The sequence below is a fragment of the Hoplias malabaricus genome, chromosome 15, assembly GCF_029633855.1.
Source record: "Hoplias malabaricus isolate fHopMal1 chromosome 15, fHopMal1.hap1, whole genome shotgun sequence".
In the NCBI taxonomy this organism is placed as follows: Eukaryota; Metazoa; Chordata; class Actinopteri; order Characiformes; family Erythrinidae; genus Hoplias; species Hoplias malabaricus.
Genome location: NC_089814.1, coordinates 32,130,490 through 32,418,847, shown reverse-complemented (window position 1 = coordinate 32,418,847; position 288,358 = coordinate 32,130,490). Strand labels below are relative to the sequence as shown.

The window sequence follows — 288,358 nt, the reverse complement described above, 5'->3', positions numbered from 1 at the left end:
TTTTTTTATTATTAGCATACTGATGGATAAAACTACCAAAAAGAATCAATTTGCACATAATTTTAACAAAATTCATCTTAAATTTTCTGAAATATGATACAAAATATTTTCTCCAGAATTTTTATTCAACAAATAAATTACATCTCAAGAAGAAAATTACAGCATATATATTTATTAATCAGCAATTACAGATGATTTAGAGCATATTCAAGTGTTTTAATTCCAAATTTAAACACTTTACATTTTGTTCAAAAGCTCACTCGAAAGTAAGGCTATACACTTACGTTTTCTGACAATTTTGATGAAAAATGCATAGTGGATTTTTTTTATTATTAGCATACTGATGGATAAAACTACCAAAAAGAATCCATTTGCACGTAATTTTAACAAAATTCATCTTAAATTTTGTGAAATATGATACAAAATCTTTTCTTCAGAATTTTTATTCAACAAATAAATTACATCTCAAGAAGAAAATTACAGCATATATATTTATTAATCAGCATTTACAGATGATTTAGAGCATATTCAAGTGTTTTAATTCCAAATTTAAACACTTTACATTTTGTTCAAAAACTCACTCAAAGGTAAGGCTATACACTTATGTTTTCTGACAGTTTTGATGAAAAATGCATAGTGGATTTTTTTATTATTAGCATACTGATGGATAAAACTACCAAAAAGAATCCATTTGCACATAATTTTAACAAAATTCATCTTAAATTTCCTGAAATATTACACAAAATCTTTTCTCCAGAAATTTTTTCTCAATGATTAAATTACATCTCAAGAGGAATATTACAGCATATATTTATTAATCAGCATTTACAGATGATTTAGAGCATATTCAAGTGTTTTAATTCCAAATTTAAACACTTTACATTTTGTTCAAAAACTCACTCGAAGGTAAGGCTATACACTTATGTTTTCTGACAATTTTGATGAAAAATGCATAGTGGATTTTTTTTTATTATTAGCATAATGATGGATAAAACTACCAAAAAGAATCAAATTGCACATAATTTTAACAAAATTCATCTTAAATTTTCTGAAATATGATACAAAATTGTTTCTCCAGAATTTTTATTCAACGAATAAATTACATCTCAAGAAGAAAATTACAGCATATATATTTATTAATCAGCATTTACAGATGATTTAGAGCATATTCAAGTGTTTTAATTCCAAATTTAAACACTTTACATTTTGTTCAAAAACTCACTCAAAGGTAAGGCTATACACTTACGTTTTCTGACAGTTTTGATGAAAAATGCATAGTGGATTTTTTTTATTATTAGCATACTGATGGATAAAACTACCAAAAAGAATCCATTTGCACATAATTTTAACAAAATTCATCTTAAATTTTGTGAAATATGATACAAAATCTTTTCTTCAGAATTTTTATTCAACAAATAAATTACATCTCAAGAAGAAAATTACAGCATATATATTTATTAATCAGAATTTACAGATGATTTAGAGCATATTCAAGTGTTTTAATTCCAAATTTAAACACTTTACATTTTGTTCAAAAACTCACTCGAAAGTAAGGCTATACACTTACGTTTTCTGACAATTTTGATGAAAAATGCATAGTGGATTTTTTTTATTATTAGCATACTGATGGATAAAACTACCAAAAAGAATCCATTTGCACATAATTTTAACGAAATTCATCTTAAATTTCCTGAAATATTACACAAAATCTTTTCTCCAGAAATTTTTTCTCAGTGAATAAATTACATCTCAAGAGGAATATTACAGCATATATTTATTAATCAGCATTTACAGATGATTTAGAGCATATTCAAGTGTTTTAATTCCAAATTTAAACACTTTACATTTTGTTCAAAAACTCACTCGAAGGTAAGGCTATACACTTACGTTTTCTGACAATTTTGATGAAAAATGCATAGTGGATTTTTTTTATTATTAGCATACTGATGGATAAAACTACCAAAAAGAATCAATTTGCACATAATTTTAACAAAATTCATCTTAAATTTTCTGAAATATGATACAAAATATTTTCTCCAGAATTTTTATTCAACAAATAAATTACATCTCAAGAAGAAAATTACAGCATATATATTTATTAATCAGCATTTACAGATGATTTAGAGCATATTCAAGTGTTTTAATTCCAAATTTAAACACTTTACATTTTGTTCAAAAGCTCACTCGAAAGTAAGGCTATACACTTACGTTTTCTGACAATTTTGATGAAAAATGCATAGTGGATTTTTTTTATTATTAGCATACTGATGGATAAAACTACCAAAAAGAATCCATTTGCACATAATTTTAACAAAATTCATCTTAAATTTTCTGAAATATGATACAAAATTGTTTCTCCAGAATTTTTATTCAACGAATAAATTACATCTCAAGAAGAAAATTACAGCATATATATTTATTAATCAGCATTTACAGATGATTTAGAGCATATTCAAGTGTTTTAATTCCAAATTTAAACACTTTACATTTTGTTCAAAAACTCACTCAAAGGTAAGGCTATACACTTATGTTTTCTGACAGTTTTGATGAAAAATGCATAGTGGATTTTTTTATTATTAGCATACTGATGGATAAAACTACCAAAAAGAATCCATTTGCACATAATTTTAACAAAATTCATCTTAAATTTCCTGAAATATTACACAAAATCTTTTCTCCAGAAATTTTTTCTCAATGATTAAATTACATCTCAAGAGGAATATTACAGCATATATTTATTAATCAGCATTTACAGATGATTTAGAGCATATTCAAGTGTTTTAATTCCAAATTTAAACACTTTACATTTTGTTCAAAAACTCACTCGAAGGTAAGGCTATACACTTATGTTTTCTGACAATTTTGATGAAAAATGCATAGTGGATTTTTTTTTATTATTAGCATACTGATGGATAAAACTACCAAAAAGAATCAATTTGCACATAATTTTAACAAAATTCATCTTAAATTTTCTGAAATATGATACAAAATTGTTTCTCCAGAATTTTTATTCAACGAATAAATTACATCTCAAGAAGAAAATTACAGCATATATATTTATTAATCAGCATTTACAGATGATTTAGAGCATATTCAAGTGTTTTAATTCCAAATTTAAACACTTTACATTTTGTTCAAAAACTCACTCAAAGGTAAGGCTATACACTTACGTTTTCTGACAGTTTTGATGAAAAATGCATAGTGGATTTTTTTTATTATTAGCATACTGATGGATAAAACTACCAAAAAGAATCCATTTGCACATAATTTTAACAAAATTCATCTTAAATTTTGTGAAATATAATACAAAATCTTTTCTTCAGAATTTTTATTCAACAAATAAATTACATCTCAAGAAGAAAATTACAGCATATATATTTATTAATCAGAATTTACAGATGATTTAGAGCATATTCAAGTGTTTTAATTCCAAATTTAAACACTTTACATTTTGTCCAAAAACTAACTCGAAGGTAAAGCTATACACTTACGTTTTCTGACAAATTTGATGAAAAATGCATAGTGGATTTTTTTTATTATTAGCATACTGATGGATAAAACTACCAAAAAGAATCAATTTGCACATAATTTTAACAAAATTCATCTTAAATTTTCTGAAATATGATACAAAATTGTTTCTCCAGAATTTTTATTCAACGAATAAATTACATCTCAAGAAGAAAATTACAGCATATATATTTATTAATCAGCATTTACAGATGATTTAGAACATATTCAAGTGTTTTAATTCCAAATTTAAACACTTTACATTTTGTTCAAAAACTCACTCGAAAGTAAGGCTATACACTTACGTTTTCTGACAATTTTGATGAAAAATGCATAGTGGATTTTTTTTATTATTAGCATACTGATGGATAAAACTACCAAAAAGAATCCATTTGCACATAATTTTAACGAAATTCATCTTAAATTTCCTGAAATATTACACGAAATCTTTTCTCCAGAAATTTTTTCTCAGTGAATAAATTACATCTCAAGAGGAATATTACAGCATATATTTATTAATCAGCATTTACAGATGATTTAGAGCATATTCAAGTGTTTTAATTCCAAATTTAAACACTTTACATTTTGTTCAAAAACTCACTCGAAGGTAAGGCTATACACTTACGTTTTCTGACAATTTTGATGAAAAATGCATAGTGGATTTTTTTTATTATTAGCATACTGATGGATAAAACTACCAAAAAGAATCAATTTGCACATAATTTTAACAAAATTCATCTTAAATTTTCTGAAATATGATACAAAATTGTTTCTCCAGAATTTTTATTCAATGAATAAATTACATCTCAAGAAGTAAATTACAGCATATATATTTATTAATCAGAATTTACAGATGATTTAGAGCATATTTAAGTGTTTTAATTCCAAATTTAAACACTTTACATTTTGTTCAAAAACTCACTCAAAGGTAAGGCTATACACTTACGTTTTCTGACAGTTTTGATGAAAAATGCATAGTGGATTTTTTTTATTATTAGCATACTGATGGATAAAACTACCAAAAAGAATCCATTTGCACATAATTTTAACAAAATTCATCTTAAATTTTCTGAAATATGATACGAAATCTTTTCTCCAGAATTTTTATTCAACAAATAAATTACATCTCAAGAAGTAAATTACAGCATATATATTTATTAATCAGAATTTACAGATGATTTAGAGCATATTCAAGTGTTTTAATTCCAAATTTAAACACTTTACATTTTGTTCAAAAACTCACTCGAAGGTAAGGCTATACGCTTACGTTTTCTGACAATTTTGATGAAAAATGCATAGTGGTTTATTTTGATTATTTGCATACTGGCAGATAAAACTACCAAAAAGAATCCATTTGCACATAATTTTAACAAAATTCATCTTAAATTTTCTGATATATGATACAAAATCGTTTCTCCAGAATTTTTATTCAACGAATAAATTACATCTCCAGAAGAAAATTACAGCATATATATTTATTAATCAGCATTTACAGATGATTTAGAGCATATTCAAGTGTTTTAATTCCAAATTTAAACACTTTACATTTTGTTCAAAAACTCACTCGAAAGTAAGGCTATACACTTACGTTTTCTGACAATTTTGATGAAAAATGCATAGTGGACTTTTTTTATTATTAGCATACTTATGGATAAAACTACCAATAAGAATCCATTTGCACATAATTTTAACAAAATTCATCTTAATTTTCCTGAAATATTACACAAAATCTTTTCTCCAGAAATTTTTTCTCAATGAATAAATTACATATCAATAGGAATATTACAGCATATATTTATTAATCAGCACTTACAGATGATTTAGAGCATATTCAAGTGTTTTAATTCCAAATTTAAACACTTTACATTTTGTTCAAAAACTCACTCGAAAGTAAGGCTATACACTTACGTTTTCTGACAATTTTGATGAAAAATGCATAGTGGATTTTTTTTATTATTAGCATACTGATGGATAAAACTACCAAAAAGAATCCATTTGCACATAATTTTAACAAAATTAATCTTAAATTTCCTGAAATATTACACAAAATCTTTTCTCCAGAAATTTTTTCTCAATGAATAAATTACATCTCAAGAGGAATATTACAGCATATATTTATTAATCAGCATTTACAGATGATTTAGAGCATATTCAAGTGTTTTAATTCCAAATTTAAACACTTTACATTTTGTTCAAAAACTCACTCAAAGGTAAGGCTATACACTTATGTTTTCTGAGAGATTTGATGAAAAATGCATAGTGGATTTTTTTATTATTAGCATACTGATGGATAAAACTACCAAAAAGAATCCATTTGCACATAATTTTAACAAAATTCATCTTAAATTTTCTGAAATATGATACAAAATCGTTTCTCCAGAATTTTTATTCAACGAATAAATTACATCTCAAGAAGAAAATGACAGCATATATATTTATTAATCAGAATTTACAGATGATTTAGAGCATATTCAAGTGTTTTAATTCCAAATTTAAACACTTTACATTTTGTCCAAAAACTCACTCGAACTCACACTTACGTTTTCTGACAGTTTTGATGAAAAATGCATAGTGGATCTTTTTGATCATTTGCATACTGATGGATAAAACTACCAAAAAGAATCAATTTGCACATAATTTTAACAAAATTCATCTTAAATTTTCTGAAATATGATACAAAATATTTTCTCCAGAATTTTTATTCAACAAATAAATTACATCTCAAGAAGAAAATTACAGCATATATATTTATTAATCAGCATTTACAGATGATTTAGAGCATATTCAAGTGTTTTAATTCCAAATTTAAACACTTTACATTTTGTTCAAAAGCTCACTCGAAAGTAAGGCTATACACTTACGTTTTCTGACAATTTTGATGAAAAATGCATAGTGGATTTTTTTTATTATTAGCATACTGATGGATAAAACTACCAAAAAGAATCCATTTGCACATAATTTTAACAAAATTCATCTTAAATTTTCTGAAATATGATACAAAATTGTTTCTCCAGAATTTTTATTCAACGAATAAATTACATCTCAAGAAGAAAATTACAGCATATATATTTATTAATCAGCATTTACAGATGATTTAGAACATATTCAAGTGTTTTAATTCCAAATTTAAACACTTTACATTTTGTTCAAAAACTCACTCGAAAGTAAGGCTATACACTTACGTTTTCTGACAATTTTGATGAAAAATGCATAGTGGATTTTTTTTATTATTAGCATACTGATGGATAAAACTACCAAAAAGAATCCATTTGCACATAATTTTAACGAAATTCATCTTAAATTTCCTGAAATATTACACGAAATCTTTTCTCCAGAAATTTTTTCTCAGTGAATAAATTACATCTCAAGAGGAATATTACAGCATATATTTATTGATCAGCATTTACAGATGATTTAGAGCATATTCAAGTGTTTTAATTCCAAATTTAAACACTTTACATTTTGTTCAAAAACTCACTCGAAGGTAAGGCTATACACTTACGTTTTCTGACAATTTTGATGAAAAATGCATAGTGGATTTTTTTTATTATTAGCATACTGATGGATAAAACTACCAAAAAGAATCAATTTGCACATAATTTTAACAAAATTCATCTTAAATTTTCTGAAATATGATACAAAATATTTTCTCCAGAATTTTTATTCAACAAATAAATTACATCTCAAGAAGAAAATTACAGCATATATATTTATTAATCAGCAATTACAGATGATTTAGAGCATATTCAAGTGTTTTAATTCCAAATTTAAACACTTTACATTTTGTTCAAAAGCTCACTCGAAAGTAAGGCTATACACTTACGTTTTCTGACAATTTTGATGAAAAATGCATAGTGGATTTTTTTTATTATTAGCATACTGATGGATAAAACTACCAAAAAGAATCCATTTGCACGTAATTTTAACAAAATTCATCTTAAATTTTGTGAAATATGATACAAAATCTTTTCTTCAGAATTTTTATTCAACAAATAAATTACATCTCAAGAAGAAAATTACAGCATATATATTTATTAATCAGCATTTACAGATGATTTAGAGCATATTCAAGTGTTTTAATTCCAAATTTAAACACTTTACATTTTGTTCAAAAACTCACTCAAAGGTAAGGCTATACACTTATGTTTTCTGACAGTTTTGATGAAAAATGCATAGTGGATTTTTTTATTATTAGCATACTGATGGATAAAACTACCAAAAAGAATCCATTTGCACATAATTTTAACAAAATTCATCTTAAATTTCCTGAAATATTACACAAAATCTTTTCTCCAGAAATTTTTTCTCAATGATTAAATTACATCTCAAGAGGAATATTACAGCATATATTTATTAATCAGCATTTACAGATGATTTAGAGCATATTCAAGTGTTTTAATTCCAAATTTAAACACTTTACATTTTGTTCAAAAACTCACTCGAAGGTAAGGCTATACACTTATGTTTTCTGACAATTTTGATGAAAAATGCATAGTGGATTTTTTTTTATTATTAGCATAATGATGGATAAAACTACCAAAAAGAATCAAATTGCACATAATTTTAACAAAATTCATCTTAAATTTTCTGAAATATGATACAAAATTGTTTCTCCAGAATTTTTATTCAACGAATAAATTACATCTCAAGAAGAAAATTACAGCATATATATTTATTAATCAGCATTTACAGATGATTTAGAGCATATTCAAGTGTTTTAATTCCAAATTTAAACACTTTACATTTTGTTCAAAAACTCACTCAAAGGTAAGGCTATACACTTACGTTTTCTGACAGTTTTGATGAAAAATGCATAGTGGATTTTTTTTATTATTAGCATACTGATGGATAAAACTACCAAAAAGAATCCATTTGCACATAATTTTAACAAAATTCATCTTAAATTTTGTGAAATATGATACAAAATCTTTTCTTCAGAATTTTTATTCAACAAATAAATTACATCTCAAGAAGAAAATTACAGCATATATATTTATTAATCAGAATTTACAGATGATTTAGAGCATATTCAAGTGTTTTAATTCCAAATTTAAACACTTTACATTTTGTTCAAAAACTCACTCGAAAGTAAGGCTATACACTTACGTTTTCTGACAATTTTGATGAAAAATGCATAGTGGATTTTTTTTATTATTAGCATACTGATGGATAAAACTACCAAAAAGAATCCATTTGCACATAATTTTAACGAAATTCATCTTAAATTTCCTGAAATATTACACAAAATCTTTTCTCCAGAAATTTTTTCTCAGTGAATAAATTACATCTCAAGAGGAATATTACAGCATATATTTATTAATCAGCATTTACAGATGATTTAGAGCATATTCAAGTGTTTTAATTCCAAATTTAAACACTTTACATTTTGTTCAAAAACTCACTCGAAGGTAAGGCTATACACTTACGTTTTCTGACAATTTTGATGAAAAATGCATAGTGGATTTTTTTTATTATTAGCATACTGATGGATAAAACTACCAAAAAGAATCCATTTGCACATAATTTTAACAAAATTCATCTTAAATTTTCTGAAATATGATACAAAATTGTTTCTCCAGAATTTTTATTCAACGAATAAATTACATCTCAAGAAGAAAATTACAGCATATATATTTATTAATCAGCATTTACAGATGATTTAGAGCATATTCAAGTGTTTTAATTCCAAATTTAAACACTTTACATTTTGTTCAAAAACTCACTCAAAGGTAAGGCTATACACTTATGTTTTCTGACAGTTTTGATGAAAAATGCATAGTGGATTTTTTTATTATTAGCATACTGATGGATAAAACTACCAAAAAGAATCCATTTGCACATAATTTTAACAAAATTCATCTTAAATTTCCTGAAATATTACACAAAATCTTTTCTCCAGAAATTTTTTCTCAATGATTAAATTACATCTCAAGAGGAATATTACAGCATATATTTATTAATCAGCATTTACAGATGATTTAGAGCATATTCAAGTGTTTTAATTCCAAATTTAAACACTTTACATTTTGTTCAAAAACTCACTCGAAGGTAAGGCTATACACTTATGTTTTCTGACAATTTTGATGAAAAATGCATAGTGGATTTTTTTTTATTATTAGCATACTGATGGATAAAACTACCAAAAAGAATCAATTTGCACATAATTTTAACAAAATTCATCTTAAATTTTCTGAAATATGATACAAAATTGTTTCTCCAGAATTTTTATTCAACGAATAAATTACATCTCAAGAAGAAAATTACAGCATATATATTTATTAATCAGCATTTACAGATGATTTAGAGCATATTCAAGTGTTTTAATTCCAAATTTAAACACTTTACATTTTGTTCAAAAACTCACTCAAAGGTAAGGCTATACACTTACGTTTTCTGACAGTTTTGATGAAATATGCATAGTGGATTTTTTTTATTATTAGCATACTGATGGATAAAACTACCAAAAAGAATCCATTTGCACATAATTTTAACAAAATTCATCTTAAATTTTGTGAAATATAATACAAAATCTTTTCTTCAGAATTTTTATTCAACAAATAAATTACATCTCAAGAAGAAAATTACAGCATATATATTTATTAATCAGAATTTACAGATGATTTAGAGCATATTCAAGTGTTTTAATTCCAAATTTAAACACTTTACATTTTGTCCAAAAACTAACTCGAAGGTAAAGCTATACACTTACGTTTTCTGACAAATTTGATGAAAAATGCATAGTGGATTTTTTTTATTATTAGCATACTGATGGATAAAACTACCAAAAAGAATCAATTTGCACATAATTTTAACAAAATTCATCTTAAATTTTCTGAAATATGATACAAAATTGTTTCTCCAGAATTTTTATTCAACGAATAAATTACATCTCAAGAAGAAAATTACAGCATATATATTTATTAATCAGCATTTACAGATGATTTAGAACATATTCAAGTGTTTTAATTCCAAATTTAAACACTTTACATTTTGTTCAAAAACTCACTCGAAAGTAAGGCTATACACTTACGTTTTCTGACAATTTTGATGAAAAATGCATAGTGGATTTTTTTTATTATTAGCATACTGATGGATAAAACTACCAAAAAGAATCCATTTGCACATAATTTTAACGAAATTCATCTTAAATTTCCTGAAATATTACACGAAATCTTTTCTCCAGAAATTTTTTCTCAGTGAATAAATTACATCTCAAGAGGAATATTACAGCATATATTTATTAATCAGCATTTACAGATGATTTAGAGCATATTCAAGTGTTTTAATTCCAAATTTAAACACTTTACATTTTGTTCAAAAACTCACTCGAAGGTAAGGCTATACACTTACGTTTTCTGACAATTTTGATGAAAAATGCATAGTGGATTTTTTTTATTATTAGCATACTGATGGATAAAACTACCAAAAAGAATCAATTTGCACATAATTTTAACAAAATTCATCTTAAATTTTCTGAAATATGATACAAAATTGTTTCTCCAGAATTTTTATTCAATGAATAAATTACATCTCAAGAAGTAAATTACAGCATATATATTTATTAATCAGAATTTACAGATGATTTAGAGCATATTTAAGTGTTTTAATTCCAAATTTAAACACTTTACATTTTGTTCAAAAACTCACTCAAAGGTAAGGCTATACACTTACGTTTTCTGACAGTTTTGATGAAAAATGCATAGTGGATTTTTTTTATTATTAGCATACTGATGGATAAAACTACCAAAAAGAATCCATTTGCACATAATTTTAACAAAATTCATCTTAAATTTTCTGAAATATGATACGAAATCTTTTCTCCAGAATTTTTATTCAACAAATAAATTACATCTCAAGAAGTAAATTACAGCATATATATTTATTAATCAGAATTTACAGATGATTTAGAGCATATTCAAGTGTTTTAATTCCAAATTTAAACACTTTACATTTTGTTCAAAAACTCACTCGAAGGTAAGGCTATACGCTTACGTTTTCTGACAATTTTGATGAAAAATGCATAGTGGTTTATTTTGATTATTTGCATACTGGCAGATAAAACTACCAAAAAGAATCCATTTGCACATAATTTTAACAAAATTCATCTTAAATTTTCTGATATATGATACAAAATCGTTTCTCCAGAATTTTTATTCAACGAATAAATTACATCTCCAGAAGAAAATTACAGCATATATATTTATTAATCAGCATTTACAGATGATTTAGAGCATATTCAAGTGTTTTAATTCCAAATTTAAACACTTTACATTTTGTTCAAAAACTCACTCGAAAGTAAGGCTATACACTTACGTTTTCTGACAATTTTGATGAAAAATGCATAGTGGACTTTTTTTATTATTAGCATACTTATGGATAAAACTACCAATAAGAATCCATTTGCACATAATTTTAACAAAATTCATCTTAATTTTCCTGAAATATTACACAAAATCTTTTCTCCAGAAATTTTTTCTCAATGAATAAATTACATATCAATAGGAATATTACAGCATATATTTATTAATCAGCACTTACAGATGATTTAGAGCATATTCAAGTGTTTTAATTCCAAATTTAAACACTTTACATTTTGTTCAAAAACTCACTCGAAAGTAAGGCTATACACTTACGTTTTCTGACAATTTTGATGAAAAATGCATAGTGGATTTTTTTTATTATTAGCATACTGATGGATAAAACTACCAAAAAGAATCCATTTGCACATAATTTTAACAAAATTAATCTTAAATTTCCTGAAATATTACACAAAATCTTTTCTCCAGAAATTTTTTCTCAATGAATAAATTACATCTCAAGAGGAATATTACAGCATATATTTATTAATCAGCATTTACAGATGATTTAGAGCATATTCAAGTGTTTTAATTCCAAATTTAAACACTTTACATTTTGTTCAAAAACTCACTCAAAGGTAAGGCTATACACTTATGTTTTCTGAGAGATTTGATGAAAAATGCATAGTGGATTTTTTTATTATTAGCATACTGATGGATAAAACTACCAAAAAGAATCCATTTGCACATAATTTTAACAAAATTCATCTTAAATTTTCTGAAATATGATACAAAATCGTTTCTCCAGAATTTTTATTCAACGAATAAATTACATCTCAAGAAGAAAATGACAGCATATATATTTATTAATCAGAATTTACAGATGATTTAGAGCATATTCAAGTGTTTTAATTCCAAATTTAAACACTTTACATTTTGTCCAAAAACTCACTCGAACTCACACTTACGTTTTCTGACAGTTTTGATGAAAAATGCATAGTGGATCTTTTTGATCATTTGCATACTGACAGATAAAACTACCAAAAAGAATCCATTTGCACATAATTTTAACAAAATTCATCTTAAATTTTCTGAAATATGATACAAAATCATTTCTCCAGAATTTTTATTCAACGAATAAATTACATCTCAAGAAGAAAATTACAGCATATATATTTATTAATCAGCATTTACAGATGATTTAGAGCATATTCAAGTGTTTTAATTCCAAATTTAAACACTTTACATTTTGTTCAAAAACTCACTCGAAAGTAAGGCTATACACTTACGTTTTCTGACAAATTTGATGAAAAATGCATAGTGGATTTTTTTTATTATTAGCATACTGATGAATAAAACTACCAAAAAGAATCAATTTGCACATAATTTTAACAAAATTCATCTTAAATTTTCTGAAATATGATACAAAATATTTTCTCCAGAATTTTTATTCAACAAATAAATTACATCTCAAGAAGAAAATTACAGCATATATATTTATTAATCAGAATTTACAGATGATTTAGAGCATATTCAAGTGTTTTAATTCCAAATTTAAACACTTTACATTTTGTCCAAAAACTCACTCGAACTCACACTTACGTTTTCTGACAGTTTTGATGAAAAATGCATAGTGGATCTTTTTGATCATTTGCATACTGACAGATAAAACTACCAAAAAGAATCCATTTGCACATAATTTTAACAAAATTCATGTTTAATTTTCTGAAATATGATACAAAATCGTTTCTCCAGAATTTTTATTCAACGAATAAATTACATCTCAAGAAGAAAATTACAGCATATATATTTATTAATCAGCATTTACAGATGATTAAGAGCATATTCAAGTGTTTTAATTCCAAATTTAAACACTTTACATTTTGTTCAAAAACTCACTCAAAGGTAAGGCTATACACTTATGTTCTCTGACAGTTTTGATGAAAAATGCATAGTGGATTTTTTTTATTATTAGCATACTGATGGATAAAACTACCAAAAAGAATCCATTTGCACATAATTTTAACAAAATTCATCTTAAATTTTCTGAAATATTACACAAAATTGTTTCTCCAGAATTTTTATTCAATGAATAAATTACATCTCAAGAAGAAAATTACAGCATATATATTTATTAATCAGCATTTACAGATGATTTAGAGCATATTCAAGTGTTTTAATTCCAAATTTAAACACTTTACATTTTGTTCAAAAACTCACTCGAAAGTAAGGCTATACACTTACGTTTTCTGACAATTTTGATGAAAAATGCATAGTGGATTTTTTTTATTATTAGCATACTGATGGATAAAACTACCAAAAAGTATCCATTTGCACATAATTTTAACAAAATTCATCTTAAATTTTCTAAAATATGATACAAAATTGTTTCTCCAGAAATTTTATTCAATGAATGAATTACATCTCAAGAAGAAAATTACAGCATATATATTTATTAATCAGAATTTACAGATGATTTAGAGCATATTCAAGTGTTTTAATTCCAAATTTAAACACTTTACATTTTGTCCAAAAACTCACTCGAACTCACACTTACGTTTTCTGACAGTTTTGATGAAAAATGCATAGTGGATCTTTTTGATCATTTGCATACTGACAGATAAAACTACCAAAAAGAATCCATTTGCACATAATTTTAACAAAATTCATGTTTAATTTTCTGAAATATGATACAAAATCGTTTCTCCAGAATGTTTATTCAACGAATAAATTACATCTTAAGAAGAAAATTACAGCATATATATTTATTAATCAGCATTTACAGATGATTTAGAGCATATTCAAGTGTTTTAATTCCAAATTTAAACACTTTACATTTTGTTCAAAAACTCACTCGAAGGTAAGGCTATACACTTACGTTTTCTGACAGTTTTGATGAAAAATGCATAGTGGATTTTTTTTATTATTAGCATACTGATGGATAAAACTACCAAAAAGAATCCATTTGCACATAATTTTAACAAAATTCATCTTAAATTTTCTGAAATATGATACAAAATTGTTTCTCCAGAATTTTTATTCAACGAATAAATTACATCTCAAGAAGAAAATTACAGCATATATATTTATTAATCAGCATTTACAGATGATTTAGAGCATATTCAAGTGTTTTAATTCCAAATTTAAACACTTTACATTTTGTTCAAAAACTCACTCGAAAGTAAGGCTATACACTTACGTTTTCTGACAATTTTGATGAAAAATGCATAGTGGATTTTTTTTATTATTAGCATACTGATGGATAAAACTACCAAAAAGAATCCATTTGCACATAATTTTAACAAAATTCATCTTAAATTTCCTGAAATATTACACAAAATCTTTTCTCCAGAAATTTTTTTCTCAATGATTAAATTACATCTCAAGAGGAATATTACAGCATATATTTATTAATCAGCATTTACAGATGATTTAGAGCATATTCAAGTGTTTTAATTCCAAATTTAAACACTTTACATTTTGTTCAAAACTCACTCAAAGGTAAGGCTATACATTTACGTTTTCTGACAAATTTGATGAAAAATGCATAGTGGATTTTTTTTATTATTAGCATACTGATGGATAAAACTACCAAAAAGAATCAATTTGCACATAATTTTAACAAAATTCATCTTAAATTTTCTGAAATATGATACAAAATCGTTTCTCCAGAATTTTTATTCAACGAATAAATTACATCTCAAGAAGAAAATGACAGCATATATATTTATTAATCAGAATTTACAGATGATTTAGAGCATATTCAAGTGTTTTAATTCCAAATTTAAACACTTTACATTTTGTCCAAAAACTCACTCGAACTCACACTTACGTTTTCTGACAGTTTTGATGAAAAATGCATAGTGGATCTTTTTGATCATTTGCATACTGACAGATAAAACTACCAAAAAGTATCCATTTGCACATAATTTTAACAAAATTCATGTTTAATTTTCTGAAATATGATACAAAATCATTTCTCCAGAATTTTTATTCAACGAATAAATTACATCTCAAGAAGAAAATTACAGCATATATATTTATTAATCAGCATTTACAGATGATTTAGAGCATATTCAAGTGTTTTAATTCCAAATTTAAACACTTTACATTTTGTTCAAAAACTCACTCGAAAGTAAGGCTATACACTTACGTTTTCTGACAAATTTGATGAAAAATGCATAGTGGATTTTTTTTATTATTAGCATACTGATGAATAAAACTACCAAAAAGAATCAATTTGCACATAATTTTAACAAAATTCATCTTAAATTTTCTGAAATATGATACAAAATATTTTCTCCAGAATTTTTATTCAACAAATAAATTACATCTCAAGAAGAAAATTACAGCATATATATTTATTAATCAGAATTTACAGATGATTTAGAGCATATTCAAGTGTTTTAATTCCAAATTTAAACACTTTACATTTTGTTCAAAAACTCACTCGAAAGTAAGGCTATACACTTACGTTTTCTGACAATTTTGATGAAAAATGCATAGTGGATTTTTTTTATTATTAGCATACTGATGGATAAAACTACCAAAAAGAATCCATTTGCACATAATTTTAACAAAATTCATCTTAAATTTTCTAAAATATGATACAAAATTGTTTCTCCAGAAATTTTATTCAATGAATGAATTACATCTCAAGAAGAAAATTACAGCATATATATTTATTAATCAGAATTTACAGATGATTTAGAGCATATTCAAGTGTTTTAATTCCAAATTTAAACACTTTACATTTTGTCCAAAAACTCACTCGAACTCACACTTACGTTTTCTGACAGTTTTGATGAAAAATGCATAGTGGATCTTTTTGATCATTTGCATACTGACAGATAAAACTACCAAAAAGAATCCATTTGCACATAATTTTAACAAAATTCATGTTTAATTTTCTGAAATATGATACAAAATCGTTTCTCCAGAATGTTTATTCAACGAATAAATTACATCTCAAGAAGAAAATTACAGCATATATATTTATTAATCAGCATTTACAGATGATTTAGAGCATATTCAAGTGTTTTAATTCCAAATTTAAACACTTTACATTTTGTTCAAAAACTCACTCGAAAGTAAGGCTATACACTTACGTTTTCTGACAATTTTGATGAAAAATGCATAGTGGATTTTTTTTATTATTAGCATACTGATGGATAAAACTACCAAAAAGAATCCATTTGCACATAATTTTAACAAAATTCATCTTAAATTTTCTGAAATATGATACAAAATCTTTTCTCCAGAATTTTTATTCAACAAATAAATTACATCTCAAGAAGTAAATTACAGCATATATATTTATTAATCAGAATTTACAGATGATTTAGAGCATATTCAAGTGTTTTAATTCCAAATTTAAACACTTTACATTTTGTTCAAAAACTCACTCGAAAGTAAGGCTATACACTTACGTTTTCTGACAATTTTGATGAAAAATGCATAGTGGATTTTTTTTATTATTAGCATACTGATGGATAAAACTACCAAAAAGAATCCATTTGCACATAATTTTAACAAAATTCATCTTAAATTTTCTGAAATATTACACAAAATTGTTTCTCCAGAATTTTTATTCAATGAATAAATTACATCTCAAGAAGAAAATTACAGCATATATATTTATTAATCAGCATTTACAGATGATTTAGAGCATATTCAAGTGTTTTAATTCCAAATTTAAACACTTTACATTTTGTTCAAAAACTCACTCGAAAGTAAGGCTATACACTTACGTTTTCTGACAATTTTGATGAAAAATGCATAGTGGATTCTTTTTATTATTAGCATACTGATGGATAAAACTACCAAAAAGTATCCATTTGCACATAATTTTAACAAAATTCATCTTAAATTTTCTAAAATATGATACAAAATTGTTTCTCCAGAAATTTTATTCAATGAATGAATTACATCTCAAGAAGAAAATTACAGCATATATATTTATTAATCAGAATTTACAGATGATTTAGAGCATATTCAAGTGTTTTAATTCCAAATTTAAACACTTTACATTTTGTCCAAAAACTCACTCGAACTCACACTTACGTTTTCTGACAGTTTTGATGAAAAATGCATAGTGGATCTTTTTGATCATTTGCATACTGACAGATAAAACTACCAAAAAGAATCCATTTGCACATAATTTTAACAAAATTCATGTTTAATTTTCTGAAATATGATACAAAATCGTTTCTCCAGAATGTTTATTCAACGAATAAATTACATCTTAAGAAGAAAATTACAGCATATATATTTATTAATCAGCATTTACAGATGATTTAGAGCATATTCAAGTGTTTTAATTCCAAATTTAAACACTTTACATTTTGTTCAAAAACTCACTCGAAGGTAAGGCTATACACTTACGTTTTCTGACAGTTTTGATGAAAAATGCATAGTGGATTTTTTTTATTATTAGCATACTGATGGATAAAACTACCAAAAAGAATCCATTTGCACATAATTTTAACAAAATTCATCTTAAATTTTCTGAAATATGATACAAAATTGTTTCTCCAGAATTTTTATTCAACGAATAAATTACATCTCAAGAAGAAAATTACAGCATATATATTTATTAATCAGCATTTACAGATGATTTAGAGCATATTCAAGTGTTTTAATTCCAAATTTAAACACTTTACATTTTGTTCAAAAACTCACTCGAAAGTAAGGCTATACACTTACGTTTTCTGACAATTTTGATGAAAAATGCATAGTGGATTTTTTTTATTATTAGCATACTGATGGATAAAACTACCAAAAAGAATCCATTTGCACATAATTTTAACAAAATTCATCTTAAATTTCCTGAAATATTACACAAAATCTTTTCTCCAGAAATTTTTTTCTCAATGATTAAATTACATCTCAAGAGGAATATTACAGCATATATTTATTAATCAGCATTTACAGATGATTTAGAGCATATTCAAGTGTTTTAATTCCAAATTTAAACACTTTACATTTTGTTCAAAACTCACTCAAAGGTAAGGCTATACATTTACGTTTTCTGACAAATTTGATGAAAAATGCATAGTGGATTTTTTTTATTATTAGCATACTGATGGATAAAACTACCAAAAAGAATCAATTTGCACATAATTTTAACAAAATTCATCTTAAATTTTCTGAAATATGATACAAAATCGTTTCTCCAGAATTTTTATTCAACGAATAAATTACATCTCAAGAAGAAAATGACAGCATATATATTTATTAATCAGAATTTACAGATGATTTAGAGCATATTCAAGTGTTTTAATTCCAAATTTAAACACTTTACATTTTGTCCAAAAACTCACTCGAACTCACACTTACGTTTTCTGACAGTTTTGATGAAAAATGCATAGTGGATCTTTTTGATCATTTGCATACTGACAGATAAAACTACCAAAAAGAATCCATTTGCACATAATTTTAACAAAATTCATGTTTAATTTTCTGAAATATGATACAAAATCATTTCTCCAGAATTTTTATTCAACGAATAAATTACATCTCAAGAAGAAAATTACAGCATATATATTTATTAATCAGCATTTACAGATGATTTAGAGCATATTCAAGTGTTTTAATTCCAAATTTAAACACTTTACATTTTGTTCAAAAACTCACTCGAAAGTAAGGCTATACACTTACGTTTTCTGACAATTTTGATGAAAAATGCATAGTGGATTTTTTTTATTATTAGCATACTGATGGATAAAACTACCAAAAAGAATCCATTTGCACATAATTTTAACAAAATTCATCTTAAATTTTCTGAAATATGATACAAAATCGTTTCTCCAGAATTTTTATTCAACGAATAAATTACATCTCAAGAAGAAAATGACAGCATATATATTTATTAATCAGAATTTACAGATGATTTAGAGCATATTCAAGTGTTTTAATTCCAAATTTAAACACTTTACATTTTGTCCAAAAACTCACTCGAACTCACACTTACGTTTTCTGACAGTTTTGATGAAAAATGCATAGTGGATCTTTTTGATCATTTGCATACTGACAGATAAAACTACCAAAAAGAATCCATTTGCACATAATTTTAACAAAATTCATGTTTAATTTTCTGAAATATGATACAAAATCATTTCTCCAGAATTTTTATTCAACGAATAAATTACATCTCAAGAAGAAAATTACAGCATATATATTTATTAATCAGCATTTACAGATGATTTAGAGCATATTCAAGTGTTTTAATTCCAAATTTAAACACTTTACATTTTGTTCAAAAACTCACTCGAAAGTAAGGCTATACACTTACGTTTTCTGACAATTTTGATGAAAAATGCATAGTGGATTTTTTTTATTATTAGCATACTGATGGATAAAACTACCAAAAAGAATCCATTTGCACATAATTTTAACAAAATTCATCTTAAATTTCCTGAAATATTACACAAAATCTTTTCTCCAGAAATTTTTTTCTCAATGATTAAATTACATCTCAAGAGGAATATTACAGCATATATTTATTAATCAGCATTTACAGATGATTTAGAGCATATTCAAGTGTTTTAATTCCAAATTTAAACACTTTACATTTTGTTCAAAACTCACTCAAAGGTAAGGCTATACATTTACGTTTTCTGACAAATTTGATGAAAAATGCATAGTGGATTTTTTTTATTATTAGCATACTGATGGATAAAACTACCAAAAAGAATCAATTTGCACATAATTTTAACAAAATTCATCTTAAATTTTCTGAAATATGATACAAAATCGTTTCTCCAGAATTTTTATTCAACGAATAAATTACATCTCAAGAAGAAAATGACAGCATATATATTTATTAATCAGAATTTACAGATGATTTAGAGCATATTCAAGTGTTTTAATTCCAAATTTAAACACTTTACATTTTGTCCAAAAACTCACTCGAACTCACACTTACGTTTTCTGACAGTTTTGATGAAAAATGCATAGTGGATTTTTTTTATTATTAGCATACTGATGGATAAAACTACCAAAAAGAATCCATTTGCACATAATTTTAACAAAATTCATATTAAATTTTCTGAAATATGATACAAAATCTTTTCTCCAGAATTTTTATTCAACAAATATACATCTCAAGAAGTAAATTACAGCATATATATTTATTAATCAGAATTTACAGATGATTTAGAGCATATTCAAGTGTTTTAATTCCAAATTTAAACACTTTACATTTTGTTCAAAAACTCACTCGAAAGTAAGGCTATACACTTACGTTTTCTGACAATTTTGATGAAAAATGCATAGTGGATTTTTTTTATTATTAGCATACTGATGGATAAAACTACCAAAAAGAATCCATTTGCACATAATTTTAACAAAATTCATCTTAAATTTTCTGAAATATGATACAAAATCGTTTCTCCAGAATTTTTATTCAACGAATAAATTACATCTCAAGAAGAAAATGACAGCATATATATTTATTAATCAGAATTTACAGATGATTTAGAGCATATTCAAGTGTTTTAATTCCAAATTTAAACACTTTACATTTTGTCCAAAAACTCACTCGAACTCACACTTACGTTTTCTGACAGTTTTGATGAAAAATGCATAGTGGATCTTTTTGATCATTTGCATACTGACAGATAAAACTACCAAAAAGAATCCATTTGCACATAATTTTAACAAAATTCATGTTTAATTTTCTGAAATATGATACAAAATCATTTCTCCAGAATTTTTATTCAACGAATAAATTACATCTCAAGAAGAAAATTACAGCATATATATTTATTAATCAGCATTTACAGATGATTTAGAGCATATTCAAGTGTTTTAATTCCAAATTTAAACACTTTACATTTTGTTCAAAAACTCACTCGAAAGTAAGGCTATACACTTACGTTTTCTGACAATTTTGATGAAAAATGCATAGTGGATTTTTTTTATTATTAGCATACTGATGGATAAAACTACCAAAAAGAATCCATTTGCACATAATTTTAACAAAATTCATCTTAAATTTCCTGAAATATTACACAAAATCTTTTCTCCAGAAATTTTTTTCTCAATGATTAAATTACATCTCAAGAGGAATATTACAGCATATATTTATTAATCAGCATTTACAGATGATTTAGAGCATATTCAAGTGTTTTAATTCCAAATTTAAACACTTTACATTTTGTTCAAAACTCACTCAAAGGTAAGGCTATACATTTACGTTTTCTGACAAATTTGATGAAAAATGCATAGTGGATTTTTTTTATTATTAGCATACTGATGGATAAAACTACCAAAAAGAATCAATTTGCACATAATTTTAACAAAATTCATCTTAAATTTTCTGAAATATGATACAAAATCGTTTCTCCAGAATTTTTATTCAACGAATAAATTACATCTCAAGAAGAAAATGACAGCATATATATTTATTAATCAGAATTTACAGATGATTTAGAGCATATTCAAGTGTTTTAATTCCAAATTTAAACACTTTACATTTTGTCCAAAAACTCACTCGAACTCACACTTACGTTTTCTGACAGTTTTGATGAAAAATGCATAGTGGATTTTTTTTATTATTAGCATACTGATGGATAAAACTACCAAAAAGAATCCATTTGCACATAATTTTAACAAAATTCATATTAAATTTTCTGAAATATGATACAAAATCTTTTCTCCAGAATTTTTATTCAACAAATATACATCTCAAGAAGTAAATTACAGCATATATATTTATTAATCAGAATTTACAGATGATTTAGAGCATATTCAAGTGTTTTAATTCCAAATTTAAACACTTTACATTTTGTTCAAAAACTCACTCGAAAGTAAGGCTATACACTTACGTTTTCTGACAATTTTGATGAAAAATGCATAGTGGATTTTTTTTATTATTAGCATACTGATGGATAAAACTACCAAAAAGAATCCATTTGCACATAATTTTAACAAAATTCATCTTAAATTTTCTGAAATATGATACAAAATCGTTTCTCCAGAATTTTTATTCAACGAATAAATTACATCTCAAGAAGAAAATGACAGCATATATATTTATTAATCAGAATTTACAGATGATTTAGAGCATATTCAAGTGTTTTAATTCCAAATTTAAACACTTTACATTTTGTCCAAAAACTCACTCGAACTCACACTTACGTTTTCTGACAGTTTTGATGAAAAATGCATAGTGGATCTTTTTGATCATTTGCATACTGACAGATAAAACTACCAAAAAGAATCCATTTGCACATAATTTTAACAAAATTCATCTTAAATTTCCTGAAATATTACACAAAATCTTTTCTCCAGAAATTTTTTCTCAATGATTAAATTACATCTCAAGAGGAATATTACAGCATATATTTATTAATCAGCATTTACAGATGATTTAGAGCATATTCAAGTGTTTTAATTCCAAATTTAAACACTTTACATTTTGTTCAAAAACTCACTCAAAGGTAAGGCTATACACTTATGTTTTCTGACAATTTTGATGAAAAATGCATAGTGGATTTTTTTTTATTATTAGCATACTGATGGATAAAACTACCAAAAAGAATCAATTTGCACATAATTTTAACAAAATTCATCTTAAATTTTCTGAAATATGATACAAAATTGTTTCTCCAGAATTTTTATTCAATGAATAAATTACATCTCAAGAAGAAAATTACAGCATATATATTTATTAATCAGCATTTACAGATGATTTAGAGCATATTCAAGTGTTTTAATTCCAAATTTAAACACTTTACATTTTGTTCAAAAACTCACTCAAAGGTAAGGCTATACACTTACGTTTTCTGACAGTTTTGATGAAAAATGCATAGTGGATTTTTTTTATTATTAGCATACTGATGGATAAAACTACCAAAAAGAATCAATTTGCACATAATTTTAACAAAATTCATCTTAAATTTTCTGAAATATGATACAAAATTATTTCTCCAGAATTTTTATTCAGTGAATAAATTACATCTCAAGAAGAAAATTACAGCATATATATTTATTAATCAGCATTTACAGATGATTTAGAGCATATTCAAGTGTTTTAATTCCAAATTTAAACACTTTACATTTTGTCCAAAAACTCACTCGAACTCACACTTACGTTTTCTGACAGTTTTGATGAAAAATGCATAGTGGATCTTTTTGATCATTTGCATACTGACAGATAAAACTACCAAAAAGAATCCATTTGCACATAATTTTAACAAAATTCATGTTTAATTTTCTGAAATATGATACAAAATCCTTTCTCCAGAATTTTTATTCAACGAATAAATTACATCTCAAGAAGAAAATTACAGCATATATATTTATTAATCAGCATTAACAGATGATTTAGAGCATATTCAAGTGTTTTAATTCCAAATTTAAACACTTTACATTTTGTTCAAAAACTCACTCGAAAGAAAGGCTATACACTTACGTTTTCTGACAAATTTGATGAAAAATACATAGTGGATTTTTTTTATTATTAGCATACTGATGAATAAAACTACCAAAAAGAATCAATTTGCACATAATTTTAACAAAATTCATCTTAAATTTTCTGAAATATGATACAAAATATTTTCTCCAGAATTTTTATTCAACAAATAAATTACATCTCAAGAAGAAAATTACAGCATATATATTTATTAATCAGAATTTACAGATGATTTAGAGCATATTCAAGTGTTTTAATTCCAAATTTAAACACTTTACATTTTGTCCAAAAACTCACTCGAACTCACACTTACGTTTTCTGACAGTTTTGATGAAAAATGCATAGTGGATCTTTTTGATCATTTGCATACTGACAGATAAAACTACCAAAAAGAATCCATTTGCACATAATTTTAACAAAATTCATGTTTAATTTTCTGAAATATGATACAAAATCGTTTCTCCAGAATTTTTATTCAATGAATAAATTACATCTCAAGAAGAAAATTACAGCATATATATTTATTAATCAGCATTTACAGATGATTTAGAGCATATTCAAGTGTTTTAATTCCAAATTTAAACACTTTACATTTTGTTCAAAAACTCACTCAAAGGTAAGGCTATGCACTTATGTTCTCTGACAGTTTTGATGAAAAATGCATAGTGGATTTTTTTTATTATTAGCATACTGATGGATAAAACTACCAAAAAGAATCCATTTGCACATAATTTTAACAAAATTCATCTTAAATTTTCGGGAAATATTACACAAAATTGTTTCTCCAGAATTTTTATTCAACGAATAAATTACATCTCAAGAAGAAAATTACAGCATATATATTTATTAATCAGCATTTACAGATGATTTAGAGCATATTCAAGTGTTTTAATTCCAAATTTAAACACTTTACATTTTGTTCAAAAACTCACTCAAAGGTAAGGCTATACACTTACGTTTTCTGACAGTTTTGATGAAAAATGCATAGTGGATTTTTTTTATTATTAGCATACTGATGGATAAAACTACCAAAAAGAATCCATTTGCACATAATTTTAACAAAATTCATATTAAATTTTCTGAAATATGATACAAAATCTTTTCTCCAGAATTTTTATTCAACAAATATACATCTCAAGAAGTAAATTACAGCATATATATTTATTAATCAGAATTTACAGATGATTTAGAGCATATTCAAGTGTTTTAATTCCAAATTTAAACACTTTACATTTTGTTCAAAAACTCACTCGAAAGTAAGGCTATACACTTACGTTTTCTGACAATTTTGATGAAAAATGCATAGTGGATTTTTTTTATTATTAGCATACTGATGGATAAAACTACCAAAAAGAATCCATTTGCACATAATTTTAACAAAATTCATCTTAAATTTTCTGAAATATGATACAAAATCGTTTCTCCAGAATTTTTATTCAACGAATAAATTACATCTCAAGAAGAAAATGACAGCATATATATTTATTAATCAGAATTTACAGATGATTTAGAGCATATTCAAGTGTTTTAATTCCAAATTTAAACACTACATTTTGTCCAAAAACTCACTCGAACTCACACTTACGTTTTCTGACAGTTTTGATGAAAAATGCACAGTGGATCTTTTTGATCATTTGCATACTGACAGATAAAACTACCAAAAAGAATCCATTTGCACATAATTTTAACAAAATTCATGTTTAATTTTCTGAAATATGATACAAAATCGTTTCTCCAGAATTTTTATTCAACGAATAAATTACATCTCAAGAAGAAAATTACAGCATATATATTTATTAATCAGCATTTACAGATGATTTAGAGCATATTCAAGTGTTTTAATTCCAAATTTAAACACTTTACATTTTGTTCAAAAACTCACTCGAAAGTAAGGCTATACACTTACGTTTTCTGACAAATTTGATGAAAAATGCATAGTGGATTTTTTTTATTATTAGCATACTGATGGATAAAACTACCAAAAAGAATCAATTTGCACATAATTTTAACAAAATTCATCTTAAATTTTCTGAAATATGATACAAAATTGTTTCTCCAGAATTTTTATTCAACGAATAAATTACATCTCAAGAAGAAAATTACAGCATATATATTTATTAATCAGAATTTACAGATTATTTAGAGCATATTCAAGTGTTTTAATTCCAAATTTAAACACTTTACATTTTGTCCAAAAACTCACTCGAACTCACACTTACGTATTCTGACAGTTTTGATGAAAAATGCATAGTGGATCTTTTTGATCATTTGCATACTGACAGATAAAACTACCAAAAAGAATCCATTTGCACATAATTTTAACAAAATTCATCTTAAATTTCCTGAAATATTACACAAAATCTTTTCTCCAGAAATTTTTTCTCAATGATTAAATTACATCTCAAGAGGAATATTACAGCATATATTTATTAATCAGCATTTACAGATGATTTAGAGCATATTCAAGTGTTTTAATTCCAAATTTAAACACTTTACATTTTGTTCAAAAACTCACTCAAAGGTAAGGCTATACACTTATGTTTTCTGACAATTTTGATGAAAAATGCATAGTGGATTTTTTTTTATTATTAGCATACTGATGGATAAAACTACCAAAAAGAATCAATTTGCACATAATTTTAACAAAATTCATCTTAAATTTTCTGAAATATGATACAAAATTGTTTCTCCAGAATTTTTATTCAACGAATAAATTACATCTCAAGAAGAAAATTACAGCATATATATTTATTAATCAGCATTTACAGATGATTTAGAACATATTCAATTGTTTTAATTCCAAATTTAAACACTTTACATTTTGTTCAAAAACTCACTCGAAAGTAAGGCTATACACTTATGTTTTCTGACAATTTTGATGAAAAATGCATAGTGGGATTTTTTTTATTATTAGCATACTGATGGATAAAACTACCAAAAAGAATCCATTTGCACATAATTTTAACAAAATTCATCTTAAATTTCCTGAAATATTACACAAAATCTTTTCTCCAGAAATTTTTTCTCAATGATTAAATTACATCTCAAGAGGAATATTACAGCATATATTTATTAATCAGCATTTACAGATGATTTAGAGCATATTCAAGTGTTTTAATTCCAAATTTAAACACTTTACATTTTGTTCAAAACTCACTCGAAGGTAAGGCTATACATTTACGTTTTCTGACAATTTTGATGAAAAATGCATAGTGGATTTTTTTTATTATTAGCATACTGATGGATAAAACTACCAAAAAGAATCCATTTGCACATAATTTTAACAAAATTCATCTTAAATTTTCTGAAATATGATACAAAATCGTTTCTCCAGAATTTTTATTCAACGAATAAATTACATCTCAAGAAGAAAATGACAGCATATATATTTATTAATCAGAATTTACAGATGATTTAGAGCATATTCAAGTGTTTTAATTCCAAATTTAAACACTTTACATTTTGTCCAAAAACTCACTCGAACTCACACTTACGTTTTCTGACAGTTTTGATGAAAAATGCACAGTGGATCTTTTTGATCATTTGCATACTGACAGATAAAACTACCAAAAAGAATCCATTTGCACATAATTTTAACAAAATTCATGTTTAATTTTCTGAAATATGATACAAAATCGTTTCTCCAGAATTTTTATTCAACGAATAAATTACATCTCAAGAAGAAAATTACAGCATATATATTTATTAATCAGCATTTACAGATGATTTAGAGCATATTCAAGTGTTTTAATTCCAAATTTAAACACTTTACATTTTGTTCAAAAACTCACTCGAAAGTAAGGCTATACACTTACGTTTTCTGACAAATTTGATGAAAAATGCATAGTGGATTTTTTTTATTATTAGCATACTGATGGATAAAACTACCAAAAAGAATCAATTTGCACATAATTTTAACAAAATTCATCTTAAATTTTCTGAAATATGATACAAAATTGTTTCTCCAGAATTTTTATTCAACGAATAAATTACATCTCAAGAAGAAAATTACAGCATATATATTTATTAATCAGAATTTACAGATTATTTAGAGCATATTCAAGTGTTTTAATTCCAAATTTAAACACTTTACATTTTGTCCAAAAACTCACTCGAACTCACACTTACGTTTTCTGACAGTTTTGATGAAAAATGCATAGTGGATCTTTTTGATCATTTGCATACTGACAGATAAAACTACCAAAAAGAATCCATTTGCACATAATTTTAACAAAATTCATCTTAAATTTCCTGAAATATTACACAAAATCTTTTCTCCAGAAATTTTTTCTCAATGATTAAATTACATCTCAAGAGGAATATTACAGCATATATTTATTAATCAGCATTTACAGATGATTTAGAGCATATTCAAGTGTTTTAATTCCAAATTTAAACACTTTACATTTTGTTCAAAAACTCACTCAAAGGTAAGGCTATACACTTATGTTTTCTGACAATTTTGATGAAAAATGCATAGTGGATTTTTTTTTATTATTAGCATACTGATGGATAAAACTACCAAAAAGAATCAATTTGCACATAATTTTAACAAAATTCATCTTAAATTTTCTGAAATATGATACAAAATTGTTTCTCCAGAATTTTTATTCAACGAATAAATTACATCTCAAGAAGAAAATTACAGCATATATATTTATTAATCAGCATTTACAGATGATTTAGAGCATATTCAAGTGTTTTAATTCCAAATTTAAACACTTTACATTTTGTTCAAAAACTCACTCGAAAGTAAGGCTATACACTTATGTTTTCTGACAATTTTGATGAAAAATGCATAGTGGGATTTTTTTTATTATTAGCATACTGATGGATAAAACTACCAAAAAGAATCAATTTGCACATAATTTTAACAAAATTCATCTTAACTTTTCTGAAATATGATACAAAATCTTTTCTCCAGAATTTTTATTCAACGAATAAATTACATCTCAAGAAGAAAATTACAGCATATATATTTATTAATCAGCATTTACAGATGATTTAGAACATATTCAAGTGTTTTAATTCCAAATTTAAACACTTTACATTTTGTTCAAAAACTCACTCGAAAGTAAGGCTATACACTTATGTTTTCTGACAATTTTGATGAAAAATGCATAGTGGGATTTTTTTTATTATTAGCATACTGATGGATAAAACTACCAAAAAGAATCAATTTGCACATAATTTTAACAAAATTCATCTTAACTTTTCTGAAATATGATACAAAATCTTTTCTCCAGAATTTTTATTCAACAAATAAATTACATCTCAAGAAGTAAATTACAGCATATATATTTATTAATCAGAATTTACAGATGATTTAGAGCATATTCAAGTGTTTTAATTCCAAATTTAAACACTTTACATTTTGTTCAAAAACTCACTCGAAAGTAAGGCTATACACTTACGTTTTCTGACAAATTTGATGAAAAATGCATAGTGGATTTTTTTTATTATTAGCATACTGATGGATAAAACTACCAAAAAGAATCAATTTGCACATAATTTTAACAAAATTCATCTTAACTTTTCTGAAATATGATACAAAATCTTTTCTCCAGAATTTTTATTCAACAAATAAATTACATCTCAAGAAGAAAATTACAGCATATATATTTATTAATCAGAATTTACAGATGATTTAGAGCATATTCAAGTGTTTTAATTCCAAATTTAAACACTTTACATTTTGTCCAAAAACTCACTCGAACTCACACTTATGTTTTCTGACAATTTTGATGAAAAATGCATAGTGGATCTTTTTGATCATTTGCATACTGACAGATAAAACTACCAAAAAGAATCCATTTGCACATAATTTTAACAAAATTCATGTTTAATTTTCTTAAATATGATACAAAATCGTTTCTCCAGAATTTTTATTCAACGAATAAATTACATCTCAAGAAGAAAATTACAGCATATATATTTATTAATCAGCATTTACAGATGATTTAGAGCATATTCAAGTGTTTTAATTCCAAATTTAAACACTTTACATTTTGTTCAAAAACTCACTCAAAGGTAAAGCTATGCACTTATGTTTTCTGACAGTTTTGATGAAAAATGCATAGTGGATTTTTTTTATTATTAGCATACTGATAGATAAAACTACCAAAAAGAATCCATTTGCACATAATTTTAACAAAATTCATCTTAAATTTTGTGAAATATTACACAAAATCTTTTCTCCAGAAATTTTTTCTCAATGAATAAATTACATCTCAAGAGGAATATTACAGCATATATTTATTAATCAGCATTTACAGATGATTTAGAGCATATTCAAGTGTTTTAATTCCAAATTTAAATACTTTACATTTTGTTCAAAAACTCACTCAAAGGTAAGGCTATACACTTATGTTTTCTGACAGTTTTGATGAAAAATGCATAGTGGATTTTTTTATTATTAGCATACTGATGGATAAAACTACCAAAAAGAATCCATTTGCACATAATTTTAACAAAATTCATCTTAAATTTCCTGAAATATTACACAAAATCTTTTCTCCAGAAATTTTTTCTCAATGATTAAATTACATCTCAAGAGGAATATTACAGCATATATTTATTAATCAGCATTTACAGATGATTTAGAGCATATTCAAGTGTTTTAATTCCAAATTTAAACACTTTACATTTTGTTCAAAAACTCACTCGAAGGTAAGGCTATACACTTATGTTTTCTGACAATTTTGATGAAAATGCATAGTGGATTTTTTTTTATTATTAGCATACTGATGGATAAAACTACCAAAAAGAATCAATTTGCACATAATTTTAACAAAATTCATCTTAAATTTTCTGAAATATGATACAAAATTGTTTCTCCAGAATTTTTATTCAACGAATAAATTACATCTCAAGAAGAAAATTACAGCATATATATTTATTAATCAGCATTTACAGATGATGTAGAGCATATTCAAGTTTTTTAATTCCAAATTTAAACACTTTACATTTTGTTCAAAAACTCACTCAAAGGTAAGGCTATACACTTACGTTTTCTGACAGTTTTGATGAAAAATGCATAGTGGATCTTTTTTATTATTAGCATACTGATGGATAAAACTACCAAAAAGAATCAATTTGCACATAATTTTAACAAAATTCATCTTAAATTTTCTGAAATATGATACAAAATCTTTTCTCCAGAATTTTTATTCAACGAATAAATTACATCTCAAGAAGAAAATTACAGCATATATATTTATTAATCAGCATTTACAGATGATTTAGAACATATTCAAGTGTTTTAATTCCAAATTTATACACTTTATATTTTGTCCAAAAACTCACTCGAAAGTAAGGCTATACACTTACGTTTTCTGACAATTTTGATGAAAAATGCATAGTGGATTTTTTTTTTATTATTAGCATACTGATGGATAAAACTACCAAAAAGAATCAATTTGCACATAATTTTAACAAAATTCATCTTAAATTTTCTGAAATATGATACAAAAACGTTTCTCCAGAATTTTTATTCAACGAATAAATTACATCTCAAGAAGAAAATTACAGCATATATATTTATTAATCAGCATTTACAGATGATTTAGAGCATATTCAAGTGTTTTAATTCCAAATTTAAACACTTTACATTTTGTTCAAAAACTCACTCGAAAGTAAGGCTATACACTTACGTTTTCTGACAATTTTGATGAAAGATGCATAGTGGATTTTTTTTATTATTAGCATACTGATGGATAAAACTACCAAAAAGAATCAATTTGCACATAATTTTAACAAAATTCATCTTAAATTTTCTGAAATATGATACAAAATATTTTCTCCAGAATTTTTATTCAACAAATAAAGTACATCTCAAGAAGAAAATTACAGCATATATATTTATTAATCAGAATTTACAGATGATTTAGAGCATATTCAAGTGTTTTAATTCCAAATTTTAACACTTTACATTTTGTCCAAAAACTCACTCGAACTCACACTTACGTTTTCTGACAGTTTTGATGAAAAATGCATAGTGGATCTTTTTGATCATTTGCATACTGACAGATAAAACTACCAAAAAGAATCCATTTGCACATAATTTTAACAAAATTCATGTTTAATTTTCTGAAATATGATACAAAATCGTTTCTCCAGAATTTTTATTCAACGAATAAATTACATCTCAAGAAGAAAATTACAGCATATATATTTATTAATCAGCATTTACAGATGATTTAGAGCATATTCAAGTGTTTTAATTCCAAATTTAAACACTTTACATTTTGTTCAAAAACTCACTCAAAGGTAAAGCTATGCACTTATGTTTTCTGACAGTTTTGATGAAAAATGCATAGTGGATTTTTTTTATTATTAGCATACTGATGGATAAAACTACCAAAAAGAATCCATTTGCACATAATTTTAACAAAATTCATCTTAAATTTTGTGAAATATTACACAAAATCTTTTCTCCAGAAATTTTTTCTCAATGAATAAATTACATCTCAAGAGGAATATTACAGCATATATTTATTAATCAGCATTTACAGATGATTTAGAGCATATTCAAGTGTTTTAATTCCAAATTTAAATACTTTACATTTTGTTCAAAAACTCACTCAAAGGTAAGGCTATACACTTATGTTTTCTGACAGTTTTGATGAAAAATGCATAGTGGATTTTTTTATTATTAGCATACTGATGGATAAAACTACCAAAAAGAATCCATTTGCACATAATTTTAACAAAATTCATCTTAAATTTCCTGAAATATTACACAAAATCTTTTCTCCAGAAACTTTTTCTCAATGATTAAATTACATCTCAAGAGGAATATTACAGCATATATTTATTAATCAGCATTTACAGATGATTTAGAGCATATTCAAGTGTTTTAATTCCAAATTTAAACACTTTACATTTTGTTCAAAAACTCACTCGAAGGTAAGGCTATACACTTATGTTTTCTGACAATTTTGATGAAAATGCATAGTGGATTTTTTTTTATTATTAGCATACTGATGGATAAAACTACCAAAAAGAATCAATTTGCACATAATTTTAACAAAATTCATCTTAAATTTTCTGAAATATGATACAAAATTGTTTCTCCAGAATTTTTATTCAACGAATAAATTACATCTCAAAAAGAAAATTACAGCATATATATTTATTAATCAGCATTTACAGATGATGTAGAGCATATTCAAGTTTTTTAATTCCAAATTTAAACACTTTACATTTTGTTCAAAAACTCACTCAAAGGTAAGGCTATACACTTACGTTTTCTGACAGTTTTGATGAAAAATGCATAGTGGATCTTTTTTATTATTAGCATACTGATGGATAAAACTACCAAAAAGAATCAATTTGCACATAATTTTAACAAAATTCATCTTAAATTTTCTGAAATATGATACAAAATCTTTTCTCCAGAATTTTTATTCAACGAATAAATTACATCTCAAGAAGAAAATTACAGCATATATATTTATTAATCAGCATTTACAGATGATTTAGAACATATTCAAGTGTTTTAATTCCAAATTTATACACTTTATATTTTGTTCAAAAACTCACTCGAAAGTAAGGCTATACACTTAAGTTTTCTGACAATTTTGATGAAAAATGCATAGTGGATTTTTTTTTTATTATTAGCATACTGATGGATAAAACTACCAAAAAGAATCAATTTGCACATAATTTTAACAAAATTCATCTTAAATTTTCTGAAATATGATACAAAAACGTTTCTCCAGAATTTTTATTCAACAAATAAATTACATCTCAAGAAGAAAATTACAGCATATATATTTATTAATCAGCATTTACAGATGATTTAGAGCATATTCAAGTGTTTTAATTCCAAATTTAAACACTTTACATTTTGTTCAAAAACTCACTTGAAAGTAAGGCTATACACTTACGTTTTCTGACAATTTTGATGAAAGATGCATAGTGGATTTTTTTTATTATTAGCATACTGATGGATAAAACTACCAAAAAGAATCAATTTGCACATAATTTTAACAAAATTCATCTTAAATTTTCTGAAATATGATACAAAATATTTTCTCCAGAATTTTTATTCAACAAATAAAGTACATCTCAAGAAGAAAATTACAGCATATATATTTATTAATCAGAATTTACAGATGATTTAGAGCATATTCAAGTGTTTTAATTCCAAATTTAAACACTTTACATTTTGTCCAAAAACTCACTCGAACTCACACTTACGTTTTCTGACAGTTTTGATGAAAAATGCATAGTGGATCTTTTTGATCATTTGCATACTGACAGATAAAACTACCAAAAAGAATCCATTTGCACATAATTTTAACAAAATTCATGTTTAATTTTCTGAAATATGATACAAAATCGTTTCTCCAGAATTTTTATTCAACGAATAAATTACATCTCAAGAAGAAAATTACAGCATATATATTTATTAATCAGCATTTACAGATGATTTAGAGCATATTCAAGTGTTTTAATTCCAAATTTAAACACTTTACATTTTGTTCAAAAACTCACTCAAAGGTAAAGCTATGCACTTATGTTTTCTGACAGTTTTGATGAAAAATGCATAGTGGATTTTTTTTATTATTAGCATACTGATGGATAAAACTACCAAAAAGAATCCATTTGCACATAATTTTAACAAAATTCATCTTAAATTTTGTGAAATATTACACAAAATCTTTTCTCCAGAAATTTTTTCTCAATGAATAAATTACATCTCAAGAGGAATATTACAGCATATATTTATTAATCAGCATTTACAGATGATTTAGAGCATATTCAAGTGTTTTAATTCCAAATTTAAATACTTTACATTTTGTTCAAAAACTCACTCAAAGGTAAGGCTATACACTTATGTTTTCTGACAGTTTTGATGAAAAATGCATAGTGGATTTTTTTATTATTAGCATACTGATGGATAAAACTACCAAAAAGAATCCATTTGCACATAATTTTAACAAAATTCATCTTAAATTTCCTGAAATATTACACAAAATCTTTTCTCCAGAAACTTTTTCTCAATGATTAAATTACATCTCAAGAGGAATATTACAGCATATATTTATTAATCAGCATTTACAGATGATTTAGAGCATATTCAAGTGTTTTAATTCCAAATTTAAACACTTTACATTTTGTTCAAAAACTCACTCGAAGGTAAGGCTATACACTTATGTTTTCTGACAATTTTGATGAAAATGCATAGTGGATTTTTTTTTATTATTAGCATACTGATGGATAAAACTACCAAAAAGAATCAATTTGCACATAATTTTAACAAAATTCATCTTAAATTTTCTGAAATATGATACAAAATTGTTTCTCCAGAATTTTTATTCAACGAATAAATTACATCTCAAGAAGAAAATTACAGCATATATATTTATTAATCAGCATTTACAGATGATGTAGAGCATATTCAAGTTTTTTAATTCCAAATTTAAACACTTTACATTTTGTTCAAAAACTCACTCAAAGGTAAGGCTATACACTTACGTTTTCTGACAGTTTTGATGAAAAATGCATAGTGGATCTTTTTTATTATTAGCATACTGATGGATAAAACTACCAAAAAGAATCAATTTGCACATAATTTTAACAAAATTCATCTTAAATTTTCTGAAATATGATACAAAATCTTTTCTCCAGAATTTTTATTCAACGAATAAATTACATCTCAAGAAGAAAATTACAGCATATATATTTATTAATCAGCATTTACAGATGATTTAGAACATATTCAAGTGTTTTTATTCCAAATTTATACACTTTATATTTTGTTCAAAAACTCACTCGAAAGTAAGGCTATACACTTAAGTTTTCTGACAATTTTGATGAAAAATGCATAGTGGATTTTTTTTTTATTATTAGCATACTGATGGATAAAACTACCAAAAAGAATCAATTTGCACATAATTTTAACAAAATTCATCTTAAATTTTCTGAAATATGATACAAAAACGTTTCTCCAGAATTTTTATTCAACAAATAAATTACATCTCAAGAAGAAAATTACAGCATATATATTTATTAATCAGAATTTACAGATGATTTAGAGCATATTCAAGTGTTTTAATTCCAAATTTAAACACTTTACATTTTGTTCAAAAACTCACTCGAAAGTAAGGCTATACACTTACGTTTTCTGACAATTTTGATGAAAAATGCATAGTGGATTTTTTTTATTATTAGCATACTGATGGATAAAACTACCAAAAAGAATCAATTTGCACATAATTTTAACAAAATTCATCTTAAATTTTCTGAAATATGATACAAAATATTTTCTCCAGAATTTTTATTCAACAAATAAATTACATCTCAAGAAGAAAATTACAGCATATATATTTATTAATCAGAATTTACAGATGATTTAGAGCATATTCAAGTGTTTTAATTCCAAATTTAAACACTTTACATTTTGTTCAAAAACTCACTCGAAAGTAAGGCTATACACTTACGTTTTCTGACAAATTTGATGAAAAATGCATAGTGGATTTTTTTTATTATTAGCATACTGATGGATAAAACTACCAAAAAGAATCAATTTGCACATAATTTTAACAAAATTCATCTCAAATTTTCTGAAATATGATACAAAATTGTTTCTCCAGAATTTTTATTCAACGAATAAATTACATCTCAAGAAGAAAATTACAGCATATATATTTATTAATCAGAATTTACAGATTATTTAGAGCATATTCAAGTGTTTTAATTCCAAATTTAAACACTTTACATTTTGTCCAAAAACTCACTCGAACTCACACTTACGTTTTCTGACAGTTTTGATGAAAAATGCATAGTGGATCTTTTTGATCATTTGCTTACTGACAGATAAAACTACCAAAAAGAATCCATTTGCACATAATTTTAACAAAATTCATCTTAAATTTCCTGAAATATTACACAAAATCTTTTCTCCAGAAATTTTTTCTCAATGATTAAATTACATCTCAAGAGGAATATTACAGCATATATTTATTAATCAGTATTTACAGATGATTTAGAGCATATTCAAGTGTTTTAATTCCAAATTTAAACACTTTACATTTTGTTCAAAAACTCACTCAAAGGTAAGGCTATACACTTATGTTTTCTGACAATTTTGATGAAAAATGCATAGTGGATTTTTTTTTATTATTAGCATACTGATGGATAAAACTACCAAAAAGAATCAATTTGCACATAATTTTAACAAAATTCATCTTAAATTTTCTGAAATATGATACAAAATTGTTTCTCCAGAATTTTTATTCAACGAATAAATTACATCTCAAGAAGAAAATTACAGCATATATATTTATTAATCAGCATTTACAGATGATTTAGAACATATTCAAGTGTTTTAATTCCAAATTTAAACACTTTACATTTTGTTCAAAAACTCACTCGAAAGTAAGGCTATACACTTATGTTTTCTGACAATTTTGATGAAAAATGCATAGTGGGATTTTTTTTTATTATTAGCATACTGATGGATAAAACTACCAAAAAGAATCAATTTGCACATAATTTTAACAAAATTCATCTTAACTTTTCTGAAATATGATACAAAATTGTTTCTCCAGAATTTTTATTCAACGAATAAATTACATCTCAAGAAGAAAATTACAGCATATATATTTATTAATCAGAATTTACAGATTATTTAGAGCATATTCAAGTGTTTTAATTCCAAATTTAAACACTTTACATTTTGTCCAAAAACTCACTCGAACTCACACTTACGTTTTCTGACAGTTTTGATGAAAAATGCATAGTGGATCTTTTTGATCATTTGCATACTGACAGATAAAACTACCAAAAAGAATCCATTTGCACATAATTTTAACAAAATTCATCTTAAATTTCCTGAAATATTACACAAAATCTTTTCTCCAGAAATTTTTTCTCAATGATTAAATTACATCTCAAGAGGAATATTACAGCATATATTTATTAATCAGTATTTACAGATGATTTAGAGCATATTCAAGTGTTTTAATTCCAAATTTAAACACTTTACATTTTGTTCAAAAACTCACTCAAAGGTAAGGCTATACACTTATGTTTTCTGACAATTTTGATGAAAAATGCATAGTGGATTTTTTTTTATTATTAGCATACTGATGGATAAAACTACCAAAAAGAATCAATTTGCACATAATTTTAACAAAATTCATCTTAAATTTTCTGAAATATGATACAAAATTGTTTCTCCAGAATTTTTATTCAACGAATAAATTACATCTCAAGAAGAAAATTACAGCATATATATTTATTAATCAGCATTTACAGATGATTTAGAACATATTCAAGTGTTTTAATTCCAAATTTAAACACTTTACATTTTGTTCAAAAACTCACTTGAAAGTAAGGCTATACACTTACGTTTTCTGACAATTTTGATGAAAGATGCATAGTGGATTTTTTTTATTATTAGCATACTGATGGATAAAACTACCAAAAAGAATCAATTTGCACATAATTTTAACAAAATTCATCTTAAATTTTCTGAAATATGATACAAAATATTTTCTCCAGAATTTTTATTCAACAAATAAAGTACATCTCAAGAAGAAAATTACAGCATATATATTTATTAATCAGAATTTACAGATGATTTAGAGCATATTCAAGTGTTTTAATTCCAAATTTAAACACTTTACATTTTGTCCAAAAACTCACTCGAACTCACACTTACGTTTTCTGACAGTTTTGATGAAAAATGCATAGTGGATCTTTTTGATCATTTGCATACTGACAGATAAAACTACCAAAAAGAATCCATTTGCACATAATTTTAACAAAATTCATGTTTAATTTTCTGAAATATGATACAAAATCGTTTCTCCAGAATTTTTATTCAACGAATAAATTACATCTCAAGAAGAAAATTACAGCATATATATTTATTAATCAGCATTTACAGATGATTTAGAGCATATTCAAGTGTTTTAATTCCAAATTTAAACACTTTACATTTTGTTCAAAAACTCACTCAAAGGTAAAGCTATGCACTTATGTTTTCTGACAGTTTTGATGAAAAATGCATAGTGGATTTTTTTTATTATTAGCATACTGATGGATAAAACTACCAAAAAGAATCCATTTGCACATAATTTTAACAAAATTCATCTTAAATTTTGTGAAATATTACACAAAATCTTTTCTCCAGAAATTTTTTCTCAATGAATAAATTACATCTCAAGAGGAATATTACAGCATATATTTATTAATCAGCATTTACAGATGATTTAGAGCATATTCAAGTGTTTTAATTCCAAATTTAAATACTTTACATTTTGTTCAAAAACTCACTCAAAGGTAAGGCTATACACTTATGTTTTCTGACAGTTTTGATGAAAAATGCATAGTGGATTTTTTTATTATTAGCATACTGATGGATAAAACTACCAAAAAGAATCCATTTGCACATAATTTTAACAAAATTCATCTTAAATTTCCTGAAATATTACACAAAATCTTTTCTCCAGAAACTTTTTCTCAATGATTAAATTACATCTCAAGAGGAATATTACAGCATATATTTATTAATCAGCATTTACAGATGATTTAGAGCATATTCAAGTGTTTTAATTCCAAATTTAAACACTTTACATTTTGTTCAAAAACTCACTCGAAGGTAAGGCTATACACTTATGTTTTCTGACAATTTTGATGAAAATGCATAGTGGATTTTTTTTTATTATTAGCATACTGATGGATAAAACTACCAAAAAGAATCAATTTGCACATAATTTTAACAAAATTCATCTTAAATTTTCTGAAATATGATACAAAATTGTTTCTCCAGAATTTTTATTCAACGAATAAATTACATCTCAAGAAGAAAATTACAGCATATATATTTATTAATCAGCATTTACAGATGATGTAGAGCATATTCAAGTTTTTTAATTCCAAATTTAAACACTTTACATTTTGTTCAAAAACTCACTCAAAGGTAAGGCTATACACTTACGTTTTCTGACAGTTTTGATGAAAAATGCATAGTGGATCTTTTTTATTATTAGCATACTGATGGATAAAACTACCAAAAAGAATCAATTTGCACATAATTTTAACAAAATTCATCTTAAATTTTCTGAAATATGATACAAAATCTTTTCTCCAGAATTTTTATTCAACGAATAAATTACATCTCAAGAAGAAAATTACAGCATATATATTTATTAATCAGCATTTACAGATGATTTAGAACATATTCAAGTGTTTTAATTCCAAATTTATACACTTTATATTTTGTTCAAAAACTCACTCGAAAGTAAGGCTATACACTTAAGTTTTCTGACAATTTTGATGAAAAATGCATAGTGGATTTTTTTTTTATTATTAGCATACTGATGGATAAAACTACCAAAAAGAATCAATTTGCACATAATTTTAACAAAATTCATCTTAAATTTTCTGAAATATGATACAAAAACGTTTCTCCAGAATTTTTATTCAACAAATAAATTACATCTCAAGAAGAAAATTACAGCATATATATTTATTAATCAGCATTTACAGATGATTTAGAGCATATTCAAGTGTTTTAATTCCAAATTTAAACACTTTACATTTTGTTCAAAAACTCACTCGAAAGTAAGGCTATACACTTACGTTTTCTGACAATTTTGATGAAAAATGCATAGTGGATTTTTTTTATTATTAGCATACTGATGGATAAAACTACCAAAAAGAATCAATTTGCACATAATTTTAACAAAATTCATCTTAAATTTTCTGAAATATGATACAAAATATTTTCTCCAGAATTTTTATTCAACAAATAAATTACATCTCAAGAAGAAAATTACAGCATATATATTTATTAATCAGAATTTACAGATGATTTAGAGCATATTCAAGTGTTTTAATTCCAAATTTAAACACTTTACATTTTGTTCAAAAACTCACTCGAAAGTAAGGCTATACACTTACGTTTTCTGACAAATTTGATGAAAAATGCATAGTGGATTTTTTTTATTATTAGCATACTGATGGATAAAACTACCAAAAAGAATCAATTTGCACATAATTTTAACAAAATTCATCTCAAATTTTCTGAAATATGATACAAAATTGTTTCTCCAGAATTTTTATTCAACGAATAAATTACATCTCAAGAAGAAAATTACAGCATATATATTTATTAATCAGAATTTACAGATTATTTAGAGCATATTCAAGTGTTTTAATTCCAAATTTAAACACTTTACATTTTGTCCAAAAACTCACTCGAACTCACACTTACGTTTTCTGACAGTTTTGATGAAAAATGCATAGTGGATCTTTTTGATCATTTGCTTACTGACAGATAAAACTACCAAAAAGAATCCATTTGCACATAATTTTAACAAAATTCATCTTAAATTTCCTGAAATATTACACAAAATCTTTTCTCCAGAAATTTTTTCTCAATGATTAAATTACATCTCAAGAGGAATATTACAGCATATATTTATTAATCAGTATTTACAGATGATTTAGAGCATATTCAAGTGTTTTAATTCCAAATTTAAACACTTTACATTTTGTTCAAAAACTCACTCAAAGGTAAGGCTATACACTTATGTTTTCTGACAATTTTGATGAAAAATGCATAGTGGATTTTTTTTTATTATTAGCATACTGATGGATAAAACTACCAAAAAGAATCAATTTGCACATAATTTTAACAAAATTCATCTTAAATTTTCTGAAATATGATACAAAATTGTTTCTCCAGAATTTTTATTCAACGAATAAATTACATCTCAAGAAGAAAATTACAGCATATATATTTATTAATCAGCATTTACAGATGATTTAGAACATATTCAAGTGTTTTAATTCCAAATTTAAACACTTTACATTTTGTTCAAAAACTCACTCGAAAGTAAGGCTATACACTTATGTTTTCTGACAATTTTGATGAAAAATGCATAGTGGGATTTTTTTTTATTATTAGCATACTGATGGATAAAACTACCAAAAAGAATCAATTTGCACATAATTTTAACAAAATTCATCTTAACTTTTCTGAAATATGATACAAAATTGTTTCTCCAGAATTTTTATTCAACGAATAAATTACATCTCAAGAAGAAAATTACAGCATATATATTTATTAATCAGAATTTACAGATTATTTAGAGCATATTCAAGTGTTTTAATTCCAAATTTAAACACTTTACATTTTGTCCAAAAACTCACTCGAACTCACACTTACGTTTTCTGACAGTTTTGATGAAAAATGCATAGTGGATCTTTTTGATCATTTGCATACTGACAGATAAAACTACCAAAAAGAATCCATTTGCACATAATTTTAACAAAATTCATCTTAAATTTCCTGAAATATTACACAAAATCTTTTCTCCAGAAATTTTTTCTCAATGATTAAATTACATCTCAAGAGGAATATTACAGCATATATTTATTAATCAGTATTTACAGATGATTTAGAGCATATTCAAGTGTTTTAATTCCAAATTTAAACACTTTACATTTTGTTCAAAAACTCACTCAAAGGTAAGGCTATACACTTATGTTTTCTGACAATTTTGATGAAAAATGCATAGTGGATTTTTTTTTATTATTAGCATACTGATGGATAAAACTACCAAAAAGAATCAATTTGCACATAATTTTAACAAAATTCATCTTAAATTTTCTGAAATATGATACAAAATTGTTTCTCCAGAATTTTTATTCAACGAATAAATTACATCTCAAGAAGAAAATTACAGCATATATATTTATTAATCAGCATTTACAGATGATTTAGAACATATTCAAGTGTTTTAATTCCAAATTTAAACACTTTACATTTTGTTCAAAAACTCACTTGAAAGTAAGGCTATACACTTACGTTTTCTGACAATTTTGATGAAAGATGCATAGTGGATTTTTTTTATTATTAGCATACTGATGGATAAAACTACCAAAAAGAATCAATTTGCACATAATTTTAACAAAATTCATCTTAAATTTTCTGAAATATGATACAAAATATTTTCTCCAGAATTTTTATTCAACAAATAAAGTACATCTCAAGAAGAAAATTACAGCATATATATTTATTAATCAGAATTTACAGATGATTTAGAGCATATTCAAGTGTTTTAATTCCAAATTTAAACACTTTACATTTTGTCCAAAAACTCACTCGAACTCACACTTACGTTTTCTGACAGTTTTGATGAAAAATGCATAGTGGATCTTTTTGATCATTTGCATACTGACAGATAAAACTACCAAAAAGAATCCATTTGCACATAATTTTAACAAAATTCATGTTTAATTTTCTGAAATATGATACAAAATCGTTTCTCCAGAATTTTTATTCAACGAATAAATTACATCTCAAGAAGAAAATTACAGCATATATATTTATTAATCAGCATTTACAGATGATTTAGAGCATATTCAAGTGTTTTAATTCCAAATTTAAACACTTTACATTTTGTTCAAAAACTCACTCAAAGGTAAAGCTATGCACTTATGTTTTCTGACAGTTTTGATGAAAAATGCATAGTGGATTTTTTTTATTATTAGCATACTGATGGATAAAACTACCAAAAAGAATCAATTTGCACATAATTTTAACAAAATTCATCTTAAATTTTCTGAAATATGATACAAAATATTTTCTCCAGAATTTTTATTCAACAAATAAAGTACATCTCAAGAAGAAAATTACAGCATATATATTTATTAATCAGAATTTACAGATGATTTAGAGCATATTCAAGTGTTTTAATTCCAAATTTAAACACTTTACATTTTGTCCAAAAACTCACTCGAACTCACACTTACGTTTTCTGACAGTTTTGATGAAAAATGCATAGTGGATCTTTTTGATCATTTGCATACTGACAGATAAAACTACCAAAAAGAATCCATTTGCACATAATTTTAACAAAATTCATGTTTAATTTTCTGAAATATGATACAAAATCGTTTCTCCAGAATTTTTATTCAACGAATAAATTACATCTCAAGAAGAAAATTACAGCATATATATTTATTAATCAGCATTTACAGATGATTTAGAGCATATTCAAGTGTTTTAATTCCAAATTTAAACACTTTACATTTTGTTCAAAAACTCACTCAAAGGTAAAGCTATGCACTTATGTTTTCTGACAGTTTTGATGAAAAATGCATAGTGGATTTTTTTTATTATTAGCATACTGATGGATAAAACTACCAAAAAGAATCCATTTGCACATAATTTTAACAAAATTCATCTTAAATTTTGTGAAATATTACACAAAATCTTTTCTCCAGAAATTTTTTCTCAATGAATAAATTACATCTCAAGAGGAATATTACAGCATATATTTATTAATCAGCATTTACAGATGATTTAGAGCATATTCAAGTGTTTTAATTCCAAATTTAAATACTTTACATTTTGTTCAAAAACTCACTCAAAGGTAAGGCTATACACTTATGTTTTCTGACAGTTTTGATGAAAAATGCATAGTGGATTTTTTTATTATTAGCATACTGATGGATAAAACTACCAAAAAGAATCCATTTGCACATAATTTTAACAAAATTCATCTTAAATTTCCTGAAATATTACACAAAATCTTTTCTCCAGAAACTTTTTCTCAATGATTAAATTACATCTCAAGAGGAATATTACAGCATATATTTATTAATCAGCATTTACAGATGATTTAGAGCATATTCAAGTGTTTTAATTCCAAATTTAAACACTTTACATTTTGTTCAAAAACTCACTCGAAGGTAAGGCTATACACTTATGTTTTCTGACAATTTTGATGAAAATGCATAGTGGATTTTTTTTTATTATTAGCATACTGATGGATAAAACTACCAAAAAGAATCAATTTGCACATAATTTTAACAAAATTCATCTTAAATTTTCTGAAATATGATACAAAATTGTTTCTCCAGAATTTTTATTCAACGAATAAATTACATCTCAAGAAGAAAATTACAGCATATATATTTATTAATCAGCATTTACAGATGATGTAGAGCATATTCAAGTTTTTTAATTCCAAATTTAAACACTTTACATTTTGTTCAATAACTCACTCAAAGGTAAGGCTATACACTTACGTTTTCTGACAGTTTTGATGAAAAATGCATAGTGGATCTTTTTTATTATTAGCATACTGATGGATAAAACTACCAAAAAGAATCAATTTGCACATAATTTTAACAAAATTCATCTTAAATTTTCTGAAATATGATACAAAATCTTTTCTCCAGAATTTTTATTCAACGAATAAATTACATCTCAAGAAGAAAATTACAGCATATATATTTATTAATCAGCATTTACAGATGATTTAGAACATATTCAAGTGTTTTAATTCCAAATTTATACACTTTATATTTTGTTCAAAAACTCACTCGAAAGTAAGGCTATACACTTAAGTTTTCTGACAATTTTGATGAAAAATGCATAGTGGATTTTTTTTTTATTATTAGCATACTGATGGATAAAACTACCAAAAAGAATCAATTTGCACATAATTTTAACAAAATTCATCTTAAATTTTCTGAAATATGATACAAAAACGTTTCTCCAGAATTTTTATTCAACAAATAAATTACATCTCAAGAAGAAAATTACAGCATATATATTTATTAATCAGCATTTACAGATGATTTAGAGCATATTCAAGTGTTTTAATTCCAAATTTAAACACTTTACATTTTGTTCAAAAACTCACTCGAAAGTAAGGCTATACACTTACGTTTTCTGACAATTTTGATGAAAAATGCATAGTGGATTTTTTTTATTATTAGCATACTGATGGATAAAACTACCAAAAAGAATCAATTTGCACATAATTTTAACAAAATTCATCTTAAATTTTCTGAAATATGATACAAAATATTTTCTCCAGAATTTTTATTCAACAAATAAATTACATCTCAAGAAGAAAATTACAGCATATATATTTATTAATCAGAATTTACAGATGATTTAGAGCATATTCAAGTGTTTTAATTCCAAATTTAAACACTTTACATTTTGTTCAAAAACTCACTCGAAAGTAAGGCTATACACTTACGTTTTCTGACAAATTTGATGAAAAATGCATAGTGGATTTTTTTTATTATTAGCATACTGATGGATAAAACTACCAAAAAGAATCAATTTGCACATAATTTTAACAAAATTCATCTCAAATTTTCTGAAATATGATACAAAATTGTTTCTCCAGAATTTTTATTCAACGAATAAATTACATCTCAAGAAGAAAATTACAGCATATATATTTATTAATCAGAATTTACAGATTATTTAGAGCATATTCAAGTGTTTTAATTCCAAATTTAAACACTTTACATTTTGTCCAAAAACTCACTCGAACTCACACTTACGTTTTCTGACAGTTTTGATGAAAAATGCATAGTGGATCTTTTTGATCATTTGCTTACTGACAGATAAAACTACCAAAAAGAATCCATTTGCACATAATTTTAACAAAATTCATCTTAAATTTCCTGAAATATTACACAAAATCTTTTCTCCAGAAATTTTTTCTCAATGATTAAATTACATCTCAAGAGGAATATTACAGCATATATTTATTAATCAGTATTTACAGATGATTTAGAGCATATTCAAGTGTTTTAATTCCAAATTTAAACACTTTACATTTTGTTCAAAAACTCACTCAAAGGTAAGGCTATACACTTATGTTTTCTGACAATTTTGATGAAAAATGCATAGTGGATTTTTTTTTATTATTAGCATACTGATGGATAAAACTACCAAAAAGAATCAATTTGCACATAATTTTAACAAAATTCATCTTAAATTTTCTGAAATATGATACAAAATTGTTTCTCCAGAATTTTTATTCAACGAATAAATTACATCTCAAGAAGAAAATTACAGCATATATATTTATTAATCAGCATTTACAGATGATTTAGAACATATTCAAGTGTTTTAATTCCAAATTTAAACACTTTACATTTTGTTCAAAAACTCACTCGAAAGTAAGGCTATACACTTATGTTTTCTGACAATTTTGATGAAAAATGCATAGTGGGATTTTTTTTTATTATTAGCATACTGATGGATAAAACTACCAAAAAGAATCAATTTGCACATAATTTTAACAAAATTCATCTTAACTTTTCTGAAATATGATACAAAATTGTTTCTCCAGAATTTTTATTCAACGAATAAATTACATCTCAAGAAGAAAATTACAGCATATATATTTATTAATCAGAATTTACAGATTATTTAGAGCATATTCAAGTGTTTTAATTCCAAATTTAAACACTTTACATTTTGTCCAAAAACTCACTCGAACTCACACTTACGTTTTCTGACAGTTTTGATGAAAAATGCATAGTGGATCTTTTTGATCATTTGCATACTGACAGATAAAACTACCAAAAAGAATCCATTTGCACATAATTTTAACAAAATTCATCTTAAATTTCCTGAAATATTACACAAAATCTTTTCTCCAGAAATTTTTTCTCAATGATTAAATTACATCTCAAGAGGAATATTACAGCATATATTTATTAATCAGTATTTACAGATGATTTAGAGCATATTCAAGTGTTTTAATTCCAAATTTAAACACTTTACATTTTGTTCAAAAACTCACTCAAAGGTAAGGCTATACACTTATGTTTTCTGACAATTTTGATGAAAAATGCATAGTGGATTTTTTTTTATTATTAGCATACTGATGGATAAAACTACCAAAAAGAATCAATTTGCACATAATTTTAACAAAATTCATCTTAAATTTTCTGAAATATGATACAAAATTGTTTCTCCAGAATTTTTATTCAACGAATAAATTACATCTCAAGAAGAAAATTACAGCATATATATTTATTAATCAGCATTTACAGATGATTTAGAACATATTCAAGTGTTTTAATTCCAAATTTAAACACTTTACATTTTGTTCAAAAACTCACTCGAAAGTAAGGCTATACACTTATGTTTTCTGACAATTTTGATGAAAAATGCATAGTGGGATTTTTTTTTATTATTAGCATACTGATGGATAAAACTACCAAAAAGAATCAATTTGCACATAATTTTAACAAAATTCATCTTAACTTTTCTGAAATATGATACAAAATCTTTTCTCCAGAATTTTTATTCAACAAATAAATTACATCTCAAGAAGTAAATTACAGCATATATATTTATTAATCAGAATTTACAGATGATTTAGAGCATATTCAAGTTTTTTAATTCCAAATTTAAACACTTTACATTTTGTTCAAAAACTCACTCAAATGTAAGGCTATACACTTACGTTTTCTGACAGTTTTGATGAAAAATGCATAGTGGATCTTTTTTATTATTAGCATACTGATGGATAAAACTACCAAAAAGAATCAATTTGCACATAATTTTAACAAAATTCATCTTAAATTTTCTGAAATATGATACAAAATCTTTTCTCCAGAATTTTTATTCAACGAATAAATTACATCTCAAGAAGAAAATTACAGCATATATATTTATTAATCAGCATTTACAGATGATTTAGAACATATTCAAGTGTTTTAATTCCAAATTTATACACTTTATATTTTGTTCAAAAACTCACTCGAAAGTAAGGCTATACACTTAAGTTTTCTGACAATTTTGATGAAAAATGCATAGTGGATTTTTTTTTTATTATTAGCATACTGATGGATAAAACTACCAAAAAGAATCAATTTGCACATAATTTTAACAAAATTCATCTTAAATTTTCTGAAATATGATACAAAAACGTTTCTCCAGAATTTTTATTCAACAAATAAATTACATCTCAAGAAGAAAATTACAGCATATATATTTATTAATCAGCATTTACAGATGATTTAGAGCATATTCAAGTGTTTTAATTCCAAATTTAAATACTTTACATTTTGTTCAAAAACTCACTCAAAGGTAAGGCTATACACTTATGTTTTCTGACAGTTTTGATGAAAAATGCATAGTGGATTTTTTTATTATTAGCATACTGATGGATAAAACTACCAAAAAGAATCCATTTGCACATAATTTTAACAAAATTCATCTTAAATTTCCTGAAATATTACACAAAATCTTTTCTCCAGAAATTTTTTCTCAATGATTAAATTACATCTCAAGAGGAATATTACAGCATATATTTATTAATCAGCATTTACAGATGATTTAGAGCATATTCAAGTGTTTTAATTCCAAATTTAAACACTTTACATTTTGTTCAAAAACTCACTCGAAGGTAAGGCTATACACTTATGTTTTCTGACAATTTTGATGAAAATGCATAGTGGATTTTTTTTTATTATTAGCATACTGATGGATAAAACTACCAAAAAGAATCAATTTGCACATAATTTTAACAAAATTCATCTTAAATTTTCTGAAATATGATACAAAATTGTTTCTCCAGAATTTTTATTCAACGAATAAATTACATCTCAAGAAGAAAATTACAGCATATATATTTATTAATCAGCATTTACAGATGATGTAGAGCATATTCAAGTTTTTTAATTCCAAATTTAAACACTTTACATTTTGTTCAAAAACTCACTCAAAGGTAAGGCTATACACTTACGTTTTCTGACAGTTTTGATGAAAAATGCATAGTGGATCTTTTTTATTATTAGCATACTGATGGATAAAACTACCAAAAAGAATCAATTTGCACATAATTTTAACAAAATTCATCTTAAATTTTCTGAAATATGATACAAAATCTTTTCTCCAGAATTTTTATTCAACGAATAAATTACATCTCAAGAAGAAAATTACAGCATATATATTTATTAATCAGCATTTACAGATGATTTAGAACATATTCAAGTGTTTTAATTCCAAATTTATACACTTTATATTTTGTCCAAAAACTCACTCGAAAGTAAGGCTATACACTTAAGTTTTCTGACAATTTTGATGAAAAATGCATAGTGGATTTTTTTTTTATTATTAGCATACTGATGGATAAAACTACCAAAAAGAATCAATTTGCACATAATTTTAACAAAATTCATCTTAAATTTTCTGAAATATGATACAAAAACGTTTCTCCAGAATTTTTATTCAACGAATAAATTACATCTCAAGAAGAAAATTACAGCATATATATTTATTAATCAGCATTTACAGATGATTTAGAGCATATTCAAGTGTTTTAATTCCAAATTTAAACACTTTACATTTTGTTCAAAAACTCACTCGAAAGTAAGGCTATACACTTACGTTTTCTGACAATTTTGATGAAAGATGCATAGTGGATTTTTTTTATTATTAGCATACTGATGGATAAAACTACCAAAAAGAATCAATTTGCACATAATTTTAACAAAATTCATCTTAAATTTTCTGAAATATGATACAAAATATTTTCTCCAGAATTTTTATTCAACAAATAAAGTACATCTCAAGAAGAAAATTACAGCATATATATTTATTAATCAGAATTTACAGATGATTTAGAGCATATTCAAGTGTTTTAATTCCAAATTTAAACACTTTACATTTTGTCCAAAAACTCACTCGAACTCACACTTACGTTTTCTGACAGTTTTGATGAAAAATGCATAGTGGATCTTTTTGATCATTTGCATACTGACAGATAAAACTACCAAAAAGAATCCATTTGCACATAATTTTAACAAAATTCATGTTTAATTTTCTGAAATATGATACAAAATCGTTTCTCCAGAATTTTTATTCAACGAATAAATTACATCTCAAGAAGAAAATTACAGCATATATATTTATTAATCAGCATTTACAGATGATTTAGAGCATATTCAAGTGTTTTAATTCCAAATTTAAACACTTTACATTTTGTTCAAAAACTCACTCAAAGGTAAAGCTATGCACTTATGTTTTCTGACAGTTTTGATGAAAAATGCATAGTGGATTTTTTTTATTATTAGCATACTGATGGATAAAACTACCAAAAAGAATCCATTTGCACATAATTTTAACAAAATTCATCTTAAATTTTGTGAAATATTACACAAAATCTTTTCTCCAGAAATTTTTTCTCAATGAATAAATTACATCTCAAGAGGAATATTACAGCATATATTTATTAATCAGCATTTACAGATGATTTAGAGCATATTCAAGTGTTTTAATTCCAAATTTAAATACTTTACATTTTGTTCAAAAACTCACTCAAAGGTAAGGCTATACACTTATGTTTTCTGACAGTTTTGATGAAAAATGCATAGTGGATTTTTTTATTATTAGCATACTGATGGATAAAACTACCAAAAAGAATCCATTTGCACATAATTTTAACAAAATTCATCTTAAATTTCCTGAAATATTACACAAAATCTTTTCTCCAGAAACTTTTTCTCAATGATTAAATTACATCTCAAGAGGAATATTACAGCATATATTTATTAATCAGCATTTACAGATGATTTAGAGCATATTCAAGTGTTTTAATTCCAAATTTAAACACTTTACATTTTGTTCAAAAACTCACTCGAAGGTAAGGCTATACACTTATGTTTTCTGACAATTTTGATGAAAATGCATAGTGGATTTTTTTTTATTATTAGCATACTGATGGATAAAACTACCAAAAAGAATCAATTTGCACATAATTTTAACAAAATTCATCTTAAATTTTCTGAAATATGATACAAAATTGTTTCTCCAGAATTTTTATTCAACGAATAAATTACATCTCAAGAAGAAAATTACAGCATATATATTTATTAATCAGCATTTACAGATGATGTAGAGCATATTCAAGTTTTTTAATTCCAAATTTAAACACTTTACATTTTGTTCAAAAACTCACTCAAAGGTAAGGCTATACACTTACGTTTTCTGACAGTTTTGATGAAAAATGCATAGTGGATCTTTTTTATTATTAGCATACTGATGGATAAAACTACCAAAAAGAATCAATTTGCACATAATTTTAACAAAATTCATCTTAAATTTTCTGAAATATGATACAAAATCTTTTCTCCAGAATTTTTATTCAACGAATAAATTACATCTCAAGAAGAAAATTACAGCATATATATTTATTAATCAGCATTTACAGATGATTTAGAACATATTCAAGTGTTTTAATTCCAAATTTATACACTTTATATTTTGTTCAAAAACTCACTCGAAAGTAAGGCTATACACTTAAGTTTTCTGACAATTTTGATGAAAAATGCATAGTGGATTTTTTTTTTATTATTAGCATACTGATGGATAAAACTACCAAAAAGAATCAATTTGCACATAATTTTAACAAAATTCATCTTAAATTTTCTGAAATATGATACAAAAACGTTTCTCCAGAATTTTTATTCAACAAATAAATTACATCTCAAGAAGAAAATTACAGCATATATATTTATTAATCAGCATTTACAGATGATTTAGAGCATATTCAAGTGTTTTAATTCCAAATTTAAACACTTTACATTTTGTTCAAAAACTCACTCGAAAGTAAGGCTATACACTTACGTTTTCTGACAATTTTGATGAAAAATGCATAGTGGATTTTTTTTATTATTAGCATACTGATGGATAAAACTACCAAAAAGAATCAATTTGCACATAATTTTAACAAAATTCATCTTAAATTTTCTGAAATATGATACAAAATATTTTCTCCAGAATTTTTATTCAACAAATAAATTACATCTCAAGAAGAAAATTACAGCATATATATTTATTAATCAGAATTTACAGATGATTTAGAGCATATTCAAGTGTTTTAATTCCAAATTTAAACACTTTACATTTTGTTCAAAAACTCACTCGAAAGTAAGGCTATACACTTACGTTTTCTGACAAATTTGATGAAAAATGCATAGTGGATTTTTTTTATTATTAGCATACTGATGGATAAAACTACCAAAAAGAATCAATTTGCACATAATTTTAACAAAATTCATCTCAAATTTTCTGAAATATGATACAAAATTGTTTCTCCAGAATTTTTATTCAACGAATAAATTACATCTCAAGAAGAAAATTACAGCATATATATTTATTAATCAGAATTTACAGATTATTTAGAGCATATTCAAGTGTTTTAATTCCAAATTTAAACACTTTACATTTTGTCCAAAAACTCACTCGAACTCACACTTACGTTTTCTGACAGTTTTGATGAAAAATGCATAGTGGATCTTTTTGATCATTTGCTTACTGACAGATAAAACTACCAAAAAGAATCCATTTGCACATAATTTTAACAAAATTCATCTTAAATTTCCTGAAATATTACACAAAATCTTTTCTCCAGAAATTTTTTCTCAATGATTAAATTACATCTCAAGAGGAATATTACAGCATATATTTATTAATCAGTATTTACAGATGATTTAGAGCATATTCAAGTGTTTTAATTCCAAATTTAAACACTTTACATTTTGTTCAAAAACTCACTCAAAGGTAAGGCTATACACTTATGTTTTCTGACAATTTTGATGAAAAATGCATAGTGGATTTTTTTTTATTATTAGCATACTGATGGATAAAACTACCAAAAAGAATCAATTTGCACATAATTTTAACAAAATTCATCTTAAATTTTCTGAAATATGATACAAAATTGTTTCTCCAGAATTTTTATTCAACGAATAAATTACATCTCAAGAAGAAAATTACAGCATATATATTTATTAATCAGCATTTACAGATGATTTAGAACATATTCAAGTGTTTTAATTCCAAATTTAAACACTTTACATTTTGTTCAAAAACTCACTCGAAAGTAAGGCTATACACTTATGTTTTCTGACAATTTTGATGAAAAATGCATAGTGGGATTTTTTTTTATTATTAGCATACTGATGGATAAAACTACCAAAAAGAATCAATTTGCACATAATTTTAACAAAATTCATCTTAACTTTTCTGAAATATGATACAAAATTGTTTCTCCAGAATTTTTATTCAACGAATAAATTACATCTCAAGAAGAAAATTACAGCATATATATTTATTAATCAGAATTTACAGATTATTTAGAGCATATTCAAGTGTTTTAATTCCAAATTTAAACACTTTACATTTTGTCCAAAAACTCACTCGAACTCACACTTACGTTTTCTGACAGTTTTGATGAAAAATGCATAGTGGATCTTTTTGATCATTTGCATACTGACAGATAAAACTACCAAAAAGAATCCATTTGCACATAATTTTAACAAAATTCATCTTAAATTTCCTGAAATATTACACAAAATCTTTTCTCCAGAAATTTTTTCTCAATGATTAAATTACATCTCAAGAGGAATATTACAGCATATATTTATTAATCAGTATTTACAGATGATTTAGAGCATATTCAAGTGTTTTAATTCCAAATTTAAACACTTTACATTTTGTTCAAAAACTCACTCAAAGGTAAGGCTATACACTTATGTTTTCTGACAATTTTGATGAAAAATGCATAGTGGATTTTTTTTTATTATTAGCATACTGATGGATAAAACTACCAAAAAGAATCAATTTGCACATAATTTTAACAAAATTCATCTTAAATTTTCTGAAATATGATACAAAATTGTTTCTCCAGAATTTTTATTCAACGAATAAATTACATCTCAAGAAGAAAATTACAGCATATATATTTATTAATCAGCATTTACAGATGATTTAGAACATATTCAAGTGTTTTAATTCCAAATTTAAACACTTTACATTTTGTTCAAAAACTCACTCGAAAGTAAGGCTATACACTTATGTTTTCTGACAATTTTGATGAAAAATGCATAGTGGGATTTTTTTTTATTATTAGCATACTGATGGATAAAACTACCAAAAAGAATCAATTTGCACATAATTTTAACAAAATTCATCTTAACTTTTCTGAAATATGATACAAAATCTTTTCTCCAGAATTTTTATTCAACAAATAAATTACATCTCAAGAAGTAAATTACAGCATATATATTTATTAATCAGAATTTACAGATGATTTAGAGCATATTCAAGTGTTTTAATTCCAAATTTAAACACTTTACATTTTGTTCAAAAACTCACTCGAAAGTAAGGCTATACACTTACGTTTTCTGACAATTTTGATGAAAATTGCATAGTGGATTTTTTTTATTATTAGCATACTGATGGATAAAACTACCAAAAAGAATCCATTTGCACATAATTTTAACAAAATTCATCTTAAATTTTCTGAAATATGATACAAAATCGTTTCTCCAGAATTTTTATTCAACGAATAAATTACATCTCAAGAAGAAAATGACAGCATATATATTTATTAATCAGAATTTACAGATGATTTAGAGCATATTCAAGTGTTTTAATTCCAAATTTAAACACTTTACATTTTGTCCAAAAACTCACTCGAACTCACACTTACGTTTTCTGACAGTTTTGATGAAAAATGCATAGTGGATCTTTTTGATCATTTGCATACTGACAGATAAAACTACCAAAAAGAATCCATTTGCACATAATTTTAACAAAATTCATGTTTAATTTTCTGAAATATGATACAAAATCGTTTCTCCAGAATTTTTATTCAACGAATAAATTACATCTCAAGAAGAAAATTACAGCATATATATTTATTAATCAGCATTTACAGATGATTTAGAGCATATTCAAGTGTTTTAATTCCAAATTTAAACACTTTACATTTTGTTCAAAAACTCACTCAAAGGTAAAGCTATGCACTTATGTTTTCTGACAGTTTTGATGAAAAATGCATAGTGGATTTTTTTTATTATTAGCATACTGATGGATAAAACTACCAAAAAGAATCCATTTGCACATAATTTTAACAAAATTCATCTTAAATTTTGTGAAATATTACACAAAATCTTTTCTCCAGAAATTTTTTCTCAATGAATAAATTACATCTCAAGAGGAATATTACAGCATATATTTATTAATCAGCATTTACAGATGATTTAGAGCATATTCAAGTGTTTTAATTCCAAATTTAAATACTTTACATTTTGTTCAAAAACTCACTCAAAGGTAAGGCTATACACTTATGTTTTCTGACAGTTTTGATGAAAAATGCATAGTGGATTTTTTTATTATTAGCATACTGATGGATAAAACTACCAAAAAGAATCCATTTGCACATAATTTTAACAAAATTCATCTTAAATTTCCTGAAATATTACACAAAATCTTTTCTCCAGAAATTTTTTCTCAATGATTAAATTACATCTCAAGAGGAATATTACAGCATATATTTATTAATCAGCATTTACAGATGATTTAGAGCATATTCAAGTGTTTTAATTCCAAATTTAAACACTTTACATTTTGTTCAAAAACTCACTCGAAGGTAAGGCTATACACTTATGTTTTCTGACAATTTTGATGAAAATGCATAGTGGATTTTTTTTTATTATTAGCATACTGATGGATAAAACTACCAAAAAGAATCAATTTGCACATAATTTTAACAAAATTCATCTTAAATTTTCTGAAATATGATACAAAATTGTTTCTCCAGAATTTTTATTCAACGAATAAATTACATCTCAAGAAGAAAATTACAGCATATATATTTATTAATCAGCATTTACAGATGATGTAGAGCATATTCAAGTTTTTTAATTCCAAATTTAAACACTTTACATTTTGTTCAAAAACTCACTCAAAGGTAAGGCTATACACTTACGTTTTCTGACAGTTTTGATGAAAAATGCATAGTGGATCTTTTTTATTATTAGCATACTGATGGATAAAACTACCAAAAAGAATCAATTTGCACATAATTTTAACAAAATTCATCTTAAATTTTCTGAAATATGATACAAAATCTTTTCTCCAGAATTTTTATTCAACGAATAAATTACATCTCAAGAAGAAAATTACAGCATATATATTTATTAATCAGCATTTACAGATGATTTAGAACATATTCAAGTGTTTTAATTCCAAATTTATACACTTTATATTTTGTTCAAAAACTCACTCGAAAGTAAGGCTATACACTTAAGTTTTCTGACAATTTTGATGAAAAATGCATAGTGGATTTTTTTTTTATTATTAGCATACTGATGGATAAAACTACCAAAAAGAATCAATTTGCACATGATTTTAACAAAATTCATCTTAAATTTTCTGAAATATGATACAAAAACATTTCTCCAGAATTTTTATTCAACGAATAAATTACATCTCAAGAAGAAAATTACAGCATATATATTTATTAATCAGCATTTACAGATGATTTAGAGCATATTCAAGTGTTTTAATTCCAAATTTAAACACTTTACATTTTGTTCAAAAACTCACTCGAAAGTAAGGCTATACACTTACGTTTTCTGACAATTTTGATGAAAGATGCATAGTGGATTTTTTTTATTATTAGCATACTGATGGATAAAACTACCAAAAAGAATCAATTTGCACATAATTTTAACAAAATTCATCTTAAATTTTCTGAAATATGATACAAAATCGTTTCTCCAGAATTTTTATTCAACGAATAAATTACATCTCAAGAAGAAAATTACAGCATATATATTTATTAATCAGCATTTACAGATGATTTAGAGCATATTCAAGTGTTTTAATTCCAAATTTAAACACTTTACATTTTGTTCAAAAACTCACTCAAAGGTAAAGCTATGCACTTATGTTTTCTGACAGTTTTGATGAAAAATGCATAGTGGATTTTTTTATTATTAGCATACTGATGGATAAAACTACCAAAAAGAATCCATTTGCACATAATTTTAACAAAATTCATCTTAAATTTCCTGAAATATTACACAAAATCTTTTCTCCAGAAATTTTTTCTCAATGATTAAATTACATCTCAAGAGGAATATTACAGCATATATTTATTAATCAGCATTTACAGATGATTTAGAGCATATTCAAGTGTTTTAATTCCAAATTTAAACACTTTACATTTTGTTCAAAAACTCACTCGAAGGTAAGGCTATACACTTATGTTTTCTGACAATTTTGATGAAAATGCATAGTGGATTTTTTTTTATTATTAGCATACTGATGGATAAAACTACCAAAAAGAATCAATTTGCACATAATTTTAACAAAATTCATCTTAAATTTTCTGAAATATGATACAAAATTGTTTCTCCAGAATTTTTATTCAACGAATAAATTACATCTCAAGAAGAAAATTACAGCATATATATTTATTAATCAGCATTTACAGATGATGTAGAGCATATTCAAGTTTTTTAATTCCAAATTTAAACACTTTACATTTTGTTCAAAAACTCACTCAAATGTAAGGCTATACACTTACGTTTTCTGACAGTTTTGATGAAAAATGCATAGTGGATCTTTTTTATTATTAGCATACTGATGGATAAAACTACCAAAAAGAATCAATTTGCACATAATTTTAACAAAATTCATCTTAAATTTTCTGAAATATGATACAAAATCTTTTCTCCAGAATTTTTATTCAACGAATAAATTACATCTCAAGAAGAAAATTACAGCATATATATTTATTAATCAGCATTTACAGATGATTTAGAACATATTCAAGTGTTTTAATTCCAAATTTATACACTTTATATTTTGTTCAAAAACTCACTCGAAAGTAAGGCTATACACTTAAGTTTTCTGACAATTTTGATGAAAAATGCATAGTGGATTTTTTTTTTATTATTAGCATACTGATGGATAAAACTACCAAAAAGAATCAATTTGCACATAATTTTAACAAAATTCATCTTAAATTTTTGAAATATGATACAAAAACGTTTCTCCAGAATTCTTATTCAACAAATAAATTACATCTCAAGAAGAAAATTACAGCATATATATTTATTAATCAGCATTTACAGATGATTTAGAGCATATTCAAGTGTTTTAATTCCAAATTTAAACACTTTACATTTTGTTCAAAAACTCACTCGAAAGTAAGGCTATACACTTACGTTTTCTGACAATTTTGATGAAAAATGCATAGTGGATTTTTTTTATTATTAGCATACTGATGGATAAAACTACCAAAAAGAATCAATTTGCACATAATTTTAACAAAATTCATCTTAAATTTTCTGAAATATGATACAAAATATTTTCTCCAGAATTTTTATTCAACAAATAAATTACATCTCAAGAAGAAAATTACAGCATATATATTTATTAATCAGAATTTACAGATGATTTAGAGCATATTCAAGTGTTTTAATTCCAAATTTAAACACTTTACATTTTGTCCAAAAACTCACTCGAACTCACACTTACGTTTTCTGACAGTTTTGATGAAAAATGCATAGTGGATCTTTTTGATCATTTGCGTACTGACAGATAAAACTACCAAAAAGAATCCATTTGCACATAATTTTAACAAAATTCATGTTTAATTTTCTGAAATATGATACAAAATCGTTTCTCCAGAATTTTTATTCAACGAATAAATTACATCTCAAGAAGAAAATTACAGCATATATATTTATTAATCAGCATTTACAGATGATTTAGAGCATATTCAAGTGTTTTAATTCCAAATTTAAACACTTTACATTTTGTTCAAAAACTCACTCGAAAGTAAGGCTATACACTTACGTTTTCTGACAATTTTGATGAAAAATGCATAGTGGATTTTTTTTATTATTAGCATACTGATGGATAAAACTACCAAAAAGAATCAATTTGCACATAATTTTAACAAAATTCATCTTAAATTTTCTGAAATATGATACAAAATATTTTCTCCAGAATTTTTATTCAACAAATAAATTACATCTCAAGAAGAAAATTACAGCATATATATTTATTGATCAGAATTTACAGATGATTTAGAGCATATTCAAGTGTTTTAATTCCAAATTTAAACACTTTACATTTTGTCCAAAAACTCACTCGAACTCACACTTACGTTTTCTGACAGTTTTGATGAAAAATGCATAGTGGATCTTTTTGATCATTTGCGTACTGACAGATAAAACTACCAAAAAGAATCCATTTGCACATAATTTTAACAAAATTCATGTTTAATTTTCTGAAATATGATACAAAATCGTTTCTCCAGAATTTTTATTCAACGAATAAATTACATCTCAAGAAGAAAATTACAGCATATATATTTATTGATCAGCATTTACAGATGATTTAGAACATATTCAAGTGTTTTAATTCCAAATTTAAACACTTTACATTTTGTTCAAAAACTCACTCGAAAGTAAGGCTATACACTTACGTTTTCTGACAATTTTGATTAAAAATGCATAGTGGATTTTTTTATTATTAGCATACTGATGGATAAAACTACCAAAAAGAATCCATTTGCACATAATTTTAACAAAATTCATCTTAAATTTCGTGAAATAATACACAAAATCTTTTCTCCAGAAATTTTTTCTCAATGAATAAATTACATCTCAAGAGGAATATTACAGCATATATTTATTAATCAGCATTTACAGATGATTTAGAGCATATTCAAGTGTTTTAATTCCAAATTTAAACACTTTACATTTTGTTCAAAAACTCACTTGAAAGTAAGGCTATACACTTACGTTTTCTGACAATTTTGATGAAAAATGCATAGTGGATTTTTTTTATTATTAGCATACTGATGGATAAAACTACCAAAAAGAATCCATTTGCACATAATTTTAACAAAATTCATCTTAAATTTTCTGAAATATGATACAAAATCGTTTCTCCAGAATTTTTATTCAACGAATAAATTACATCTCAAGAAGAAAATTACAGCATATATATTTATTAATCAGCATTTACAGATGATTTAGAGCATATTCAAGTGTTTTAATTCCAAATTTAAACACTTTACATTTTGTTCAAAAACTCACTCGAAGGTAAGGCTATACACTTACGTTTTCTGACAATTTTGATGAAAAATGCATAGTGGATCTTTTTGATCATTTGCATACTGACAGATAAAACTACAAAAAGAATCCATTTGCACATAATTTTAACAAAATTCATCTTAAATTTTCTGAAATATGATACAAAATCGTTTCTTCAGAATTTTTATTCAACAAATAATTTACATCTCAAGAAGAAAATTACAGCATATATATTTATTAATCAGCATTTACAGATGATTTAGAGCATATTCAAGTGTTTTAATTCCAAATTTAAACACTTTACATTTTGTTCAAAAACTCACTCGAAAGTAAGGCTATACACTTACGTTTTCTGACAATTTTGATGAAAGATGCATAGTGGATTTTTTTTATTATTAGCATACTGATGGATAAAACTACCAAAAAGAATCAATTTGCACATAATTTTAACAAAATTCATCTTAAATTTTCTGAAATATGATACAAAATCGTTTCTCCAGAATTTTTATTCAACGAATAAATTACATCTCAAGAAGAAAATTACAGCATATATATTTATTAATCAGCATTTACAGATGATTTAGAGCATATTCAAGTGTTTTAATTCCAAATTTAAACACTTTACATTTTGTTCAAAAACTCACTCAAAGGTAAAGCTATGCACTTATGTTTTCTGACAGTTTTGATGAAAAATGCATAGTGGATTTTTTTTATTATTAGCATACTGATGGATAAAACTACCAAAAAGAATCCATTTGCACATAATTTTAACAAAATTCATCTTAAATTTTGTGAAATATTACACAAAATCTTTTCTCCAGAAATTTTTTCTCAATGAATAAATTACATCTCAAGAGGAATATTACAGCATATATTTATTAATCAGCATTTACAGATGATTTAGAGCATATTCAAGTGTTTTAATTCCAAATTTAAATACTTTACATTTTGTTCAAAAACTCACTCAAAGGTAAGGCTATACACTTATGTTTTCTGACAGTTTTGATGAAAAATGCATAGTGGATTTTTTTATTATTAGCATACTGATGGATAAAACTACCAAAAAGAATCCATTTGCACATAATTTTAACAAAATTCATCTTAAATTTCCTGAAATATTACACAAAATCTTTTCTCCAGAAATTTTTTCTCAATGATTAAATTACATCTCAAGAGGAATATTACAGCATATATTTATTAATCAGCATTTACAGATGATTTAGAGCATATTCAAGTGTTTTAATTCCAAATTTAAACACTTTACATTTTGTTCAAAAACTCACTCGAAGGTAAGGCTATACACTTATGTTTTCTGACAATTTTGATGAAAATGCATAGTGGATTTTTTTTTATTATTAGCATACTGATGGATAAAACTACCAAAAAGAATCAATTTGCACATAATTTTAACAAAATTCATCTTAAATTTTCTGAAATATGATACAAAATTGTTTCTCCAGAATTTTTATTCAACGAATAAATTACATCTCAAGAAGAAAATTACAGCATATATATTTATTAATCAGCATTTACAGATGATGTAGAGCATATTCAAGTTTTTTAATTCCAAATTTAAACACTTTACATTTTGTTCAAAAACTCACTCAAATGTAAGGCTATACACTTACGTTTTCTGACAGTTTTGATGAAAAATGCATAGTGGATCTTTTTTATTATTAGCATACTGATGGATAAAACTACCAAAAAGAATCAATTTGCACATAATTTTAACAAAATTCATCTTAAATTTTCTGAAATATGATACAAAATCTTTTCTCCAGAATTTTTATTCAACGAATAAATTACATCTCAAGAAGAAAATTACAGCATATATATTTATTAATCAGCATTTACAGATGATTTAGAACATATTCAAGTGTTTTAATTCCAAATTTATACACTTTATATTTTGTTCAAAAACTCACTCGAAAGTAAGGCTATACACTTAAGTTTTCTGACAATTTTGATGAAAAATGCATAGTGGATTTTTTTTTTATTATTAGCATACTGATGGATAAAACTACCAAAAAGAATCAATTTGCACATAATTTTAACAAAATTCATCTTAAATTTTCTGAAATATGATACAAAAACGTTTCTCCAGAATTTTTATTCAACAAATAAATTACATCTCAAGAAGAAAATTACAGCATATATATTTATTAATCAGCATTTACAGATGATTTAGAGCATATTCAAGTGTTTTAATTCCAAATTTAAACACTTTACATTTTGTTCAAAAACTCACTCGAAAGTAAGGCTATACACTTACGTTTTCTGACAATTTTGATGAAAAATGCATAGTGGATTTTTTTTATTATTAGCATACTGATGGATAAAACTACCAAAAAGAATCCATTTGCACATAATTTTAACAAAATTCATCTTAAATTTCGTGAAATAATACACAAAATCTTTTCTCCAGAAATTTTTTCTCAATGAATAAATTACATCTCAAGAGGAATATTACAGCATATATTTATTAATCAGCATTTACAGATGATTTAGAGCATATTCAAGTGTTTTAATTCCAAATTTAAACACTTTACATTTTGTTCAAAAACTCACTCGAAGGTAAGGCTATACACTTACGTTTTCTGACAATTTTGATGAAAAATGCATAGTGGATCTTTTTGATCATTTGCATACTGACAGATAAAACTACAAAAAGAATCCATTTGCACATAATTTTAACAAAATTCATCTTAAATTTTCTGAAATATGATACAAAAACGTTTCTCCAGAATTTTTATTCAACAAATAAATTACATCTCAAGAAGAAAATTACAGCATATATATTTATTAATCAGCATTTACAGATGATTTAGAGCATATTCAAGTGTTTTAATTCCAAATTTAAACACTTTACATTTTGTTCAAAAACTCACTCGAAAGTAAGGCTATACACTTACGTTTTCTGACAATTTTGATGAAAAATGCATAGTGGATTTTTTTTATTATTAGCATACTGATGGATAAAACTACCAAAAAGAATCAATTTGCACATAATTTTAACAAAATTCATCTTAAATTTTCTGAAATATGATACAAAATATTTTCTCCAGAATTTTTATTCAACAAATAAATTACATCTCAAGAAGAAAATTACAGCATATATATTTATTAATCAGAATTTACAGATGATTTAGAGCATATTCAAGTGTTTTAATTCCAAATTTAAACACTTTACATTTTGTCCAAAAACTCACTCGAACTCACACTTACGTTTTCTGACAGTTTTGATGAAAAATGCATAGTGGATCTTTTTGATCATTTGCGTACTGACAGATAAAACTACCAAAAAGAATCCATTTGCACATAATTTTAACAAAATTCATGTTTAATTTTCTGAAATATGATACAAAATCGTTTCTCCAGAATTTTTATTCAACGAATAAATTACATCTCAAGAAGAAAATTACAGCATATATATTTATTGATCAGCATTTACAGATGATTTAGAACATATTCAAGTGTTTTAATTCCAAATTTAAACACTTTACATTTTGTTCAAAAACTCACTCGAAAGTAAGGCTATACACTTACGTTTTCTGACAATTTTGATGAAAAATGCATAGTGGATTTTTTTATTATTAGCATACTGATGGATAAAACTACCAAAAAGAATCCATTTGCACATAATTTTAACAAAATTCATCTTAAATTTCGTGAAATAATACACAAAATCTTTTCTCCAGAAATTTTTTCTCAATGAATAAATTACATCTCAAGAGGAATATTACAGCATATATTTATTAATCAGCATTTACAGATGATTTAGAGCATATTCAAGTGTTTTAATTCCAAATTTAAACACTTTACATTTTGTTCAAAAACTCACTTGAAAGTAAGGCTATACACTTACGTTTTCTGACAATTTTGATGAAAAATGCATAGTGGATTTTTTTTATTATTAGCATACTGATGGATAAAACTACCAAAAAGAATCCATTTGCACATAATTTTAACAAAATTCATCTTAAATTTTCTGAAATATGATACAAAATCGTTTCTCCAGAATTTTTATTCAACGAATAAATTACATCTCAAGAAGAAAATTACAGCATATATATTTATTAATCAGCATTTACAGATGATTTAGAGCATATTCAAGTGTTTTAATTCCAAATTTAAACACTTTACATTTTGTTCAAAAACTCACTCGAAGGTAAGGCTATACACTTACGTTTTCTGACAATTTTGATGAAAAATGCATAGTGGATCTTTTTGATCATTTGCATACTGACAGATAAAACTACAAAAAGAATCCATTTGCACATAATTTTAACAAAATTCATCTTAAATTTTCTGAAATATGATACAAAATCGTTTCTTCAGAATTTTTATTCAACAAGTAATTTACATCTCAAAAAGAAAATTACAGCATATATATTTATTAATCAGCATTTACAGATGATTTAGAGCATATTCAAGTGTTTTAATTCCAAATTTAAACACTTTACATTTTGTTCAAAAACTCACTCGAAAGTAAGGCTATACACTTACGTTTTCTGACAGTTTTGATGAAAAATGCATAGTGGATTTTTTTTATTATTAGCATACTGATGGATAAAACTACCAAAAAGAATCCATTTGCACATAATTTTAACAAAATTCATCTTAAATTTTCTGAAATATGATACAAAATTGTTTCTCCAGAATTTTTATTCAACGAATAAATTACATCTCAAGAAGAAAATTACAGCATATATATTTATTAATCAGCATTTACAGATGATTTAGAACATATTCAAGTGTTTTAATTCCAAATTTATACACTTTACATTTTGTTCAAAAACTCACTCGAAAGTAAGGCTATACACTTAAGTTTTCTGACAATTTTGATGAAAAATGCATAGTGGATTTTTTTTTTATTATTAGCATACTGATGGATAAAACTACCAAAAAGAATCAATTTGCACATAATTTTAACAAAATTCATCTTAAATTTTCTGAAATATGATACAAAAACGTTTCTCCAGAATTTTTATTCAACGAATAAATTACATCTCAAGAAGAAAATTACAGCATATATATTTATTAATCAGCATTTACAGATGATTTAGAGCATATTCAAGTGTTTTAATTCCAAATTTAAACACTTTACATTTTGTTCAAAAACTCACTCGAAAGTAAGGCTATACACTTACGTTTTCTGACAATTTTGATGAAAGATGCATAGTGGATTTTTTTTATTATTAGCATACTGATGGATAAAACTACCAAAATGAATCAATTTGCACATAATTTTAACAAAATTCATCTTAAATTTTCTGAAATATGATACAAAATATTTTCTCCAGAATTTTTATTCAACAAATAAATTACATCTCAAGAAGAAAATTACAGCATATATATTTATTAATCAGAATTTACAGATGATTTAGAGCATATTCAAGTGTTTTAATTCCAAATTTAAACACTTTACATTTTGTCCAAAAACTCACTCGAACTCACACTTACGTTTTCTGACAGTTTTGATGAAAAATGCATAGTGGATCTTTTTGATCATTTGCATACTGACAGATAAAACTACCAAAAAGAATCCATTTGCACATAATTTTAACAAAATTCATGTTTAATTTTCTGAAATATGATACAAAATCGTTTCTCCAGAATTTTTATTCAACGAATAAATTACATCTCAAGAAGAAAATTACAGCATATATATTTATTAATCAGCATTTACAGATGATTTAGAGCATATTCAAGTGTTTTAATTCCAAATTTAAACACTTTACATTTTGTTCAAAAACTCACTCGAGAGTAAGGCTATACACTTACGTTTTCTGACAATTTTGATGAAAAATGCATAGTGGATTTTTTTTATTATTAGCATACTGATGGATAAAACTACCAAAAAGAATCCATTTGCACATAATTTTAACAAAATTCATCTTAAATTTCGTGAAATAATACACAAAATCTTTTCTCCAGAAATTTTTTCTCAATGAATAAATTACATCTCAAGAGGAATATTACAGCATATATTTATTAATCAGCATTTACAGATGATTTAGAGCATATTCAAGTGTTTTAATTCCAAATTTAAACACTTTACATTTTGTTCAAAAACTCACTTGAAAGTAAGGCTATACACTTACGTTTTCTGACAATTTTGATGAAAAATGCATAGTGGATTTTTTTTATTATTAGCATACTGATGGATAAAACTACCAAAAAGAATCCATTTGCACATAATTTTAACAAAATTCATCTTAAATTTTCTGAAATATGATACAAAATATTTTCTCCAGAATTTTTATTCAACAAATAAATTACATCTCAAGAAGAAAATTACAGCATATATATTTATTAATCAGAATTTACAGATGATTTAGAGCATATTCAAGTGTTTTAATTCCAAATTTAAACACTTTACATTTTGTCCAAAAACTCACTCGAAGGTAAGGCTATACACTTATATTTTCTGACAATTTTGATGAAAAATGCATAGTGGATTTTTTTATTATTAGCATACTGATGGATAAAACTACCAAAAAGAATCCATTTGCACATAATTTTAACAAAATTCATCTTAAATTTCCTGAAATATTACACAAAATCTTTTCTCCAGAAATTTTTTCTCAATGATTAAATTACATCTCAAGAGGAATATTACAGCATATATTTATTAATCAGGATTTACAGATGATTTAGAGCATATTTAAGTGTTTTAATTCCAAATTTAAACACTTTACATTTTGTTCAAAAACTCACTCAAAGGTAAGGCTATACACTTATGTTTTCTGACAATTTTGATGAAAAATGCATAGTGGATTTTTTTATTATTAGCATACTGATGGATAAAACTACCAAAAAGAATTAATTTGCACATAATTTTAACAAAATTCATCTTAAATTTTCTGAAATATGATACAAAATATTTTCTCCAGAATTTTTATTCAACAAATAAATTACATCTCAAGAAGAAAATTACAGCATATATATTTATTAATCAGAATTTACAGATGATTTAGAGCATATTCAAGTGTTTTAATTCCAAATTTAAACACTTTACATTTTGTCCAAAAACTCACTCGAAGGTAAGGCTATACACTTATGTTTTCTGACAATTTTGATGAAAAATGCATAGTGGATTTTTTTATTATTAGCATACTGATGGATAAAACTACCAAAAAGAATCCATTTGCACATAATTTTAACAAAATTTATCTTAAATTTCCTGAAATATTACACAAAATCTTTTCTCCAGACTATACACTTACGTTTTCTGACAATTTTGATGAACAATGCATAGTGGATTTTTTTGATTATTTGCATACTGGCAGATAAAACTACCAAAAAGAATCCATTTGCACATAATTTTAACAAAATTCATCTTAAATTTTCTGAAATATGATACAAAATTGTTTCTCCAGAATTTTTATTCAACGAATAAATTACATCTCAAGAAGAAAATTACAGCATATATATTTATTAATCAGCATTTACAGATGATTTAGAGCATATTCAAGTGTTTTAATTCCAAATTTAAACACTTTACATTTTGTTCAAAAACTCACTCGAAAGTAAGGCTATACACTTAAGTTTTCTGACAATTTTGATGAAAAATGCATAGTGGATTTTTTTTATTATTAGCATACTGATGGATGAAACTACCAAAAAGAATCCATTTGCACATAATTTTAACAAAATTCATCTTAAATTTCCTGAAATATTACACAAAATCTTTTCTCCAGACTATACACTTACGTTTTCTGACAATTTTGATGAACAATACATAGTGGATTTTTTTGATTATTTGCATTCTGGCAGATAAAACTACCAAAAAGAATCCATTTGCACATAATTTTAACAAAATTCATCTTAAATTTTCTGAAATATGATACAAAATCGTTTCTCCAGAATTTTTATTCAACGAATAAATTACATCTCAAGAGGAATATTACAGCATATATTTATTAATCAGCATTTACAGGTGATTTAGAGCATATTCAAGTGTTTTAATTCCAAATTTAAACACTTTACATTTTGTTCAAAAACTCACACGAAGGTAAGGCTATACATTTACATTTTCTGACAATTTTGATGAAAAATGCATAGTGGATTTTTTTTATTATTTGCATACTGGCAGATAAAACTACCAAAAAGAATCAATTTGCACATAATTTTAACAAAATTCATCTTAAATTTCCTGAAATATTACACAAAATCTTTTCTCCAGAAATTTTTTCTCAATGAATAAATTACATCTCAAGAGAAATATTACAGCATATATTTATTAATCAGCATTTACAGATGATTTAGAGCATATTCAAGTGTTTTATTTCCAAATTTAAACACTTTACATTTTGTTCAAAAACTCACACGAAGGTAAGGCTATACATTTACGTTTTCTGACAATTTTGATGAAAAATGCATAGTGGATCTTTTTGATCATTTGCATACTGACAGATAAAACTACCAAAAAGAATCCATTTGCACATAATTTTAACAAAATTCATCTTAAATTTCCTGAAATATTACACAAAATCTTTTCTCCAGAAATTTTTTCTCAATGATTAAATTACATCTCAAGAGGAATATTACAGCATATATTTATTAATCAGGATTTACAGATGATTTAGAGCATATTTAAGTGTTTTAATTCCAAATTTAAACACTTTACATTTTGTTCAAAAACTCACTCAAAGGTAAGGCTATACACTTATGTTTTCTGACAATTTTGATGAAAAATGCATAGTGGATTTTTTTATTATTAGCATACTGATGGATAAAACTACCAAAAAGAATCAATTTGCACATAATTTTAACAAAATTCATCTTAAATTTTCTGAAATATGATACAAAATATTTTCTCCAGAATTTTTATTCAACAAATAAATTACATCTCAAGAAGAAAATTACAGCATATATATTTATTAATCAGAATTTACAGATGATTTAGAGCATATTCAAGTGTTTTAATTCCAAATTTAAACACTTTACATTTTGTCCAAAAACTCACTCGAAGGTAAGGCTATACACTTATATTTTCTGACAATTTTGATGAAAAATGCATAGTGGATTTTTTTATTATTAGCATACTGATGGATAAAACTACCAAAAAGAATCCATTTGCACATAATTTTAACAAAATTTATCTTAAATTTCCTGAAATATTACACAAAATCTTTTCTCCAGACTATACACTTACGTTTTCTGACAATTTTGATGAACAATGCATAGTGGATTTTTTTGATTATTTGCATACTGGCAGATAAAACTACCAAAAAGAATCCATTTGCACATAATTTTAACTAAATTCATCTTAAATTTTCTGAAATATGATACAAAGTTGTTTCTCCAGAATTTTTATTCAATGAATAAATTGCATCTCAAGAAGAAAATTACAGCATATATATTTATTAATCAGCATTTACAGATGATTTAGAGCATATTCAAGTGTTTTAATTCCAAATTTAAACACTTTACATTTTGTTCAAAAACTCACACGAAGGTAAGGCTATACATTTACATTTTCTGACAATTTTGATGAAAAATGCATAGTGGATTTTTTTTTTTATTTGCATACTGGCAGATAAAACTACCAAAAAGAATCAATTTGCACATAATTTTAACAAAATTCATCTTAAATTTCCTGAAATATTACACAAAATCTTTTCTCCAGAAATTTTTTCTCAATGAATAAATTACATCTCAAGAGAAATATTACAGCATATATTTATTAATCAGCATTTACAGATGATTTAGAGCATATTCAAGTGTTTTATTTCCAAATTTAAACACTTTACATTTTGTTCAAAAACTCACTCGAAAGTAAGGCTATACACTTACAATTTTGATGAACAATGCATAGTGGATTTTTTTGATTTTATTGCATACTGGCAGATAAAACTACCAAAAAGAATCCATTTGCACATAATTTTAACAAAATTCATCTTAAATTTCCTGAAATATTACACAAAATTGTTTCTCCAGAATTTTTATTCAACGAATAAATTACATCTCAAGAAGAAAATTACAGCATATATATTTATTAATCAGCATTTACAGATGATTTAGAGCATATTCAAGTGTTTTAATTCCAAATTTAAACACTTTACATTTTGTTCAAAAGCTCACTCGAAGGTAAATTATACATTTTTAACTTTATGTATAAGAGTGTACTTCCTTGTGGCCTGTACAGGTACGGTATAAAGTTTTTGTTTACAGTCATTTCTCTCCTGTGGTAAAGATACTATCAATGTTTGTATAATAAAGCTCTCATTTAATAATGAACACTTGCTTTATTATTAGGTCACAGCTCCTGATTGGTGGAAACTGTTTGGGAATCAACTTGACAAAATTTCAGATTCGTTTATTGGGGACACCCCAGTAATACATTTTCAATGCAAATCTCCCCACCCTAATGCATGAAGAAATCCCCCCCACCTCTAAAACATGACTATTGTGTAATGAAGTCACACAATATGGACAGAATACACCAATGATAATTGTCAAGAATAACAGTTATGTAACGTTTTTTTTTATATAACGTCTTGTATCAGTGTTGCATTGATCTATGTTGATTATTAAGAGGTGGGTCTTATAGGTTTATAGTGTTTGAACTGTGTAAACTATAATGTTATCTGTAAATGATTTATTTTGAGGTAGCTGTTTTGGACCAGAGGCTTTTCAGGGCTAGTCATAACATTTATGACCACCTCCATGTCACTGTCTTCATCAACCCCATTGACTACACAGTTAATATGTGGCTCTCCATACTTTTTGGGCCCTCTTTTGCCCTGTTAACAATGTTCAGGACCCCCAGGACCACCACAGAGGTTTGGTTTAGGAGGTAGATTGTTGCTAGAGTAGCATTGCTGTGTCTAGGTTTTTATACAGTACAGCTTTTACAGATACATTTCTCAATCTGCGTGCGCCACCCAGTGGTGACGTTAGGTGCTGCACCAGCCACTGAATTTCTGTCCAGTCTGATCAAACAGTCTCAGCTCTGATCTCATTTTATTAAACAGGACAAAGGACCCGTGCTTCGTTATTTTTTAAGAATCCAAATTCAGATCCAGTTAGTGCTCAGTTTATCGCTTATGCAGCTACGGTGGCCAGGAAAGTCAAAACAGGTGGTAAACCATAATATTAATGTTATAATATTTGTTGGTAGTGCTTTAGTGTTCTTGTTCTCTCATCTTTGACTCCCAGGTCTGGTTGTGTTCTCACTGTATAGGCCTTATTACAGTGCACAGGGCCTGTTCCTAATACACCAACACAGATCTAGACATATTATTAAAGAAGGTCAGGAAAAGGAGGCAAATTCAACAGCTGAATAATGACTAATATTCCCATTGACTCACATACTGGATTACACAAGTCAGAAACAGACTCACTTCCCAGGTGTGTCTTCAACAAAATGTGAGTGGGAGAGAGAGAGTTTGCATTTTGTTGAAGGGTGACAGCGATGTCTCTTGTTGTGCTTTTAGGGTTGGGTACTTTCAAGAGGAATTCATAAGTCAGGAGATATTATTCTATACACAACCTCGATAAACACTCTATACACTAGGACAGGAGATATTAGTCCATACTCAACCTCAGTAAACACTCTATACACTAGAACAGGAGATATTAGTCCATACTTAACCTCAGTAAACACTCTATACACTAGAACAGGAGATATTAGTCCATACACAACCTCAATAAACACTCTATACACTAGAACAGGAGATATTAGCCCATACGCAACCTCGATAAACACTCTATACACTAGAACAGGAGATATTAGCCCATAGACAACCTCGCTAAACACTCTATACACTAGAACAGGAGATATTAGTCCATACTCAACCTCAGTAAACACTCTATACACTAGAACGGGAGATAATAGTCCATAATCAACCTCAGTAAACACTCTATACACTAGAACAAGAGATATTAGCCCATAGACAACCTCGATAAACACTCTATACACTAGAACAGGAGATATTAGCCCATAGACAACCTCGATAAACACTCTATACACTAGAACAGGAGATATTAGCCCATAGACAACCTCGATAAACACTCTATACACTAGAACGGGAGATATTAGTCCATACGCAACCTCAGTAAACACTCTACACACTAGAACGGGAGATATTAGTCCATACGCAACCTCAGTAAACACTCTACACACTAGAACAGGAGATATTAGTCCATACGCAACCTCAGTAAACACTCTATACACTAGAACAGGAGATATTAGTCCATACGCAACCTCAGTAAACACTCTATACAATAGAACGGGAGATATTAGTCCATACGCAACCTCAATAAACACTCTACACACTAGAACGGGAGATATTAGTCCATACGCAACCTCAGTAAACACTCTATACACTAGAACGGGAGATATTAGTCCATACGCAACCTCAGTAAATACTCTATACACTAGAACAGGAGATATTAGTCCATACACAACCTCGATAAACACTCTATACACTAGAACAGGAGATATTAGCCCATACACAACCACGATAAACACTCTATACACTAAAACAGGAGGTATCAGTCCATACACAACCTCGATAATCACTCTATACACTAGAACAGGAGATATTAGTCCATACACAACCTCGATAAACACTGTATACACTAGAACAGGAGATATTAGTCCATACTCAACCACGATAAACACTCTATACACTAGAACAGGAGATATTAGTCCATACACAACCTCAGTAAACACTCTATACACTAGAACAGGAGATATTAGTCCATACACAACCTCGATAAACATTCTATACACTAGAACAGGAGATATTAGTCCATACACAACCTCGATAAACACTCTATACACTAGAACAGGAGATATTAGTCCATACACAACCTCAGTAAACACTCTATACACTAGAACAGGAGATATTAGTCCATACTCAACCACGATAAACACTCTATACACTAGAACAGGAGATATTAGTCCATACTCAACCACGATAAACACTCTATACACTAGAACAGGAGATATTAGTCCATACTCAACCACGATAAACACTCTATACACTAGAACAGGAGATATTAGTCCATACTCAACCTCGATAAACACTCTATACACTAGAACAGGAGATATTAGTCCATACACAACCTCAATAAACACTCTATACACTAGAACAGGAGACATTAGTCCATACACAACCTCGATAAACACTCTATACACTAGAACAGGAGACATTAGCCCATAGACAACCTCGATAAACACTCTATACACTAGAACAGGAGATATTAGCCCATAGACAACCTCGATAAACACTCTATACACTAGAACAGGAGATATTAGTCCATACTCAACCTCAGTAAACTCTCTATACACTAGAACGGGAGAATATAGTCCATAATCAACCTCAGTAAACACTCTATACACTAGAACAGGAGATATTAGTCCATACACAACCTCGATAAACACTCTATACACTAGAACAGGAGATATTAGTCCATACACAACCTCGATAAACACTCTATACACTAGAACAGGAGATATTAGTCCATACACAACCTCAGTAAACACTCTATACACTAGAACAGGAGATATTAGTCCATACACAACCTCGATAAACACTCTATACACTAGAACAGGAGATATTAGTCCATACACAACCTCAGTAAACACTCTATACACTAGAACAGGAGATATTAGTCCATACACAACCTCAGTAAACATTCTATACACTAGAACAGGAGATATTAGTCCATACACAACCTCGATAAACACTCTATACACTAGAACAGAAGATATTAGTCCATACACAACCTCAGTAAACACTCTATACACTAGAACAGGAGATATTAGTCCATACACAACCTCGATAAACACTCTATACACTAGAACAGGAGATATTAGTCCATACACAACCTCAGTAAACATTCTATACACTAGAACAGGAGATATTAGTCCATACACAACCTCGATAAACACTCTATACACTAGAACAGAAGATATTAGTCCATACACAACCTCAGTAAACACTCTATACACTAGAACAGGAGATATTAGTCCATACACAACCTCGATAAACACTCTATACACTAGAACAGGAGATATTAGTCCATACACAACCTCAGTAAACACTCTATACACTAGAACAGGAGATATTAGTCCATACTCAACCACGATAAACACTCTATACACTAGAACAGGAGATATTAGTCCATACTCAACCACGATAAACACTCTATACACTAGAACAGGAGATATTAGTCCATACTCAACCACAATAAACACTCTATACACTAGAACAGGAGATATTAGTCCATACTTAACCTCGATAAACACTCTATACACTAGAACAGGAGATATTAGTCCATACACAACCTCAGTAAACACTCTATACACTAGAACAGGAGATAATAGTCCATACACAACCTCGATAAACACTCTATACACTAGAACAGGAGATATTAGTCCATACACAACCTCAGTAAACACTCTATACACTAGAACAGGAGATATTAGTCCATACTCAACCACGATAAACACTCTATACACTAGAACAGGAGATATTAGTCCATACACAACCTCAGTAAACACTCTATACACTAGAACAGGAGATATTAGCCCTTACTCAACCTCGATAAACACTTTATACACTAGAACAGGAGATATTAGTCCATACACAACCTCGATAAACACTCTATACACTAGAACAGGAGATATTAGTCCATACACAACCTCAATAAACACTCTATACACTAGAACAGGAGATATTAGTCCATACAAAACCTCAGTAAACACTCTACACACTAGAACAGGAGATATTAGTCCATACACAATCTCGATTATCACTCTATACACTAGAACAGGAGATATCAGTCCACACACAACCTCAATAAACACTCTATACACTAGAACAGGAGGTATCAGTCCACACACAACCTCAATAAACACTCTGTACTCTAGAACAGGAGATATTAAATCAGTGCTGCCCTCCAGTGCCAGCTGTGGTCACTGCACTTAGGGTTATTGCTGGTGTATCTTGGTGTTGTAAAAAAGCAAAATCACCACACAGCCAGAGTCACTCTCTCTCCTCCCTTACAACATTAGGCCCTGAGGATATTTGAGGTGAGGGAAGGCCTTAATGAAGCCTGGAGCACTTTGATACAGACTACAGCATCACAACAAATCTGTTACTGTGCCTCACAGCCATGTATAACCCTTACTCTAACAGTAAGGGACAGAATCAATATTGTAAGAAAACCCTCAGAGGAGAAACAGCAGACACCCGTCTGTCTCTCTGTTGAGTGGAAGAGAGAGAGAGAGAGAAAATAAGATATAGAAAAATGAGGGAGGGGAGGAGAAGGAAATAAAAAGTAGATATGAAGCGATATATGAGAATTCTAATGCCTGTAATCAAACAACTTGTGTAGGTGTTGGTGTGTGTGTGTGTGTGTGTTGCGGGGGGAGAGTTGAGGTGGTTGATGATGAGGATGCCTGGTCCCACCCATTAAAGATCCAAGGGGACCAGAGAAGGGTCTCAATGACAGCGAGGAGTCTGTGGAATGGTGTCAATCAGACACTAATTAGTTTCATCCTCTCCACTGAGAGTTCTCACACACACACACACACACGCATATATCTCTCTCTCTCTAGGAAGCTGTGTCCCCAACAGATCAGTTAGAAACTATGACGTTTGAAACAGTGAAACACACCAACACACACTGTACTAATCCTCCTGTCCTGAGAGAGAGAGAGAAATTGATGAGGTGACACATTGAGGGTTCTCCCTTTGGGTAACATCACACCAACCTCACTCTCTCTCTCTCTCACACACACACACACACACACACACCACAGATCTTCTCCTGTAACTCAGAGTCTGACGAGTGGACGTCAAAGATGTGTTGAATGGACATGAGATGCATAAACAATTTCACACCACCACTACAACAATTAGCTCTCAGATATTGCTTAGAAGTGTTGGTGTGCCCCCCCCCCCCCCCCACACACACACACACACAACAACGGCAGTGGTTAAATTAAAGCGTTATATACTCATCGTGTTGTTGTTGTTGTTTGGAACTGAACACAGCTCCGTCATCAGTTCAGACAGATCAGTAGAGTTTGTCCCTTCCTTGTTGCAGCGTCCAGCTCTCGCTGGATTCTTTCGTCGGCCACCGATCCAAGGAGCCTTTGAACCTCTTCAAAAGACCCCGGCGTAATTTTACGAGCTGCCGTCGTGAGTCGGATAAAAACAAACGTGATCTCTGCTGCAGCTGGAGATTTTACAGATGGAAAGTTGGTGCTGGTCGTCTGCGTTGCGTGGCGTAGAATGCCAACTCTCTCTGGACAATCAGCGCTCTACAAGGTTTACATGCTACGGTTTACTCCCTACTCGGCTCGCTCTGAACCACAAGAGAACAGGGTCTAAAAAAGCAGCATGGAGTAGGTATGAAAAGCACCATAAAACTATGCCACGGCACAAAGTGAGGTCCAAGTTCCATAATGACCTTTTTTTTTTTATTTTGTCCATAGCATGGTTTGACCTCTCTGAACTGGATAGAATGTTATAACTGCTACTGAGGGTGCCTGAAAGTTTGTGTGATTTTCTTTTAGTTAATTTGTAGTTAAGCAGAGCAAAAACACAAAACTAGAACTTCAGAGTAAACACTGCCCATTTAATCACTCTCTGTCCGAAGCCCCAGTGACCACACAAAGAGAAACACATCATTTTAGTTCCTCTGCACATCATCAAAGTCTGGTCTCCATCAGAGAGGAACAGCAGCAGCCTACGCTTTAAACCTCCTGCAGAAAATCAGCCTGTGCTCGCCCTTCCTCCGCCAAACACACTGCCTTCTTCACGCTCGCCTCATTTCCAGTAAACATGAGATTTCCACTCAGCACTGGAATTAGCATGAAATTAGCATGAGTATGGCACAGTGCTGTAGTTCTAGGATAAACCATGAATGCTAGACTGAGAACAGCTTTCACTAACACTAACTAATTCTTGGAGGAGAACACTAACTGCTACTAATTTTACATCAGCTCAACACGCTTGGAGGAGAACACTAACTGCTACTAATTTAACATCAGCTCAACACACTCGGAGGAGAACACTAACTGCTACTAATTTAACATCAGCTCAACACACTCGGAGGAGAACACTAACTGCTATTAATTTAACATCAGCTCAACACACTCGGAGGAGAACACTAACTGCTACTAATTTAACATCAGCTCAACACACTCGGAGGAGAACACTAACTGCTACTAATTTAACATCAGCTCAACACACTTGGAGGAGAACACTAACTGCTACTAATTTAACATCAGCTCAACACGCTTGGAGGAGAACACTAACTGCTACTAATTTTACATTAGCTCAACACACTCGGAGGAGAACACTAACTGCTACTAATTTAACATCAGCTCAACACGCTTGGAGGAGAGCACTAACTGCTACTAATTTTACATCAGCTCAACACACTCGGAGGAGAACACTAACTGCTACTAATTTAACATCAGCTCAACACACTTGGAGGAGAACACTAACTGCTACTAATTTTACATCAGCTCAACACACTCGGAGGAGAACACTAACTGCTACTAATTTAACATCAGCTCAACACACTTGGAGGAGAACACTAACTGCTACTAATTTTACATCAGCTCAACACACTCGGAGGAGAACACTAACTGCTACTAATTTAACATCAGCTCAACACACTTGGAGGAGAACACTAACTGCTACTAATTTTACATCAGCTCAACACACTCGGAGGAGAACACTAACTGCTACTAATTTAACATCAGCTCAACACACTTGGAGGAGAACACTAACTGCTACTAATTTTACATCAGCTCAACACACTCGGAGGAGAACACTAACTGCTACTAATTTTACATCAGCTCAACACGCTTGGAGGAGAACACTAACTGCTACTAATTTTACATCAGCTCAACACACTCGGAGGAGAACACTAACTGCTACTAATTTAACATCAGCTCAACACACTTGGAGGAGAACACTAACTGCTACTAATTTTACATCAGCTCAACACACTCTGAGGAGAACACTAACTGCTACTAATTTTACATCAGCTCAACACACTTGGAGGAGAACACTAACTGCTACTAATTTTACATCAGCTCAACACACTCGGAGGAGAACACTAACTGCTACTAATTTTACATCAGCTCAACACACTTGGAGGAGAACACTAACTGCTACTAATTTTACATCAGCTCAACACACTCGGAGGAGAACACTAACTGCTACTAATTTTACATCAGCTCAACACACTTGGAGGAGAACACTAACTGCTACTAATTTTACATCAGCTCAACACACTCGGAGGAGAACACTAACTGCTACTAATTTAACATCAGCTCAACACGCTTGGAGGAGAGCACTAACTGCTACTAATTTTACATCAGCTCAACACGCTTGGAGGAGAACACTAACTGCTACTAATTTAACATCAGTTCAACACGCTTAGAGGAGAACACTAACTGCTACTAATTTTACATCAGCTCAACACACTTAGAGGAGAACACTAACTGCTACTAATTTTACATCAGCTCAACACACTTAGAGGAGAACACTAACTGCTACTAATTTTACATCAGCTCAACACACTCGGAGGAGAACACTAACTGCTACTAATTTTACATCAGCTCAACACACTTGGAGGAGAACACTAACTGCTACTAATTGTACATCAGCTCAACACACTTGGAGGAGAACACTAACTGCTACTAATTTTAGATCAGTTCAACACGCTTGGAGGAGAACACTAACTACTACTAATTTTACATCAGCTCAACACACTTGGAGGAGAACACTAACTGCTAGTAATTTTACATCACCTCAACACACTTGGAGGAGAACACTAACTGCTACTAATTTTACATCAGCTCAACACACTTGGAGAAGATTTTGTTGATTATGTTTCTTCACCTCAAGCCTGGCTAACCGCTAACTATAGTAAGTAATATATCAATAACACTCACAACATACATACAATATTGAAAAATACTTTCACATTTACCATTTAGTAAACAATTTGCAAATAATAATAATAATAATAATATATATATATATATATATATATATATATATATATATATATATATATATAAACAGGGGAAAAAATCAATATTACAACAGTGATTGTGAAGTTTTCTACATTAGTGAACACAGCGTAAACGATAAGAGATAAGAGCCTGACTCTCCAGGTTTTTGTTTGCTTTTAGTTGCTTCTTTTCTGGCAGAAAAGCGAGTTGTCTGCAGCTTTTTTGGAACGGAGTCAAGAGATGTCATCATTAACCTCACAAACACACACATTACTTACACACATTTACACACACTGCACACACATGCCTTGTTCCCTCGGTCTCGGTGGCAGATGCAGTCTAAAATCTCCTCCGATTCCTCGTCCACAGCTCTGAGTTCAGGAGCTCTCTGAACACACTCACCCACACACATGAAACACGGCAGGCAAAAACAACCACGGCCGCACTAAGAATAAGAAAAATAAGGATAAGTGTAAGAATAAAAAGTGTTGGAAGAATATTAACATTAATGAGTTGTTTTTTTAAACATATCTATGGCCAAGGATATGTTACAGTTGCACTAGGATCAAAAAGGCCCCAGCTCAAGCCTAGACAGCCAATCAGACGGCAAGCTTAGTTTTTGTATTCTGAAGATATGAGGCTAAATGATCAATATTTATTTATTCCTTCATCCTGTGTAGGGTTGTGTCAGAAACTGCCCAGAATTATTGGACACAAAAGCAGGAACACACCCCAGACAGAGCACCAGCCCATCACAGGGCATCACACACTCTCCCAGTCACTCACACCTGTGGACAATGTCACACAACCAACCTACCAACCTGTGTGTTTGGACTGCTTTGATATAAAGTTTTGGCTTTAGCTTTGTACAAATTAAATATATGAACATTTGTAACAGACGTAATTTCACTCAGATTTTCAATTAAAAAACTATTAAAATAATATCAAAATAATATTACATGTTAGCTAATAGATAAAAAAATATCTGTGGTAGTCACCCACACAGACTTAGCTGTGTGTTCTGTGTATGTGTGAGTAAGAGAGAAAGAGAAAGAGAGAGAGAGAGGGAGGGAGGGAGATTAGTCGCTTTCCAGCCATCGGCAGCATCAGCACCACAATCTTCTCACTGCCACAGACGGAACTGTTCTACAAGTGAAACAGAGCGCGGTGAGCTTGGTGCGAAAGGACATATTCATCTAATTTTTATCTTCATCTGACCTTTATTCTCATTGGAGAAGAGGACCGTGAGGAACAGGTGGGTTTCACCAGCCACAGGTTTCCACTCTGGCACAAGCTGAGGAGCTGACTTCAAAATATTTGGACTATTGGATTTGTCAGAAATGGATGAGATTAGAAAGGGCAAAACTTTGGGTTTAATATTTGGGGGCGGGTGGTGTCTGTCGTGTGTGTGGCCACAAGAAAGATACGTCCAGAGTTTCTGGAAAGATTACAATTGAATCAAACCACTAACAATTCCAGTCACTGCAGTTATCAGTAATAAATCAGGCAGTATATGGAAAGTGAGTGAGTGAGTGGGTGGGTGGGGAGGCGGAGTGGTAGTTTTACGTGGAGGAATTCTTATTGTGGTTCCTGGAGCTGACGTTTTCAGCTGCAAAACTACTTTACCGACAGATTCAAGCTTATGCTTTATATGTTGAGAATGCCCTAGATTCTGCAGATCTCCAAATGCCAATTTGAATATACACAAATATTAATCTTATTTTAACACAAAATAATCTTAGCATAAACAATAAAGAAACTGACAGACAGGATGTATCCAGATAAAAGAACATTATATAACATTTTGACGTTAAAATTACAGCCTCAAAATCATTGTGAGGCTTCAACGACCTCCTATAATAGAGAATAGAGCCTCTGTCATTGCAGGCTCAGCACTGCAGAAACAGCACTATGTAACTTTTGGAGCAGGGTAGGAAGATTTCCTGAAGATATACTTAAAAGACTCCACCCCAGATTTGTGCTTTGTCCTTTGTGTATATACCACTCACCAATTAGCATGGCGCTAACCACATGCCTATATTAACAGCTGCAGAAGTGTGTGAGGCCATCATGGACGTGCTAAAAAAAGGCCTGTCCAAAGCTAAAGATGGTGTGGCGCTGGCAGCAGAGAAAACCAAGCAGGGTGTAACAGGCGCCGCTGGCATCACCAAACATGGGGTCATCCTCGTAGGTGAGTATGGGGTGAAAATATAATCCCTGTTATTCCCATATTAGGAGTTCTGGGTAGAAGCTGAATTTCTCTGACTGAAACCTATCTAGCTATCGCACTCTGGTAAACAAAATGGCTCTTAGAGGGGCTTGTGTAGTTTTAAAATAGGGCTAAACTTTAATAGCAGATGTCACTTCAGAGCACAGGAGTGTTAGCATGTAGTAGCTGGTAGCATGGATGTAGCCTTATTCATATTTCAACTCTCTAATAACCTCATAATACAGAAATTAGAAATATCCCTAATATGGACATGAGGCCACTGCATAATTGCCACAGGACTGTCTACTTACTCTCTATGAACTGAGTAGAATTGACTAATAGATCTTTAGCATGTGCTAATTTTAATACAGACATGTTCAGGTACCTCAGATGAACTAATATATGCCATCATATTTTGAATAACTGACTGATTCCTTTCATCCACAGGGACAAAGACCAGGGATGGAGTCACAACAGGTAACATTTACGGTAACACTGCATGGGATATGAAACTGGACAGATGCGGTATAAACACTGGACAGGGCTTTAGAATTCAGCTACTTCAAATTGCACTTATAGTTGCATTTGTGTGTTAAATTTAAAGAAAATACTAATAATTTCCAATGATTGTTTGGAGCTAAAAAAGAATGTTGAGAAAATATATTATTTATAATGGGGGTCTACAGATTTCTGGTATATTTAATTAAAATTCAGCACAGTTTCAAAATTAAAAATAGTCCAATTTATTCCACTTAATACAAATTCAAGCAGCATGCCTAGCATCCATCCATCCATTATCTATAACCCTTGTCCAGTTCATGGTCACGGTGGGTCCAGAGCCTACCTGGAATCATTGGGCGCCAGTCCTTCACAGGGCAACACAGACACACACACACACTTTTAAGTCACCAATCCACCTACAAACATGTGTTTTTTGGACTGTGGGAGGAAACCGGAGCACCCGGAGGAAACCCAGGCGGACACAGGGAGAACACACCACACTCCTCACAGACTGTCACCTGGAGCGGGACTCGAACCCACAACCTCCAGGACCCTGCGACACTACCTGGTGCTCCACTGTGCCGCCCTATATTAATACTATAATCTTTTATTTTTAAATGTTACATATTTCACTCCCCTGAGTCCATTTTCCCTGATCAATAGTTTAAACATGCATCCCTAGAATAAAATATTGAAGTCCTGTTGTTATTACTTGCCCTTTTTGAATTTAATATGTGCCTTCACACTGGTCATCATCAAATCTGACAATAACATGACCGTCATCAGTTTATCACCCAGACAGATGAATCAGGGGATGAACCTATTCTTCAGTTGTCAGTGGAGCTTATAAAAGATCATTATTTCATGTTAATGGTTTCCAGTGTGTGTGTGTGTGTGTGTGTGCAGCCAACAGAAGAGTTTATTATTAGTTCTCAGAGATCAATAACAGAGTAAAGCTGAGCTTAATCACAGCCTGCCTTTACTCATTTACATTTGAGATAGTATTTAGTCCTTTGTTTCTTGTGTGTATTTAATCTGATGCTGTGTGTTGTTGCGGTTCTGCTTCGCGATTGGGTCACTCCACTGACTTTGGAGGTTTAGCTTTTTATTGGAGACCAATACGATCCAAAATGAAAAGAATACAGTGATACACACTTTATAACCTGTGCTGATAGAAGCTGGGTAAATGATTCAGTGTATATGACTTGGTATTAACTATTTGCTACTATGAATTATTCAGTAGTATGCATTAATTATGCATTGTCTGGCATTAATCTTTCAGTGTCTACCATGAATTATTCAGTATCTACTTTTTTGAGTTATTGTCTTCCATTATTTAATGTTCTCTGTAAAATGTTCACTGTCTGCTTTTAATTATTCAGCATCTGCTATGAATCTTCCTGTGCCTTCTATAAATTATTTAGTGCCAGATCTGAATTATTTAGTGTCTACTAAGAATTATGTAATGCGAATTACCATTTAATGAATCTTCCCCAGTCGCTGAGAAGACGGTCTCAGGTGTGTCTCAGGTGAGCGGTGCCATGGTTACCGGTGTCACGACGGTGGCCCAGAAAACCGTGGAGGGGGCGGGGAGTATTGCCGCCGCAACGGGTCTGGTGAAGAAGGACATGACCAAAGTGGTGAGTGAGATGCTGACTGATATAGGTTTGTCACCTCTGCTTAGCCATGATCTAATGATATAGGTAGCCTAGAATTGTAAGTGAAAATAAGCTAAAGCAACATCTACTGAAAACACGTGTCTGCACAGTTACTAGTGCTGCTTTTCCACTGCATGGAACCTACACAACTCGAATCGACACAGCTCTTTTGCTTTACTACCGGCCAAATTTGGTCCTTCTTTTTTTTTTTTGTCGCTGCTTACTTATGGTTCCGTCGAGTTTACACATTTGTTTTTAACCTGACTTACAACGGCAGCATGTAATATTCAACTGCTCCTTGGGTCGGTGTCTGACGAAAACCTCCAGGGAAAGCCCAACGTGTAACAAACAAAACAGATCTGCGAGTGGTGCGCAGAGCCATGTCCAGTCCAAAAAGCAAAAACAACAAGTGAATACACAACGAGTAAACACGGCGACTTCAGGGGAGTCACGGGCTTCACTTCACGGGGGGAGATGTAGATGAGCTAGCGGAAAAACAACAGGCGAAAGGCGAGTCAAGATGAGTCGAGTCGAGCCGATCCAACGCAGTGGCAATGCAGCATATAATTAATATAATGTAGAATATAACATAGTGGGGCATAAACTGAGAGCATAAACTGTGGCCTGAGTTAAATGTATGGTCTGTCTTTATCTTTATCTGTAATTTCTGTCATTTCTAGCTTGTTTTTTATTGAATTTTAATAACATACATTTTTACAATTACCATTTTAAAATATGTTCCAAGCGGATTTATTAAACTGGCATTATTTATATATGAAGGAGAAATATAAATATTAAGAGTGTGCTAACACACAACTGGATTCGGTTTTGTAAATGTGTCTATGTTCAGCTCAATTTCACTTTAAAAATCCAGAAAAATACTTCATTTGACCAGAGATTTTCTAACTTTAGCACACAGCCCTGCTCTGCATGTTTGCTCACTGTGACGTGTCCAGTGTGGTATTATAGCACCTCCCTGAGACATTAATATCTGGAACTGTCATACCTCTTTAACAGCAGATGGTCAGCGAGCTGTTCCTCTGAAACACTAGAGACTGCTTGTACATTACATGAGCTCATCATACACTATGTGGCCAAAAGTTTGTGGACACCTGCTTATCTGACATTCCTTCTAAAATAGATGGCAATAAGTGTGTTCACCCTGAAGCTGTGCTACAGTGAAACAGCGCATATTCATTTACAGTATTTGGCCGACGTTTTTATCCAAGGTGACTTACAGAAGTGCTTTGTGTTCGTTCAAGTTCGTATTCCAGCTAGTACACTGTCCAAAATACCCTTGAGCTCAAACACCGCCAGAGCAAGGCCAGTGCTGACACCTAGAAAGAAAAATAAAATAGAGAAATCAGACAGCTTAAAGGTAACATTGGTGATTCTGGGTAAATGCAGTTCTCTCTGGTTTGTTTACATTCAGAAGCTCCCCATGTTTAACTTCTCAGTAAGAATTGTATTCACTTTTTGGATTACCACAGAAATTCATTTGTTTTTTAGCTTTGTAGCACATTCTGTCTGTGTTTAATGTCATGCCAAAAATAAGTTAATATAACCCACCTATGGAACAGGAATAGAGCAAGGTCCTCATCCCAGTTCGTGATTTTCAACATGTGGAGGTCTCTCTGTTGTCTAAACAACTCCAGACATTTATCTGTCGTGAGAGAGAGAGAGAGAGAGAGAGAGAAGAAAGCAGACCAAGACATGGCAGGGCTTTTCTTTTTTTAACCGTATAATTTGAAACACATTAGACTGGTTTTCAGCACACAAATGGGTACGGAAACATCCTCAGAAAAGTATAAAAAGTATTCGTTAATTAAAATTATGAATGTCACCTTTAATGTAATAACAAACAATCCCTGTGTTCTCACCTAGAATTAATTAGTTCCGGATCGCAAACACTACTCCAGCTCTCGGGGGATCACCATCACCCCAGAGAAAACTTTCACTGCTTCACAACCCAATGCACCTCTGTAGCATCCCATTGTATCTCGTGCTTTTTGACAGAGATTATACAACATGTGCGCACACAACTGACCTCTTTGGGGTTGTGTTTTTGCTTTAGTGTGGTTTTTTAAAAGGTCTTACCCCTATGAATCATTCAAAAACAAAAGCTGTTTTGCACGATGCGTTTAGTCAATTGGCATCTTCCTGTCAAAGCAGGCAGTTCTGGTCAGCGTCAATGGAATTGTCCAGTCACTGCCTTTGGTTTTGTTTATGTGCCTTTTAATGATGTTTCTCTCCTAACAGAAAGAAGCAGCAGAGTTGATATTTGTATGATTCACAGAAGCTGATCTCATTTTTTCATTACAGACATATTGATCAGATTAAAAAAGTAGCTCAGTGAGATCCATCAAAGACCTGCGCACACAGATACACACACACACACACAGAGCGACAGGAGACAAAAAACCTTCATCACACTCATGCTTTCATCGGTCTCATACACCATCAGAGTGAGGGATGATAGTGTCAGGTGATGGATGAGTGAAAAATGAGTGAGAAACAAGAAGCAAGTTCTCATTAGACCGACTAGTGAAGTCGCCTGAGTCACTGTGTTTACTAGAATCTGGACACCTCTAGTAAAACTGTGTTTTGTTGCAGTTCTTAAGATTAATTTAACACTGAGGGTAACCGTGGGTCCAGAGGCTACCAGGAATCATGTGGGGGTGGGGTGGGGCAGGAACACACCATGGACAGAGCTCCAGTCCATCACAAGACACTCACCTAGTCACTTACACCAGTGGACAGTATCAAACAGTCAACCCACCTACCACCATGTGGTTTTGGACTGTGGGAGGAAACCCACGCAGATACTGGGAGAACACGCCCCACTCAGAGACCGTGACCTTGAACTCCGGGTCCCAGACGGCTGTGGCATCACCAGGGATCGCGCTCAAAACTCCCATTTGTCTCCAACAGCACTTATTTGTGCCACTTAATAATTAATACATTAAAAAAAAAACAGTGCCGAGATGAGCTTCTGAAAACAAAGATATTTTCCGCTAAGAAATAAAGAGCGAAGTGTTATGGGAGAGTGAGTGTATTTGGCAGATGATGAGCACAGATGGAGGAGTGGTGGGCGGTGTTAAACACAGAAACAGGAGACACGATCACTAAACACACTCACACTCTCATGGAGTCGTGTGCAAAAGTTTGAAAACACCTGTTCAAATGATTTCCACGATGTTTCTGTTGATATTTTGATCATTTATTGCATTAAATGATTTTCATTTCACTTTACCAGCGTGTGTTTGTGGGTATTCTCTCTGTGTTTGTGTGTGTAGGATGACGAAGTGAAGAACCTTTCTGTGGAGAACACTGATCTGCAGGATACAGACTACACCTACACCCCCAACACTGAGGTACCACACTCTTTATAACACTACCTCACATAGCCAGGAACATCCCTCTCCCTCACTATACCTCACTACCTCAACATGACCCTACAATACCATACACTGCCTCAAACAACCACAACATTTCACATTCTAACTACTTCACCCAATCACACACTCCCACAGAACGCCTCATACTACCTCGCACAACTGTAAACTATCACACACCCAACCTCAGAACCTCACATAATGTGTGGACATTACCTCAAATGATTACAAGCATGACAGATTTCCACACACTTCCTGGAACTACAACACACTAAACCTAACTCAAAAGCAAATTACTTGACACACTACCTCACACTGACACACTGGCGTATTGGCATGTCAGTCAGTAACAATATAAATCCAATAATGTCTGTCAATGCTAATATTAAAGCCTTGATTTGGTGTTTATACCAATATTAATATCTAGAGTATTGGTCAATCTAAAGTTTAAAAGCTTATATATGGGTTAATACCTAGAGAATCAGTCAATACCAATATTAAAACCTTGGGTATTGGCTAATACCAAGTTACAAATTTTGAGTAGGGGTCAATACTAATACTTCAGTCTTGAGTAGCACTAATATTAAAACTTTGAGCATGGGTCACTTCCAACATACAAACCTGCAGTATCTACGTCTATTTGAATTTATTTTAATGAGTAATTCTATTTTGTTCTATCTTTTCAGGAGGATTCTGATTAAATGCACATAAATGAAGTGGTTCATAACCAAGCGCCAAACTGACTGAAACCCCACCTGCATCATTCCTGTGGTTGTCTATGAAATTTGTCTATGAGAGATTAAGTGTTTATGGAGTAGTTCTACAATAAAATCAAAATAACCCAGTTCTCCAAACTCATCCTAAAGGTAGTTAATCAGGCAAATAATGGTTGGGGTCCGAAGTTTGCCTTTTTCATTTTGTACTGAAGATACAAGCCAAGAAACCTATTAGCATTAGCTAATTAGCATGGTCTGAAAGAATATGCCTAAATCATCACAGTGCCAAGAATAGACACTGTATGTGTTTTTGTCCTGTTTACAATTCCATTATCATGCATCCTATTCATACACTGGGATGTAGAATCACATCAGTGATTACTAAAGTATCCCAGGTGGTTGCTAATGTTTTGCTAGGCCTAAGAATCATAAGTTTACAACAACAAAAAAATAGAAAAGTCTTATATTCTGCTAAACACACATTGTCAGAACAGCTGTAAATGTGGGTGATTTAGATAAGTAGCTAGCTCCATGCTAATGGGAAGGTTAAGATTCCATTAATTGTAAGCTACATTCGCCTTGAATCTTCAGTGCCAAACTAAAACAAGTCAGGCTGGTTTTGTATTCTTTGTGGTAAATATTGTCTACAAAATCCTGCAGGTGTCTCTGTTATCTAATATGAAATTAAATAAATTCATTCTATTTTTGTGCATAATTTGTCTGTTGTTGTAGTACAGTGAGGATAAATAATTCATTAATTTATATTTACTATGTTTTTTTTTTATGTCAGTGAACATGAAATAACCAATGCATGGTATGATTTACAAATATTGTCCATGTGATTAATAAAATGTGAATTAAAATCAATACTGCACAGAGCCTTATTTCAACACTTAATCATCCTAGTTTAAATATTTCATATTTACACTAATCGGCTGCACGATTAAACAAGTTCAAGTGTGAGCCACTTCGACGTCGACCATTGTAATGACTCAGTTTGTCTAAAATATCTTGTGGTCTGGCTCCAATATGCCATGGTAAGTACATATCTACCAAAAGTTGTCTAAGGGTTATGGCAACTCAGGGGTCATTGATATTACTGATTTAGCATCTCATATGGAAGAGGGTTCTCTACATTATGACTAAGGATCTTATAATTTTGAGATAATAACATCATAGTGATAGTGCAGCTTAAGTAAATCAGCCTGGTGCTTGTATGATGCTGGTTTTTTTTTTTTTTAGAATGCTGCTAGCTGGTTGTTACTGTATCCATGGTGATTGCTAGGGTATTGCAAGTTACTTGCTTTGATCTTTGTTATGTTGTTTGCAGTGGCTGGATGGCCATGTCATTCCAGTTGGTTGCCAAAGTCTTTCTAAGTGGCTGCTAGGGTCTTATTAGGAAGTGTTGCTACATGAAGTCATTATTAAGATTGTTGTCCATGGCTTCCATGGCAATGCCATTTAAAGATTAATGCTGTAGTCCTTGGAGCTTATCTTCTGGACATGTTTGTTCCAGAGAAGTGTAAATTCTTTGAAGAGTCTTTCCACAGACATCATGACAAACTGATTCCTTTGCACAAGAATCCAGCAAACTCCTAGCAGAGCACAAATATGGCGGTCACTAAATCCTGACTTGGTGTTTCCAAATGCTCACTATGCCTGCCCCTTCAGTGAGGGGAGTGGAAAATAGCCAGCAGACACCCGCACATCACTATGTCACATGGAGGTGTGACAGCTAGCCCGGCCTTTGCTCGCCTCTCTGATAACGTTGCTGAGCTAGCTAATGAGACCACCGTCATGCTCCACATTTGTAGCATGTCAAAATGACATGAGACTTTCAAGAGGCCCTGTCACATTCTTCTCAGCCCAATATAAGCCCTTGTCCCCCCTTCAGAAGCTTACATTCACCTGACTAAAGCAAGAACTGCCCTCCAAGGTGGAACTATACCCTGAGATACAACAAGACAAAAAAAAACACCCCTTTCCAAAGATGAGAGGCTCTTCCTACTCCCAGAAGACCCTGACGGTCAGCGGCTCCAGCAGGACACGAGTTCAAAGCCCTTCACCATCACGATGCCGTGGGTCTTCTTACCCTCGGGGCAGAGCCGTGGAAGTGGGCACGGAGATCCACAAGCATCATGCCAACGAGAAGGAGGAGATGCAGGAGTTGAATGTACGCTTTGCTGGCTACATCGAGAAGGTTCAAGCTCTGGAACAGAGGAACGCAGCCCTCAAAGCTGAACTGGAGGTCCTGCAGAACCGCTTCAAGGGTGGACCTGCTGGACTCGGCGAGGAGTATGAGGCCAAGTTCAAGGAGATGAAGGACCTGATTGAGGCGCTGACTGCCGAGAAGGGATCGGCTGACATCGAGAGGGGCTACCTGGAGGAGGAAGTAGAGGTATGGAGGTTGAAGCTGGAGGAAGAGCTGGCACTTAAAGGTGAGCCTCAGCAACTGCTTTGAGGGAAATATAATGATAAGGATGTTACCTTATATTAGTATGCATCTTTTATATTTAGTGAAATCAGACATTCAGCTGTAGACACATCAAGTGTAAGGCCTTCCCTGAAAAGTAGAAAGTTACAGGGAACTATCAAACATGCTAAAAACTGTGTGAGAGTAGGAGTCTTCCAATTTTTTCCCATAGCATGTTCATGAGTTATGTCCTCAAACACAACTGAGGGTCTTCCCTATCATTCTGTTTGGTTTTGTAGAGGAGGCCGAGTTAATCCTTCGCGAGTTCCGGCAGGACGTGGATGACGCCACACTGCAAAAGGCTGACCTGGAGAGGCGTGTGGAGCAGCTGGTGGGTGAAATCGAGTTCCTGAAGAAGCTCCACGACGAGGAGGTGGCTGACCTTCTGAAGCAGATCGAAGAGTCAAAGGTGACGGTGGAGCTGGACGCTGACCGGCCGGACCTGGCGGCTTACCTGCGGAAGGTTCGTGGCGAGATAGAGGCCGTGGCAGCCCGCAACGTCCAGGAGGCCGAGAAATGGTACAAGGGCAAGTTCGACACCCTGAAGGAACATGCCAGCAAGCACGAGAACAAGATGAAGAGCATGAAGGAGGAGATCACCACCTTCCACAACCAGGTGACTGACCTGCAGAACCAGATCGACGGGCTCCGGGCTCGAAACGCCGCTCTGGAACAGCAGCTGGACGAGATGGAGCTGACACATCTGGACAAGGTGTCCAGTCTAGAAGTCATCATCTCTCAGTTGGAGAGTCAGCTCTGCGAGACTAAGGTGGAGATGGGTAAATACATGGCCGACTACCAGGAACTGCTGCACATTAAGCTGAAGCTGGATGCTGAGATTGCCACCTACAGGAAGCTGCTGGAAGGCGAGGAGAAGAGGCTGGGGATTTCCATCACCGAGACCAGGGCAGGTGAGGATGCAACGGCAATATGAGGTGACAGATTCTACATCCGTGCTCCACTCAGGAGATTGTTACTTGAGTATAAGGAGGACCACAGTGAGAGTAAATGATTCGCAACTTAGTTGGGGTCAGTAAGAATGTCTAGCATCTATCAGCACAAGAACTGAAGTGTTTACCACTCTGTACTTCTTTTATGGTTCATCTTGGTCTCAAATAAAAACCTAAAGCTTCAGTAGAAGTCGATGAAATGTAGATACCAAATATGTCAACAACACTAGACATGCTCAGAACAGCATTTTAAGCATGATTAAATGTGATATTGCCCGTGCTGATTCAGTATCTATACACAAGCTTGTGCAAAATGAAATAATAACATAATTCTAATTCAAAATAATGTCCTTTACAGGTAACAATTCAAGTAGACTGAAGTGTTTTCTCTGTAGAGGATGTGTTTTCTTACACAAGTAGCCTATTGGCCACCAACTGTTAGCTTAGCAACCATTCACGAACTCTGTCAACTACAACCTTTTATTCTTTAATCTTACAGAGGCAAGCACCACATCTGTGTCCCGCACCACTGAAGAATCAGCCTAATGAAGGACCACCGCCACAACCATCGTCGTCGTAACCATCCTCTTCATCATTCTCATCCTCTCCTAAATGCTCCTAAACCCACATCTGGCTACGCTCTGGTTAACCCGGCCTTCCCGGACCAAGGATCCGCCATGACACCCGACACATTTCCTGCAGTTCACCGTCCCTGTCACCGAAATCTCATAACTCCAAAGCAGTGATGTTTCAGGGGAATTAAAAATAAATAAATACATAAATTAATAAAAATCACCTTTGTAAGTAAATGTAACATTTTATTTCAAGTAAATCTGGAGCATTTCTATGGTCTGTTCACTACAAACATTTTACACTATGAGAAATGGAGCTTCATTTGAATCCAGCAGCTGTCATTTAAAATGGTGTGAAACGTTTACAGTGAGCTGATAAGTTGCTCCAGAATTGCTCGGAATAAAATCTCTCCACATTAGCTTCCATTGATATTTTGGCATCGCCAGTTACTTCTCTGGAGATATTTAGATACATTGTTTTTGTTCCACGGACAGCAACGATATCTAATGTGAACTTCACCTAAAATGTCTTAATAAAGCTTGACCCAGTGCAGTTGTTTCTGTGGTGGTTGTAGTCTTGTGAATTTGATTGTATCTAAAAAATAAAAGCTCTTAAAGCCTCTTAACTGTAGACACTAGAAGCTTAACACATAATACAGGGGTCTTCATAATATTGCATTTAAAATGTATTTATACTAATTCATTTGAAGCATCTTTGATAGAAATGATATATAAATGATACAAAATGTTCTAGACGTTGTTATAAATAGCCATCACTTTTAAAGCTTTTAATGGAACATCCATCCATCCATCCATTATCTGTAACCGCTTATCCAATTTAGGGTCGCGGGGGGTCCAGAGCCTACCTGGAATCATCGGGCGCAAGGCGGGAATACACCCTGGAGGGTTAATGGAACATAAAAAGCCTAGTTACAAATTAAGTTCAGAAGTTTAATCTGGCTTTTTTTGAGACTTTGTGCAGGTCTTTTGTTTTTTGAACCTCAAGGGGAACGCACACAAGATGGACCCCCTAAATGTCCGTAAAGGGCCGGCTGAAAAATCAAAACTATTCATTTTAGTATTTAAATCGACAACACATGCAAGTTGGTTTATGTGTTGGTTTATATTTCAAAGCTGGTCGTGGACAAACGCAGAACCTGTCCACACAGGTGTCATTCCGTTTCTGAGGATAGCATACCTAAAAAAATTCATTCAAACACAAGACAGCAGAGGAGGATCAAAAACAACTGACCCCTGAATCAGTTCAGAAAGTCCAGCAGCGTTTATCTGTCAGTGACTGTCCTTCTATGAAAGTCTCTGTTCCCTCAGAACCCTTTAATCACTAGTTCTTAAGACATTTCCGTTTGAAATCACTTCCTCTTCCTCTTTTTGAGGGCCTTCCACTCTCCTTCCTGTGTGGCCAGACTGCCGTAAAGATCCTTCACCCTCTTCTTCCTCTCAGAGTCCCTACAAAACACACAAAATGTAAACAAGTTCAGTAAGAGGTCAGTGCGTAGGTATGAGGACAGATTCTGATCAAAAATATATGGCGATGTACTGTAACAATCATAACAATCACTGTCCATTCTCTCAGCTCCACTGACCATATTAATGTACATTATAGTATTACATTTACAAACTGTAGTCCATGTGTGGCTCTGCATACTTTCTTAGCCCACATTTATCTTGTTTTTCAATTGATCAGGACCAGTACAGTAAGTGTGATATTACGTGATATACATATAAGTGTGATATTACGTAATATATAGTGAATAGTGCATAACGCCCAGGTTCTTGTTTGAAATTCAGTAAATGGGAAATTTCTTAAGATGCTGCGCAAAGACAAGCAAACACGTATCCATCAAATCCGTACAGACGCATGCCGAGTGAACATGATTCAACATGTCCTCCACTGACCTGCTGATGATGTCAGACAGTTTGGCCTGAGCCAGGAAGCGACTGTCCTTCCTCAGCTCTCGCAGCGCCCCCTTAAACTCCTTCTTGTACTTGTGTTTGAGTCTCTCTGTCTCCCGCTCCTCTTTCGTGTTTCCTCGTTTCTTACCATAGTCCAGTCTGATAGAGTGGGGAATAGAAGGAACAGAGAAAGAACAGCAGCAGTAAGATACAGATTCAAACTTTGAGGGAAATGCTGTCTGAGTAAATAACGACCTTAAAAACATCTGCAGAACGAACAGAAAGAAATATATATAAATAAAGGTAGAGAAAGAAAAGAGAAAAATGATCAAATAAAAACAAAAGACTCACATGACAATGAATCAAAACAGAAAAATAAAGAAAAACTTACACTTGCACTATTTTGGGCTCCAGCAGTTTCAGTGGGATGGGCTTCTTCTTGTCGAACACCAGAGGTGCATGCTGGGAAGGTGCCTCTTGAAGGGCCTCCAGTATTTCTTTGTGCAGCTCCTGCAAATCAACAAATAATGATACATTAAAATGGTCAACATTTAACACATACACCAAAGAGACATTGATTATATTGAACCTCAACTAGACAAGGGTTTAATCATGCCGTGGCTGCTCGAGGAGCGGCCCAAGCAAGGATTAACCACAGTGCGGGAGCTTCAGGAGCAGGTAAAGTGAGGTTTACTCGTCTTTTTTTTAATTCTGCTTTTATTAGAGAAGAAAAATTCTTTAGCTATTTTTAAATTCCAGCAACTTCTTGCCTTCTTCTGTGGTGTAACTTATTACCACCAAACCACCGAACCCTAGGCCCCAGTGCCTGTATTAGGGCTATTTCATAACGTGAAGAGAAATCATTACAGAAAATTACTGAAAGGTCCTTTACATTTCTAAAGCAGGGGTCCCCAAACTTTAACTTTAATTGATGTGATCCCCCACAGCAGTTTTCCCAAATCAATGATTCCCTAACCTGTTAGACATGCTGTAAATCTTTCTCTTCTAAACCCGTGGTTCTGTGACTCACCCGCAGGACTGAAGGGTAGCTCTGAACAGGGAGATGTTTGGTTAAAAGTATTTGGATCGGCTGGAAGATCTGATGAAATGAAGGAAGGTCTCTGTATAGGACAATACATCTCTTCACCAGGTCCAGACAAGCATCCAGTACAGAAAGCCTGAAACACCAAGAAATTAATCATGAAACACCACATGTTTTTGGAGGGATATTTTACCCAAATTACTTCTAACATCCTCTAAGAACTCCTCTTCTCTACGCTACAGAGACAGCAGACAGCAGCAAAGCTGAGATATTTCCCCAGACACTGGTTTGAATGTCATGTAACAAAAAAACAAATCAGTTGGAACAGCTTAAAGCAACACTATGTAGGATTTTATCTTTGCTTGTGGGTTCCCCCTAAAATTGCAGATTGTCATTCACTTTTCCAGCACGGTCTTCAAAATCAAGTCACATGTGTTGAGTCTCTCACTCAGTCATGCTCTCTTTTTTTTTTTTCTTCTTCACTTCCTCCAGAGTTTTAGTGAATGACTTGTGCTGGGAGAGGTTTCCTACCCTCCTACCAAATATTCAAAGTCTAGTTTCTACTGCACTGAGCCTGGACTAACAACGGCATAGGTGCTGATCTCTATATTACAGGTCAATAGTTCATCACAATGATCACGAATCTGTAATTTTAAGATGAAAATTTCACATAAAGGTGCTTTAAGGAACAAAACGCAAATCTCCTGAAAATATAACCAATGCTTAAATTGACTCAGATTAAATGAGCAATCATTGCTTTACGGACTGAGTTGGGACTGAAGCACACTGCTGGTTGGTGAGGGTTCTTTTTGTTAAGGTGGAGACTTAGCTGTGCACTGTTGGAGTCTTGTGTAGGAAAATCACAGTAAGGCGGTAATCATCGCGGCTTTGAGACTCTTCACACTCTCGTAGTAATATTAGTGTCAGTAGGTCCCAGAAGAATCTCCACAATTACACCAGCAGTATTCACCAGTGTGTGAAGGGCCAAAAGTCTAAGGGTGAACTAAAGGAGGCAGAACCATCCTTTTATTTTTAGCTTTGTGTGTAGTGTGTTTCATCCCTCCTTCAGTAAAAGTACTGATACTTGAGTAAAATAATGACGTCAAATTCAGTAAAGAATGGCACAGTGGTGCTGCAGGTCCCTGCCACACAGCTCCTCCAGAGATTGGTGTTTTCCCAGTGTCTGTTCAGGTATCCTCTGGGCGTTCCGCTTTCCTTTCATAGTGCAGAAACACATGGTTGGTGGAATAGCTGTGTGGAACTGTGCTTGTGTACGAGTGACTAGGTGAAGGTGGTGTTGTCAGCAACAATTAGGTAATTTGATGATAGGGCCGAAATGTGCACCACGATATATATTGGTTGATACGATATAATTCCAATATCGATACAAAAAAGGCAAAACTAAACATGACATCACTGTCAAAGATAAATATCTTGGCTTTGTCAATATTAATATATTTGAAGTAACTTTAAAATGAAAATTTCCAGGGTCAGGGTGGGTCCGGAGCCTACCCAGAATCACTGAAGGGGGCATCAGTCCTTCACAGGGAGACAACACACACATACATATGGACACTTTTGAGAACACACCACACTTGTCACAGACAGTCACCCAGAGGAAACCCACGCAGACACAGAGAGAACACACCACACTCCTCACAGACAGTCACCCGGAGGAAACCCACACCACACTCCTCACAGACAGTCACCCGGAGGAAACCCACGCAGACACAGGGAGAACACACCACACTCGTCACAGACAGTCACCCGGAGGAAACCCACGCAGACACAGGGAGAACACACCACACTCGTCACAGTCAGTCACCCGGAGGAAACCCACGCAGACACAGGGAGAACACACCACACTCCTCACAGACAGTCACCCGGAGGAAACCCACGCAGACACAGGGAGAACACACCACACTCCTCACAGACAGTCACCCAGAGCGGGATTCGAACCCACAACTTCCAGGTCCCTGGAGTTGTGTGACTGCGACACTACCTGCTGCGCCACTGTGTTAACAATTAATTAATTAGCAATAATAAAAAAAAAAAAAAAAAAACATATATAATCCTCTACAGCCCATCTCCAATACCTGTAGTGGTCCCTCTCCAGTTGTGTGCTGGCTGTAACTGTTTGTACAGATGTGAGGGGAAGGGGTTTCCTGCTCCAGCTGCTGGAAGATTCGGTGTCTCTCAGCAGCAGCAGTTCACTGGCTTTACTCTGCAACCTGAAGGGAGCCACCACCCAGTAACCTGAGCACAAACAGGCGTTCACGAACAGAACTTTAACACTACAACATAAAATTATATCAGTCACTGTTATTGGTTATTAGAACTATTAGCTAATTTAATGTCCTCCCTACCCAGTCTCCAACTGTTTCTCCAGCTTGCGTTACAGCATGGAGAGTGACACACACACACACACACACACACACACACACACACACACACACACAGCGTAGGCGTGCTCAGTGTTTATTTAGAGCATGTTTATTCAAACTCCAGGCACGCAAGCACTTCAAGCTGAGAATTTAAAACTGTTACAGCACACACACACACTGCCTACTGTTGGAGCCCTGACGAATGGAGTATGAAAACCAATGTACTGAATTAATATCAATATTATTTTGCCCATGATATTAGTCTTGTTGTAAACCAAGGATGTCACATACCACACAGAGAGAGAGAGAGAGACTTTTACCTGTGCAGGTGTCTGCAGGTACAGCCAGGTGAAGGATCCCCAGCAGGAAGTTGACAAGTTCAGGGAGGAAACGCTTGGAGAGAGAAAGGAACTCCACGGCGAGAGAGCAGAGCACCAGACCTGTCGATACACCCTCCAGAGACATCACAGGACACTGTGAGAGAACCGAGAAACTAATAAAGATCCAGACACCTCCAGAAACGCCACAGGGCACTGAGAGAGCAGAGGGACATGTAAAATAAACACTCTCTGTCCCTGATATACATCCATACTCCTGCCCAGACTCATCATCCCTCAAAGAATACCCGCCATCATATAAATGTGCCCTCCCCCCACCCCACACACACACACGTACCTTTGTGAGAACCTGGCTGATGTAAAGGAAGGCAGGGGTGGTTACAGGATGACGGAAATCCGAGGTAGGAAACAGTAGAGCAACAATCTTCAGGTAGATCAGCTACATCACACAAAAACGAGAGGCCTGTTTCACTCTGCAGAACTCAAAACATTAATAAAACATTCAGAGGTATAAGCCCCACCCACTTTGCTCTGATAGGCTGCAATTCTACCTGCAATAACGGGATTATGCATAAGTATAAAACGAGCTCATACACAAACCCTGCTGATTATGCTCTGGTATGTTGTATTGAAATGCATGATTCTTAACATGTGACTAGACTGTGTCCGTACCATATCCAAGCCTGGAAACGGAGCGCGTCCTTTGACCTCTATAGTCTCCTCCATGCTGTGAGCACTGTCACTAAGCAACGTCTGCATCACCTTACATGCAGCTTGAGGAAACAGCTGAGAAAGAGAGTATATCTGCCTGAAAAAGAGAGAGAGAGAGAGAGATACATATTGTAATATAACAGAAAAATCACAGTCCAAGATAGAAAGTATCAATCGGTCATGTACAGTAGCTCTTACGGGATGAATGTGTTGACTGTGGAGAGCTGTGGGGGGCTCTGAGTGGATAAATCTCCGATATACTCCAACAGAAAACCAAACAGTTTCTGGAAAAGAGAAAACCAACAGCTCGTAAAGAATGAGAGATCAAAGCAGATAGTTCAATTGCTACAGGCACCTGTTTCTTATTAAAGAGGAGTTACACACTAAGACCTATTATTATGTATTATCAGAGTACGTGTGTGTTGTTAGGCAGGAGTGTGTGTGTGATATCAGACAGGTTTGCGTGTGTAGTCACCTGCAATTTAGCTTTGTTTCCCACTGCCAGACTGGGGTGGTTGCATTTCTGTATTCTCTCCACAATGAGGCGCTGCTGTCCTGCAGAGTGACCCTCTAGGAGTATCTTGAGTTCACTGTAGCTCTCCGGGGCTAAACACCAAGAAAAAGACAGGTACTACTCCTCCTTTTAAAAGCACTGCTAACACCATACCACTGTACACTTTAAAATATTTTCAGAAACGCTGACATCACACGGCCTGCCTGCCTCTGGCTGAAACTCAAATACCTCCTCACTCCCTCTATAGTGAAGTACATAAGTCATTAAATTACAATGTACATGTAGCTAGCTCTAGATTTTAGATTCTCACGTATTAATAAATATAAATGATGCTGTATTAGAAATATATAAAGCCCTATTAAGATGTAGATTCAATAATTTCATGACTTCTGTAGTGCACTACGTAGGGAGTATGGAGTGATTTGGGATCAGCATCTGTGTTTCTCTCTCTGTAAGTGGTACTTTGGCCCTTTACTGGACTGTCTGGTCTCTCTGTGCTCTCCCACTCCCATATATAAGTACTCTCTGTCCATCTCTCTCTCTCTCTTTACCTGTGAAAGTGTACGGCAGTTCTGTTCTCGCTGCTTCCTGCATGGTTCGTCGTTCTTCCTCACTCAGAACCGCCTTGGCTTTGGATCCCTCCTCTTCCTCTTCTTCACCCTCAGCTCCACTGCCCTGATCAGAGTCAAGGTCCGAATGACCGTCCTCCTCTTCGTCATCTTCATCGTCATCCTCACTACCTTCATCTGCACTCCCACCGTCTTCAGCAACTTCCTCCTCTTCATTGGCACTTTCCTCACCCTCCTCCTCTTCCCCTTCTTCAACGTTCCACTGTCCGTCCTAAATAACAGCACAAAGACCAATGTGTGAGGAAAGGCATTAAAGTGAGTAACTAAAACACGAGGGGAGCAAACACTGACTGAATAAAAACGACTAGAAGCTGAGGGGAGGCTGAGGTTAAACCTTGGTCTAAAGGTTAGTGAAGAGGCTTGGAACCCAAACATAGATGGTTCACTGAAAAAAATGTTAGTGAGAGGACTGAAGGGACAGATCTCTCTCTCTCTCCACCTCAACACTAGCCCACTGCTCAGTGTGTGTGGGCACGCTTTGATATGGCTATTTTATCACTAGTTTAAAAAAAAAAAAAAAAGAGAGTCACTTTAGGGCCCATTTTGGACAAAACCAATAACGTATGCTCATTCGTGAGACTTTAAATAAAGTAATAATGTATAAAGTAATTATTTATTTTGCTTTAAAACATTACGTATTTTGTGTCAAGTTTTAAAACACATCTTTTAATCAAAAGTAAGGTAAGATTCATCCACAACGACACGGATGAAACCCCAGCCAGTGAGAGACTGTAAGAAAGGGAACAGAAAGAAGAAACTGCTGTGAACGTGAACAAGCGATGAAGCCTGACCTGGTACGAGAGGGTTTTGCGATCATCTCCGTCCAGGATGAAGCCGTCGTTTAGGTCGTCCGCAGACATGTGACTTCGCTTCTGAGAAGAGCTCTCGTCCACCTCTCCCAGCATCCTCCTCATCCTGTCTGCCTGCAGAAGCACGACAACAAGGGCTCAACACAAGCCTGTTTACGACTCCATGCCGTTATTTGCAGCACCGAATTCCACTAACACATGAGTTTTGAATCAGTAAAACATCACAAGGCCCTACTAAAAATGTAAGGCACTCCTTAAATACTCTAAATACACCCACTTCACAATACCTCGATTAAAAGCAACACATTCTTAAAAAGCTTTAAAAAAAATGCCACACTGACACCATTTGAGGTTCAATAACGTTTAAAAAAATATATATTAAAATAAAAAAAAACACAGGTATTCAACAGGCTATTATTTTAAAGTTAAAAAACCATGTCTGAATATTCCACTGTTTTTGGTTTGAGAGGGGCCTGATTATGTCAGTAAATACAGGGAGCACAGAAGAGCACCTCAAGGTTCTGCAGGCGTTCTCTCTCCTCTCGGGCAAGTTCCTCCGGGGTCTTCAGCTTCTCAGAGGGCTGGGCCTTCATCTCAAATCCCAGCTCACGGACCATCATGTCATAATCGTCAAGCTGGGCAAACACACACACACGCGTAGGTATCAAAACAGAATATTTATAAAAATCACTGTCTTTTTCACAACAGTCAGAAACCACTTCTGTCCAGTTGCTCTTTTCTCTCCCCTGCGCTCATCTTCCTTCCTCACCTTGGGTTTTACGGGCTCTTCCTTGCGGTCAGCTTTGGGAGTTTTGTGGGCCATGAGGTTCTGAATGGATTTCCATTCCTGATCCAGTTTCTCCGTCAGTTCCTGCGCCTCCTCCTTCTGGTTCTGCCGCTCCCTCTGATCAAAAAACATGAACACAATCACAGCTGTTACTCCAACAGAAATGAAAACATATGACACTTATAATAAAATAAAGCAAAAGACACGAGTCAGGGAGGCACTGCAGGAAAATATGGGAACCACAGGTTTAGAGGGAGGTCTTCACCTTCTCCTGTTTGGATTTGAGGATCAGCTCCTCGATGAGCTCTTGACGTGATTTGGGTTTCTGGTTCTCCTGTGGATCATCGCTCTCTCCAGGTTTCTTCTTCCTCAGCAGCCCTCCTCCTCCTCCAAAATGAGCTGCAGTGAGCTCAGCTACAAAAAAAAAAAACAGCTTCAGAATCCTCATGTATGGCCTCCTGGCTAAACACATACTAAATAACCACTTTATTCCAATACATGGCTTGATTTAGGAATGTTATCCTTTAAAAAAAAAAACCCACCTGAGAGCAGTCCCTTCTCCTCGGAGTCACTGTCACTGTCCACAGTGTCCGTCAGCTTCTCGATCTCCGCCAGAGACTGACCGTAATGGGTCAGCTCCTCGTCTTCGTTCAGATTGTAGATGTCCTTCTTGGTTTGGGTGCGCTGCACAATCACAAATGACAGCAAATGGCACGAGACTCAAAAGAACAACGTTAACATGACTCCAACATCAGCTAGAACTGTGCTTGTGATGCAGCAGAGGGAGGGAGATGACAGAGGTCAGCTGTGTTAGACAACACTTGGACCTCTGTGCCACAGAGCTGCATTTTTAATGGTGACATCCGCTCCAATAGAATCTCTTGTACATGTCGCACTGATGAATAAATAAACTTTTAACTTTAATTAAAATAAGAAATATTATTCATTAATTGTATACACTGAATAATTCAAAGCATACGATCAATAACTCATAGTAGTCACTGAAGGATTTACAGTAGTTATATCAGGAATTGAAAGGATTACCTGTCTCTCCAAGGCAAATCTCTGCAAGATCTTGTCCTCAGGGTCCATCTTAGAGTCATACTCCCCAAAACGCCGGTCCACAAACTTATTGGCTTTGTGTTTGAGCCTGAACTCTTTAAGAAGCGTTTCTTTGCGCTGGAAAAGACAGCCAAGAATATAAATTAATTAAAGATCTGTAGTCTCTGTAGGTGTCTAAACTGTATCCTTCAGAAAAAGTAGTGTAATGTACGCACACATTATCAGAACAACCAGAATCTATCACCGCTGGAAATGATGTGTGTACATTGAGGAAACTTATGAACTTCAGTAAAAGTTAAATAAAGGGGAAATGCACAAAGAAAGAAACAAGAACTGGGCAAAAGAGAGTGAGTGGCTGGGAATAAACAAGATAAAAGGAAATAGAAATAATAATAATCATTAAAACAAAAAAGTAAGTAGAAACTATATACGAACAGCTAAAATGAAAAGGTGGAAAAAGTAGCTTCAGAAGAAGCAGACGTAGTAAACAAGGAAAGTCCCTGGACGTTCAAAATAGGTCTAAAAGTAGTCTGTCCGTCAATGACATATTTTAATTGTCAATTGACGTCCATCTTAATAAATTAGTTATCAAGCTGTGACCAATCGATAACGTCAGTGGACGTCCAAAATACATTTTATACACGTCATTTATTTCGGGACCAATTAATAACGTCAACGGACGTCCAAAATACGTCTAATAGTCGTCTTTTCAATGTCTGTGTTTGGACGTCTTTTCAACTTTCATTTTCAACCTTAAGAGAACGTTGAAGTCATGACGGCAGTCATTACGTTATTTCAACGGCTAAATGTTTACTGGGAAAGTCATTTACTGAAGTCTATGTTGTTGATTAAAAATAACTAGTCAATATGCACCTCTGGTGTCCTCCTCCCACAGTCCCCTTATGTTCTGTAAGAAATGTGGTTCTTTTGCTCTGAAGTATTTTACCTTGTTAATGGCTTTGGATCTGGAGACGCCGGGCAGCCCCACATCATGTTTACTCTTTCTCCCGAGAACATCAAACTTCTTTCTGTTGATTTTCACTTCGAAAGGGTTGTTTTTGATCTGGGACAATGTCTTCGTCTTCCGCACTTTGTCGGCGAGGTTGTTCTTTTTCGGGGGCTTCCCCATTTTACACTGATGGGGGACAAACAAACAGTTCAGCCTGTGTCCACTGATAAAGGACTGGAAGACAACCGACACACACTGTGCAGCCACAGATGAGCTACTGTCTCTGACTTTACATCTACAAGGTGGACCAACGAGGGAGGAGTGTCTCACAGAGTGGACAGAGAGTGGACACAGGGTTTAAACTCCAGCAGCACTGCTGTGTCTGATCCACTCTACACCAGCACAACACACACTAACACACCACCATGCCTGGTCTGTGGGGGTCCAGACCAATGAGGAAAAAGGGGAATGGGGGCAAACCAAGTATGCAGAGCGACAGATGGACAAGAATCTGTAATTGTTCAATTACTAAGCTCACCTTTATGATCAGCGGAACTGAGAAAATGGAGAGTGTAGAATGTTTGGGTGTGTGAAAAATTCTTGTCAGACAGTGTACAGTTACTGTTGTTAAGGAAATATATTTTTGTTCTGTTACTCTGTTAGTATTCGTCTTTACGGCGGTTTGATTTGGCCATAAAACAGACACAGCAATGTTTATCCTTTATTTTAGTTTCCCCTTCTCTCTCAGTGTGAAATACTCGTTTTTAAACCGTGTTTCTCCATTAAAAATAGTTCCTCTAATAAACACAAATCGTTTCACCATGCTTAAGTTTGTTACTTGCCATTTGTCCGTTCCACCTTAACTGTGCAGCATTTACACTCTGGAGCCACGGACACGAACGTACAAATCATGCGCATTTAAGGTGGAACAGACAATTGCAAACAGTTCAAACCGTTTTTTTAAACAAGCGAACTGACAGAACCAAGCAGAGTCATACTCACCAACAGGAGTCTATAAAAGTTTTAAAACTTCTCGAAAACGGGTTTAAATATTAAAGTTAAGTAATATTTTCATTTACAAACACACGGCTTCTCTTGCTGCTCTCCACATGGTTGTAAAAAAACAGTAGCGAATTCTGTATGGAGGGTCGTGAAGAGCGCGGCCCCCAGTGGCTGGGAGTGGAATTACATCAGTTACCACTGAACTATATGCTGTGTACTGTATGTTGTTTGTTTTTGTTTTCCCCCATAAAATAACATTTACCAATGCATTAACCCCTTTCACACGGTTCTTCCATGGTCTGCACTACAAAACAGTTGATGATTTGATCATTCTCAGCACTGCACTGTGTGTTAGTGTGTAGGGCAGGGGTCGGCAACCCGCGGCTCTTTGATCCCTCTGATGCGGCTCAGCTTTTGAAAATAATTACTTAGTATTCAATTAAAATTTATTTTATTTTAGTTCGTTCATTTTCAAAACGTAATTCTATGAAGATTATGGCGATCTTGTAACATTAAAATATTTTAATATTTAAAATATTTTTGTCGCTCTTAATACACGTCACAACTTCCAACGTGCGACACCCATGAGGAGAACGACTAATGACGACAGAACGTGGACGACTACTGTCGTGCAGACTGACCAATTAAATATTTACAGAGAAGGTTATCAACCAATAACGGTAGCTCTACAGTCAGACCGTCCAATCAGAAGATAATAGGATACTTCACCACGCCCCCTTCTCACTCAAGCGAACCAATCAGAGTAGGGGAGGGCGGGACTAGTTTGTGAACGAAACTTCTCGAAGTTCTATGTAAGCTCTAGAAAAACAAAATGCCGGACGTTTGTGAAATTCCGGCCGGACATTTTTTTAAGTCTAAAAAAGAGGACATGTCCGGGTAAAAGAGGACGTCTGGTCACCCTATTAGTGTGTTGTGTTAGTATGAGTGGATCAGATACAGTATTTGGTGCTGGAGTTTTTAAACACAGTGCCCACTCACAGACCACTGAATTAAACAGAATTATTGAGCAACAACGTTGTGACAGTTTTCTACGTTGAAATGTATCTCCTCAGAAAGATGTGAGAATGTAGTCTGACAACATTCTAGAAGAGTCTGAAAACTTACTGAATATATCATACAGCAAAGGTGGTCTGAACCACATTGACTAAATGAAACATGGTTTGAATGTTGCAATGCTGTCAGTAGGTAAAGTTTATACCAAATAACAATGCTACATAGACAACCTTGTAGCAATTTAGCAAGAGTATAGAAAAACTAATGACAATATTGTGGTTTTACAGGGAACTTATTAGTGCACCTTGCAGTGAGGGACAGTTCCGTGGGTCACAAGGTGCTGGACACAGGTTGCTGGCTGGACAATCGGTTGTAAATTCTCAGTCGCAGTGATACTAACGTTTTTTTACTAACTGCTGTGTCTGATCCACTGGTACCTGCACAACACACACTAACACACCACCACCATAGCAACACCCCTGTGAAGTTGTTAATGGCGTGTGTGTGTGTTTAAATATGTATTTATTTATTTATTTTTATACTTTTCATTTGAACTCATTCACTAACAGACCTTTCAGTCAAATTCAAAAAGAGCAGAGCACCAGTCTCGACCAATCAGCAGCCACGTTCCTGTCCTCTGATTGGCTGAGGAACGGAGCGCGATGTTTAAATGCGGTGAGGCGCTTAGGTGAGTCGGTTAGTGAGAAGCGGCCGTGTTATTAGGTTAGCATTTCTAGCATAACAGACGGAGTTAAACATTTAAATACAGAAGAGACGTTTACCGCCGACGACTGCGGACTTTTTTTTTCTTACCTGAGGAATAAAGGAACGCGGTAAGGATTAAAATAACTGACTTTAATATGTCGTCTTATTGCTGCGGAATTTCCCGTTCTACCTTAAATAGTGCAGCAGTTAGCTACGTTCTATTTAAGGTGGAAAGGCGAATTCGAAAAAAAAAAGCTAAATTCACCCTAATGTTACCTGCTTTGTATGTTTTATTACATTTGGACATATTTCAAATGTAAAAGTTTATAGCTTAGAAATGCTACTAACTCTAAGGTTAACTTTTATTGCGCTAACATATAATACATTTATTACAACGTTATATCATATTATCTCAAAAGTAAAAGTCAAAGCAAATATATGAACCTTAGCATTTCAATATGCGCTTTTCAAATAGGAAAGGGGAATACTTGTATCTTATTTAAAGCTTCTAACAAGAAAGTCAAAGTCTGAAGTCAGGACAGAGTCAGTATCCTACAACTCAACGATACAAGTGTAGAGCTAAAATTAATATTGTCTGTTAAAGTCCTGTTTACTTAGTGCTGCCTAACTGATGATCACGAATACAGCCTCCTGAGGGCTGCACCCCAGTGACAGTCTGGTACCTTTTTGTAGTAATGGTGTTATAACGTTATAATTGAAGAAGCAGAGAGCTCATTTATAACACCATACTTGGACATGCACTGTACTAATGCATGTGAGGTCATGAATAAACACAGCCATTAGACTCTGTGAAGTGTGAGATCATATTTATCCACCACTAAATTAGACTGGGGCATTACTGATGGACTAATAATTAAATAATAAAGTATAATAAAATGGACGGCACGGTGGCGCAGCAGGTAGTGTCGCATTCACACAACTCCAAGGGCTTGGAGGTTGTGGGTTCGAGTCCTGCTCCAGGTGGCTGTCTGTGAGGAGCTGGTGTGTTCTCTCTGTGTCTGCGTGGGTTTCCTCCTGGTGACTGTCTGTGAGGAGTGTGGTGTGTTCTCCCTGTGTCTGCGTGGGTTTCCTCCGGGTGACTGTCTGTGAGGAGTGTGGTGTGTTCTCCCTGTGTCTGCGTGGGTTTCCTCCGGGTGACTGTCTGTGAGGAGTGTGGTGTGTTCTCCCTGTGTCTGTGTGGGTTTCCTCCGGGTGACTGTCTGTGAGGAGTGTGGTGTGTTCTCCCTGTGTCTGCGTGGGTTTCCTCCGGGTGACTGTGAGGAGTGTGGTGTGTTCTCCCTGTGTCCATGTGGGTTTCCTCCGGGTGACTGTCTGTGAGGAGTGTGGTGTGTTCTCCCTGTGTCCACGTGGGTTTCCTCCGGGTGCTCCGGTTTCCTCCCACATTCCAAAAACACACGTTGGTAGGTGGATTGGTGACTCAATTGGTGTCCGTAGGTGTGAATGTGTGTCTGTGTTTCCCTGTGAAGGACTGGCGCTCCCTCCAGGGTGTATTCCCGCCTTGCGCCCAATGATTCCAGGTCTGGAACCACCGCGACCCTGAACTGGATAAGGGTTACAGATAATGAATGAATGAGTATAGTTAAATAATAACAACTGAGTTTTTTAGCCTAATATTATCACAAATTGTATTGCTATTAATATAGTGGTATTGTGGGGGGAAAAATTAACAAAAAAAATGTCTGACTGCTCTTTTAGTAAGCATTAATCAGGGGCGAGGAGCTGAGCACATTTTGCTGATTCTCAGCTCTGACACAATAACTAGGGGTGAGAATCAGGGGTGTTTGTGCAGGGCGTTTACCATACTGTGCAAATTCCCACCCTGTGATATATGTGCTTATTATTTGGGTACTTTTATTGTTGTAACTTTATTTATTTTATTTTTATTTTTTGCAGGGTCCTTGTGTTTTTCTTTAGCAAATAAGTATGTCCCTGCTGCTGTAACATCGCATCTTTCTTCAGGACCGTGAAAGATCTGTGTTTGTCATTTCATTAATGTTGTTGTTGCTGTTGTTTTTATCAGGGTGTGATGATGTCTGTGGCGGTGCCATCGCCAGGAGCTGTGCTCTCCGATGAGGAGGAGTGTGGGGCTGTTTTTGAGTCCACAGCAGCCGATATCGGCGGGCTCGCCGCCCCACGCCGTTTTGGGGCTCCTCTACAGGAGATCTCTGTGATTTCTCCTCCATTAGACCCTCAAACACCCGCAAAGGAGGTAGGCTTCAGTGTCCCTTTTGATCTATGGGCAGGGTGTACTGTCCTGAATGATTTCTTCCCAATCTAAAAAGCCCACATACAAGACTATTGTTTGGTTTCAGTGTGTAAGAGTGTTGTGCATTCAAAAATAGCTTTTGAAATGGTTTTCTCCTCAGCTTTTTAGGACACTATCTATATTTGTGTTCAGATTTTGAAGAATTGAAAACAGCCATTGTCACTTTCCTTGGATGTTCTAAGCAGCAGATCAGTTTAGTGCATCACAAAGAAGACAGAACCAATCACATTATCACATTCTCAAAATGCAAATGAGAGGATTACATTGCAGTTGGCACAACAGTAATTCTTCTCTCCTGGATTTTAGGTGGTACAGAAGAGTTTTGTTGAGCGAAGGGGGAGCAGAGATGAAGCCGTGGAGAAGTTGAAGGTGTTTCTAAGGGTTCGACCTCTTACCGAGACTGAGAAAGACAGAGGAGAAGAGCAGGTGCACTCAGTGTCTCAATTTTTTTTAATAGTACTGTAAATTTTTGAAGGTTAAGGCATGTTTGATTTTGACTTGTGTCCTAATGGCAGCATTCACAATTACAGCAAACCACTCTAAAATGCAATCAAATTCAACCAGCCAGAAGTGCACACAGCTTCAATACTGACGAGTCTGACGTGGACATACTTATGTTGTTAATATTCTGTGTGTCTTTTTGTGTAGGGCTGTGTGTACAAACAGAATGAAGAAACCCTTCTCCTAAGTGCTCCTAAGGACTCTCAAAACATGAAGAATGCAGAAAGAGGAATTGTCCAGAGCTCGCACAAGTTCAATTTCACTCAGGTAATCTAAACAACACTCGTCAACAATCACAGTCTCCATCCAACATGAAGAAACTGAAGTGTGAAGTGTACCAGTCCTAAACACTGACCCGAGCTCTTTGATATCTTCAGATTTTTGGACCCGAGACCTCACAGCAGGAGGTGTATGACCAAACAATGAGGGAAATGGTGCGGGACGTGCTCCGTGGAGAGAATCGTCTTCTCTATACATATGGCATAACCAACTCTGGAAAAACCTACACCGTACAGGGTGAGTGTCGTGTACAGCTTTACGTTGCCAGAGACTTTTAGTGTCCTTACGCTTGCTCCACACACGCATACATGAAGATCAAAATATCCACATTTGTGAGATACTAATAAACATTCATTCATTATCTGCAACCGCCAATCCAATTCAGGGTCGCGGTGGGTCCAGAGCCCACCTGGAACCACTGGGCGCAAGGTGGGAACACACCCCGGAGTGGGCGCCAGTCCTACACATGGCAACACACACACATTCACTCACACCCACGGACACACTGGAGTCGCCAATCCACCTACCAACATGTGTTTTTGGACTGTGGGAGGAAACCGGAGCACCCGGAGGAAACCCACGCAGACACAGGGAGAACACACCACACTCCTCAGACAGGGCTATGAATAAACGGTGAAAAATGAAAAGGTTTAATAGCCATAGTCTAAAGATGTTTTAACCTTAGTCTACTTGACAGTTTGGTTAATTTACTGATTTCTCCTTCTGATGCACCACAGCACCAGGTCACATTCAGGATACACACTTTTACGCTGCACAATACTTTAAAATAAAAATTTAAAACAAATGTTTCATATGGGCTCTTAAACACGAATGCCTAACTTACTCTGCATCAATGATTAAAAGTCGTTCTCTTTTAGGAACGACTGCCGAAGCAGGACTGCTGCCTCGAGCTCTGGTCTCTGTGTTCCACAAGATCGGAGAACGATTGTACCCCTCCGTGGACCTGAAGCCGATTCTCTGTCAGGAGGTACGCAGGCTGGACGCCAGCGAGGTTCAAGCTGAGGAGGCGAAGAGGGACGCCTTGCTGAAGGAGGTGAGGATGTGTTTTGGGACCTCTGCTTCGCTGATTTTTGATCAATTATAACTTTTAATGAGTGTTCATTTTTTATTAACTTACTACAAAGATTACTTATAACCACCTGTTGTTTGTGTGTGTTTTTAGGAGGAAACATCCAAGCTGCGAGGAGCTTCGAGTATTATTTCAGACAGTGGAATTGGTGGTCTCTCAGCCCTTACTCGACTCGAAGGTGAGAGTCCTGTGTATGGGGCATTCCACTCAGTTCTTTAACAATAATAAAAAGAAAAACATGAATAAAATAACATGAAAGGTAAAGGAGAAACATGTCTAAATGCCAGAAACACTTAGAAATTCATAAGAAATATAACATTTGTTCATTGTATCTTGAACTGCAGGTACTTTACGTAATAGTATATCAAATTTACTACAATAACATGGGAGTTAAGCAACGCCATGAACCTCATTTCTGCAGATAGACTCCAGGAGGAGTGTTGTTAACTCTTGAAAGCACAACCATTGTCTAATCTCCCCTGCCTTCCTTAGATTCGGATGCTGTTTGTCTGGATGTGGATCCTCTGTCCCTCAGCAGTGGAGATGGTCTTGAACAAGGCCTGCAGTACTCCATCTGGGTCTCATTCTACGAGATCTACAACGAGTTCCTATACGATCTTCTAGACACCCTGCCTTCTCTCCAGAGCCGTAAAAGAGCCACTTTGCGGCTGAGCGACGACAAATACGGAAATCCCTACGTTAAAGGTATGAGTGTGTTTCTACTGATAACATTTTCCAGGTGATAGCGATGATGATATCCTAGAAGCAGCTGACACAGGCATTTACAGGCTTCAAATAAAGCAGCAGCCTTGGTATACAAGCTGAGCTGAGCTCAGAGCTTTTACTGATGAAGCGTGCCATGATCAAAACATGAAGCTTTTTAGGTCTCTGTCTAAACTACAGAAGTGGGCAGTGCAGCAGGGCTCGTCTTGTTTGTAGCAGCTTTGCGTAGCACAAAAGCTTAAACGGTCAACATGCTGACTACTAAAGTGCTGCGGTTAAAGAAAATATAATCCTTCTTTTAATAAAAGAGGCAGGGTCTCAAGCTTCCCCAATGATTTTCGGGAACACTGCTGAACCCCCCCGTGTTTTGGAGACTGGGACAGACTTGGTGCTTGGTGTGAATGGGCCTTGACACAGAACAATGCCAAGAAACCACATCATTTTACACCTGACATCTAAAGACTTTTTGGATTGAAACCTTCAGCAGCATTTAGTGAATGTATCCTGTTTGAATTCATTCATTCATTCATTATCTGTAACCGCTTATCCAATTCAGGGTCACGGTGGGTCCAGAGCCTACCTGGAATCATTGGGCGCAAGGCGGGAATACACCCTGGAGGGGGCGCCAGTCCTTCACAAGGCAACACACACACACACTCACACCTACGGACACTTTTGAGTCGCCAATCAACCTACCAACGTGTGTTTTTTGGACTGTGGGAGGAAACCGGAGCACCCGGAGGAAACCCACGCAGAAACAGGGAGAACACACCACACTCCTCACAGACAGTCACCCGGAGCGGGAAACGAACCCACAACCTCCAGGCCCCTGGAGCTGTGTGACTGCGACACTACCTGCTGCGCCACCGTGCCGCCCCCTGTTTGATTTAATTGAACTAACTCCTCTCAAGCTCAGTTTCCCATACAACAATGGAGGTGTTAAGAAGATAAGATCTGGCTTGTTTTGAAATGATAGCTGATTCGTGTGTGTTTTTATCAAGGCCCATGTGACGTCCTAAAGTGGCTTCTGTTTAAACTCAACTGTGGTGTCTTTGCCTGTTTGAAATAACACAGGGCAGCTTAGCTTAGAACAGCTCTGCTGTAAGTCCAGTCCCAGTCCTGGTACTAATGCTGTTTCTGTGCTGACCTTTGGGAGCAGATCTGACATGGGTTCAGGTTCGGAGCGCTCAGGAAGCCTGGAGAGTTCTCAGAGTGGGACGCCGCAACCAAAGCTTCGCCAGCACTCACCTCAATCACAACTCCAGTCGCAGGTACAATTAACACGCCCATGATTTGTTATGAAAATGTAATATTCTGTCCAATATAAGTCTTTACTCTTTATTATGGGCTGAAGGAGTTAACCTGCACTTTAATTAAAATATTAAATACATGCATAAAAAAGAAATGTCTGTTTGCTTTCAGCCACAGTATCTTTACCATCCGGCTTCTACACATCGACCCGCAGGTTGAGCTCAAAAAGGGAACACGAATCAGCGAGTAAGTGTCATATTTATGTATTACATTAAAGGAACACTAGGTAAGATTTTAAGATTAAACCTGTAATAAGGAGAATAGAGCTTTTGTCATTGCTACTCCATGCTCAGCACTGCAGAAACTGCACTATGTAACTTTTGGAGGAGGGTAGGAAAGGAGGCTAATAAATCATTTCATATCCTATTACTCTGAATGACATCTTAAAGGAACAGTAACACTAGTACAACACTGTACTAAAATAAATAGGTTGTGGGAGGGATGGGGGTGGTTTCCTACACTCCTTTAAAAGTTACACAGTGCTGTTTCTGCAGCGCTGAGCCTGGAGTAGCACTAACAGAGGCCCTATTCTTCCTATAACTGCTCAGTGGAGCATCACAGTGATTTGGAAGCTGTAATTTTAAGCTAAAAATGTTACATAGTGTTTCTTTAAAGAGGAATTCCACCTATAATCAGAAGAAAATCCATCATAGTTCAGCATTTGAGATTTGGACAAAGGGCTCGAGAGACTGTAGAGAAACAAAACAAATCAGATTATTTTACAGTGATGGTGCGCGGTCTTTAACACTAATTTAATGCAGTGTACCCAGTGAATGGATATACGTTTACGTGTTCTCAACTTTGTCAGGCATAATTCATAACCATTTCTAATGTCCTGCAGGTTATCTGTGTGTGACCTGGCTGGTTCTGAGCGCTGTAAGGATCAGCAGAATGGAGACAGGATGAAGGAGGCGAACAACATCAACACATCACTCCTCACACTGGGACGCTGCATCAGCGCGCTCAGACACAACCAGAACAACAAGTCAGTACAGCGACGTTGTATACAATATTTAATCGCTGATGCACTAAATCTATTTAGTTTTCCACAATCATCTTGTTGTATTCATGGCTGGGATTATGTGGTCTCTTACATTGACGTCTCTGGTGCTCTTCCCTGTGTTCTGCAGATCCCGAGCTCCTCAGGTTGTGCCGTTCAGAGACAGTAAGCTGACCAGAGTGCTGCAGAGCTTCTTCTGCGGTCATGGACGCTCCTGTATGGTGGTGAACATTAACCCCTGTACCTCCACCTACGACGAAACCCTGCAGGCCCTCAAGTTCTCCGCCATTGCCACTCAGGTAATCTGCAGCTACGGGGATGTCAACTTTCCGAACAAATGGCTAGCAATTAAAAACATGAAGTGGTTCTTGAAGCATACGGACTAGCTTTAAACCGTGATGCCATTTCCTTTCTCGGAGGTTCTGTATTGTGTATTATATTTCTGTTCGTCTGAAAAACATCAGCAGTTCCTTCCAGTGCTTCTCCTTACTAGTTCAAAGTCTCCTGCATGTGTTTGCTCTCTCACGTGTGTGTGTGTGTGTGTTTGTTTATTCTCAGCTGGTTCACGGTCCAAGCACTAAGACGCGAGTGGCTTACATCCTCTCTCTGCTCCGAGAGCAGAACACACTCTCTGGGAACAGCATTCTGAATGAAGAAGATGAGGAGGAGAGTGACGAAGAAGGAGACCTCACCATGTTCGACCAAGAGGTCGGTCTGAACTAAAACTACCGTATGAGCCACACGTGAAATAATGTATTTAAGTTGTGACACAGAAAAAGAGTTTGAGTAACAGCCCGAAGTGGCAGCCACCAACACAATGAAAAGATGCACAGTGTAAATCATTCCGCACTTGCCGTGTGGAGAAGGGTTCAGACATAATTGTGTTAAGTTAGGGTCCAGTTCACGTTGTAAACCTGATGGCACGTGTGAGGTCGGGTCAGGCTGGGTCCGCAGGTTTCTGAGTTGGTGCTGTGTGCTTATCAGGAGCTGCTGAAGGCGGTGGAAGTGTTAAAGAGTGAAGTGTTGCGTCAGCGCCAGGAGAAGGAAGATCTGGAGGCCCAAGTCAGAGAGCAGGTCTGTTCCGAGATGATGGAGATCATCAACCGCATGCAGGACGATTTCAGGTACAGTTTGGTTAAACATGCAATCATTAAACCTATAGCCAAATCTGAATGGTGGGGTTCATGTGATCAGTAACATGAACTAACGATGTGTCAGGGTTGTTACACTGTTGTTTATGTTGTACACGATTACTCCTCTGCAGCGAGACTTTGGAAAATGAAAGAGAGCTGATGGAGGAGAGATATGAAAACAAGATCAACAACCTGAAAGGCAGCTTAAGGAAGTACTACAGTGCAGAACTGAAGGTGAACACTCTTACTTAGCTTCAGCCTTCACCGCTTTTGTGTTGTCTACTGTCCCCTGTACCCACCTTGTGTGTTGGTTCCTCTTTGTAGGAGAGAGACGATCAGATCCGAGAACTCAGTGAAGCTTTGACTGAGAACGAGAAAGAAGCGAGTTCAGCTCCTACATTTCCTACTCGGATCTCGGACAATCTGAGAAGGTCCAAACGGCTGGCTTCGTTCACACAGGGCCACAACGCGGGGCACGCAAACGCCGAGCTGGAGCAGTGCAAAGCTGAGCTTGAACAATGTAAAACGGAGCTGGAGCAGAGTAAAGCTGAACTGGACCTCAAACAGACGGAACTGAGGCTCAAAACTCTGGGTAAGACGGGACCGTGTGGGGGAGGTTGCTTTGACTTATTTTCAAGGGGGAAGTTGACGAAGCATGTTTCCGTCTCTCCTCAGAGTTAAAACGGTTCCAGGATCAGGTCCCCTTCACTAACGGCAGCACTCTGACCAACACAGCAGAGCGCAAACTCTTAGAGGGACAGAAGGTTAGTGTGTGTTTCATTCATTCATTGTCTGTAGCCCTTATCCAGTTCAGGGTCGCGGTGGGTCCAGAGCCTACCTGGAATCATTGGGCGCAAGGCGGGAATACACCCTGGAGGGGGCGCCAGTCCTTCACAGGGCAACACACACACTCACACCTACGGACACTTTTGAGTCACAAATCCACCTACCAACGTGTGTTTTTGTGGGAGGAAACCCACACGGACACGGGGAGAACACACCACACTCCTCACAGACAGTCACCCAGAGGAAACCCACGCAGATACAGGGTGAACACACCACACTCCTCACAGACAGTCACCCGGAGGAAGCCCACGCAGACACAGGGAGAACACACCACACTCCTCACAGACAGTCACCCAGAGGAAACCCACGCAGACACAGGGAGAACACACCACACTCCTCACAGACAGTCACCCGGAGGAAACCCACACGGACACAGAGAGAACACACCACACTCCTCACAGACAGTCACCCAGAGGAAACCCACGCAGATACAGGGTGAACACACCACACTCCTCACAGACAGTCACCCGGAGGAAGCCCACGCAGACACAGGGAGAACACACCACACTCCTCACAGACAGTCACCCAGAGGAAACCCACGCAGACACAGGGAGAACACACCACACTCCTCACAGACAGTCACCCGGAGGAAACCCACGCAGACACAGGGAGAACACACCACACTCCTCACAGTCACCTGGAGGTGTGTTTTTTTTTCGTAGAACCTCAGACAGCTGAGGTCAGATCTGCACGTACTGGGAGCGAAGCTGCAGTCTGGAGAAAGAGCCTGCTGCAGAAACACAGATGGAGAAAAGCTCCGCACGGCCCTCAGCGCTGCAGACTTCACCCTTGGGAAGCAGGTACAACGCACAAGGACCTTCACACGCCCGAGCACAAGTGAAAATGTCAAAGCTTCTCATCTCTGACCTCTCCTGTCCCTCTGTCTTCTCAGGTCCAGATGTTGGTGGAGCTGCAAACCAGTCTGCAGCTGGTCAAAGCCGAACTGCGGCACAAAGACGAGAGTTTGTTTCAGCTGCAGCTCCAGCGGCCCCCCGCGGCCCCCACCCCGAGCTCCTGTAAGCGCCGAGGCTGCGGAGAGAACCAACCCCCGCCACAGAAACGCCAGCTACTGCGCTCGCTATTCACCCCCTCTCGCACCCCGTCCAAAACCATCACCCCTTCTAAAACGACCACCATCACAGCCACCACCCCTTACGCCAGTGTGCTGCGCTCCCGCCAGCCCTCTCCTCCCCCCAGCCCCGCCTTCACCCGCAGGGGCAGGTTTTAAACAGACAATCCAGCACTGATCTGGGTAACGGTGGATAAAGATAAGGGCTGTCATGTTTATATACACTAATACCAAATACAATATTGGACTTTTCTTTTTGTTGAGGTTCACTGAAAGATTATTCCCATGAATCAGAGATTAAGATGGAAACAAATGTCTTGAGTCTTTTGTTGTGAAATGGTTGGAGATTTCTTTACAGTGGTGGGGAATGGAACCAGACATCCTCGTGTCTACAACACGAATGCATTACTTTATTCCCTCTCCACAACCCCCTACTGAAGCCCCCCAGTTTAAAGAGCTTCGTATGAAATGAAGGTGGTGGAGATTAGGGAAAAAATCTCAACACAATAAGTTTTCTTTTGCCTCAGAGTTCTGCTTTAATGGGTTTAATTTTTTATGCTTTATGCTAATACCTCACAACCATGGTCTGATAACAGCAGTACGTTGAGGACCATTTCATATCATAACTTTCCGTGGGGAGATTTTAGAGACGGACGTCTGGTTTCATTCACTACCGCCGTCAACAGTTCAGACTCACATCAAACCTCTTTGAATCCCATTGTTTATATCTTTAACTTTTATTATTATATGGAAAACTCCGGCCAGTGGATTTCCTCTTTAAGCTCCTTTCTATAAATGTTCTTTTTAAAAAGCACAAAGTTTGAATTGTGCACCTATGCTTTACCTTTCCCCTTCGCTGCTGAGCTCATTCCTGTTTTCACTGTTTGTTTGTGAAATGTAAAATATAACTGCATGGTCGGCGCTGATGTTTGCACTGAAAGTGTGTGTGTTGCACGTGTGGTTCACGTCTCACCATTCACACAATGACTCCACAATAACAAAACTCTAATCTCAGTTCGATAGGAAGTAGTGGTACAGTATCTCCACCCACTACGTAGACAGGCTTCACCCAGATTCATAACATGCATCACAGTAAAGGAAACACTGAATGGGAGGCTTCTCTCTGATAGGCTGCATCTAGATACATAAGCCCCGCCCACTTCAAAAACATTGTGTGACCAATCATTGGATTAAGACTGTAATTCTTTAGTTTCACGTTTGCTGAGCAGCTCTAAGGGAGCGAACGTTACGTTCCTCATACACACACTGTAATAAACTCGGTACTGAGGGAGAAACTTCAGATTTACATTTTTGCTGAAACACTGTTTTGTTTAAATCTTGGGAGTTCGCTGAACAGTGGACAGAAATACACTGCCACCAAAAATCCAATGTAAAATAAAATATTTCATATACATTTAAGGCATGACTAAATGTGTTTTTTCTCACTCAACACAGGAACCAAACCATCTGTCTTTGTCTGTTAGCGCTTTTCCACCAACAAGGTGTCAGACCAGTCGGTTCTATCAACGTAAACTGGTTTGTGAACTGTGACATCATCAGTGGGCGTGTCGAGGGTTAATAACTCAAGAAAGAGCTTGAGCTGTAAATACAGAGTTAGTGGAGCTGGACTGGGTAAACTCATGTTTCATATAAACAATTAATAGGAAATAAAAAGGAACATGCTCCCTTCGTCTGTGTGTATTGGAAAGAACCAAGGTTCCAGGAATCAGGAACGGAACCGATTTGAGAACCTTGAGTTCCTTTGGTGGAAAAGTGCTGTGTTAGGGTTTTTCTTTATTATTATTATTATTATAACCAAGTCTCAACCCTGTCCATCCTCAGACACTGATTGACGCTGATTAACACGGAACAGAAAGCAGCTGTTTATACACATATCCGCATGACCCTGGTCAAAAGACCTGCAGACAGCAGTTAACTAAAGTGGTGGGGGAAAAACAGCCAGCGCAAAGTTTACAGCACATCTTATATTTTCCTTACATTTTTCCCCATCAGAAAAAATAAGTCTCTCCAAAATAGTAACTTAACAGAGAAGAGAAAACTCTACCTTACTTTCAATGAAAGTCGATGTAAAAAAAATAAGGTCATTATGAGGAATCTGGGATGGTCCCCTTTTAAATGGGTTTTCACTTTTGATACAAAAGCATACGAAGGTGGATCTCCTCTGTGAAATCATCCACATTTCCACACGTCGAGATCTCCATGTTTATTCATAGCAAAATCTGTTTACGGACTTGTTTTATAATTCAGTTTAAATTAGATTTAGCGTAGAGTGGCTTCAAGGCGGCACGGTGGCGCAGTAGGTAGTGTCACAGTCACTCCAGGGGCCTGGAGGTTGTGGGTTCGAGTCCCGCTCCGGGTGACTGTCTGCGAGGAGTGTGTCTGTGTTGCCCTGTGAAGGACTGGCGCCCCCTCCAGGGTGTGTTCCCGCCTTGCGCCCAATGATTCCAGGTAGACCCTGAACTGGATAAGCGCTTAGCAATAATGAATTAATTAATGTAAAGTGGTTTCAGGCTTTTTCTGAATGATAAACTTTACTGTCCTTAGAAATCAAATTACCAAAAAAAAACAAAAAACCACACAGCTCAACCAATAGTTACAAACAGGCGAGAACAGGATCATCCAGCTTCCAGTGTAAGGCCTCTCTGTTTACATTAGACAGTTCAGGAGGTGTGTTTGAAGGGGGAAGCTCTTCTGGACCGTCCAGGAAAGGGATGACTACCCCTGGCATAAAGGGCATTTTTTTCTTTTCTAAACGATGTGCATAATTAAAAGGTTGAGGTGTAAACGGTGTCAGTGAGAGTGGGTTGGGATTAGTTCTAGAAAAGAACTGTTTACAGTGATGATAAATGGAACCAGACGTTTACCGCTAAAAGCTCCTCGGAGAAAGTGAGAACATGGAAAGATTACGATAGCCATACTTTTACGAACCAATGTTTAGTTAAAGCCATGTTTGGGGGAGGAAAGTCTGATAATACACTCCCAATAGATTTGATTTCCACCTACGGTCCATGATCATTTTTTGTTCCTATTAAACTGTACACTGGTGCGCTTCACTGTGGGTCATGGATTTTGAATGAAATGCTTAGTAAAATGCATCTGTGTTTCAGACGTGGAGACGCCTGGTTTCATTCACCAACACGAGGCATATATCTGTCTCAACTATTACACATCACACAAGTCTGAACCACGGTCCACACCTCAACCCCTGAATTAAGGAGGACATTTTGGAAAACGGAGTGGAATTCCCTCTTGCTACAGTCTCAGTTCCAGGAGCCAGCGGTGTGCTCGCGGTGGGTGGATGTTAAGGCGTGACGGACGACAGATCCAGAGGGGACACTCTCCTGATGGGTGTGGTGTTGTTGGACAGAGGGTTGAAGACGCTGGGTAAGGACAACTCGTTAGCGGACGACTCTCCCTGCTCTCGAACGGCTGAGATCTGCCTCAGTAAAGCTTTCCCCTCCTCACGAGCCTGAAAAAGCAGCACAGGGAGCGTTACTGTGTTTTTAATTCTGCTTTTTTTCACAATAAAAAAAATAAAAATAAAAACATCAGATCTCCTCTAGAACAAGGACATAATGCCTCTGCTTCAAAAACAGAATCCCCTTCTGGAGCAGTTCCTAGAAGCGAGTGAGGGGCTTCAAATTGCGATATATTTTACGCTAAGCACGATTTGTATTTATGTAAATGAGTGTCACAAAGTGGTTCAATGTTTGGCTTTGCCATAGCAACAGAAAATACCTGAATGTGCTAAAAATTAGAAACCTATTAAAAAATAGAAGCTGTTCATTTCATCTATTTTTATGAACCCTTTTCCTGTGTCATTGCTCCCTAGCAGCTCAATAGTGACTCAACATTAAACCTGTACGTCCTAGTTCATCTAATAACAGAGATAAGGGGAAAATATCTCATTACATTATTTTAAATCACTGTAAACATCAGAAAGACCCCGTGGAGATGTGGATCACACGTTCTAAGTCGTAGAACATTATAACTTAAATATCAGCTCATAAATCTATGAACGTATTTTCCTTCCCTGGGCTTCACAGGTTGAGTGCAGTAGATTTAAACTTCCCATCCAGGTGTAACAGTGGTGTGTGAAGTGCACTCACATCGTTGTAGTCGCAGCAACGCTGAGCGCAGAGAGAAGCCTCGTCGTAGAGTTTGTTCTTGAAGTAGTACTGACCAAGATATCGGAGAGCGGTGCTGACCTCCGCGTGTTCTAGCTGCTCCTGAGACAGAAAACACACACACACCATTTAACTTCTTTTTCTTCACGGCCGAACAAAATGATGCACAGGAAGATATTCCATATTCATTGTTTTAGATGCTATTCCTATTTTTTCAAAATAAAAGTGTGACGTGTGAAGCTATAACTACATGATTTTGAACACAGTTAGTTGTTGTAGTCAGATGTACAGGGGTTGGACAATTAAACTAAACCACACCTGGTTTTAGACCACAGTAATGTATTAGTGTGGTGTAGGGCCTCCTTTTGCGTCCAATACAGCGTCAATTCATCTTGGGAATGACATATACAAGTCCTGCACAGTGGTCAGAGGGATTTGAAGCCATTCTTCTTGCAGGATAGTGGCCAGGTCTCTACGTGATGCTGGTGGAGGAAAACATTTCCTGACTCGCTCCTCCAAAACACCCCAAAGTGGCTCAATAATATTTAGATCTGGTGACTGTGCAGGCCATGGGAGATGTTCAACTTCACTTTCATGTTCATCAAACCAATCCTTCACCAGTCTTGCTGTGTGTATTGGTGCATTGTCGTCCTGATACACGGCACCGCCTTTAACCTTGTAAATTTTCAGTAACTCACCCCACAGGAGAAGATGTCCTGGATATAGATGATGTAACACTGTGCTGCGTCGTCTGATTCGTTCAACTGCTCATGAAGTCTAAACACATCAAGTCAGAATCACAGATCATCAATGACCCGCTGTTAACCGCAGTCGTTTTTTTAAATAAAACAGTTTCATTTACTTTACCACAAGCACAACATACAAAGCTGGGGTAGATTTATGACAGAACTGAAACATATTCTCTTACTTTGCCAGTTTGAGTAAAGCCATTCTCTCCACGTCTCCTACAGAGTACGCTCTCCAGTAACACTGAGACAAAGCAACAGAGAGTTACCGTGCTGATAAATAATCGTGTCCACAGTGAGAATAAACCAACAAAAGAGAACAAAACCGTCCACCCCTCACTCGGCTTTACTGCTGACCTTTTTCGCTTCCACCTGCTGAGACAGTTTTTCATAACATTCACCAAGAGCCACCAGCATACGAGAGTCATTCGGCCTGAAAAGTAGGAAACAAACACACACACGGATATTCATTGACTAGGGCTTGGCAATAATTCCATATTGATATAAATCGCAATATAAAATGTTTCAATAACAATGATATGATTCAAGTCCTGCTCCGGGTGACTGTCTGTGAGGAGTGCGGTGTGTTCTCTCTGTGTCTGCGTGGGTTTCCTCCGGGTGACTGTCTGTGAGGAGTGTGGTGTGTTCTCCCTGTGTCTGCGTGGGTTTCCTCCGAGTGACTGTCTGTGAGGAGTGTGGTGTGTTCTCTCTGTGTCTGCGTGGGTTTCCTCCAGGTGACTGTCTGTGAGGAGTGTGGTGTGTTCTCTCTGTGTCTGCGTGGGTTTCCTCTGGGTGACTGTCTGTGAGGAGTGTGGTGTGTTCTCCCTGTGTCTGCGTGGGTTTCCTCTGGGTGCTCCGGTTTCCTCCCACGGTCCAGAAACACATGCTGGTAGGTGGATTGGCGACTCAAAAGTGTCCGGTGGTGTGAGTGAATGTGAGAGTGTGTGTCGCCCTGTGAAGAACTGGTGCCCCCTCCAGGGTGTGTTCCTGCCTTGTGCCCAGTGATTCCAGGTAGGCTCCGGACCCACCGCGACCCTGAACTAGATAAAGGTTACAGACAATGAACGAATGATACGATTTAAAAACATATTTTCAATGTACATTATTTAATATCTGTCAATGATTGAGCCATTACTCAGTTCACTGCACACGATTATAAAGTTAGTTTAAAAATATTAATATTGACAGAGTTAAGAGCTGCAGGTTTGTCAGTGATGTCATGTTTCTGGCAATTTTTCAGACTCATATCTATATCAGGATTATATCGTATTGACAGAAATTAAGAAATATATCGTGATGTAATTCTTGCCCATATCATCGAGCATTTCGCATCACACCAGCTCTGCTGTCAGTACCTTTTTATAGAGTATATGAGACTAGATTACTGAACAGGGAGAGTTATTCTCAGACCATGCACTTCCATGATTTTTCTCGTTCTTTGTGCTTGGACTGGGAGGTCATTACCTGCCTGGTCCAGTGCCCCTCCCTCACAGGTTAGCACCTGAAGTACTAGCACACACCTGAGTTGATGGGCTTTTCTGTAGTAGTACAGTGAGTAAAACGGCATCTTCAGGATCTCATAAGTCTGTCCAAGTCCATACCAGGCTCGATAGTCTCTTTTATTCACTTCAATGGCATGTCTGTGGGAAATATAAAAAGAGAAAACTTTACTCTGAACTCATTACACCTCACAGAGGTGAACTCTAACTTTAGAAACACGAGAACCAAGTCAGCCAAATAGAGTCTGAATGGGGCTAGGGCTGCCACCCTCTCCAGGCATGTGTGCTCACTGCCCCCTAGTGTTCACTAGTGTGTGTGTAAATGTGTGTTTCACTGCACGGATTGGGTTAAATGCAGAGATCAACTACCTCTCTGTTCAAGCACAGTGGCCAATAAAGTGCTTCTAATTCTAATACTAAGCGTCCAGACCAGAGGTTAAATATGATTAAATCTGTCCCAAATAGACAGAGTTAGACCTGCGCACTGCATTTTATATGATACACGAAAAAGAAGGTGACCTGTAGGCCTGTATAGCTGCTGAGGTGTTCTTCATTTCCATGTACTCATGCCCCATCAGCGTCCAGGCCCCGAGGCAGCGCGGATTTAACTTCAGCGCTCTCTGAAAATACAGAGCAGCTTTCTCATGCTGGGAGCGCAGACTGTAATAATTACCTACACATCACACATAGAAAGAAAACATATAAATACAAGAGAAATGTAGTTTTACTACTGTTACACTATTGGTAACATTGTAAATCCTTTATCTAATTCCAAAAATTGAAAATACTGAAATATTGAATGTTAGAATATTACTTGTATTTATTCATTCATCCATTCATTGTCTGAAACCCTTATCCAGTTCAGGGTCGCGGTGGGTCCAGAGCCTACCTGGGATCATTGGGCGCAAGGCGGGAATACACCCTGGAGGGGGCGCCAGTCCTTCACAGGGCAACACAGACACACACCTATGGACACTGTTGAGTCGCCAATCCACCTACCAACGTGTGTTTTTGGACTGTGGGAGGAAACCGGAGCACCCGGACGAAACCCACGCAGACACAGGGAGAACACACCACACTCCACAGACAGTCACCCGGAGGAAACCCACGCAGACACAGGGAGAACACACCACACTCCTCGCAGACAGTCACCCGGAGGAAACCCACGCAGACACAGGGAGAACACACCACACTCCTCGCAGACAGTCACCTGGAGGACACCCACGCAGACACAGGGGAGAACACACCACACTCCTGACAGACAGTTACCCGGAGGAAACCCACGCAGACACAGGAAGAACACACCACACTCCTCACAGACAGTCACCTGGAGGAAACACACACTAACACAGGGAGAACACACCACACTCCTCACAGACAGTCACCCGAAGGAAACCCACACAGACACAGGGAGAACACACCACACTCCTCACAGACAGTCACCCGGAGGAAACCCACGCAGACACAGGGAGAACACACCAACTCCTCACAGACAGTCACCCGGAGCAGGAATCAAACCCACAACCTCCAGGCCCCTGGAGCTATGTGACTGCGACACTACCTGCTGCGCCACCGTGCCGCCCTATTATATTTATGATAAACAAAATTTAAATAAATATAAATATATTAATCAAGGGCCTGGGTTACTCACCTATAACGCAGCATGTCTCCACTCTGTACTTATCAATCTCCACCAGGTTATGAGCCAAATAACTCAGCTCTGGCTTCATGCTCTGAGAAAATAAAAAGTTATATTTGTGTGAGGCTATTTTAGTAGCAAGCAGGAAGCTTCTTAAAACGTAACTGTTGAATCATAAAAGATTGAATGCATTAAATGGCATTACTGTTTAGAACGATGACCTCACATAACCCCATCTGATGGATGAAATGGCATTTCTCATTTAAGTACTTTTGAAAATAGTACAATGCTTCTACCCTGTATTTGCACTTTCCAAATCAGCTAAATGTTCACATTTTTCACATCCGACTGCATGTTTAAATCTGTTTACAATGTCAGGGCCTGTGTTTATTTCCAGAGGGCCATCAGAGCGGTTAGACTTAGTGGTTTATCAGGAATAACGTCTCACCCTGACATACAGGAGGTTGGAGAACGTGTCCATGTTCTCAATCCGGAAAGGATCCTGCTCTCGAAGTTCATTAAACAGATCCAAGGCTTGGTCGATATCTGTGACACAAACACATTAACATCATCTCTGCTCCTTCTCACTGAACATACATTCGCTTTGTTAACTTGTTTTCCAGGACGTACCTCGGATGTTGTGGTAAGCCACTGCAATTTGGGAGATGATGTAGGTGCTCTTGGTAAATCCAGCCTCCATCAGGCTCTGATACTTCTGCAGCGCCTCTTTAATCATCTGCAGCTCTGTGTACATGTGCGCCATGAAAAAGTCCCGCACCCAGCAATCAGGCAGAGACAGAGACTTCAGCTACAGAGAGGAGAAACAATAACAATTCACCACAGCAGAACTGGGTCTGATTTTTATATATTTAGAAGGCAAAGGGATACTGGGTCAGTGCGTCTTTCCCAACGTCAGATCGTAATTCAGAGAATCCAATGACATTCAGAGTAAATGTTTGGCGTATGGTATCTGTTTTACATTTATATCTATGGCATTTTGGCAGACACTCGTTTCCAGAGCGACTTAAAAGGTTACTGATATTACAGGTAGGCCAACGCAGTGTTAGGAGTCTTGCCCAAGGTGTAGCACAGACTGCTTCGACTGGACATCGGAGCGAATAGTGTTACCACTGTACCAAAGCACTGTTTATGCAAAATAATTGGAAATAAACAAAACTTTTATCCGTCAGTGTCCTTGGTTACCATTTCGATGTTGGTGATGAGGTTACAGAGCTCTAGCCACGCCCCCCAGTGCAAAGGAAGAGCATGAGTCGCAGCGACAAAAATATCCACCGCCTCCTTCAGCAGATCCAACTTCCTCAGAACGACACCATACCTACAAAACCAGAATGGAATCAATACATACATACTCTCATATCTATACACATTTGAGCATATAGGAGGTGAAGATGGCTCGTCTAAGAGGTTTACTGTACAGGTAGAGGGAGAACCCATCCAGTTCTCCAGCGCTGTGCTTCTTACTGAGCTCTACTCTCAGTTCTCTCAGAGCCTCGTTGCGCACCTGCCCTTTCTCAAGAGGACCTGCCACAACAAAAGGGGGGGGGGGGGTTATCATAGTACAGAAGTATCACCATGCGGTTTGACACTTAAATAATGTTAAAAAAAAAACTAGGTCAATATTCTGCAGTTATTTGGGCCCTTTCAGAAGTATAGACCCTTTGGATGTTGTAAGGATCCACTTGCTTCCTGAGAGTCAGACACAGCACAGCACACTATAGACTGTCTACAGTAACCACACTCCACTTTCACAATGTTTGCATCAAATGATATTGTTCACCACAACTGCCTTTAAAGGAAAATGTAACCTTAAAATGGAGACAGCAGAGGTTAGCAGGGGCTGAGTAATTGTTTGCCTTTCTCCTACTCTAGTAAACCTCACTGAATTCATCAAACATGGCAGTTCTCACATCTACAACCCCTGGCAAAAATTATGGAATCACCCGTCTCTGAGGATGTTCCTTCAGTTGTTTAATTTTTTAGAAAAAAAGCAGATCACAGATATGACAAAAAATTAAAGGCATTTCAATTGGCAACTTTCTGGCTTCAAGAAACACTAAAAGAAATCAAGAAAAATAATTGTGGTGGCCAGTAACAGATTTTTAGAACAAGCACAGGGAATATATTATGGAATCACTCAAAACAAAATAACACTCCAACACATCACTAATACTTTGTTGCACCACATTTTATAACTTTATAACTGCTTGCAGTCTCTGAGGCATTGACTTAATGAGTGACAAACAGTACTCTTCATCAATCTGGTCAATCTTAGTTTTTTGTCATGCCTGTGATCTGCTTTTTTTTTCTACAAAATTAAACAACTGAAGGAACATCCTCAGAGACGGGTGATTCCATTATTTTTGCCAGGGGTTGTACATCATGCTGGGATTTAACCATGAATCGTTAACCGTTTAGCTTGATTAGTCAGGTCTGAAATCAAGCCTATCCCATATAAAAAGATCAGAGAGAGATGCTTATTGAACAATCCTCAACCGTGGGTTTAAGTCACCTGTCAGTGGAGAAATCCTACTTTGTGAGACACAGTCAGAATAGTACAACACTCACAGTAACGTTATCAATACAAGACCCATTTGGATCAATTCCTTACCCAGACTGTCGACAGTTTCGTCATCCTTCTTCTTTTCTCCTGACTGAGGAGAGGGAGAACGAGGGAGACATGAGCAGCCAATTAAATAAAGCCTAATCTCAGCACCAATCTGAAAAGCTCAAACAAGCCATCTGAGGAAAAACATCTGAAAAACTACAGTCACTGAGGTGTAGGTGTATGATTGAGGACAGAATAACTAACATTAATGTAGGGAAGGTAAAGGAAACATTTAAATAAACGTTTAAATATTTTTTCATTACATTTAAAGCAAGATCTGTATTTCGCTGCTGTATGGAGGGCTTTTGTGACCATAATCTATAATTAAATGGATAAAGAAATAATTAAAGATTTCTTTAAATTATTCAATTTTGAAATAAAAGCTTAAATAATTTGTGAATTGTGCGTTGTAAATATTTTATTCATTGTATTATTTAAATCATTTAATTCATTATTTAACTATTTATATATTTATTTTACGCTCCTTGCACTATGAAATAATTAAATCTGTCAACATTATCCATCATCCACCAGTGGGCGGGGCTAACTCCGATCCAGTCAGATTGATTGGCTAGATTGCGCAGTAAGAGACAGATAGATCACGTACGTTCGATTCATATTTCCGTCTACTAACGATAGTTTAGAGGTCTCAATGTCAGAAAGCTGCTCTGAACTCTTAATGGAGGCTGCAAATTTTATTTTAGAGTCATTAAGATACACCCCTGCTGCTGTGTGATCTTCCACTCCATCAGGTTCCACCCCATCAGGTTCCACCCCATCAGGTTCCACCCCAGCACCCAACAGACAGCCTGTACAAGGTAAGCTAGTTAGCGCTAGCTAGGTAAAAAAATGTCCTAGCGTTAGCCAACAGCAACCAATCAAACTGACTGGGTCGGAGTTAGCCCCGCCCACTGACGGATGACGTTGACAGATTTCATTATGTCATAGTGCAAGGCCTTGTTAAATATTTAATTAAATTATTTAAATAATACAATGAATAAAATACTTAAAATGCACATTTAAATAATGATAAAATAAATCACAAAATTAAAGCTTTTATTTTAAAATTAATTCTTTATTCATTTGATTATATAATATATATATTTTTATGTAAATTAAGTAAATAAATAAAACTCTCTCTACCCAAAGGAACTAATATAAATAAAGCAATCAAACCTTAACATTACAGGTAAATGTTGGTAAATGGTGGTATCTCACCAGATAGCGAGAATACATGTAGAGGAAATAAGCTTTCTGACTGCGACATCCTCGCAGGAAATACGCAGCTCGATCGTACTCCTTCAGGTCAAAATACGACTTCGCCAAACACAGTGCATCCAGATCCTGAGCATCCTCCTGAACAGAGAGGAAATATTTTCCACCTTAAATATCACAGCACGTACATGATGACGTTATATCAGACACTACTAGCATTTCATTAAGCTCACCTCGGTCAGTTCAGGTGCTGGGGGAAGTTTACTGAGTGGAAGAGGATTAAGAGCAAAGGCCAACTCCGATGCCCTGAAAGAAAAAAGAAGAAGAATGGCTTAAAACCAACTAAACATTCATTCTCGAAATATATTACTGCGTCCACATGTGTCTCCTATTGAATATGTATGAAGCATCAGGAAACGGTGAATCAGACCATGTTGAGCAGCTCAAGTTGTTTGTTTTTTACGGGTTCTAGGCATCAATTATTACATTTCTTTATATTTAACAAATAGAATTAAGTTTGTCATTATAAACGCTGACAATCTTGTCTTTGTATTGTCTGTTAAATAACAGTTAAATTGAAGGTACAAACTACAGATTTCAGTTTTTATAACTTTTTTAGAAAGTGTTCTTACTTTTCTATAAATGGAGAAATCAATCAAGACTCTTAAGGGTAAATATTCTCTGCATTTATTATTTATTGAATGCTTAATAGCTTAGCTGCAAAAACAGCATGTTTTGAATTCACTGTTTGTGTGATGTCACAAACACATTTGTATATATAGACAGTTTCTCCATTTAGTAATGTTAAAGTCACAACAAAACGTGCTATTTGTGATGTCACAAAAACTAAAGCATTTCTATATATTGGTCTGTTTACAACCGTTAAACTCAGCCCAGTTTGTTCTTTAAACAACAGGCACAGCCAATTACAACAAAGCTTACTAGCATCCACTAGCAAAGGCTGTTTTATTCAATGAGATTGCCTTATGAAATGGAATAATAGCTGTTTTGACAATTAAACTATAAGCGGAGGGGAAACTACACATAAATAAGTAAATACATAAAAACAAAAACGGGCTCTTTAAGGCCAGAAGACACAGAATACTGAAAAGTCTGTATATATTCCAAGTCTGTTGGGGTTTTTATGTTGTCTTCAAAAGGCAAATTCAACGTTACATTTGAGAAGAGAGTATTTTTGTTTCATATTCGCCAGCTTTCTGAAACTGCCATTGTATAAAGTGTAATAAATGATGTATAAAGTTTTGTATTCTGTAACAAAAAATGCCTTGTAAAACACATTTTCTTCCCCTTGAGATGTTAGCTTCATATTCTCCAACAGCCTTTTGAAGTAGTCCGTTCCACCTTAAATTCTCAGCAGTTGCATTACAAAGCCACGGCTACCGAATACAACTGCTGCGGCATTTAAGGTGGAACGGAAAATTCGAATAAGAAGCCCGCCCGGGTTCTTTTAGTTTTCCCTCACGTATTTTCCTAAAGGCTGTATGGGAGTGTTATAGTGTGTTTTCTTACCATTTGGCGCTGTGTAAGAGTCCTCGCTCCCTGCACTGGTACTGAATCTCCACTAGCTGCTGCTTCACTCGAAATAAATCCTGCAGTTCTAAACTCAGAGACGCCATTTCTCCCGCCTTCTGTCACCAAGCACACAGCGCCGCCAGCGGACAACACGGGGAACTACACCCACACCTACTAGACTACAAACCAATACACCTGCAGGAAGTGAAGGATTTGCGAGGAAGGACATCGATTAAACCTCTCAGAATGCATTACTCTTCATCAAATTTATATTTTTAAAAGCTATTTCCTAGAAAAGAAAATCCCTTAATGCCTTAAAAGTGGTGTAGATGTAACAACACCTTCATTCACTAAATACAGAACTGTGAATATGCAACTAGTCCCCGCCGGTCTCTCCACAGAACCACTCACCTGCAGCTTGAAAGACAAGTAGATGGTGTTACATGGTGTGGTTCTGAACAACTGCTGAGGGTGATGAATGTTTTGGTCTAAAACTGGTGGTGAGGGTCACGCATGAGTTTGTGAGGTCAAATACAGTTCTTAAGCTCAGAGTTCCTATCATCATCATCACAGTGTATGTATCCCTTCAGACTGGGGTAGACATGGAGTTGTTGTAGACATGGAGATGTCTGGTTACATTCAGCAACACTTTAAAAATGTTGACTCTCTACAATCCACCATTTTGTGATGTTGTTTACACCCCAGCACTGAACTGCAGGGATTTGTGGTGGGGGGATAAGGGTGTGGGTTGGAGAAACGTGTGTGTGTGTGTGACTGGGTGAGTGTGTGATGCCCTGTGATGACCCACCGCAACCCTGAACAAAGTGAAACCTTTACAGAAGGCAAAGGAAAGAACGAAGGCTAGTAACATGATGAACTTTCTTGTAAGAGTCAGCCTTTAGTTTACGGACGGCCCTGATATCCATTTACATATTTATTTATTTCATCCAATCACGTGCGTTAAAGGTTCCTCAGAGCACAGAGCACAAACAGAAACATGTTGATCACTTTCCAGCTGAGCTCAGTCAGAGCTAAGAGTGACATACAGAGTGTTTATCTACGATGATAATATTCTCAACAGATAAAAAAAAGGATCAGAATCATGAGAAGAGCTTAGTGTAATTCACTGCCACAGACGGACACGCACTCAGACGGAGAGAAATCTACAGCCTTCACATCACCAATCACAGAAATCTGTGAAATGCCACCAGTTTATAAAAAGCTACACACAACAAACAGTGGAAATCACAGCAGTGGTGCAATTAAAAAGAAACGCATGTAAATATCAGACATTAATCTGAGGTAAAAGTACTTTCTTTCTTCCACAGCTTCATCCACAGCATTTACAGGATCTACATCATGAGGAGAGATACAGGACCACAGACTAAACTTTGCAGCACTCAGATGACAATTGAAGTAAAAGGACACTCCAATCAAAAATGAAAAACAAAGGATTGGATTCAGGAGCAGAACACATTCACCTGATTAACTCAAGACAAGGAATCAAAAGATAAAATACGTTAACTTTACGAAAACAGAAACAGAGGATCCGCCTTGTTGTTGAACGCTCTGTTCCAACATTATATAGTACAGCGTATACATTCTAGGGCCCTGGACTGCTGCACCATTTAAGGTGGAACAGAGAATCTGAATAGACAGATTACAGTCAGCATTTTTTGGTGAATACCAAAAGTGCAGTCTCTGTTTCATTGCATCTCCAGTTTAAAGGCTAGGAAACCCTCATCTAATGATGTAACTTGAAGGTGGGAGTTAAAAATAAACTAGTTCTTATTTTTTATTTATCTATTTATTGAATGTTTGACCACTACAACAAAAGCTAAGCTAGCAATCAGAATTGGTTGACACCACAGTGATCACTGTATGATGTATTTACACGACGTAGGCTGGCGGTTGTAGTGAGAAAACACTGTGCTACAGAACACATCCTACTTATAGGATGGAGTGCCCCTTTAAGGTGACAGAAATGAGAAGGTTTCCATTTTAAAGTTTGAGTACAGAAACAAGAGGCTGAAGTCTAGCTCAAAGTGTCCAGATATATACATGAGAAAAAAAAGAAAAAGAAAAAGATGTGGAGCTGACGTCTGACCACGTTTGGTGATTCTAGCTGAAAACTCTGTAAATAAATAGATTTACAAGAAATCAGTGTAACTTTGTGTAAGGAGCATGTTAAAGCTGCACTCTAGAAAAGTAGCTTTTACATTACTGCAGAGTGTTTGATTTTACCCAGACACAGCGGGGTTAATATTCCACAATTCAAGCGTGTGAAGGCTGTTAAAGCAACTAAATGCTTTAGCCTCCTAGAATGCCTCTTCATTAACTGAGGTGTGTTTGTGCAGTGTCATAATGAATACAGGAGGTCCTCGGGTTACGTCAGTCCCGAGTTACGATGTTTCGCGGTTACGACACATCTCCCATTTACTGTATAAAGCCTTGTTTCGACTTAAGTGGTTTTGAGTCGTAAACGTCGTAACGTGAACTTAGTGTTTGGTGTGTGCGGCGCGGCGTAAGAATACACGGTTACGCGTCTCGGGACCGAGGAGGATAGGTGTTAGGATAGGATAAGTGCTTACAGTATGTTATTTACGTACCGTATGTACGTATGTTCCGACTTACACCGAAAATCGGTCTACGATGCGACGTAGGTACGGATCAACGTAAGTTGAGGAACCCCTGTATGTCATTTAATTTGTCATTGTAATTTTAACAAATGTTTCAAAAAAGTTACATAAAAACGGTCTGAGGAGGTTAGAAATCACCTTAAATGGGTTTAAAAGATGCAACTATAAAAAAGGTGACTTTCCCCAATAAAATACTGTTAATACTGTCTCACTGAGAGTGGAGCTATGGTTCTGGTTTGGTGATTATTAGTTTGTATTATAATGTACGTAGTCTAATAGAAAAGGTCGGTTCTTATCAGCACTGTGAGCTGGAATATATCGGCTGATATTATCGGCTGAGTGATACATCAGACAGACTCTAAGCCACAGTTTGTTTTGTTTGTTGAAAAGAAAACGGGAGGTATTCTCTTTTGATAATTTCAGAATGCAGCTTTAATCACAGAGCAGTGTGTGTGTGTGTGTGTGAGAGAGAGAGAGAGCGAGAGTGTGCGAATGTAGGGTAAATCTAAGGATGTCGTGTTATAGTTAATGAAAAACATCTGTATAAAAGTCTTTGGTGGGGTGATGGCACATTACTGAACTGGTACAAATATTGCACTCAATAAAACTGTCATTATAGTCATGCTGTAGTTACAAATATGAACAAGAACTACTGAACACTTGCACTGAAACCTCTCGGACTCGGACGTGAAATAAGAGGAGGAGGGTCAGAGATTAAAAACAGCTGAAGAGTCAATGAGTCACTGTATAAGAACAGGGCCGCTCTCTGTGGTGTCTGTGTCCTCCTATTGTCAGCTGCGAGGGCTGAGGATTAAAGATGCTGGGTTCCTCTGGGGTTCTTGGAGAACTGTATGTGTGTGCGTGTGTGTGTTCAGATGTGTGAGTACGGAGAGGTGTTGGTGTGCAGATTTAAAGCGGCGGTGCTGTTGGACTGTCTGTCGCTGGAGCAGATCTCAGAGCAGGACTCAGCAGGAGTAGGTTTCTGATCTCTCACAGACGGAAAGCCACTGATCAGGAACTGAGGAACCGAGGAAACAACGGACATCTTCACCGGCCTGCACAAAACACACACAGGAGATATGTATCACACTGTACACTTCCATATATAACCTTCTTGTGTAATGCAGATGAAACTGAGGTAAATAAAAAATAGATAACTATGAAAACGGAAAGATAAATAAATAAAAACCCATAAATTAATATATAAATAAATAAGTCCAACACGGAAAGTAGGGGTAAATAAATAAATAAATAAGCATCAATAAATAAATATGACCTAAAAGCAAGGGCAAATAAATAAATCACGAATCATGAGTTGGAATGCATAAATAAGCATCCTTGTTTGAGCTTCAGTTTATCCTAAAACATACAAATAAACGTTTTTAAGAATACAAATTAAGATATTTAATATGATAATGATATTATTATTGTTGTTGCTAATATCAGTAATAACAACAATAATATAGAATAGCTCGAAGAGCTTTAAATCAAATAATAATGAGATAAAATATACGTACAAGAACATACATATGACAGTGAATAGAACATATATATAGCTCTGAGTTACTTACAGTCATATGCAAAAGTTTGGCGCCCCCCTTGGTCAAATGTACGTTTCGCTAAGTTTAAATAAGTACACATCCTCCACAGAGAGCACGGAGTAATACACATTTAAGAAACAATACCCAACCACATCAGCTACCACAGCAACAGCCTAGCAACTGCTTGGGATAACGTGTCAATCACCTCAACACGAATAATCAACTCTCAAGCGTAGCAACAACTAACAAGCAACGACCTAACAACCAACTGGAACACCGTATCAACGACATGGCGACAGGGCAGAGGCTCTTCTGCTATAACTATAAAAACAAAGTCAACAGCTCTTGTTTTAAGCATTATTACAAATTAAAGGAGACATATCATAAAAAAACACTTTTTGAGTAAAATTTACATTAATTTGGCGATAAGGAGCCTATCAACCAACAATTAGTGATTTTGTGCTACTTCTTCCATAAACAGCAGACACTTCAGATTTGTTCCACCTCCTCGTCTGAGGCTCTCCACTCACACTACCGGACCTGCATTTATGCGAGAGTCGAAGACCTGGTTAAACACAGTAAGATCAACACAAACTTTGTGGATAGATTAAAGGACTGATTAAATTTGGCGAAAAACAAAAATGGAGAACAAAGAGAACAAAGCAAAAGTAACAAAAGACAGCATTTCTCTGCCTTACGCCTCACTGCTGAGCACCTTGGGTTTGAAGTAAATAGAGGCCTATTCTCAGCAGTGGCTGATACAAGTAGTCCTGAAAAATGTAGTTTACATCCTTGTGGTGTTTTGACCAAAACATGTCATAGTCTTTTTATTAAGACAAAGAACTGTGTTAAACTGTAGAAATAAGATGTAGTCTATAATATGTCTCTTTGGGTTAAATGTGTTCTCTGTAGATGATGTGTTAATTTGTTAAAATAACAAACTTTTGCAGATGACTGTAACATAACTCGTAAAGATGTAGAAACAGGCAGTTACTGGTTGTTGTCGTGCTGTTTGCTGTTGGTGCTGCAGGCTGCGTTTTTTTGTGTGCTGCTGTAAGGGAACACCGCTGTGCTGCCAGGTCTGTAGCTCAGTTTTTTGATCTGAGAGAGGGCTTTAACGCTGCCGGGGGGCCGCCCAGGGCTCACTCTGTACCCCGCTGCTCTGGTGGTCCCGAGAGGCCTCCCGGGGCTGGTTTTGAAGCCAGCCGCTTTAGTGGTGCCGAGAGGCCGGCCTGTGCTGGTCCTGTATCCCGCCAGCTTTGTGGTACCCACCGGACGGCCGCGTTTCCCAGAGCGTCCTGTACCTTTCTTCTTCTGCTTGGAGTCCTCAGGCTTCTCCCCGGCTTTGGGGGCCGCTTTGGGGGCAGTTTTGGTGGGCTGTCGTTGGCAGGGTGTGGCCGCAGGTTTCGGAGGTTGAGAGGGTGCTGCCAGGTGAGTGAGAGGAAGCTGAAGGGATGCTGTTGAGGGCGAGGTGGGATAGAACTTATTCATGTGTGCAGAACACAGGTCAAAGTGAGCGTGGCGTCCGTCCTCAGCCAAACACGACGGCCTGCCGCTCCCGCAGAAATCAGCACTGCTGCACACCTCACGCATCATCTGCACAAACACAAACACACAGTACACACATTAGGTTTGATGCCCTTGTTACTTACAGTATGTCCAAATGTTTGTAGACACCTCACGCCTGACTTCTTTAAGCTGTCCACACTGTGGACGCAGATTGTGCACACACATGGTATACAATCTCCATGGTCTGGAGCATCTGCACATGAGCTGAAGCTCAGTATCCCTGATGTCAAGCATGGGCCAGAGAGCTACAGAGCTACTTAACGCTGGCTCTGACAGAAAGGCGTCAGAACCTTGTAGCTTGCTGTATATGAGGACACACAGCCGCAGACCATTCCGACTACCCATTGACCACTGAACCAGGGAGTAATGAAGGTGGTGTAACATATAACTGTAATTAAAAAAGTCAAACATTCTCTTGCGGTTTTTGTAATTTTATGGAAACTGTTGCTTTGTATAAAAAAAACTAAAGTATTTTGAAAATGGCAAATGAGAAATCTTTATAATCACTGTCCAAATAAAAACATGTATCCTCTAAAATAGCAACTTTGCAGAAGATGGGTAAAAACCTTCTTAACTTCCAATAGAAGTCAATGTTAAATAGATTTTATTCTAATGTTTGAGAATTTCTATTGGTTCATTCATTGTGCCATTTTTCAAAAGGTATAATAAACTAAAAAACACAAAAAGATACATGTTTTTAATTGGACAGTGATGTTATTTATCATTGATCCCGTTGTAAGTTCCATCAGGAAATAGCGCTGCAAAAGCATGTGCAATCCATTCATTATCTGTAACCCTTATCCAGGTCAGGGTCACGGTGGGTCCAGAGCCTACCTGGAATCATTGGGCGTAAGGCAGGAACACACCCTGGAGGGGGCGCCAGTCCTTCACAGGGCAACACACACACTCACACCTACGGACACTATTGAGTCGCCAATCCACCTACCAACGTGTGTTTTTGGACTGTGGAAGGAAACCCACGCAGACACAGGGAGAACACACCACACTCTTCACAGACAGTCACCCGGAGGAAACCCACGCAGACACAGGGAGAACACACCACACTCTTCACAGACAGTCACCCGGAGGAAACCCACGCAGACACAGGGAGAACACACCACACTCTTCACAGACAGTCACCCGGAGGAAACCCACGCAGACACAGGGAGAACACACCACACTCTTCACAGACAGTCACCCGGAGGAAACCCACGCAGACACAGGGAGAACACACCACACTCTTCACAGACAGTCACCTGGAGGAAACCCACGCAGACACAGGGAGAACACACCACACTCTTCACAGACAGTATACTACTGTATCCAAAAGTAAGTGTGAGTTTGGGTTTATACGATTTAAAGATGGGGATTTCTGTGTTAAAGGTCATGAACATAACGAATTAATACTTCTTGTTGTTGTTTACTAATACACAAAATACTACACTATAAAAAATGCTTTAAAACATATTTGTACACCTAATAGAATGCTTTGCTCACCCTAGAAAGAGGTGACATGCACCACCCTCATGACAACAGCATTACTTAATGTCAGAGGGCTCTTCCAGCAGGATAATGCTCCCCGCCACTCTGCAAAACTGGATTAAGAGTGGTGTGAAGAACATGACAAAAGGATGAGAGCGTTGACTGGGCCTCTGGACTCCCCTGATGAGCATCAGTCACATGTCAAACTTGTCTGGATCTCACCTCACAGCTTACAGAGTTCAAGTCTAGACCCATGTCTTGGTGGGTCAGAGCTCTGTGTGATAAAGGCAGGTGTTTGTAATGTTATGGCTGGCCTGGTGTATGTTGAAAATATAATATGGTTAGATTGAGTAAAACATGAATATTAAGTTAAACAAGTCTGGATACATTTTAAAGTGGTGGGGTGTGGAGAAAACTTGAACAATCCAACTACGTGAATTCCACCTTAAATGCTGCAGCAGTTCTATTCAGGCGCTTGGTTGCTCTGGAGGCAAAATAATAACAGCTGCGGTATTTAAGGTGGAACGGAAAATTCGAATAAGAAGCTGGAGATCAAGAAGCTAACCGTATTTATAAGCTAGTGGACGCTACATTTTTATTTTAGATGTATATTTTTTAGAAATAAACGACTTTTAAAAGCCATTTAAAACATTTTTTTTCATTAAAACTTTATACTATAATTTAGTAACGAGCTTATATTTAACAGTGCATCGTCCGGCGCGTCCTTTAAAACAACGTTTTTAGCGTTTTATGAACATTTACACAATGATATGTGTAGGTTTTAATAGGTGTTTGCTATCCAGTCCCTGCAGAATATACTGGAATGCCTCCGTTGGTCCAAACACAACGAGTTTTTGGTTGTCTTCCTTAACCACCGCCGACAGACTCTATAAAAGTGCATTTTAATAAGATGTAGCTCGCGGTAAATAAGAGAATCCACCTTAAAAAAGGAATAAATATGTGTATTGTTGCGGTACTGTACCTTGGTTGATTGCTGAAAGGGTTAAAGTAAAAAATCCGCCCCATTCTCAGAACTATGGCTCCTTCATTTTCCTCCCAGTCGAAGAGTTTCTCTGTAAAAACTCCAGCAGTGCGACACTGAGATGTTTCTGCTTATTTAAGGCTGATTTAATCCTTATTTCCTCACTCCCACGAAAGGCTTCAGATCAGAAACGCCATTCTCTCATTAAAATTAATAAACCTGGACGTCTGAGCATGCGCACTGCGGACCGAAATAAACCCGCTATCAGATAAAATAACAACAATAAAGATTTCCTTCTGATAAAGGCTCGGTTTGGTTCAGATTTATGTGTGTGGTCTTAGATTAATTAAGGGGGGAATGTACACAGTGATGTTTTCATGGACATGGATTTAGACTAGTCTTGGACTGTCTAAATATCAACGTTAAAAAACCCATAGTATTGGAAAACGGAGCTAATTCAGCCTCAAATGCTCCAATGTGTTCAGTACCCGAGACTGTAGACTAAAGACTGTTTACTTTCTCTACTGGTTTTGCTGCTACGTTACACATAAGGTAGCTACAAATGTACTCCTGCTGTACTGTACGTGCAATGGTAAATATATCCTGTTCTATTCTACTAAAAGCGCCATTGGACGGTTCTCCAATCCAATCCTCCACAATTAGCACAAAATCCAAAAATTAGCAAAAAATCAAATCCAGAGCCTAGTCCCAAAATAAACCTGTTCATTCAAAACCCAAATTCAACCATTTTACCAAAGAATTCGAATCAGATTATTTTAACACACACAAAGAAAAACAAAAACCCAGTCCTAATCCAAACCCAAACCTTAAATCCCAGCCGTCTTTGCCTTAGCATCATTTATTCCCCATCTCTTCAATGTTGTTATTTACGCATCCTCTATCAGTTCAGCTGCTGTTAACTCAGTAGTAAACACACCCCACGTTCACCTCCGAGATCAGATTCACATGAATGGCTTTACATGACCTAAACACATAATCTCCATATATAATTTACACGTTCCCACCAAACACAAGAAAGAACATTAGTTTAAAAGGTGATTTTATTGTAAAAGACCATCTAAACTACATCTTTTTCAACACAAACCATGAAAATTCATCTCACAAAACCAATGAAATCTTTCAGAGACGGTTTTACTAAACAGCTCCAATGGGAGAAAAATAAAATACACCAAAAAATATCAGAATAAGCCCATGTTTTATTGCCTTTAAACAAAATATTGTAAAACAATGTGTGAAATTCTGGCAAAGACAGGAGTAAAGATGCTGTGACGGCGATTCTGATCTTCTACAGAACTTTATATCTTCCTTTACTGGTCGGCTGGTATGAGTTTTGCTGAAAGGCAAAAACAATAAAAATATTGTGTTAATAAATAAAGAAAATCTGTATTATTTTGCACATAAATTCAATTCTATTACAGATAATGGTTCATAATATATTAATGATATAGTAATATCACAGATTTATTTAAAAAACTACTACATTTTTACATAAACGTGTTCAAAAAAACAAAAACAGCTGTGGAAGATTAAGACTGTAAAAAAAAAAATGTACAACGTTAACTTTTTGATTTATTCTAAAATATTAAATTACCATATTTTAAAATGTAAAAAAGTACCAATTAACATGAGTAATTCAATAGTAATACAGTGAAAAGTGTGTATGTCTTATTCATAGTGGTAATTAAATAGTTATTAATATAATGGAAATGATAAACAAAGGTTACCAGACGGATGAGCTCCTCTTTAATCAGTCGGGTGATTTCTGCCTTCGCTTTCTGCACTGCCAGCTCATTAGCGCCTAGTGAAATAAACCGAATATTACTGGTCATTCATAATGCACTGAAAGATCTGACTTAACATTTCTTCACCAAGTTAATGAATGAATTATAATGAATTATAAAAATAAATTATAAAACTACGGAACTGATTTAAATTTAAATTAGATTTAAAACACAGACATACTCTCGATAGCAAGGTAAATCTTGCGCTCTCCTTCTTTGGGTTCTTTTCCTGGAGGGAAGTAGGTTCCTCTGATGGTGATGGCAGCTTCAGAGTACTCTCCAATCCTCTGTAGAGCTTCTTTAGATGTCACCTTCCATCTCGCCGTCTGCACGGTGAAAAACAGTTAGCAAGAACAGAAATACTGATTTAAAAGCTAATACTGTTCTATCTCCATCCTCACATGTGGGCTGTGTTAAGTTTTTATTCATTTAATCTGACTGGAGGTGCTCAAACTTTTAACTGTTTTACACGTAGAGTGTGGGGCTGGCCGCTCCGGGTGAGGAGTGTGGTGTGTTCTCCCTGTGTCCGTGTGGGTTTCCTCCGGGTGACTGTCTGTGAGGAGTGTGGTGTGTTCTCCTTGTGTCTGCGTGGGTTTCCTCCGGGTGACTGCCTGTGAGGAGTGTGGTGTGTTCTCCCTGTGTCTGCGTGGGTTTCCTCCGGGTGACTGCCTGTGAGGAGTGTGGTGTGTTCTCCCTGTGTCTGCGTGGGTTTCCTCCGGGTGAATGCCTGTGAGGAGTGTGGTGTGTTCTCCGTGTCTGTGTGGGTTTCCTCCGGGTGCTCCAGTTTCCTCCCACAGTCCAAAAACACACGTTGGTAGGTGGATTGGAGACTCAAAAGTGTCCACAGGTGGGAGTGTGTGAGTGAATGTGTGAGTGTGTCGCACTGTGAAGGACTGGCGCCCCCTCCAGGGTGTATTCCCGCCTTGCGGCCAATGATTCCAGGTAGGCTCTGGACCCACCGCGACCCTGAATTGGATAAGCGCTTACAGATAATGAATGAATGAGTGTGGGACTGGATAATAATTCAATATTGATGTATATCGAAATATAAAAACACATTTTCAATACTTCAATACACATTATTTACAGTATCTCTCCCTGAATTACGCTCATTACAGAGCGCCGTCATCAGTTCAGCACTCAATTCTAAAATTAGTTTAAAAATATTAATATTGGCAAAGTCAAGAGGTTGTTGTCTGATGGTGATGTCATGTAGCTTTCAGTTCTTGGCAGTTTTTCCTGAGGCTTTTATATTGTTCATATTGATATCGGAATTATATCGCAATGACAGAAATTAAGAAACATATTGCGATATAAGTTCTGGCCTAGCTCTAGTTGACTGTATAATATAAAGGTATAGTTACATGCTTTAAAACGTTAATCTCCAACCTAATTGTGTGTAACTCATTTACTGGACAAATTCCTCAAACACAGACACTGTTAATGTGAAAGAAATGAACATGTACCTGAGGGAAGTCATTGATCTCCAGCTCCTCCTCATATCTCTTCACGCTCTCATTCTGTTCTGCAGCCTGTCGTTCCTCCTCCAGTTTCTCCACTGGTGTGTAGTTGAGTTTGGCATTGATTTTCTCGGCAAGTTGCTCTGCGATTGTTTTGGCAGAGACGGAGGGAGCGATGATGGTGCCGCCCCTCATGATGGCATTGGTAGCCTGCTGCATCACATCCTGCCATTAGCAGAAAAAAAATTTTTAATTAGAACTAATAGTTAACAGCATTATATATATATGCATGTGTGTGTGTGTGTTTGGTCGATTATTTCTTTGTTGTATCAATGCTTCTTGGCAGTAAATCTTATACAGCTAGAAACCCTGTTCATTTCCCTTTTAAATGGTGCCACACTTGTAAGGAACATGCATTTGTGGGACGAGCAGAAGAGCTGAGTATGTGGGTTGCGCCCATGAAAAATCTGCCAAATCCTCTCTGCCAGTGCCAACACCCTGCACCAGTCCCTCTCAGATTTCAAACAAATGTATTCACCTTTTTATTTTCGCTGTCAAAGCTTTCAAACCATGGACATAGCAGTAGATCAACCATTGAAGCAAATGAAGTACAACCAGAAAACAGGTCTAGGCCGCAGTATTATATCACACTGATGCAGCTGTACTTCAAACAGATGTTTATTGATTTACTGATCAGTTCAGATACATAATTCTGTGTGAAATATATTCAGTGTGAAAATAAGAAGGCTATAAAACTTATTTTTAAAGAAATGTGAAGGCACTGTGCATCTCCCATGAGCCAAGACAATTTACTCTTAAAAAAGAAATGCTGTGCATCTTACAGAAATACAGCCCCTCACCTGTGCCTCTGCCCCCAGATTCTTCTGTGCGTTGATTTTAAGAGCCAGTTTCTTGGCAATTTCCAGTTTCTGGATGTTTCCAGCGGAAGGCGCTGCGAGGCCGGTGAGAGATGCAGCTGAAGCAGCTCCAGTGAATCCAGCAGCTGGAACCGTAGCACTGCTGCCCGGAGCAGAGAGATCCTTCACCCGTTTCTTGGAGTTAAACATGCTCTCGATCTGTTCATCGATCTGTAAAGAAGCAGAGGAGACAATCAGGACAATCTGCCGGTACCTTGCACTGGTTAGACAATATGGTCTCAAGGTTAGACAGGGAAGGAGAAATTGCACTTTTTACTATAAATTTTGCATTAAACACCAGAATATTTGTGTCACTTTCATAGTTTCAACGAAACACTGAAAACCGAGACTCACATCCAGCGCTGTGTCCTCATCATCAGAGTCATGGAGCCCCAGCGCCGCTTTCTGCAGCTTCTTCCTCTCATTCGCCAGAGCGTGCTCCGTCTCATCAAACTTAAAGCCCTTCCCTGAAAACCCGCTGCTGCTTTTGATGATCTTCCCTTCCTGTTAGGAGAATAAAAAAGCAGGGCATTATCTTCTTTCTTACATGTCGTGCATCTTTACACCACAGTGCTTATAACCAAAGGCTGATCAGCTAAAATCAGCTGGAATTAAGACCATTGCATCTGTGATGTTCACTGGTTTTGTTGCATTTTTTCATGCACGATGTGTAAAAAACTAGTTATAAACCATTAATGCAAAATATACATCCTCTATGTAGTCCACAACTGAAAAATTTCAATAATCAGATGTTCTCATATCCTCCACCAAGAGAAGGTGCCAAATTAATGCTAATGTGTGTCGTTCAGTGAAGGTAGAGAACCACACTAGACAAAGAAGGTCCACATGGCAACATCCGAATCAGATTGGAGTGAACCGCTCATCCCTAACGTTCTGGAAATGATACACAACTGCGCATGAATTCTGCTGCTCTTACGGCTTTCTGCTGCTCTTTGAAGGTGATCCAGAGTCGTTCAAGCTCTGGAGGAACTGCAGAACCGGAGAGTTCCAGAGCTTTAATGATGTCTCCAGCGTAGCGCGCCTGCTCCTCTGTGATGAACGTGTAGGCGTAACCCTGATTAAAACACAGGATAACAGCAGTGAGTTTGTAAAAATAATGACCACAAAACTGATAAAACGTTATTAAACATGCACTTGTTGCACAAGACAAAAATGTGGGTAATTTCTGCATGAAGCATAAACAAAGAAGAGACTCAAGTGATGCTCCCTTTAAGAAAGGAGGAGACCTTATGAGGGGCTGTAAGGATTCATGAATAAACAGGTATGAAGTGGATGTTTGGTGCACAAATTAAGCAAGATGAAGTCCAATTCGTGTGAACAGAGGGATTACTGTGAGGCAGGGCCAACTAAGTAAATACGTGTGAGTGAGTGAGTTACAGTTCCATGAGGTGCTTTGCATCATTTGTACCTTATTTCCAGCCCGGCCAGTGCGTCCGGCTCTGTGCACGTAATCTTCGTAGTGGTTCGGACAGCTGTAGTTCACCACGAGGATCAGCTGCTTAACGTCCAAGCCCCTCGCCGCCACGGAGGTGGCCACCATCAGCCTGCAGGCTCCGTTCTTAAAGTCATTAATAATACTGTCCCGATCGTACTGATCAATACCTGACAACACAGAAGACATGCAACGGAACACAGTGAAGCACAGCAGTGTCTTCTCGTATACATTCAGTCATTTACTGAAGGTGACAAAGATTTAATCAGTTACACTTTGTTGGGTGTTACAGACAGTTGGCTTTTATTTTACTGAAAGAGCAGAGCCGTACCTCCATGCAGGGACATGCAAGGGTACGAGGCCTTCATGAGGTCTTTGAGCAGAGCGTCCGCGTGCTCTTGTTTATCTACAAATATAATCACAGAGCCCTTTTCCTGGTAATGGCCCAGAATCTCCAGAAGCTTCAGGAACTTCTTCTCCTCCTCAATCACAATCTGGAACATACAAAATATATATCAGATGTTAATAGAACCCTGTGATGTCATGACCACGACTAACACTGAGTCTGGAACATGTTTAGTGTTCAAACATAAGAGACATATTATATATATATATGAACCAGGACTGAAAAAGAGAAAATGAAATGAATGGGATGTTGTGTACAGTCAGTAGCCAATAAGCTTCCAGCATCAAAATAAAACCCATCAGCTATTAACATTTATGAGCCCTGTATTAATAAAAGACAGATTTCAAAAAATGTATATAAAAAAAATAAGAGTAGAGTTGGTTGTTTTTGTCCAGAATAGACATCAGTTCTCACCACATGTTGCTCCACATCCGAGCAGACCACACTCCTGCCCCCAACCTGAATCTCCAAAGGTTTGGTGAGGATTCTCCGAGCTAAAGCCTCCATCGCCCGTGGGAACGTGGCAGAGAACATCACCGTCTGACGATCCGGCCTCACGTTCTCAACGATACGCATCACCTGCACACACACACACACACACAGGTTATACCATTTATAGATCACAGACTAGTCCCATTTTCTTAAAGAAAATAAATAAATAAATAAAAACAACCCACATTTAACTGCTCTAAAGGCACGTGGTTCAACATACTTCTTAATTTATTTTTTTTCCTAATTAATAATATTATCAATGATATAATTTCCAGGGAAAAGCACTGACCAATACAACAGGGAGCTCTAGAGAAGGCGCACATGAGCAAAACCCATGGGCAGACAGCATCTGCTCCCAGAAGAGCCGCAAGGCGGTCAAACTACCTATTAACACCCTTCATTTCAGAAGAAACAAGGGATGTACAAGTGGGCACAAACTTGTGTGTACACTTTACTGTTCAGAAAGACTGACCTGTGGCTCGAAGCCCATGTCGAACATTCGGTCGGCTTCATCGACCACCACGTACGTCACCCTTCGCAAATTAGTGACTCGCCCTAAACATCCAAACACAAAACACACAAACTCTTATATTAGCATGTTACAAAACACCAGTTTAAAACAATACGTTACGTGGATAAAATACTACAGGCAATCCACACTAACACTACAGAGTCCCGTTTGGTTTTCCGTTTCTTGCGTACCATCTGAGGGGCACGAAGACCCTGACAACACTCAAATATTTAAATCTGCATCAACAGCTGCGCTATTTCTGACCGCTTTCACCTAGAAAAACACACAGCAGAGATTACCACGCATGTGTGGAAGAGAAGAGACACTCGTGATCCTGCGTGAATGTTTGTTCAGAGCCTGGGTTAAATTAGCATCACCTACCTTCAGCAGAGTCCTCAGGAAACACCTCAGATGTCTGGATGTTACATTTAGTTTGGTTTAGACAATGGTAGCGTAGCAATTTCATCTTCATAAACATCCCATGAAAAGAAAACTGGACATTGCTGAGAGAGTGACCTCTAAAATCACTATCAATTTATATGAGACCTTTCTATTGACAGCATATAAAGTTCCTCAGGAGAGTAAGGGGCATACACTGCCAGCTACGTCTCTTAGTAACTATAATTAACAACACACTCACCGCTGTTAGCTCCCAACATGTCGATCATTCTGCCTGGAGTACACACAATGATTTCAGCTCCTCGCTTCAGCTCCGCAATCTGTTCGATAAAAAACATAACACAGACTGAGGGTTAACGTTAGGAACTGGTACAGAAAGTCTGGTCCAAATACTTGTGTGGACATCAGTGTTTCCCACAGTGCTTTTTTGGTTAGGGTGGCCGCCTTGACAACATCGTCCTTCCACCCCCGCAACTCGCTTCGTGCAATTCGTTCAGTGTCTTATCAAGGCTTCCGATGTGTTTGCCAGTGAGCCGTGATTAATCAATCCATTGTAGAAAACATTCAATAATAAGAGATCATTGTAATCAGTGTTTAAGGCGAGCTGTGTGTCGTCTCCGAGTTTTCCCGTGTACACGAGGTCACAGCAAGAAAAGGAGCTTCTTAAAATAAGAAATGTAATATTTTAAATGCATTTAATATAATATCTTTATCCACACCTGTTCGCTGATCCCAGTTCCTCCGTACACGCAAACCACCCTGAGCCCCAGTGGCTTCGAGAATTTCTTACACTCCTTCGTTATCTGCAAAGCCAGCTCTCTGGTGGGGGTCATTATGACAGCTGGGGGAGAGCAGAAAATAAGATTACTCCGAGTTTAATAAACACACAGATTTACACAGTCAATCAGCAGAGATGAGAACTAACGCCATAAACGCACAAATCTGTAGGATTCACAGTAAGGCTGTGTCAGATTGAATTATTCCCGATAACAACAGCATCATTTTTAAGACGATGTAAATACGTAATGAGGTCATGCAGTTATTTGCCATACGTTCTTCACCTTCAGTGTGGAGGTTGTTTGGATACAAGCTATCAAATGTACAATAAAATGATGGTGTTATGTAAGAATATTCATTCATTCATTCATTCAGTTCAGGGTAGCGGTGGGTCCAGAGCCTACCTGAGATCATTGGGCGCAAGGCAGTAATACACCCTGGAGGGGGCGCCAGTCCTTCACAGGGAAACAACATACACTCACACATTCACTCACACACTCACACCTACGGACACTTTTGAATCACCAATCCACCTCCCAATGTGTGTTTTTTGACTGTGGGAGGAAACCCACGCAGACACAGAGAGAACAAATCACACTCCTCACAGACATCACCCGGAGGAAACCCATGCAGACACAGAGAGAACACACCACACTCCTCACAGACAGTCACCTGGAGGAAACCCACACAGACACAGGGAAAACACACCACACTCCTCACAGACAGTCACCCGGAGGAAACCCACGCAGACACAGGGAGAGCACACCACACTCCTCACAAACATTCACCCGGAGGAAACCCACGCAGACACAGAGAGCACACACCACACTCCTCACAGACCCCTCGAACCCACAACCTTCAGTGTGACTGCGACACTACCTGCTGCGCCACCGTGCCGCCCATGTAAGAATGTATTGAATTGAGTATAATTAATATTATTATAACATCTTATTTGTTGCAATAATGTGTTCTTTAAATGAATAAAAGTATTTGTCAGTGTTTTATTGCCAAGGATATCAGCAAAATACCCTGAAATATCATGATATTTATCATCGCCCACCCGTAAACCACAGGCTTCATCACATGACGAATGTCTGCAACAAATCAAAACAGGAACTTTCCTTCTAAAAATGTATTTTAAAAATGCAGCTATGAGCATTTTATAGACGACGTTACAAAAGTCTGATGAACTGAATATTCAGTTCAGTACAACTTTACGTTTAAACTAAATATGATTTGTACATCGCAGATTGTCGACTTTGGTGTTTACTCTGCAGTAAACCCATTCATTCTGAACACCAGAACCAGATTAACAGAGTTAACAGAGTTGTGACTGTACCGATGGGTCCTTCTGCCTCTTCCAGCGGTCTCTGGTCCAAGATGTGGCGAAACATGGGCAGAAGGAAGGCGATGGTCTTCCCACTCCCAGTCTTTGCGATTCCAATTAAATCCCGTCCGGACATAATGGCAGGAATTGCCTGAGACTGGATTGGAGTGGGCTTCTCATAATTGTGCCTAAGAGCATAAAAAGAAAAAAGGCTCAGGTAAAATCACTCTCTCTCTGCTAAACCTTTAGAAAACTAAATTAAAATAAAAAATAAAACACTTTAGAAGGACAAAAATTCTGAATACTGAATCTCACATTCACCTTTGGGAATTGTCAAATAAAATTTCTAATTTAAGTAAGCAGCAGAAACAATCCAAATGTAAATAAACATTGTAGAACGAGGACCGCAGAGGCACACAATTCAAAGCAGTTTTACTTTTGCTCACCTTTTTTAATTATAAAAAAATGTCACTAATAAGAGAGTATATATGTGACAATTTTTGAAAATAATAAAACCAATAAGAAGTCAACATTACTAGGCAACTGAAGCACTGAAGTGAATATACTTCACAGGATGCAAAGGGCTGCACTCACTTTTTCAGGGCATTTAAGACTTTCATAGAGGTGCCACACTGTACCCAGGTTTTGATAGGTTTGGGGCAGCCTTTCCCTTTCACTGTGATACCCTCCAGCTCCAGACGATACTCATTCACCTCTGGAAAATAAGGAAGACATTTAGTAAACTACAGCACTACGGCAGTGTGGAAGGTTTTTTGTGAAAATAATATAAGTAAATGAATAAATAATTAATTAATTAATTAATGAGGCAGCACGGTGCCCCAGCAGGTAGTGTCTCTGTCACAGCTCCAGAGACCTGGAGGTTGCGGGTCCAAGTCCCGCTCCAAGTGACTGTCTGTGAGGAGTGTGGTGTGTTCTCCCTGTGTCTGCATGGGTTTCCTCCGGGTGATTGTCTGTGAGGTGTGTGGTGTGTTCTCCCCGTGTATGCAGGGGTTTCCTCCCACGGTCCAAAAACACACGTTGGTAGGTGGATTGGCGACTCAAAAAACGTCCATAGGTGTGAATGTATGAGTGTAACCCTGTGATGGACAGGCACCCCCTCCAGGGTGTGTTCCATCGCCCTGAACTGGATAAGCGTTACAGACAATGAATTAATTAATTTTCTAGATGGTAAGCTCACCCTCCTGACTCATTTTGGCGAGTTCAGGAACTTCAACGTAGAAGTTTTTTCTGTAGGATTCGTACTGAATCTTCTGGTGATCCACAGGCTCCAGAATCTTCCGTTGTTTCGTCTGATATCCAGTGAGAGCTGTCTGCAGATCTACCTCCTCTTCTTCAGAGGAGTACTACAAAACATTAAATACACCACCGCACATTATCTCCAAGACAAAGGAAAGATTACGACACAAAAACTAGGAATTATGACCTAAAAATAACCTAATACTTCTTAATTAATCCCTAAGGTTTCCTACATATTTCCACACTTTAGTTTTATAAGTAGATAACATGCATTTAAAAATAGTTACTGCATCATTTACCAATATTACAAACTAATAAGTCTTTTATTCATTTTAGTTTAGATTCTCATCTTGGGGGTATGGTTTAAGACACAAAAATATTAAGAACAGAGTTACTGGTGTTATACAAACCTCCATGGCATCCTGATCATTCTCCATCAACTCTCCTTTCTTCTTGGTGGTATGAGGAGTTTTTTTCGTTTTAACCACAGTTACAACTTTGGTTACAGTCATTCCGCCTTTCTGTTGATACATAATTAAGCATGTTTACACCAATATGAAGTGTATCTCTATATATTTATATGCATATGAACATTTAATGAAGGAATGTAAACATCAAAGTCATGGTAGAAAACACACAAACAAGTAAAAAAGCAGTTTACTGTTATCAAGGTTTTATTTATTGAATGTTGTGAGAGAAACCCTTGTAATATTAACAAAACACTACAATGAAAAAGAAATAAACACTGCTCTCGCTGATTTACCTCTTTAACAAACTCAACTGTAATATGTCAATACTTAAATAATGAAAGTTTAATAATAATAGTAATAATAATAGCAGTAATTACCTTGTCCTTTCCTCCTCTCATAGTTCCCATGTTGAACTTCTTCACCTCCTCCTTCACCTCTTCCATATACGCATCTAAAGGATCCAGCTCCTCTCCAGTTTCTGTTTCCATCTCTTTACTCTCCTCTGTGTTTCCCTCCTTCTCTTTCTCCTTCTCCTCCTCCTCTTCTCCTTCATTATCAACAGGAGACGGAGCTTCCTCATCATCATCTGGAAGAAAGAAAGATTCACCCAATAAATGGTGTCTAAATTAACAGGTTAATAGTGTGTTATTTTGTAAAAAAATTAACAACACTACATTTTTAATATACATATTTATATATTATTCCCAGGTACTGATTTGGGGAATGTATTCATTGCTGTGCAGAGAGTCAACAAGATAAAACAGCAATGTGTAGCAGCAGCGATGCAGTATACACCATACAGTGATTGCAGGTGAACTGTGTGTAATCCAATGAGCAGCAAACTAACAAAAGCAACAGCTTCCAGTGAAACGAGTTATGATGTATATTACCCTTATACATGAAAAGCTCCCAAATAAATTACAGAACACGTTTAGGTTAAAGCAGTGGAATGAAACAAGAAGTTGTCCTACTCTCATTCTTTCAATAAATAATTTGTTATTGAATTATTGGAAAATAACATCCTGACACAGAAATAACAAAATGTACTGCTATTAAATGGACACAAATTTGTCTTTAATAAGTGCATTTACTACGATTAACTCAATCTGAAATCTTTAAATTACAGCAGTAACTGATCGATTCCAGTTGTGCAACACATTTTACTTTTTCTAAATTTCATGTTCGTTTTAGCTCACCGTCATCATCCTCAAGACTCCACTTCTTGCCCTGTTTCATCTCCTCCAACTCCTTCTTTAATTCTCCGATGTTCTCCATCGCTTTTTTCCTCTGCTCCTCCCTCCATTTCTCCACTCGTTCTTTCCTCTTCCTCATCTCCTCCTCCAGAGTGTTCTGGTCAAAGTCTTGCTGCAGAGAGAGTGAATATTGTGGGTCGTTAACACGAAGTAAAAGAACTCTGTAGTTCTAAATCCAACCAGAGTAGACTTACATCCTCAGCTTTCTCCTCTTCCTTCTCCTCCTTGACTTTCTTCTTGTCTCCAAGCTGGTCTGCGCTGTCTGATTTCTCTTTGCTGAGGGAGAGAAGTTAGAAAAAGGCTATTCGGTTTAAACCAGTGGTTTTATTGGTATTTAACAAAAATGTTACCAACAATGCATCACTGGGGTTACACTTGTGATCTCCTGATTAGACGCCAAAACCTTAATAAACCAATATGGGAAGTATTGATGAAAAAGTAGAGGTAATAAATTACTTCTTTATTTAAATCTGTAACTACTTATATTACTATTATTGTGTATTGTCGTTAGGAGTTGGAAGATCTCCACCTTTTGGCTTTGCTTCTGCTCCTGGACCTCCGGCGCTCACGGCTCCGGGATCGTTTCCTCTCTCGACTCCTCGAACGCCTGCCAGAGAAATATAACCACGTACTTTTATTATTTATCAGGAGCAAAGAACAAGAAGAATTATATATCAGTGGATGGGGCATTGCTCGTAGATGAGTGGAATGTTTTAGTAACCTCACTGTACTTTATTTATGAATCAGACTGTGATCCAGTCACAACATCCTGAATACTTGTTTTTACATCTCATTAAAGGCTAAGCAGCAGCTCTATGAAAGTGTCAAACAAATAAATACAGTGGTTGAGTTCCTAACTTGTGTTTATTGATAGTCAGAAAACATATTATTTCTTACTGATTCAAGGAATAAGGTTTAAAAGACCATTGGTCCCCCCCCCCCCCCACCCACCCCCCCCCCCAACGGTGTTCGGAAACTCTAATAGGCGTCTTGCCTGTGACGTAGATGGTGGACAACAACTCTAGAAGCTGCACTTAATTTAATGCAAAATGAGGAAAAGGTGTGTTGTTTTTGGCTGCAATCATTCAATGTACAGTGGGACATCTGTGAACAAATGGCCCAAAGATCCCAAAATATCCAGAAAATGGACTAAATTTGTCAACTTTAAACGGGCACTTTGGAAAGGACCCTCCGCTCACTCCGTTATCTGTAGCTCATTTCACTGGCGCTTTTCCAACAATATGGGCATGTAAGGACACCAACGAAAGGTGTTCAAGAGCCTCTGTAACATGGAGGTAAACAGGGTATGGACACTGACTTCGCCTGTTTTAGTTGGTGTTAGTTAACGTTAGCTTGACTCGCTAAACTCGGTGGCTCAGATTATACTCGGCTACGTAGCTGCATTACGGAGGTTTACAGTGTCGGATGAATTCGAGTTCGACTTCGATCACATTTACAAGAATAACGGTACCTCTACATTTGAGTTTAGCTTATTGCTAGGCTATTGTCATGAATAATGTTGGTTATTTAGCTAGATACTGTCATAACAGTCAGTCATAACGGTGTTTTACCGCAGCGTTGTTCAGCTGTTGTCCACCAGTGACGTCACGGTCGCGTTCAAGAATTTCCGTAGCGAGCTCGGGTTTTTCCTTCAATTTAATAAAATTGTCAGTTTTAAAGCAAATTAAGCTGCTATTTTCATTTTAATTCATACTTATATCTGTCAGTAACTACAATAATATCAAATATTCATGGAGGACCATTAAGTGGTGCTTAGCCTTTAAAAACTAATGATATCTACAATTTGCTCAGAAAAGCATATGATGATATAATAATGACAAACATCACCATAGCATGCACTCCTAGGCTCTTTGTAAATACTGGCAAGAATCTTAGGCAAAATTGTGCTGCGAGCAATGCAGGAAAAACAAAAAATACATAATAATTGTCTGTGGTGATGTGATCAGCAAAGCTGTGACTGGGTGAAGAGGTTCAACCTCTGTCTCTTTCGGTCTCTGGATCGTGATCTTCGGCGTTCTCGACTCCTGGACCGGTCTCTCCTGCTCCTCTCACTGCGAGAACCGGCTCGTTCCTCTTTCTTCGAACGCTTCGAGTCCGGAGAACGGCTTTTAGAGCGACTACCGGACCTCCCCCTCGATGAAGATCTCTTCCTGTAGTGCCTGTGATCAACAATAGACTTTCTGTAATAACAACAATAATAAGTTATAGATATATATATATATACATTATCCAAAGAGTCCTGTTTTGAAAGAAAAATAATCATTAGAAACATTAAGTCCACATCCAAAGTGTTTAACCTTGTTAACATGCCCTGCATGGTGCTGTTTAGGCACTAGAAGATATATCATGAGTGAACTAACAAGCCAATGTTAGCAGAGGATTTCCGTTTTTGAAAGTGCAATGTCTCAAAATCAGGGGCAAATTCAGCCAGGGTTTATGATGTCATAAACCTAAGGAGCCAATCCTGTCATCTCGTGGGGTGGGGATTTTGCCCAGTGAGTAGCAGAGAGGTGTGTGCAGGCAGAAGTGGGCACTATGTTTTTGTAATGTATAACTGTAATTAAAAATTCACATATTCTCATGCGCTTATCATTTTTATGTTAACTGTCGAGTATTATTAAAAATGGATCAAAAGAACTGAATATGAATATTACTAACATCACAATCACCATCTTTAAATCACTTTAATCAAAACTCTCATGTACTTTTGGATTCAGTTTTATCCCAATGTACAGTACAAAGCAAATGAATTCTTCTCGTCATTTTTAAACGTATTAATTATCTATTTATTTTGGGGGGAAAAACTGAAAGTTTCAATATTACGCTAAAGTTAGTCGTGTTTTAAAAATGACAAAAAAGTAATTACAATTTATTTGTAGGCCTAATATATACACGGTTAATTTACACACAGGATTATATAATTTAATACAAATCAAATACAAAGTAATGGACTTGGTTGGTTTGAATTCTCCGGTGCAGACTGAACGTATATGCTACGTCATTTAAGGTGGACTAAACAATTAGAATAAGCATCCAAATTTAGCCAGTTAACCAATTTTACTGGTGTATTAACGGGTTTTCATCAAGCTCGGGTTTTAAGTTATGCCCTAGTTATTTAGTTCAGATTTACTTCATTAGCTTTAGCGTCTTTAGCCTCCCGTTGTTCGCTGTGGATTTTTCCACAGCTGCCTTTAGCAAATTTAGCTAACACTCTCTGAACTTTTGGTGCAGTTTGCTGTGTTATATGCCTTCTCACACATTAATGCAGTCAACAGTACGTGTTTTTCAATCAATATTTAAATAAAATATGCTTTAATCACCTCGACTCGCGCCCCATAGCGACTGCCTTCGCTTTCTTCTTCTCCTGCTTTAAGGTGGTCGGCAAACAGAGATTCGCCGCATTAGCGCCACCTTAAGAGTCAACCAAGGTTACAGCTCATGAAAGATTTGGTCAGGTCTTTATTCTTCTTCTTCTTCTTTGGAACATAAGCCCTATGGAAGCCCGTTTTCGCCAAATAAAGTAGTCATTTAAAAAAGGCACCAATTAATTTCCATTAATATATAAGTTTCTATCTCAATATTTCGATATATTATCTCATTTATTGAGATGCTATGTAAATATATCGAGATAGTAAATAATGTATTTCAATTTTTGACTTAGTATCTCAGAATAATGAGATAATATCTCGAAAGACTGAGATAGGAACTTACACATTAATGAAAATAAAATTTGGTGCATTTTTTATTATTATTTTATGTGGCTGAACCCTGCTTTCATAATAATTCTTTCTACTAAAGTGTAATTAAAAAAAAATCCCCAAAAACATATTTCTGAGTGTTTACTCAATTCAGATCCAAAAGTTACAACTTTAATGAAGGTAAATTAGCTCTTTGTACATTCAGCCCTACCACTACCATGCAGTAGAAAGCATGTTGTGAAATGTAAATAATCTATCAAACTTTTTATTCATTCATTCATTTATTCATTCATTATCTGTGACCCTTATCCAGTTCAGGGTCGTGGTGGCTCCTGACCCTACCTGTAATCATTGGGCACAAGGCAGGAACACACCCTGGAGGTGGCGCCAGTCCTTCACAGGGCAACACAAACACTCACACCCACGGACACTATTGAGTCGCCAATCCACCTACCAACATGTGTTTTTGGACTATGGAAGGAAACCCACACAGACACAGGGAGAACACACCACACTATTCACAGACAGTCACCCGGAGGAAACCCACGCAGACACAGGGAGAACACACCACACTATTCACAGACAGTCACCCAGAGGAAACCCACGCAGACACAGGGAGAACACACCACACTCCTCACAGACAGTCACCCGGAGGAAACCCACGCAGACACAGGGAGAACACACCACACTCCTCACAGACAGTCACCCGGAGGAAACCCACGCAGACACAGGGAGAACACACCACACTCCTCACAGACAGTCACCCGGAGCTGGAATCGAACCCACAACCTCCAGGTCCCTGGAGCTGTAACTGCGACACCTACCTGCTGCACCACCGTGCCGCCCCCAAACTTTTTATTTAGTATAATTAAAGGATTTACACCCTCCCTGGCTAATGTGGCTCTGGGGTGTATTCTTATTTTCTCTCATGAGGCAGAACTACAAAATCTCATCAGGGTCACAGTGACTCTGGATCCTACCCGGTATAATTGGGTGCAAGGCAGGGACACACCCTGGAGGGGGCGCCAGTCCTTCACAGGGCAGCACACACGCGTACGGAACACTTTTGAGGATCCAATCAGGAGGAAACCCACTCAGACATGGGGAGAACACACCAGAGTGGGGCTAATCGTTTTAATGTATCCTTAGGTCTGTGTGGCCTCTTTTGTTGCCCAAAAAAAATAAATACCCACACCACAGCCTGATTTTGTACTCATTCTGTCCACTCCATTGGGTCTGGTGTAAAATGTCAGCATTCACCTCAACCTCATTTGTAGAACATTCTTGTTCAAAATAATCTGCAGTTTTGTGCTACGTTACAATGCTCTGTCTGATAGCAGTCAAGACACACGCCATTTTAGTTCCGTTTAGCTTTATTGTTTATATCGAGTTTTTGTTTGGAATTCTTACCAAATAACAGGCTGCAGCATCCGTTCACATTTTTTTGGTTATAGTTATTAATTACATATTTAAAAAAAAAAAAGCATAAATAACACATCAGAACCCATTTACAGATTTAAATGTAAACATTAACAAAATCAAGTTAAAACCACAGAGAACGTAGAGCTAAATAAACGGACTCATTTAATCAAATTCAGCAGATACAGACGACTTCGCAGCGAAGCTGGACGAGAAACTTCCACTCTGAAAAATAAACAAAGTTACAGGCCTCCATCAATAATAAATCACGAAGAATATAAGTGTTGAGTGATTCGGACACACACACACACAGTAAAACCAAACTGATTTACATTGACAGCGCACTGGAGTTTGTAACAGATCAAACAACACAGAGAGCAGAATTAAAGTCCAGCACTGAAGTTCAATGAAAGCTCAAAAGTCCTGTGTGGAATATGACACGTGAAACATGACACACATTAACGTTTTTCTAAGAAAGAGTTCAAACATAAATCGCAGACTCTCCTCTGTCGGATGTGCTGTCCTTCACAGTTCATTACAATACTCATGTGAAGGCTGTTACAAGGTTTTTACTTTTGTATGTAATAATGTTTTTCACACCGCAACCGCGCTTACAGACAATGAATGAATAATTCATTAGTTGCGGTGGGTCCGGAGCCTACCCAGAATCACTGGGCGCAAGGCGGGGACACAACCTGGAGGGGGCGCCAGTCCTTCACAAGGCGACACACACACATTCACTCACACCTATGGACACTTTTGAGTCGCCAATCCACCTACCGTGTGTTTTTGGAGCGTGGGAGGAAACCAGAGCACCCGGAGGAAACCCACACAGGGAGAACACACCACACTCCTCACAGACAGTCACCCGGAGGAAACCCACGCAGACACAGAGAGAACACACCACACTCCTCACAGACAGTCACCCGGAGGAAACCCACACAGGGAGAACACACCACACTCCTCACAGACAGTCACCCGGAGGAAACCCACGCAGACACAGAGAGAACACACCACACTCCTCACAGACAGTCACCCGGAGGAAACCCACGCAGACACAGGGAGAACACACCACACTCCTCACAGACAGTCACCCGGAGGAAACCCACGCAGACACAGGGAGAACACACCACACTCCTCACAGACAGTCACCCGGAGGAAACCCACGCAGACACAGAGAGAACACACCACACTCCTCACAGACAGTCACCCGGAGGAAACCCACACAGGGAGAACACACCACACTCCTCACAGACAGTCACCCGGAGGAAACCCACGCAGACACAGAGAGAACACACCACACTCCTCACAGACAGTCACCCGGAGGAAACCCACGCAGACACAGGGAGAACACACCACACTATTCACAGACAGTCACCCGGAGGAAACCCACGCAGACAGAGGGAGAACACACCACACTATTCACAGACAGTCACCCAGAGGAAACCCACGCAGACACAGGGAGAACACACCACACTCCTCACAGTCACCCGGAGGAAACCCACGCAGACACAGGGAGAACACACCACACTATTCACAGACAGTCACCCGGAGGAAACCCACGCAGACACAGGGAGAACACACCACACTCCTCACAGACAGTCACCTGGAGGAAACCCACGCAGACACAGAGAGAACACACCACACTCCTCACAGACAGTCACCCGGAGGAAACCCACACAGGGAGAACACACCACACTCCTCACAGACAGTCACCCGGAGGAAACCCACGCAGACACAGAGAGAACACACCACACTCCTCACAGACAGTCACCCGGAGGAAACCCAGGCAGACACAGGGAGAACACACCACACTCCTCACAGTCACCCGGCGCAGGAATCGAACCCACAACCTCCAGGTTGCTGACATTTTAAGTTAAACTAGGGAAATGCTCATAGTACAGAGCTTTCAGTGTGAAAATGAGACATGGATGTACCAATCTACCGATTGGAATTAAAATCTGGCTCATTTTCGAACTTCACCAATAAAATGTAGTCATGGCCTTGGTGAGAGTTTGGCTCTCCTGGAACAGAGACAGTGAGCAACATCTAAGGTAGTGTAAGATGGCTTTTTTTTATTATTATTCATGAGGATGTCTGCACTCCTAAAAACCTTTTAATAAACAAGTTCAGATTTCTGAGGCCAAAGTACAGGTTCGGGAAAGCTCAGCAACTGCCAACAGTGCGGGTCACACTGAGGTCACAGAGTTCAACATTAACCCCACCCCCTTTCTGTGAGGGTTTATTGTTCATAATAAATCTTTAGAAACAATAAACACAGATAATAGGAGTTATGTATTATGGGGTTTGTATGCATCGTATAAAGCTAGCACTAGATTTCAGATTCCCACATATGAATAAATAGAAATGAAGCTGTGATTTAAATATATAAAGCACAGTTAAGTTCTAGATTCAGTCATTTCCTGACTTGTAGTGTACTACTTCGGGAGTATGGAGTGATTTGGGATTAAACCTGTGTTTCTCCTATGCTTCGTGGTGGTGTTTGGGTGCCTCTCTTTAAGTACTACTATGGCCCCCTACTGGGCTGGCATGGTACTACAGTCGTTTTCATATCCGTCTGGACGTGGATATTTTCAAAAACAGTGATTTTAAAAATAAACAAACCCATGTGGAAGGGGCCTAAGCTTGTGCTCGGTTATTGATTGGTGTGGTATCCAAAATGGAAAAAAAAAAACAACGCCAAACAGTCAGGATGCCCTACTGGTGTCAGTGCCCTTTTTCTCGCAGTCAAACAGCTGTTAATGATGAACCTGGATTGGACCTCCCTACTTCACTAAAGCTAATATCGCTCCTCCATCACGAAGACTCTGAGCCGAATAAGAGAATCAGCTCGTGACACATGATGAAGGTGAAAAAATAAACACAGAGGTCAGCGAACACGTCGCCCATCTTCCTGTACGTGTCCATGGAATGATTGATGACCTCGGCCGGAATTCCAGACAGCAGGAGGGCGGCGGTGAGAACGGTGGTCTTCGCCTTCTTCTCCACCTGAGCATACAGACGAGACACTTTCAGAAATTAACTGGGGGTTTGTATCAGAGTTCTGTAATATTTTCCAAACGCACAACTGTAGTCAAACAGGTGAATGAAATGGTGTTCTGAACTAACCTTTGGAAAGTATTTGTACAATCCCATGTAGGCCAGCTCCAGAGTGAGAAACGGTGCAAATATGGACTGTAAAAAAAAGCAAACAATCAAATAAAGCAAAAAAAGATTGCTGAAAACCCAAAAATCTACATCTCAACATCTACTCACCAAATACTGACAGACAAAGATCCGAACGAACACGGCCAGGAGAATGCTACCGAGGAGTCGGAAGAGCCGGAAGGAGTCGAGTTCCTCGGGATCTGCTCCACTGTCTTGTGGCGGGTTCTCGTTTATGGTCTGCGCTCTCATTTTAAGTGCATCGTCAAAGCGGGACAGACACTGCTGCAGGACCCTGCGAGGGGAGCGTGAACGGTCATCTGCCGAGAGAGACAGACCTCCACGGCTCTCCTCCTCCCCCAGAAGGTTCTCCCTGCTACCGCGCAGGTTCTCCCTGCTGCTCCGTAGAGGGGAACCTCTCCTCTCCGGGGTCCCGCAGGGGCTGCCGCTCCCTCCTGCCTCGGTAATGTACGGTGAGAGTCTCTTACAGGAAACTGGCGGCGTCCACGTCTCGTTCCTGTCCAGGTCCAGATGGAAATGAGGCTCGGTTGCACGACGGGCTTCTTCATTAAAGCAAAAAGACAAAGTTGAACACGACACAGACGTGTTATTTAACATCAAACGTGATCAGAAGTTGGCTGGAACAAATACGATGGGAAATGTAGAACCACATTTTATATCATGTTTTTAATCACCTTCTACAGACTCCCATCAGAAATCATAGCTACACAAGCTCTTCCAAGTAAATAACGCTCAATAAAATCTACAAAAATGGACACAAAACCCTAACGTATTTGCCAGGGTTGTACGATAAGATCTAAAAATCATCTAAAATGGATACTCCCTTAGAAGCAAACCTTAACACTGATAATAAAGATCAATATCTGAACCATTAGCATTAGCGCTGTGGTCCAAAGATCTGAACTACTAGAAAGAACTATTTGGCTGCAGTTATGAAAGCAATGTTTAAAAAAACAGGGGGAGAGGGCAGCACTTGTTTTACTGTGCTGCTCTTACAGGCCCAGCTGTGATTGAAAAGCAGTCTGAACGCTGAAACACTCCTTATAACTTCAGCAGGAGTGGGCGGGGTTAAACTGAAGGAATGTTCTGAGTGCCTTGACAAAATATGTAGAGCTTATTTGAAAATATATACATTTTATCTAGCTATAGACAATGTTTTACAGGTCCACCCGTGTTCGTATATTAAACTCTACACACCATATAAGCGTTTTAATCAACAAGCCGAATAAACAGCTGACAAACCAGGCCGGTCTTTTTATTAGAAGGTCCCGTTCCATCTTAAATGATGCATCAGTTACACCGTTTAAGGTGGAACGGGAAATTGGAATGAGCAGCTAGCTAATATAGCTATAGTTTCTGGAATAAACGGGTTGTTCTAGGAGCACACGTGCAGTGTACGCATAGTAAATGACAGAGCAGGGTGTGTGTGTGTGCTCACCGCTGTTGTCGGAGCTGTTTTTACTGAACCCGACAATAGTGTTGATTCTGTGTTGTGAGTTCTGTAATAATCGTAGCCTCCTGCTCTCCGCTCGCCTCTGAAACGCGCTGCGGCCGCTTGCCTCGTCACCGGCGTCCATAATCACTCTGTGGCAGTCCGACGCTGTTAAATTTACCTCAGATTCGCCCCGGATTAAAGCGCTGTGTCTCTGGAGTGAATAAAGACCCCGGTTCACACGGGCCTCTCTCTGCAGCCGCGGCGCGCTGACGTCACCCCAACCGCCTTCAAACTGACAATCAAAAATAAAAAATAAATACAACAGAAACATCACCAAAAATGAGTACAGCTTTATCAACAGAACGGGAATAAATTAGTCGTAACAGGTGCGATAATAAAAAGCGAATTGCTGAAAATAAATTATGAACATTGTAAAAAAAATGTACATATAAGGGGCAAACAAAGTGCCGATATTTATAAACTTATATATAATTTATTGTTGCGTATAATACTGAGGAAAACTCGTTTAAAAATAAAAGATGGATAACGTTGAGGAAAAATAATACGTATTTATTAATTTTACTCTGGAACGTAACGTCTGCGTTTATGAGTCGCCCTAGGATTGTGGGTAATGTAGTATAAATGCAGATGAGTTGTAGTCTTACAGCAACTTCCCCAAACTCTTAGACGAAGCTTCCGTTCTAACTTAAATAAACGTACTTTATGGCAGCCCTATGACGAACATTTCCGTTCCACCTTAAATGGCGCGGCAGTTAAGACAACCTGAGCTAGTGTAGGACAGATGTAGGAGGTTAGAATGGTTCTCTTCTGGCTGAAGGTTCTCCTCTCGTTCTCAGTGTGCTTGTGTGTACAGGCAGGTTCTCCGGGTTCTCCTCCTCATGTGATCTTCATCCTGTCTGATGATCTAGGCTTTAACGATGTGGGTTTCCACGGTTCTGAGATCAGAACCCCAGTTCTGGACCGTCTCTCGGCGGAGGGGGTTCGGCTGGAGCAGTACTACACACAGCCGCTCTGCACACCGTCCAGGAACCAGCTGATGACCGGCAGGTACCAGGTACTAGATAAGAGAACCCCTTATATATTTATATATGTAATTGCCCTTATACATTTTCATATATTTATTTATTACTAGTGGAACAACTGCTGCTATTGCAGCAACTACTATTTAAAAATATTGCTTGCACTACTATAAATGTTATTACTATAATTTTTACAAGTACTAACATTACTATTACAACTTCTGAAAATATTACTTATACTACAATTAGTACTGTTATTACTATGAATATTCCATCTACAGTTACCACGGATACTACTACTGATTCTACTAATACTATACTAACACAATTACTACTACTCTTACAACTATAACCATTGTTACAACTAATGGTATTAATATGCTTATTACTACTATAACTACTAGTTGTACTATTACTGCTACTGTTACTATTAATATTAAATATTAAATGCTGCAGGCAGCATAGTGACCTTAGCATAGTGAAGTTACACAGTGCAGTTTCTGCAGTGCTGAGCCCAGAATTGGAGCGACAGAGGCTCAGTTCTTACTATCACAGGTCAATGGATCATCCCAATGATTCTGAAGCTGTAATGTTATGGTAAAAATGTTACATAGTGTTCCTTTACTACAATTACTGCTGATATTATTGTTACTCTTAATACGTACTACTGCTATTCATCAGATTCACACTGGGATGCAGCACCAGATCATTTGGCCATGTCAGCCTTACTGCGTTCCTCTGGAGGAGAAGTTGCTCCCCCAGCTGATGAAGGAGGCAGGATACTCCACACATATGGTGGGAAAATGGCATTTGGGGATGTACAAGAAAGAGTGTCTGCCCACGCGCCGCGGTTTTGACTCCTACTTTGGTGTGTGGATGTTGCTAAATACAACTGTAGGCCACAAGCTCGCTGTCCGCTGCAATGTTACAGCGCAAGCTCTGATTGACCATAAAGTGCTGTTATCTGCTGTTTTCTCACAGGGTACCTGACAGGTTCTGAGGGTTATTTTACTCATGAAAGGTGCCATTTTATTTCTCCTCTCAACGTGACCCGCTGTGCTCTGGATCTGCGAGACGGAGAGGAGGTGGCTACAGGCTACGGCGGAGTTTACTCAACTGAGCTCTTCACTCACAGAGCCATTAGCATCATACAGCAGCACAAAAAAGAAAAGGTACACACACCACAACAGGTACGAACAGTCAGAATACAGAACACGTACACATACTAGACCAGTTACACACACCCTGGAACAAACCAGGTACACACACTGGACGAGAAACACACACCAGACCAGTTGCACACAACTGACCAAGGACTGGGACACACACCACATCTGATACAAACTCCACAACACATCTACACAAGGTATCCACACCAGGAAAACATTCCACATAACATACACACAACAGCCCAGGTTAGCATGCGAACAGGCACACACACACACATAAAAATGGGTGTACACACAACTCTGAGCTATGAACCTTTATAGAGAGTTACTGATTCCTCAGAAGGACTCTGGCTGTTGGTTGTCGAACAGTTTATCTAAAGTTTCTCCTGAGTTCATCTCATAAAAAACACAGAGAAAGCACAAACATTTACTCATTAAACAGCGAAACGAATCCTTCACTGTTCAGTGAAATGCTGAGGGTTGGGAGACATTTACACTGCTGTGCTGAAGAACAGTTGTGCAGGTTGTGGTCAGAATTGACCAACGGAATGGAGAAACCTAACTTCTTTTAGTGTGTGTGTGTGTGTGTGTGTGCGCCTAACCACAACTTCAGTGATATCACAATAACCACCTTATTTACATGTATCTGCAGTTCACTGCACTTTAGCTCCACCCACTTTAGCCCCTCCCACACACACCCACCTCCAGGATCAGTGTTGGACACTGTTGGTGATCACTGCTTTTAAGGAACCTCTTTACTGACTTTGCTCTTTTCTCTTGTGTCTCCAGCCTCTCTTCCTGTACGTGGCACTGCAGGCGGTTCATGATCCCCTGGAGGTTCCTAAGCGATACCTCGACCCTTATGACTTCATCAAAGATAAAAAGCGCAAGACGTACGCAGGCATGGTGTCGGCGATGGACGAAGCAGTGGGAAACATCACCAGAGCTCTGCAGGACGCAGGGCTCTGGAAAAACAGCATACTAGTCTTCTCAACAGGTACAGAACTCAGCTCTGATTGGCTGAGTAGCATCACCTGTTATATGTACAACCCCTGTGATTGGTCTGTGAGTTTCCTGGGCTGTTAAACCTGTTACACGGGTTAAAATGAACAGCAGGATCTAGACCCAGACCGTGAATTGCATATTGGTCTAGGTGTTTGCCCTATCATTATTCTCATTACCCATCATGCATCATGTACGCGTAGGCATCCGTCAGCTGATGTGATAGACCTGGGCAGTTGGCAATCTCCTCTGGTGTGTGGGGGCGATCTAGAGAGGTTGCATTAGTGGCAGTGCGAAGAGAAGCAGTGGTTGACATCAGTGTTGGTGACATTATGTGTGATGGGGGAATTCAGCTAACCCTAACAAGGGTTAACACAACTATTTGGGTCAAAATTCAGCTAAAACTGGGGTTTTAAAATATTAAAAAATAAATAAACAAAGGAATCTCAAGGAATTTTTATTGCAGAAGGGGTTTGCAGACACAGAGCCCTTTATTGTTCTGATATTGTTAGTATAAATATCTTTTCTCTGTATCAGTGCTGAAAGAGATAGTGCCCTGCGTTGGAGACGGAGCTCAGCAGATATTCTAGCTCCTATTTTTAGATCCCTTTACAGGAAGTTAAAATGTTGCCAACGTCACAAGACTGTGACTTTGCATGAGTGTGTTATATCTTCCAGAATTTTGCTTTGTGTTGTGACAGCTTAAACCCACTAAAGGCATTCTGACTTTGTTGATGTGTTTAAAAGTGTAATCAGTCGGTTTTACAACCAAAAAGTGCAACTCACATGAGAAAATAAGTGTTTTATTGCTTTGTGTCAGTGAATGAACTCTGTTTCACTCAATAGAGCGGGTCTTCCATTAACGACATAGTTCACAATTATAACTAAATACACTATTTGTAAAATTCAGAAGATATTTCTTCACCATTTGCTAGCTCCTCAGTCTGTTTGTGCGCTCGAAACTGGTCTGAAACCCCACTGTGTGTAAATGAATGAAAAAAACAAACTGGCTCAGTCCGGTATGCTAGTCTCTCTCTCTGCTCATGGCAATAGCTTTTAGACTTGTTTTACACAAGGGACAGAACTCCAAACATTGAAAAGCACAAACGAGATGAGGATATTGCTCATGACCGCTCCAATGGTGGTTAACATAGGGTGACCAGACGTCCTCTTTTACCTGGACATGTCCTCTTTTTTAGACTTAAAAAAATGCAATGGGATTTTGTTTTTCTGGAGCGTACATAGAATTTGGAGAAGCGTTTCGTTCACAAACTAGTCCCTCCCCTACTCCGATTGGTTTGCTTGAGTGAGAAGGAGGCGTGGTGAAGTAGCATAAAATCTTCTGATTGGACGGTCTGACTGTAGAGCTACCATTATTGGTCGACAACCTTCTCTGTAAACATTTAATTGGTCAGTCTGCACGTCAGTGGTTGTCCACCCCCCCCCCACCCCCGTCACTCTAGTTAACATTGACTTATTTGTTGCTGTTTATTCGGATCACTTAAGGTGGAAATGCCTCAAAACACGAGAGACGGCTAACAGTGCTAGCTACAAAGCTAAACAGCTCCCCTTTAAGACGTACCCTTTAATGTTTTTTTTGTACAAGTTTTATTACAGAATTCCCGACATATCCTGGCCACTAGGTGTCAGAAATAGTGCACCCGTTATAAATTACCATTCAGTTATTGTTCAGAGCAGTACACAAACTCTCCACAAGGTGTCATACTGCACACTGACACATCTTCTAAAGGAACTGATAAAATGTAACGCATCATTAAATGTTCTGTATTGTGTTTCTCTAAGAATGAAGTTTGTATCCGTCTTGAAATTAATAACATAAAAGTATAAATAGTGTTAATTCATTTTTAAGAAAGTAATATTTAAAAGTAGAAATATATGGGATTTTTAGAAAGAAAACTTGTTAAAGAACAAGTCCTTTATTTCTGTGTTTACAGATAATGGGGGACAGACACTGTCCGGGGGCAACAACTGGCCTCTGCGGGGCAGGAAGTGGTCACTGTGGGAGGGCGGAGTCAGGGGCGTGGGCTTCGTCAACAGCCCCTTACTGGAGCGACCTGGCACCGTCAGCCGAGAGCTCATCCATATCTCTGATTGGCTGCCGACTCTAGTGGGTGTGGCTGGTGGATCGACCAATGGGACGAAGCCGCTGGATGGATTTAACGTGTGGGACACCATCAGGTAAATCAGTGTAACTTCTGTATTTGTGCTGATTTAAAGCGATGGAGGAAACTGACGACACAAATTTCAGACTCTTCTCTGATTGACCTGTGCATGTGGTGAGAAGGAGGAAATTGAGGAGACTTAGGACAGCATTGTAGATATTTTTCTTTTCTAAAACCTATGATCAATAAATATATTTCTGTTTGTTCCAGTAAAGGGAAAGCGTCTCCTCGACTGGAACTTCTGCACAATATTGATCCTCTCTACATTGATGTCGCTCCATGTACGTAAAGATATCCACCTTGAGGAGTATACACAAAAACTGAGCTCTTGCAACAAAGACCCATATCATAAACAAACATGTGTTTCTGAAGAGCTTATGAGTCCTATGTGTTGTGATCAATCTTCCTCTCTCTCTCTCTCTCTCTCTCTCTCTCTCTCGCTCTCATTCTCAGGTCCTGGAAACGATATAGATTTTAAACAGGAAACTGCTTATCTGTTGTCACTGAGACACGCGTCAAAGCTCCGCCCCTGGTCCCACCCACACTTCAACGTGTCCATACATGCGGCCATTCGCTATGGGAAATGGAAACTCTTGACTGGTTACCCAGGTAACGAGCATGTAGTTTGAACCACTCATGGTCTCACATGCTAATATATGCTAATGGTTGGGTAGGATGCTCCATGCGTGCCTCAGTCTCTGGGTGGATGAGATGGCCCTTTTTCTCAACCAGTAACAGTTACAATGCTAGCTAGTGTGGGCATCTGCTCACTGGCATAATCTGGACAATTAGTGTTCTCCTCCAAAAGTAGTGAGCTTTCCAGTGGTTATAATGTTTCTATGGCATTTGTAGTATTTTCCTGGTGATAACAATAATACATACATACATTTAACAATTAAATTTTTCTTATAGATTATGTGCTTTAGAAGTGCTTTATATTTCAGGCAACATGGGGCAACGTGATCCATTTTACTTCTTTATGAATAGTGTATCATTCATTCATTCATTCATTATCTGTAACCCCTTATCCAGTTCAGGGTCGTGGTGGGTCCAGAGCCTACCTGGAATCATTGGGCGCAAGGGAATACACCCTGGAGGGGCGCCAGTCCTTCACAGGGCAACACACACACTCACACATTCACTCACACACTCACACCTACGGACACTTTTGAATCTCCAATCCACCTACCAGTGTGTTTTTGGACTGTGGGGGGAAAACGGAGCACCTGGAGGAAACCCACGCAGACACCGGGAGAACACACCAACTCCTCACAAACAGTCACCCGGAGGAAACCCACGCAGACACAGAGAGAACACACCAACTCCTCACAGACAGTCACCCGGAGGAAACCCACGCAGACACAGAGAGAACACACCACACTCCTCACAGACAGTCACCCGGAAGAAACCCACGCAGACACAGGGAGAACACACCACACTCCTCACAGACAGTCACCCGGAGGAAACCCACGCAGACACAGGGAGAACACACCACACTCCTCACAGACAGTCACCCAGAGGAAACCCACGCAGACACAGGGAGAACACACCACACTCCTCACAGACAGTCACCCAGAGGAAACCCACGCAGACACCTTGTCCTCTACATGTTGATTCAAGAGAAAAACAGTGTGTGTTTTCTGTAATGGACTTGCCCATATGCGAGATGTCACGTCTTTCTCTCTGCAGGTTGTCCTGTGTGGTTTCCTCGTCCAGGTGTGTCTCCAGGACCGCCCTCTCTCTCTCCAGAGCCTGTGAAACAGGTGCAGCTGTTTGATATCGAGAGCGATCCCGAGGAGAGGAAGGAGCTATCCGAGCAGCAGCCGGATGTGGTGAAGATGCTGCTGCAGCGGCTGGAGGTTTACCAGAAGGAGGCGATGCCCATCACCTTCCCTGATGATGATCCAGCCTGTGACCCTCAGCAAACTGGGGCCTGGGGGCCATGGGAGTGAGGGTGAGGATGATTTAGAGGCAGACCGTGTAAATGGTGTCGAAGCTGTCGAAGAGGATGATGTCATTTACACGCTTTCCATTGGAGCAAAGAGAATAAAAGAGGAAAAGTGTAATGTAGCTGACAATTAATTGAGCCCAATGTTGTCTAAATCATCACATGCTTATGTTAGTAATGTCAGCTTCCCATTAGCTTCTTTTCCATCTTAAATGGTGCAGCGTTTCAAAATGATTGTGATATTCCACTGATCTGTAACAGGGAGAACAGAGCCTCGTACGCTACTCTGGGCTCATCACTGCAGAAACTGCACTGTGTACATTTTGGAGGGTAGGAACCTCCCTATTCTCTCTTCGCACTGATTTTAGTACAGTGCTGTAAAAGTAAAATACACTAGGGGGAGCCCCAGGAGTAAAAAGTAAATCTTACCGAGTGTAGAATAACTTTATTCTGTAACTGCTGCACCATTTGAGATGGAACGGAACATTAAAACAGGAACTTCTCAGCTGTAAACTATAGAGTTGTTCAATAACCTCTTTAAAAACTTGATTGTTTTTCTAATGTTAATAGGAATACGGTATTACATGGCCATAAACTTGGATTAAGTTGGAGAGTGTGTGATAATTTATTCATGCAGTTAGCAACATGCTAAATGATCTGATGCAATCTTCCACAAGTGATCACAACTTTTTTTTTTTTTGGTTTAATACATTTGGGGACACGTTGTGATTTCGGTTTTTCACTAAATGGTCATTTATTTTTTACTGTTTGAGGGTAAAAAGTCTACAGTCTTCTGTGGAGGCTGTACTCAGGGAACTTTACCAAAGATTGACCAAAGATTCTGATTTTTGTACTGGTTTTTATATTGTGTTTTATCTGTGAATTTTTAAGAATGATTGATTATTGTCCTGTCGACTCAAAATGGCTTAAAACTCTTCAATATGTGCTCTTCTATGTGCTATTTTGCTTCTAAATAAATGTCTAATATATCTTTAAGTTTGTGTGTGTGTGTGTGTGTGTGTGTGTGTGTGTGTGTGTGTGTGTGTGTGTGTGTGTGTGTGTGCTGATGCAAACTCAGAGACAGGCTCTAAAATCTAAAATAAGAAGCGAAATCCCACAAACCACGGCTCGGCCCATCACCACAGCAACCAGTGTCCACTACACACCCTCATTACCTCATTATGTAACATGGCTGGCCTTGGCCTCACAAAAGTCTCTGAAATTGTATCCTGGGGTGTTTATAATGCCTTGGTTCTACTGTTCATTGTTTGGACTAATTCTGTTATTTCTACTTTTATATTTTGTTGATTTTTATTAATTTGTACTGTGTATTCTTCTGTAGAGTACTCAGATTGAAGCCTGTTTTTTTTTTTACAGAAGTAACTTTTAACTGTTTAGATATCTTTTCTTGTGAGGACAGAAGTCCATTTCATTAATTCATTTATTTATTTATATATTAATTCATCCTGGAGGGTGACACACACTCACACATTCACTCACACACTCAAACCTAATGAAACTTTTGCGTCACCAATCCACCTACCAATGTGGTTTTATTTGGACCGTGGGAGGAAACCGGAGCACCTAGAGGAAACACACGGGGAGAACACACCAAACTATTTACAGACAATCACCCAGAGGAAACCCACGCAGATACAGGGAGAACACACCACACTCCTCACAAACAGTCACCCGGAGGAAACCCACACAGACACAGGGAGAACACACCACACTCCTCACAAACAGTCACCCGGAGGAAACCCACGCAGAGACAGGGAGAACACACCACACTCCTCACAGACAGTCACCCGGAGAAAACCCACGCAGACATAGGGAGAACACACCACACTCCTCACAGACAGTCGCCCGGAGGAAACCCACGCAGACACAGGGAGAACACACCACGCTCCTCACAGACAGTCACCCGGAGGAAACCCACGCAGACACAGGGAGAACACACCACGCTCCTCACAGACAGTCACCCGGAGGAAACCCATGCAGACACAGGGAGAACACACCACACTCCTCACAGACAGTCACCCGGAGGAAACCCACGCAGACACAGGGAGAACACACCACACTCCTCACAGACAGTCACCCGGAGGAAACCCACGCAGACACAGGGAGAACACACCACACTCCTCGCAGACAGTCACCCGGAGCAGGGCTCGAACCCACAACCCCAGGACCCTGGAGCTGTGTGACAACAACACTACCTGCTGCGCCCATTACAGGGATTATCAAATAAATGTCAGCAAAAACATCACCCTAGTTCTGAAACAGGCGAACAAGGAACAATGATTTACTATTAATTGCTTTAGTTTAAAACCTTTGCAACAGTTTTAAATCTTAAGTTTAACCCCAGTTTGACCTCTGTGTTGTGTAAAAGTGTTTGTTTCAGCGATCTGAGGTTAAAAAGTCCAATATAGGGTCAGTGTTGGTGATGAATGGAGTGTGAAAACTGCTGCCAAAACAACTTCATATCTGAGACATTTGTTTCTCTCTTCATTGACCCCCCTGCCCTCACCCCCCAACGCACACACATACACACACTTCCCAACCCCCTCTCCCTCTGCACATAGAGGAGTCTTGTTACACACAAGTGCCAAATGAAGATTCAATTTGTGTGTGGGTGGTTGGGGGATTTTCTTCAATACAACTGTCTGCGATGCTTGTATATAAAGTTAGTATTTTCATTATATTTTAAACTGAATGTCCTATGATTGTTTAATGCATTTCTTATATCCTTTCACATATGTACTTTGGAGAAACTCCAATGTATAACGTCCGGGGATGATCCTTTCACACGTGCAGGACACAGCAGGTTTTCTGTGTTAGACGAGCTATTGCAGTGGGAAATATTTCCTGTGCTTTAGGCATGACGTGTTGCTTGTGCAGGAGATACTCTGGGACATTAGCGGCTCTGTTCACACATGCACTCACTCTGACATTTAACAAGCAAAGATTTGTGTTTTCTTTCACACATACGGCTCTTCCAGGTAAATTCTGGAAAATTTCTGTGTTACAGCCCTGTGTTACAGTGTCCACGAGGCGGCTAGGTGACTGTTTGTAAGTATATCCCAGGTGGTTGCTAGGATGTTGCCTAGCAGTTGCTGTGGTTTAAAAGGTGATTGCAAGGACAATGGTAATATTGGGTAAACAATCTTTTGGCCTAATAGTTCTTGCTACAAAAATACGGTGTGTCCAAATGCTGTCCTCTTCTGTGGGATGAGTTATTGGATGTAAATCTGGCAATAAATTGCTAAATAAAATATAATAATATAAATCTGCGAACAGTGATGCTCTAAATTCTCTTCTCACCATTGTGAGTTTTAACATGAAGTGAAGCGACTGTTCTGTGGTAATTGTGCTAAATGTCCTTGTGTTCTAATGTGAGACATGTTGTGAGTCACATGTTCTCCTAACACTGTTCTACTGTTTTTGTGGTTCTTGTGAGGAGGGGGCGGGGGCAACAGAACATTTCTGATGACAGCTGTAACCCTGTTAAAGTTTAATCTCCTGGAAAAAAAGAAAACAACAACAAAATTGATCTTTCTACAGTTCAGAACTCAGAACTTACACTGATCCCAATGACCCACTGAACTCTGTCTGGAGAACCCTCAGGGAACTGGTCTTATGAAAGCAGGATCTCCCTCCTGCAGAGACACACTGTGGAACATTCTGGTACTGGTTCTGAATGGATTCACACCAGTGGGGCACACCACTGTTAACTCAGCAGGGGTTGGGGGACAAAGAACTAAACATCAGCTTTAAGCTTCACCACAGGAGATTTCAGGACTGCTGACCAGTAAAAATATGCTGTATGTATAAGGCATACTTGGTCCCAAGCTGGGACTTGAACCCTGCTCTTCTGCATGAAGCTCAGACCCCCTCAGGTCAAACAAAACCGCTTCAGTTATAAAGGAATATTTACAAAAATACACAAAGTCACAATTTATGAAATAAAAAAAGCACTCGAAGCTAGCAAAGCTAGCAAAACACCAGTTAGCATTGTGCTAATCATCACAGACTGGGAGTCGTGAAGTTTTTCAACCTAATAATGTTGATTTCAGTTTAATTAGGTACTTAGCATTTAGCTAAAAACAGTAGCAATCTGGAAGTGTGTTTTTTCAACACTTTTGATCATTATTATTTATTAGCAACAGCCTACAGTTTAGGTTTAGGGTAAAATCCATAGCAGTTCTTTTAAACAGTGTTTGACTAACTTATTTCTGAATAAAACACTAAAAGGACATTTGAAATTTCAGTTTGTTCAGATATATTTCTGTTTTAGAGAGTAAAAGTACCTAGTGTTAATAGTATGTTGTCTAGGAATTATCCTACACTTCCGTAGTAGTTTACTACTAGTAAATTAGTAACTTGTAACGGGTTCTTCAGTTTGAGTAACCCAGCATTTCCAGTATTTCAGTTATAATATACACTTTTCTTTACTCAAGATTCTGCATTTTGGATTTATTACTTTATTCCAGCTGCTGGATTTCTCTCCTCCCACTGAAGTCGAGTTTACATTATGTCAAACAGAAAGAATCTCATTGGTGAGTTATTGATACTGATTAAAATGTGTGGTTTCTTTATGAACGAAGGAAATGGTTCTCCTTGCTGGTGAGGTACAGCTGCAGAACCAGAGCCACAGTGTTCAGATCTGCACTGAGAGGAAACAAAACCACTGGAATTAAACATAGCGTCTTAATCAGGAGCAGACAGGGTGGCTGTGGTTGGGGTGGGGGGATTCGCAGCAGGGGTGTTTCTGCTGCTGAAGTTCTTCTGAAGGATGGGAGGATACGAGAACGCTCTTCAGAGGGACATGTCTGATGTTCAGAGGGACTGAAAGGATGAGGGAAAATAAGCACACGATCAGAAAGCTGAAGATTTATTGTCATCATTAAAAACTGGCCTTCAAAATATTTGACAGTCTGTTTCTCATCGCACAATGGTCTACTGACTCATCTACAACATTTAAGACCCTTCACTTGAGGTCTCAAAGGTCACTAACTTTAATGACCTGTAGAAAATGTCCAAAACAACCAGACACCCGCAGGGTACGGTTTCTAATAATAAAGACCCCTAGGTAGTTCTTAAAATAATAGTTATTTTTTTATTGGCCTTTTAAAAATGTTATGGACAAAAATCATTCATTCATCATTCATTCATATTCTGTAATCACTTCACTTTGATCAGGATCACAAAGAGTCTTGATCCTACCTGGAATCACTGTGGGCTTGAACACCCTGCCCATAAAGGCATTTGGTTGTTGTCTTGTTAAAGAGTATCTGTTTATGTAGAAATATGACATGGTTAAGGATGCATTTGTCAACTATTTACACTAATAATACTCCTATACACCTTGCCATGGTGCCACCAATGACATCCTAGACTGACTGACAGAGCGATGTAGAAGGGTGTTCAGTCTGCTTTTCTCTCTCTTATCGTCCTGCGTCTGGCAGAGAATGCTCTGTTGGTGCTTGCTGTTGCATTGTGAGGAAGTTCAGATGTCAGTTTAGTGGATGTTAGAGATAGGCCAGGTGTGATCTGATGTATCTTCTGTTCACTACAGCGGAATTATTAACATATCTTCAGAAGCATTTATTGATTTATATTAGAGGGCACACTGATCTCTTTCATTTACATTTAATAAATCAACAAAAGGGGCGGAGCGGTGGTGCAGCACGTAGTGTCTCTGTCACAGCTCCAGGAACCTAGAGGTGGTGGGTTTGACTCCCACTCCGGGTGACTTTCTGTGAGGAGTGTGGTGTGTTCTCTCTGTGTCTGCGTGGGTTTCCTCCGGGTGACTTTCTGGGAGGAGTGTGGTGTGTTCTCTCTGTGTCTGCGTGGGTTTCCTCCGGGTGACTGTCTGTGAGGAGTGTGGTGTGTTCTCCCTGTGTCTGCGTGGGTTTCCTCCGGGTGACTGTCTGTGAGGAGTGTGATGTGTTCTCTCTGTGTCTGCGTGGGTTTCCTCCGGGTGACTGTCTGTGAGGAGTGTGATGTGTTCTCTCTGTGTCTGCGTGGGTTTCCTCCGGGTGACTGTCTGTGAGGAGTGTGGTGTGTTCTCCCTGTGTCTGCGTGGGTTTCCTCCGGGTGACTGTCTGTGAGAAGTGTGGTGTGTTCTCTCTGTGTCTGTGTGGGTTTCCTCCGGGTGACTGTCTGTGAGGAGTGTGGTGTGTTCTCCCTGTGTCTGTGTGGGTTTCCTCCGGGTGACTGTCTGTGTGGTGTGTTCTCTCTGTGTCTGCGTGGGATTCCTCTGGGTGCTCCGGTTTCCTCCCAAAGTCCAAAAACACATGTTGGTAGGTGGATTGGCAACTCAAAAGTGTCCATAAGTGTGAGTGTGTGAGCGTGTGTCACCCTGTGAAGGACTGGCGCCCCCTCCAGGGTGTATTCCTGCCTTGCGCCCAATGATTCCAGGTAGGCTCTGGACCCACCGCGACCCTGAACTGAATAAGCGGTTACAGACAATGAATGAATGAATGAAATCAACAAAAATCTTATTTAAAATTCTGTCTAAATGTAATAATATAAAAATGCTTCTAAACGCATGTGGGTGTTTGATGACATCACCATGCACCAGCCAATAGTATTTCATGTTAAATCCTCCTCCCACGACTGATCCCTGAGAGAAAACACAAGCCGAATTAAACATAACAGAGCAATAATGAAGCAAATTATATACAGATACAGATTACGAAATAAACGTATTGTGGAAACGGTTCCGCTAATTTTAGAACAGAGCATTTATTGTCTAAAAAAGGCTGGAACTCTTTCTTTTGTCTTACTTCAGACAGTAACATCCAGATTTCACAATCTGTCATTCAGCACATTACATTCTCGTTAAGCTAAATTCAATGCAGGAACAGAAAGAGAATGAAAGACTGCTGCTGGTAACGCTGAGTTTTTGTTTTGAAGCCTGTGCTGGGCTGAGTTGAGTGTTGGGTCTGTAGGCTGGGTCTGAGCGCTGACGTAAGCAGGCCGTGCCACACATGGTTCTGATTTAGGAGCAGCTTTATCCTGCTGTTTAAAGTATTCACTCTTAATTGATTTACCATAAACTCTCCTGTTCTCTCTGTGTGCTGACGTGGACTCCTCAAAACACACAGACACACACATACACACACACACACACACAGACCAGCTCTTTCTCTAAACCCCCCTAACTGACAACAACTGAGCACTGCAACAGTTCTAGATAAACACAGAACCCTGAAAACAACTAAGAGAGACAGCTCCTGAACCTAATGAATGTAGGTTACTGCTATGGGGCACTGGCCTGTGAATAGTTCAGAAACCTCCGTGGTTTTCCACTGAGACTAAAGGGGGTGTCACATGACCACTTCAAGCGCTTCATATATGCTCAGTGCTGGAACTCTCCATACTTCTTCCAGAACTTTCTGCAGATTTCAGTAAGCTTCTCCAGCTCACACACACACACACACACACACACACACACACACACACACACAATGCCTTCAGCTTGGGAGGGTGGGGTCAAGCACATGCTTCTTCTGAGCTGTATGAAGCCAACGACCTCTTCTTCTTGGAGGAATAAATGCTACTCTAGCGTTGTGCTAGTGACAAGGGCACAAGGGGAACAGTATGGAAAAAGAAAGGAAGGGCTCATGATCCGTATTATTCCACATCATCAATCAAACAGGCTGGGGGCATTGTCTTGTCATGGGCATGCATTGCTGCTAAAGGAACTGGGTCACTGGTGTTTACAGATCATGTGACTGCTGATAAAAATAGCAGAAAAAATTCGGAAGTGGTGCAGCAGGTAGTGTCGCTGGCACAGCTCCAGAGTTCTGGAGGGTGTGGGTTCGAGTCCTGCTCCGGGTGACTGTATGTGAGGAGTGTGGTGTGTTCTCTCTGTGTCTGTGTGGGTTTCCTCCGGGTGACTGTCTGTGAGGAGTGTGGTGTGTTCTCCCTGTGTCTGCGTGGGTTTCCTCCGGGTGACTGTCTGTGAGGAGTGTGGTGTGTTCTCCCTGTGTCTGCGTGGGTTTCCTCCGGGTGACTGTCTGTGAGGAGTGTGGTGTGTTCTCCCTGTGTCTGCGTGGGTTTCCTCCGGGTGACTGTCTGAGAGGAGTGTGGTGTGTTCTCCCTGTGTCTGCGTGGGTTTCCTCCGGGTGACTGTCTGTGAGGAGTGTGGTGTGTTCTCCCTGTGTCTGCGTGGGTTTCCTCCGGGTGACTGTCTGTGAGGAGTGTGGTGTGTTCTCCCTGTGTCTGCGTGGGTTTCCTCTGGGTGACTGTCTGTCAGGAGTGTGGTGTGTTCTCCCTGTGTCTGCGTGGGTTTCCTCCAGGTGCTCCGGTTTCTTCCCACTCCAAAAAACACACGTTGGTAGGTGGATTGGTGAGTGTGTGAGTGAATGTGTGAGTGAGTATCGCCCTGTGAATTACTGGCGCCCCCTTCACCTTCCCACCTTCCCGTGTCCACGTGTACAGAGATACACGTTCTCCTCAGACTCAGCCAAATGTAGAAAAAACATAATCACATTACACATGGACAATGACACAAAACATACTGGAAAAACAAGTTAAGAGCAACTTAGGGCAACACACTCTTCAGTGGTAGAGTCAGACACTTGATCTCAATTCAACTGAACAGGCCTTTCTCTCACTGAAGGCAAAGCTGAAAAGAGGAAGACCTACTGACCTACTGAGTAGGTGTTTGAAGGTGCCTGCACTAAAAGCCTGCTGGTAAAACATCTCAAGGGAGGAAACCTAGTGATATCTATTTCAGATTTCGGGCCGTCATTGACTGCAAAATTTGCTTCTGGGTATTGAAAATAATCCTTATATTTGTTATTGTTAGTTTTGATAATTATATATATATATATATATATATATATATTTAGATTAATTAGGAAAACTGTGACTCATGCATGTTCAGAAAGTGTTGACGTCATTTGTATATCATAAATTAAAATGATGCACTGGTTTGTTTATATGACGGTGGAGATATGAAGAAAGACAGGACATTGCATCGTGGGAATTTTCCCAGAGGGTCCACACCAGGCCTGAGTAAAATACTGCCTCCACGTTTAAGTGGACAGTCATTCGCTGTGAACAACATCTGTTTACTTTTACTCTCAGGACGTTAAATATTAGTGAGTGTGATGTAAAGTATGTCATAAAGCAGGATGTGAATCTGCTGAACGGTCCCTAATGAAAGTGACCTCTGAATGACCTGCTACAGCAGGAGGAAATGGAGAAGGCTCAGGGTAAAGGTTCTAAAAGGAGGATCTTATCTCTTCAGTTCTGGGCTGGACCTTTTAAACAGAGAAACAGAAAACACTGATCATCAACACAGTACAGTCACACAACACAGTGGTGACTGTTCCTCTGGATGTTCACAGCACAGCCTCTCCGTTTAACTGTGGTTAAATGGGTTTCTACACTAGAACATGACATTATTATAAATATATCCATTACAAATCAAATCAAAAATATATCTTTTATATATAAAATTGATATAAAAATACATGCATCAATGAGCCATAATATTCTTGTCACCTCTGGCGCCCCCTTCAGGGTGTGTTCCTGCCTTGTGTCCAATGATTCTGGGTAGGCTCCGGACCCATCGCAACCCTGAACAAGATAAGTGGTTGAATGACTTAATTTATTTTTGATTTTATACGCATATATATTTTAACTGTGCTATTTTAATTTTTTTTCTAATTTTTATACTATGTGTCTGTGTGGGTTTCCTCCGGGTGACTGTCTGTGAGGAGTGTGGTGTGTTCTCTCTGTGTCTGCATGGGTTTCCTCCGGGTGACTGTCTGTGAGGAGTGTGGTGTGTTCTCCCTGTGTCTGCGTGGGTTTCCTCCGGGTGACTGTCTGTGAGGAGTGTGGTGTGTTCTCCCTGTGTCTGCGTGGGTTTCCTCCGGGTGACTGTCTGTGAGGAGTGTGGTGTGTTCTCCCTGTGTCTGCGTGGGTTTCCTCCAGGTGACTGTTTGTGAGGAGTGTGGTGTGTTCTCTCTGTGTCTGCGTGGGTTTCCTCCGGGTGACTGTCTGTGAGGAGTGTGGTGTGTTCTCCCTGTGTCTGCGTGGGTTTCCTCCGGGTGACTGTTTGTGAGGAGTGTGGTGTGTTCTCCCTGTGTCTGCGTGGGTTTCCTCCGGGTGACTGTCTGTGAGGAGTGTGGTGTGTTCTCCCTGTGTCTGCGTGGGTTTCCTCCGGGTGACTGTCTGTGAGGAGTGTGGTGTGTTCTCCCTGTGTCTGCGTGGGTTTCCTCCGGGTGACTGTCTGTGAGGAGTGTGGTGTGTTCTCCCTGTGTCTGCGTGGGTTTCCTCCGGGTGACTGTCTGTGAGGCGTGTGGTGTGTTCTCCCTGTGTCTGCGTGGGTTTCCTCCGTGTGACTGTCTGTGAGTAGTGTGGTGTGTTCTCTCTGTGTCTGCATGGGTTTCCTCCGGGTGCTCCGGTTTCCTCCCACGTTCCAAAAACACACGTTGGTAGGTGGATTGGAGACTCAAAAATGTCCATAGGTGTGAGTGTGTGAGTGAATGTGTGTCACCCTGCGAAGGACTGGCGCCACCTCCAGGGTGTGTGCCTCCATTGCGCCCAGTGATTGTGGGCAGGCTCCGGACCCACCGCCGCCCTGAACTGTATAAGACAATGAATGAATAAATGAATGTTTATATTATAACACTAATAGGATTTAAATATTTTCTAGCATGTGGACACTAAACACTTGGATTATTTGCATCCTCTAAATGTAGAGATTGTGTTAGATTTACTGTAGCGAGGTCACAGTGTACAATGACCCAAAAACAGAACCAAAAGTAAAGGTGGGCGACCCATTGACCCTAGTGACCAACGTCCTGCTGTTTATCACGGAAAACTCCTACAGTCCTTCAGCCTTGGCAGGATTTGACCTCTGACCCCAGGGCTGAGAGAGTACCAGTGACGGGGAGTGAGTAAACAACAGAGGACTGTGAGGTTTATTTAAAAAACGAACCCCATTCCACCTTAAATAGTGCAGCTTTTACATTCGGTGACTTCAGTCCCACTTCAGTACCATGTATTGTGATGATTTAGGCCTGCGTATGTATCTACTGATTGACACATTTAAGGTGGAATGGAAAGTTCTAATATGAAGCTGACTGTGTTGGGTTGTGTAGTAATCTCTATTATATTTCATTGTAGTTCTTGACACTGTATCATACACTGTTAATGTTGTCTACAGAGCACACACACACACACACAACCTTGTTTTAATGGGGTCTGTGGACACAACATACTAAGCTTAAGATGTGCTCCCCTTGGAATGTAATGATTTAGGTTAAAAAAGTCCCCACAATGTGAAATATGTCTAGACCCTCCATTTGTTCCACACACACACCATTTGTTCCCTCTCTCTGTGTCCTTTCCTATTGTCACTAACTAGTTTCTCCTTTTTTTCCTCTTTCATCTCTCAACACCCCCCCCCCATACACACACACACACACACCCCACTGCTGTCACTCATGTATCCTTTCCTTTCTACAATCCCCATTTCCAACACCGTGTTACATCACCTTTCCTTTAATTTACCATTTTTAATCATTTGGGAATTGAGGATATCAGCTGTTAATTATTTTTTTCAACTGTAATTGTGCTTTCTTGTTCAATACAAGGTTTCAACACTCAAGATGTGCCATAAAGGACAGATCTAGGCTGTAGGAAGGTCAGTCGAACACATGCACCCTAGAGGTTCAAGCACTTGTGTCTATGAGAACTTGTGGTAGCACGTAGAGAATGTGGCCTGGCATTCTCTTGCTGAAATAACCATGGACTTCCCATGAAAACATGCAATATGTCCCTCTAAAACCCAGTGTTCACCTCCACATCAAAGTAAACTTCACACATATAGGTCACCAATGCAGTGGTCACTGAAGCATCTCACGAGATGTTGTCTTTTGCACTTATCACCAACAACAGTCTGTTTTGTTATTATCAGAAAAAATACAATGTGACTTTTCAATAAAAATAGGCTGAAACATGGAATCCTCTGAAGCACAACAAACATTTCTACACAGATGAGCTTGCGGTCAACAAACTCATGAGAATTAATGTATCTTTCTCCTTGTGTAGCTATGTGACATGGGATTTCCAAAGTGCTCCCGAGCCCATTTTGCTAAATCTATTATAGAAGCATGACAGATACTCCGTGAAGTGCACGTGAAGTGTTGCCCTACACAGGCAGTGAATTCTCCAGATTTCCTCAGTCATCATTCATTCAAGTTCAAGTTCAAGAAGTTTATTGTCATTTCAGCAGTATACAGTGTTTACAGTACACAGTGAAACGAAATAGCATTCCTCCAGGACCAAGGTGCTACATAAAACAATACACAACATTAAAGTGCAACTAGTGCAAACATAAAACAGTGCACACACATTAAAGTGCAAAAGACATGGTTAAGAAAATACAAAACAGTATCCATACAATACAATACAATAGAAGACAGTGCAGAACCATAAGTATGGGGGGAGGGGGGGCTGAGGGGGAGAGACACTGCAATTAAAAGTGTATTTGTGCTGTAAACGGTAACTGGATGTAACCATGATGTAAACAGAATATGTGTAAACTCATTTTCCGTATATCATTTTCAGTCCAACAAACCAGTGTTTTGTGAAGGTGTGTGGGTGCGCTTCTTCAGTCCAGTCTCAGTCTCTAGGTGTTCAGGAGTCTGATAGCATGTGGGAAGAAGCTGTTACGGAGTCTGGATGTGAGGGCTCGAATGCTTCGATACCTTTTTCCAGACGGCAGTAGGTTGAAGAGTGTGTGTGATCTCCCACAATGCAGAGTGCTTTGCGGGTGCAGCGAGTGGTGTAAATGTCTGTGATGGAGGGAAGAGACACACCGATAATCTTCTGAGCTGTCCTCAAGATCCGCTGGAGGGACTTGAAATCTGAAAAGACCCGGAATCACTTTCGTCAATCTTTTTACATTATTATTTACACAGCTCCAGAGACCTGGAGGTTGTGGGTTCGAATCCCGCTCCGGGTGACTGTCTGTGAGGAGTGTGGTGTGTTCTCTCTGTGTCTGCGTGGGTTTCCTCCGGGTGACTGTCTGTGAGGGGTGTGGTGTGTTCTCCCTGTGTCTGCGTGGGTTTCCTCCGAGTGACTGTCTGTGAGGGGTGTGGTGTGTTCTCCTTGTGTCTGCGTGGGTTTCCTCCGGGTGACTGTCTGTGAGGGGTGTGGTGTGTTCTCTCTGTGTCTGCGTGGGTTTCCTCTGGGTGACTGTCTGTGAGGAGTGTGGTGTGTTCTCTCTGTGTCTGCGTGGGTTTCCTCCGGGTGACTGTCTGTGAGGGGTGTGGTGTGTTCTCCCTGTGTCTGCGTGGGTTTCCTCCGAGTGACTGTCTGTGAGGGGTGTGGTGTGTTCTCCTTGTGTCTGCGTGGGTTTCCTCCGGGTGACTGTCTGTGAGGGGTGTGGTGTGTTCTCCCTGTGTCTGCGTGGGTTTCCTCCGGGTGACTGTCTGTGAGGGGTGTGGTGTGTTCTCCCTGTGTCTGCGTGGGTTTCCTCCGGGTGACTGTCTGTGAGGGGTGTGGTGTGTTCTCCCTGTGTCTGCGCGGGTTTCCTCCGGGTGACTGTCTGTGAGGGGTGTGGTGTGTTCTCCCTGTGTCTGCGTGGGTTTCCTCCGGGTGACTGTCTGTGAGGGGTGTGGTGTGTTCTCCCTGTGTCTGCGTGGGTTTCCTCTGGGTGACTGTCTGTGAGGGGTGTGGTGTGTTCTCTCTGTGTCTGCGTGGGTTTCCTCCGGGTGACTGTCTGTGAGGAATGTGGTGTGTTCTCCCTGTGTCTACGTGGGTTTCCTCCGAGTGACTGTCTGTGAGGAGTGTTGTGTGTTCTCCCTGTGTCCGCGTGGGTTTCCTCCGAGTGACTGTCTGTGAGGAGTGTGGTGTGTTCTCTCTGTGTCTGCGTGGGTTTCCTCCGGGTGACTGTCTGTGAGGAGTGTGGTGTGTTCTCCCTGTGTCCGCGTGGGTTTCCTCCGAGTGACTGTCTGTGAGGGGTGTGGAGTGTTCTCCCTGTGTCTGCGTGGGTTTCCTCCGGGTGACTGTCTGTGAGGAGTGTGGTGTGTTCTCCCTGTGACTGCGTGGGTTTCCTCCGGGTGACTGTCTGTGAGGAGTGTGGTGTGTTCTCCCTGTGACTGCGTGGGTTTCCTCCGGGTGACTGTCTGTGAGGAGTGTGGTGTGTTCTCCCTGTGTCTGCGTGGGTTTCCTCCGGGTGACTGTCTGTCAGGAGTGTGGTGTGTTCTCCCTGTGTCTGCGTGGGTTTCCTCCGGGTGACTGTCTGTGAGGAGTGTGGTGTGTTCTCCCTGTGTCTACGTGGGTTTCCTCCGAGTGACTGTCTGTGAGGAGTGTTGTGTGTTCTCCCTGTGTCCGCGTGGGTTTCCTCCGAGTGACTGTCTGTGAGGAGTGTGGTGTGTTCTCTCTGTGTCTGCGTGGGTTTCCTCCGGGTGACTGTCTGTGAGGAGTGTGGTGTGTTCTCCCTGTGTCTGCGTGGGTTTCCTCCGAGTGACTGTCTGTGAGGGGTGTGGTGTGTTCTCCCTGTGTCTGCGTGGGTTTCCTCCGGGTGACTGTCTGTGAGGGGTGTGGTGTGTTCTCCCTGTGTCTGCGTGGGTTTCTTCCGGGTGACTGTCTGTGAGGAGTGTGGTGTGCTCTCCCTGTGTCCGCGTGGGTTTCCTCCGGGTGACTGTCTGTGAGGATTGTTGTGTGTTCTCCCTGTGTCTGAAATGGATAAGGGTTACAGACAATAAATGAATTAATGAGTAATTACAGCAGTTTTACGTATAAATGTTATTTGGGAAGAATTTTTCTTTCACTAATTGTGGCACAAAGTGAACCTCAATCCATTCTTACTTGCAAAGTGTGAACCTTTGGTGGAAGCTCTGTTTGTACCAATGATGATACCCTCAAGTATATGTTTATTATGGGATGTTTTACAATTCAAATGCACTTTGAATAATCTATCAATTTTTCACATTTATTATGTCCCCGTTCCAACTTTTTGGGAGAGTGTTGCAGGCATCAGACTCTAAAGTTGTATATATTGGCAAAATAAAATTTAGTTGTTCAATGAAAATGCTTTTGAAAAATATTTTATTTGTGCTGTTTTAGTAAAAAAATAAAAAATACCCCATATTTTCCAGAAATGGGGTTTGTACACTTCCTCTCAATTTTTTTTTCTCTTTCAAACAAATGTAGGATATTTTTTCAAACCCGGTACAGTGCTTTTCTGTAACTAAGGGAAGGGTCCCTGCTCACTGACAGTGCTTGTATCCTGAAAGGTGGATGCAGAAGGCAGAAACTAATGTTATTTAGCCTCAGTTGATGTTTGATCCACATGGCCTCAATTGTGTTCTCTCATTAGACTCTCCTCTTTAAACCGTAACTCTGTTGTCCCACAGTGTTTGAATGCTCTGGAAAACTCTTTTAAACATTTGAGTAAATATTTGAATGGGACGTTTGTTTCTTAGACTTTCTGTTGATTTAAAACACAGAGGAAACGCTGACGGATCGCTGTGTGTAATTTTGCCCTCTAGTTTAATACAGAGCCACTGAGCCTCAGACTGTTCACTGAGATGAATGACTGATTACAGCAGGCTGTGTCTCGGACAGTGTCTAAAATACTGTAGAAGCTGTTTTGAGAGATGTTCCATGATTAAAAATGACAAGATATAAAAATGAGATCAAATAGCACCCACTGCATAATCACGTGTAGCTTTCCAAAGGCTTGCGTAGCACAGGGGAAAGCAGTGCTATATGGATTTATGTGTTAATTTTGCATAAAATGTAAAATTGTGATACTGTCACTTAACATAACAAAGATAAGCAAATGTCACTAAACGCACTGTAATATTTATGTTTCTGTATCACAAACAAGAGTGAGGCTCAGTTGCTAATAAATGTTTTAATAAAAGTGCTATAATAAGTTGGTGTGGGTGTGGTGAGTGAATCCCTCACTGTGACAGACTCAGTGGTGGTTGATTTTGCAGCTGTGGCTTACTAGGCCACGTGTCTCTGTTTCCAGATCAGTTGAGCTGAACTTATAAGAGTTTAAGGTGGTTGGTGGGACTGGAGTGCTGGTCTAAGGCCTGCAGAAATGCAACATTGTTCCTCTGTGAACTGAAAATGTAGTATAAAAAAATGTAGCCCTAAATCTATACTCTGTAAAATAAGTAAATTCATTTTCTTACAGTGTAGAGTTAGCGTAGCATCTTTTTTAGCGAAGTAGACTTTGCATATTTTGTGTTGCACCTCACCCATAGGTAGAGGCATCTACTCTGTCTCTGATTTGAAAGAAAGACTCTCTAGTACTTTATCGAAAATGGATACACTGAACGGGCAGGTGCTTGCTAACTTGCTAGCATGGATATGCTACGTATGTCACTGTTTACAGTGAAACACAGACAAGTCCCAACCCCCAGTTGTGTACCACACACGAATACTATACAGTTTACTTTGTAATAACCTTAAAAGTGTAAGTTTGGCAGGCTAGTACACAAAATATTAACTTACTACACCTTTTCTTACTAACAGGACGTGATAAAAAGTTGCTATGATTATACCAAGCTGCCGATGCAACTCTGTCCGCCATTTTTTTCAAAGGCTGAAGCTCAAATATCTCCCTCTACACTGTGCAGTGTCATAAAATAGAAGTTTCTGCACTAAAATAGTGCACTGTATGTCAGATAACTGTTTATATTCAACAAGCTTCATGTCCTGTCTGTGTCTTATTATGAAATTTATAATCTATTACGTACACTATGTAAGGAGTATTTGGGACAGAACCCGCATTTTCCAGTGCCGTGAGAAGCTCCTCCCATTCCATTTCCCATTGGGTGGTGGGACAATACTGTCCATCATTACTGCACTCAAGAATCCACTGGTTCTAAGTGTGCACTGTGGATTTTTAGTATACTCAACTTTGACACTCGTCAAACACTGGTTAGTGTTAGTATTAAGTGTTTAGTGAAGGCACAGCTACAGCTCCATATCTCTGACCTACACTGGACTGTTCTCACTAATGTAAACACACTTTCAGATTGATGTCTGTCATCTGTAGACTGTGAGTGTTAAGCAACAGACTGGGATCATGGTAACGTCTTTTTTCGGGAAAGTATCAGCACCAGGACATCTGTGTCCTCTGCAGTTGTTGTAGAAGGATTTGGGGAATGCCATCATGACTGTGATGAAAGAAGAACGGCTGCCCTGATGGGTTCCGTCTGCGCAGATACGGCTCTAAGAAACTCGATCTGTGCGCTTCTAAGTCTTCACACTGCTTCTAAAAACAAGGGTGTGGTGCATTCTGCTCTCAGTGAAAACAGATCAGGACCGTTGTCCATTCCGCTGTGACATCACAGAGAAATCTGCGCACATCAGTGCTTCAAACTGAAGAGAAGAACTTTCTAGAGCTGCTCAGGGAAACCAGGACCCCAGCACCTATAAAAACAAAGCCCTGGTAGTTTTATTATCTTTAATATCTTTATAACATCAACCAACATGCTAATTAAACCAGAACGACAATTAGGACAACAGAGAGTCTTCTAGAATCTAAAATGGGAGTGAGAACCTAACCCTCAACTGCTTTCCAGGCACTGGGGATGGCGGCCTGCAGCTCTGGGTGTGTGTTCCCAGCCCCCAGTGTGCTAGTGTTTGGGTTTGAGTCCCTCCCACGGTCCAAAAACACACGTTGGTAGGTGGATTGGTGACTCAAAAGTGTCCGTAGGTGTGAGAGAATGTGTGTGTCGCCCTGTGAAGGACTGGCGCCCCCTTCAGGGTTTGTTCCTGCCTTGCGTCCGCTGACCTTGAACCTAAGGGTTACAGACAATGAATGAATGAATGAATACGTGAAATATGCAGTTATTACCATAGCTGAGCATTTCTACCGGGATATGATAGTGTCCCAAAACGTTAGAAACAGCTAGGATTTCTTACATCATAAAGATAAGGAACCAATCAGTTTCCAGGGTGGGGCTTTGAAGCTGCAGGTACTAATTGCTTATTTATAAATCTGTGTACACTGAAAAGTGAAGGAATCACTGGATGGGGCAAGTCACAGGGTATAACCCTCTCTTACATTCACTCACACGCTCGCTATTCCACATACCAACGTGTGTTTTTGGACTGTTGGAGGAAACCAATGCTGACACAGGGAGAACACACCAAACTCCTCAAAGACAGCCACCTGAATCCACAAGCCCAGGGCTCTGAGCCACCCCTGCTGAGTTTTTAGGGGGTTAATCAACGACTGGATGGGGGTCTTAAAGAATTTCCCTGTTGAAACTACAGCAAAACTGTAATCCCTGTCCATAGCCCCTCAACCCAACCCTCACCCGTCTATTTCCAGACGTAGGGGGAACTGCATGTGGTCGTGAATGGAACCAGATGTCTTTGGATTAATGCCCCTAGTGACCAGTCTCGAAGCAGAGGCGGAGCTTAGTAACTAGTCCCGGCGTAGTGGGCAAGGCTTCAGTAACTAGTGCCGGCCGAGGGGGCGGGGCTTGTGTGAATAGGGGTGGAGACTGAGAGATGGTCCGTGTGCTCAGTTGAGACTGAGGAGCTGCAGGAGGAAGACGGTGAGTCTGGACTTCTGCTTCAAATCACAGTTTAGAGCCAGGAGGAAACAGCGTATGATTCCAATTACTGCAAACTGCAGAGGGGGTGCACTCTGCTTTTCTGAGTTCTCTGACTTCTCAGGCTTCGGTGTTCTCTTGGTTCTCAAGGTTCTCTGAGCCTCTAAATCGGTGACATTTCTGGAGATACTTTTCTTTAACAAAGTACATCTGTTTGTGTTTACACCACTTTTTCACTCAATCTGTGAAATGTGTGTGTGTGTGAGTGTGTGTGTGTGTGTGAGAGAGAGAGAGAGAGAGGGAGCGTGTGCCTTTTGTTCATTGATACCAGCTTTAGATCAGATCAGCAGAAAATCTGGATCATTTAAACTAACAGTCTTTGTGTCTGTGATGATTAATGAATGTAATGTCTGTAGGGTCCATGGTGTCTGTCTGTCTGTAATGTGTGTGGTGTGTGTAGTGTGTGCTGTATCTGGAGTATGTGATGTCTGTGGTGTATATGTTGTCTAGTGTTTTTTTTTTGTTGTTTGTGGTTTGTATGTGGATGTGATGTCTGTAGTGTATTTGTCTGATGTGTGTAGTTTATGTGATGTCTAGAGTCTGTAATGTCTGTAATTCAGATGTCTGTAGTCTATGTGGTGTCTAATGTCTGTAAAGTCTGATGTCTGTAGTTTGTAGAGTCTAATGTCTGTAGTTTGTAGAGTCTAGTGTCTGTAAAGTCTGATTTCTGTAGTCTATGTGGTGTCTAGTGTCTGTAAAGTCTGATGTCTGTAGTTTGTAGAGTCTAATGTCTGTAAAGTCTGATGTCTGTAGTTTGTAGAGTCTAGTGTCTGTAAAGTCTGATGTCTAATTTATGTGATGTCTAGAGTCTGTAATGTCTGTAAATTAGATGTCTGTAGTTTATGTGGTGTCTAGTGTCTGTAAAGTCTGATGTCTGTAGTTTGTAGAGTCTAGTGTCTGTAAAGACTGATGTCAATTTTATGTGGTGTCTAGTGTCTGTAAAGTCTGATGTCTGTAGTCTATGTGGTGTCTAATGTCTGTAAAGTCTGATGTCTGTAGTTTGTAGAGTCTAATGTCAGTAAATCAGATGTCTGTAATTTATGTGGTGTCTAATGTCTGTAAAGTCTGTAGTTTGTAGAGTCTAGTGTCTGTAAAGTCTGATGTCTATTTTATGTGGTGTCTAGTGTCTGTAAAGTCTGATGTCTGTAGTCTATGTGGTGTCTAATGTCTGTAAAGTCTGATGTCTGTAGTTTGTAGAGTCTAATGTCTGTAAATCAGATGTCTGTAATTTATGTGGTGTCTAATGTCTGTAAAGTCTGATGTCTGTAGTTTGTAGAGTCTAGTGTCTGTAAAGTCTGATGTCTATTTTATGTGGTGTCTGGTGTCTGTAAAATCTGATGTCTGTAGTCTATGTGGTGTCAAATGTCTGTAAAGTCTGATGTCTGTAGTTTGTAGAGTCTAGTGTCTGTAAAGTCTGATGTCTATTTTATGTGGTGTCTAGTGTCTGTAAAGTCTGATGTCTGTAGTTTGTAGAGTCTAGTGTCTGTAAAGTCTGATGTCTATTTTATGTGGTGTCTAGTGTCTGTAAAGTCTGATATCTGTAGTTTATGTGGTGTTTGTAGTGTCTGTGATGTCTGTAAAGCCTGTCTGATATCTGTAGTTTGGTGTCTGTAATGTCTGTAAAATCTGATGTCTGTAGTCTATGTGGTATCTGTAAAGTCTGTAGTTTGTGCTGTCTGTAAAGTCTGTTATGTCTGTAGTTTGTGGCGTCTGTAAAGTCTGTTATGTCTGTAGTTTGTGGTGTCTGTAAAGTCTGATATCTGTAGTTTATGTGGTGTTTGTAGTGTCTGTGATGTCTGTAAAGTCTGTCTGATATCTGTAGTTTGGTGTCTGTGATGTCTGTAAAGTCTGATGTCTGTAGATTATGTGGTGTCTGTAGTTTATGTGGTGTCTGTAAAGTCTGTTATGGCTGTAGATTGTGTGGTGTGTGTATATAGTGTCTTTGATATCAGTAAAATATCTTATGTCTGCTTTACTCTTAGTCCATAGTTATATTATGAATTAATATCGTAGTCTCTGTGGAAGAATTCTCCCGTCAGGATATGACCTCCCTCTCCAGATCTGACCTGGATACAGAGCAGCAGCTAATTGAGAATGGAGAACATATTTTGTTTGTCATTAGACTTTAGGGATGTCACTCGGTCACACAGCTCCACTCAACAAGAACAGAGAACCACTCGTGTTGGGTTCTAGCCTTGAGCTCTTTGCTTTGTTAGCGGACGACTCTTAACGTCTGAAAGCAGAGCCACGAGTGCCATGATTGGGCAGATCCCCGTGGGAAACGACTGTATCATTACTACTCTGGGAAATCTTGTTACGCTGCAGGGTGAGGTGTTTCTGGATACGTCGGCTGGATCATTTACTGCATTTACACCAGGCACTCGATCAAAAACTCCTATCTTGTGTTTTCATTTTATTAAAAATCCCCAGTTCATTGGGACTGTGTCTCCATCTGTTACTGCAGCTTCCTGACCACAGGACAACTGTTGTCCAGATGTTATTGGTGTGGTCGACTGTGTGTGTGTGTGTGTTTCTGGCATTTTTACACACGTCGGTGTCACTGCTAAGCTAAGCTTGGACCTCCACCCAAATATATCTTGACCAGAGCGCCTTTGTGGTCAGAAACTGATCCCAGATGAAGGTCAGCACTTTGAGACCGAGCTACAGTCTCTAACTCTACATCAGGAAGAGAGCTGTTTCTGATAAAGTGGTCAGTTGTTTTTGAAACTCTACAAAAACAAGGATTGTGTTTGGGCTGAAGGTGACCAGACCGGTTCCCGCATAGCTACAGTCCCATCACGTCCTGTTAGCAAGAAACGGTTAATGTTTTGTGTACTAGCCTGCCAGTCTCACACTTTTATATTTAGTACAAAGTGTATTAATGTGTAGTAGACACTTTAGAAAAGTTTATAGAAGAAAAGCCGCCATGCCTTTCAATCATTTCAACCATTCAATCTTCATGGATTTGCCTGTGATTTACTGTGTATTATTTGCTGTATCGATCCGGAACTCATGACCGCAAGTCCTCTCCTTTCAGCTCTTCTCTCTCATTGTTGCTGTGTAAACCGTTTTGTGAGATGAGAGAGGAATGAGTCTTGTGTGTAACCTGATCACCTTTGTTTATATGCGGTCGCCGCCTTCTCTGCCACAGTGTCTCCTGAGTCCAGCGTCAAAGGCCCAATTACAGCCACATCTGTGGTCATCTGTGCTGCCTTCCAAGTCCCAGCCTGCCTTTCCTCTAGTCTTTGTCTATGTCTCTCTCTCTCTGTCTGCCTCTCTCTCTCTCTCTCTGTCTTTTGTCTCTTCTAAAGGTTAAAGGCCCTTGTTTGAGGTCACCAGTCCTTTGCTCAGTAATGTTTCTGGAAGCTAAGAATAAAGAGTAAAGTGATGTGTCGGCCGCAGGGTGCCGCGCCGGCACCGAACGGGTTTAGGGCGGACTGTAGAAACTCGGATCATAAAAACTCGGGAATAAAACGTGCTCGGCTCATTACAGGCTGTGGAGAGGCAAGGCTTGGCTCGGGAAAATCTCGCTCTTCTCCTCACATGAGGCGCCAAGTAGAAGAGCCGTTAGTTCAGAAAGAGGGGCTCTTTCATGTTGTGTTTTTTTTTTTCCCCCTCTTTCAAAGGAACGGTGGAAAATTTCGAGCGGCCTTCCTCCTCCTGCACGTGGTGAAGAAGCTGCAGGCTGTGTGGTCTGACTGCAAGGACTTCTGCTGCTTTTCAAATGTCCAATTAAACAGCCTCCTCCTCGCTTTTAGACCACACAGCCTGCAGTTTGTCATCAGGAAACATGATTTCAGACAGAGAGGCGTTAGAGACGCTAATTGAATCGAAGAGGTCAGGGGTTAGAGCTGGGTTTTCGGGGATTGGCAACATCTGGTTGTGAGTTTAGTCCTTTGGGGCATGTGGCAAACGAATAGAAAGGAAATCAGCCTCATTAGGGGCATCTTGCTGTGTGTTTGGACCATAGCTGCTGTTTGTAAGAGCGATGCTTCTGTAGATATAATTCACTACAAAACAAGTCAACGTACTGTAAACAAGGAATAAATGCTTTAAATTAGATAACACATTCATTTAAATGAAATTAAGTGACATTTCTAAATGTGTTCAAGTGTTTGTTTGCTTTTATGCTATTTAAGCTAATCATGTTGTTAGCATTCCTGTGCTAATACACCATAATAACTTACATAACATTACTACCATCTCCACTCACTGTTCATCCTCTCAGCTCCACTCACCACACAGGAGCACTTTGTAGTTCTACAATGACAGAGTGTAGTCCATCTGTTGCACTGCATACTTCCACTTTGTTCATCAATTTTCAGGACCCCCACAGAGCAGGTGTGATGCTGCAGTGACACTGACGTGGTGGTGGTGTGTTAGTGTGTGTTGTGCTGGTGTAGAGTGGATCAGACACAGCAGTGCTGCTGGAGTTTTTAAACCCTGTGTCCACTCTGAGACACTCCTCCCTCGTTGGTCCACCTTGTAGATGTAAAGTCAGAGGCTCATCTGCTGCTGCACTGTTTGTATCAGTTGACACAGGACGCTGTTGAATGGATATTTGGGGTTGTTGTACTATGCAACTCGTAACAAAACTCAGTGTCACTGCAGCGCTGAGGATGATCCACCACCCAAATCTGAATATGTAAAATGACTACATTAAAAGGAGCTAGGCTAGGAGATTTAGCTTTTGTTTATGTTTGTAATTCAGATTTTGTATTGCATTTGTAAAATAGCTAGGTGGAACTTCTGCTAAAAGCCAAGTCACAAGAAAAGCCGAGGGTATGAGTTGTCAGATACAATGTGAAGTGAAGCAAAACCCACACACTCCTGAGAAATCAGTGTTGCTGTGACTTCACCGGTTTCATCTTCTTTGTGCTTCAGAACCTCTTCCTTTATGGATCTAGAGCTGTTCTGGAGAAACCTGGGTTGTCCTGCAGTTGTGCGAGTGTTCAGAATTCAGATTTTCCTCAGTGGAGCTGACAGGATCTGGATGTGGCCGGTTCTGCTGAAACACGAGTGGCTGTAACTGGGTCACATTACGTGATGGAGTTTTCCATTCGATTCTCCCGAAAGGAGCATGTTTGATTGAATTAAAACCAGCCGTCCCTCTGCTGGCTTCAAACAGCAGCGGCAGTTCAGGCTTAGGCTGAGCCGTTGGCTACAGTCCAGTTGCCAAACTCTGTTTGAACCACCAGGCAAACTCTGCTAGAGCCAGTCACCAAACTCCGCTAAAACCACTGGGAAAGCTCTGCTACAGCAACCAGCTAAACTCTGCTAAATGCTGCTAGAACTGCTTTACAAGCTCTGCATGGTCTGTCAAACTCTGCTAGAACCCCCAGCTAAACACTGTTAGAACCATAGGCTAAGCTCTGCTGTAGTCACCAGGTAAAGTCTGCTGCAATCACCAGCTAAGCTCTGCTAGAACCACCAGCTAAACACTGTTAGAGCCATAGGCTGTGCTCTGCTGTAGCCACCAGGTAAACTCTGCTAGAATCATAGGCTAAACTCTGCTAGAACCCCCCAGCTAAGCACTGTTAGAACCATAGGCTGTGCTCTGCTGTAGCTACCAGGTAAACTCTGCTAGAATCATAGGCTAAACTCTGCTGTAGTCACCAGCTAACCTCTGCTAGAACCACCAGCTAACCTCTGCTAGAACCACCAGCTAAACTCTGCTGGAATCGTTGGCTGAGCTCTGCTGTAGCCACCAGCTACATTCTGCTAGAATCATAGGCTAAACTCTGCCAGTACAACCCCAAAATAAAATATTCATTCACAGCAGAATCTAGTCTGAAAAACAAATGGGATGCATTTTGTGCAAGTAATCTCAAACCCATTCTTTAATGTTCTGTCCTGGGCCCTAGAGTGGTTAGGCTATTTTTCTGAGAAACCCCACAGTTTCTTTGTTTGATTTGTAAAATCTTCTTTTGTGTCTATTTCCTTTTCACTGTAAGGACTTACTGTCCACACATCCTTTATGGCCCAGAGTGTTGATCGGTTGAAATCTCAGTGGAAGTTTGTTATAGTATGTGTGTGTGATTAGCGTTTCCCAATTTTAAATGGTTTCTGTCTCTCTCGCTCTCCTCCTTCTAACCCCTCTACTTTATCTCTTTACCCCACCCCCCCCAGGGTCTGTAGTTGAGTGTTAGATGTGTGCCCCCCCCCCCCACCACCACCACCACCATGCCTCCGCAAGTCTCACCCCCTACCTCCCATTATCTGTAAGCTGTACTCCGCTCATGCACGCTGATTAGATTAGGCAGTGCACAGATAAACCTCCAATACCAGCCCTGCACTCCTGCACTCTAACCTCTCTCTCTCTCTCTCTCTCTCTCTCTCTCTACTGGATTCCTGGAATCCTGTTGATGTTGCCTCAGATGTAGTCCATGTCTGCGTAGGCCATTGTATATGCTGATAAATACAGGTTTCTGCATATATGTGTCTGCCTACTTACGTCAATAAATACAGGGATTACAGAGAACTATAGGAAAATACTGGTGTCTCATTGTATGTGAGTAAATGTTTAGTCCAGTCATTCCTCCCTTTTCTGTGAAGAACAGCAGGGTGTGTTCCTGTAGAAACCCACTGCCTCCTCCAGCAGAATAAGACATTAGCGGAGCTGACAGTAAGAGGAGTATTAACTCCCCCCGCCCACACACACACCCCAAGCCCCCACCCTCAAACCAAACTCACTCTCCACCCGTCATCCCTCCCACATCTCTGCTGGAGCTGGTGATGGTGCTTTTTATCCTATGTTAAGAGCCGTAGCTGCTCCCGGGGGATGGTGTGTAGCAGGGCTGTATTTTGGGCCCCTTTCTGTTTTCCTGCATTATTAATCTCTCTGAAGGGATCTGTGGAAGGCCACCCTGAGACTCAGACTCTCTTCTTCTCACTAAAGTAGACTTAGAGCTGTTCACCAGCTCTCAGCACATTCTACACAGCTACTCTTCATGGCAACTGTTCAGATTTCAGACATTTTTTAAGTGTGAGGAAGGGTAGATTGGACCCATCTTTGTTTTCAGGCCTAAAATTTATAAAATGTACCTAAATTTCATATTGAATTTGTTTTTAAAAGAGATGTTGCCTGCATAATTTGCTGTGTGTCAGGTCTTAATGAAATGGCACCTGAAATGGGACCTGATTTGGTTAAACTACCACAAGGATCAAGAACTGCAGGAGCATTCTTCCCTGACGAAGTTAAACCAAACATAACAAAAAACGATTGTGAAGAAATGAGGGTCCTAATAAGAGAAGCAAGCAGAAGCCCTTACTTTTAGATACTTTTGCTCTGTTCTCTTTGTTCTCTGTTTTCATGCACTGAACATGTGAATGTTTAATTATGTGTCCTCTTTAACTGAGATCACATCTGTAGTTGAGACCCCAGGCTTATTATTCAGTGGCTTGTTTTAAAGATTGATCTGCGGGTGCTCGTATAAGCTCTTTTGGGTGGAAGGAGTTAAAAATCCTTTCACTCTTACGAAATGCAGTCATGGTTAAAGTTAAGACTGAATACTCTGTGTGCTCTGTGCTTTTATTCAGCTGTAGAAATGTTGCTCTGAAACCATTTGGACGTGATGCAGATGCTGTCTGTCCAATGCGACTCATGCTTTGGCCGAGTTTCCTGCTTTCTTAATGGAAAGCTGCAGTCAGTTAGAAGAACAATGGAGCTCCAGAGATAAACCACGCTCAGCTCGGGGCACGTTACCGTGGCAGCAGACGGTGGGCTGCCTCTGATTGGCCGAATCGTAGAGGCCCTGAGGGCCCCCGGCCCACAGCTGTATGCAAACAAGGGGCCCAAAGCACGAGCACAGTTTTTAACTGTTTATATTCCACCGGGGATTTGCTTATAATAGCTTTAGCTAGTATGTAATGGATGCATTTGGACACCAGTGAGTATGGTGCTAATTGCATGCTTAAAAAAATGTACGCACTGTATTAATGAATTCACTGTACGGGGTGAAAGGTTTACTGTTAAAGATGACGTAATTTGGAATGATGGCCGTTGTGTCACTAAGTGAAAATCCACATTGCTTCCACTCAGCAGTGACTCAGTGTTTGTTTTCATCTGTTTTTGTAGTTACCAAGCAGTATAATACACTTTCAGGTATTAGACCCCCATCATCACTTAGAAACAATGGCCTTGTTTTTATGGTCCGATAGGTTGACTGATTTCCTGCAGTTTATGGAGAGTGCTGTGCCCTCTTTGACTGTGATGAGTCAGATGGGTAGCCTCATGACATTACTGGAATGCCAGAAATATATTTAAAAAAAAATATCAGAGCATTATTTATGAATAGCACCCATTCTCCTCAGTTCATTGTTGTGTAAAATAAATAGGTGCTCATTCAGATTTTGCTGCATGCAGAAATTAATCATTCATTGTCTGTATCCAGTATCCAGGTCAGGGTTGTGGTGGGTCCGGAGCCTCCCCGGAATCACTGGGCGCAAGGCGGGAACAAACCCTGGAGGGGGCGCCAGTCCTTCACAGGGCGACACACACTCACACATTTACACCTATGCACACTTTTGAGTCACCAATCCACCTACCAATGTGTGTGTTTGGACCGTGGGTTCCTCTTGGAAACCCATGCAGACACAGAAAAACACACCACACTCCTCACAGACAGTCACCCGGCGGAAATCCACGCAGACACAGGGAGAACACACCACACTCCTCACAGACAGTCACCCGGAGGAAACCCACGCAGACACAGAGAGAACACACCACATTCCTCACAGACAGTCACCCAGAGGAAACCCACGCAGACACAGGGAGAACACGCCACACTCCTCACAGACAATCACCCGGAGGAAACCCACGCAGACACAGGGAGAACACACCACACTCCTCACAGACAATCACCCGGAGGAAACCCACGCAGACACAGGGAGAACACACCACACTCCTCACAGACAATCACCCGGAGGAAACCCACGCAGACACAGGGAGAACACACCACACTCCTCACAGACAGTCACCCGGAGCTGTGCTCAGGACCCTGGAGCTGTGTGATGTTGCAACCGTGCCGCCCACAGAAATTATTATTATTATTTTATTTATTTATTTATTTTTGGTGAAACTTGTTTGTATATATTAAAGGAACATTACATAATATTTCTACCTTAAAATTACAGCTTCCGAATCATTATGATTGTCCTCTGACCTGTAATAGTTTGAACAGAGCCTCTATCATTGCTGCTCTGTGCTGATCACTGCAAAAACTGAAAGTTGTAGTGTGTTTTCCCTGTGTCTGTGTGGGTTTCCTCTGGGTGCCCAGTACAAGATGCTCATTGGTAATGCCCTGATGAATGGGACGGTTGTGTCAAAGAGGATAATCCAGTGTATAATCTGTGCCAAGTGTAATGTGCATATTGTATCAATCCATTGTGGTGACCCCTGGTGGGAGCCACTAATAGACAACATATGAAAAAGGTGAGGAGTTAGTTTTTCTGTGAGATGGGCTCTTTAAAAGGATGTGATGTAATATCACAGTCAGCAGATTCTGTTGAGCTGTGTAGTTGTTTCTACTAAGTGCTATAATCTAAAAAACACACAAATGATCGCATCAGGCGTGTGTTCATCTGTGTGTGTGTGTGTGTGTACTATAAACAAGTGTAGTCAGTACACTAGTGTTTAGATGCAGGTGTTTAATGTATACACACTGAAACATGATAAGAAATGTGGTTTGTTTCAGTAAAACATAACAATATTTTAAAAATTTTGAAATATTACTCCAGCAATGTATGGACCAGGCTTTTATTCTGATTTTTTTTTCCTTCTTAAATGTTGCACCAGTGTCTGACCTAACACCATACACTGTCCCATTTAAGGTGGAATGGAAAGACATTAAAAGGTAGGCATGTGATGATTTAGGCATGCATTTAGCACCATGCTAAATGCTGGGGTGAAGCTTCCATTACTTTAGCTGCGTTAGCGTTAACTAAAAAAGGCAAACTTCATAAAACAAACAGGTCTCTGACAGGCTGAATCTGGGGAACTCTCTGTATTGTCTCTTAAGTATTTCTTTAACCTGTAGCCTGTATCCTGTAAAAGTGCTGGATTCATTTCCGTCAAAATAAATCCGGTGTTACTGAGTTAACAGATGAGAATGAGATGCCCCCAGTTCAATGTTCTGTGGATGTTCCTCAGGCATTCTCCTCCTCTCTGATTCTGCTGTAGTTTTTCCTAAGGTTCACAGATAGGTTTTCAAACTGAGCGATAAAAACAACTCTGACACACTTTCGTTTCCCGTCCTGCTCCAACATTTTCCTCTCCTCTCATTTCCTCCTCGTGCTCTGGTTCCATTCCATGTGTGTCCCTCTCACCTCTTCTTCTCGGGAAGTCCACCTTAAATTTAAGTGTTGTGTTTTGATGATGTACCACAGGCACTGTCAGCCATGCTAACTTGCTATATGTGCAGGCTAATGACAAGCTTGTTGAATGCGGTTCATGTTCGACGGGGTTTAAAGAAACACTTGGTAGTTTTTTTTTTTATCTTAGAAGTGCAGCTTTGATATATTTGAAATGATTCAATGAACTTTAATAGGGAGTACAGAGCCCCTGACATTGCTACTCTACGCTCAGCACAGCAGAAACGGCACTATGGATATTTTGGAGGAAGTATGGGAAATAAGCTCTCTTCCCTTTGCCCCCTTGATTTCAGGGCAGTGCTGTAAAAGTGATTTACACTCTGCAACTGTAGGGGGAGACCAGAATCAAAGATATTAAATAATTAATTATTTCTGTTTTTTCTATATGGGTTGTACCCACTTTTTGCGGTACACTGTGGGATTGTTTGTGTGCCCCGAAAATAGTCCACTATGATTTCGGACTCTATTACAAAATGGCGGAACCAAAAAACAGTACAGACATAATGTTCTTTTAAGTCATAGTTTAGCTGAAATGCTAAACATTGAAGCACTGTTAGCATGATGTTGCTACCACCATATTTTACTTTTAGGGATGATATCAGCCAGTAGATGTGCTAATAAAAGACTTAATTGTTACCGTTTGGTCATTATTCACAAACACACTAGCACCCACTGCCACCTTCTCCAACTTCATAAAGTTTTAGAAATTTGACTCTGTTATTTTTGGTCCACATTTAGCTCAAACCTGTTCAGTTTAGGAGACAATGTCTAGCCCACAGAGATTATACACAATGATGTGCCTGGTGTTGTGCTTTGTCCTGAGGTCTGGACAGTAAAATGTCCAATGCAGACTTGATCCAAATTTCTTCATTTGTCAAAGTAGATAAAGCGGTTGTGGTTTTCTCAGAGCTGAGGAGTCTGGCCACTGCTTGCTGCTGCTGAGGCTAAAGAGTTAGCACACGGTTGTGCGTGCTGGGTTGGAGCTGAGGTTTATCGGCTATGTATCCCTCAGAGGAAGCCCCTCTGAACCTCTGACACTCTCTCACAAACTCTGCCCCTTTAAACACCAGACAGGAAGGAGCTGACTGCCTGTAAGGGCAGAGGAGGCAAGAAAACTGCTGATAATCTGCTCGAGTGGAGGCTAGCTTAGTGTTTCTTATTAAAAACAAAGTTCAGACAGGATTCCAGCTTCCAGTCTGCTGCTACTGTATACACCTCTGCTAATGCTAATGTACTTTAGCCCATTGTTCAAAGATAACAGTGTGTCATACAATGCACAGAAATCACATACCAACATTTTTAGAGATTACTGAACAACTCTGAGGTTTAAAATCGTGTGCAAAAATGTAACTGCTGCACTATTTAAGGTGGAACAAAAAAATTGAACTGAATAATAGGACATCAACTTTAGGTCTGTGTTTGAAAGGGGTGATATCTAATACACGTTTAGCACTGAGCTGAATACCTTTAGCATTTTAGCTCTTACTATATTATGTAAATGTCATTCCAGTTCATAACTGACATATTTGCTCTTGTAGGTATCCGTTATAAAGTGGCCATTTTTAAGACCCTGGTTATGTTTCTGTTTCACACTCAAAGAAGTGGAATATAATTAACGTTTTATGTAGTAATGTGTGCGGCTTGTGGACACGTGTGCACACACAAGCGAGGACACAGCAGGATTTATGTTTTTAATGACAGGTCTGTAGTGTGTAATCACAGAGTCTTAAAGCGACAATCTGTTTTTTAAAAGCACCTTAAAACAATGGTGTGTGTGTGTGTGTGTGTGTGTCTGAGCTGGAATGCTGATGTCATGTGAAGGTATTTGACACTGGTTCAGTAAAACACTGCACTAAAATCCTCATTAACACAAAAATATGTCAGTGAATGTTTGCACTGCTTTGTGCAGTTGCAGGGGAAACTACAACCAGCTGCACTTTAATTTAATTTCTTTAATTTTATGTCTTATTTAATACCTGTGGATTTCTAAAGGGTGCTTCAACAAAAACACCCCCACACATAAACACATACTGAGGCTGGAACAGGTAAACCTGTCAGTTCTGGGAGCGTGTGTAAATCTGTGCGTGATTTTAAACAATTTGTAACCTCTCACTTCTCTTTCGACCAATAGAATTAGTCCAAATCCTGCAGGTTCACTCAGGTTTAATTCTGAATTACTGAAACCCTGAGTTCTGACATATTCTGACATAGTTAATAGTTTATTGTTTACAGAAATGCCCCCCTACACTTCCTATAGTGTATTACAGTGTGTCAGGATGAGTGTGTGTGGGGCTCCTGAGTGGCGTAGCTGCATATGGTTTAGCGCCATTGTTTTTGGAGATTGTGGAGACGTCATCCATGCCAGGAGTCTAAGAGGGTGCATCTGGCCTTGTTTTCTCTGGGTGTGTAGAAGGGCCTGCAGTGTTAGTTTTCTCCTTCAAGCATGTTGAACTATGATGACATGTTGGAAGCAGTGCTTCATGTGTCTCAGAGGAAGCTTGGTGAAGTGAGGGTGGTGCCATTGGAACTGATATCACCAATGAATAAAATCTGACAGAAAATGCGATAAAAATGTAGTAATCACGAGTACATGGATCATTATAGAGCTTACGTCTGGAATGAGTGTGGTCAGGTCTGGTGTAGATAAAGAATATTCAGTAACTGATACCTGGGTGAGGTTGTGTGGTAAGTATCTAGTGTGTGTGTGTGTGTGTGTGTGTGGTAGATAACACAACGTGATACATTTTAAGACTTCATTGGTTTTAAATTCTATTTACAGCCACACCCACGTTCTCTCAGGCTGTCATCTGATTGGCTGAAGTCTTCAGTCAAGCACAATTGGTCGCTATAGCTACAGCTTGGTCTACCAACACATCACCACACCTCTGTGTGAAATATCTTCTCCTGGTCAAAGGTCAGTCAGTGTACAGAAGCTCTCTCCACCTGTCAGTCACTCGATGTGAACTCCACCCACTGGGTTCTTTACAGGAACTGTGTTCTCACTGTTGATAGGAAACCACACCAAAGATCAATGACGGCCTGTCCTGCTTTGTGTTTAAAAAAAGGAGACACACTCTTAATCGTGTTTGACCGGTGACTTCTTATTAGAGGCTCATCAAGCATTTGCTATATAGCCATTAACGATTAGCAATTAATTATTATTCGTTAGGAAATAGCTGTTGTTTCATACAAATCTTCTTTTATTTTTCTTAAAAGGTAGTGTAAATTGTATTTACTGCACTGTAGGGAGGGGGAAGGAGGTGGGGGTGGGGGGGTTACATAGTGCAGTCTCTGCAGTGCTGAGCCCAGAGTAGCAGTGACAGAAGCTCTATTCTACAGCTCAGTGGAGCTTTGAATGCTACAGTTATACTGTAAAAAATATTACAGAGTGTTTCTTTAATTATTAAGTGGCGGTTCGCTATGTCTGTGTGTGTGTGTGTGTGTGTGTGTGTGGTTTGTAGATGTAAATCTGAGGTCAGGGCGGCTGTTGAAATATCGATGCTGGCGAGCGTTTGTGTCCGAGACCACAGAGAGTACGTGGAGGATATTCTCAGTGGGGGCGGTCAGTTTAGGGGGCTGGGGGAGTCTGAGGAAATGCAGGAGAGATGAACACAATGGCTCTTTGTGAAGGGTCCGCTCTGCTGTTCCACACCAACTGCAGCGATTCCAGTTTAACTTTTATTATCCAGCACAGTGTGGTCCGTGAGAGGGGCACGACCGGCCGTCCTCGCTTCTGTTTCAGAGCAGTGACCAAAGCACGCTTCCTCCATTGAGTACCTCCCAGGACTCTGATTCACTTTAGCCACAGCATTCTTTCACCTTTTAAACATCTGATTCAGTGAGGAAACACACAGCTCCTTTAAGCTGATCGAAAAATCAGGCTCACAGTGTTTCCTCTCAGTGTGTCCACCTCCGCCGCTTTTAATTCAACTCTCCTTAATGAATGTGTCCCCCTGAGACCCTGCATCCGTTAGTGGAGTGTGTGTGTGTGTGTGTGTGTGTGTGTGTGTGTGTGAGAGAGAGAGAGAGAGAGAGACATTATTGATGTCCACCTGCATCTTTTTCTAAGAGGAAAGTCCCTAAATAATAAACATGACAGGACTCTCAACCAAAATAGGCTCTCATCCTGTTATCAGACACACACACACACTCACAAAGGCGATCACCTCTGTCCTCCAGGAAGGAAGTGAAGCTGATGGAGGATCTGCATTGTAATTGTTATTTTGTTATTATTGTTTTATTGTCGTTAAAATGGTGGTCTGTTTTTTTATTTTTCCGCAGCCCCTCAGTAACACTTTTATATACTAAAAAGATCCTGGTAGCTTTGGGAAGCTCAGCTTTAACACGCCCGGGCTTTAGTCTCAGTTTCTGAATCAGTGTGTTGTGTTTGGATTTATGGTGCTGTGGGGTTCCTTTTGGACCTCCTCCTCTTTAAATCTCTAAAATAAGGTGACATTGCTTGACCCTGGAGTGTTATAATACAGGACTCTGATTTACTGCCCTCAGAGCTTTGTTCTTTCACTGTTGAGTCAAAGGCTGGGAATGACCTTGGGGTCCAGATGGCCTTTGTCTCTGTTTGAACCCCATCTGCCCGTGTTCGGCTGGGAATTATCGAGTAAAACCCATTTGCAGTCGTCATATTGTAAAGATTTATAAAGATCCAGGTTCTGGATTTGGTTGGTGCTTCTTTCTTTCTATTAAAAAGGGGTAATATTTACATGATTCCATTTAACGTCACTTAAATCTACACTGGGGTCATGTCCAGCAGTATCTCTGTGCTTAGGTCGTAATATTCCAACAGATTTTGATTGCTGTAGCTGACGTTAAGGGGCGTTTTTTTGGTCCCAACCAGAACAGCAGGTGTGAGAGATGCCTCCAAAAAACCAAAATCTGGTCCTCCACAAGAGGTGGTCTCAAACTGGTTGGGTTCATATACCGTGTGAAAACACTTTTTGGATGGTTTCGGACTTTCAGACCAATTACTTGAAGTTGAGACACCCAGTAAACAACAGAAGAAGAAGTAAACACGAGCACATGGGGAGAGGAGGAGATAATATTTGACGAGTTCAACTATTTAAGGTGGAACGAAAGATGCGAATAAGCTGGTAAATATTTAAGCTTTCCTTATGTAAGCACTGTTTGTGTTTTTTGTGTTTTATATATAATATATAAGCTTGATTTGAGCCACAAGTAACTAGTAGTAGTACACAGTATAACTCACCTTACTGCAGTCTTCACTTAACGACTGCCTTCGCTCAAGTGCTGCACTTGATGTTGGTGCTGCAGGTAGTAATACCTTAATATTAGAAGCACTAAATGAATCTGTTCATTCGTTTTTTCCAACTATCCGCCAAATTAAGCACACGTCAACTTCAGACACAAGCCGTTTACAAACCAATCAAAATCAAGTGTGTGGAGACCAGTGGCGGATGCTGGTCTTTCAAGGAGGGGAAGCTCAATTTCGGCCTACATAAAGTGTGTGGGTTTATTTATACATAAATTCTACCCTCCGTTCCTTTTTAAGAAAATGATCTGTGACCCTGTCGTACCAACAAGGCGTCTTTTCCAGGGACCTGACTAGTGTCCTCTCAATGCCCAGCAGAGCTAGGCTTAAACGGCCTTGGCCCATGTGAAGTGTGTCCGCCTGTGAGTGCTTTGTGACGGTGGAGGGGCTCAGCAGCACCCACTGGACAGAAACTGCGATAGAAGTCAGAAAAAGTGATAGAAGTCAGTCTCCAAACACAAGCTCATGAGCTGATTCGCTCATTTCGCTGTCAATCAAAAAGGGATTCAGCCTCAGACAGATCATCCAATCATCATGCAGAAGCTGAGCGTCCGGGCCAGCCGAGGCCAGCCCACTGCCCCATAGAGCCCCAGAGACGCTGAGCGTCCGATGGGCGGGACAAAGCCCAGCATTTATCCAATGACTCGTCTCGTTTCGCTGCACTTCGCTGCTTCGCTATTGACCTCTGTGGACGCTCAGCGTCCTCGCTGTTTAAATCACTGTGAAGCTGCGGGAATGATTGAGAGGAAAGCTGCATCTTTACCAGTGATAAGAAGCTGATTCTGAACAAAAGTTGAGCGCGTTGTAGTGCATATTTATTCAATGACATGTACACACAACAGTATATATTTGATCACTTATTTTTTGACATTTTAGAGGAAGCTGAGCTTCCCTTGCAGTCTTAGAGCAATCGCCTCTGGTGGAGACGCAGTCGAAGTTCTTTAATTCGCTTGTTAAACTGCCGTGTGAAACTTACCCGATCAAATGTATACAGTGTAACAAAAACACGAACCCCTGGTACAGATTTTCAGGGGCGAAAACGCTCTAAAACATGCTTCAAGAAGCCCGTAGCTGGGTTGTTTAACATCAGGGGCTCTATTTCATGAGCACATGCTCGGTAACCTCCATTAACCTTCCTAACACCAGGAACCTGAAGAACAGAGCCATGCTTATGGAAACCTCTGGTGTCATCTTTTAGGAACCTGCAGGAATTCAAGTGAGACTTGTAGGAGTGTGAGAAACGTCTAAAATCAAAGCATGGATCCTCAGAAAAAATGTTGTTTGCACCAAATATATTAACATGGGATTTAACTGAATGGATTCCAGCATCTCCTCTGTTCACACTTCTTTTTACACTGTTTCTAACGTCTAAATTGTCTGAGGCCTCAGTTAAAGCTCTGATGTCCTGCAGGCTGTTAGGGAGGACTCTAAGGGGTTAATTCTTACAGCAGTGACTGTAAATGTATTTCCTCTGAAGGCTTTGTGTTTGGACTGTGGGCCCCCCGCTGTGTGGGGGGTTGTTTGTGGGGGTGGGAGGAGGTAAGATGGTGGTAATCTGGTGGTGGTTGAAGGTGTTATTTTCACACTGATCTGAGGGCAGTTTGCTTGATCTTTCATGGTGGTTTGGAATCATTTTATGGCGCTTTTCCATTGCATGGTGCCTACTTTACTCTAGATGCACTAAATTTGGGTGGGAGCCACCAGCTACAGCAGATATCACACTTGTTTTTATCCGACACACAACAGCAGCTTGTAAAATTACACTGTGGTCTTTTGAAGAGGTTCAAACGCTCCTTGGATCGGTGGCTGACGAATCTGTGGCTGCAGCAAGGAAGGAACAAACTCTACTGATCTGTCTGAACTGATGACGGAGCTGTGTTCAGTCCCAAACAACAACAATAACAACAACACACTAATACACGATGAGTAAAAAAGGCTTAACGTTACCACCGCTGTTGTGGTTTCCAAAGAGTGCCGTTCCCGTTAGAGACGGGATTTTACGACATCGCCATCTACATTTCACCAGGGAGCCATTGGAATGGAACACGTACTAGGTACCAGCGACCAAAAAGCAAGTAGAGCCGAGTAGAGTAGGTACTAGTGTAGGTATTAGATTTGTCCACACAGCGGTGAACTGTGGACGTTCTGATGAAACATTGAGCTGATGAATCTGTAAAAGAAAACAAATGTAAAGTGCAGCCACCTCAGATGTTTTTCTGCTGTAGTATTGTTCAGTTGTTTGTGTTTGTGCTTTGTGTTACAGTCTCATTCATACATTTATACACACCACATGGTGGTGCCGCAGGTGGTGTCACTGTCACACAGCACCAGGGGCCTGGCGTCGTAGGTTGGCTCCCAGCATCGTGTCACTCCCTGTGAAGGGTTTGGCGTGTTCTACCAAACACATGGTGGTAGCTGGACTAGCGGTGGATGACTGTCCAGAGGTGTGAGTGTGTGAGTGATGGGGTGAGCGTCTGAGTGACAGGGTGAGTGTGTGATGCCCTGTGTTGTCTTCCTACCTTGCGTCCAGTGATTGCGGGTGGTCTCGATGCTAAGTCCTGTCACTACGGTCTGTCTCTCACTCCTCTTCTTTCACAGTTCATTTATTCAGAGGTTAGTGCACTGCTTTTATCTGTTTTATCTCTGTTATCTTTGCTCTGTTAGCAGAGGGTCCAGTGTGGGCAGTGTCCAGGATTACATTTTACCCCTCTCCTTTTTTTCACCCCTGTATCTCCCCCTGCTCTGCTTTGAGTGGGTTTTTGAGCTGTGTCTGGGAGGATGAAAGGCCAGTGCCGTATGGACGTTTACGGTTTGTTATGCTGCCGTTGCTACGCTGAGGTCATTGGCCTTTTTTTCACTCGCGGCTGTTTGAAGTGCCGTCTGGACCTCGTCTCCGTCCATCAGCGCTCCATCTCACAGCCTTTAACTGACCCAAGGTCGGCGAGAGCACTGCGTGCGGATAAACACTCAGAGTTAAACGGCGGATTAGGAGGTCAGCGGTGGGAGACAGGGTCTCTGAATTACGCTATAAATTGCACAAGCTTGGGTCAGCAGCTCAGGAGCAGTAATGGACAGCATAATGTCCACCAGGTGAATGAGTGAAACATAGGGATGGTCCTTTGGTTGTAGTAAAAACGACATGTTCAATGTATTTCCTGTTTTCTTTCATCATTTTATTATTATTATTATATATATATATTTTTTAAACAGGAGGCACACACATTTCTTCAGGGCCCACTTTCACATCCCACCTCCCTCCTTAAAAAATTTGTGTTGAAGGACCTTGACCTGATTGTCATACAAATGTGCTACATGTTGTATATTAGTAGATTAATATTATTATGATTATTATTACTAGTCAGGGAAAGAGTCAGAAAAATAGTGAGGGAGAGAGAGCAAGTTGCCAAGTGTGTGTTATTGTAACCTACATTCAGAGCTGAGAGGGAGAGCCCTGGCCAAGGGGGGGGGGACCAACCCTGACTGATCTGCTAGGAGGGAGGAGAGGGGGAGGAGCCCAGGGGGAGGAGCCCAGGGGGAGGGAGGGTGGTGGTTTCCTCCAGTCTGCAGGACATAGCCTCATTCAGCGAAAAGTTGAGAGCAGTGGAGAGAAAGAGCCCAGCGCTCAGGACGTGGAGGATAAACCACTCTCAGTCACGGTAGAGATCTTCCTCACCTTCCCTGCTCTTGCTGACCTCCTCTTCCTGACCAGTGCGGGGCTGTAGAGGTCTGAATGTGTGGGTCAGGAGTGGTAGTAAAAGGTAGGAAATTCAGAGAGATGTGGTGTAGTTGGGGGCAGAGGGGAGAGCGGTAACTTATTGCTTTGCAGAGTCCAGTTAAAGTCTTTCACAGAGGGAGGACGCTGTCTGACCGGCACATTGCGGAGCTCTGTGTGCGTCCCGAAAGAGGCAGCTGCCACGTCTGGATCCAGATGTGGGAATGTGTGGTTGGGTATGGTATGAGGGTCTTGTTTAGCTGGCTAAGAGTCTTGTCCAGCTGGTGTGAGGGTCTTGTTTGGCCGGCGTGAGGGTCTTGTTTGGCCGGTGAGAGGGTCTTGTTTGGCCGGTGAGAGGGTCTTGTTTAGCTGGCTGAGGGTCTTGTTTAGCTGGCTGAGAGTATTGTCCAGCTGGTGTGAGGGTCTTGTTTGGCCGGTGAGAGGGTCTTGTTTAGCTGGCTGAGGGTCTTGTTTAGCTGGCTGAGAGTATTGTCCAGCTGGTGTGAGGGTCTTGTTTGGCCGGTGAGAGGGTCTTGTTTAGCTGGCTGAGGGTCTTGTCCAGCTGGTGTGAGGGTCTTGTTTGGTCGGCATGAGGGTCTTGTTCGGACGGCGTGAGGGTCTTGTTCAGACGGCCCGTGGGTCTTGTTCGGACGGCGTGAGGGTCTTGTTTGGCCGGTGAGAGGGTCTTGTTTAGCTGGCTGAGGGTCTTGTTTAGCTGGCTGAGAGTATTGTCCAGCTGGTGTGAGGGTCTTGTTTGGCCGGTGAGAGGGTCTTGTTTAGCTGGCTGAGGGTCTTGTCCAGCTGGTGTGAGGGTCTTGTTTGGTCGGCATGAGGGTCTTGTTCGGACGGCGTGAGGGTCTTGTTCAGACGGCCCGTGGGTCTTGTTCGGACGGCGTGAGGGTCTTGTTTGGCCGGTGAGAGGGTCTTGTTTAGCTGGCTGAGGGTCTTGTTTAGCTGGCTGAGAGTATTGTCCAGCTGGTGTGAGGGTCTTGTTTGGCCGGTGAGAGGGTCTTGTTTAGCTGGCTGAGGGTCTTGTCCAGCTGGTGTGAGGGTCTTGTTTGGCCGGCGTGAGGGTCTTGTTTGGCCGGTGAGAGGGTCTTGTTTAGCTGGCTGAGGGTCTTGTTTAGCTGGCTGAGAGTATTGTCCAGCTGGTGTGAGGGTCTTGTTTGGCCGGTGAGAGGGTCTTGTTTAGCTGGCTGAGGGTCTTGTCCAGCTGGTGTGAGGGTCTTGTTTGGTCGGCATGAGGGTCTTGTTCAGACGGCCCGTGGGTCTTGTTCGGACGGCGTGAGGGTCTTGTTCAGACGGGCCGTGGGTCTTGTTCGGACGGCGTGAGGGTCTTGTTCAGACGGGCCGTGGGTCTTGTTCGGACGGCGTGAGGGTCTTGTTCAGACGGCCCGTGGGTCTTGTTCGGACGGCGTGAGGGTCTTGTTCAGACGGGCCGTGGGTCTTGTTCGGACGGCGTGAGGGTCTTGTTCAGACGGGCCGTGGGTCTTGTTCGGACGGCGTGAGGGTCTTGTTCAGACGGCCCGTGGGTCTTGTTCGGACGGCGTGAGGGTCTTGTTCGGACGGTCTTACTGACTTGTTAAACTGCATTGAGGGTTGTGTACAGACAGACTGTCCTAGTTCAGCTGGCCTAAGAGTCTGCATTATTACTTTAACAGCCGGAGCAGTGTAACAAATTACTGTGTGTGTGTGTTGATGTAATGTATTAGTCAGTGTGTGTTAGAGGGGAAAGTGTAGATCTCCTTATGTTGTGGTGCTGTGACTCAGTTTTCTTCCCCCATCTCCCCTCGCTTCACTTCTGTTTGTTGTTTTAATCACAGAATGGAGCTGAAGAAAGTGTAGCTGGTGTAAAGTGACATTTTCACTCTTTACGACACTTTCACAGAACGTAGAGTGCAGCTGAGAAAATTAAAGAGGGGGAATAGTTACTTTAGGTAATTACTCCACTTTATTTATTTATTTTTTACCAAAGTTGGGGTTCAGAAGGTTGAAGGTTAAAGAAAGTCCATTATAGACATCCCCCCCCTGTCACAGCTCCAGGGTCCTGCAGATTGTGGGTTTGAGCACAGCTCCAGGTGACTGTCTGTGAGGAGTGTGGTGTGTTCTCTCTGTGTCTGCGTGGGTTTCCTCCGGGTGACTGTCTGTGAGGAGTGTGGTGTGTTCTCCCTGTGTCTGCGTGGGTTTCCTCCGGGTGACTGTCTGTGAGGAGTGTGGTATGTTCTCCCTGTGTCTGCGTGGGTTTCCTCCGGGTGACTGTCTGTGAGGAGTGTGGTGTGTTCTCCCTGTGTCTGCGTGGGTTTCCTCCGGGTGACTGTCTGTGAGGAGTGTGGTGTGTTCTCTCTGTGTCTGCGTGGGTTTCCTCCGGGTGACTGTCTGTGAGGAGTGTGGTGTGTTCTCTCTGTGTCTGCGTGGGTTTCCTCCGGGTGACTGTCTGTGAGGAGTGTGGTGTGTTCTCTCTGTGTCTGCATGGGTTCCCTCCGGGTGACTGTCTGTGAGGAGTGTGGTGTGTTCTCTCTGTGTCTGCGTGGGTTTCCTCCGGGTGACTGTCTGTGAGGAGTGTGGTGTGTTCTCTCTGTGTCTGCATGGGTTCCCTCCGGGTGAATGTCTGTGAGGAGTGTGGTGTGTTCTCTCTGTGTCTGCGTGGGTTTCCTCCGGGTGACTGTCTGTGAGGAGTGTGGTGTGTTCTCTCTGTGTCTGCGTGGGTTTCCTCCGGGTGACTTTCTGTGAGGAGTGTGGTGTGTTCTCTCTGTGTCTGCGTGGTTTCCCTCCGGGTGACTGTCTGTGAGGAGTGTGGTATGTTCTCCCTGTGTCTGCGTGGGTTTCCTCCGGGTGACTGTCTGTGAGGAGTGTGGTGTGTTCTCTCTGTGTCTGCGTGGGTTTCCTCCGGGTGACTGTCTTTGAGGAGTGTGGTGTGTTCTCTCTGTGTCTGCATGGGTTTCCTCCGGGTGACTGTGAGGAGTGTGGTGTGTTCTCTCTGTGTTTGCGTGGGTTTGCTCCGGGTGACTGTCTGTGAGGAGTGTGGTGTGTTCTCTCTGTGTCTGCGTGGGTTTCCTCCGGGTGACTGTCTGTGAGGAGTGTGGTGTGTTCTCCCTGTGTCCGTGTGGGCTTCCTCCGGGTGACTGTGAGGAGTGTGGTGTGTTCTCCGTGTGTCTGCATGGGTTTCCTCTGGGTGACTGTCTGTGAGGAGTGTGGTATGTTCTCTCTGTGTCTGCGTGGGTTTCCTCCGGGTGACTGTCTGTGAGGAGTGTGGTGTGTTCTCTCTGTGTCTGCGTGGGTTTCCTCCGGGTGACTTTCTGTGAGGAGTGTGGTGTGTTCTCTCTGTGTCTGCGTGGTTTCCCTCCGGGTGACTGTCTGTGAGGAGTGTGGTATGTTCTCCCTGTGTCTGCGTGGGTTTCCTCCGGGTGACTGTCTGTGAGGAGTGTGGTGTGTTCTCTCTGTGTCTGCGTGGGTTTCCTCCGGGTGACTGTCTGTGAAGAGTGTGGTGTGTTCTCCCTGTGTCTGCATGGGTTCCCTTCGGGTGACTGTCTTTGAGGAGTGTGGTGTGTTCTCTCTGTGTCTGCATGGGTTTCCTCCGGGTGACTGTGAGGAGTGTGGTGTGTTCTCTCTGTGTTTGCGTGGGTTTGCTCCGGGTGACTGTCTGTGAGGAGTGTGGTGTGTTCTCTCTGTGTCTGCGTGGGTTTCCTCCGGGTGACTGTCTGTGAGGAGTGTGGTGTGTTCTCCCTGTGTCCGTGTGGGCTTCCTCCGGGTGACTGTCTGTGAGGAGTGTGGTGTGTTCTCTCTGTGTCTGCGTGGGTTTCCTCCGGGTGACTGTCTGTGAGGAGTGTGGTGTGTTCTCCCTGTATCTGCATGGGTTTCCTGGCGCCCCCTCCAGGGTGTGTTCCCGCCTTGCACCCAGTGATTCAGGCTAAGCTCCGCACCCACTGCCCTGAACTGGATAAGGGCTACAAACAATGAATGAATGAATAAAATGTAATATTTTACTGAATTAATTTAGAAAAATGTCATTACTGCACCACATTAGCACATATATAAAAACTGTGTGAGTGTGTTAGATTGAATGAGTGTGGAGGTGGGTGTGTTTGCGTGTGTGGACTCTGGGTGACCTCTGTGTGTCAAGGGTTGAGACTTCTATTTCAGTCCACAGTCGGTAATCATGATGTTTCTGATCCTTTGAACCCCTTTGGGTAGAGCACCTCTCTCTCTCTCACCCCTCACTGGCTTTGTGTCTCTCCACATTCCTCCGGTTGTTTCCGTGGTGACCGCATTGTTAGTGTTTCCTGTTTGGAGGTTAATGAGCTGATCTAAGCATTGTATTCACACTGTGAGGTTGTTGCTGCATTGGATGCACGCCACTGCCTCACATATTAGATCTGGGGATGTAGCGTTCTCCTCCAAGAGTGTTGAGCTGTCCGCACGTGTTGTGTCTTGGAGGAAGTATATGCTCCTCACTTTCCCAGGTTGTTGAAGGTGTGTGAGATTGGGGGAGTCGTGGGTATCTGTTGATGAAATGGGATCACACTTGTTTGTTGTGTCTGTCATCTTTTGTGTCTGTGTTTGTGTCATTATTAATATTGTTTCTGTTGTTTGTCAGTTTGTTCTCTGTTTGTCTCTGTGTTTATGTCGTTGTTTTATCTTTGCGTCTGTCTCTGTGTTTATGTCGTTGTTTTATCTTTGCGTCTGTCTCTGTGTTTATGTCGGTGTTTTATGTTTGTGTCTGTCTCTGTGTTTATGTCGGCGTTTTATCTTTGCGTCTGTCTCTGTGTTTATGTCGGCGTTTTATGTTTGTGTTTGTCTCTGTGTTTATGTCGTTGTTTTATCTTTGCGTCTGTCTCTGTGTTTATGTCGGTGTTTTATGTTTGTGTTTGTCTCTGTGTTTATGTCGGTGTTTCATGTTTGTGTCTGTCTCTGTGTTTATGTCGTTGTTTTATCTTTGCGTCTGTCTCTGTGTTTATGTCGGTGTTTTATGTTTGTGTTTGTCTCTGTGTTTATGTCGGTGTTTTATGTTTGTGTTTGTCTCTGTGTTTATGTCGGTGTTTCATGTTTGTGTTTGTCTCTGTGTTTATGTCGGTGTTTTATCTTTGTGTTTGTCTCTGTGTTTATGTCGGTGTTTTATTTTTGTGTTTGTCTCTGTGTTTATGTCGGTGTTTTATCTTTGTGTTTGTCTCTGTGTTTATGTCGGTGTTTTATCTTTGTGTTTGTCTCTGTGTTTATGTCGGCGTTTTATCTTTGTGTTTGTCTCTGTGTTTATGTCAGTGTTTTATCTTTGTGTTTGTCTCTGTGTTTATGTCGGTGTTTTATGTTTGTGTTTGTCTCTGTGTTTATGTCGGTGTTTTATCTTTGTGTTTGTCTCTGTGTTTATGTCAGTGTTTTATCTTTGCGTCTGTCTCTGTGTTTATGTCGGTGTTTTATGTTTGTGTTTGTCTCTGTGTTTATGTCGGTGTTTTATCTTTGTGTTTGTCTCTGTGTTTATGTCGGTGTTTTATCTTTGTGTTTGTCTCTGTGTTTATGTCGGTGTTTCATGTTTGTGTTTGTCTCTGTGTTTATGTCGGTGTTTTATCTTTGTGTTTGTCTCTGTGTTTATGTCGGTGTTTTATCTTTGTGTTTGTCTCTGTGTTTATGTCGGTGTTTTATGTTTGTGTTTGTCTCTGTGTTTATGTCGGTGTTTTATCTTTGTGTTTGTCTCTGTGTTTATGTCGGTGTTTTATCTTTGTGTTTGTCTCTGTGTTTATGTCGGTGTTTTATCTTTGTGTTTGTCTCTGTGTTTATGTCGGTGTTTCATGTTTGTGTTTGTCTCTGTGTTTATGTCGGTGTTTTATCTTTGTGTTTGTCTCTGTGTTTATGTCGGTGTTTTATCTTTGTGTTTGTCTCTGTGTTTATGTCGGTGTTTTATCTTTGTGTTTGTCTCTGTGTTTATGTCGGTGTTTTATCTTTGTGTTTGTCTCTGTGTTTATGTCGGTGTTTTATGTTTGTGTTTGTCTCTGTGTTTATGTCGGCGTTTTATCTTTGCGTTTGTCTCTGTGTTTATGTCGGTGTTTTATGTTTGTGTTTGTCTCTGTGTTTATGTCGGTGTTTTATCTTTGTGTTTGTCTCTGTGTTTATGTCAGTGTTTTATCTTTGCGTCTGTCTCTGTGTTTATGTCGGTGTTTTATCTTTGCGTCTGTCTCTGTGTTTATGTCGGTGTTTTATCTTTGTGTTTGTCTCTGTGTTTATGTCGGTGTTTTATCTTTGTGTTTGTCTCTGTGTTTATGTCGGTGTTTTATCTTTGCGTCTGTCTCTGTGTTTATGTCGGTGTTTTATCTTTGCGTCTGTCTCTGTGTTTATGTCGGTGTTTTATGTTAGTGTTTGTCTCTGTGTTTATGTCGGTGTTTTATGTTTGTGTTTGTCTCTGTGTTTATGTCGGTGTTTTATCTTTGCGTTTGTCTCTGTGTTTATGTCGGTGTTTTATCTTTGCGTTTGTCTCTGTGTTTATGTCGGTGTTTTATCTTTGTGTTTGTCTCTGTGTTTATGTCGGTGTTTTATCTTTGTGTTTGTCTCTGTGTTTATGTCGGTGTTTTATGTTTGTGTTTGTCTCTGTGTTTATGTCGGCGTTTTATCTTTGCGTTTGTCTCTGTGTTTATGTCGGTGTTTTATGTTTGTGTTTGTCTCTGTGTTTATGTCGGTGTTTTATCTTTGTGTTTGTCTCTGTGTTTATGTCAGTGTTTTATCTTTGCGTCTGTCTCTGTGTTTATGTCGGTGTTTTATCTTTGCGTCTGTCTCTGTGTTTATGTCGGTGTTTTATCTTTGTGTTTGTCTCTGTGTTTATGTCAGTGTTTTATCTTTGCGTCTGTCTCTGTGTTTATGTCAGTGTTTTATCTTTGCGTCTGTCTCTGTGTTTATGTCGGTGTTTTATCTTTGCGTCTGTCTCTGTGTTTATGTCGGTGTTTTATCTTTGCGTTTGTCTCTGTGTTTATGTCAGTGTTTTATCTTTGCGTCTGTCTCTGTGTTTATGTCGGTGTTTTATCTTTGCGTCTGTCTCTGTGTTTATGTCGGTGTTTTATGTTTGTGTTTGTCTCTGTGTTTATGTCGGTGTTTTATGTTTGTGTTTGTCTCTGTGTTTATGTCGGTGTTTTATCTTTGCGTTTGTCTCTGTGTTTATGTCGGTGTTTTATCTTTGTGTTTGTCTCTGTGTTTATGTCGGTGTTTTATGTTTGTGTTTGTCTCTGTGTTTATGTCGGTGTTTTATCTTTGTGTTTGTCTCTGTGTTTATGTCGGTGTTTTATGTTTGTGTTTGTCTCTGTGTTTATGTCGGCGTTTTATCTTTGTGTTTGTCTCTGTGTTTATGTCGGCGTTTTATCTTTGTGTCTGTCTCTGTGTTTATGTCGGTGTTTTATCTTTGTGTTTGTCTCTGTGTTTATGTCTGTGTTTTATCTTTGCGTTTGTCTCTGTGTTTATGTCTGTGTTTTATCTTTATGTTTGTCTCTGTGTTTATGTCAGTGTTTTATGTTTGTGTTTGTCTCTGTGTTTATGTCGGTGTTTCATGTTTGTGTCTGTCTCTGTGTTTATGTCGGTGTTTTATGCTTGTGTTTGTCTCTGTGTTTATGTCGGTGTTTCATGTTTGTGTCTGTCTCTGTGTTTATGTCTGTGTTTTATCTTTGTGTTTGTCTCTGTGTTTATGTCGGTGTTTTATGTTTGTGTTTGTCTCTGTGTTTATGTCAGTGTTTTATGTTTGTGTTTGTCTCTGTGTTTATGTCTGTGTTTTATGTTTTTGTCTGTCTCTGTGTTTATGTCAGTGTTTTATGTTTGTGTTTGTCTCCGTGTTTATGTCAGTGTTTTATGTTTGTGTTTGTCTCTGTGTTTATGTCGGTGTTTTATCTTTGCGTTTGTCTCTGTGTTTATGTCAGTGTTTTATGTTTGTGTTTGTCTCTGTGTTTATGTCTGTGTTTCATGTTTGTGTCTGTCTCTGTGTTTATGTCGGTGTTTTATGTTTTTGTCTGTCTCTGTGTTTATGTCGGTGTTTCATGTTTGTGTTTGTCTCTGTGTTTATGTCGGTGTTTCATGTTTGTGTTTGTCTCTGTGTTTATGTCGGTGTTTTATCTTTGCGTTTGTCTCTGTGTTTATGTCGGTGTTTTATGTTTGTGTTTGTCTCTGTGTTTATGTCTGTGTTTCATGTTTGTGTCTGTCTCTGTGTTTATGTCGGTGTTTTATGTTTTTGTCTGTCTCTGTGTTTATGTCAGTGTTTTATGTTTGTGTTTGTCTCTGTGTTTATGTCTGTGTTTTATCTTTGTGTTTGTCTCTGTGTTTATGTCAGTGTTTTATGTTTTTGTCTGTCTCTGTGTTTATGTCAGTGTTTTATGTTTGTGTTTGTCTCCGTGTTTATGTCAGTGTTTTATGTTTGTGTTTGTCTCTGTGTTTATGTTGGCATTTTATCTTTGCGTCTGTCTCTGTGTTTATGTCGGCGTTTTATCTTTGCGTTTGTCTCTGTGTTTATGTCGGTGTTTTATGTTTGTGTTTGTCTCTGTGTTTATGTCGTGTTTCATGTTTGTGTCTGTCTCTGTGTTTATGTCGGTGTTTTATGTTTGTGTTTGTCTCTGTGTTTATGTCGGTGTTTCATGTTTGTGTCTGTCTCTGTGTTTATGTCGGTGTTTTATCTTTGCGTCTGTCTCTGTGTTTATGTCGGTGTTTTATGTTTGTGTTTGTCTCTGTGTTTATGTCGGTGTTTCATGTTTGTGTCTGTCTCTGTGTTTATGTCGGTGTTTTATCTTTGCGTCTGTCTCTGTGTTTATGTCGGTGTTTTATGTTTGTGTTTGTCTCTGTGTTTATGTCTGTGTTTTATCTTTGCGTTTGTCTCTGTGTTTATGTCGGTGTTTTATGTTTGTGTTTGTCTCTGTGTTTATGTCAGTGTTTTATGTTTGTGTTTGTCTCCGTGTTTATGTCAGTGTTTTATGTTTGTGTTTGTCTCTGTGTTTATGTTGGCGTTTTATCTTTGCGTCTGTCTCTGTGTTTATGTCGGTGTTTTATTTTTGTGTCTGTCTCTGTGTTTATGTCGGTGTTTTATCTTTGTGTTTGTCTCTGTGTTTATGTCGGTGTTTTATGTTTGTGTCTGTCTCTGTGTTTATGTCGGTGTTTTATCTTTGCTTCTGTCTCTGTGTTTATGTCGGTGTTTTATGTTTGTGTCTGTCTCTGTGTTTATGTCGCCGTTTTATCTTTGTGTCTGTCTCTGTGTTTATGTCGGTGTTTTATCTTTGTGTTTGTCTCTGTGTTTATGTCGGTGTTTTATCTTTGCGTTTGTCTCTGTGTTTATGTCGCCGTTTTATCTTTGTGTTTGTAGCTTGTACAATGACAAATAATTGCATATTACATTAATATATAGTGGTAATACGTGTCTGTATTTACATTTGTGTCTTTGTCAGTGATTGTGTTTGTGTCAGTGTCAGACTCTGTGTTTGTTTTTGGCTCTGTACTGGTGTCAGTTTAAGTTTCTGTTTATGTTGGAATTGTGTTTGTAGACTATCGTGTTGTCGTTATCAGGACAAAAACCCTCACAGACAGTCCTGCTCTGGGTGACTGTCTGTGAGGAGTGCGGTGTGTTCTCCCTGTGCCTGTGTGGGTTTCCTCCCGGTGACTGTCTGTGAGGAATGTGGTGTGTTCTCCCTGTGCCTGTGTGGGTTTCCTCCCGGTGACTGTCTGTGAGGAGTGCGGTGTGTTCTCCCTGTGCCTGTGTGGGTTTCCTCCCGGTGACTGTCTGTGAGGAGTGCGGTGTGTTCTCCCTGTGCCTGTGTGGGTTTCCTCCGGGTGACTGTCTGTGAGGAATGTGGTGTGTTCTCCCTGTGTCTGCGTGGGTTTCCTCCCACAGTCGAAAAACACACGCTGGTAGGTGGATTGGCGACTCAAACATGTTCGTAGGTGTGAATGTGTGTCACCCTGTAAAGGACTGGCGCCCCCTCCAGGGTGTTTTCCTGACTTTCGACCAGTGTTTCCCGGTAGGCTGTAAGGGTTACAGACAATGAATAATTGAATGAATAATAAAGGAATCTAACAGATACCAATAAAACATATGAAAATATTCCCATTTTCTTGTGAAGATGGCTTTTTAAAAGAAGTAGAGTTTAGGGGTTAGGTGCCTTTCTCAAGAGCACTTCAGCCGTGGATTCATTTTTTTCTACCTGTCCTGGGAATTGAACCGCTGACCCTCTTGGATTTGTTTTGAAGATAAAAGGCTCAGAATGTAACAGCTGCACCATTTAAGATGGAATGGACAAATAGAAGAGGAAGATGGTCTGTAAGAAACTGACTTCACCATCACAATGAGTGTAATTCCTGCTGCAGCTTTGGAAATGTGGTGTTTTATTGAAGGTTGTTTGCAATTGTTCACTGGGGGATTTCCTGTATGTTCTCTTTGAGCCTTGTACAGTGTGAGTTTTGCTTTTTCTCTTTGTGTGTGTGTGTGTGTGTGTGTGTGTGAGAGAGAGAGAAACTGTCCAGACCACCAGACAGGTTTTTATTCCATGTTGTCCAGCATATTTAAACTCACTTACATATCTGCACAAACACACACACACACACACACACAAATATGTAAACAAAAACCAGCTTCAAAATAATAGCCCAAATGAATGCAAGGATATCCTGATTACACAAACACGAACAATACTCAATCACACACACACACACACACACACACACACACACACAAAGACAAATGGCAGAAACTGAAGCCCATACACTCTTCTTTACAAGGTCAACCCACCAGACCTGTGACCTCAGAGCTAAACTGAATGGTAGCTAGTTTAGGTTTCACAGTGAAGGACGCACACACACTCACTTGTCACTCACATACACACACACACTTGTTTCACTGTCTTCAGACAGTGTGTTTTATCCCTGTTGTTACCGGTGATGTCGTGACAGAAGTGCTGGTGTCAGTCCTGATGTTGGAACTGCGTCAGTGCTGGTGTCTTCAGTGATGTCAGGGTAGGACTGGACCATAATTCAATATCGATATTTATTGCAATATAAAATGTTTCAGTAACAATTATATTATTTATTAACACATTGTCAGGGTTTCAATACACATTATTTCCAGCATCAGTCACTGACTGACGGTCACTAGAGGGCGCTGTCGTCAGTTCATTGCTCTCGATTTTAAAGTTAGTTTAAAAGTATTAATATTATCAAAGCCGAGAGGTTGTTGTTTAAGGGGCGATGTCGTGTTGGCATTTTTTTCTGTGGCTTTTTTATTGTTCAATATTGGAATTAAATCATATCGAAATTAAGAAATATATCGCGATATAAATGTTGGCCGTATCGTCCAGCTCCATGTCAGTGCTGCGTGGTCAGTAGGGCCCTGATGCTGGTACTGTGTCAGTGGTGTTGGTGGAGGTGGAACGGCCAGTCCCTGGGTCCCTGGTTGAAGAGTTTACAGAGATTTGCAGGAAACCTGAGACGTTTAATCAGAGCCGTGTGTGAGGGTAGTGGAGATAAACACTGTTATCAGCTTCAGACTGACCTGTGGTCAGTGTGGGATGGAGGTAAATTAAAGCCTTGTGCTCTCTCTCTCTCTTCTCTTCTGTATTTGAAGCAGATGTTTGTTAGTTCAGGAGGTCAACAGCACTGTTTCTCTTCTGATAGCGATGCGAGTGAATGTAACGTTTTCTTTCTCTCTCTCTCTCTTTTTCTCTAGGAGCTGCAGGCGCCATGGTGCCACTCCTTCAGTAGGATGTAGAAAGCAGAAGAAGAGGAGGAGGAGGAGAGAGAGAGACTGGAAAGCTAGAGAGTGGGCGAGCGGCAGGACCACCAGGTCCAGAGAGAGAGAGAAAAAGAGAGAGAGAGAGAGAGAAACTGTGATTAGGAGTGGCTGGTTCACTCTTCTCTGTACAATTGCAGCCTCTGGATCGGTTTAACTGAAAAAGTAAGATCATCACACAATAAATAAATAAATATACACTGTGCCAGTCAAAAGTCTGGATCTCCTCATCAGTGATTGGTGGATTAGAGCTAGTCACTGTGTAGAACTGTGTACCAGCCCCTACCTCACTTTCTAAACAGATTCAAGTGTGAACACAATACGAATCGATTCTTCTTTTCTCTTCCTCAGCATGTGTCACGTGATTGTGACGTGCCGCTCGATGCTCTGGACTCTTCTCAGCATCGTGGCGGCCTTCAGTGAGCTCATCGCCTTCATGAGCACCGATTGGCTGGTGGGTTTCCCGCGGACTCCCGACGCGGTGATCTCCTCCCACGGTGCCCCAGCGGCGGCGGGGGAGGCGTACCGTCCCACGCTGGGTCTTTACGGACGCTGTATCCGACTCCCGCAGCTCCGGCGCGGCGTGCTCTGCGGACCGTACGCCATCCATTTCGGCGAAATCGCCAGCGGCTTCTGGCAGGCCGCCTCCATCTTCCTGGCGGCGGGAATCCTCCTGCTGTGTGCTGTCGCCTTCATCTCCGTCTTCACCATGTGCTTCCAGAGCATCATGAAGAAGAGCATCTTCAATGTGTGCGGACTACTGCAGGCCATCGGAGGTGAGAATCGCACACGGTCACTTGTTTTGATGCCTTAGGGTTAAAGGTTTAAAGGAACTCTATGTAAGATTTGATGTTTGCTCCGGAGCTCCCTCTAGCGTCATTCCTTTTTACAGCACTGGGGAGGGTTCCTACAGTCCCACGAAAGTTGCACAGAGTGCCGTTTCTGTTCAGGTTCGTGGAGTATCAAAATGAAGCTGTTATTTTAAGGTAAAAAAAGTACTTAGTGTTACTTTAAAGATAACGAAACAGGCTAACACTGGCGTCTACAAACATTTGGACAGTTTTTAGCAGAAGTTAAAGGAGTTAAAAGTGAGAGGAAGAGGGGAAGAGGATGGAGGGATGAAAGAACGTTGGAGTGTTGGTAAAATCCTCACGCTGAGGTTGTAGGTTTGTTGCTGTTTAAATATTTACCAGATTCATTCCACACCCAAGTGACTGTTTGAACCCACACACACACACGCTGAAAACTGACGACCACACAGAGGTCACAACTCTCTGGCTGGGGTCAAACACACGGCTGTCTCCATGGAAACCCAATCCTCATTAAAGTATGTGTGTAACTTCATGAGCTCTTCTCCGAGTTGTCGGGGCGAGAGGAGGGTCACACGAGGGGGTGAGATCATTTTGGCTGATCACATGAGGAGGTGAGGTCATCGAGTCTGGATGGCTTTTCTCTTCCACAATGTTCCACCAACCTCAGACCAGGGGAGGGCTGACATTTGAGGTCCCCCCCACCACCGTCTCTGGTGAGGAACAGATAGAGACTGTGACTGAAATCATCTCCGTTTGGGGGTTAAAGGAACACTAGGTACAACGTTTTTAGGGCTCCACCTAGTGTTTTTTTTATTTTTATGGCAAGGGGAGGGAGAAGGCTGGTTTCCTACCCTTCTTCAGAAGATACATAGTGCGGTTTCTCCAGTGCTGAGCTCAGAGTAGCGACGACAGGCTACATTAAGGTCACAGCTCAGTTTTAATTGTCCCGTCTGTGGTTAATCTCGGTGTCCAGCGGTGTGTGTGTGTGTGTGATAACACCAGATGGTTGACCCAGTAATGGCATGCTCTGTCCCACTCTGGAAGAAGCAGCTGCGGTTCTAAATCCACAGCTGTAGGTCGCTAGACTCTTACTTCTGTTCGTCTGTGTTAACGTTTCAGATTTATAGCACGTCGCTTCTTACGCAATCCAATGTCTTTCTCAGCTCTTTTACAGTTTTACAGTTTCTGGAAAATTCTGCACATCCTTATGTTGACCTCAGACTGTGGTTTTTTTTTTTTTCCTTTTCAAAAAACCAGAGTAATATCTGACGGAAAGAAAGGCTCTGACGCTTCTCTGTAAACACAGACCGATGAGTTTAAAGTAAGAGTAACTGATGAATTAAGATCCTTTGCTCATCCTCTTTATCTGAAACAAACAGCAACATTTCTCTTGAGATTTCCCTTAGTGCCCACACTGCTGACCTTTGACCCCTGATCTGCCCGCAGGCTTCTGATTGGCTGCACAGGGCTGCGGTGAGTCATGGCTAGAGTTTGGCTCTGAAAGTCAGGCGTGTCTAAATAAATCTCAGTCTGATTCACCCAAGCAGTGATTCACTACGGCACAGCTGTCTGTCTGTGTGTGTGTGTGTGTAAGAGAGAGAGAGAGAGAGAGAGAGTAAAAGGATACATCATTCATTCATTTATTCATTATCTGTAACCCTTATCCAGTTCAGGGTCGCGGTGGGTCCAGAGCCTACCTGGAAACACTGGGCGCAAGGCAGGAACACACCCTGGAGGGGGCGCCAGTCCTTCACAGGGCAACACAGACACACACACATTCACTCACACACTCACACCTACAGACAATTTTGAGTCGCCAATCCAGCTAACAACTTGTGTTTTTGGACTGTGGGAGGAAACCGGAGCACCCGGAGGAAACCCACGCAGACACAGGGAGAACACACCACACTCCTCACAGACAGTCACCCGGAGGAAACCCACGCAGACACAGGGAGAACACACCACACTCCTCACAGACAGTCACCTGGAGGAAACCCACGCAGACACAGGGAGAACACACCACACTCCTCACAGACAGTCACCCGGAGGAAACCCACGCAGACACAGGGAGAACACACCAACTCCTCACAGACAGTCACCCGGAGGAAACCCACGCAGACACAGGGAGAACACACCAACTCCTCACAGACAGTCACCCGGAGGAAACCCACGCAGACACAGGGAGAACACACCAACTCCTCACAGACAGTCACCCGGAGCGGGAATCGAACCCACAACCTCCAGGTCCCTGGAGCTGTGTGACTGCGACACTTACCTGCTGCGCCACCGTGCCGCCCAAGGATACACCATCAGTGTTTTTATTGCACTGATAAATAGAGTTATGAGGAAAAAACATCTAGAAAATGAGACCTGGGCATTCACTCATTGACTCTGTCCGTCATAGACACACTGTCAAGTCTGATGTGTACTGTGCTGATTGCTCTCTCTCCCTGTGCAGGTCTGTTTCTGATCCTGGGGCTGATGCTGTACCCTGCAGGTTGGGGTTCTGATAAAGTCCAGCTGTACTGCGGCCCGGATGCGTCTCCGTATAAACTCGGCTTGTGCTCCATGGGGTGGGCTTTCTACACAGCACTGGGCGGAACCGTTCTCACTTTCATCTGCGCCGTGTTCTCCGCACAGGCCGAGATCGCCACGTCCAGCGACAAAGTCCAGGAGGAGATCGAGGAAGGGAAGAGCCTCATCTGCCTGCTGTGAGAGAGAGAGAGAGAGAGAGAGAGGATCAGCAAGATCTGTTGTGTCTCCAGCATGGTCTCTTCAGGAGCCATGAACGAGTCCAGGAGTCAAGGAGTTTTTCCCAGGAACCCCCCAAAAACACCTGTCTAATGTCTCCTTTATCAGAGGCTGATTTACCACTAGAACTTACTTTAAACATTTTTGTGGGAGTAGTCCATGGTGCCAAAGCTTCTTGTTTGTCGTCTTCTTTACTATTCCATTGTTGTTTAGTTGTTTTGCTTTTTAAGTGTTTCCTATCAAGTGCCAGTTGTTCTACAAACACTACAATGCATTGTAAATATGAGTGTATATACTGTACATAATAATGATGATGATGATGATGTAGTTGTCGATCTTCATGGTGATGAAGAGGAATATCTCAGTTTGAGTTTGAGAACTGAAGCTTCTTATCTTACAAAATGGTGCTGAAACTATGGAACCACTATCTCAGAGAAACTAGCTCCTTCAACTCTGTCCGCTCTCGGAGAGAATGACCTACGTCTCAGTGGAATTTTTCAGCGGTGTCCAACCAGCAACTAATAGTTCATCCGGACGCGACTGAATCGCAGCTGGAGCTGCATGGGTTTTATCAGCTGAGGCTCTGTAATATACAAAAGGGTGTCGGGTGGTACACACTGCAGATTCAGACTGGATTAAGTATCGGTTATGTTCAGACTGTAAACGCTACACTGCAGATACAGACTGGATTAAGTATCGGTTATGTTCAGACTGTAAGCGCTACACTGCAGATTCAGACTGGATAGTATCGGCTATGTTCAGACTGTAAACGCTACACTGCAGATTCAGACTGGATTAAGAATCGGTTATGTTCAGACTGTAAACGCTACACTGCAGATTCAGACTGGATTAAGTATCGGTTATGTTCAGACTGTAAACGCTACACACTGCAGATTCAGACTGGATTAAGTATCGGTTATGTTCAGACTGTAAACGCTACACTGCAGATTCAGACTGGATTAAGTATCGGTTATGTTCAGACTGTAAACGCTACACACTGCAGATTCAGACTGGATAGTATCGGCTATGTTCAGACTGTAAACGCTACACTGCAGATTCAGACTGGATAGTATCGGCTATGTTCAGACTGTAAGCGCTACACTGCAGATTCAGACTGGATTAAGTATCGGTTATGTTCAGACTGTAAACGCTACACTGCAGATTCAGACTGGATTAAGTATCGGTTATGTTCAGACTGTAAACGCTACACACTGCAGATTCAGACTGGATTAAGTATCGGTTATGTTCAGACTGTAAACGCTACACTGCAGATTCAGACTGGATTAAGTATCGGTTATGTTCAGACTGTAAACGCTACACACTGCAGATTCAGACTGGATTAAGTATCGGTTATGTTCAGACTGTAAACGCTACACTGCAGATTCAGACTGGATTAAGTATCGGTTATGTTCAGACTGTAAGCGCTACACTGCAGATTCAGACTGGATTAAGTATCGGTTATGTTCAGACTGTAAGCGCTACACTGCAGATTCAGACTGGATTAAGAATCGGTTATGTTCAGACTGTAAACGCTACACACTGCAGATTCAGACTGGATTAAGAATCGGTTATGTTCAGACTGTAAGCGCTGCACTGCAGATTCAGACTGGATTAAGTATCGGTTATGTTCAGACTGTAAGCGCTACACTGCAGATTCAGACTGGATTAAGAATCGGTTATGTTCAGACTGTAAGCGCTGCACTGCAGATTCAGACTGGATTAAGTATCGGTTATGTTCAGACTGTAAACGCTACACTGCAGATTCAGACTGGATTAAGTATCGGTTATGTTCAGACTGTAAACGCTACACATGCTGCAAGTTCATCCTGGATTGAATATACTGCAGTTATTACCAAAGACAGAAACCCTCTGCATGCTGCAAATTCATACTGGATTCAAATCACTCCACAACTCCCTCCTGCCAGACACACTCCCCCTCATCCCCAGGAAAACAGAGTTGATAAAGAGGAGGGAAACATTTCCACTGAGCATTCTGGGTAATAGCAACAACCTTAAGAGTTCTTCCAGCTTTCATATCAGTGGGGGGGTGTGTTTCTGAGTGTGTGTTTGTGCTGTAGTTCATTATCCCAAACCATGTCACCATTTCTCTTACAAATAAACCAAACTGTGATTGCTTTCATACAAGTGCCTGATTCATACCTTCACCATTTCTCCATCCGCTTACGTGAGAGAAGAGAGAGAGAGAGAGAGAGAGAGGTGGACATTTTGGGTAGATTGAAGTGTGAAAGGTCTTAAAGGAAATGTCTATAATTGCAGAGAAACGCTCTTCTCTGGTTTGTTTCCGTTCAGAAGCTCTGCATCTTAAAGTGGAACGGTATATTTTCTGTACACATTTATTCAGTTTGAATTACCACAGAAACTCATTTGTATCTGGAGTTGTTTAGTTTTGTAGCACTGTCAGTAAGTGTTTATTTAATGCGGTTGGCACAAATATGTAAATATTACCCACCTATGGAGCAGTTAAAGAGCAATATCCTCATCTCAGTTTATGCTTTTCAACATTGAGCTCTCTTTGTTGTCTGAAACCCTCCAAAATGCTGTTGAACAGAGAGAAAGCCTAGCGTATTGGACTGAGACACTTTGTTTTTAATTAATTGACAGGGCTTCACACATTTGACCAGTTTAGTTTCAAGCGCATAAAGGAGAGCAGCAAATGATGAGGAAACATCCTCTAAATTTTATATAAAAAAAAGTGTTTTTCTGATTACAATCATGACCTATGCCTTTATATCAGAATGTTCTCCTGTTCTGCTGCAGTCAGCGCTTTGCTGTAACTGGGTATCAGTCTTGATATCAGAGATATTCATTGTAGTTTGTGAAAGCCTTGACATTTTTTTATATTTTGTAGATTTTCAGTCATTTTTATGTGTAGCAGAAATTTGATCATTTTCATTGCCCAAAGAAAAACATGGATTTGCAGTCTTTTAGTACATCATTTGAACACAGCAGCTAACGTTAAGGTGATTTCCTTCTTTTATTTCAGATTTTTTAAGTTTATTTTTAGGACGGTCATGATATAATTGTTTAATTTCATTCTGTAGCCACTTCTACCTGTTCAGGGTTGCAGTGGGTCCACGGGTCCACAAGGTAGGAACACGCCCGGGACGGGAGGTGCCGGCCCAACACAGACTCAAAGCTATCAACCCACCAGCATTTTTTTTTCTTGGATTGTGGAAAGAAACCAGAGCATCTGGAGGAAACCCATGAAGAGAAAGATCATAACCCCTGAGGTGGGGTTTGAACCCACAACCTTAGGACCATAAGAGACTGTGTAGCAGTATTTTAATATTTTAAAGCCTCCAACTGTTTGTGAACAATGTATGAAACAATACAACCATCATTAGATTTTTTTTTTTTTTATTGACAGGTGCACATTTACGTCATACAAAGCAAAACCAGCCACGGAATACAGCCAAGGTTCATACCATTCATCACAAAGCAACATGATCTACATCATGACCTTGTTTTCACCGTCATAGCTGAGGACTATCAGTGACCGTGGCAATAAGATGATAGAGCAGAGCAGTGATCCAGCAGATGGTTATGACAGGCGTCACAGCGTATGGAAAGTGCGTACACCAACAAAAGAAAGCCAAAGACTATAGTATAAGCAGACTATAGTCATTACGTGATGGATATTCTCTTTGCTCCACGATTCTTCAGAGCCGTTTTCATTCAACACCTCCTATGAGTTCTAGTCCTCTGTATGAAGAATAATTTGATCCGCTAAAGAATTATTTAAAACATTTCACGTCAAGGCCATGAGTCATTGTATTCTTTAAGACCTCATTAATTAAAGTGTCTTCTCAAAGGCTTAAAACAAAGGGAAAAATCAGACCATGGAGAGATGACTTACACAATCCAAATCCCCACGGTCTCACCCCAAATCAGTCACCAGTACGTCATCACATTTCCTTAATTTAAAGAAAATAAAAACAAACAAGTCCTTTGGTTTAAAACAAGAGAAACAAAAAAGCAGTAAAATACGGTCTTTGAAACTCCAAATTCAGAACACCACCGAGAGGACGCGAAAGAACGGGAAAAGCTTATAAAACAACTGTGTTACAAATCTATGAGAGAAAACAGCACAAACGTGAATTGGCACATGAGCGTGTATAGATCTGCTTCTTGGACTTTGGGTGGCACACAGATGTAGGCATTTTACAACAGCTGAACTGAGTGAAAACAACAGCATGCATCATGCTTAGAAAGAGAAAAACCTAAAACCTAAAAAGGTATTAAAGATCAGTTAAACTTTCAAGGCCTGACTTTGAACAAAACAAACAGACAGCAGCAGAGTTGGCTCTTCACAGATTAGACGAAAGTAACAGAAACAATGCGCTGTTACTCTTGAAAGGACGAGGTTTAACAGCCAATAAAACGTCTTCAGACTTTGACCTGAACGAAGACGCCAAACTGTTTTCAAATCGCGATAAATTCAACGATACGGAAGAAATGTATTGTTTCTGTAATAAACTCCAAAGACCAAAAGGGAAAGGATGATTTTCAGGGTGCTGTCAAACCGTTCAGCTCTAGAATCAAAAGCCCTATTGCTGCTATAACATTGAGTGAGCGTCGCTCCTTTCGTTTTTGGTAACAGTGACATGGAGAGACGTAAACAGAAAGCAAACACAGGCTTCGAATTAAGTGAAAAAGCTCGACCATGAAATAATTCTGACCAGAGAGAAAGTCTAGCATGTAACAGTACATTCGTACGAACAATGTATCACTTAGAAAACTCATTAACAACAGTGCAGTTCTGTACAGTACACTTTGGCAATGAGGCCAGGCTCCAAAGCTACATACATCTTCCATGGAGTTGTATTTAATAATAATAAAAAAAAAAAAAAAAAAAAAAGACTTTCTAAAACGTTCTAATGTACAACAGAATTATGTACAGTTAACCGAACCTACAAAACGTTCCACTCGTTTACATCCATGTGGGCTCACCTTTATACAAACACCCCTACACACACACGGCGTAGGCCGAGCAATGTTTTAGAAACGACAGAGTGTGCTGAAAAGAAATGAGAACCTAAACATCACCTGAAACATCAGCGTCAGGATAATCTCGCCTACAAGAATGCTTCTACATAATCTTCCAAAGAAGATTTAGACCCTACAGGCCGCGAGAAGGTGCTTCGGTGAGGTATTCCAAGAAAGATACACTGCTAATTTGAACCCAGTCTCTCAAAAGAATCTTAAGTGTTAAGCTCACCTTTAGAGAGAGATAGAGATCAGTGTGATGATCTCTTAAGGATCTTCTTGGCTCTAAGATACTTTTGGGAAACCCAGCCTTGGAGTGTATTCGCCGTGAACTCACTTTACACCAGCAGTGTACTAATTGGAAGCCACCTCTTGGCGTTTGGTTTCATTGCACCATTCACTAGTACCACACCACTCTAACTCCAAACAGGTCTCCTGTTTTCCAGCTGTTCCTCTTTAGATGATTCAGGATGTGGCTTCTTACCGAAGACGCAATTCCAAAAATAACCCCACAAGGATTGTGCTCCAAGCATTGACCTACTATTTAGCTGCCAGGAGAGAAAAACAAAGGCTCTGGGTGCAAAATGGATTCAAGAAAAGGTGTAAATGAAGAAAAAGAAGCAAAACACATAGCCAAAAGCGAAACTGAGACGAGTTAAATAAGCGTGCATGTAAAGTGAGAGACGGAGGAGGGACTGTGAATGCTCGAGGAAGGACAAAGGCAGGAGAGGTATGGTGTGTCCCCTTGCCCCTCCACACAAACTCTTTAAGCCCATGGAGTGTCAATGGCTCAGCTATAATGGAAGCTTCTTCAGCTGCTCAAAGGTGATGAAGAACTACGGCTTTGGTTAAGGGAATAACCTTCAGGTTTGTCTCAGAATAATACAAAACATACCAATAAACTCTTCCACGCTGACCTCTAGTGGACAGAAAAAAAGCAACCCATAAACCAAGGTGAAGTCTACAATGAAGGATACAATAATATTCCAGGGTCCCAGACGCAGCCAGTTGGGCCAGAATCCCTTGTAGAGGGCGAAGAAGCCTTCGTTTCTCCAGGTCTGCATGAGCCCATCTAGGGTTCCTTTGTACAGGAAGTTGCCAGACAGCACCCTCTGGTTCATCATCCGAGTCCTCACCACGTCTACAGGATTGGAGGCGAGCGCCCCCGCCAGGCCACAGGCAAAACTGGAACTGTACACAGACACACACACAGTCAATTACACCACAGCTGTGTTCCCAAAATGAGCAGCTGGAAAAGGAAGGTCTTTTAGGTCCCTGTTCTCTGAAGGCCCCTTGTTTGTTTAACGTAATGCAAAACAGAATGGAAGAGAGCAGCTGCATCTTAAAATGTCTCCCTCCTCCCTCTGTAGAGCGGTATCTTAGTCATGAAACTACAGCTCGTTCCCCAAAATAACGCATTAGGTGTGTGACTGAATGCCTTGTGTATACTGATATAAAGTGCACGGGTCTGTGTTCTAACATTTATAAACTTTTACTGAGTGTTCAGTAAACAATCTCATGATGTGTGCAGTGCACTCTATAGGTAGAGAAAGGGATTAAGACTAGCCTTGGACTACACAGCCATTTGTGTTGGGATTTTCCATTGAAAAGGCGATATAGTCCAGGACTAGGTATAATCCCTGTCTGGGAAACCACTAGAGGCGGGCGATACGGCCCTAAAACGATATCACAATATTTCAAGGTACTTTGGCGATAACGATATTTTTGGTGATTATCATTAAAACACTGAAAAATACTTTCTTAAAATTAAAGAACACACTACGGCAAAAAAATAAGTGTTATATTTATATTAATTTAAATATGTATTTAATCCCGCGCCAGGTGACTGTCTGTGAGGAGTGTGGTGTGTTCTCCCTGTGTCTGCGTGGGTTTCCTCCGGGTGACTGTCTGTGAGGAGTCTGGTGTGTTCTCCCTGTGTCTGCGTGGGTTTCCTCCGGGTGACTGTCTGTGAGGAGTGTGGTGTGTTCTCTCTGTGTCTGCGTGGGTTTCCTCCGGGTGACTGTCTGTGATGAGTGTGGTGTGTTCTCCCTGTGTCTGCGTGATATAATACGGCACAGCCCTAGAACCCTTTAGTCTTCTAGACTAATACACCACACTGAGTACAAATGGATTCAGAAACACGCCAGATCAGCTCTACTCACATGAAATGAGTTAAAACAGTGTCTCCCATCAGGCCGGAACGAATCAAGTGTTTCTTGGTGATGTCATACACAGGGAGCTCTACGCCAACCACGATGGCAGCTCTCTGTGCTGTGGGAATGACGCCCTGCAACACACAAACACGTTGTTATAAGTACACACCTATAAATACACAGTTTTGTTTGGGATCAGACAGTCCCACTTAAATGAGAGTTGTTGTATTTCAGAGTTTGGTATGTACCGTGTACGTTAAAATCAAAATTCCACATACAACAGTCTACTGTGATAGGATTAGTGTAATAACCATACAGTATATGTCCATGTAATCAATGCTGTTTTAGTTGTTGCAGGAAACGTACCCTCCACAACCCTCTGGTGCCCTCGGTCTGGTAGATGTTGATGAAGTTGGCCATCATACTGCCCTGCAGCAGACTGCCCTGAGCCTGCATTCGAATCTGTACGACAACACAAGACAATAAAAGCTTTAATAAAACCGACTGTTTTAGAGCAGATGTGTTTTGAGGAAGTGAGGAACTGCAGAATGTCTCTACGTTCACAGCTCACCTGCTCAGAAAACCTAAGGTGACAATGAGTGGAGGAATATGACGAGTGCAGGTGCTTATAGACAAAGATAAATCTAAGCTATGTACATTCTATCATGCTTTGAGGTGTGTATAAATAAATATGACCACGATTATGGATAAGAATGACGAGGAAGTCAGTGAATAAGTATTTGTTACTGTGGGGTAGGGGCTTCACCGTCACAAAAGTCTGATCAACTGGCTGCTGTTTCATTAGGAACTAAATTGACATCTTTGAGAAATACATCGGTAAGTGGGTTTAGAAATCGGGATCAAAAACACTTCAGTGACTGTGATGCTTTAATGTGAAATGTAGCAAGCAGAAAAAACCCCCAGAAGTTCAGCAGTGCCTCAGGTGAGTGATAATACCTATTAAGGATGTGATCAGACTATGCCTGCAGGGACAGTTTGTCCACAACTGCTTAGAGAGGGATATTATAGGATGGTTGCCTTGACGTACCCCTCATTACACACACACACACACACTAATAAACATAAGTTCAGTGATATATAAAAAACAGACACTAGTCTACAGAGATGTGGAAAATCATGATATGGCTACAATGTCCTACCTGGTCGATTATACAGAACCGTTGGCTGATTGTGTGTGTATTTTACTTTTCCAGTTAAATAATTTTATTTACTTAGACTACTGTCTTCATTCATTCATTCATTATCTGTAAGCGCATATCCAGTTTGCGGTGGGTCCACAGCCTACCTGGAATCATAGGGCGCAAGGCGGGAATACACCCTGGAGGGGGCGCCAGTCCTTCACAGGGCGCCACACACATTCACTCACACCTATGGACACTTTCGAGTCGCCAATCCACCTACCAACATGTGTTTTTGGACCGAGGGAGGAAACCGGAGCACCCGGAGGAAACCCACACAGACACAGGGAGAACACATGACACTCCTCACAGTCAAACTCACTCCTCCCTGGAGCTGTGTGACATTGACACTACCTGCTGCACCACCGTGCTGCCTCAGATTTAACTTTTATTTTTATTTATTATTTTTCATTTTTTATAAATGTTTGAGTTTAGTTTCTAACTCCAAAAACTACCATACTGCAAAACATACTGCAAAAAAAAATGAACAGCTCCAAACCCTGGTGTCAGAAGTATCAACATCAATGAACAGAAATCATTAACGACTTTAGAAAGTTACCTTAAGCACATCTGTGGGGTTAGCTAAAGAAGAGGACAACACTCCGGACACCACACCACAGAACACATTGATAACCATGGTCTCATCTGCAAGGGGCAAAGATAAAAGAAGACACTGTTAAGGTTCTGAGTTTGTCGTCCAGAAAACAGAAAAGGTACAGAGAGTACACGCTACAAAAAAAAAAAGAAGGTACCACAAACAGAGTCTCTAATAGTGATCCAGCAAAATGACTAGAAACAAAGTGTAGAGGTGGACATGCAGTAACCAGCTGAAATGAGATTATTATCTGGTACATGATAATAAAAAAGACATTTGACTCCAAAAAGAAGGAAGGGGGCTTTGTGAGAGGTCTGGATCTTGTGTTAACAGAGGATCCTCGAGATTAGATAATCTAAAGGCCTGGAAGATATCAACCATCATTTACAAGTAAAACATAACCATGCTTTAGGAACAATTTTGATAGAAAACTAAACATGGGCATGGGGCAATATTATATTTTATAAATCAACCAGGCCTTGTGATTTTTCTTATCACAGAGCTAAATGGTAACAATATGTACACAATAGTATTAGCACAAAGCTAATATATATAAAACTAATCAGATTAGATTTTAGATAAACCTAAAAGCAGTCAAATGTAAAGACACAATCAGTGTTAGTCACCAATTTACGCCTACCAACAGTTGACAGGCTTGATAACAGGAGGTAAAGGAGAGGAACAAAAAATAAATAAACAAGTATGGATCGAGTTTAGAACAATAGTTACAGTAATTCCTTGTTCAATGTGACCAACAGTTAGTGTGGACCACCACGCGCCGTTCATTTCGGCATTGGAATCCCCACACCAGCAGGCAAACCAAAGCCTGTATCAAAATAAGCATTCGACACACAGTGGCAACATCCTTGGCAAAGCATGCAGTGAGAAATTCAGAAAGGATTTATAAATAACTTTTAAAAATACCAGGCCGCACACAAAGGCACCATTGGCTTTAATGTGAAGATCGGCCGTTTCTGACAGATTACAGCAGGGGTTCAAGTAACGCTGATGTTGTTTACTGGAGAAAGAGGTGATGTGGGTAGAAATATGCTGGCGCCAGTGCCAGTTAATGTCAAACAGCACTCTGCCTCTTTGGCTTCACCGTCTCCTGTTTGGTCAGTGCATTAGTGACGGTGGATGCACCGTGTTTTGGAGACAGAACAATAACCCCAAAAAGGTTTTGAGAGAGCTAGGCAGTGATGGAGCTGGCAGAGGTGCTGGAAAACTCTGACAAGTGCAGCTCAGTAAACTACACGCCGGTGAAAGCAAAAACAAAACACGTTCACAACAGATACACTTCTAACGCTCTTGAGAGTTGTTCACTGGTGTTTTGTTCATATCTAAAGCTAGGGACATGCAAAAACAACATCAGGTTTTTCTTGAACTCCTGCCATTTCAATTCCAATGTGTCCAATAAACCTCCACCAATTCAGAGTCCACCGTTTAGACCAGATTAAAAAGTGAATTATTAGAAGCCCCACTTAGGGCTGGACAATAATTCAATATCAAAATATATCGCAATTTATAATGTTTCAATAACTGATTTTTAAACACATTTCAATATTTCGATATCCATCATTTACAGCATCTGTCACTGACTGACGGTCATTAGAGGGCGCTCTCGTCAGGTCAGCACTCAATTTACAATGTAGTTTATAAATATTAATATTGACAAAGCCAGTAGGTTGTTGTTTGATGGCGATGTCATGGCTGTTTCCATCGTTCATATCGAATTATATCATAGCGACCAAAATTAAGAAATGTATTGTGATATAAATATTGACCGTATTGTCCAGCTCTAACCACACTCAACAAACACATCCACCAGGCAGCAAAGCTACAACTACCCTGCCATAAACCCAATAAGACCACTGTAGAGTCATGTGATGTTTTGGTAATAAAATAGTAATATAACAGGTGTTTCTTAAAAGGAATGGCAATAAGAAATAAGAAAACACCAAGTACATTTTTTAAAATACTATAAACGACCAAAGGAAATAGGTCGGTCATACAGTACTCGGCTAGATTGTTAAACAACTCCAAACCTACAGGGGGAGTTGGAGGCTCTGCATCTGCATGTTCCTTCTCTCAGTAAAATTCTATTTTCTTTAACCGCCGCAGTTTAACAGTCAGCCTGTTGTTGTTCTTTAAGCTTTTGTGTTCCACTCCAAACAAGACAAGCTGTTCAGCCGCCATCTTCCTGCTCATTAGTTTGAGCTGTAACCTTGACAACGGTGCTCTGATTGGTCAGCCAGATTTTAACGTATCGGTAAAACGCAGAAAACAGAACGGGTTTCAGAGTGGGTTTTTTTTGTCCGTAAAAATCGGACTCGGTGTGAAATGGCCTTTATTTTACTTTAAGCAAATTTGAGAAACTAAACCTCTGAATTTCTGGAAATCATTGTGTTTGAAAAACGATCCTTCATACACTGTGTTGAGAAGTCTGTGCCGTCTGAAGTGCACTGAACAGTAAGAGAAATGGCAGACACTGTCCAGAAGTAATGTAATTTCTTTTAGATCTAATTCAGTGTTTCTCAATTCTGCTCCTGAGGTACCACTGACCTGAATGTTGTAATATTCGCCCTGCTCTAAAACTCACAGTTCAACACAGTTCAGTGGCTTTGGCTGTGTTTGAAGCGATGGATCCATCTACCTCTAGATACACGGTAACAACAGAATAATTAAAAGTGAGCAGATAAAAAGGTGCGATATCTTTTTAAAAATTGCTAAGGGCATGTTTATGGCTACCAGTAGCAAGGATAAAAATTCTTGTACTGCTCGGCTTCAACGAAATAATGAATGGCAAGTGACAGAGTGAGTAGACAGCGGTATATAATCACACTCACCTTCTGGACGGCTCACAAATAATTTCTTCAGTGTATTGTACGTGCCGATCTTAATTGTCCCGTATGAAGCTTGTCTTAGTAGCGCAGGTGAGATCCTTAAAAGAGAAAATCAATAACATCGAATTAGTGCTACCGACATGGCTCTCAGGCAGCAAGGAAAGTGTAACAGGAAGCAGTGCCATTTGTTTTAAAAAGGTATTACTGCAGATTTCATTGGCTAGAGGGATCAATTAAAAATCACGCTCGATTAAACGGCATAGAAGGCTGCATTTGCTGAGCTTATGTCCTACAAAATAGAAACATAATGAAGGTATTCCCCAAACTTTCATTAAGTAAAAACCCTAATGAAAAACGGCAAACAAAGAAATATATGGAAGTAAAAACTCAACAGTTTTCATTTCTGAAAGTAATTGGTCTTCATAGAGTTACATAGCGCAGTTGCTACAGCGCTGAACCTGGAGTAGCAACAACAGACTCTGTTCTCCCTATTACAGTTCAATGAAGATTCTCAATGATTTCCAAGCTGTAATTAAGATACAAAAGTGACACAGTGTCCCTTTAACAGGGTATTTTACTCTACTTTTTGGTAATCCCTTCCTAAGAGAACTGGAATTGTGGTTAACCCACAGGGGGGTGTTGCTGTCACACACCTCCAGGGGTCCTGGGGCTGCTACAACATCCCAATGCGTCCCCAACACAATCAAAAAGATGTCTAACCCATTGCCGTATGACAGCCGGGATCTCCTTTGTGTCCTACATCTGTAGCAGGCCACATACGCACATCATTAAGGTCTCCTGGGAAATATTTATCCACCATCAACACTGTTGCTTCCGTCACAAATTCCAAACATAAGCAGTAACTGGTGAACCACACAACACCCGTGAAAAACCCACGTATAAACAGCTTTTTGTTTCTCTTGAACTGATCACAAGACTGATGTTGCAGCACATAATTAAGAAATCTGGACTGATTAGACAGACTGTTGTAAGGAATTGTGTGTACACATGATAGTCTAATCACACACAAGTTACATCACACATTGTCCCCACTCTGTGCAAGAGATATCAGATGATCTTTATCTATGAAGCAGTGTTTGAGGCTGAGACCATACACACAGACACCAGCCAAACTGTTAACATTAGTGACGTGTACAGCGCTAGACTCAGCAACATGTCGACATATCTATCTACAACATGTGGTTTTAATATCACCTATTTTTAGCTCTTAGCTAGGGCCACCTCTATGATATAAGAGTCATAAAATAGCATTGCTCGATAAGAACAGACGGTCCACCGGCACCAAAACCAACGGCACCATTCAAAAGATGGTGGACGCTTTCCCAATTTCACGATACAAACGACATGTGCCGGAGGTACACCAAACCACATCATTACCCAGAGTACAAGGCTCGGATTCCCTCCTCTCGTCCAATCCTGAGCAAGGCATGGAACATGCCCCTGTAGCGGACCTCCATGCACTGGGATTGGCCTTGGACTTGCAACCGCGTCTTCGTCAGATCAATGGGGAAGGTACCTGCAGCATTCAAAGAGAGGCATTTCATGCAGTGAGAAGATGCACATGAATAGCTATTGCTTTTGTTTGTTGTGGACCTGTTCAAATTAAACAGAAATAATGCAATTCAAGATTTCGATTCTTGTTTCGGGTGATGTGTCTTCTACATGCCACACTGTTTGATGCAGACATTACAGAATTATCTAAGGGTCTTGTGATATAATATATAACCACATCGCAATCTGCATCATAGGCCTAATCGTTTGGAAATACAGATACAGTGCAGTATTAGAGGCATAATTTAAAATTAATATCAAGATTTTTGGGTTCTAGATTTCACTATGTACTCATATATCTATGATTTTTGTTTTATTATGATAGCAAAACGTATCACAATAATGATATATTCATACCGGCCACTTCTACCTCCACCCACAGATTACAGTCCAGGGCCGTGCAGCATGCATTACATTACACAGCATTATATTACACTGCACTGCAGGTAATTCTCCTGTAATTTGAGCAAGAAATACACAGATTTCTGCCGATTCCCCTCGTGTGCGGTCTCTATGGCCTTTCTCCTCCGTTGAGATGAGGGCCAGCGGGCAGATGAAGAGATGTGGCAGGTGCAGGGCTCACCGAACTCGGCGACGATCGAGGCCATCCCCCCGTAGACGAACGGTTTCCAGTTGAGGTTCGCCATCTCCGCCGCGGCTCCCTCCGCCTGCTGAAGACCCAATAAAAAGAGAAAGAAGCCGAAATGGCTGTAAACAAGCCGTTTCCATCGAACATCACCCAGCATCGCGCAGACCGTTATTAATACACTACACCCAGCGTAGTCAGCCGCGGAGCCTAATGAACGCCGGGGAAAAAAAACATACACACACCAGAGACAAAAATCCGGCAACGTCATTGGTCAGCGGCGCCGTCCGTCAAGCACCGACGGCTTCTGATTGGCTGAAACCGGCACCGCTCAGCCCACTCTCGTTAACGGCCACCTTGAGTGACAGCTCCTCATAAACCGTCACATTGGCGAGCGTGAGACGTTATAAAAAAGCAGCCAAAATGCAAAAATCTGACCAACAGAAGCGATTCTCACGTTTCTGACAGCAGATAATATCTTGCACATTCTAACAGGAGCCATACTGCCGTGTGTGTGCAACTAGTGACATTAGCCGAGCGCTTAGCCACTTAGCAAAACGGTCAACTGTTACACTCAGACTCATAAAACAACCCAAAACACTTCGGCTTTAAATAACAGGCAACTCCACACTCCTGCAGCGCACCTACCTGACTTTCTGCCCCCCGCAGGCCCCCGCTACTTCACCTTCGACTCCATTCTGACGGACTGGGCTGAATTCGAGTACTTTATGAGCGGTAAACTTGAGAAGCGGAGCACTTCTGTTTCATTTTCCCTCGATTCGCCCGAAGAGAGGAAACCACCTCGCGGAAGTCCCGCCCACCTTCCCGTGACTTCAGCCCCCTCCACGGCCTCTGTTCAAAGTCACTGTGCCCTTACCTGAGAGAGACCACAGCACGGTGTGTTTATGTTCATATTCAGTGTTTGGTCCTTGCCATTAAACTCCCTGAGGCTATTTATAGAACACTGTAAAGGAAATGTTAAGTTAAATAGTCATTAAACGTCTATAACTGCTTCATCCAGTTAAGGGGTTGTGGCGTGGCCGGAATCTACCTGGAGGCACTGGACACAAGGCAGGAACACGCCCTGGACAGGCTACAAATCCATCACAGTGTTTGGGGGTTTGCTGTTTGGCCAAAACAAGTGTAACATGTAAACTATTAAACCTGCATAATAGGAAAATGGGTTCAACATGTTATATTCTCATTCTTCAGAATAAAAACATCCTTTCCTATTTACACTCTACACATCAGACTTCAGTTACAACTCGGACAGCTACCACCTCCAGAAGTTCTCTGATGATACGGCCACCGTTGGACGTGTGTCAGAGGGGAACGATCTGGAGTATAGAGCGGTCATCACCAACAAACTGTGTATTAATGCCAGCAAGACAAAGGAGGTGGTGACTGATTTTAGAAAGAAGCCTATCCAATTTGCACCAGTGAACATCCAGGGTGTGGACATTGAGATTGTGAAGGAGTATAAATACCTGGGCGTTCACCTTAGCAATAAACTGGACTGGTCAATAAACACAGATGTCTTGTACAAGGGCCAAAGTCGTCTCCACTTGCTGAGGAGGCTGAGGTTCTTTGGGGTGTGCAGGACACTGCTGAGGACTTTTTACGACACTGCGGTGGCTTCAGGGATTTTCTACGCTGTGGAAGCTCTGATGGGGGACAGGAAGAGGCTAAATAAACTGGTCAGAAGGGCTGGCTCAGTCTTAGACTGTCCTCCATAGAGGAGAATGTTAGCAAAACTGACATCAATTGTGGATAACCCCTCTCACCCCCTATATGCGACAGTGGGGGCCTTGATTAGCTCCTCTAGCAGACGACTGTTACACCCACAGTGTAGGAAGGAGAGATACTGAAGTTCATTCATACCCACTGCTGTTAGATTATACAACACTCACAATATGTAATATACACCATTATCTTGCATATATATTTTTGCACTGTCTTAGCACTACCAGTATTACTACCCCTGCCCTTTTCCCAACAATGTGAATAATCATGTGCTATAACTTGACCCCCTGATTTCTGTATGGTTGGTTGTATGGGTTATATGTTTGTGCGTATGTACGTTTTTAAGTCTTTTCTCCATTGTTTTATTGTGTTACTGTTTTTTCCCCACTTTGTGTCCAGTGCTTAAAGTTGTGTGCTGCTGTAACAAGTGAATTTCCCTGATGTGGGATCAGTAAAGTCAAAGTCAAGTCAAAACTATATTTTAAAAGGAGAAAAAACACCAACAAAGCTACCGTGGACACACCCTAAGGGCTAAGCTGCTAAAAATAGTTTGTCAAATACAAAACATACAAAGCATAAATAACAACATAAATCTCAATCTTTAGCCCCACTGCCCACAACACGAAATAAACAAGGCCCAAAAAATATTATTTACAGCATCTCTCACTGACTGACGGTGATTACAGGGCTCTGTTGAGCACACTTTAGCACATCAGCATTTTAATTTAGTTAAAAAAATAATAAGGGGCGGCACGGTGGCGCAGCAGGTAGCGTCGCAGTCACACAGCTCCAGGGTCCTGGAGGTTGTGGGTTTGATTCCCGCTCCGGGTGACTGTCTGTGAGGAGTGTGGTGTGTTCTCCCTGTGTCTGCGTTGGTTTCCTCCGGGTGACTGTCTGTGAGGAGTGTGGTGTGTTCTCCCTGTGTCTGCGTGGGTTTCCTCCGGGTGACTGTCTGTGTGGTGTGTTCTCTCTGTGTCTGCGTGGGTTTCCTCCGGGTGACTGTTTGTGTGGTGTGTTCTCTCTGTGTCTGCGTGGGTTTCTTTAGAAACGGGGCTCTGTGCAGCAGCCATAATCAGGACATGTCTGGTTTGTTCCCTGGTAGGGCCTCATCTGTGAGTTTAAACAGTCCAAGAGGCTACAGCTGTAGTTACTTTCTGAATGGATTCACATGCATGGGGCAAGCCAGCTCTGTGCTCTGTTGGGTGAGCAGTTGGTGTCCCTGTTCGAAAAGATGTAGTGGCTGGGATCATAGTTCTTGGAGGAAGCATGTGATTTGGGGGAAGCCTATCTATGGGGTGGAACTTGTAATGGCGTATGAATGTATGATTGGGGATATAGATCATAAACAGTAGCAATCGCACAGCTCTGTGGGGTCCTGGTGTTGGTGGTTCGAGTCCTGCTCCAGGTGACTGAGCATTTTGGTGTGTTCCCTCTGTGTCCGCGTGGGTTTCCGCCCACAATCCAAAAAACACATGTTGGTAGGTGGATTGGTGACTCAAAAGTGTCTGTAGGTGTGAGTGAGTGAGCCACCCTGTGAAGGACTGGCGCCCTCTTCAGGGTGTGTCCCTGCCTTGCGCCCAGTGATTCTGGGTAGGCTCCGGACCCACCGCGACTGAACTGAATTATAGAAGGTAAAGGTAAAGTAAAAGGGGAGAAAGGCATGACGTACAGAAACTTCGGTCTAGTCTCACACTTGATAAGTTGTTTTGATTGTTTGTGTGTGTGTGTGTGTGTGTGTGTGTGTGAGAGCTTGCAAGAAGTGGAGCAAACACCCAAGCGGACTCGAAGTAAGGAAGATAAGTAAGGGGGAGCGCAAAATCTCTCAGCCCTTTTACCAATATTACCAGCCGTATCTTTTAACCCACAATTGAGACAAAGACACAGCACAGAGCGCCGGGTCTTTTGGGCTTTTAAAGCCTCTGCCCAGGTGTGGGACGTTGAGGCTGATTAGCTCTGGGGTTGGAGTAATGTCTCACTCTGGTGGTCAGAGATGTCCCAGCGCCAGAGTCAAGAAGAAACAGAACAACTAATTAAATTATAATATTTATTTCAAATATTAAAAACTCAGTGTAAAGAAGATAACATGTTTAAATAAGTGTTTGTCAAATCAGTAGAGGTCCTTTCTCTAAGGTAAATCTAGCAAATCAGTTCAGTGCAAAATATATGTATTGTTTTAGATGGAAATGTATGAAGTTCTACATTATTCCACAGAAGCATCCTTTACAACATCATTGTCACTACAATAATCAGAGTAAGTACATTTCAGAAGGTTGTTATTCAATCGATCTTAAAAATCCTGAACACCCAGCACTCTTTCAGCACTTCTCCATATGTTCCTAGACCACAGCTGGCTAAATGTACAGGTTTCTTTAGCTAAACAAGATTGTGCATGTTCACATCCGGACCCAACACTTCAACCTGCAGAGAGATGCAGAACAGTGACATTATCTTCAGTCTCAGCCCTTCTTATGGCTTAAAACATGTGTTAAAAATAACTAAGACCTTTAATGGCCTTAGGAGAAACCTCTGAACGGGCCTGTGTCCTATGGCTCATAATGCACTATCAGTGATATGGAAATCTCGCCGGTGGAGAAGGCTGTGGAAGGTCCTCGCGGTTGTGGCCTCCTCTCCGGTGTGAAGGAGGAGGTGAACCCGGCTGCGGTCTCACAGCGTCGTACGAAGCAGACTCACTACTCTCTGGTACAGCTGCTGAACAACTGTCGCCAGATTCCTGGAACACACAACAGATAGAGATGCCCACAGGAGGTTGAGATTCATAAAAAAACAAAGAGCCAATCTCTCAAGCATCATTGTTCAGTTATTAACCCTCGGAGTATTATTCAGTAACGGCTGTAAATGATTAAATGGCCCGTATGAACCTAATAAGTCACATATACTCATGAAATGGAGGAATTCATTTAGAGGTTAAAGGGGTCAGTCTGGCACCAGAGGAGAGCGCCAGCTGCCCAAATCTGTCACAGCTGACAGGTAACCACGCAGGTTAGCCCCACACACACTGTGATGAGTTGAGGAGGGGGACAATCTCTCTCTATAGGACCCTTTGTCTTAGGTGGATGAGACTTCTGTAAGGATCAAAACGATTGGTCATTTTGGATAGTAAATACAGTGTCTACAGTTGTGGCCCCAGTGACCCCTGGTTTTTTTTTACTGACAAAGGTTCAAGTCATATTAGTATTATAATTATTTTTTATTAAATTATTTATCTGAAGACCTAATGTTCAGACACTACTACAAATGATTTCATAAAAACTAATATATAATGTGGGTGCAGCAGGTAGTGTCGCTGACACAAAGCTCCAGGATCCTGGGGTTGTGGGTTTGAACCCTACTCTCCCTGTGTCTGCGTGGGTTTCCTCCGGGTGACTGTCTGTGAGGAGTGTGGTGTGTTCTCCCTGCGTCTGCGTGGGTTTCCTCCGGGTGACTGTCTGTGAGGAATGTGGTGTGTTCTCTCTGTGTCTGCGTGGGTTTCCTCCGGGTGACTGTCTGTGAGGAGTGTGGTGTGTTCTCTCTGCGTCTGCGTGGGTTTCCTCCGGGTGACTGTCTGTGAGGAGTGTGGTGTGTTCTCTCTGCGTCTGCGTGGGTTTCCTCCGGGTGACTGTCTGTGAGGAGTGTGGTGTGTTCTCTCTGCGTCTGCGTGGGTTTCCTCCGGGTGACTGTCTGTGAGGAGTGTGGTGTGTTCTCTCTGCGTCTGCGTGGGTTTCCTCCGGGTGACTGTCTGTGAGGAGTGTGGTGTGTTCTCCCTGTGTCTGCGTGGGTTTCCTCCGGGTGACTGTCTGTGAGGAGTGTGGTGTGTTCTTCCTGTGTCTGCGTGGGTTTCCTCCGGGTGACTGTCTGTGAGGAGTGTGGTGTGTTCCCTCTGTGTCTGCGTGGGTTTCCTCCGGGTGACTGTCTGTGAGGAGTGTGGTGTGTTCTCCCTGTGTCTGCGTGGGTTTCCTCCGGGTGACTGTCTGTGAGGAGTGTGGTGTGTTCTCCCTGTGTCTGCGTGGGGTTCCTCCGGGTGACTGTCTGTGAGGAGTGTGGCGTGTTCTCCCTGTGTCTGCGTGGGTTTCCTCCGGGTGACTGTCTGTGAGGAGTGTGGTGTGTTCTCCCTGTGTCTGCGTGGGTTTCCTCCCACGCTCCAAAAGCACACGATGGTAGGTGGATTGGAGACTCAAAAGTGTCTGTAGGTGTGAGTGTGTGTGCTGCCCCGTGAAGGACTGGCACCCCCTCCAGGGTGTATTCCCACCTTGCGCCCAGTGATTCCTGGTAGGCTCTGGACCCACCGCGACCCTGAACTGGATAAGGGCTACAGACAATAAATGAATGAATGAATGAATATCAACAACTAATTTTATGATGGGATTGTTTAAGCATCTAACAATCCGTCAGGTCCATAATTTCATTCATAATGAAATTTGTATTTTATAGTATAATTTTGGTTGAAGTTAGACCCTAATTTAACAACAAAACAAAATGTAAAATACTAAATAGCTTTGTTTTGATTAATCTGAAAACCTTCTTCAGATCTGCGCTTATCCCAACTCAGAAAACTTATAACCCAAATTATTAATAACAATTCAGACATGGATATTAATGATTTCAGGGTGTGGTGGAAGTTATGGGAACGTGTTTGTCATTTGACGGTTGCGTTTCTTGCATTGGTTATTAAATGTTTATAATAGCAGCTGAGGCATCCTGACCTTGTTCCTCCCAAAGAGAAAACTCATGATTAACCCTGTGCCAGGGCACATTCCAGACACCGGCCCACAATGGCATCAGAGAGAACATGGCAGAGAACTGCAGCATGTCATGTATCCACAAAAAATCAGACTGGGTTTGAACCCATGGCCATGAACCCATGTCCACACCACCCACAGAACTCACATTAACAACAACAGGCCAACACTCACCGAGCGCCATGAGAAACACAGTTGTTCCTGTCGGGATGAAGGCAAAAGAGGGAGGCCACGCAGTACACACAGCACAACAGCATAGACAGAAGCCTCCTCCTTAAAGACATCTTCAGCTTCGTCATTTAAAGACTCTCACCACAGCTTCAAAGTCTCTGTTACGTCTTTACTTCTCTGCTGAAACAGCAGGCGGTCCAGTAAGTTCCTTCCTTGTCCAGTCGGAGGTGTATTAAGGATGAGCAGCTATGTGTAGCTGAGAATTGGGCACCATTCTGTGCAAACTGCATCCAAGCTGTGGGGCAGAGTGTGGCACAATAACTGCTGACCAAGAGCTGCTTTCAATAGCACTGAACAGTCTAGCAGGGATGAATACCACAGCCACATTGTCTGGCAGTTGGGAGCAGGCCTTTATTGTTAGACGTTCTCATAAAAAGATCTTTCCTCATCGTGAAGGGATTGTGGTGGGTGGTGTGGTCCTGTTGTCGAGGGGTGCACACTGTAAACAGGAGCATTTCTGATTCGTATACCTTCAGAGAGCTATTAGAAATCGAATTGAAGGGGGTGAATAGACTGGACGTGTGGGGACCTCATTTCCAAACTAATCACACACAGAAAATATGGTGTTTTTAAAGTGAATTAGTTGTACATTTAATTTACAAACTTTTCATAGCATTTCATAGGGACAAAGCTGGTGTTAGGGTCTAATTCATTAACATAATTGTTGTATAAATGATGTTTATGCGAGTGCCAGGAGCCATAAGAACCAGGTTATAAGTAAGGGAACAATATGTAGTATTTCTACCTTAAAATTGCAGCTTCTAAATGATGTTAATGTTCCATGGAGCTGTAATAGAGCCTCTGTTGCGGCTACGCCAGGTTCTCTTCTGGTTTACTGCACTAAGGAACTTCTGAATCACAGGGTGGAGGACTCTCACGAGAAATGGGTAACGCTTTACGGCACATAGCTCACAGGTAAATGGTTGCCTAGCTACAAAAAGAATCTAGCCCAGTATTCCAGGTACGGACATTATATGGAAGAGAGAGAAAGAATGAGCGGCCGTACAAGAGTTAATACTGAACTGAATTTACACAGTAGAGTGAGCTGAAACAGACCCGAGGACACAAATTGGAGCAATTATACTGTCGCTAGTTAGTGTTACTGAGAAGTGAGCCAGGGTTTGCAGCTGCTAACATTAGCAGGATTAGCTCACATTTTCGCGTTAGACATTGATTCTGGTAAAAAAGTGCTTTTCTCCGGTTGCTGTGTGGATTAAACGACTGAAGTTACACTTTGTGTCAGTGGAACCCAAGCTTCATTGAGGGCAGAGTTATAATCAGGTTTTGAGGGTTACTGATGAACGAGGATGAGTGCTAGCGCCTGCTAACTTTAGCCGGATTAGCTCAGTTTTTAGCATTGGACATCGATTCTGGTAACATGTGCTTTACTGTCGATTGCTGTGGTTATAACGGCTAGCGTACCACCAGAGTTACACTTTATGCTTTTATTAAGATGGTTCAGTGTGTATTATGAACGATATATGGGTTTTATCATGTAGTCAACGTAACACATTCCCCGGGCTCAACATCAGCTGGAGCCCCAAGAGCTGTTTGCTAATTTTGTCAACATCACTCGATCAGTGAGTGAGAGTGCTTGGACAACATTATTACTGAAACAGTCATGCTAATAAAGCCAAGCTGAATTGAAAATTTAGAGAGTGAGAGAGGTGTGTGTTTGTTTGTGAGAGAGAGACAGGGAGAGTGTGTGCTAATTGTGTTTAAGTGAGTGAGTGAGCAAGAGAGAGAGAGAGATAGAGAGAGAGATGTGTGTGAGACTTGATTTCACAGTTCTGTAAACATGAATTACACTCAGCATCAGGTAGGGGGTGCTCAGGAGACGAAGAAAAAATAAATAAAACAATTTACATTGTATTTCTTTGAATTCAACTGTGATTTCAGACACATTTATATCTACAATTTGGACGTATCAATATAAACTATTAAATAATTACCATTTCTTGGCCTGAACTTACAGAATTATATTTTTAACTGATAATTTCTAAACACATTTGTAAGATATCCCCCATGAAAATGGAATATATCAATTGTAAAGTTGAGAACTTAAGAACAAAATGTTAGCACATTTCACTATCGCTTAAAAGTAATATGAACACACAATAAAACACACAATAAAAGTCTTCATAAGATTCATTCTTCTGTTACACATGATGTTTCTGTGCAAGTTAAAAAAAAAAAAGAAGAGGTCAGAACCTCCCCTCCAGTCCTAGAGTCAGCTTCCCCTCATCCACACTTCCCCCCTCACTCCCACAGTTTGTTTAGAATTTCAGAGAAATCAGAGCAGGAACCATATGAAAACATGGGAGTGACTACAGACAGGGAGCTGGACACTCTGTCGCCCGTTCCATGAATATGGTACAGACCAGAACGTGTAAAACACACCGTCAGACCTTGTTTGTTCCCTGAGATTATTTTTTTCTGAGATCAGCCTCATTGGAACTGAACAGGATTCAAGTTGGAAAGTGTAAAGCAGTTTTTTTTCCCACTAACCTGTTCATCCTTTGCTTTAATGGAATCCGGACTACACTGACAGATTTACACAACTGGATGTGGCACCACTCCTAGGAGGTTGGTTATGAGGAATCATCTGTTTTGAATTAGTGACTCAGGCATGGGAAACTGTTCATTATTCTAATATCTGGAGTTCTACATTTTTACCAATAATAACAATATCTGATCAGCTTTCGGTGTTCGGGAACTGTTTTTTGTGTTATCTGCTATCTGTGCAATTCACAAAGAGAATGCTCATGGAAAATGGGATCTTCAAGCAGGAAGTTTGCACTACAGATCCACTGATGGGACTTGGATGAAAGCCAGGCTGGACAAGGGTCAGCAAAACCACAGCAGTAGCCACGGACATACTTTGGCCCCGCAGTTGGAAAGAGAGGTCTGTCTCTGATGCTGGGAAACCTGACACTTGAAGAAAAGTCCTGCTCTGATCACTCCAGGTCAGCAACAGTATGGACACCTTCTGGAATTTTCTGTGAGCACTCCTGAAACCAAGGACAGAAACGTTGAAGGATGGCTGCTAGGAACGGGACCTTGTCCTTTTCTGAAGTAAGGGACAACTACTTAGAGGACGTGACTCCAGCCGTCCCAGTCTTCACTACTCCCGCTCAAGCGGTCATAGACGGGAGAATCATGGGCAAGATCCTCAGTGTGGGCTCTGTCTTGATCATCTCCACCAACCTCCTGGTCGCTATCGCCCTGGTCCTGCTCATCCAGAAGAAGGGCAGCCAGAGCTGGTGCTTTGTCCTGAACCTGGCCATTGCCGACATCCTAGTGGGCCTGGCCATCACCGGCATCGCTACTGATGCCCTGAAACGACATGTAACGTCGGTGCATAAGGAAGTGTGCTTGCTGCGCATGGCCTTTGTCATTGCGCCCTCTTCCGCCTCAATCCTAACCATGTTTTTCATCTCGCTGGACCGTTACATGGCCATCAAACTGCCACTGCGCTACTCGCAGCTCATGGGAAGGAGGATGATTGCCGGAGCTTTGGTATCCCTGTGGTTGCTGTCCACAGCCGTGGGGTTCATGCCCAATATGGTGGAGGAGATGCAGCACAGTCGTAATGACAGCATATGCACCTTCTTCTCGGTCATCGAGCCCCAGAGTATCATCGTAGTCTTCTGTGTCGCCTTCTTCCCGGTACTCCTGGTCTTCATCTACTTCTATCTGGACATTCTGAAAATCGCCTGCGGCCATCAGCGTCGTATTCGAAGGGCCATGCAAGCTGGATCCGGCTGCCTGCCGCATAACCGTTACTGGGTACACGTCAAGGCTCTGAAGACCGTGGCTGTACTGGTGGGCTGCTTCACACTCTGCTGGTGCCCTTTCTTTATAGTCAGTGTCGTGCAGGTTCTGTGCCCAAAGTGTAAACTTTATGGATTTCTAGAAAACCATCTCTGGTTGCTGGGACTTACTAACTCCCTCATCAACCCCCTGGTTTACGCCTTCTGGCAGAGGGAGGTGCGACAGCAACTTGGGGACATGTTTGCTTGCATTAAGGCTTGTCAGTGTTGTACTAAAACAACTGAATCAACTGACGTATGCCCCATAGACCACACCACGGCCACTCAGACAAGAATCTCTGTTGACCAGGCACTGCCCTGCCAGTTTATTTTTAGGGAGCCTACCACAGTGCCTTTCTCTGCGTGACCATCCAGTCAAAACTGTGCAACAAACATCGTCCGTTCACTTCAGAGGTCAAAGGAAACGGTTAAGTGCTTTTATATCAAGAATGAAATGGAAAACAAGGCCATCACTTAATGGATATGGAGTCTTAAGAGTCTAGCCCTGTGTGCGTGTGATGGAACAGATGGCTTTATTTACTTTTTACTCAGTTTCTTCTACTTACCCACGGAAGTCAGATGACTATAAGCACTTATGGTCTGATGTCTCAATTCCAGTTGTTTGCAGAATCAGTGTAGGTCTGTAACAGATGAATATTTTTGATTTAAAATTCATTGGTTTGTTTATAGATTGCTTTTTGCAGCAACTGTGCTATAGCTATTTACGCTAAATGAATTAAAATGGTGATTTTATGTGTTCAGGTGTCTTGTGTATTTTCTTTTTTTTTTTTTTTAAGTAAAACAAATCTGATCTAACATCTAAACAGGCTATTACTTTATTGAGCACTGTGCTTGCACACGGGAATTTTTTCTCTGCATTTAACCCAATCTGTGTAGTGAAACACACACTAGTGAAAAAGACACATTAGTAAAAATTAAAAAAATTTTCATCAGTACTGAATTTGAAATTTGTATTTTGTCAATCTTCATTCTGTATGACTTTAAGATATTTTTAAATTATATTAAATATATGTAGTTATTTCTCAAAACTACATCTGGTTATTAACACTAAAGAGAGAATGTGCAGCAAGAGAGCAAGTGTTTTGCTAACTATAGAGAAACAATGGTGAATAATAACATTTTATCCACTGATTTAAAAAAAAAAAAAACCACTACCAACACATTCCTCCTTACAATTTTTACATAATTTTCTAAAAATGATGTCCTGTTCATTAAACCTCACCAAATGCATCCGCGTGTTTTAGCACAATGATGTTTTCTTGTTGACATGACTCCAACCTGGAAAGTCAGGGTTTAATCAAACAATCTCAGATTTTCTAAGTCCTTCACGGTTCATATGCGCTTGTCTCCTAATTAAGGTATTTCTGACAGGAATTGAAGGTAGCGTAAAACCTATTTTAAAGGTGCACTAGGCAATTTTACCAGTGTTTGACACTGTAGTTACTGACAAAATCCAAGCAGGCGATTCACAACCAAAAAGACAGCCATTCTGTCTCACAGTGCACTTTTTCAAACAGGATTTCTCAGGATTGCCTTTTTGCTGATTTAATCATTCGCAGTAGTAAAAAAATTAAATAAAATTGTGTAGTGCACCTTTAAACATTCAGTATTCAGTGACTACAAAACGATTCGTTTGATGTAACTGTAGAACATGTGCATAATAATGAATATTATTTGTTTAAGTTTATTGAGTAAAGAACAGACCATACAGTGAACTACAACTCCCATAATTCCCTGCGCGAGTCCACAGGAAGTGAACCGCGGAGCGTCGACATTTTGAACCGAGCCGCCGGAAGCCCTCGGGTAAAATCGGGGAAACAACACCGCTAAAATGAAGTAAGTGTCCGTTTTACAGCACCGTTTCTGTATGAAATAAAAATATATTATGTTCTCCTGTGTATTCCAGGTCTGCACTGCCTCTGTTCTGATGGTAGAAATGTATTTTAAACGCGAACCGAGCTCTGGAAACATACGGAGGGCTCATTAGTACAGACTTGTTCACTCTGACCATTTCTGTAATAAATAAATACAACAGTAATATAAACCAAGTGTCCTGTTTCCAGCTCTAAAAGGCAAGTTTGAGCGGCTCTGTGTTAACATCATGTGTTCAGCCCCTAAACGTGGAGTTATAGGGGATATCTGTGTTAAAAACTTTGTGCAGCTCTTAAACAGAGAGGTTTAAAGTCACAGTGTGTTAAAATGGACCCCTCTGTGTTTTGTCCCCAGTCCCCTCACCAAAGTGAAGCTGATTAATGAACTAAACGAGAGGGAGGCTCAACTGGGAGTTAAAGACTCTGTGTCATGGCACACAACGTACAAGGACAGCGCCTGGATATTCATTGGTGAGTGTCATCAATAATAACTGTGCACCCATCAGTCTACACAGTGTAGTCTGTTGTTTCCCTACATTCACTCTGTTCCTCAGCGGTCAGGACACCTTACAGAGCAGGTGTGATTTGGGTGGTGGCTCGTTCTCAGCGCTGCAGTTGCTGACGTAGTGCTGGTGTTTGTGTGGGTCAGACACAGTTTTTAAACAATGCCCCCACTCATTGGCCTCTGTATTTCACACTCACAGTTTGCAGATGTAAAGTCAGAAACAGTAGCTGAACACCAAACAATACATTTACTTGTCATTACCACTGTTTTTATGAAACTATTGTAATTGGCAGGTGGATTTCCTTATGATCTGACAGAGGGAGACCTCATCTGTGTGTTCTCTCAGTAGGTCCAGTTCCTTCATTCACCTCCAAGCATAAAAACCATACACTATTCCTTTGTTCCTCACCTGATTAACTTTATTCCCTTTCTTTGTCCATCAGGTATGGAGAGATCGCCAACATTAACCTGGTGCGAGATAAGAAGACAGGCAAATCAAAAGGCTTTTGCTTCCTTTGCTATGAAGATCAAAGAAGCACCATCCTTGCAGTGGATAACTTCAATGGCATCAAGGTCAAAATCTTCACAGGACACTGATAATACCAAAGCAAACGGAATCAGAACAAAATCACTTTTTAAAAGACCATTCAATTCAAAATAAATATTTAAACTAAAACAAAACATGTACATTATAAAATTTTGCGATGAGTTGGAGTGGTTTTGTGATCGTGAACTAATCAGCCAAGATCAGTATCTGACCTTACTATCTACCAATGTTCACAGAAATAACAACACAGTGTTGCGCTGGTGTAGAGTGGATCAGACACAGCAGTGCTGCTGGAGTTTTAAACACTGTGACCACTCACTGTCCACTCTGAGACACTCCTCTCTTGTCGATGTAAAGTCAGAGAGTAGCTCATCTGTCGTTCACAGCTTGTCTTATTCATCATCTATTTATGGTTGTTTGACTGTTCTCAGTGCATCAGAGGCACTGAGGTCTAGTGCTGCGCGATATGAGCGCAAATCAATATCACGATTAATTGTACATTTTACCAAGATTACGATTAATGAACCATTATTTAGTTTTTGCATTTTTGACCCTCGTAGTTCAACCCAGCACGTCCAAATCAGATGCTGTGTTTTTCTCTGGTACGAGTCTCTGCTCGAGTCGCTCGGTTGACCTCTGCGTTTAGGTTCTCCTCCATGTGGCAGATAGGGGGCAGAGTCACGTGACTACAGCTTGGTAGCGTGGTTTTAAAGGGACAGTACATGAACACACAGTGGGGACATAACAGAATAACAATAACCAATACGATATAGACAAGATTATGTCGATTAGAAGTTCTGTCAATTTTGATTAGTTTTCGCTTAATTTCCCAGCACTACTGAGATGTTTAAATGGAAGACTAGATCTCTACAAGCTTTACAACAATCTTTGTTTTGTGCTTCTACAGATTAAGGGCCGGACCTTAAGAGTGGATCATGTGGCTAATTACCGCCCCCCCAAAGATAATGAAGACATCGATGACATCACCAAACGGTTGCGGGAGGAAGGCTGTGCCCCCAAACTGCCCACTGCATCATCATCTGACTCAGAGCCTGAGGAAGTGTACCTTGTACCTACGAAGAAACCAAAAAAGGATAAAAAAGAAAAGAAGAAGAAGAAAAAGGAGAAGAAAGAAAAGAAGGCATCGAAGGAGGAGAGACGTGAGGCACAGGATAAGTCTCCCTCTACACCTCCTGTCAGGGTGAAGAGAGAGCGGGAGGACGAGGGCTATGAGAAGTACGCCCTGAAGGGGGCGCTGGAGTCCAGAGGCGAGCGAGCAGGACAAGAGAGACGGAGCCGGGACAGACAGGAGGATGCCGACAGATCCAGAGTTCAGCAGGACAGGAGAGGAGCGAGAGACAGAGAGGAAGAACGGAAAACGGACAGGAGTCGAGACGAGGGGAGATTCAAAGAAGACCTGCGTTCACGTGAGAATAGGGAAAGGGAGAGAGAAAGACAGAGAGACAGGGGGGAAGGGGATAAAGAAAGGGAGAAGGAGAGAGAGAGGGGTAGGGAGAATGACAGAGATAGGGAGAGGGAACGAGACAGAGAGAGGGATAAGGACAGACAAAGGGAAAGAAACGGAAGTAAGGAGACTGAAAGAGAACGGGACAGAGGCAGAGAGAGAGATAGGGAACGAGAGAAAGGGAGGGACCAGGAGAGAGAGAGAGAGACTACGCGATGGTCTACAAAACACAGAGAGCACAGTCGAGACAGGGAATACAGACGCAGCTGAAAAATGGACAAACATCACTAAGAGACACTTTGTCCACACACTGGACAGGGGGCCAGCAACGTATACATTCACCCAGTCACTGAAACTACCAACATTTTGGGACTGCATGTGGAAACCCATACAAACACTGGGCGAACACACTGTGGCCCCATCAACACGAATCTGTTTATTTGTTTAAAAAAACTAACGTTTTTGTCTGATTTGGCCTCCTATCCACACGAAAACAGCGGTTTATGAAAAACGCCGTTGTCACTGTTCTCCTGTGGAAGAAGGTAATGTTTTTCAGAAACTGGTTGAAATGCAAATACCTCCTCACTCCCTCTGTAGTGAAGTACATAAGTCATTAAACTACAATGTACAGGCAGCTAGCTCTAGATTTCAGATTCTCATGTATGAACATATATAAATGATGCTGTATTAGAAATATATAAAGCACGGTTAAGATCTAGATTCAATAATTTCATGACTTGCTTAGTGCACTACATAGGGAGTATGGATTGATTTGGGATTAGCACCTGTCGTAGGGTAGAAGTACTACGGCCTCCTACTGGACTGGCATGATAATGCAGCCGTTTTCGCATTTCGCCTGTACGGTGATATTTTCAAAAATGGCGAGAGGAAAGCCTCAGATTTTAAAAATAAACGTATCCATGTGGACGGGGCGACAGATCGCGACAGAAGTAATGTTTGTTGTGGATCTTGTAAATAAACGTTAAGACCAATAACACATGCTTGGGTCATTTGACATAAATATTATTTTATTTAAAATTGATACAAAGAACCAAAAAAAAAAAGGATATTACAATAGAAAAAAATCCCAAAACATATGTGGTGTCCCTAGGAAAATGAATAATAGTAATAATTAAAGTAAATATTTTCACTGTTGAATTATGAAATAACATTAAAGGATGGTATTTTTAACACAAAGCATAATACACAAGAACAAACAGGATGTTTCGCACGTTACCGTCTTGTACCCGCTCAACAGGAATTTCTCCATAGCTAATATTACAATCGAATAATCTCTAAAGCCACACGAACAGTTTACCATCTAACAAGTAAAAATACACAAATATACTCTGAATAAATTAACATCTTTCATCTGAGGAAGAGGTGGTGTTTGGGCTGCCGTCGGCTAAGAGCATGGCGTCTAACCAATGACAGGCCAAGCTGCAGAATATGAAGGAAGGAGGTGGAGCACTGACTGTAGACTGCTGGCATTTGGTGAGCAGTCATCTACTCACTTAACCTCATCGATTCTAGCTCTTTAAATACAGAGTGGATGAAATGACCACCAAGTTTCAGTGGATTAAAATTAGTAGCTGATGAACCCAGTCAGACGTCTTCAGCTGGAGAAGCGGTCAGTCTGTTTTCAGAAATCTAATGGGATTATTTCATGTTAGGAGCTGGCTTTGCACACATTGATTAAGCCTGGATTTAGATTAAATGGCTGTCAATAGGGAATCACCGCTGGAACGTAAGCTTTGGTGTAAACCGCACCTGGGGAACCTTTCCCTCTTCCTTGGTCCTTACCAGTGAAAATAGTGTCTTCCTGTTTTTAACAGCTGTACGTACTACAACCATATTCTGGAAAAAAAGATAAATGATTTGTAGCCCATAGGCGAACTTACTTAAACAGAGCCAGGCAGGTAATGTGTAAATGCCAACATCCATTTCATTGAAATCTTCCCAATCCCGATTCAGACGTTTTTTTTTTCTTGATTCCGTGTGGAAGACACGCTAAATAAACGGGCTTTTATTTTGCTACGTGGTGAGCTGTGTAAATGAGGTCTATTTCTAAATCCACGCCTACAATTAAAGTTTTTCAATTCCACAAGTTTATTACCGGAGATGGAGCCTGTGAATATTGATGCCTTGATTGCAAACCGTGGCGTTCTCAGCAGACCACCTGCTCCCGTCATCAAAATGGATTTATTCAGTGCCTTGTCCAGTTCTATTAAGGGGTGACTGGAACGTTGGGGGGTTAGAGACAGATGGCTGGCTGAGGTGGGACAAGGTGTGCGCAGAGCTGCTGCAGAAGCAAACCCTAAGCTCAGACGTAAAATGTAGGTAAGAAAAAAAAACAAAATTTTGCTTTGGTCCAAATTACAGGGAAAATTAACATTAAATTCGGTTAAACCACAAAGTCCTTTTGTCACTTGCTTTATTCTCTAGTGCACAAATACACAGCCTCCCTCCTTGCAGTAAGTGAGGGGGGGGGATGTTTCCTCTCCAGAGAATATGTGCTTGGCGCTCGTGGTTACGTGGAGGTGTTCCTCCCACTCAATGTGCCTCCAGTCATAGACTTGTCTCTGTACTGACTTCAAACCGACTAATGGCAGTGTTCCTGCTGAACATGCTGCAGTCCTTCAGAAGATTCGCCAGCTGATGTTCCATTGCCTTGTTAACCTTTGACAATCAATGAGGATCAACCAGCTCATTCAGTCTAATGCACCTAATTCGTGTCAACCCACTGTCGTGGTTCCGCAACATCAAAGAATAAACAGAGCCCAGAAGTGGATTCCCAGATTTCACGTTCATTCTGGGTGGCTGCATGCAACCAAACACAAACCTAACAGCTTTGAATTCGTTTCGCTGCACCTCTGCCAGGTATTTAGAGGTCTGGACGCTTTTCAGACGGCCCCCGTTACCATCTTAAGAGGAATTCTAAAACAAAGAATGAACAGTTTTTTCAGATTTATAGGCTGCATGACGTCAATGTTGCCTAAGCTCTACACAGGTCTGTGTGTTTTATAGTGAATAAAGCAGGTACAAAATCTGCTTATGTGATTTTTGCGAATGAAATCCAACTCTTTCCAAAGAGAACCCCTAACATTTATCAAGGAAATGACAGCAGGCAAGTGTTGTCTATTCCTGTTTCCGAAATTACTCCCTATACACTGTTACTCGCTATTTAGTGCACCATTATAGGGAACTGAACTCAAGAGGGTAGTGGATTATGGGTGTCCACTGGTGTACATCGGTTGTACGTTTCTTTTTGCGGTGCACTGTGGGACTGAGTGCACTGAAAACTATCCACACTACTACAAAATGGCGGAACCCCAAAATAGTGCAGTGTCAGACACAGCATGTGTGTCAGTTTCCTGCATGGTTACTTGTTGACTTGCTCTCCTCTATCATCACAGGAACACAAAGCCTCCTGCTTAATGTCATTTTCCTGCCGTTTATAAACCGTGACCTTGTGTAAAGGAAGGTGGTTTTAAAAGATAGGGACTTTATAACCAGCAGCCATTTCATGTAATTCCAGCATCACTGTGGGGGTCTCGTGAACGCAGCATTGGCATCCCTAACATCACTTCCATGCTCTATTATCCCCATTCGTAATTAGCATATTTAGTTGCCATGACAACCAGATGATAAAAGCCACAATTTTATGGAGCTGACTGGAGCGCGTTTGACCCCAACAAACAACTCGCGCTTCCTTCAAGTTCTACAACAAAGTATAAAATCCATCAACACAAAGATGATTTAAAACACATACATACATTAGGGGTAACATTTACTTATTTAAATCCATGACGAGTATGTCTAAAAGAGAGTAAATTTGAGCTGAGGGAGGGAGTTTTGGCTTTTGTTAAACTGAGGACCTCCTCGACCACCAGGGTCTGGAGAGATCCATGCAGTTTGTTTATAGACGTGTGGGTTGTCAGAGGTATTTGAGCAGAGTTAGGATGTCTAGGTTGTATAGTGTGAATGGTACCGCTACTGTTGTGGAGCTCTGGGAACTTATGAAGGATGTTTTCATGGTCAAGTGTCCCCATAATGCCACTATTGTTTAAAAAAAATAAATACAAATAAAAAGTCTCATAACTCAGAGCCTTTTCAAGACACTAGCGGTTTGGTTCACCGTGACCTGATCTTAAGTAGGAGCCCTGTTTGGGCTCTGAAAATTTGGGATTGTATACAAGTAAGGCGCTGTAGGTTGACTGACCGAGGGAGCAAGAGGAAGAAGACAAAAACAAAAACTTAATTTCACAGAGTTGCGGCATAAAAGAGCTGGAGCGCATGTCGAGCTAGACCAAACAACCCACTAAAAAGAGACATAACATTAACACAGAAAATAACAATCTGTGGGAATATATACAAAGCGTGTCTTTAGATCTTCGTGTACCTTGAATAAAAAAATGAGTTCATTCTGAAACATATGTACAGGTAACCCTGATCCCTGAACCAATCCAAGCAGCATCTGCATTCAACGTTCATTAATCATCGTACCATGCAGACTCCTGTCGTTACATGCAGTCGTCAGTGACCAGGCCATTACCTCATCACCTCAAGTCACAAGAGCCCAGACTATACTGCCATGCAAAGGCAAAATACAGAATCTGTTGAGGGTAAAGTTGAGTTAAAACCAAAATTGGGTGCCTCAGGAAAACTGCAGTGACATATTTGGCTGGACCTTAAAGCTGTTGATCGCAGGTTCTCGCTTGGCGAAGTTACTGCTCTTTGCCGTTTAGTGCAGCACAGTTCGAAAACATTCAAGTATCAAATTGAAACACATTATAGGAGAATATTTCTTCGAGTGATTTGGGGATAGGTTATGGCTGACAGGTTCTGTCCCAACTGGCTGTAGTTAATGAGTCTGATGAGTGATCACCAAGAACGTGGATTTCCATACTTTGCCACTAGTTTGAAGATTATGGACAGAAAGACAAAAACGTCTAAAGCAGACAAACAGGGAGGAAACATGAAGATGAGGTTGGGTTTCTGTCTCACAGACATGGGTGCCAGTCATGCAATCATCCTGCTAGTGAGTTTATTTCCACCACGTACACCAAGTCATATCTGGGCCCTTCATCATACACATAAGAACAACTCGGACATCAGTGTACTTAACATTTACATAGTCATGATTCCATTTGAAGTCAGTGCAATTTCATTTCACACACACACACTTTGTGTGAGGCAGCTTTGACTCTTGTTGTTTCAGGCCCTGGCCCTGACTCCACTGAAACTGGATCTCTGAGGCCTGACTAAGCAGTTGATCCATAATGCTTTGGAGGCTCCACCCCCTAGGATCTTACTGTATGGTGGTCTAGTCAATCAGAGAACGTTCCAGTCGAGACAGGACCATCTTCCACCCTCAACCTGAACACACTGAAAACGTCAGCTGAGTTTGTGGTAGTTGCCGTTTGCCAAATAGATGCCAAATTATTCAGTCTCAATAACGACCCTCTCATTTAGCACACTAATCTCAGCGTGCCTTCTTAGAGGGAATATGTCTAAAACAGACATATGTATATATTTATATACACACACAGATGTATACATCTCCCAACTGTCATTCACAGACCCTCCACTGTGGCAAGGAACAGCAGTCATCCAGGGCTTTGACCCGTAAGATAATCGCCAGTCTCTTGGGCTTGAACTGCCACCTCAGCACATGGAGATGGTAACGTTGATGCCCAGGTTGCCATTATCAGCAAAAAGGTGGGCGATGGAAGTGTCAAAGACGAGGCAGTCACTGTTCATGATGGCCGCGGCCACGCCGTCATGGATGGACCGTGGCGTAGCTTCCCACGTGAGACGCCGCCGGTTGCCATTCAGCTCGAGGCGGTAGGCGAAGTTCTCGGCTTGTTTGCGGGTGCCTATAAGCAGCACGATGGCGAAGAACTGCTGGTGGCCTTCGTATTTCTCCTGCTTCTCCAGCACCAGCATGAAGTGATGCCCAAAGCAGGACTGCATCATGACCCAGTCCACAGCCCCTGGCAGATTGATGTCCGTGGCCAGGAAGACGATGTCCTCTCCCTGCAGTGTGGTAATGGATTTGTGGGCGTGCATGAGGTGGGGCATGACCGCCTCCAGGGAACCCTGCCATTTGCAGGAGGCTCCTGGGCAGGGGCAGGTGTAAGGTCGGAACTCACACACCTCCTCGTGCTCCGGCTTCTCGCTGTGGTGCAACGACAGCAGGCAACCCGCCGAGGCATACTGCAGAGAGAGAAAGAAGATGGATGACAACAAAACTGGCATGGAACAATATATGCAAGAGAAAACAGAGAAGACAGGCATCAAGGGAAGAGACAGCAGAATAGGGACTGAAGAAAAGAAAATGGGACAAGGATGGTACAGTGGGTGTGTGTGAAAAAGCTGTAGAGCAGATGGAGTAATTAATGATAGTGCAGCAGACAGTAGTAGGTGGGCTTGAAAACCGAGGTGTAGGAAGAACACAACCAGAACAAAAGGAAAAAGAGGCAGGGGAGGAGAGGCAGTGATAGGGGATTTAGGGAGGGCAGGTGAAGGACACCTGACAACAAACAAAGCTTTGGGGGAACTAAAGACAAAGCCATAAATTAGTCACAGTGATCAGTAGGTTCAAGTGTGCTACATCCTTCACCACACATACAGCAGGCTTGCTCATCAGAACTAGGTCATGCAAGGGTAGGACACACCAGCTCCATATTCTCTACGTGTGGGTGACAGAATGAATTGTTGGGGAGTATGTATGGGATGGACCAGGTCAATCACTTGAAGACGAATTGCTGTGGTGCCCAGTGGGGTTCTTTCCTTGATTATCAGACAAGGAAGATCGGTGAAGGTCAAATATGAACAGCCCCTCTCCTGCAGCCTTTAGTGGAAATGCAAACACTGCAAGTCTAAAGCTTGCTAAAGTAAGGGTGCACACAGTAACTGACAATAACTATTCTCATGGGTCTGTAGGATTGGATTTGAGCATCAACAAAGGGTGCAAATCCTGCAATAACCTGATAACCAGCTCTTTTCATGAAATTCCATCAGCTTAGCCGAGCCTACAAATAGAGCTGTTGTTGTTCAAGTTATAGTGTTTAGGTTTAGTGTAAGGGTTTAGCACACGTTATTTAAAAATGCTGGACAAATGGGAAAGCCACAAAAAAAAAGGAGACAAAAAGGAACAAAGACAGATGATGGGTCACAAGAAAACCAGGGCAGTGAATACTGGAGCGAAGTGAGAAAGTGCCCAACCAAAGGACATTTTTCAGAGGTCATTTAAGTGCTGACTTTGCTTGTGTATATTGTGGAAATGTAACTTAAAAGAACCTATAACCTATGAGCACATTGACTTAGAAAGACTACTGCATGGGTTAAGGATTAAAGGGCTATAGTACAGGCAACTACAAGCATTAAAACAAGACGCAACATTTCTTGGTGACCAGGCTATGGACGTTCTGGCCTTCAAACCACCCCCTGAAGGCATGCTTCAATATCTGCCAAATTAATTATTAAACCTGATTGACAAGCAGGGACTCCTCAGTGGAAAAATCAGTGACTGACAGCAGTTGCCAGAAGCAGCAGCCGCCTCACCATATACTGTCAAAATCCCTGGGTTAAGAAGCAGCCGAGAGGACAATAGGAACCATTCCGTTAAATCTCACAGGTGACATATGTGGTATTCCTAATTGACTTTCATTTTCATTAGCACACGGCCCATGTCCAAATGCCCTCAAATGAATCTCTCTAATCCGTTCTGATTCCTCGACTCACCCTATCTGAGCCAAACGATTTGACCGTCAGAGGTGTAAAAGTCATTCTGGGAGTGGTGTCCCTCCCCCGTCTGCCGCTTATCCTCTTATCTTTCTTTTTAATGAGAGAAAGACAGGATTTTGTGCAGTAATCCTGCAGGCAGTTGGCTAGTGATAAAGCCCTCTCCTGTGCCTACTGGAGCTCAGGGAAACAGGAAGGAGTGGGGGCTAAGTTGGTACAGAGGGACCAGGCCCAGTATCAGAATGGAAATTAAGAGGGGCATCTCTTCCTGAGGAATGAAGAGGTGTAAAATGCAAGAGTGGATCTCCTGAAGGTACCAGCTGACCTGCTCTGAAAAAAAATCTTGGAAAAGCAGAGTATTCGTAGTTTCCATCGAGTTTAACTGAATTTAATTAAGTGAGACAATGAAATCTGATGGTATTTTATGTATCCATGCTTTGCTTTTAATTTGTAAGGCTATTAATTCACAAGTTTAGTCTTAGATGTTGTTTACATTTTTTTTAAAAGTGTAGTAACACTTTTACTACAGCTTCAAAATCATTGCAATGTTCCACTGAGGTCTGTCAGAGCCTGTCTTTGCTACTCCAAGTCCAGCACTTCAGAAACTGCGCTATGTAACTTTTGGCGGAGAATAGAAAACCACCCCTCTTCCCTCCCGTTTTATTTCAGGACAGGGCTGTAAATGTGAATTCCACTCTGCAACTATAGGGGGAGCCCAAGAGCAAGAATACCAAATCTTTAACAAATTTCTTCATTATGCTTCTCTATATTCTACACCTCACACCCTTTAAACGTGATCAAACTGATTTGAGGAACTAAACATGGCGATGTCCAAAAGTTCTGTAATGAAGCTTAAATTTTGAGAGGTCAGAGGTTTACACCCTGGTTGAATGAGTTCTTGAGAAGTGTGTGGGTGCGTAAGTGGAACTGGAGTGTGTTTGTTGGTGCAGCACGCAAGGCCAGAGCGAGGACTGCTCAATTCCCTGCAGTACTGATGAAGTCCCAAGGGCATCTGACACTGCATCTCAGGTCAATAACATCTCAGACAAGCAGTCTTTATAAAAACCCTATAAAACTGAAAAATAATGAACAGAGCCCCAACCCCTTCGCCTGGTTAATCCTGTGACACACAACAACAAAAAACAAACAAACAATCTTCCCATTGGCTATAACATTTTCACTCCCTCCCCCCAAATATTTCTACCGCGTGCCTCTAGCTCTCGCAGTTTAATTAAAACTTCTAATCTGACGGTGTCTGGGGCTCCAGAGGCCTGCTGACATAGTATGTGAAAAGCTCCCTTTCTAGTACACTCTTCTGAATTGGTGCCAGCCTGGCCCTGTGGAGACACACAAAGCCCCGGCCGGGAGCTCGGCTGCTAAATTATTTACACATTTCCGCATTTAAGTTGCAAATCACATCCTGTGAGTTTGGCCCACAAGGGAAACTGCGATTGGGGGTCAAACGTGTTCCTGGACGTCCTCTTTAATCCGTTCCGATGTCTCACTTCAGTGAAAGGCAATATTCAGAACACAGCACACATCGCTTTTACGCAGAACGCCGAGGGGAGGAGAGCCAGCTCAGCGCAGTCGCTGCCAAAAACGAAGTAAAAAGTCATGAAGAGCCATGCCACTGTAATCGGACACAGTTCTGGCCCAGCACAGGATCCGTGAATCATTATGCGGCACAATCTTGTTAAAGAGAGAGGATCAACTTGAAATATCCACCTTAAAATGGTACCAAAAACTAGTCCACCTTCTTAAATTATTGATGTGAAACATACAGCATTCTAACTGTCAGTATTATCTTTTTCTTCTCCTCTCAGACTTGGCACAGCACAGATAAAATACCTGATGGAATTTTGCAAGTTTGTACTGTAGAATAAGCTTGGAAGATATAATCATAAACGACCTGGCTGCAGGGAGGTGGGGGTCGCGAGGGTGCGGCAGCACCCCCTGCTTTTCAGGAGTTGTCAAGTTCAACTGCTCAAATTATACAAATATAATACAGAAGCATTTAATGTATATTCGCAGTGAATGAATCTCCAAAAGAAATGGATTCTAAAAATTTTACTTTCATCACAGAAACAAACCTGGCCTGTGGAAAGAGTGTGATAAAAAAAAAGAAAGAACACAGCTCGTCATCGACAGGGAATAACGGGCATGAGTTTGGAGTCTAGTCCAGTGACTTGACTTTCATTTGCGAAATATTGTGACATTAATCTCAAAATAATTATACATTCACTTCTAAGTTTTTTGACATTTTATTTTATTTAACAAGTGGCTTTGAAACATCTCGATTCAAAAGTAGTGTTTTTATATTTTTTGAAAATCATCTAATCACTAATCAAAGAAATGTAATTAATTAAAAACGTGGCTTTTAACGCGACGTCACAATGTACAACCCCTACTTAAAACACCTTCCTGTGTCGCAGCCTTTCAGTACGTCATTATTCGCTTGCTTTATTTATTTAAGAAACATACTGCTACAAGCAGCATCATGCTCTTACTGCACTACTGTGAAGCGTCCTCTTCAGTAGTCATGCATAATACCAGAAATCTTCACAGAAAAATGCCTGATAATATGCTTGTGGTTATTTCCAGCTTTCTGGTTTTTCACAATGAAGATAAATGGAGGAGAGATTGGCTGTCGATCTCTCGCTTCAGAGGAGACAGGAGGACCTTGATTTGCCATCAAGTGTCACTGAGGCATCAGCTAAAAAGAACGGCATGGGGCTGTGAGTGAGAGTGAGGGTGTGTGTGTGTGTTGTGTTTTCAGGCCCCATGAGATGGAGCCTGGAACAGTGAAGATGCCATCATTACTATTGCCTCCCCCCCGCCTCTCCTGCTCCCTCAAGGACAGAGAACACGAGAAAAATGGAGAGCTGCTCCCTCGAGTTTCAATACAGATGCCGTCATCACAGCAGTTTCTGTGCGCACAGGACTCATTTCTGCTGGGAAATGAGGGGGGGTGGGTGGGGGAAGGAAGGGGTGGGTTGGGATTGCATGAGCCAAAATAGGGCACTGTCCATCAGGCAACTAGAATCTGATTTCCTCCTAATCAGTCACCAAAGCGAAAGTCTAGCCACTCTGGAATCAATAGCAATCCCGCTAAAAGTTCTAAGCTGAAATTACTCCAGCGAGCGTCAGGGTAATTAGGTTAGAAGGGTTGGAAGGCAGCAGAGATGGCATGGGATCATATCTCAGCCTCAGAGTTATAGTTTTCTTCAGTTACATTTCAGATTTCCCCTCACACAATAAATTTGAAGACACAGCTCATACTGCACTAGGAATGGAAACATATCCGAAAAACCACCAACTAGAGCACTGTTATATAAATCTTAAAATTCTCCATATCATTTTACATACCCAATTATATTTATAAACATTATTCACTTGTCTACAATCAGTTAAATCTGAACATAGGCCTGTCACAATAGTGTTTAATTGTGGTCGATATATTGTCCCAGAAATAATAGTGATCAATGATATTAATGTCATTTTAAGACTTCGTACTTAAGTACTTACATAATGATAAAGGTAACAGCATTATGCAATTACACCCCTTTAAAGAGCAATAAAATTAACAAAAATAATCGCTATAAAAATATTCAGATACTGTAACTGAAATAAATAAATCATAAATAAACTCAACTCAACAGAACGAGGCGCTAATACACTGGTGATGTTTATTCTTATGCAAACAAACACAAAAAAAGTAAACACAATCGACAATACTGCAGTCAGCAAAAGTGAATGAGGAATCATCTATATATTGTATGATAAGTTGATAAGGCTGGTCGATACAGCCAAAATTTATATCGCGATATATTTCTTACGATATAATACCGATATCGATATGAACAGTAAAATCAACTGAAAAGCCTCCAAGAACAAATAGGAACATGACATCACCATCAAACAACAAATTCTTGGGTTTGACAATATTAATATTTTTAGACTAAATTTTAAATTGAGTGCTGAACTGACGATAGCGCCCTCTAATCTGTCACTGTCAGACCGTCAGTGACAGATGCTGTAAATAATCTATATTGAAATATTGAAAATGTGTTTAGAAATTATCATCGTTATTGAAACAATTTATATTGCGATATATTTTCATATTGAATTATTGTCCAGCCCTATAAGTCTGTAATTTCATTACAGAGACAGGTCTCTCTTAACAGTTATTGAACCTCTGAGAAAGCAAAGAAATTCAGTGTATTTTCTGAGAAACATGGTTTCGTGCTTGTCGTTATTTAAACACTAACAATAAAGTTAGTTTAAAAGGTGCAATCAGTCACAAAATCATTCCAATAACTGTGTCTAGAGGTTAACGGGTTGGTCCCAAATTAACAAACAAGTCATAATACAATATGATATAAACACAATTTACTTCAACATAGTTCATGTAATATGAAGTATCTTATGTTGTAAATCCCTACTAGGCAACTAAATCTGAATATTCCAAAAGTTGGTGGTGTCCTGAGTGAATGGCTGGACTCCTTCCTCCGTATTTTACCACATAGCGTACCAAAGTATGACCTAAAAGAAACACTAAGATTAGCTTTCGTTGCTGGAGCTCCCCCTAGTGTATCTCATTTTTAGATCACTGTACTGAAATCAATGGGGAATAGGGAGGTTAGGGTGGTTACCTACCCTTCTCCAAAGGTTACATAGCGCAGTTTCTGCAGTGCTGAACCCAGAGTAGCAACGACAGAGTGTCTTATCTTCGTATTACAGCTCAGAGGAGCATCACAATGATTTTGTAGTTCTAATTTTAAAGTAAAAACATTACGTAGAGTTCCTTTAAAATCAAGACGTTTGTGTTGATACCCGTGTGGAATCCCGACAGTATATTATTTAGTACCTGCAAAAGTAGCACCTACTGAGTTAATTTAATCAAAATACACTGCAATACAAACCTGCAGGACCATATACCCTGTGTACAACAGCAACAACAACATTGCCTGACTGCTGAAAACTGATGTAATCCTCTGAGGGGCAGGGCTGCCTCAGGGGCAGTACTCACCTTGCTTCCAGGCAGCGGTTTCGTAGGACATACAGGGCGGGTGCTGCTCGCGGCACATACCCCCCGCTGTCGAGGCCAACCGAGCAAACAGCGCCACTGAGAGAGTTCCCTCAGGAGCGGGAGGCAGGAGGCTGGGCACAACATGACCACACACACACACACACACTGCCTCACAGACCTCACAGAGAGCGCTCAAGTTTAGAAAGGCTATGGTAATAAAGCACGCAGTGAAAGACTTGAACCTAGATGAACTGAGATTGTGGAAGAAGTTGGAGAAGCAATGTCCTTCTGTTTCTTCTAAAAACCAGTCAGAACACGTCGTTCTCTCACTCTCTGGAGCAAAAGAAAGCAAAACCACATGTGCTCTAAGTGTTAGTTGGGTGAATAATTACTCCTCTCCCTTGGCTCCTTGTTTACGCTGCCTCTGACAAAGATGCATTGTGTCCTACAAGAAGGAAGCCTGGAAAGGACATTCTTCTCCGCCAGTGCCAAAACACCAGCCACGCGGCCAGTCGTTAAAGAGACACGGCTGCCTTGTCCCCTCACTCTCTCACACGGCTGAAGGCACCAAAACAATCCGTCAACGTAAATTAAAACCACTGTCCGGCACCATGTCCTTAACCATTAACAAATAATAAACACTGTCACTATTCTGAAATAATGAATGTTGAATATTCACTATCAAGCTGTGCCCAAATAACACTCGAAATCCTCTTTACACTTAGAACAGAACACACTTCTAATCGGCACCCCGCAATACAACAAAACACCCAAGCCTCACTGACCTTAACGAGGTTTCAAAAAAAATGTACCTCCTACCAACGTCCTAATGGAAGACTGAAGACTGAAATCCCTTGCACTCAACACAAACACACTGGCTGAAGGACAGCGAAAAGCTCGAGGAGAACAGCAGCCTCTGTCTCCACACAAGTGCCTACCGACACAGCTGGACAGCAATCTCTGCAGAATAAACACACATTCACTCCTTCATCCTCTCTCTCTCTCTCTCTCTCTCTCTCTCTCTCTCTTCTGTTGCTGCTGTGCTCCAGAGGGTGACGACTCAGCGGAGAGGCAGAAAAACATTCCGGACTGCAGCACTGGCAGCGCTCGCGCACAAGATGGGAGGGGGGGGGGGGAGGGGGGGGGGAGGGCTGTGTGTGTTTGTGTGTGTGTGTGTCTCTGAGCAAGTGGTGCTGCCCCCCCACCACCACCACCATTCCTCCCCTCATACTCACAGTCCCCCCCTCCTCTGCTGCAGCTGTTTGAAGACTCAAAAGGCAGGACTTCACCCGTGGTCCTTTCATACGTTTTATCTTTTTTTTTTTTTTTTTTTAAATCCCTTCCAGGACTTTGAAGTGCTGCTAAATTTTATGCATGCACATTTACAGTACTCACATCTCTGAGAGCGAGTGAGCGAGAGAGAGAGAGAGAGAGGGGCAGTCAATGTTTCTTCGGTCTATAAACAATTTACTCCTTGGTGCGGTGCTCCCTTCTAAACCGAGTCCTAATCCGTTTGTGAGAAATAACCTCAGAGTTCAGAGGGGTCCCTAAAGCACCCGTACGTACGTACAGGCAAATCACAAATGTTATCATCGCCATCGCATCTCTGGGAAAACTGGCTCGTTCTCCTGCTCAGAGAAGCTTTTGTGTGACTTTTCAAAGCAGCTACACAGGGCATTATGGGTATTTTCCACAGACGAACACTGCTTGGACACCAAATACTGAAGGGCTTAAACGGGCGGTGTTCAACACAGTTATTGCCCACAACATGTTCATTTTTCAGCTACTGAAACTGTCGAGTCTGTGGCTGAGTTACGGTCAGAGATTCACAAAGTTTGCACCATTAGCGACGATAACTTTCACATTTAGGATCATTTCCATTTCAAAACAACAACATTTCTGCACTGCAGCACGTTTGTTTGTTTGTTTGTTTGTTACAGACCACAAATGTTTCTATAGTTCTGGCCACATTCACATGATAAAACACGTTTCCATTACATCGTGCCTCTAAAGACCACAAAGATGAACAGACAAAAGGTATCCGATTTTGAATATGTCAATGAAAGTGTGATGACTAGTTTAGTAGGGCTGGACGATACGGTCAAAATTTATATCACGATATATTTCTACATTTCAGTTGATATTATATAGTTTTGATATCGATATAAACAACATAAAACTGACAGATACAGGAAACATGACGTCACCGTCAAACAAAGCTCTTGGCTTTGTCAATATTAATATTTAACTAAGTTTAAAATTGAGGGCAGTGAACTGACGACAGCGCCCTCTAGTGACCGTCAGTCAGCGACTGATGCTGTAAATAACGTACAGGAGGTCCTCGGGTTACGTCAGTCCCGAGTTACGATGTTTCGTCGTTACGACACATCTCCCATTTACTGTATAAAGCCTTGTTTCGACTTAAGTGGTTTTGCGCCGTAAACGTCGTAACGTGAACTTCGTGTTTGGTGTGCGCGGCGCGGCGGAAGAATACACGGTTACGCAGCTCGGGACCGAGGAGGATAGGTGTTAGGATAAGATAATTGCTTACAGTATGTTATATACGTACAGTATGTACGTATGTTCCGACTTACACTGGAACCCTCAACGTCGTAAGTCGAGTACCCCCTGTATGTTGAAAAGTAATAAGAAAGCATTTTATATTGCGATATATATTGATACTGAATTGTTGTCCAGCCCCAACGCTTAGATACACAAGCTATAATCACTGCTCATGCAAACTACAAAATGGAGTCACAACACCCAGGAGGTTTATCCAACAAACATTAGAGTAGGGCTGCACAACGAATTTTGGTGTTTGAGCAGGGGGTCACCAAACAGTGCCCCATCACCGACCCTCCAGCACCACAGCGTTGAAGTTAACATGAACTTACACTCGGTAAATAAAATCCAGCAGACCAAACTGAACTAAAAGTTGTTTCTAGCACAATGTGTAGTCATCATTTTAAAAATAACTGTTGCTAACTGTCTCACTGGCATAGTTCTTGACCGGGTATAGCTTTGGACACAGTATATTACAGCTGACATGGTGTCGGATATAGTGCTTAGACGATATATTTCTGTCTAATGTACAGAACTGTGCAAAGGTTTTAGACACCTAAGACTATGATAATTATTACTTAAAATTACATATCTCCTCAGTAACCATGGTGCTTGTATAAAATTATAAATAAATACAATAAGTGCACAAACAATTACAGTAAAATAAGGGTTTTCTTTTGTGTTGTGAGCGAGTGTGAAGAACAAAGTGTTTCCAGATTTTCTCCTCGATCCTATGTATTTGTGAAATCAACAGCACACTTGATTTAACGTAATAAAGTATTTATTAACCTGTAAAAGTATATTTTATTAATTTTATTTACTTATTTGGTCAGTTACACTGATAGACACCCAAGGATGCTTTACGATAAACTCCATGCTTTTGGAATGTGGGTGGAAACCCATGCAGACACAGGGAGAACATGGAAACTCCACCCCAAATGGGACTTGAACCTGAGATCCCAGGGTCGGGAGGCGAACGCGCTCATCACCAAGCCACGGTGCTGCCCATTTATACACAAAATATATAGATATTGAATGGTAACCTCAAATAATACTGGACTGCCACAAGGAGAGGACTCTCAGATGCCTACAACTTTTGCACAGTGCTGTTTATAGCTGATACGGTGTAATTTAAGACACAGTCTAATTTTGGATCTGGTATAGTTCTGGACATATTCTAATATAGTACAGTTTTGGAGGGTAATAACAGAGTGCTAATATGTTAGAGCTCAGGGCACACTATCATAGAGTTGACATGCTGTAATTTTGGACAAAGTCTTCTCCCGCCCCCAAAACGCAGCTCTCTTTTCCTCTCTCCAGCTGTAGTCACTCCCACCACGGACTCCCACCTCTGAGCCTGCAGCCGAGCCCCAGAGATCCAGCCATCGCTGCCAGGGGGTGCCTTTTACTGCCTTTTTTACCTTCACTGATGGACACCGTCCCCCTGCTGCTGCATTGTAAACACCTAACCCCCTCTCACCGTCTCCACACTCACTCGCATTCGGTGAAAACACACTCACTCGGATAAGGCTCGTACCTCTCGGCTTCCCCCGTGGTGGAAAAGGAAAGGGAGGCTATTTTTAGCAGCAGAGTGAGAGTGGCAGCGCAACCTGAAGGTTACAATTAAGCAGGCTACATGGCACTTCCACATTCTCCTACTCTCTCTCACTCTCACACACACACACACACACACAAACACAAAAACACACAGCAGTGCGGCATAGGATCCCACAAGCCAGAGAGCCCATGTGTTTCAATTAGGACCCCATAATGAGAGATGAAGGATGCACTAGGGATGGGATGGAGGGGTAGGAGAGGCAAGGAAGCGGAGGGGTAGCAACAGCGGGTAAATGGGAGTGGGGGGTGAAGGGTAGTGCACAGCTCAAGGTCCGCAAAAGCAGGCAAATTTAATTAAGTGCTGATGCTTGTGGATTTATGGCGCACTAGAGAGAGTGACCCATGCTTTCAGCTCAGATTTAACAGCAGCAGCGCAGAGATCAAGAGCGCTCATAATGCCATCCTGATTCAGCAGAACCTAAAGAACAGTAGGCAGAGCTTTTTAAAAGGTGGGAACATTTTATAGCACGAGGAAACAAAAGGCACCGAGGCTCTGTTTATGATCCTCTACGTTCCAACTATGTACAGTCCAACACCCAATAAACTATTGTCCTTGTATTTAATATCCAGTCTAAACAATAAGTGATTGAGGGATATTTATTAGAACATGCAGACAACCCCCCCCCCCCCCACACACACACACACACACTTGTAGGTAAGAACTAGGCTAATTTTCTAGATGTTTGCTGGCTGGAATAAATTCTGATACTAAAAGTGAACCCACTGTAGCCCAAGACATTCATTTGCGCAGTGTGTATCATCTCCACAGAAAGGACTCCATTCCCAACGCGTGCTCAATGTGTCACAACAATAAATTAAACAGGGAAGTTAATATTTTTTATTCAAATCGACAGCGATAATCAATCACACAATTTGCTGCAGTTATATTTATATTAGTAGTGTGTGACGATAATAAAAATAAAATTACAATACTTCCTTGTTATTAGTGTGACATGCTTCACAAACTGGACAAAGAAAACTGCCCTATTTTTACTTATTACAACATCTCAGGGCAGTTCTGATGATTATTGAATTAGTCTCTTATTTTGCTGAGTTGAAAATTTAGAACCGGACACCGACTTGACCAGAGAAAATTAACTCTACAGCGCAGCTCCTGTCTCAAACCTGGAAACTGGAGCTGTGTGTGTGTGTGTGTGAGTGAGAGAGAAAGGGAAAGTGAGAATTAGTTAAAGGCAATGTCTACGATTGTGGGGAAACTCAGTCTCTCTGATATGTTTACGTTGGTTCTCCGCGTCTTAAGGTGGAACGTTATGTTAGAGAGAGAGAGGGAGGGAGAGAGAGAGGGAGAGAAAGAGAGAGACAGAAAGAAAGAAAAAGAGAGAGAAAGAGAGAGAGAGAGAGAGAGAGAAAGGGAAAGTGAGAATTAGTTAAAGGCAATGTCTACGATTGTGGGGAAACTCAGTCTCTGATTTGTTTACATTTGGTTCTCTGCGTCTTTTAAAAGGTGGAACGTTATGTTAGAGAGAGAGAGAGAGAGAGAGAGAAAACAAAACAACTGTTGTTTGTAAGTGACTGAAGTGTTTTTATTTACTGTTTGAATCACCACAGAAACTCATATGTAACTCGAGTGGCAGCACTTTTGTTCTGCGTCTACTTTCATGCAGTTAGCACACTCCTGAAATTAGAGTTAGTTCCTTTTACAACAAAAATTTTTCTGGAGCAGGCACAGAACAATAGCTTCTTTTCAATGTTTGGAGGTCTTTAAAAATACTGGCTTTTTTCTGCTGTGAGCCTAGCAAACTGGACCGAGCCACTTTTTAAATTTTTTTTTTTATTTTACCTATTTACAGACAATGTGGCTTCGTAAAAAAAACCTCAGACTGGTTTTGAGTCCGCAGACCGACTGGAGAGCAGCACATCTGAGGAAACAGATATCGCTAATACACTACTAGACTGCAAAAAAAAAAAAAAAAAAAAAGTGAATTTTGGGAGGAAGCTTGATAAAACCTTAATTAGCTTTGACATAATTAACACGTTAAATTCCTGCCTGTTAGTGTGTGTTAACTGCTTTCAGTTTGAAAGCACTTTTTATAGAATTTATACCAAACATCACAGTCTAAACTCACACACTGGTGGGGTGTTAGCCTGCTGTTAGCATGTTGTTAGCATGTTCAGAATAAGACAAGCTGTAAGTTTTTCAAAAATTTCCTTTTAACCACTCAACCCCTCACTCTCTGAAACACAAGCCATAAATATTTATTCAAAGACTGTTGATTCACACGTGACGTGCCGCTTTGGGGACGTTCAAGACTTGAAAGGAAGCTAAAGCACAGACGTTATCATCCGGCTTCCAGGCGGCTCTGACTTCTGCCTGAAAAAAAAAATACACCCCAAAGACCTCATCAACAGAGCAGCCAGATGTCAATCACCCCACCGCTCTCTAGAAGATAGAGACAGGGATGGGACTGGCAGCTTGCCAACACACACACACACCTAAACCTAACTAGAATGCTAAGTATGGGTGCATGAATACAAACACACACACACACACAAAAAGTAGTGACAGTCATTTCTTTCTCTGGCCCTGACTCTTGCCGCAGAAATACAGAAGGAGTTGGGAGATGAAGCATTTCAGTGGGAACAGAGTTTCAGGTCGACAGTCTGTGAAATGCAGATGATAGTTTCCATCAGGAAATGATGAAATATGAGAAACAGAATGAGAAAGAAAAAGACGGAAGACCCTAATGGCTATAGACACCTCACTGGAAGAAAGACTGCACCCAGATTTACATTCCACCATAAACCATTTGGCCTCATTTCTATTCGTTGCGCCATTTCATACGGCTTGGCTTTCGTGACCGGCTGTAGGCACCGCGCCATATTTCACCACAGGGGGCAGCATAGGCAATGTTTGCTTGGTTTCTCTAAACAAGGATTCAGTGTCCACAAAGGGCTGGTGTCGATGCAGGTTCCCCAGGTTTCCCTGTTAAAGCCGAAGCACACCTAACTTTAATTTTTAAATAGATGGCCTCAGTTAGAAGCTAATATGACGTGTACAAAATTACTGGCCACACTGCTGACCTTTTTTAAAGTCTAAGGTTCCGTCCACATGTATCCGGATATTTCATTTTATTTTCCTTTTTTATTTAGAAGGAAGCGGTTGAAGGCTGAAATTCAAATGGCTGACCATTCCCTACACAGTGTCTTGGTTAAGTCAGAAATCAACAATGTACCAGCAGCTAGTGCTAGTTTTCAGATTCCCACGTATGAATAAATATTAACAAACATAAAAAAAAAAAAAAAAAAAAAAAAAAAAAAAAAAAAAAAAAATCAACAAATGATGTTGTATTAGAGATAATTAATGCACTACTAAGATCTACAGTTAGTAATTTCATGACTTGTGTAGTGCACTACGTGATTTGAGGTTAAACCTGTGTTTCTCTCATGCTTCGTGGTGTTTTGATGTCTCTTAAGACGTACTACTACTTAGGCCCCCTACTGGACAGGTGTGATATTGCTACACATGTCAATACCTCGGTTTTTGCATGTTACTTTAATAAACCATTGGCTCAATTTCAACAGAAACACTTAGGAAGGTTTTGTGAGCATTTAAGGACAGCAAACACCATGCACCAGAACACCAGCGAGCTTGTGTGTGCCTGAATTTAAAGGGCTCTTAATTTCCAAACGCAATCCTGCTTTCAGATAAAAGGTATTTACTATTACCAAGGCCTCCAGGGACCACTAACCATCCGAACCACATAATGTTCTGTCTGGCTGTCAATACTCACTCTATTTCCCCTATCCAAGAACTGTGGAACGGTTCAATTGCACTTCCACCCAACTGAATCCCTTTGTATGACTAACTGCACCTTGCCTTCCCGGCTGCTCTCTTGGGGGCCATTGAGCTGAGGCACCACAATTGTCCCTGCTGTCTGTTCCCAAAAGAGCTTTTGCAGCTTCAGCCACTATTATTTCAAATGGCCTCTGATTAAAAGGATCCTTTTACCGAACCGTCGGCGGCTGAAGAGAGCAGCTGTTTGGAGCTAAGAGAGTGAAAAACAAAAGGTAAAGAAAGCGAGGGGCAACTGACCTAGGTCATTTATCTAAAGCTAGCATGGTTTCCACACACCACTGTGCATTGTGGTGCACTGATTTGTGGACGGTGGATGAAGGAAAGCACCTGGTTCACTGAGGCCTATTGCTAGAAAGTCACAATGAGTGCATTCACAAATATATTATCGCTGTCCAAAGAAAAACATGCAAAAACGAAATAGCAGTAGAAAATAAAAAAAAGATTTTGTAGCATTTCTATTGGTCCATTCATCATGACATTTTCACACCGTGTGAAGGACAGCGGCTGTGTTCAAATGACGTAGTAAAACGAGTCGACAAAAACAGAGGTGTGTGTTCTTTCTTTGGACTGTGAAGATATTTGATTATGATCTAAATCATTTAGCTGCTGTATCTCAGCTGATGTTGAAACACAACACCCTCCACCACATCCTTCTTTAAAACTACACACACCCATTGATGATTTCCTCACTTTCACACTTCCTCTCAGCACATGGATCTAAGATCGTTCATCGGTTTTGCTCTTCAGACAACACTGAGGACACTAGGCCTATAAAAATTGAATAAATAAAATTAGAATTTGAATTAGAAGCACTTTATTGGACACTGTTTCCTACACAGAGAGAGAGAGAGAGAGAAAGGGAAACTGAGAATTAGTTAAAGGCAATGTCTACGATTGTGGGGAAACTCAGTCTGCCTGATTCGTTTACGTTTGGTTCTCTGCGTCTTTTAAAAGGTGGAAGGTTATGTTAGAGAGAGAGAGAGAAAACAAAACAACTGTTGTTTGTAAGTGACTGAAGTGTTTTTATTTACTGTTTGAATCACCACAGAAACTAATATGTAACTCGAGTGGCAGCACTTTTGTTCTGCGTCTACTTTCATGCAGTTAGCACACTCCTGAAATTAGAGTTAGTTCCTTCTACATCAAAAATCATTTTTCTGGAGCAGGCACAGAACAATAGCTTCTTTTCAATGTTTGGCGGTCTTTAAAAATACTGGCTTTTTTCTGCTGTGAGCCTAGCAAACTGGACCGAGCCACTTTTTATTTTTTTTTATTTTACCTATTTACAGACAATGTGGCTTCGTAAAAAAAACATCAGACTGGTTTTGAGTCCGCAGACCGACTGGAGAGCAGCACATCTGAGGAAACAGATATCGCTAATACATTACTAGTGTGAATTTTGGGAGGAAGCTTGATAAAACATTAATTAGCTTTGACATAATTATGTTTGAACACAGAGGAATTTGTTCTCTGCATTTAGCCCAATCCGTGCAGTGAAACACACATTTACACACACACACACACACACACACACTAGTGACCACTAGGGGGCAGTGAGCACATATGCCTGGAGCGGTGCGCAACCCTAGCCACGGCGCCCGGGGAGCAGTTGGGAGTTAGCCGCCTTGCCCACAGGCAGGTGGGGACACTACACATCAACAAGCCTCAAAATCTGCAGACTCCTTCCTGCTCATCTCTCATGGAGCCATGTGAATTCGCCAAATTTCCTCACCTTTACATCCACCGAGTGTTTTCTTCTGGTGTCGACCAGAGAAGGGTAGGTTCCCCTTTTGAGTTCTAGTCCCTCTCAAGGTTTCTTCCTCATGCTCCTAAGGAGTTTATCCTTGCCACCAACACAAGCTCAAACGCAGCTAGGACCTGGAATTCTGTAAAGCTCATATTTCACAACACTGAATTCATGGCTTTAAATTATTTGAGCCCACTCCACAAAGTTTTAAAAAATTGTTAGTCCCCCTCCACCCCCTTCTATCAGTAGCACAACACAAGCAAAGAATCTACAGATGTGCTAATGGCTTTAGTAACTCAGGCACTGTAGGTTTTCAAAGCCTAAATGCTTCATTACTGCCTTTTAACGGGAGTAATTAATTATCCAAGAGCCACTGCTCTGGTCGGATCGTTCAAAGATCACAATCCTCCCTAGACTCAGTGGACTGCAGCATCCAGGAGAGGCCTGTGTGCCCCTCGTGTCCCTTCATGTGTGATGGCGAGGGCTGCGAGGACCATATCTGCTGGGGCAGAGTCATATGCAAAGCAGATGTCACCCAAGCTGTGGCTATAAATAGTGTGGACAAGGAGAGGCAAATTAATGTGGAGGATCACTGCCCTCGTCATTGCTGTTAACAAAGCAAGGAGCCGGAGCGTGATGCTCAATGAGCTCAAGTGGTGAGCGCACTTATTGCTGATGCAGCGCTGTGGGTCAATAGAGTGGCGTGGCCTACTCTGGCACGCGATAGAGAGAATAACACCTCTCCGAGGATGATTCCCTAAAGACAACTTGGAAACCAGGGGGCAAGGAACTCGGGCGAGAACTGTGGAAGACGCTACAAGAAGAATCTAGCTTGGTTTTCCCGATACGGACAGAGGCTGGGGCAAAGAGGAGGGAGGGAGGGAGAGAGAGAGAGAGAGAGAGAGAGAGAGAGATACTGACTTCACAACAGCACTGTAAAAGTGAATTACTCTCAGCAAAAGGTAGGGGGAGCTCAGGAGACTGGTGGTGAGGGACCTGAGATTGTAACCAGAAGGTTGTCGGTTCGATCCCCAGCGTCGGAAGGTCATGACTGTCCTGCCCTTGAGCAAGGCACCTAACCCCCGACTGCTCCCCGGGCGCCGTGTAGGCTAGTGTTCACTAGTGTGCGTTTAAATGTGTGTTTCACTGCACGGATTGGGTTTAATGCGAAGAACCAATCCCTCTGTGTGCAACTACAGTGGCCAATAAAGTGATTCTAATTCACAAGAACCAACATCTGAATGTTTATTAGAGAGCTGTGCAACAACACGTTTCATCTTGACTGGATTATACTGAAAAAACACTTAGGGGTGGTTTCCCAGACAGGGATTAAGCCTAGTCCTGGACTATATCCTCATTTCAATGGAAAAATCACTGTGTATTCTAGGTCTGGGCTTAAAGCCTGTTTGGGAATCCATCCTTTACATGCACGCTACTGCTATCATCACACATGTAAGCACTGGACAGCCTCATTCAAGAGTCTGGGACACATGCAGACGGCATATAACAAGGTAGGAACCACAGAGGGGACACTAGAGCACAAATAATGGTGCTATTGCCCTTTAACAATAATGGAAAATGGGAAAGGAAGATAAAGGTTATTGAGCCATACGTTCCCATATGGTCAGAATCTATTGCACGGAGGACCCATCCCCGGCCGTCATTACGTTAACATTTCGCTTCGTTTGTTCTTTCTTTCTTCAGACCGCTGACGGTGTAAGAGGAGGTCATGGTTTCATTCGAGGGCATTCGTTTGGAAGACTTTACCTGCCATAAAGGCGAATAGATGTCAGTATGCTGATGGTATCCTTTGTTACCGCAACCTGTGACTGGCACACGGTGAGGGTGGGGGGGGGGCAGAGAGGGGGCACGAGAGTCACCCTGCGAGCAACTCATCTGTGAAATTAATTACAGGCCGCTCGCATTCGTTCCTCCAGTGATATGATGGAGAGGGCAGCGTGATTAGGCAGAGGGAGAGGAAAAAGCCCAACGTGCCGAGTGTTAAAATGGGCTTTTGATCCGGCTCTCGGCTCAGCTCATGTGTGAAAGTGTTACAGGTTTCTCATTAATCCCCCCCTATTTTTAATTGACAGCGAGAAAGTGGGGAGCCTTGTGCATGCTGCGTGTGCATCTCCCACTGAGATGTAATAGGGCATGTGTGTCTGAGAGCACGAACGTGAATAAAACACTAAACTTGGGCGCAACCCAAGTGCTGAAATATTGCACTCCAGGCTGCAATCCACGCATGCACACGTGCGCCCTTAATTAAAACGCCTTAATCACTCCCGACCTAAGCCGAGCACAGCTTCTCGAGCGGCGTGGTCGGGAAAGGCAGAGGGTGTGATCATTAAAATCCTCCAATTAGCTTCAGATCTCCGACACCTCGGGCACATGCCGCAACAAACTCAAAGCAGGGCCCCGAAATAACCAGCCAAGCCTGAGGGGCCTGAGCGTATCCATGTCTAATCTGGTTAAGTACACGAGCTGGCCACGGGCGTCCACTGCCAGTCCTGCGCACCACGAGACGACAGCAGCACTCCGACAGATGTGAAGGACTGCTCGCTTACTGCCAGCCTATCTTTTTCAAACACAAAGGCCTGGTTCCAACTCAGACAACTTCTTCGGTGTACCAAGTCTGTGCAAACACACTCCCGCTGTGTATTCGGGTTCCTCCACTCCCACCCCACCATTATGCCATTTAACTTCACAAGCAAAATATTGGCCCCCTCATTTATTAACTGTGAGCAGCAATTAAGGCAAGAATTTATGTCTCGGTGGGGGTTCTTGGCGAAGAGGAAGCCGTCAAATTAACTCATTAACTCTCACAGTTTCGGTCATGTTTCCTAAACTGCTAGATGTGTGGCTTTCACTGACGCCTATTTTAAGCACCATTTAGGCCTCCTATTTTAGGAGGCGCCGGCCCACAACACTCTAGACACCCATGCCTAAAATGTGCAATAATATCATTTAACTTCCCTAAGAATAAACACGCTGTCATCCTTTTGTCAGCCAGCCTTCGTCAACTGACTAATTCCATCAAAATGAGTGGTATTTTCAAGTGGGCGTATATGATACATTTGCTTTCAGCTCAGGGCTGGACGATACTTCAATGTCGATATTTATCGCAATATAAAATGATTCAATAACAATTTGATTTTTAAACACATTTTCAATATACACTCTTTACAGCATCTGAAGGTCATTAGAGGGCGCTGTCGTCAGTTCAGTGCCTTCAATTTTAAATTTAGTTTAAAAACATGAATATTTTACAAGGCCAGTAGGTTTATGTTTGGTGGTGATGTCACACGTCTTGTTTGTCCTTGGACGTTTTAGTGGATTTTATACTGTTTATATCGATATCGGAATTATATCGTATTGACTGAAATTAAGAGCTGTATCACGATATAGATTGTGAGTGTATCGTCCAGCCCAACTTCAGCTCCTCTGTTGCTGAACATATCAGCCTACCTCTTTCCCATGCAAAGAGATATTAATCAGGTAGTGCCCCCATTCCCAACAGCAGTGTTACCTACATGACAGTAAATAACGGTTATCACTTTTCATTTAGTATTATTGCATGCACAATACCATTCAAAATGCTGTTTATAACAGTCTTCCCAACATCTGCTGAAGTCATACGGCGCCGTTTTAACACAACCTCCCCCGTGTTACGCATTTGGCACCATGGAGGCATTAAAATATCTTGAGACATATGACCTAGAAGCAACCTAAGTAAACAACCTAGAAACATTTATTTGAAACAACCTAAAGCATAAAATTCTAAATATAAACTACAGTTAACTGTCCAGAATTTGAAACAGTATTTAAGGTGAACAAAATACATTTTTAATAAACAACAACAAATTAGGGGCGGCACAATGGAGCAGCAGGTAAGTGTCGCAGTCACACACAGGGTCCTGGAGGTTGTGGGTTCAATTCCCGCTCCGGGTGACTGTCTGTGAGGAGTGTGGTGTGTTCTCCCTGTGTCTGCGTGGGTTTCCTCCGGGTGACTGTCTGTGAGGAGTGTGGTGTGTTCTCCCTGTGTCTGCGTGGGTTTCCTCCGGGTGACTGTCTGTGAGGAGTGTGGTGTGTTCTCCCTGTGTCTGCGTGGGTTTCCTCCGGGTGACTGTCTGTGAAGAGTGTGGTGAGTTTTCCCTGTGTCTGCGTGGGTTTCCTCCGGGTGACTGTCTGTGAGGATTGTGGTGTGTTCTCCCTGTGTCTGCGTGGGTTTCCTCCGTGTGACTGTCTGTGAGGAGCGTGGCGTGTTCTCCCTGTGTCTGTGTGGGTTTCCTCCGTGTGACTGTCTGTGAGGAGCGTGGTGTGTTCTCCCTGTGTCTGCGTGGGTTTCCTCTGGATGCTCCGGTTTCCTCCCATGCTCCAAAAACACACGTTGGTAGGTGGATTGGTGACTCAAAAGTGTCCGTAGGTGTGAGGTTGTGAGTAAATGTGTGTGTCTGTGTTGCCCTGTGAAGGACTGGCGCCCCCTCCAGGGTGTATTCCCACCTTGCGCCCAATGATTCCAGGTAGGCTCTGGACCCACCGCGACCCTGAACTGGATAAGGGCTACAGACAATGAATGAATGAATGAACAACAAATCAACTAAAACAGGTTAAACTAAGAATGATCCCTGCTAACGTCTCCAACCCAGTCAAACACCACCAATCTTAAAGATGTTTACATGATCAAGAAGTGAAGTACTCAAGAAATATTAACGTTTGCCACTTGTTGCTATCACTCGACTTTTACAAAAACTGACTTTTCTGGAATAACCTGAATTCTCAGAATTTCCCTTTTGCCAAAAATAGAGGTCTTCCACTTAAAATAACCACCTGACCAGAGGCACATGTCAATTCCCTGAAGGCCACTGTTTTTTGACAACACAGCACTGATTGGCTACTGGCTGCAAGAACACTTGAGCCAATTATGTCCTTAATTCATTAAGTCAATTACATCGAGTATCAAGGCAGTGGACAGAGATGCTGTACAAACATGGTTTAAACTAAATACCTGCTCCACTAGATATTTTAGAGGGATATTTTGCTCCATAAAGCAATGCTGCGTCACCTCCACGAACGCTGAAAAGTACCGGTCCCTAACTCTGGACTCTGCTTTCGCCGCAGAATCAAACATTAGCCGCACGTCCCAATTACAGCGCAGTGGAGGAAGGAAACACTACCCATGGGACAAGCAGTGATCAGCTTTCAGAGCACAGCTGTAACACAACAAGGATACAACTTTAATGCACTGATGAGGCTATTCCAAAGATGGTACAATGCATTTATAAACGAGGAGTGTTTAGCGAATGAATGAAGCAGGTAAAGCACCTGTTGCAACAAAAGGTTAAAAAGAAGCGTATTAAAATTTGGAAGGTCAAAATCTAGCTGTTATTTTACTTTTACATTCTGTAATCTGTAAAATAGTTGACCTCCAATAATCTTCAACTGTATCAGGGCCAGAAAACCCTGGTCTTACCAACAATATCAACTCCACATTGTGAGTGATTCCCATGAAAGTAAAAGGCTGATACACTGACGCTAAATCCGCAAATGAAGACTTTAACTGGCTTAAACGGTGATGGAGTAACTGTGAGGACAAGCAAGGATGAAAGTTGGCTGCCCTTATGATCCTTATCCCTGACACTTTCCTCAGCATGAGGTCAGCTTACAACACGCCGACTAATGACAGGTTCCAGCGGGGCAGGACAGCACCACGGGGTACGGTTACAGACGAAAACTCTAAACTGTCCATCGCTGCCTGTAACTCTCAGTGTACCACGACCAGGAAAGTAGGTGAGGTCCTCTTCTGTTTGCGTGGTGTTAAACCCCAGTAAACACTAATAACCGAGGCGGATGTGGAGGTACTTCAAGACCCGGTTTACAATTTACTCCAGGCCCCAAAGCGCCGTCCGACTGCAAACGTTGGGGGAAACTGACCTCACGGCAACAACATGCTGCTGAAAGTTTCCAGATTTTACACCTGAACCAAATGAAATAGTGAGGGAAGAGTGGTTCCCTTCAATATCAAACTCCTATTAATAAACACTCAAGTCTATATTTAAAATGTGGAGGGAGTAGAGGAGGAGTATTTCTGTTTTTGAAGAGCATCCCTTTTCAAAATCAAGGAACACACCTGTAGCATGGGGGAAGCTAAGCTAATGGACTGCTCAGCTTTCTGGTTTTGAGGGTGCCACCAAAATAAACAGATTAAGAGAAGCATAAAGAACCATCCCACAATGTGAGAGACTTCATAGAGAATGAAAGAAGGGAAGGAGAAAGTGGGAGTTAACTTAGTTGTGACACTGCTGAAGTTTCCCTGTGTCTCCTGCTGTATCTGAGGCTGTGTTATGGTCCAGTGCCAGTGCGTGTAACTGTTCTCTCTCTCGGGAATGGAGGAGTGAGTCAGTGAAGGGGTGAATGAGGGAGGGGGGTCTTACCTTACAGGGGAAGGGCAGTGTGGAGGCGACCTTCTCCATGGCCAGGTTCCTGATGCTCGGTGTGAGCGGGCCTCGGCAGGTCGGGCAGCAGCTCAGCTTCTGGCGGCACTGGTTACACACCAGGTGTCCGGCCTGGCACTGCAGGATCGGCGGCAGCACGTAGTCGAAGCACACGGGGCACTCGAACAGCGCCGTGAGCTCCGCGGACTGCCCGGGCACCGCGGCACCGGCGGTGGGCAAAGCCACGGCGGCCGCAGGCACGGAGCTTGAGCCGGGGACCGGACCCGAAACTCCCGCCGCTGCCGCCGCCGCCACTACTCCCGCGGGTCCGGATCCGCCGTGTTTACCCCCTCCGCCCGCTTTACCTGCGCCCAGTCCCCCGCCAGCACCACCCGCCGAGGACGGACGGCTCATGGCGAAGGCTTTAAACCGTGAACTTTAGAGCCACGTCTGGTCCGGGAGCTCTCCTTATCGCCAAAACATACACCCAGGTTCACACACTCTTCCAACCTCTACTCAGACACATACAAACACACTCTCTCTCACTCTCACACACACATACACAGATACACAACATGGCCGCCTCTGTTTGACACAGAGCCGCGCCCCCATTGGCTACGACCGCCGTGACTAACAGCCGCCTCGGCCAATAGCGAGGCGAGTTCAGGCGCTTATGTAATGGCCGTGTATTTACACCAAATGGAACTCGTAGCACAGAGAGCAAGCGAAAGTGAAAAGTTTACCGCTCCCCTCCGAGGGGTTATTGGACAAAGCGTTCCCACTGGACAGGGCTTAATTTGGGCTTATGTTATTTGCCAAACTTTGTGATATAGCCGCCTAAATCGAGAGAGAAACAGAGAGAGCCCTAAACTACAGCAAAACCACTGTTTATAACTTTAAGAGCGACGATACGGTCATTATATAAAACCTTATTTCAAAACCTAACGTAATAACACAATCTTCTCAGGGAAAATCACCGTGCACCAGCTTAAGTGACTACTCCTTTCAGAAATAGACAACATAAACTATGAAACAATTCACACAATTATAAATAACAACCTCTTTAAACCATTTTCCCAGAAAGCGGTGCAGGTCCAGTTCATTTTGAGTGTGCTATTGCTGGCAAGTAACTGGTTCATTATAACATTGTTTTGGTTACTGCCATCAGTTCATAACCCTGTGATGCTTTTATTTTGTCACTAGGAAGTGAAAATACTGTTAATGGTAGATATTTTTAAGCCTTTGCTCGTCAAATTGACTTTGTAAACAATAATAGTGTTTGCAACCCAATGCGATTTCCTGCTTTGCGTAATGTAAACCTCCAAGTCCATCTCAGACCCCTCCTCCTTCAGTCTGTGCTCCTTAAATAAAATTTAAAAAGGTAATAAAAGGTAAAAATCAGATCTACATATAGTGTATGAATCTAAACCAAATTTATGTAGCTTTGTCTCCCCCTGTTGGTTAACAGTCGCAGTTATTTAAATCATAGTTTTTAGTGTAAAGACATGATTTGAAATTCTGAAACTACTCCCTCATACAAGATTTGTACGTAATTATTTAGGAAAAATATAAGTGAAATACAACAAGAAAAAAGTGGTTTAGCAACTAAATTTTATTTTTTATGTACAAAATTAGCAATCAACGGTCAATATCCTACTGTTACTGCCATAATCAAAAATAACAAGATTGCACTGATTGAAAGCAAAACTCCAAACCATTATAGTATATTTACAAGCTTATCAAGCAATGGTTATCTAGACTACGAACACAGCGTGTACACGGGGTCATAAAGCGTCATAGTCGTCTTCATCTTCATGCTTTCTTTTCAGAGAGCCCGAGTCGTTAGAGGAGTTCTGAGAGACCATGTTGGTTGTGATGAGGATGTTCTTGGAGCCGATGAGAGATGGGTTGATGAGGACGTTCTGGACTGTGCCTGGAGTCGTCGGAGTAGCTGCAAATATGAAAAGAAGGATACGTTTTATTACTCATGTAGTGCAAACAGTTTTTACGTTACAGGTTATGAATCGGTGTTTAAACTGGGACTGACCTGTCTTGACTGACGCAGCCTGTGAAGAGGGGATCTGAACGGTGAAGCGCTGGCCTGTCAGGGACACAGGAGTTCCCACTTTAGTACCCATCGTCTGCACTGAGGGGGTACCTGAGGCCCAACAAGAGAGGGTCATGAGACAAAGCCCAAAGCATAATCGACCTCTGTATGTTTTATCCTAAGTGTTACTGGAATATCTGTGTTTATGAATGCATACTATGTTGCAGTTAAGAACATCTGGGAGCTTACAGCAATCAGCCATAAGCTTATAACCATTCTCTCTATTCTCTCAACTCCACTGACCACACAGGAGCACTCTGTAGCTCTACAATTACAGACTGTCCTCCAGCTCTGGCTCTGTATACAACATTAGCCCCTTTACACCCTGTTCCTCAGCGCTCAGGACCGCCACAGAGCAGGTGTGATGTGGTGGTGGATCATTCTCAGCGCTGCAGTGACACTGACGTGGTGGTGGTGTGTTAGTGTGTGTTGTGCTGGTGTAGAGTGGATCAGACACAGCAGTGCTGCTGGAGTTTTTAAACCCCTCAGTGTCTGGACTGAGAACAGTCCACCGACCAAAAACATCCAGCCGACAGCGTCCTGTGTCACTGATGAAGGACTAGAGGACGAGCGACACACACTGTGCAGCGACAGATGAGCTACTGTCTCTGACTTTACATCTACAAGGTGGACCAACGAGGGAGGAGTGTCTCACAGAGTGGACAGAGAGTGGACACAGGGTTTAAAAACTCCAGCAGCACTGCTGTGTCTGATCCACTCTACACCAGCACAACACACACTAACACACCACCACCACGTCAGTGTCACTGCAGCGCTGAGAATGATCCACCACCACATCACACCTGCTCTGTGGGGGCTCCTGAACAGGGGGGAAACAAAGTGGTTATGTTATGCTAAAGTTATCCTGGTCTCAAATGCTCAGCCGAGAGCCAAAATCCAATAGAACAAACAAATACCTGGAGTATTTCAGTGCTCCAACATTGCACCTGGACGGTTAATTAAGTATTCAGTCACCTCTGGGTTTATCTTATAACGTCTCCCTAATAAGAGAAGCTACACACACTTTGACTCTCATAAAGGGTGAAGTTGTACGTGCAGCTTTTCTAACGGTAGGTGATACACTGCAGAACACTTACATTTATTTGATAATCATGATGCCCAGGAAAACTCACCGAGTGTTGGTGTGCTCGGCCGACTGGAGACTGCCCCCACGCTGAGCCGTGGCACTGTTATTCTACCCGCAGACGAGGACACCTTCACAAAACACCAGGCAACAGATCAGAATCACGCCACCAACCACTCGCAACTGAACAGAATATTTTAACTGTGTGTGTTTTATGGTTCTAAGGTTGCTTTTGCAGCTTGGAAATAATAAAATATGATATAATATAATAAAAAATTATGTTGGGCGGCACGGTGGCACAGCAGGTAGTGTCCCAGTCACACAGCTCCAGGGGCCTGGAGGTTGACGGTTCGATTCCCGCTCCGTGAGGAGTGTGGTGTGTTCTCCCTGTGTCTGCGTGGGTTTCCTCCGGGTGACTGTCTGTGAGGAGTGTGGTGTGTTCTCCCTGTGTCTGCGTGGGTTTCCTCCGGGTGACTGTCTGTGAGGAGTGTGGTGTGTTCTCCCTGTGTCTGCGTGGGTTTCCTCCGGGTGACTGTCTGTGAGGAGTGTGGTGTGTTCTCCCTGTGTCTGCGTGGGTTTCCTCCGGGTGACTGTCTGTGAGGAGTGTGGTGTGTTCTCCCTGTGTCTGCGTGGGTTTCCTCCGGGTGACTGTCTGTGAGGAGTGTGGTGTGTTCTCCCTGTGTCTGCGTGGGTTTCCTCCGGGTGACTGTCTGTGAGGAGTGTGGTATGTTCTCCCTGTGTCTGCGTGGGTTTCCTCCGGGTGACTGTCTGTGAGGAGTGTGGTGTGTTCTCCCTGTGTCTGCGTGGGTTTCCTCCGGGTGACTGTCTGTGAGGAGTGTGGTGTGTTCTCCCTGTGTCTGCGTGGGTTTCCTCCGGGTGACTGTCTGTGAGGAGTGTGGTGTGTTCTCCCTGTGTCTGCGTGGGTTTCCTCCGGGTGACTGTCTGTGAGGAGTGTGGTGTGTTCTCCCTGTGTCTGCGTGGGTTTCCTCCGAGTGAATGTCTGTGAGGAGTGTGGTGTGTTCTCCCTGTGTCTGCGTGGGTTTCCTCCGGGTGACTGTCTGTGAGGAGTGTGGTGTGTTCTCCCTGTGTCTGTATGGGTTTCCTCCGGGTGACTGTCTGTGAGGAGTGTGGTGTGTTCTCCCTGTGTCTGTGTGGGTTTCCTCCGGGTGACTGTCTGTGAGGAGTGTGGTGTGTTCTCTCTGTATCTGCGTGGGTTTCCTCCGGGTGACTGTCTGTGAGGAGTGTGGTGTGTTCTCCCTGTGTCTGCGTGGGTTTCCTCCGGGTGACTGTCTGTGAGGAGTGTGGTGTGTTCTCCCTGTGTCTGCGTGGGTTTCCTCCGGGTGACTGTCTGTGAGGAGTGTGGTGTGTTCTCCCTGTGTCTGCGTGGGTTTCCTCCGGGTGACTGTCTGTGAGGAGTGTGGTGTGTTCTCCCTGTGTCTGCGTGGGTTTCCTCCGGGTGACTGTCTGTGAGGAGTGTGGTGTGTTCTCCCTGTGTCTGCGTGGGTTTCCTCCGGGTGACTGTCTGTGAGGAGTGTGGTGTGTTCTCCCTGTGTCTGCGTGGGTTTCCTCCGAGTGAATGTCTGTGAGGAGTGTGGTGTGTTCTCCCTGTGTCTGCGTGGGTTTCCTCCGGGTGACTGTCTGTGAGGAGTGTGGTGTGTTCTCCCTGTGTCTGTATGGGTTTCCTCCGGGTGACTGTCTGTGAGGAGTGTGGTGTGTTCTCCCTGTGTCTGTGTGGGTTTCCTCCGGGTGACTGTCTGTGAGGAGTGTGGTGTGTTCTCTCTGTATCTGCGTGGGTTTCCTCCAGGTGACTGTCTGTGAGGAGTGTGGTGTGTTCTCCCTGTGTCTGCGTGGGATTCCTCCGGGTGACTGTCTGTGAGGAGTGTGGTGTGTTCTCCCTGTGTCTGTGTGGGTTTCCTCCGGGTGACTGTCTGTGAGGAGTGTGGTGTGTTCTCTCTGTATCTGCGTGGGTTTCCTCTGAGTGAATGTCTGTGAGGAGTGTGGTGTGTTCTCTCTGTGTCTGCGTGGGTTTCCTCCGGGTGACTGTCTGTGAGGAGTGTGGTGTGTTCTCCCTGTGTCTGTGTGGGTTTCCTCCGGGTGACTGTCTGTGAGGAGTGTGGTGTGTTCTCTCTGTGTCTGCGTGGGTTTCCTCCGGGTGACTGTCTGTGAGGAGTGTAGTGTGTTCTCCCTGTGTCTGTGTGGGTTTCCTCCCGGTGCTCCGGTTTCCTCCCACAGTCCAAAAACACACGTTGGTAGGTGGATTGGCGACTCAAAAGTGTCCGTAGGTGTGAGTGTGTGTGTGTTGCCCTGTAAAGGAATGGCGCCCCCTCCAGGGTGTATTCCCGCCTTGCGCCCAATGATTCCAGGTAGGCTCTGGACCCACCCCGACCCTGAACTGGATAAGCGCTACAGATAATGAATGAATGAATGAAAAAATGATGTTTCCACTTACAGGACTGAAACCATAAACACACTGGAATATGAAGGTTTTTTTAACATTAACATCTTTACTAGAGATATACTGATACGATCTCAAAGATATCAGAATTGAGGCACATCACAGCATTGTTTTACTGATCTGTATCAGCTTTATTGAGCTCAATCTTAAGTCCGATCCTCCGTTTCCTGTCTGGCCTGGTTTTAATAACTATAACATACTAGAAGTGTGCACTGTGTAACAGTACTATCTTGGAAAGTATAAGTATTGGATTGGGACTCTGTATCGACACATGCTCAGTATTAAATCACTACTCTTTACCTTTTTCTGCAGGGATTTGAGTCTGTAGTTGGGTGCAGTCAAACAGTAGCGATCTGGCGGAAGCCGTGGCCCTGCGTAGGGCTTGATCAAGGGCAGAGGGGTTTGATTCTTCTGTCTGGCAACTTCCATCAAGAACTTGAAGAAAGACAACATCACACGTGTTCAAACGTGCACACAGCTTCACAGAAAAACAAAAACGAGACAATCTGGAACAGCCTGAGCTCAACATGCCCAATGCCAAGTGTCAGCTAGAGGTGTATAGTCCCTCTGGAACAGCAGAAGTGTGTTTACTTAAGTGAAGGAGACCCATTCCTGACATTGGCAAATAGCTGAAGTGGCGTTTGTGATCCAGGACTCACTACTCAGCATCAGTACCTGCTCTCGCAATCCGATTCTCACAGCAATGTCCTAATATCTAGTGAATAAATACCCCCTATTTCTAAGTAAACCCTAGGGGAGCAGATGTCTACAGTCTTTAAGGGAGCAGAGTCTTAACAGACACATATTCCACTCTTTTTTCCGCATGTAAACACAGTTCTGGGTCTGTGACATGTTTTGGCCAAAATACCACAAGCATCAAACCCTGCTGCAGTGTTCTCCCACATCTAAACACCTGTTCAGCACCTGTTCCTTTAAATGATAATGAGCCTCTCGCTGTTCACCCCGACCCCGAGCGCACAGCAGTGAGGAGCGAGGAGCAGAAGCTCTGGGTTTTAGACGTTTTTGGCTTGGGTCTCTTTCTTCTCCGTGCTATAATTTCTCCTCAATGTTCGTGTATGTTTTGCTCTGTTAAAGGCTAAGCACCAGCTCTATGAAAGTGTCAAACAAATAAATACATTGGAATTTGAGTTCCTAACTTGTGTTTATTGATAGTCAGAAAATAGGCGTCTTGCCTGTGACGTAGACGGTGGACAACAACTCTAGAAGCTGCACTTAATTTAATGCAAAATGAGGAAAAGGTGTGTTGTTTTTGGCTGCAATCATTCAATGTACAGTGGGACATCTGTGAACAAATGGCCCAAAGATCCCAAAATATCCAGAAAATGGACTAAATTTGTCAACTTTAAACGGGCACTTTGGAAAGGACCCTCCGCTCACTCCGTTATCTGTAGCTCATTTCACTGGCGCTTTTCCAACAATATGGGCATGTAAGGACACCAACGAAAGGTGTTCAAGAGCCTCTGTAACATGGAGGTAAACAGGGTAAGGACACTCACTTCGCCTGTTTTAGTTGGTGTTAGTTAACGTTAGCTTGACTCGCTAAACTCGGTGGCTCAGATTATACTCGGCTACGTAGCTGCATTACGGAGGTTTATAGTGTCGGATGAATTCGAGTTCGACTTTGATCACATTTACAAGAATAACGGTACCTCTACATTTGAGTTTAGCTTATTGCTAGGCTATTGTCATGAATAATGTTGGTTATTTAGCTAGATACTGTCATAACAGTCAGTCATAACGGTGTTTTACCGCGGCGTTGTTCGGCTGTTGTCCACCAGTGACGTCACGGTCGCGTTCAAGAATTTCCGTAGAGAGCTCGGGTTTTTCCGTCAATTTAATAAAATTGTCAGTTTTAAAGCAAATTAAGCTGCTATTTTCATTTTAATTCATACTTATATCTGTCAGTAACTAAAATAATGTCAAATATTCATGGAGGTCCATTAAGTGGTGCTTAGCCTTTAACCTTGTCTTTGGGAACACTGTGTCACACATTTTAACCCCATGTTTTCTGACTGGTTGGTCAGGTTTCACAGTGTGTGTGTTGGTGGACTCCAGAGCCACACAATAATGTGTACACGTCCTGAACAATTTATCACACTAGGTCCCTCTTAAAGAATCACTCACATCTCTGGGTGGCGGAGAGGTGAAAGACTGATCCATCCTACACTGGATCGCCAGCCTTATATCGTCTGCATCGACAGTGGACTTCTTGGCGTGAGTGGCGTATATTTTGGCATCTTCGATAATGGTTGTGACATATCCTAGAGAAGAAGAAAAGATTCACTATTGCTGTGTCTGATCCAACACACACTAACACAGCACCAACACATCAGTGCCACTGCACCACAGCGGGCTCATGTTTGGTCGGTGGAGCTGATAGAATGGACAGTGACTGTAGGAATAAGAAGATGGCTTTAGATGTTAATGTAGATCAGTGTATAACGTCTAACAGCTTCCTGTCTGAGAGGCATTAACCTTACAACCTTCAGGCGTCTGGTTCCTAACGATTCTGTGGAAAAAAACACTTCAAATCCAAACCCTTTGAATGACTTTGTTAACATTTTAACCATTTAATCCTGCAGAAGATTTTAAAACGAGGTGGTATTCCCCTTCCCGCCATAAAAACCAGTAATAACTCACTGTAAGTGAACTCCAGCATTTGATTGATGACTCTGGGCTCGTACTCCGTGATTCCCATGTCTTTCAGAATCTGAATCATAACCTTCATTAAAAAGGAAGATAAATAAACAGTCATTCACCAAAGAAAAGCCACAGGAGACATGCCACACAACAGAAACAGAGCTGACTCGTGAACGCGCCTCTCGACTCAAACAGAAAACTGAGCCGAGCTTCGAGGGCGCGCACTTTTACAAACTTCACTCTTGTCCCCCTCAGTCATTAAATAACGCGTCTCCGCGCCGCCCGGCCGTTCACCGGAGTTTCAGCCCTCGGCCCCCGCTCTGAGCGGCTGCAGGACGGCTACGTGGAGGTGAAATTTACCTGTGCATCTTTCGGAACCGTTTTCGGAGACGCCATTTTCCTCTTGCTCCCTTCCCCCCTACTCCCTCTGTCACTCCGTCCCTCCCTTCCTCCCTCAGCTAAGGAGCCGACGACGTCACGTCCTGCCTCTCGGCGCGGACCACAGCGCGCCCCCTGCTGTCCTCCGCCGTCAAAGCAGCCGCTGAGAGAGGGCGCGTCACAATCCGCTCTGTTCCTCTGAGACGGGAGGATCATTCCTACAATTCGGTGCCTTTTGAATCCCCAGTACTGATCACTGTATTTATTACGTAACAATGTAAACTATATAATTTCTGTAAATTCCACTGAAATACCAACACCTTTCAAATGTTAAACATAATGCAGTTTACCCCCAAAACACTTATTTTATATATTTACATGGTTTTTATTTATCGGACACTAGGGTTTTTCCCCCCATGTCCCTAATGTTGTACAGTGTTTTTGTGATGGAAATATAAGGTATAATCATAAATATCTTTCAGTCTTTTCATATTGTTAAAAGGTTTTGCTTAAGTCCACTCTAAACTATATACTTTTTCCTCAGTAAGTTTTATTTGATCGAAAAACAAAGGTGGAAGATGAGTGGCTAACTCCTCATGCTAATGTCTGTTTTCCCTCATTTGAACCCATCAGTCTGACATGGTCAATCACAACATGTCCACCCTGTTAGGAGAAATATGAGGACAAAGCAGTAAGATTTAATCATTTAATGATCATATCTTTGTCTAATTTCACTTATTTGGTAGCCTGGTAATGCTCACACACTGGATAATGGCTAACTTTATGTCAGAATGTCTGACATAAGTGCATGTG

At 38.8% G+C, this 288,358-nt stretch overlaps 15 protein-coding genes and 1 long non-coding RNA gene across 26 annotated transcripts; 7 read left to right on the top strand and 9 right to left on the bottom strand.

Moving 5' to 3' along the window:
• Positions 1 to 81,027: 81,027 nt before the first annotated feature.
• On the top strand, positions 81,028 to 89,174 carry LOC136668868 (alpha-synuclein-like). The gene is made up of 6 exons (XM_066646599.1): positions 81,028 to 81,185; positions 81,978 to 82,121; positions 82,587 to 82,616; positions 84,138 to 84,280; positions 87,595 to 87,672; positions 88,380 to 89,174. Exons 2-6 carry the CDS (start codon positions 82,001 to 82,003, stop codon positions 88,392 to 88,394), a joined length of 387 nt encoding a protein of 128 aa, XP_066502696.1. The 5' UTR covers positions 81,028 to 81,185; positions 81,978 to 82,000; the 3' UTR covers positions 88,395 to 89,174.
• Positions 89,175 to 90,399: 1,225 nt separating this feature from the next.
• Positions 90,400 to 91,816, top strand: LOC136668068 (vimentin). Its single transcript, XM_066645314.1, has 2 exons — positions 90,400 to 90,847; positions 91,122 to 91,816. The coding sequence occupies exons 1-2, from the start codon at positions 90,400 to 90,402 to the stop codon at positions 91,814 to 91,816; spliced, it is 1,143 nt and encodes a 380-aa protein (XP_066501411.1).
• A 1,298-nt stretch (positions 91,817 to 93,114) lies between these two features.
• Positions 93,115 to 104,695, bottom strand: nop14 (NOP14 nucleolar protein homolog (yeast)). Its single transcript, XM_066645832.1, has 19 exons — positions 104,546 to 104,695; positions 103,541 to 103,729; positions 102,577 to 102,711; positions 102,075 to 102,216; positions 101,798 to 101,946; positions 101,515 to 101,649; positions 101,258 to 101,380; positions 100,728 to 100,859; positions 99,859 to 100,147; positions 99,269 to 99,399; positions 98,992 to 99,077; positions 98,755 to 98,890; positions 98,420 to 98,521; positions 98,065 to 98,218; positions 97,457 to 97,616; positions 95,349 to 95,496; positions 94,710 to 94,828; positions 94,322 to 94,477; positions 93,115 to 93,871 (listed from the first exon to the last, which is right to left on the bottom strand). Exons 2-19 carry the CDS (start codon positions 103,721 to 103,723, stop codon positions 93,775 to 93,777), a joined length of 2,577 nt encoding a protein of 858 aa, XP_066501929.1. The 5' UTR covers positions 103,724 to 103,729; positions 104,546 to 104,695; the 3' UTR covers positions 93,115 to 93,774.
• Positions 104,696 to 106,244: 1,549 nt separating this feature from the next.
• kif20a (kinesin family member 20A) lies at positions 106,245 to 118,113 on the top strand. Its single transcript, XM_066646677.1, has 19 exons — positions 106,245 to 106,392; positions 108,306 to 108,494; positions 108,858 to 108,977; positions 109,200 to 109,319; positions 109,430 to 109,568; positions 110,210 to 110,385; positions 110,515 to 110,599; positions 110,914 to 111,126; positions 112,304 to 112,415; positions 112,567 to 112,641; positions 113,297 to 113,440; positions 113,586 to 113,754; positions 114,014 to 114,163; positions 114,440 to 114,579; positions 114,720 to 114,822; positions 114,913 to 115,180; positions 115,264 to 115,352; positions 116,097 to 116,234; positions 116,327 to 118,113. Exons 2-19 carry the CDS (start codon positions 108,312 to 108,314, stop codon positions 116,660 to 116,662), a joined length of 2,760 nt encoding a protein of 919 aa, XP_066502774.1. The 5' UTR covers positions 106,245 to 106,392; positions 108,306 to 108,311; the 3' UTR covers positions 116,663 to 118,113.
• A 339-nt stretch (positions 118,114 to 118,452) lies between these two features.
• cdc23 (CDC23 (cell division cycle 23, yeast, homolog)) lies at positions 118,453 to 130,091 on the bottom strand. Its single transcript, XM_066645773.1, has 16 exons — positions 129,907 to 130,091; positions 128,610 to 128,682; positions 128,380 to 128,517; positions 127,165 to 127,207; positions 125,972 to 126,077; positions 125,739 to 125,871; positions 125,166 to 125,343; positions 124,984 to 125,081; positions 124,548 to 124,629; positions 123,416 to 123,569; positions 122,918 to 123,037; positions 121,755 to 121,830; positions 121,580 to 121,641; positions 121,350 to 121,428; positions 120,634 to 120,753; positions 118,453 to 119,993 (listed from the first exon to the last, which is right to left on the bottom strand). The coding sequence occupies exons 1-16, from the start codon at positions 130,011 to 130,013 to the stop codon at positions 119,826 to 119,828; spliced, it is 1,737 nt and encodes a 578-aa protein (XP_066501870.1). The 5' UTR covers positions 130,014 to 130,091; the 3' UTR covers positions 118,453 to 119,825.
• Positions 130,092 to 130,858: 767 nt separating this feature from the next.
• Positions 130,859 to 138,331, bottom strand: c15h5orf24 (chromosome 15 C5orf24 homolog). Of its 3 annotated transcripts, none has more exons than XM_066645932.1 (3): positions 138,123 to 138,331; positions 135,084 to 135,685; positions 130,859 to 133,603 (listed from the first exon to the last, which is right to left on the bottom strand). In XM_066645932.1, exons 2-3 carry the CDS (start codon positions 135,683 to 135,685, stop codon positions 133,420 to 133,422), a joined length of 786 nt encoding a protein of 261 aa, XP_066502029.1. In that variant the 5' UTR covers positions 138,123 to 138,331; the 3' UTR covers positions 130,859 to 133,419. The 3 variants fall into 3 exon arrangements, with proteins under 3 accessions (XP_066502029.1, XP_066502028.1, XP_066502030.1); XM_066645931.1 differs by lacking the exon at positions 138,123 to 138,331 and adding an exon at positions 137,156 to 137,263; XM_066645933.1 differs by lacking the exon at positions 138,123 to 138,331 and adding an exon at positions 136,605 to 136,715.
• Positions 138,332 to 139,321: 990 nt separating this feature from the next.
• ddx46 (DEAD (Asp-Glu-Ala-Asp) box polypeptide 46) lies at positions 139,322 to 154,112 on the bottom strand. 2 transcript variants are annotated; one of them, XM_066645655.1, is made up of 23 exons: positions 153,988 to 154,112; positions 152,644 to 152,826; positions 151,176 to 151,253; positions 150,841 to 150,922; positions 150,590 to 150,758; positions 149,771 to 149,979; positions 149,334 to 149,444; positions 148,865 to 149,030; positions 148,261 to 148,381; positions 147,679 to 147,854; positions 146,282 to 146,403; positions 145,804 to 145,882; positions 145,125 to 145,207; positions 144,575 to 144,739; positions 144,086 to 144,248; positions 143,731 to 143,924; positions 143,239 to 143,376; positions 142,656 to 142,805; positions 142,245 to 142,472; positions 141,391 to 141,609; positions 140,106 to 140,250; positions 139,868 to 139,941; positions 139,322 to 139,476 (listed from the first exon to the last, which is right to left on the bottom strand). In XM_066645655.1, exons 1-23 carry the CDS (start codon positions 154,002 to 154,004, stop codon positions 139,429 to 139,431), a joined length of 3,120 nt encoding a protein of 1,039 aa, XP_066501752.1. In that variant the 5' UTR covers positions 154,005 to 154,112; the 3' UTR covers positions 139,322 to 139,428. The 2 variants fall into 2 exon arrangements, with proteins under 2 accessions (XP_066501752.1, XP_066501751.1); XM_066645654.1 differs by having other exon boundaries at positions 152,644 to 152,847; positions 153,988 to 154,068.
• Positions 154,113 to 155,840: 1,728 nt separating this feature from the next.
• camlg (calcium modulating ligand) lies at positions 155,841 to 161,290 on the bottom strand. 2 transcript variants are annotated; one of them, XM_066645602.1, is made up of 5 exons: positions 161,189 to 161,290; positions 160,409 to 160,697; positions 159,061 to 159,509; positions 158,914 to 158,979; positions 155,841 to 158,793 (listed from the first exon to the last, which is right to left on the bottom strand). In XM_066645602.1, exons 2-5 carry the CDS (start codon positions 160,545 to 160,547, stop codon positions 158,602 to 158,604), a joined length of 846 nt encoding a protein of 281 aa, XP_066501699.1. In that variant the 5' UTR covers positions 160,548 to 160,697; positions 161,189 to 161,290; the 3' UTR covers positions 155,841 to 158,601. The 2 variants fall into 2 exon arrangements, with proteins under 2 accessions (XP_066501699.1, XP_066501698.1); XM_066645601.1 differs by having other exon boundaries at positions 159,061 to 159,512; positions 161,189 to 161,281.
• LOC136668226 (arylsulfatase B) lies at positions 161,078 to 168,724 on the top strand. 2 transcript variants are annotated; one of them, XM_066645600.1, is made up of 8 exons: positions 161,078 to 161,480; positions 162,127 to 162,313; positions 162,427 to 162,617; positions 163,404 to 163,611; positions 165,572 to 165,815; positions 166,010 to 166,080; positions 166,253 to 166,408; positions 167,489 to 168,724. In XM_066645600.1, exons 1-8 carry the CDS (start codon positions 161,223 to 161,225, stop codon positions 167,749 to 167,751), a joined length of 1,578 nt encoding a protein of 525 aa, XP_066501697.1. In that variant the 5' UTR covers positions 161,078 to 161,222; the 3' UTR covers positions 167,752 to 168,724. The 2 variants fall into 2 exon arrangements, with proteins under 2 accessions (XP_066501697.1, XP_066501696.1); XM_066645599.1 differs by having other exon boundaries at positions 162,427 to 162,635.
• A 17,563-nt stretch (positions 168,725 to 186,287) lies between these two features.
• lhfpl2a (LHFPL tetraspan subfamily member 2a) lies at positions 186,288 to 223,139 on the top strand. Of its 2 annotated transcripts, none has more exons than XM_066646417.1 (4): positions 186,288 to 186,307; positions 217,394 to 217,621; positions 217,808 to 218,232; positions 220,727 to 223,139. In XM_066646417.1, exons 3-4 carry the CDS (start codon positions 217,809 to 217,811, stop codon positions 220,981 to 220,983), a joined length of 681 nt encoding a protein of 226 aa, XP_066502514.1. In that variant the 5' UTR covers positions 186,288 to 186,307; positions 217,394 to 217,621; position 217,808; the 3' UTR covers positions 220,984 to 223,139. The 2 variants fall into 2 exon arrangements, with proteins under 2 accessions (XP_066502514.1, XP_066502515.1); XM_066646418.1 differs by lacking the exon at positions 186,288 to 186,307 and adding an exon at positions 205,629 to 205,675.
• A 1,268-nt stretch (positions 223,140 to 224,407) lies between these two features.
• slc25a14 (solute carrier family 25 member 14) lies at positions 224,408 to 235,841 on the bottom strand. Of its 3 annotated transcripts, none has more exons than XM_066646438.1 (9): positions 235,623 to 235,841; positions 234,972 to 235,056; positions 234,215 to 234,353; positions 232,820 to 232,914; positions 229,938 to 230,023; positions 228,546 to 228,641; positions 228,189 to 228,313; positions 227,004 to 227,217; positions 224,408 to 226,862 (listed from the first exon to the last, which is right to left on the bottom strand). In XM_066646438.1, the coding sequence occupies exons 2-9, from the start codon at positions 235,033 to 235,035 to the stop codon at positions 226,821 to 226,823; spliced, it is 861 nt and encodes a 286-aa protein (XP_066502535.1). In that variant the 5' UTR covers positions 235,036 to 235,056; positions 235,623 to 235,841; the 3' UTR covers positions 224,408 to 226,820. The 3 variants fall into 3 exon arrangements, with proteins under 3 accessions (XP_066502535.1, XP_066502534.1, XP_066502533.1); XM_066646437.1 differs by having other exon boundaries at positions 234,972 to 235,059; positions 235,623 to 235,840; XM_066646436.1 differs by lacking the exon at positions 235,623 to 235,841 and having other exon boundaries at positions 234,972 to 235,182.
• Positions 235,842 to 238,825: 2,984 nt separating this feature from the next.
• Positions 238,826 to 246,880, bottom strand: LOC136668149 (uncharacterized). The gene is made up of 4 exons (XR_010795474.1): positions 246,740 to 246,880; positions 246,063 to 246,137; positions 239,242 to 239,448; positions 238,826 to 239,135 (listed from the first exon to the last, which is right to left on the bottom strand). It is a non-coding gene; the product is annotated as an uncharacterized lncRNA (long non-coding RNA).
• Positions 244,724 to 245,863, top strand: LOC136668003 (glucose-dependent insulinotropic receptor). Its single transcript, XM_066645217.1, has one exon. The coding sequence runs from the start codon at positions 244,724 to 244,726 to the stop codon at positions 245,861 to 245,863; it is 1,140 nt and encodes a 379-aa protein (XP_066501314.1).
• Positions 246,881 to 247,249: 369 nt separating the features above from the next.
• On the top strand, positions 247,250 to 250,928 carry rbmx2 (RNA binding motif protein X-linked 2). Its single transcript, XM_066645467.1, has 5 exons — positions 247,250 to 247,353; positions 247,744 to 247,859; positions 248,187 to 248,238; positions 248,337 to 248,466; positions 249,348 to 250,928. Exons 1-5 carry the CDS (start codon positions 247,349 to 247,351, stop codon positions 250,173 to 250,175), a joined length of 1,131 nt encoding a protein of 376 aa, XP_066501564.1. The 5' UTR covers positions 247,250 to 247,348; the 3' UTR covers positions 250,176 to 250,928.
• Positions 250,929 to 250,972: 44 nt separating this feature from the next.
• On the bottom strand, positions 250,973 to 279,408 carry siah2l (seven in absentia homolog 2 (Drosophila)-like). Its single transcript, XM_066645468.1, has 2 exons — positions 278,861 to 279,408; positions 250,973 to 256,124 (listed from the first exon to the last, which is right to left on the bottom strand). Exons 1-2 carry the CDS (start codon positions 279,272 to 279,274, stop codon positions 255,573 to 255,575), a joined length of 966 nt encoding a protein of 321 aa, XP_066501565.1. The 5' UTR covers positions 279,275 to 279,408; the 3' UTR covers positions 250,973 to 255,572.
• Positions 279,409 to 280,461: 1,053 nt separating this feature from the next.
• taf9 (TAF9 RNA polymerase II, TATA box binding protein (TBP)-associated factor) lies at positions 280,462 to 287,612 on the bottom strand. Of its 3 annotated transcripts, none has more exons than XM_066646501.1 (7): positions 287,528 to 287,612; positions 287,168 to 287,249; positions 286,652 to 286,788; positions 284,807 to 284,941; positions 282,101 to 282,182; positions 280,908 to 281,018; positions 280,462 to 280,811 (listed from the first exon to the last, which is right to left on the bottom strand). In XM_066646501.1, the coding sequence occupies exons 1-7, from the start codon at positions 287,561 to 287,563 to the stop codon at positions 280,645 to 280,647; spliced, it is 750 nt and encodes a 249-aa protein (XP_066502598.1). In that variant the 5' UTR covers positions 287,564 to 287,612; the 3' UTR covers positions 280,462 to 280,644. The 3 variants fall into 3 exon arrangements, with proteins under 3 accessions (XP_066502598.1, XP_066502600.1, XP_066502599.1); XM_066646503.1 differs by lacking the exon at positions 287,528 to 287,612 and adding an exon at positions 287,393 to 287,506; XM_066646502.1 differs by lacking the exon at positions 287,528 to 287,612 and adding an exon at positions 287,347 to 287,409.
• Between the last annotated feature and the right edge of the window lie 746 nt (positions 287,613 to 288,358).

Excerpts from the sequence above, each read along its gene's own strand:
- LOC136668868 (XM_066646599.1), top strand. The coding sequence starts at position 82,001 with ATGGACGTGCTAAAAAAAGGCCTGTCCAAAGCTAAAGATGGTGTGGCG. Across the intron at positions 82,617-84,137 it reads CAGGGATGGAGTCACAACAG|TCGCTGAGAAGACGGTCTCA; the intron begins GTAACATTTACG and ends AATCTTCCCCAG. Across the intron at positions 84,281-87,594 it reads AGAAGGACATGACCAAAGTG|GATGACGAAGTGAAGAACCT; the intron begins GTGAGTGAGATG and ends TTGTGTGTGTAG.
- LOC136668068 (XM_066645314.1), top strand. The coding sequence starts at position 90,400 with ATGAGAGGCTCTTCCTACTCCCAGAAGACCCTGACGGTCAGCGGCTCC. Across the intron at positions 90,848-91,121 it reads GGAAGAGCTGGCACTTAAAG|AGGAGGCCGAGTTAATCCTT; the intron begins GTGAGCCTCAGC and ends TTGGTTTTGTAG.
- nop14 (XM_066645832.1), bottom strand. The coding sequence starts at position 103,723 with ATGGGGAAGCCCCCGAAAAAGAACAACCTCGCCGACAAAGTGCGGAAG. Across the intron at positions 100,148-100,727 it reads GCAAAACCCTCTCGTACCAG|GACGGACAGTGGAACGTTGA; the intron begins GTCAGGCTTCAT and ends GCTGTTATTTAG. Across the intron at positions 99,400-99,858 it reads ACTGCCGTACACTTTCACAG|CCCCGGAGAGCTACAGTGAA; the intron begins GTAAAGAGAGAG and ends CTTGGTGTTTAG.
- kif20a (XM_066646677.1), top strand. The coding sequence starts at position 108,312 with ATGATGTCTGTGGCGGTGCCATCGCCAGGAGCTGTGCTCTCCGATGAG. Across the intron at positions 108,978-109,199 it reads AAGACAGAGGAGAAGAGCAG|GGCTGTGTGTACAAACAGAA; the intron begins GTGCACTCAGTG and ends CTTTTTGTGTAG. Across the intron at positions 113,755-114,013 it reads TCTCCGCCATTGCCACTCAG|CTGGTTCACGGTCCAAGCAC; the intron begins GTAATCTGCAGC and ends GTTTATTCTCAG.
- cdc23 (XM_066645773.1), bottom strand. The coding sequence starts at position 130,013 with ATGGCGTCTCTGAGTTTAGAACTGCAGGATTTATTTCGAGTGAAGCAG. Across the intron at positions 126,078-127,164 it reads CGAAACTGTCGACAGTCTGG|GTCCTCTTGAGAAAGGGCAG; the intron begins GTAAGGAATTGA and ends TTGTTGTGGCAG. Across the intron at positions 124,630-124,983 it reads CCAACCTCCTGTATGTCAGG|AGCATGAAGCCAGAGCTGAG; the intron begins GTGAGACGTTAT and ends TTATTTTCTCAG.
- c15h5orf24 (XM_066645931.1), bottom strand. Across the intron at positions 133,604-135,083 it reads AAACAGCACGACAACAACCA|GCCGGTGAAGATGTCCGTTG; the intron begins GTAACTGCCTGT and ends TGTTTTGTGCAG.
- ddx46 (XM_066645654.1), bottom strand. Across the intron at positions 150,759-150,840 it reads AAGAGGAGAAAGCTGAGGAT|CAAGACTTTGACCAGAACAC; the intron begins GTAAGTCTACTC and ends CTCTCTCTGCAG. Across the intron at positions 145,883-146,281 it reads GAACTGGGATCAGCGAACAG|ATTGCGGAGCTGAAGCGAGG; the intron begins GTGTGGATAAAG and ends TTTATCGAACAG.
- camlg (XM_066645601.1), bottom strand. The coding sequence starts at position 160,547 with ATGGACGCCGGTGACGAGGCAAGCGGCCGCAGCGCGTTTCAGAGGCGA. Across the intron at positions 159,513-160,408 it reads AAACAGCTCCGACAACAGCG|AAGCCCGTCGTGCAACCGAG; the intron begins GTGAGCACACAC and ends GCTTTAATGAAG. Across the intron at positions 158,794-158,913 it reads TGTACAAATACTTTCCAAAG|GTGGAGAAGAAGGCGAAGAC; the intron begins GTTAGTTCAGAA and ends CTGTATGCTCAG.
- LOC136668226 (XM_066645599.1), top strand. The coding sequence starts at position 161,223 with ATGGTTCTCTTCTGGCTGAAGGTTCTCCTCTCGTTCTCAGTGTGCTTG. Across the intron at positions 161,481-162,126 it reads TGATGACCGGCAGGTACCAG|ATTCACACTGGGATGCAGCA; the intron begins GTACTAGATAAG and ends GCTATTCATCAG. Across the intron at positions 163,612-165,571 it reads CATACTAGTCTTCTCAACAG|ATAATGGGGGACAGACACTG; the intron begins GTACAGAACTCA and ends CTGTGTTTACAG.
- lhfpl2a (XM_066646417.1), top strand. The coding sequence starts at position 217,809 with ATGTGTCACGTGATTGTGACGTGCCGCTCGATGCTCTGGACTCTTCTC. Across the intron at positions 218,233-220,726 it reads ACTACTGCAGGCCATCGGAG|GTCTGTTTCTGATCCTGGGG; the intron begins GTGAGAATCGCA and ends CTCCCTGTGCAG.
- slc25a14 (XM_066646436.1), bottom strand. The coding sequence starts at position 235,134 with ATGCTGGGTGATGTTCGATGGAAACGGCTTGTTTACAGCCATTTCGGC. Across the intron at positions 227,218-228,188 it reads ACTGTTTTAACTCATTTCAT|TTCCAGTTTTGCCTGTGGCC; the intron begins GTGAGTAGAGCT and ends GTCTGTGTACAG. Across the intron at positions 226,863-227,003 it reads TGGGACCCTGGAATATTATT|TTCTTCATCACCTTTGAGCA; the intron begins GTATCCTTCATT and ends CCAAAGCCGTAG.
- LOC136668003 (XM_066645217.1), top strand. The coding sequence starts at position 244,724 with ATGGCTGCTAGGAACGGGACCTTGTCCTTTTCTGAAGTAAGGGACAAC.
- rbmx2 (XM_066645467.1), top strand. Across the intron at positions 248,239-248,336 it reads CTCATCTGTGTGTTCTCTCA|GTATGGAGAGATCGCCAACA; the intron begins GTAGGTCCAGTT and ends TTTGTCCATCAG. Across the intron at positions 248,467-249,347 it reads ATAACTTCAATGGCATCAAG|ATTAAGGGCCGGACCTTAAG; the intron begins GTCAAAATCTTC and ends GTGCTTCTACAG.
- siah2l (XM_066645468.1), bottom strand. The coding sequence starts at position 279,274 with ATGAGCCGTCCGTCCTCGGCGGGTGGTGCTGGCGGGGGACTGGGCGCA. Across the intron at positions 256,125-278,860 it reads CACTGCCCTTCCCCTGTAAG|TATGCCTCGGCGGGTTGCCT; the intron begins GTAAGACCCCCC and ends CTCTCTCTGCAG.
- taf9 (XM_066646501.1), bottom strand. The coding sequence starts at position 287,563 with ATGGCGTCTCCGAAAACGGTTCCGAAAGATGCACAG. Across the intron at positions 287,250-287,527 it reads CGGTTCCGAAAGATGCACAG|GTTATGATTCAGATTCTGAA; the intron begins GTAAATTTCACC and ends TTTTTAATGAAG. Across the intron at positions 282,183-284,806 it reads TCAAATCCCTGCAGAAAAAG|GTGTCCTCGTCTGCGGGTAG; the intron begins GTAAAGAGTAGT and ends TGTTTTGTGAAG.